The 288,358-nt window shown below is 45.5% G+C and overlaps 6 protein-coding genes and 2 non-coding genes across 11 annotated transcripts in view; 6 read left to right on the forward strand and 2 right to left on the reverse strand.

Moving 5' to 3' along the window:
- LOC115481017 (ras-related protein Rab-39B-like) overlaps positions 1–3,994 on the forward strand; it is an 8,184-nt gene extending 4,190 nt beyond the window's left edge. The window contains exon 2 of the mRNA XM_030220002.1: positions 3,574–3,994. Coding sequence (XP_030075862.1) covers positions 3,574–3,994 — 421 coding nt within the window. The remainder of the gene's footprint in view (positions 1–3,573) is intronic.
- A 10,973-nt stretch (positions 3,995–14,967) lies between these two features.
- On the forward strand, positions 14,968–29,630 carry LOC115480158 (ras-related protein Rab-39B-like). Its single transcript, XM_030218642.1, has 3 exons — positions 14,968–15,024; positions 15,317–15,563; positions 28,500–29,630. Exons 2-3 carry the CDS (start codon positions 15,349–15,351, stop codon positions 28,930–28,932), a joined length of 648 nt encoding a protein of 215 aa, XP_030074502.1. The 5' UTR covers positions 14,968–15,024; positions 15,317–15,348; the 3' UTR covers positions 28,933–29,630.
- A 3,768-nt stretch (positions 29,631–33,398) lies between these two features.
- Positions 33,399–50,377, reverse strand: TAF12 (TATA-box binding protein associated factor 12). 4 transcript variants are annotated; one of them, XR_003943792.1, is made up of 8 exons: positions 50,033–50,377; positions 47,390–47,471; positions 42,285–42,536; positions 39,568–39,645; positions 37,841–37,955; positions 36,877–36,965; positions 33,777–33,871; positions 33,399–33,694 (listed from the first exon to the last, which is right to left on the reverse strand). XR_003943792.1 is itself a non-coding variant. In XM_030218655.1 (7 exons), the coding sequence occupies exons 2-7, from the start codon at positions 47,462–47,464 to the stop codon at positions 33,836–33,838; spliced, it is 645 nt and encodes a 214-aa protein (XP_030074515.1). In that variant the 5' UTR covers positions 47,465–47,471; positions 50,033–50,376; the 3' UTR covers positions 33,399–33,835. The 4 variants fall into 4 exon arrangements, 3 of the variants coding, with proteins under 3 accessions (XP_030074515.1, XP_030074516.1, XP_030074517.1); XM_030218655.1 differs by having other exon boundaries at positions 33,399–33,871; positions 50,033–50,376; XM_030218656.1 differs by lacking the exon at positions 47,390–47,471 and having other exon boundaries at positions 33,399–33,871; positions 50,033–50,373.
- Positions 50,378–53,233: 2,856 nt separating this feature from the next.
- Positions 53,234–53,305, forward strand: TRNAC-GCA. The gene has a single exon. It is a non-coding gene; the product is annotated as a tRNA-Cys (tRNA).
- Positions 53,306–53,913: 608 nt separating this feature from the next.
- Positions 53,914–54,050, forward strand: LOC115481288. Its single transcript, XR_003943943.1, has one exon. It is a non-coding gene; the product is annotated as a U11 spliceosomal RNA (small nuclear RNA).
- A 6,241-nt stretch (positions 54,051–60,291) lies between these two features.
- LOC115480562 (discoidin, CUB and LCCL domain-containing protein 1-like) lies at positions 60,292–151,155 on the reverse strand. Its single transcript, XM_030219328.1, has 15 exons — positions 151,040–151,155; positions 128,979–129,200; positions 107,702–107,839; positions 97,072–97,123; positions 94,626–94,698; positions 90,253–90,386; positions 89,058–89,095; positions 86,740–86,940; positions 80,665–80,789; positions 76,842–77,001; positions 73,658–73,750; positions 71,708–71,798; positions 68,914–68,951; positions 66,615–66,737; positions 60,292–62,277 (listed from the first exon to the last, which is right to left on the reverse strand). Exons 1-15 carry the CDS (start codon positions 151,125–151,127, stop codon positions 61,751–61,753), a joined length of 2,103 nt encoding a protein of 700 aa, XP_030075188.1. The 5' UTR covers positions 151,128–151,155; the 3' UTR covers positions 60,292–61,750.
- Positions 151,156–167,011: 15,856 nt separating this feature from the next.
- Positions 167,012–210,568, forward strand: GMEB1 (glucocorticoid modulatory element binding protein 1). The gene is made up of 10 exons (XM_030219207.1): positions 167,012–167,088; positions 175,111–175,286; positions 179,246–179,325; positions 183,694–183,818; positions 190,734–190,837; positions 194,654–194,811; positions 200,466–200,585; positions 201,647–201,784; positions 206,109–206,231; positions 209,309–210,568. The coding sequence occupies exons 2-10, from the start codon at positions 175,159–175,161 to the stop codon at positions 210,001–210,003; spliced, it is 1,671 nt and encodes a 556-aa protein (XP_030075067.1). The 5' UTR covers positions 167,012–167,088; positions 175,111–175,158; the 3' UTR covers positions 210,004–210,568.
- A 28,118-nt stretch (positions 210,569–238,686) lies between these two features.
- YTHDF2 (YTH N6-methyladenosine RNA binding protein 2) lies at positions 238,687–276,064 on the forward strand. Its single transcript, XM_030218647.1, has 6 exons — positions 238,687–239,052; positions 239,254–239,278; positions 241,942–242,021; positions 245,440–247,017; positions 275,051–275,092; positions 275,833–276,064. The coding sequence occupies exons 1-5, from the start codon at positions 239,026–239,028 to the stop codon at positions 275,063–275,065; spliced, it is 1,725 nt and encodes a 574-aa protein (XP_030074507.1). The 5' UTR covers positions 238,687–239,025; the 3' UTR covers positions 275,066–275,092; positions 275,833–276,064.
- The last annotated feature ends 12,294 nt before the right edge of the window (positions 276,065–288,358 follow it).

Genomic DNA, 288,358 nt, shown 5'->3' on the forward strand with positions numbered 1-288,358 from the left:
CGGGGGTTCCCCGTGAAATATCGAATCTTGAAAGTACTCCCAAGGAAAGCAGGATTACAGACAATTCCTTGGAGCAAATATCAGCGGTTCAGCATAGTAATGCTGATCAACCCAACCCACCCGTGACTCTGCAAACTTTGGAGAAACCATCGTGTGTTACACTAGAATCTCTATGGTGTGCCATAGAATCCTTGCATAAGGTATGCTTGAATTTTGTAACTAATACGAACATTAACTCTTTGAAAATTGAAAATCTTCAATCTGAATTGTCTACTCAAAAGAAGAAGATACAGGAATGTGATCTTTCGATAACTCAGATAAAAGATCAAGAGATTAAAATATTTCAAAATGTGGACTTAATGCAAAGAAAGATTGAAAACCTAGAAAATCGAAGTAGGTGTTTAAATCTGAGATTGTTAAACTTCCCTTCTCTCAAATATACCTCACCAAGAGATCTGTTTCATAAATTTCTGATAGAAGTATTTAAATATTCAGAAAACAACCTTCCTCCTGTGCAAAAGATCTATTTCCTTCCAGTGAAAATTATATCGCAGAGGGGTCAACCCTCTGTGAATCTTGATATATCAGCTTTATTAGAGCAATCACAGGAAGAGGTTGAATTTAGATCTACGCTTTTGGTATCATTTGTATTTCTTGCTGACAAAGAATCCTTCTTGAGGTTATATTTGAGACAAACATCTATGATCACCTTTATCGGTGAAAGGATACAAATCTTTCCGGATGTGTCGAGGGCCACACAAGAAAGACGAAAGAAATTTCTGACAATGAGACAAGAGACTGTTCAATTGGGAGCAAAATTCCAGTTACGTTTTCCTTGTAAATGTGTAATTTTTTTTGATACAGAGACATTTCATTTCTTTGACCCGGTGCAGCTTCGATCCTTTTTAAATGCAAGGAATATCAAGCCACCATGAGAGCTTCTAATACGGGCTTAAATTGTTTGATGTTTAATACCTAGACGCCTGCTTTTTCTTCTTTATTTTGTTGTTTATATATACCTAACCTCTTATTAGGTTTATATGTACAGTCTCCTCCTATATTGAGGACTATGTAATCATGGAATTTTATTTCCTGGGAATATTCCCATTATTTGATTTTCCTGTTAATAATTTGAGCTTTTTGACAAAGCCTTGCTTTGGAAATATAAAATAAAATCTGCATAAATAAAAAAATTAAAAAAAGAAAAATACAGTATTCAAAACAAAACCATTAAAATATAAAAATCAAACAATACAATGAAGAGGGGAAGAGATTCTTTTATAAATACCTATCAGAAGTGTATATAAATATGTCATACACACTTGTAGTGAGATAAAAACAATTGTTCCAGAAATCTAGTTCTATACAGATAAAAACAAACAAACAAAAAAAATAATAAAAGATGTCATCAGGTGAAATACATATCTCTGTGTGCATAACGCAAACTCATCAAACTGCTGGATAGGCTTGATCAATACAAAATCCGTTTAACCCTAATGAATTTAAGAAGGATTACAACTGTCTGTCAACCCATTGCCACAATATACATATAATCCATCACAGTATCTTCATACCTCTAAACAAGTCCCATCAATAGAACAAGCCCACCCAAGAAAATCCTAGATCAATATTCCGCCCCCCCCCCCCCCCACCTCAACCTTCACAGCTAAAATTTGGACCTATAATTGTCTATATTTGTTTTGACTCATACATGCCAGCACGCAAGCAAACTGCCCGGTTTATTCCTTTTATTATTTTGTTATGCTGCCCTGCACCTGCACTTGGCCTTTCTCTCACTCTGAACCATCTCACCTCCCCCCCCCCCCCCCCTTCTGATGCTGTGAAGGGCAGGATGGTTCAGAGTGAGAAAAGGTCTTCCTGGTGCAGACGCAGCTGCTGCAAGTGCCCCGGCAAGACTGGAGGTGATTTGAAGGTATGGAAGGGGGAGGAGCAGGGCACCAGGGTGGGGTGGGGGCATGGGGGTGGGAGACACCCCCCCTGTGAAAAATTCCTGGATACCTTGCTGCATGAAGGCAAGATACTAACACCCAGATTAGAGAATGACATGGGGACAAAGTTTGTCCCCATCACTACCACATTCCCACCCCATCTCCACTAGGTATGACTCTATCCCCATCCCATCACCGCAAACTGCTGCCCAGTTAAACCCCTTTGAATATTGACCCCCATGTTTTTAAACCTTGACGAAAATCCACATAAGTAAAAAAAAAGACCTCAGATCTGGAGGCAATTCCTTCTAGGCTTTTGAGCCTCTCCCCGAGAGGTCAAGTCGCTTCTAGACTCAGTGGATGGTAACTGAAGCTTAACATCCTGACTCAAACACAGCTGTATTGAAGGCACATAAATCATCACAAAATGAACAAGGTAATCCAGGGCCAGACTGTGCAAAATCTTTCATACGATACAAGTATCAATAATTTAAATACAATTCTTGTTGCCAGCAGAAGTCAATGTAATTGGATTAAAAATAGGGTTGCATGATCCGTCCTCCTCCCTCCCAATATCATTTTGACAGCAACGTTTTGTACAAGTTGAGTCTATGCAGTTGCCGGTATTCGGCGGCATTTAACCGGGTAGTACTGCTAGGCTGGGGCAGTCCAGGGGCGTTTGGGCAGAGTCACAGCTAAATATGCAGATAATGTTAGGACAGCAAAAAAGCTGAATATTGGCCGGTACCTGGTTAACTTCTGAGTGATTGCAGATATTTTATTTTTGTTACATTTGTACCCCACACTTTTTCCCACTCACGGCAGGCTCAATCCAGCAGGCAATGGAGGGTTAAGTGACTTGCCCATAGGCACAAGGAGCTGCCTGTGCCAGGAATCGAACTCCGTTCCTCAGGACCAAAGTCCACCACCCTAACCACTAGACCACTCCTGCTACTATTTGAGATTCTACATTCCATGTAGAAGTCGGCCCTTGCCGATCACCAATGTGGCCGCGCAGGCTTCTACATGGAATGTTGCTAGTGGAATAGCAACATTCCATGTAGAATCTCCAATAGTAGCAACATTCCATGTAGAATCTCCAATAGTATCTATTTTATTTTTGTTACATTTGTATCCTGTGCTTTCCCACTCATGGCAGGCTCAATGCGGCTTACATGGGGCAATGGAGGGTTAAGTGACTTGCCCAGAGTCACAAGGAGCTGCCTGTGCCTGAAGTGGGAATCGAACTCAGTTCCTCAGCTCCCCGGGACCAAAGTCCACCACTCTAACCACTAGCTACATACCTAGATATGAAGTGCCAAAAGCTGGACATGTCCCTGGCATTGTATATTCGGGGTTATTTCAGCCTGTGGCTGTAAGCAGCTTATAAGTTGCCTACCAATGCGAGCTAAATATTGGTCTCATGGTTATTTTATAGGTATTTATTGGAACCTATAAAATGGGAAGACACTTATATCATGACTGGTATTATTTCATTTGAGACTCATGATAACCCGCCTTGAGCTAGCTTGGTAAAGCAGGCTATTAATATCCAATTACATTGAAGAAACAGATGAGATCTTAAATAATCCTAAATTTGCTTTTCAAATGTCTGTTTTCACAGGAGCATGACGAGGTCCTTTTATCGGAATATCATTGGCATCATGCTGGTATTTGACAAGAGCAATCGAAAGTCATTCGAACACGTGGAGAACTGGTATCGTGAGGCCAATGAGTACAATTTCTCTTGCAAAGTGGTCTTCATGCTGATTGGCCACAAAAGTGACCTGGAAACAGAAAGTGTTGTCCCCAGGGGTGAGGCAGAGGCATTCGCATCTTCTCTGGGGATGGCCTACTTCGAGACATCAGCCCAGAACAACAGCAATGTAGACGCTGCCTTCGAATTCCTGATGCACCAAATCTACTCAGGTCTCTGTGCAGAAGCCCATCCTAACAGAGATGGCTGGGAGGGGGTCAAACTAGTCTATCGAATCACAAAGTTCACCCCTAGGAGGAAGAAAGCAGAGCCGAAGTGTCAATGTTAGTCAAGAGACGGGGTGAACAGGAAGTGACAGAATCACTGATCCAATGACAGCTTTGATGTCAAAGGGGGTTTATTCATTTTTGTTTTAAACCCTCCATAACGATGTGGTGGTTCTGGGTCTGGAAAAGTTTCTACTGTGAAATAATCAGATCTGTTGTGGAACTCAGACTATTTTACCATTGGAATCATCAGCCCAGGCTAGGAAAACTTTCCTGTATTGACCTTAGAACAGCAAAATCTTCTGGGTGAGGCAGAAAGAGGAAACACTGAAGAATTTTAACACTGTAAAGGAAACAAACTTACTGGGTTATGCTTGATTTTATTTATATGCTGTGTCGTTGGTTTTATTGCTTAATGTTATTGCTTTGTTTTTAAATTTTCTTTTTATCATTAATCGAATTTGGAGGGAGGGATTTGTTCCTACTTTTAGGAAAAGCAGACTATAAATACAGTTAGATTTGAGTTGGATTTTAGAATGCATCCATTCCTCCTACATTTTACATTGTTTAAGACAAGATCTATAATCTATAGTCCGTCAGTAGTTGTTGTGCAGTGACCCAAGCTGTGCCAGAGCAAAGAAGGCATTCACTCATTTTCTAAGGGGTTGGATGGTAGCCAGGAAGGTCCTTATTTGCTACTGTACTGGGATGTTTTCCCCCTTCACCAGGGAAGAGCTTGGCCATCGATTTAATCGCCCATCTCATCGATAGGACCTGCTGGAGCTCTTCCACAGAGAAATTAGAATACCAGTTGAGCAGTGGCGTAGCAAGGGCGGGGCGGTGGGGGCAGTCCGCCCCGGGTGTCAACGGGTGGGGGGGTGCTCCGTCCACCCCCCCCCGGCGCAGCGCCTCTCCCCCCCGACAGTCCCCACCTGCCTACCAGCTGAGCTCCGGCCGGCACCTCCAATCTGCAGCGCTGCTGACTTTAAATGAAGAAAACCGTCTCGTCGTTGGCCCTTCACTACTGAGTCCCGCCCTCTGATATAACTTCCTATTTCCTCGCGGGCGGGATTCAGTGAGTGAAGGGCCAACGACGAGACAGTTTTCTTCATTTAAAGTCAGCAGCGCTGCAGATTGGAGGTGCTGGCTGGAGCTCAGCTGGTAGGCAGGTGGGGACTGTCAGGGGGAGTGAGAGGCGCTGCGCCGGGGGGGGGGGTTAGGGTCCACACTGGGGTGTGCCGTTCCACGCAGGGGGGGCATGCGCGCAGCAGCGATCCACCCCGGGTGTCAGCCAAGCACGGAACGCCACTGCAGTTGAGTGAAGCATGAATGCACTGCCTTGGTCTAGCCATGGTGACTTGGATCACTTGGCATCTTGGATTGGAACTGTAGAGATGGGGTGAGACTTTCCCTTTTGTTCCATGATATTTTGCCTACAGAGGAGCGGGGGGGGGGGGGGGGGGACGGCAAAGACCGTCCTTGTGCTATCCCATACCTTCCAAATAGAGTTGATGTGGCTTTTGTATTTATGGAAAGGATTTGAAGTCATAAGGTTTATGAATATCGAGAGATGTGACAGTTGAATAGTGTTCCTTTCAAAGGAGAAAGAAAGGCAACTTCAGTAAGGGGTCTGAAGTTGTGGATGTGATTTTAAAAAGGAAAATAATTATGTAGCTCCGATTAGCAGCAAGATGTGATGGTATTACTTTATCATGGAAATGGTTATCCATCGGACATCAAAGTATAATTCAAAGGATCTGAAACAGTAGCAAGTGCAAGAGCCAAGTGCCTTCTGAATGGATGGACTCCCTTCCTTTCACGGACTTTGTAAACCCTTTGAAAACTGCTGTAAGGCAGTGCTATGCTAATATGCTGACTCTGTACCTCTGATGTGACTCTTCTGGGGACCTGTATTGGGAGGCTTTTTGTTAACTGTTGCTGGTAGTTCATAGAGATGCAAACTTCAAATAATAAAGAAAAGGTTTGACTTGTAAAGGACAAAGAAGGGATTTCTGAAGTCCCTCTTTGTTTCTTTACATTTTGGGTTCATGACTGATTCTTTCTCCCTTGCACCATCAAGCTTTATAACTACACCTAACTTCCTCACTATTCCAGTACTGAAAGACCCCCTGCCCTGCACCAATTTCTGCTATTCCAGTACTGAAACAGACAGACCCACAGATACAAACAAACACATATATCTGCCAATGTACCTCAATCCTTCCCTGCACTGCAGCACTTTTTGCTAATCCAGTACTGCAACACACAGATACACGCACACATATCATCCGGCCCTGCACTGTAGCACTCTCTGCTAGTCCAATACTGCAATACACAGATACAGATACACACACACACACACACACATATCTACCAGTGTACCTCAATCCTGCCCTGCACTGCAGCACTTTCTGCTAATCCAGTACTGCAACACACAGATACACGCACACACATATACCTGCCAGTGTACCTCAACCCTGCCCTGTACTGCAACACACAACACGGATACACACATACATACGCACACCTCTCAAATTCTGCCCTGCAGCACTCTCTGCTAATCCAGAAGTGCAACAGCGCCCTCTGCTAATTTTCCTCGTGTGGATATACTAACTGATTTCAGTGGGATTTTATTTTGTTTTTCACACACGTTCTAAAGTGAAGCTAGGACGTATTTAGACAATGAGATGACAACTTGAGAACTTGAAGTTCGATAACCCATTAGCCAATGTGTTATATTTCCTAAACACCAATATACAACTGGATGTTACTTGAAATGTAGAACAATCCAGCCATCTACTGCTTTCAATTTGCCTACATTTGATTTTCCAGCACTTGGGGGCTGATGCAGAAAGCCACGCAGTAGAGACGCATGGATTTTATGAAATTAGCAAGAAAATATTCGACAGCGATGCAGTAAGCAAATGAGATGCAAATTTAAAGCATGTAGAACTTGGGCATTAATCAGGGTAAGCCTACTGGAGACATGCAAAAATATTCTATGGTAAGGGCAGTGTCGCATGTGCACATGTCCAAAGAAAACAAAGGCATCAACACACATCAACGCATGTTATTCTGTGCATATTTCTTGCACGTAGAATTTTCACAAGATTTATTTATTCATGCTTGGATCCCACTATTATCCAAAAAGCAAGTTTTGGTTCAAAGTGGCTTACAATTTATGATTGTTGAAATTACAGTGAGGTATGTGACTTGCAATTTTCGATTATACGGTGTAACATTGGTGCATTCTAATTGCAAGGTGGTGTAGAACATAGGTCTTTAGTTCTTTTCTAAACTGGAGGTAGTTTGTAATGCTTGCTGTGATCTTGGGTATTGAGTTCCACCATTTGGATCCCAGATAGCTAAATCCAGCCGTGTAGATGGATTTGTATGTTATGGTTCTGCAGTTTGGTAGATGAAATAATAAGTAGTTTCTGGTTTTGCATTTCTTGGGGATAGTTCAATCAGGTCTAGCATATAGTCAGGAGACATGCTGAATACTAGTATTTTGAAAATAAAGGTGCTGGATTTTAAAAATAGTCTTGCCTTGATTGGGAGTCAGTGCAGTGCTTTGAGATTAATATTTATGCACAGAACACATGTGTAGATGTGTGTTGATACTTTCAATTTCTTTGGACATGTGCAGAGTGAAGCCACCTCTGCTCACAGCTGTTTCTTCCGTTCTGCCTTTTAAAGTTGCAGGTGCATATCGCAGAAATGGGTTCAAGCTGATCCCCCATCATTTTGGCAACGGCGAGTTGTTTCATAATCTTCTGCTGTTGGAACTAAGGAGAGCAAATTGTACCTTTAAGCTTCGGAAATTGTTTCTGTCAATTTGGGAAGCATATATACAAACTTTATGGTTCCTAGAGCAAGGAGTTTTGTTTTACATTTCTTATATTTATAATTGGAATTGAGTTGGATCTTATCAGGAGGTATGAGGGTACAGCGTCCTGGTATTCTTAGCGCTGTAATCTGGTGGGGAGGGGGAGGGTTAGTGTGAAGGTGTTTGGGGGTGGGAGCAGATTTTCTTATGTCATAGTGTTCATCTTGTTTGTGACTGGAAAGGTCTTCTTGGGGTCTTTTTTTTGTTATTACTTTTCTACTGGTGTTGGAAACGCTTGTTTTTCCAGCTGTTCTCAGTTGTCAGGGGTTTTATTTATTTTGTATGTATGTTTTGAATAAAAAATATTCAACACTAAAGTTGCAAGTGTTTGCTATGGTTGCAGAACAAAAAAAGCCAGTAAATCTCAAAATAGTGCCATAAAATCCTCTCAATAACTAACTCTCCTACACTGCCTCGAACCTGGCAGTGAATTTCTTATGTTGTGTGTGGATTAAAATCCCCAGTTTACTTCTGTGATTTGTGAAGGAATACCCGATGGCTTCATTTTTTTAATTAGGATTTATTGACCACCTTTTTGAAGGAATTCACTCGAGGCGGTGTACAGCAAGACTAAATCAAACATAAGCAATAGATAATTACGGCAGTAAAAACATTCAAATAACAATACAAAGTATGGCACAGTAACCTACTTACAATGTCATCACAATGCATAATAAAACATTTTATGTTTAAACGGTTTTTATTGATATTGCAGCAACATAAACGTTGACATACAAGGCTCTGCATATAACATTCATCAAACCTCAGTCTATACAACCATTTGTCAATGAACATGTATCATTTTTGAATTTTTTATTATTACAGTATTTTTATTTATTTACTCCCATCAGGATGTACTTATCCTCCCCCCACCCTCCCCCAAACCCCTCCTCTACCCCCTCCCCCCCCCCCAGACCTGGAGATCTATTCAGTAACAGTCCGTGGAGTTCACCCTGCATTTAAGAGTAAACTCCGACCTCTATGGCTTAGATTTCGCAGATAAGGACCCCAGACAGCCAAAAACGTGACTCTCTTGTTCTTTGAGAGCCGGGATTCTCCAGCCTCCCAAGAGGTTTCTCCAGTGCCAATATGCTGGAGGATCTTTAATTGTCCAGTACTGTAAGATGCATTTCCTGGACAGTAAGCTCATCTTACGGAGCAATATTGTTTCAAATCGATTCTGCCCTCTAAATGACCCCGGGATGTCTAAAAGCAATTGTTCAGCTGTCCCTAAGATCCGAAGCCCCAGCCGTTCCTCCCAAAAACCTCGGACCTGTGTCCAAAACCTTTTAAAGGTGGGGCAGCCCCAAAACATATGTAGCATTGTGCCAGGGTCCTTTCCACATTTGAGACACTCTGGGCTCCGATTCCCTCCCCTGTGAATACAACGATAGGCACATTCTCTTAAGCGAGCATCAGATACTAACAAGGGTATTCTTGCTATCGATTTAGTGATATCCCATGATACTACTCCAACCCCCAATTCCTTTTCCCAAGCACTCTTCAACTGTCTATAATCCCTGGGGGGGGTCGCCATCCTGATATTGCTTTGTGGAGCAAAGATATCGTAACTTCGTCCTCACCCAAAGAGTGAAAGAAATCTTGTACCTTAGCCCCCAACCGAGTTTAATAAAGCATTTTAATAAATTGCATATGCAGGGGCGTAGCCAGACAACAGATTTTGGGTGGGCCTAGGCAAGAATTGGGTGGGCACCAAGTGTCCCCCCCCCCAAAAAAAAAAAATTATTTCAGTTGGTGGGAAAACGCTTTTTTCCACCTTGGCAGCAGGAATGCACTGAAAACTGAGCATGGGCAGGTGCCGGTGTCGTGGAGAGTAGCGTTTTTGTTACCATCAGGGGGAAATCTTCAGCTGGCGGAGCTTGGGATTCCCACCAGTTACCACTAAACATGTGCTACTGTTGGGTGGGCCTGAGCCATAAATGGGTGGGCCCTGGCCCACCCAAGCCCACCTGTGGCTACGCCACTGGCATATAGGATATAAACAAAGATGGAACATATAGATATGTAAGAGAGTAAGAGGAGTTAGAAAATAAGGGGACTAATTTAAAGAAAGTTGCACATAGGTGCTTAAATATTATCCCAGCTAGGGTAGGAGTGGATAAACATGTCCAATGTTGCCAGGTGGAAAAATTTTTTCCCACCCAAACCAGCCTAAATCCAGCCCAAAACCCGCCCAAACTCAAACCCTGCCCCCGACACCCCCACCCCCGTGTCATCACCCCGCCCCCGCCGTCATCAACCCCGCCCCCACGTCATCGGCCCCGCCCAGAACGTCATCGGCCCCGCCCAAAACGTCACTAACCCCGCCCCCGCGGCCGAAAAAAACCGACAAAAAAACCGCCCAAAAACCCACAACCCGCCGCGGGCAAAAATTTCCCGCAGCGGGTCGCGGAAAACCGCCCAATTGGGCGGTAAAACCGCCCACCTGGCAACACTGAACATGTCCTGCTACAGTATGTGCAGCTAGTATGTGAGACTAGCAGGTTAGTTACTTCTTCCATTAAAAGCCTGGTTGAAAAGCCAAACTTTCATCTGCTTCTGGAAGTAGAGATGTCTCTCTGGAGTTAAGTGAAGCCTTTCAGGTAATGCATTCCAGAGTGTGGGGCTACTCCTGAGAAGGCTCCCTTGCTGATATCACATGGTGTAATGTCCTTTGGAGAGGGTGTGGTTAGAGATACTCCTTGGGAGGACCTTAGTGACCTTGGAGGTGTGTAGAGGGTGATTACGTTCTTCAAATAGTGGGGGGCATTTCCTTTAAGGTCCTTGAAGATTACCATGAATAACTGCTGTGTGCTAAAATCCTTTCTGCATTCTGTGCCCATTAACATCCACACAACCTTGTGGTAACCCTACCCTTCTGCTCCCACTAGCTTCCTGCATGAGAAAGATTTGCATACAATGGAGGTAGTAATTGAGGAGATGAGTAACTGCATGAAAAGGAAGTGATAAGGGCCCATAATTCAGCTGTCAGAATAGTTAAAGCCATTGTCTCTATTCAGGACTAGGTTAATGGTGTTAAGCTTTTTGATGAGTCCCTAATTCAGCGCTTCTTCATCATGGTGGAGTGTCCTTTTATCCTATGTAGACAGCAGAGGGACTTTGCTGGCAGATGAGGAAGTGGGGCTATGTGGGTACCCACTGCAATGCCCTTTACTTGCAGAGACAAGGTCCTCTTCAAAATCTGAAATAGTTGTGTATGTTTATACAATGTATCCAATACAAAAGAGGATAGAAAGAGACCAAATACGTTACGTGTTCAACATAAACTCTTCTAGTTCAGACTGAATAGTACTTAATCAAATAACACCACAAGATGGAACAATTGGAAGAGGAAAAGCCTCAGTGCCCTCCCTCCCTCCACCCTATATATTTCCTTTAAAGGTGGCAGGATTTAAACAGGGCTCAAACTCTTCACAGGCATTAAAAGAAAACTCTTCTAAAACATAAAACAAGCTATATTAAAGAATGCTATAAAATAACGGGCAAGCCTCATCCAAACGGAAACTGCACTCATTCACATTCAATCGACCTAAAATATGAAAACAAAATAGGCATACATAACATCCATCAAAACATAGGAAGTTTTGTGTATAAGAGAGGGTGGTCTGCTGCCCGACACCCCCTGCTGCCGCAACTGACGCCCCCGCTGCCCCGGTCCTACCTGAGGGGTCCTAGTAGTCTGATGGCCTCTGTGGGGGGGGGGGGGGGGGGGCATTTTCTTTCCTGCCTGCTGCTCTGCTGCTATTCCCCCCATCTTCTAGCACCGCTGTGTTTTCAAAATGGCGGCACAGAGTTCCCGCAATAGTCTCACGGGTCTCGACAATCTCCAGCCTGCGTGGCCACATTGGTGATCTGCAAGGGCCAACTTCTACATGGAATGTTGCTAGTGGAATAGCAACATTCCATGTAGAATCTCAAATAGTAGCAACAGTGGAGGAGTGGCCTAGTGGTTAGGGTGGTGGACTTTGGTCCTGAGGAACTGAGTTTGATTCCCACTTCAGGCACAGGCAGCTCCTTGTGACTCTGGGCAAGTCACTTAACCCTCCATTGCCTCGTGTAAGCTGCACTGAGCCTGCCATGAGTGGGAAAGCGTGGGGTACAAATGTAACAAAACAAACAAACAAAAAAAAATCTGTCTCCGTAGTTTATGTGATATGTGAACTATAGAAACTGAGTCCTTAGGAAGAAAAGAGGTTGTAGAAACGGAATGTGGAGGCCGAATAAGATGTATTTAGGTGACGCTTTTTTCTAAGGCGCGTTACATTCCGGTACAGTAGGTAATTTCCCTGTCCCTAGTGGGATCACAATATAAGCTTATTCCTGTAAAAATATTAATTTTTTTTATTTGGGTGGGAGGGTTTGGGGAGGGGGGGGGGGTTTAGCTGTTTTGGGGAAATGCCAGCAATTTCCTTCTGTTTCTTTGGGCTTCCAACTGGATTGTAACAGGTTTGCTACTGAATTGTGGAACCAGGAGCCTTTTGTTCACAACACAGGGCTCTTTCCACCCCTGTCTAACTCAGCCAGGGGCCACAGTGCACGTGGACCCTGTATCTGACCAGTAAATGTTACTGCTCTATAATGACTGGGACAATCCCCCCACCCCCACCCCCTCACCCAGGCTTGTGAACGCTGCCTCAGCAGGCATCATAAGCTGGATCAGGAAACAGAAGTCACTGGTCTGAGAATCAAATCCACATCCCTGTCTACCACTGAGTCATGTAGTCACATGTTAAGTTTCCAGAAACAGCAGAACTCTACATAGATTGATCCTTTTCTGGCCGTATCCACAGCTTTTCTTTCTTTCTTGTCTTGTAGAAGCATAAAAAGAAAGTTTAATCTCTGGTTTTTTTTTTTGGTTTGAAACAGAAACTGGAGATTTGCAGGGCTCACTGGAAGAAGGGGCAAAGAATGAATAACCCAAAACAGGGTCTCTCAGTACTAATCTGCATGGCTCCACCTACAGAGGAAATGATAATGGGGGGGGGGGGGGCGGACAGAAACTGTGGCATGCAGCCCCCCCCCCCCCAACAGCAGGACCTGGACAGCAGCGGTGTATCTACTTCATTTGGCACCTGGGGCAGAGCACCTCCCCCCCCCCCCCGGGCGCAGCACACCCTGGGCAGCACACGCACACATACCCCCGGGCAGTGCACACATCCCCTCCTCCAAGCAAGGGGGTGTACAGAGCATCTGCATGTTGTCCGCTCTGCCGGTCCCCTGCCCCAGAACAGGAAGTTGACATCTGAGGGGGCAGGGGACCAGTGGAGTCAATAGTGCATGCCTGCTCCGCACACCCCCTCACTGTCAGCACCCAGGGTGGACCACCCCCATTGCCCCACCCTAGGTACGCTAAAGCTGGAGAGTCACCCCTATTTGCACCTGACCCTTTGTCCGTTTGTGTTATGGTCTCACCACTGTTTTTAGAACTTTCCTCTTGAGTTAACTCATCAACTCTGTGGTCCATTCATGCTGTTCTATGCGATTCCTCATAATGGGTTCTGATGATGATTAGCAGAACAGCAGCACCGCAGCTGTCTTGGTGAAGTAGAAGGGGAATTCAAAAACTTAAAAAACTCAACTCTTCCCAGAAATGAAGTAAAAACGGAATTATTTTGGTCTAGCTACCAAAGGAAAGATATTCAGCTGGTGATGGTCAGCATTTTCTTGGCTGCCAATGTTTTTTTTCACGGATATTCAATGCTGGGCCATGTCCAGCCACCGGCATTGACTCTACATAGATTGTCATACACAGCCGGTTAAAACTTATGCGGTTAAGTGCAATATTCTTAAGGTGACCTGCATAAAGATAGGACTGTGTTTCATATGGTCCTATACATTTTTGGTTACTTTACATGGTTAAGCACTGAATATTGGCACTTAACTGTATGTTTTGACTCTGTCCCCAGACTGCCCATAAAATGGCCAGTTTTGTCAGGCACTAACCGAGCATATTCAGTGACACTATCCTCCAGATTCTATATAGCATGATTTAAATTGCACACACAAAAGTTTTCTGGATTTGCACTTGCAACTGAATTAGTTAACAAACCAATCAGCACTGATAATTGCCAATTAACAAACAATTATTGACACTAATTGGCATTAATTAGAATTTACACGCACAACTAAGCGTATTCTGTAATGTGATGTGCATAAATTGTAAGTTGCATAGTTGAAAATGGGGCGTGGCCATAGGCATATCATGGGCATTTGTAAAATCTATGCGCGTTATAGAATACGCCAGTGGCGTAGCTACGTGGGGCCAGGGCCCCCGTAGATTTGGCCCTGGTCCCCCCTGCCAACGACCCTCTCGACCCCCCCTCCCGCCGTCACCTGCCTTTGCTAGCGGGGGACCCCAAGCCCCGCCAGCCGAGGTCCTCTTCTTCTCGCAAAAGGCTTCCTTCTGTTTCCGATGTCCTGTATGTACAACTTGCAGGATATCAGACTCACAGAACGAAGCCAAGGAAGCCTTACGCGGCTGGTTGGCAGTGGGAGGGGGGGGGGTCGAGAGGGTCGTCGGCAGGGGGGGCAAAGTTATTGGTGGTGGTGGCGGCGGTGGGATTGGCAATGGTGGGGGGGTTGGTGGTGCCGGGGGGGGGGGGGGGGGCTAAAATGTGCCCCCTCACCTTGGGCTCTGGACCCCCCTCCCGCCAAAGTCTGGCTACGCCCCTGGAATATGCCCGGTCTACTACGCCTAATTTAGATGTCAGCGTTTACACCAAGTTTTACTTGACGTAACTGCCTGCAACTAAATGTACTTATGCGGACGGGTGCTCTGTATATTTTTTTCAGCACCAATTTTTTTAGGCATGATATATAGAATCTAGCCCTGTATGGTTAAGCGACCCTAAATAGCCCACACAAATGGCTTCAACGGCCAGCAGCCATTTCTTGCTGTTTTTAAATCACTTTCAATATTCGAACCTCAACTCAAGTGAAGTTCTTTTTCTGTTTCCTGTAATATCTGCAAGTGTTTGCAATAAGCACTGTGCAGGGGATTAGAAAAAGGGGTTAGGAAGCAGAGGGAAGAAGATTCGTTTTAGATTGATATGACGTCCACGTGTTATGCCTTTAAGAAGCCAGTTCGTTTCGGATCCGCCTAACGAAGCATTTTGAAGGAGGAAGTGTCAGAAAAACGTCCAGACAAAGGAAAACTTCGTCATCTGATCTGCTGCCTGCCAGGTCTGTGCTGAGGTGGTCTGGAGGAGGTTCTGTTTTTTGCAATGTGCCTAAATCATTATTGCGCAATAAAGAAGGGGCTTTCCTTCTTGCCACTTCTCTAAACAGTCCTTGAGGCTGCACTTCGGAGCAGTTTGCCTTCTGGCATTGAACCGAAATGACTCCCCTGTGATTGCAGCAACAACAACACGTCCTAACTCGCAGTTGGGTTCCTCCTTCTCTCCGGGCTCTTGTTGCTGCCAAACGCTTAGGTCGCTTTATTTTCTTTCCCGTTTTCCCCCTCTTTGCTTTGTAGGTTGCTCTGAAGGGAGAGGAGCCTGCTGCCACATGGATTCGCTCTGGCATTACCAGTTCCGGATCGTCCTACTGGGAGACTCCACGGTGGGAAAGTCCTCGCTGCTGAAGCGCTACACCGAAGGCACCTTCCTGGACCTCATCAACCAGACGGTGGGGGTGGATTTTTACGTCCAGTTCTTGGAGGTGGAGCCCGGGATCTACGTGAAGCTGCAGTTCTGGGACACGGCCGGACAGGAGCGATTCCGGTATGTGTGTGAATCGATCGGACTTCGTAACCCGTGCACTGTGTAGGTTACTGGATAGCTCGGTGACCAGTCGGACAAAACTATAGACTGTATGAACTTTTTTTTTTTTTTCTGTTGACTTAGGGCCATCGAGTAGACTTATAGCAAAAAATAAAATTAGAGGATGAAACTTCCTGTAGTCAGAAGCCCTGGGCCAAAGATTATAGGAAAATATGATATGACTCCATCACCTATTGTCTTTACCAGAGGGGAAAAAATGTCTACCTGTTTTCAGGTATGACATGACATGTGTGTGTGTGTATTTTGCAATACTGTAAATTTGTTCAGAATTAATACACATTGAAGCTGGAGTCAGTCTGGATACAGTCCTGCCAAAGAGATTTATTTACTTACAGTACTTCCTTACAGGGATGCCAGTTTGAGTAACATAGTAAATGATGGCAGATAAAGACCTGTACGGTCCATCCAGTCTGCCCAACAAGTTAAACTCATTTTACATGGTATGCGATACTTTATACCCGAGTTTGATTTGTCCTTGCCATTCTCAGGGCACAGAGCGTGCCCAGCACTGGTTTTGCTTCCCAATTACCGGCGTCGCCATCCAATCTCCGCTAAGATTCTGTGGATCCAGTGGTGTAGCAAGGGGGGCTGCCACCCGGGGTGGGGTGTTCGCCGTTGCACCCCTCCCCCGGGTGCAGCACGATGACACCCCCCCTCGGCGCATCAACACCCCCCCTCCTGACCCAGTGCCTACCCTCCTCCGTGCAACCAGCTCCCTACCTTAAAAAAAAAAATCGGAATCCGAGGCTAGGCGCAGTGCCTCGCGCCTGCACATAAAAGAAATGTGGACCGTCTCATCGGACCTTCTCTCGCTCTGTCTGTCCCGCCCTTGCGAAAATAGGAAGTTGCGTCAGCGGAGGGCGGGACAGATAGAGCAAGGGAAGGCCCGATGAGACAATCCACATTTCTTTTATGTGCAGTCGCGAGGCACTGCGCCTCGCCTCGGATTCCGATATTTTTTTAAAGGTAGGGAGCTGGTTGGATGGAGGAGGGTAGGCACTGGGTCGGGGGGGGGGGGGTGCCATCGTGCTGCACCCGTGGGGGGGGGAGCTGGCAGGGAGCACCCCCCCTAAGCTGACACCTGGGGCGGACCACCCCTCCTGCCCCCCCTTGCTATGCCACAGTGTGGATCCATTCCTTCTAAACAGGATTCCTTTGTGTTTATCCCACGCATGTTTGAATTCCATTACCCCTGTGGGAGGGCATTTTCTTTCTGTGAAAAACATACTTCCTGACATTACTCCTGAGTCTGCCCGCCTTCAAAATCAATTCATGTCCTTTAGTTGAGGGTGACAGGTCTGTGAAACTTATAAATTGCATGGGATCTTTGGCATGTGAAGTGAAGTTGTCAGAAGGCAGGATGAGGGAGTGATGCCCGCTAGTTTAATTCACCTTCCATTGATTTTATTTTTTTTTAGCAGGGGGGGGGAGATCTCTTTATATTCCATATTAATGTTTCTTCACCTAAAAAAATCTATTGCACAGTTTGGTACAACTAAATATTCCTAGGGCAGGACTGAGGTGCATTGGCAGAGGTAAGTAGGGGGTCTCAGCACTGGAAAAACAGAAGATCTGTTGGGTAGTGCAGATTTAGGTACGTTCGTGAAATCCATTCCATCTGAACAGAAGGTTGCTAGGCTGTATAGAGAGAGACCAGCAGAAGAAAGGGGATGTTGATGCCCCTGTATAAGTCGTTGGTGAGGCCCCACCTGGAGTATTGTGTTCAGTTTTGGAGGCCGTACCTTGCGAAGGATGTAAAAAGAATTGAAGCGGTGCAAAGAAAAGCTACGAGAATGGTATGGGATTTGCGTTACAAGACATATGAGGAGAGACTTGCTGACCTGAACATGTATACCCTGGAGGAAAGGAGAAACAGGGGTCATATGATACAGACGTTCAAATATTTGAAAGGTATTAATCCGCAAACGAACCTTTTCCGTAGATGGGAAGGCGGTAGAACGAGAGGACATGAAATGAGATTGAAGGGGGGCAGACTCAAGAAAAATGTCGGAAAGTATTTTTTCACGAAGAGAGTAGTGGATACTTGGAATGCCCTCCTGCGGGAAGTGGTGGAGATGAAAACGGTAACGGAATTCAAACATGCGTGGGATAAACATAAAGGAATCTTGTTCAGAAGAAATGGATCCTCAGGAGCTTAGCCAAGATTGGATGGCGGAACCGGTGGTGGGAGGCGGGGCTGGTGGTTGGGAGGCGGGGCTAGTGCTGGGCAGACTTCTACGGTCTGTGCCCTGAAAATGACAGATACAAATCAAGGTAAGGTATACACAAAAAGTAGCACATATGAGTTTATCTTGTTGGGCAGACTGGAAAACTCTTTTTATTGGAAAAAACTAAAAACAAATAACATACAAATCAAAAACAAGCCCCTAGCTATACACAGTCCTCCTATCTATGTACACACCCTCCCCTCCTCAATACTACAGTGGAAACTGTGTATTAGAAAAACCCAAGAAAAAAAAACCGGACATGCAAATCAAACCCCAGGCTCCTAGCTAGACATGGTCTGCCTATCTATGTACACCCCCTCCTCAATAATACAATGGATCAACCCCCCCCCCCCCGACCCCCCACAACCCCTTCAGACAACTGGCACACAATCCCCTGGGAAGCATGTCCCCTCATGGTGGCTTAAGCCTCACGTGTCTCCACCACCTCAAAGCCACCCCCACCCCTTTTTCCACCCTTTCCCACTTTGCCGCTTCCTGCACCGCCCTTACCACATCCCAGCTGACTACCTCCGCCGGCCGGACCTCCTGGTACAGGGACACCCTGCAGCGCGCCATCCAGAGGCAGTACCGCAATATCACCGAAATCAGAAAGCGTGTTACCGGATCCCCGCGTCCCCCTCCACCCTCTGGGCCGTACACCCAGTCCGCATAGCTGTAGTTGCGGAAACTGGGGATCTGCAGCAACGAGGAAACCCGGTCAGAGACCTGGACTGTAAATGGGCACCTCACCAGGAAATGCTCCATTGTCTCTTCAGTTCCAGCACATTCCTCCCGTGGGCACCCTCTATCCCGCACATTGCGATATTTCAAATTTCCTCGGACGTACAGTCTACCGTGAAAGGACAGCCACGCCAGGTCTTTATACTTCACCGGGATGCGGTTCGAAGCAATCAACCGTAACCCCTGCTGCATCCGTGGGGCCGGCGCGTCCCTCAGCGCCAGAGGAGCTGAGAACACCTGCGCCCGTACTCTGTCCATCCAGACCCCCCGTTGTCCTGCCTTCACCTCCCCCACCGTCAGCCCCCACACCCTCACCAATTTCACTAGGGTCTTGCAATAACTCACCCCCCCCGGGGCCCCCCTTCGCAGTGCCACTACCCTCCCCCCCTCCCGCCATAGGTCCCAATATCTCGGCCACCACTGCAGGACACTCCTAGCCCACCCCGGTGGCTCCCGCCCTACCGCCCTCCCCAGATTGAACTGCAGGAACAAAGCGCTGAAAAACAGGACTGGGTTTATCATGCCCACCCCCCCCTCCCTCCTAGGCAGATAGGTAACATTCCGTTTTACCGGATTCGTCCTGTTGCCCCAGAGCAGCCGGAAGAACACCCCATACAAGGCCGCGTACTGGCTCTCCGGCAGCAAGCAGATGTAACTGACGAACAGAAACAAAGGAACTAAGTGTGCCTTGATGAGCTGTACCCGCTCCCCCATGGTCATTTTCCACCCCTTCCATCTATCCACCCTCCCCTTCACTTCTTGGAGACACCTATCCCAGTTGTAGAGCCTATAATCCCCCTTCTCGAAATATATTCCCAAGACCCGTATACGTTCCACAGCTGTAGGAAACCTACCTCCCAACTCAAATTGCAGCCCCTGATCCCCAACCCACAGGCTATTGGACTTTTGAAAATTGACCTGCGACGCTGTTGCCTGCGAGTATTCCTGGATCAGGTTCTGCAATCTACCTCCCTCCCTCTGGTCCGCTACCCACACTGTAACGTCATCTGCATACGCCACGACCCTTAACTGGTTATTGTCCCCCACCTCCACCCCTTCCAGCCCCTCCGCCCCCCCCTTCTCCAGCCGTCTTATAAAAGGGTCGATGGCGTATGCATACAACAGCGGGCTGAGTGGGCACCCCTGTCGGACCCCTGCCCCTACCTCAAACCCCTGCCCTCTCCACCCGTTAACCAGGGGGAAACACCCCGCATGCCGATAAAGTAGCTGTAATTGCTCTATCCAGCCCTTCGGAAACCCATAGCGCTCCAAAATGCTCCATAGGACACCCCACTGCACTCTATCAAACGCTTTTTCCTGGTCGAGTGTTACCAACAGCCTACCATGCCCTCCCACTCTACTGCGTTCTACCCCCTCCCGCACCCACGCTGCCGCTTCCAAGACCCCTCTCCCTTTAACCCCACATGCTTGTGAGGCTGCCAGCAAATCCCCAGACACCTGCCTCATTCTCTGGAATAGCATTCGCGCAAAAATTTTCCGATCTGTATTAAGCAGTGCTATAGGCCGCCAGTTGGCCAGCATCGCCGGGTCCTTCCCCTTACTTAGTAGGATAAGAGCCGCCTCCGTCAGGGACCTAGGCAAGGAACCCTCCAACTGGGCTGCCCCCCATACCCTCACCAGGATCGGCACCAGCTGCTCCTTAAAGGCCTGGTAGAACTCAGTTGTTAGCCCATCCGGCCCCGGCGAAGTCTTCCTGTGGAGCGCCCCGATGGCTTCCTCCACCTCCTGTTCTGTCCACGGGTTCAAGAGGGCCTGAAGCTGGGGTCCCCCGTGACCTATCCCCGGGGTTTCTTCCACATAACACTCCATCTGCTCTATATCAATCTGCTGGGCTGAAAGGAACGCCGCAAAGTGGTCCCTCACTGCCCCCAGAATCCCCTCCCTGGTGTCCTGCAGGACCCCCTGTGCGTCCCGTACCCCCTCCATCACCCTGCGCGCCCTCCGCTCCCGGCAGCATGCGAAGGGGTCCGGGCTACACATTTTCCCGAAGTCCCGCTCGTACACCAAGGAGGTGTAGCGGTTGTACTGTACCTGTTCCAGGAGTGCTTGGAGATCATGTATTTCTTCCTCCCTCCCCCCTTGTGAAATCAGTGTGTCCCTCTTTTTCTTTATCGCCATGCCCAACTTTGTCCTTTCCCTCCCCTCCCTTCTCGCCTGTCTGAGAAAGAATCCCCGCGTTCGTCTTTTCACTGTATCCCACCACTCCCCCAATGACTGAAATGCCCCCTGCACTGACACCTGATCTTCCAAAAACCGGCGGTACTCCTCCCGCACCTGCTCGCTACCTAACCACTTTAAATTTAGTCGCCATAGCCCCCTCCCTGGCCTCTGCGCTGCCGCCCCCCCCCACCTGAAGGAGGACCATGTGGTGGTCTGAAAAGTCCACGTCCACGGTTCGTGGACCCCCCAGACAAACCCCCTTCTTTACCAGGAATCTATCGATTCTACTTTTACACTGCCCTCGAAAGAACGTGAACCCCTCCTGTTCCTCACAGAAGGCCACATGCGCGTCTACCAGCTCCGCCTCCCGCATGATCCCTGCCAGCCTCACCCCGTCATAGCCCACCTGTACCGATCGTCCCCCACTATCCTTTTTCCGCAATATGGTGTTAAAATCTCCCCCCCAGACTACTTGGCGCGAAGTGTATAGGTAGGGCTTGATCTTCCCAAAGAGGAGCACCCTTTCCTTCTTGCTTTGGGGCCCGTACACATTCACCACCCTCAGTGCTCTATCCTCCCAAATCGCATCCACAACAAGACATCTCCCCACCCCCAGCTCCACCACTCGCTGAATATTCACCCGGTGGGACTTAAATAAGATCCCCACCCCACCATACCTCTCCCCCGCCAACCCCCACACCGAGGGACCCCACTTCCAGGCCCGCCTTGCCCGCCTGATCACCTCAATGGACCGCAGCCGAGTCTCCTGGAGCAGGAAGCAATCTGCTTGGACCCTCGCGAACCAGTCATACGCTAAACCCTGCTTCTTCGGAGAGGCGATGCTGGCCACATTCAGCGTGGCAAATGTCAACACTAAGCCTGCCATCCTCATTGCGAGTCACGGGTCTGCTCACTCCCAACTTCTTTCCTTATCTCCTGGGATACCCCCTTCTTACCCTGAAGCAGGTCCTCTGCTATGCGGTCTACATCATCCCCTGCCACATCCCCCTCCCCCCCCTGCAGCCGTCCTGTCTGCACCTTACCCCCACCTCCCCCTTTCTTCCTTCCTTTCTTCTTTGCTCTATCCGGACCCACCCCCTGATCCCTCCCTCTCCCCTCTTCACCCCCACCCCCTACCTCCTCCACCGAGTCCTCCACCTCCCCCAAGTCCTCCAAGTCCTCCAGATCCTCCTCTAGCTCCACTCTGTCCCCCCAAGCCTGCACTTGGGCCTTCACCACCTGCCCAGCCCCCTCAGCTTTCCTCTTACTCCCCTTTCCCCTCCCTCCCTCCCTTCCCTCTTCCTCCTCCCTCACCCCTCCCCCTTCCCCCAGAGCCTTCCCGCCCTTCTTCCTACCACCAGTACCCTCCTCCAGTGCTTCCTCATATTTCCGTTTGCCCTCTCCAATCCCCCCTGCCGCCCCCTCTTCCTCCATTAACTCCACCTCTTCTCCTTCCCCCTGTTCTTCCTCCTCCCTCCCAACCTCCCTATCCTCCTCCTCCTCCTCCAACACCTGAAATCTGTTCCCCCCCCTCTTCCCCTGCAGCGACCCCTCCCTGCCCACCCCTAGTTTCCCCCCCCTCCGAAACTTCCCTTTCCTCTGTGGCACTTGTACCCACTCCCCCTCTCCCCCCTGCTCCACTCCTGACCCAGCCCCCTGCCGCCCCCCCTCCTGCATCCCCTCCTTCTCCCCCCCTTGCCCCTCCCTGCCTATCACCCCCTGCCCTATCCCCTCCTCCATTACCCCCCCTCCCCGTCCCTTCCCCCACATATCCCACTCGTTATGGGCCGCCCTAGGGCAGTTCCGATATGCATGGCCTAACCCGCCGCAGAGGTTGCACCTGATCGCGGTGCAGTCCTCTGTGGCATGCTGATCCCCGCATCTTCCACACTTTACCACTGGGCATGACATGCTGAAGTGCCTAAACGAACCACATCTGAAGCACTGCCGCGGCTGCCCCTTGTAAAAGCACAGTATCCTGTCACGACCGATAAAGGCAGCCGAAGGAATGTGCTGGACCACATGGCTCTCCTGTCTCAATTTGACCAGGGCTCCCCAACCTCCTGCCCAAACCCTGCTTGGATCCGGTAACTTTGTAAGTGGGGATCTCAGCTCCGCGTACCTCTGTAGCCAGTAGGCTAAATCTGCCCCAGAGATAGACTCATTTCTCACGAGCAGGGTGATCTGCACCAGGTCCGGCTTGCTGACTGGAATGGCCCTGAGGTCCCGCCACTCCCCCTTTCCCCTCACCCCCTCGTACCTTTCCCAGAATATTTCCATCCCCCTCTGGGTCATGAAGCTCAAGTCATATTCTGGGATGTTGATGGGGTGTATACACGCGTAAAAGTCCTCGGGTATAAACCCCATCCCCATCACCAGCCTCAAGACCCGATCCCTGGAGGGCATTGCCCCCTCCCCTATCCATTTGAGCTGTACCACATTTCGCCGCTTAGGCAGCTGTCCACCCCCTGTCCCCGCTCCCCCCCAACCCCTCCCTGGGCCCTCAAAACCACCCGATCTCCCCCCCTCCCTCCTTCCCCCTCCCTGGACTACTGCCGCAAAGGACTTGGACCCCAGCCCCCACCGCCCCCCCTCCACACTTGTTCCAGCCCTTCCCTCTGCCTCCCCCCCCTTCTGTCCCTCTGCCCCTCCCCTCATCCCTCTCCCTTCCTCAATATCCACCGCCCCCTCCCCCTCCCGTTGTCCCCCGTCCCCTTCCCTCTCAGACAAACATCCAGCAACGTCCATAGTCAGTTCTGCGGCTTGGGCTGCCTCCAACTGATTGTCCTGCCCATCTCCACTTCCTGGAACGTCCCTGCTCGTCCCTGCCACTGCAGGCTCCAGCCTCTGGGCTAATCGCCTCCTCTCCTCTGTCTCCTGGCGATACTCTGGCACCTGCCCAGTCAGGTCTGCAGCTGGCGATACCAGACTCCCTGCTCGCTCTGCCCCCGAACTCCCTCCAACCTCCGGCACCAGGGGCGAAGCCTCCGGAACTCCGCCGCTCCCCTTGGCTCCTCGCTCCCAGCCGTCCTGCTGGCAGGTCTGCTCCACCACCCGCTGCACATCTGTTAGACTTGCCATGTCCACTTCTGTAGTCAACGAAAGTCTCTCAACAATCGGGTTACTTCCCCCTTGCTTCTGGTGCAGTCCCTCCTGCGTTCTCCCAATGGCTGGCGCTTCCCGGGGGCATGGCTTGTCTGTTCCTGATTCCGCCACAGGCTGGCTGTTAGCACCCCCCGATTTCACCTCTTGTAATGGACAGCTGGTCAAATGAGCTCCCAGCTGCTGCCCGCTCCTATTCCTCTCTCTCCGACCCCTCTCCTGTAAACCGCCAGCTACTCCATGCTCAGGGAAGACCTCCCCTGCTCCCGGACTTCGTGGGCGGGGCTTCTCCAGATGCCATGCTGCTTCGGTTTCCACTTCAGTCATTGCAGACCCGGCCAAAAATACCGGAGTCTGCCTCTGCTGACCCTTTTCCAACAGGGCCTCCTTCACGGCAACTGTCTCTGCTGTTTGCACAACTGCAGGTAAGCCCTCTGAGACTTCGACCACCACCTCTGTAGAAAACAGGCTGCTACCTGCGTCTCCCTCTGCTGCCTCCATTATCTGGAGTTTTGAAAAGTTACTGAGTTCTGTCCTCCCCTCCACAGGTAGGATCTCTACTCCAGCCCCCACCTCAGAGCCATGTCCTGCCGCTGCCTCCTTATCCTCTGGCTGCTGGGTAAGTGCTCTGGACTGTGTTGCCAACTGTCTCATGTATTTTAAAGTGGGGTCACCTCTGAACCCAGACAACTCTTTTGAGTCTAATGCTGCTGAAGACACTGAAGCTTGCTGCAACTGTAGTGTTCCTGAACCCCCAGACTGTGGTATTGAAGCCATCCTTTCTCGGTTAACATAGAGCTCCCTCAAAGGATTCACAGAGCCCTTTTTTAAACAGTTCAACAAGTGTTCTTTTTTCCCCAACAACTTTGATATCCGGGCTTCCTCTTTAACATACATTTGTCTGTGCTCCGCTGGGGCAAATTTACACATAGTTCTTGCCATTTTCAGACGTTTTCCTAGCTCCACTACTTCTTTTTCCACCAGCTTAATTCGTCTTACAATATTTACCACACTACTTGCTGGATCATCAGGGTCATAGCTCACTTCAAGGAACTCCTCATCTGACGATCCACTCTCCTCACTCTCACTCTCAGCTGCCTCCAGCAAAGGCTTCTGGCAAACTTCCATCGCCTCTTCCTTCTCCCTTCCTTGGAAGCGCCCTTCTGGGGCCTGTACTATCTTCCTCCCCCCTCCACTGTCTTCTCGCTTACCTTCCGCAAGCTGGGCCATGGAGGGGGAAATGCTCTGATGGCCTCCACTGGGCTGCTTCTCCCTTCGGTCCACTGGACTCCTTTCCCTTCTCCCGGTAGTCAAACCAGGGAGAGAGCCACTCCTTTCGGCCTTCTGGTCCCGGGCCCCAGGAGGCCCCATAGCCTGGGACTTTCCTGAGGCCTTCTCCCCAGGGACCCTCCTCATCTTTGGGGAGGGAGCTAGGTCTCACTCCCTTTCCACTGGAAGTCAGCAGAGCTCTCTAAAACACCTCCTTCCTCCTCAGCAGACTGGATGGACCGTGCAGGTCTTTTTCTGCCGTCATCTACTATGTTACTATGTAGAAAATGATGCAGGGCATCACTGAGATGCATTAGTAGGGCTTTGCATGGTGGGGGGTTGGCTTAGCACTGGGATAGCAGAGGGTGCTGCAAGGTGGCACTGAAATGCATTGGTACAGCTCTGTGTGGGAGTTCTGGTACTGAAATATCAAGGGGTTCTGCAGGGCAAGAGTGAGGTCTATTAGCAGAGCTTTATGTGGTGTCCTCACTATTAGGATGAAAATTGTGTTTCCAACAACTGAAAGAGTAAGGGGCAAGGGTAATGCATTTAATGTACCACCTTTTTGTGGTACAACCAAAGCGGTTTACATATTATTACCAAGTAGAAACACATCCGAATCAATACAAACGTACCTAACTCTGCACTACCCAAGCTGCAAAGGACTCAAATGCAAATCAACTTATTCCAGTTTCTCCTACATAAGCACACAACTGTGGAACGCACTACCAAAAGCCTTGAAAACTACGTACGACCACCTAAACTTCCGGGGAAAAAAAAAAAAAACTAACATGCGGGCATACCCTACCGATCCAACGTAAATGCCTGATCTCTGCAACACAACAAAACTAAAGTACGTAATGGACATAACACAACTCTTCCGTTGTACGATTCCCTAGTGTGGCTGTGCCACATGAACTTTATCTTACCACAATATCACTTTGTATTTATTTACACCGTAGTCTGCAAACACCTCTCCGGTACTATGTAAGCCACATTGGGAAAATGTGGGATACAAATGTAACAAATAAATAAATAAATAAATTATATACAGGTATTTTCTCTGTCCCTAGTGGGCTTACAATCTAAGTTTTGTACTTGGGGCAATGGAGGGTTGAGGGCTCCTTTAACTAAGCAGCGGTAAGCCCAACGTGGGCTTACCGCTCGCTATACAGGCAGTTCCACCGAGCTACTGCAGCAGCCCAGCGGTACTTTCCACCCCTAGCGTGCCGTCATTTCCGGCGCTACAAAATTGTATTTATTTTTGTAGCACCAGAGTGTACCCGGTGGTAATGGGGCACTGCTGTTTACTGCCAGGATAACGCGGGAGCCATTACCACCACCTCAATGGGTAGCGGTAAGGGCTCCCTCCCCCAAAATGGCCGTGTGGCAAGTGCTTTACTTGCTGCCCCGCCATTTCCTGTAGGAAAGTGAGACTTCCCTCTTACCATCTGCAGTAAAAGGGGGCCTCGGCGCGCTTGTAAAACCCGGGGTGTAGCCAGACCTCAGTGGGAGGGGGGCCAGAGCCCGAGGTGGGGGGCACTGTTTAGCTCCCGACCCCCCCCCTGCCCCGCCGCCGCCTCAGGTACCTTGTTTGCTGGCAGGGGTCCCCAATCCCCACCAGCCGAAGAGTCTTCTTCAGCGCCAGTCGTCTCCGGCACCTTCGTTGTGTGATCATCTGTTTCTGACACCTTACGTCCTGCACGGGGCTACATGCACAGTACAGGATGTAAGGCGTCAGAAACAGATGATCACACAACGAAGGCGCTGGAGTCGACCGGCGCTGAAGACTCTTCGGCTGGCAGGGATTGGGGACCCCCGCCAGCAAACAAGGTACCTGATGATGTGGCGGCAGGGCGGGGGGGGGGGGGGGTCAAATGTCGAGGGGCCTGGGCGTAATCTGTGGGGGCCCTGTGTAAAACACACGCCGATGCCAGCGCCGGCCCCCTTTTGCCGCAGCTTAGCAAAAGGGTCCCTAAGTGACTTACCCAGGGTCTGCAGTATTCCCTGCTGTCTTAGTACTGAGCCCTCCAATCCAGGTGTCCAGTTGTACCTCAGTACTGCCATCATGAAGCACTCCCTGCTATTCCAGCGTATAGAGCCGCACAGCTCTGCCAGCATAGCTCAGTCCTGTCCTGCAGAATCCCCTGTTATTCCAGTTCTGAGCTCAAGTAATGCACCAACCATCCATTTCCTATCAAGCCTTCTGGGCTCCATTGTTCCATGCATGGGTTTAGGTGAACTACAGCTCCCAGAATTTTCCAGAATGGATTCCCAAACCCTAGCTCTGTTCAAACAATTATGAAATAACAAGTTATGACTCTGAGGTGGGGAAAGGTGTCTGTTCATTCCATTTTTGAACATATAGTAAATAAAAAGGAAGTAAAAATAAAGAGTTATATAGAAACTTATTTTGTACCTGGAGCAATGCAGGGTTAAGTGACTTGCCCAGAGTCACAAGGAGCTGTAGTGGGACTTGAACCTGGTTCCTCAGGATCAGAGTCCACTGCACTAACCATTAGGCTACTCCTCCCATTAAGAGGACTTTTTATGACAGCAGTAGCATGTGATTCATCTCTGTGAAAGAGAAAGATCTGGAAAGCTGAGCAGGGGAAATACAATGGGCTCTGGGCTTTGTGCTGAGCCAGTTCTCAAAACCTCTTTTTACCAGAAAACGTTTCATTACAGCCTGTCTTAAACCTCCTACCCACTTCCCAGGCTGTTTTCCAGTGCACCTCTTTCCACAAGACTTTATGGACTGAGAGCCAGGATTTCATTTGGAAAGTAATCATGGGGGGGGGGGGGGGGGGCACAGCAATATTTAAGTACATAAGTATTGCCACACTGGGACAGACCAAAGGTCCATCAAGCCCAGCATCCTGTTTTCAGCAGTGGCCAATCCAGGTCACAAATACCTGTAAAGATCCCGAAAAAGTTCAATACATTTTATGCTACTTATCCCAGAAATAGTGGATTTTGCCCCAAGTCAATTTAATAATGGTCTATGGACTTTTCCTTTAGGAAGCCGGCCAGACCTTTTTTTAAACCCCGCCAAGCTAACCGCCTTTACCACATTCTCTGGCAACGAATTCCAGAGTTTAATTACACATTGAGTGAAGAAAAATTTTCTCTGATTCATATTAAATTCACTACTGTGTAGCTTCATTGCATGCTTCCTAGCCCTAGTATTTTTGGAAAGAGTAAACAAACGATTCACGTCTACCTGTTCCACTCCACTCATTATTGAATATTTGTATATAATAGCATTTAAACCTTCACATCTATGTCACGATCGAATGTTGATGATAAATTGTTATTGTTGGCTTAACTGCCTTTCTTTCTGTGTCTGGGCAAGGTCAGTGACAAGGTCATATTACCGGAACTCTGCCGGCGGATTACTGGTGTTTGATTTGACCAACCGCAAGTCTTTTGAGAGTGTCCTGCTGTGGTATCGTGAGGTGACTGAGTGGGTGCAGCCAGTCAAGATGGTGTTCCTGCTGGTGGGCCATAAGAACGACCTGGAGGCACAGCGCCAGGTGCAGCGTGAGGAAGCAGAAACATTTGCTGCCACCTTGGGGATCTCATATATAGAGACCTCAGCCAAAACCAACAGTAATGTGGAGGCTGCTTTTCAGCTGCTGACTCAGGAGATCTACCAGGCTGTAAGCAAGGGGCACTTGGGATCCCAAGAGGACTGGGATGGTGTGAAATGCAGGTTACCCTCCAAGGTCACCGCCAAGGAGGTTGTGATGGTGGAACAGGAGAAGAGAAAGACGTGCCAATGTTAGTAAAACACAGTCGTCAGGAACCAGCCTGTGATCCTGAGACCTAGCCTTCAGTTGCTCCTGAAGAGAGCAGTGGGAATACTCACTGGAATAAAAAGTGAATTTATGACATTTTTATTTTTTTTACTTGCTGACCAGGAAAACTATAGTAAAACAAATGCCTGGCACACAAAGAGAAATTAAGTGACTCCTTCAAAGCGCTGGACTGTCCTGGCCCAGGAATTTTGTTGTTGTTGTTGAGTCAAAGGCCACTGCTCGTCTTCCTTAAATTTAAGACATTCCAAAACCTCATTTAGGGCTTCTTTTACAAAGCTGCGCTAGCGATTCCCACGCGGCAAATGAGAGGAACCTGATAGGAATCGAATGGGCTTCCTCTCATTTAACCAACCAAGAATTGGTAGCACGGCGTTGTAAACAGGCCCTTTGAATATTGTGTACAATTCTGGAGACCACACTTTCAAAAAGATAGAAACAGGAAGGTCAGTGGTCTTTGTCATGAAGTGTTTGGGGATGGACAAAGATCTCACTATGTATACTTTGGAAGAAAAACGGGAACTGGGAGATAGGAGAGAGACATTTAAATACTTAGGTGGCATAAATGCACAGCAGAGAAGGCTTTTTCAATTGAAAGTAAGCTCTGGAACGAGGGGGCATAGGATGAAGGTGAAAGGGGATAGAGTGAGAAGTAACTTGAGGAAATACTTCTTTACAGAAAGGGTGGCGAATTCATGGAACAGCCTCCCGGTGGAAGTGGTGGAGATAAAAACAGTATCTGAATTCAAGAGAGCTTGAGACAAGTAAATGAATGGACAGACTGGATAGGCCATATGGTCTTTATCTGCCTTCTTGTTTCTCTGTTTTTAAAGGGAAAGACAGTCTTCCAGATGATCTAATTCTGTAGACTGTATAGACGTTTGAGCAGAAATGGAGGGGCATTTTCGATATGATATCTAAATCCGACTTAGGACATTTTCTTGAAAATGTCCAAAAACCAAGCATTGAAACTGACCACTTTCAAACTAGAAAAATGTCTATTTTTTTTTTTTTAAATGACCATTTCCTAGATCTTGTTGTGCTTAGTACATCTATCTTTTTGAATCATTAGAAATAAAAAAAAAAACCCATCCAAGTGCAAGATGCACAAAATCAACCAGCTTTCTTACTAGACCGGCCACACAGGCATCCCAGCAGAGCAGTGGGGCACCCCAGGGGGCACTGCAGTGAACTTCACATCAAAGGTCCCAGGTACACATCTCACCATTACCCCCTTATATTTTACTGTACCCAACTATACACCATTACAATATCCCTTAAGGCTGGAGGTGTCACCTATGTGTGGGTACAATAGGTTTTTTTCTTTTTTTTGGGGGGGGGGGGGGGGTGACACTTTTCACCACAAGTGTAATAGTTACAGTGGATTATGGGCCTAGATCGTCAACTCTACGGAGAAACTGCACCCACCACTAGGCTATTGCAGGGACCTGCTTGCTGTCATAGAGGCTGGTATGTACTGTTTCATTTACATCTTTGCAGGGTGGGAGGGGGTCACTGACCACTGAAGGAGTAAGGGGGTGTCATTCCTTTATTCCTCCAATGGTCATTTAGGGCATTTTTTTTTTGGCTTATTCATTAATAAAACAGGTCTAGACCAAAACATCCAACTTATGGTCCTAGATGTTTTTGTTTTGTTCCATTATGGCAGAAAAACTTCCAAGTGTTAAGAACACCCAGATCCCGGCCTTAATGCCATGTGATTTGAACGCATTTCTGATACTTTATAGAAAAATGTCTAAAAATTGGTTTTGAACATGCCAAGTTGGAGAGACAGCTGGGAGGAACTGTGAGAAGTCCTAGTGCAGGCAGTGAAGTGAGCACCTTGGGGTTGCTGGCTGAGGCCCTTCTTTTCCATCATAAAAGGCTGCCCTGCCATGGGACACAGCTGCAGGTGCATGGCCATGTGCCCGAAGGGGCGTGGCGTAAGGGGCATGCTTCACCCCTTTGGAGTCCCTTCGGAGCACATTTGGAGCAAGTTCCACTGCTCTGCCACAATGGGGAAGTGCAAAAGGGTGAAAAAGATCTCTTCAGAGGCAACGAGAGAAGGGACCTATGGATTTACATCTACAGGCACCATTGCCTCTGGTTGCGAACTCACTTTCATCACTGAATGCCTCCCTTTCTCCTGGGGGGGGGGGGGGGGGGTCTTACCCCTCCCCAGTTCATTTTTTCTAGCGAAAAAGGTGCCGGTACTCAAATGCTAGGCCACCCTTCAGGGGTGGGGTGATCACTGAGAGACCCACCCTACAATAGCCAGGCCCCCTGCAAGCAGTCACAGAATCTATGACAAGGTAGAATTGCTGTATGGAACCTGAGCTCTTTCGTTAAAACTTGGGTACCATGGGTCAATTTTAGCAGACAATGGAAAAGTTGCCGGTACTCAGTACCCCCCAAGTACCCCCTCAAAAAAAGCCCTGCCCCTCCCACTCAAACCGCTTCCATGCAGGAAAAATGTTATCCCTCCAAAAGGTGTGGTGACTTGGTATTCAGTTGCTACCCCTGGGCGTGCTTCTCTTTCTAGTGCTGAAGTTAATTCAGGTCCCTCAGCAGGAAAGATACTTTTGTAGTGTTTCTTTTTCCTATGGAGTAAGCACTCTGATGAAAGCTGGTAAAATATTTTTGAAAGATGTTCATGAACTAATTTTCAATATGGAGAAAGCTTTGAAGGACGATGTTGTTGAGGAATTCAAGGATCATGACTAGAAATTTACTATTGTTACTCAAGGATGGGGAGAAAGTGGAATCTCAAGTCGAGCTCTGTCAATCTGCCGCAGATAGCCTGACTATTCATCAAAGATTGGAAGCTTTGGAAAATACTTCCAGGGCTTTTAATCTGCGTTTATTGAACTTTCCACTTACCCATTTTTTTATCACCTAAGGAGCTCCTTAAAATGTACATAAAGGATGTTTACAATTATCTTTTGAAACTTTAGAAGTTAAATCTACTACTACTATAAATAACATGTATAGAATGTTTGTACGTTTGGGAAGCTTGCCAGGTGCCCTTGGCCTGGATTGGCTGCTGTCATGGACAGGATGCTGGGCTCGATGGACCCTTGGTCTTTTCCCAGTGTGGCATTACTTATGTACTTATGTCCTCTACTTGGCTCACTTTTATTACATAGAGCAGTGATTTAACCTATTGTGATGTCATAGTGGCTCATTCCACCAATAAGAGCCAACCTCATTAGTGATGTCACAATGGCTTGATTGTATAGAATGTTTGTACGTTTGGGAAGCTTGCCAGGTGCCCTTGGCCTGGATTGGCCGCTGTCATGGACAGGATGCTGGGCTCGATGGACCCTTGGTCTTTTCCCAGTATGGCATTACTTATGTACTTATAGCGCTACCAGTCGTTGTATTATTCACCTAGGGCTACTAAACAACCCTCTTTGGAGGGTGCATTTGATAATTTATATTCTCCTGATAGTAAATTTTTGGAATCTTCTGAAGAAGGAATATCTAGGGGGTCCTTTTACCAAGGTGTACTGAAAAATGGCCTTTGGTAGTGTAGCTGCGTATTTTGGGCTTGCGCAGATCCATTTTTCAGCGCGCCTGCAAAAAATGCCTTTTTTTTAAATTTTTGCCAGAGACCTCTTCTCATTATCGAGTACTACCTGGTTAAATTATATCTGCTTCAGCCTAAGACCTAACTGGTAGCCTGCTTTTCTACAGGAAGGGTACCATAAACAAATAGCATATATTTACATATATCATATCAAATACCGCAGTCAGTTTGCATGTGTTGTTAACACTGAAAACCTTTGCTGCTCTCAAGGACTGGCATTTTCTACTTTGGATATTAGCTCTATTAATTCTAGTCTTTTAAAAAAGCCTTTACAGAGTCACAAGAAATCCCTTTTCCTTTGATAAGGAAGGAGCCCAGAAAATTCAGAGGCAAAAATACCCATTTCAACATTTTCCTAATCCCTGGGCTTCTGCTAGTGAATACTAAGGCATAAGATTTTACAACTCAGCATTAAGGGATCATTTTCTACAACATCAGTTAGATTTGAGAGACTCATGTTTTGGAGAAAGACAATATACCATGAAAATACCCCCCTTTTTAGCCTCCAGCTGACAAAAAAAAAACAACAAATCAATACAAACTACAGAACTTATTCAGGACTTCCCAAACCAGACCTGGTCACTCGTTTGCCAGACAACTCAGAGGTATATTATTCAATTACAAAAAATGCTGCACTCTTGCTTAGAGGTCCAAAGTTACTTTGCCTAAATCGACTGAGAAGTATCCAAGCATTCCTATCCTAGATACACTATTGTTTTATGTATCTGAGCTTGTATATAGGTTTTATTGTAACTCACTTAGGAATTCGGATTCACGCCGCAAAATTTAGAAGAACCATAACTGACGGGCTTCCGCACGGATGTGTGTATGCCAACAGGTAGCAGCGCCAATTTAGATTAATAACTTTATTGGTGAGAAATCAAATGCAAGTATTTATATAAACACTGACATTACAAGTACAAGGCAGGAGACTTAGGGCAGAATCAAGGATCCTCAGATATTTCCAATACTGTCCCCACAGACCACGACTTGCATAATCACTTAGATATGAAAGCATAAAGTCACACACAATGTCCTTCTACAGCTTCGCCTTCCTCTGGGGAACGAGGGAAGAATTTAAGCTGTCCTTTGGGCAGAGGTCCTCACAGGCACTAGACATATTGCTGCTCTTGAAGCCATTGATTAAAAAAAATAGAGAGATATATAGGCTTCTGAGAAATGTTAACCCTCTACTTCCCAAACAAAAGCATGTTCCCTGGAGGCTCCAGCTTGGGGCACATATGCCGAAATGCACCGTCAACAGCTCACTGCTGATCCTCTGGCTTATTTCTTTGTTGTTTTGCGGATCAAAGCCATTCTCTGCAACAGAAATAAAACCCACACGGCGAATCATCAACTGTATCTGCCGACAGATGTTATATTTCTAAGATTTTAATCTACAGAAATTAAAGCTAAGATTATAGTTTACCTTTGATAAATGCAGGATGCCATTAAATACAATATAAACTGCAAAAGGGGGAGGGGAAAATGGGACTTGATAAATTTTACTGACTGTATTTATGCATGTAACAAACTAAGGTGTATGTTTACTAAGGTGCGTTAGCGTTTCTAACGCACCTTTAAGTTTAAGGCGCGTTAAACGCTAACTTGCCTATGCATTTCTATGGGCGCGTTAGCGTTTAAAGCTCGTAACCATTTACGCGTGTTAAAAACACTAAACGTGCCCATAACGCACCTTAGTAAACATAGGCGTAAATGCACACCTGAGGTGAGAAGACCCTTGCCAGTCTGATCCTCAGCACCACTCCCCAGAATAGTTGCAGCAGTTTTCCTTTCCCCTCTGCACCTCCAGTGTACCCTACCTGCTTACCCTTGACGGATGGAGGATCTAACACAAATTCCCAAGGTATTTTCTTTTTTTTTTAACTGGTTTTTAGTTATTGGTTACCCTGGATGTTGGGTAATCTATTCTCGGACTCCGCTTCCTAAAAAAAAAAAAACCAACCCCCCCCCCCCCCCCCCACCAAGGTCCTTGGCTCAGTAGTGCCCAGTGAGTCCGAGGCTTTCATTTATGTAGAGATAAAATGGTAAATTATCGAATGTGATGCCTCTTTTGGTCCATTTTATCCAACTAGCCTTTGAAAATGTGACCTTATTTACCAGGTCAATGCAACCTAATTTGGGAATGACTTATGCACGTACACTCTATGCCACCTTACAACATCCGGGTTTGTTCTCAAAGTCGAAAGATACATAATTTAACAGGCCTTGAGGTGGGAACGTCAGGTGCTGGTTACTCCCAGACAGCCTTCTTATAACTGCTTTGTATCTTTTACACCTCCTATATCCTTCAAGTCTCAATAAATAGCTTTTAGCCTATTTTTACACCACCTTCTGCCATCACCCTACAAAAATGGTGTTATTTCAGAACTCCTTACTAGTTTGAAACCCAACATGGATGTTTGTAATTCACCCTGCAACATCGCTGCATTTTGCACGAGGTTGAAGTTTAGAATAACCCGATGGTTAGTGACAAAAATAAATCAGTCACAATAAGGGCGACGAATAAAGGGGGAGGGGGGGGACAGCAGACGATGTACAAACTTGCACCTTTATTAAACATCAAGGTCTTGACATGAGCCGTGTCGACCCACAAGGGCCTTCCTTCCTCAGGACTTTATTTCCAGGTATTTAAGTGAGTAGCACTGCAACCACACTACTGTTTTCTAGGCAATGTGTGTGATACTATAAGCTTCACCAACCTCCGGCATACACCAAAACCAGCAAGCAAAACACTTTAGGCGGTCAAGTTTGTTTTTAATAGAAAATGAAATATATATTTTTGGGCCCCCGGTGTCTGTGGTAGAATGGAGGACCACTGCCATGTTTTAATCTCTTCTTGTAGGTCAACGTTTCCCAAGTCAGTCCTGGAGTACCCTCTTTCCAGTCAAGTTTTCAGGATATCCACAATTAATATGTATGAGATCGATTTGCTTACACTGCCTCCATTGCATGCAAATCTCTTTAATGCATATTCATTGTGGATATCCTGAAAACCTGACTGGAAAGAGGGTACTCCAGGACTGACTTGGGAACCACTGCTGTAGATAATTTAACTTGGTTAAGACCAGAAACAAGTGGCAAAACCAGGAACACAACCTAGGTGTTTTAACTAAGTTCCATTCTTTATACACAATTTTCTTAGCAGCTGGTCTTGTTTGCAATGCCTAAGTTCTATTTTGATCATCATTTCCCATGTTTGTCATCCCGTATTTTTGCTATTTACATATGAGGTTCTTTTCTACTGTCTCTCTAGGTTTTTTTGATCACCAACTGTACTATTCTGTACCTATATTTTATGATTTTCAACAGTAAGGTTAGTCCTTATGTTTTTTTGATAGTCTCTTATTTTTAATTATTGTTTACATATGAAATATAGTTTTAGATATTTATGTTCACTGTGTTGCTGTCTTTAGTTTCAAACGCTTTTCTGGTTTTAGCCTTATTTTTGTTTGTTAAAATTAGTTGGTTTTATTGGTTTTTTTTGTTGTAATGTTTGATGCATATATGTATTCTTTATACAGTGTCAGACCCCCGAGGCAGACGGTTGATTCCGTCAAAACATGGCCCCATGTCAGGTCATACACTGGTGTGGTACTGAATAAAGTTGCTTTTATCAACCTTAGGCTGTGAAGATTTTTTTGGTCCACTTCCTACTTCTGTATTTTAACAGCTAGACAGGTCTCTTCCTTAGGTACCCTTATATTTCAACGGTTTTTATTGGTGATGTACCACGTCAAACAAAACCAATAAAGTCAAACATTTTGTAAACATTCAGTCATGTCATAATTGTACATGTGCATCTAGTCTAACATCATCATCATTATTTTACATCCTTTCCTCCCCCTTCCCCCCCCCAACCTCCCCTTTATTTTACTCCTTTACCTTTATCTACTTATTTCATGGTAATTATACTAGCAATATCTATTATAGGTCTTAACCGGTCCATCTGCTGGATGTCTCACTATCTAGGACGTATCCAATTTGTTAAGCACTGCACTTCTAGCCTTGTGGGAGATATTTTGTAAATATTTAGACCATATATTAACAAAGATCTTTCTTTTCTTTGGGTTACCGTAAGCCTCCCTGGCCTCCCAGAGCATTAGCTCATGGAACCTATTTCTCCAGTACCAAAAGGAGGATGGCTCAGCCTGCAGCCAATGTCTGAGTATGCATTTTTTCCCCACTGCATGGGCCTTACACAAGAATAACTCCTGATTTTTGTCTGAGATCCCATAAGCACTGCTTTTATTCAAAAGCACTCCTTAGGTACCCTTAAAACTACACCCTAGCAAGTCCCTCACCTGTTTGTGAGCTTCTGTCGTACAGGCTTTTTTGTAGGGTCGAATTTCTTCAGAACCAAAGCCTGGGATCCACATGTTCCACTGACGCTCTGAAATTAAAAAAAAATGTATGAAAAGTGATTTATACAAGACACCGCAACACTCAGTCCATACAGGCACATATACAAAGCTATCTATCCCGAGTTTATGCAATAAGGGACACAGTCAGTCCTGTCTATTAAGTTCCTATACATAGCAACTTTGGGGAGGGGGGGGGGGCATCTGTAGCCTAAAATGATACGACTATAGGACAAATCCAGGAGAGAAATAAAACCCAGGTTCAAAAATAAATATATTTCCTGATATATCAAGGGAATCGCAGACTAGGAGGTGTAAACTCTTGGCTTTTAAGCCAAGAATCATTGCCCTAGGCGGGACCTTCCTAGAGCGATTCCCTTGTAAGTGTCTTATTTCCTGATTACTTATTTGTTGAACCCAAGAAATTACAAGAGTTTGTGGAGTTAAACGAACAGACGAAGAACCCTCTGCAGCAACTTCCTTTAGTTACCATTGTACCAGCTGCAATTACCGATTAACCTTCCTCCCTCAGAAAACATGAATTTGTAAGATTAACCACGTGCTGTTTTTCTTATTTTCTTTGAGATTGTTTTCCTGATCTTGGATTCCCCAATTGTGGACAATTATATATATTGTTGAGAGAAAATGTTTTTTCTTTTTCCTTATATTAATTTCTGTTTTTCCTTACATTTACGTGATAAATGTGAATGTAATTAAGTAAAATGATAAATAAATAAATAAAAAAGAGAAATAAAACCCAGGACAAACTCCGTGACTGATCTCCTCACACTAGCCTGGTAGCCTCCCCCAAAACTGAGTGATTTGCTAACAGCAGCTTTCTCTAGCCAAGTGGGAAGGACAGAGGGTGGGGAAGAGAGAGCAAGAGACTGAACCTGTAGAATCATACCCAGATGCAGCTGTACATCTTTCACTTCCAGAGTGTTGGATTTGCGATGCCGAGCGAGTTGACAGGCTGCTGTCACCACACTCTCAATGAAGTCATCAGCAATCTGCAGTAACATCTATGAGACGGCCAAAATAAGAAGAAAATCCAATACACAGTTCCTCCAGTCACAGCTGCCAAGTTTATGCCAGAAATTAAGCTTAAAGTAGAAACATAGAAACATGACGGCAGATAAAGGCCATATGACCCATCCAGTCTGCCCATCCTCTGTAACCCCTACCTGTTCCTAAGTGAGCCCACATGCTTATCCCATGCCTTTTTCAAAATTCTGGAACAATCTTTGGGGGGGGGGGGGGGTGGAGTCTGGACAAGGAATACAATAGACAGAGAGGATAATGGTATATAGAGCTTTAAGAAGCACCAGTAAGGCAGTGAACCTTTACCAACACATTAAATATAGGAAAATGAAGAGGATGGCTATGACTAGACCATGAACGGATTATGAATGAGCATGGAGTATTTAAAAAGATTGGGGGGGGGGGAGGAGGGGGGAATAATAGTAACAAGGGGTTCAATCACGGAATAATGTAAGGTGTTACTATTGGAATTACGGTTTGAGTTTAATGTAACAAGCTGACTATTGTTTCTTTCAGTGTACATGGCAAAAGTGAAGGTAGTAAGGGGAGAGGGGGATAAGACAGGGTACTGTTATAAAAACAAAAACTGATGATAGCAACTTAAGATTAATGTACATAAGAACGATAGCTTTAAAATTTGTTATGTATGTACTCTAATGGATGTGTTACCAGGTGGAATCATCAATAAAAATGTTGGTACATAAAAATTCTGGAACAGTCCTCGACTCCACCACCTCCACCGGGAGGCCATTCCACACCTCCACCACCCTTTCTGTGAAATAATACTTCCTAGTGAAGAACTATGGGCTTCAAACTTTTTATCACCCTGCACGGCTCACTGGCTTGGATTCCTTGTAAGGAATTAAATCAGAGCAGGGGTGAAGCAAAGAGTAGAAGCAAACGCTGCACTTCTGTCTCTCACCCACTTCGTCTGTCTATATATTACTGCTGGGGAAATATGAAAAGTGAGTTACATGTGCGCCAGTGGATGGCAACTGCATAATTTGCTTATTCCTCAATTTTTGGCATGGAGCCATTTAAAATCAGACTGTTTTATCTTGCTAAACAGACAGGAGAGCCAGCAATTATACATATGTTTAAATCATTTTTATTGATGACAATAAGAACATATACAATTCTGTATTGATTTCCATCATCAGTTCCATTTTTATTCCCTTCCCACCCTCCCCTCTTCCCTCCTCTTCGCACTCCAAACTATCTTATACATACAGAGTTAACCATTAATTATGCAATTATACATATAACAGCAATATTTGGCTGATATATGGGTACGTTATACATTACGTTTGACTTATTTAGGGGACTTGACTTTAAATGCATAAGCACTGGCATGGTAGCCGGTCATACATATATAATTTAACAATTCTACTTAAACTTAACTTTAGATGACGGCCAGCTCCTTTGAATACTGGACTCTTATAATGAGGCAGCCGAATGGTCTATTAACATGGACCTGCAGGACTGTGTATTTCACCCAGCTTAAGAGGAAATGAAAATCAGCACTGGCGGAAAGCATGACCAGATGCATTTGGTGGAGCATCCAGTGCAGATGATGCACTAATCACCACTTACCTCCTCCACATCCTCATCCAGCTGTTCATTTGGATCTATTTCTCTCACTAGATCTTGTAACTTTTTCTTAGTTAAAACCTAATGTTAAAATAAACAAATTAGAATTCCTTCAGCACGTGAAGCACTTACAATGAAACACTGGCAACTACAAAAGTCCACTGACTTCTCTATACTGACCTACTGAAGACATAAGACAGAGCGTAAAGGGAGAATTCTTTAACATCTGAATGAACATTATAACCATATTGTGGAATTATAACAGTGCTGTGTATAATTTGCATGACCTCGCTCATAACGCCTCAGTCTATGGACACATATAAGGAATCAATTAGGCAAGTTAAGATTAAGAAATTCAAGCGGGACAAAAGAGATGATGATTAAAATAAAGCTTGTGTGTGGATTTATAAGAAATAACATGGTACAACAAGATAAATCCCCTTTTGAGGATGAATCTTTGTCATCTTGACTCGAGTTCAAGTGTCATATCATTTGCACACATAAGGCGTGTCTTAGCGAACCAGGATCCCAAAGTATTCGCCAATATAGTATTACTAAGTCATACACAAGTCAGCTTCTAAAGAGCAGTGTGGAAAAGAAACCATCCTGTTTTTATCCAATTACAAATACAAATCCTGAGGCACAGGGAGATGAGATGTACACAAGTGTCAAACTATACCCGAGATTTCTTGGCAAAGTTCTACTCACTAAACCACTCCTTTTTGTTACAATGCACCGACCCTTTAAAGAAAAGCAACTGCAACATCATTCAGTTTGAATGTTAGTAGTTTTTCAGCTAAATAGAGAGGGTATGGAAAACTTTCCTAAATGAAAGAAAAATGTCCCATACTTGCTTTATACATTTTAGAAAATTGTTTCATAAAATTAATCAGTAATGAATGCATACAAATATAAAATCAGTCCGACTATAATATTTCAAACAGTCAAAAACATCTGTAGATGGTTTTGGCTATAGTCATCTGACTGGTGGAAGCTGATATCGTGTTACCGATCACTACTGTCTGTAGTTAAATGGAGAGGTGCGGTAGCCGTGTTAGTCCACTCTTAAAGGTAATCAATAGAAAACAAAATAAAACATGGAAAAGAAAATAAGATGATACCTTTTTTATTGGACATAACTTAATACATTTCTTGATTAGCTTTCGAAGGTTGCCCTTCTTCGACAGAACATTTGCTTATTTCCGATCTGACGAAGAAGGGCAACCTTCGAAAGCTAATCAAGAAATGTATTAAGTTATGTCCAATAAAAAAGGTATCATCTTATTTTCTTTTCCATGTTTTATTTTGTTTGATTTCTATAGATTCTACATGGAATGTTGCTATTCCACTAGCAACATTCCATGTAGAAGTCGGCCCTTGCAGATCACCAATGTGGCCACGCAGGCTTCTGTGAGTCTAACGTGCAGGACGTCAGACTCACAGAAACAGAAGCCTGCGCAGCCTTCTACATGGAATGTTGCTAGTGGAATAGCAACATTCCATGTAGAATCTCCAATAGTAGCAACATTCCATGTAGAATCTCCAATAGTACCTATTTTACTGTCATAGTAATGCTTGAATGTTTTCACTTATATACACTGTCAGATAGCACATTTGCTTATTTCCGATCTGACGAAGAAGGGCAACCTTCGAAAGCTAATCAAGAAATGTATTAAGTTATGTCCAATAAAAAAAGGTATTATCTTATTTTCTTTTCCATGTTTTATTTTGATTTCTATTGATAACCTGTAGTTAAATGCAAAGCTTGGCAACTATGAGCTTTGAATTTGGTCCAGTATAGCATTTAAACCACAGCAAGGGGCCCCTTTACTAAAATGCATTGAACAGTTAATGTATGAATTAGCATGCACTGTTAGCTCACTAGTGAGGTAACTTTACCATGGTGCATGACAGTGCACACTAATTTGCGCATTTCATTACACGCTGTGTTAGGGGACAGAACTAGGCATGGACTGCATACTGCTGCAGTTAGCATACAGTACTTATTGTATGAAACCTTCTCTCAAGGGATAGCAATACTGTTTGCGATTCGCATGCATGCACTTAACATGCAGTAAACAATATTTCAGGGAGGTAAATGCAAGGGACATGCTGGACACACCCAATAGTCAACACAAGCCTTGGCATTTACTGCGCATTAAACCTAACCTACCACACTTTACTAAAGGAACCCCTAGGAATCTTGATTGATCCCCTTCCCCCTCCAAATATTTCACTTTAACTACTTGGCTACCTGAGAAAATTATACATGACAAAGATGTTTAAAAATATGTACAATATTAACTAAATATATGGTTCAGCTAACATGCTGAATCAGATCAGAAAGTCGACTTAGGTCACAGGAAAACTTTTATGCAAACAAGAAAGCGTATGAACAGGTAATTTTTCTAGAAAACCTACGTCTTTGTAGCTAAGTACTTGCTGGGCCCTGCCATGAAGAAAGGAAACTCAGGCATTTTCACAGATGCAACAGAAGTAACAAAGAGGCTCATTTTCAAAGCACTTAGACTTACATAGTTCTATGTAACTTTGTAAGTGTAAGTGCTTTGAAAATATGCCCCCCAATTTACTGTGTTCTTCAAAAAGCAAATATAATCCCGTATGCACTTCATGGCTATGTGAACAGAGTCAAGTCCCTGGTCACCTATACTGAAATGCTACTACAGATCAAGCCAAGATTAATGTGAAGATTGCTCTACCTGGTTGCTTTCAGGGCTAATACGGCCTCCTCCGCTTGGGGTTCCAGGCATCTTTGCCACAGCGGAGCTGTTGGCCATAGGGCTTTGCTGTGGCGTGCTGACAGGTTCAGATTTGATAGAGGAGAAATTAGACAAGTTGATCAGGGTAGAGGGTCCGAACTGGTTCATTATCTGATGGGCTTTTGCCTGGAGATCATACAGCTTTTCTAGATCCTGCTTCTGTTTGGGATTGTGGGGACCCAAACCTATCAGCTGAAAGACGGAAACAGGCAAAAGGCATAAAGGGGAGAAACATCCTCTCCTCCCCTGTCTCCTGTCAAGAAAATCACATCAGGGTCTCCTGAAATACAGGAAGTGTTTTCATTCGCAGTGTAAAATAAACCAAACAAGTAGCTATTGGGCTTACAAACTTAGTTCTACAAAGACATGCATGTCTGTCTCTCATTTTCAGCTATGTGTTCAGATTTCCAGTTAAAATTACAGTTTTTTATTCTCCTGAAATGTTTCCCCCCGATAAGTAAGATATACTATATTCAATCAAAAAAAGTGTCTGAAATTCAATCAGGCTTACAAACCATTGAATTTTTAAATCAAAATAAGGACAGTTTGAATTTGTCTGAGCTTCTAGAGACTTCTATGACCGAGGATTCTGAAAGATGTACTTTAATAGTGACTTTTGTATTTGAGCAAGACTTAGAATCGGTTAAACGTTTATACTTTAGAAACGCAAAAGCCCTTTTTTGGGCAAAAAGGTATGGATGTTCCCAGATGTGACTAAACCTACTCAAGAGCGACGGAAAGTTTTCTTAGCTCTTAGAGCTGAAACATTAGCTCTGGGGACATCATTTTATCTTAATTACCCCTGTAAGTGTGTGGTAAAGTACATATTCTTTCAACCTGAACATCTTAGTGAATTTGTTAAAGTTAAGAAATTGGCTACTGGTTAATACCAGCTTCTAGTCGAGAATAATGTTTAGACGGATAGGTGCATGTTAAGCTATACATCTGCTATAATGTTTTGTTTTTCCTCTTAAGACTTCTCCTGTTATTTTCCTTTCATGTGATCCCCCATTCTTGTGGTCTAAGGAAGATGAGTGAAAACATTTTCTTTATTACTTGCATGTCATGATTTCAAAATATGTATCTGTATTGCCTACTCAAGTTTATAAATGGCTTGTAAAAAATTCTAAAATGGAAAAAAAAAAATTACAGTTTTACTTCACCATTATTGTGAAGGAGAAATGGAATAAGAAACTAACAGTACAATACCTACTTCAAATCCCACAGCAGCTCCTTTTGGCCTTGGACAACTCAACCCTCCATTGTCTTGAGTCTAATACCATGCAGGTTCCGGCAGCAATGCCAGTCTACATCATGCCACACCCATATTAGGTAGCAGCAAAATAGTGGTGCCTCACAATGCAAAGAGAAGGCAATAGCAAACCACCCTTGTATCATGCAAGGGGGGGAGGGGGGAGTACCCTTATTGTGTGGTTGGCAGGAGTCAAGTTCGACGTGAAGGCGCATCTGCATCTGGATGACCAACATCACTAAGAAACTGATGAAAATGTGTAGAAGCATACTCTAACTTCTTTACAAATTCAGAGCTACACTCACTATAATACTATATACCCTCAAAAAAAAAAAAAATCAGAGAATACACTCTCAGTAATGGCACAAATTTCTATACAGCTGCTCTCTCAGCCTTCTCAGGACCTGTGAGGGTAGAGGAAAAGAGTATGCCTGCTACTCCCTAACAGGTTCCACATAAACAATAAGGCAAGAATGCTTTTTTATTCCATCCAAACCCTAAACTTTAAAGAAAATGGCTGTAAAAGATGTTCTCTCTCTAACTGAAAGTGTACAGCAATAAGTGTTACAACTAAGTTGGATAGACTGAAAAATGTAAAAATGTGTGCCATTTCCTGCATCAAAGAGACAGCTCTTGCATTACATATCAATTCAGTACGACTGCAACAAGGCACTGGAGAACTCCATTCCTCAACATATATTGAAAATGTGGGATACAAATGCAACAAAAAAAACTCGACTGGGTTGCAGCCCTCAAGGACCAAGGTTGCCCACACCACAAAACTCACCATATGACCTCCTAGCTGGTAATTAGACTTAAGCACTCTCCCATAAAGAATAAGGTCTGTAATTGTTATCTTTACTCTTCTGGATACAAATGGCTGGGCCATGAGACGAGGATAAATACTTCTCCCTTCTTGCACCTCAAATCTAGAATCTCCCCTTCAAGGAGAAGCAACATCACACTCCTCATACCCTGGCTTAGGAGTGAGGTTCATTACTGTTCTGGTATACATAAAATCCACCCAGTTAAAGACACTGCTACTGAGGGAACAAGTGTATGAAGAAACATGGAAAGTCCAGCTCAATGCATTGCACCCTGTCCTAGCATATTGCACAAGCTGGGCAGGGAAATTGTCTAACGCAGGGGTGGGCAACCTTGGTCCTTGAGGGCTGAAACCCAGTCGAGTTTTTTTTGTTGCATTTGTATCCCACATTTTCCCACCAATTTGCAGGCTCAATGTGGCTTACATTATGCCGTGATGGCGATCGCCATTTCCGGGTAGAGAGTTATAGGTGGTATTACATTAAAGCAGAAGAATAGTGCAATAAAATACAAAGAGGTATTGCATTGACATTAGTTACTAAGTTATAGAATAGCATTAAATAATCAGATATAGAGAGTTCATTTCCGGGATGATCGATAAGTTCGTTCCAGCATGAAAGCTAAAAGTGGTAGTGTGAATTGTGTTGCTTTATGAGTGGTAGCGGAGGTTAGATCTGGTGCTGAGAATTCATTTTTTTTATCTAGTTCCGGGTCAGCTAATTATGTTTATTTAGGATTGGTCGTTGTGGTATGCCTTTTTGAATAGGTTGGTTTTCAGTAGTTTTCGGAAGATTGTTAGGTCGTGAATTGATTTTATGGCCTTTGGTACTGCATTCCAGGATTTCCCCAATGAACATGCACGAGATTTATTTGCATACAATGAAGACAGTGCACGTTATGTTATACAAGGCTTACTGTCTGCAAATTAGTTCACTGCAGATTACAAATGAAAGAAAAGAATACCGAGACATAAGTTCAGGAATTATATTATATCGTATATCACTCATCATAGTAATCATGAAAAACATGTAATAACCAAGCCTAGTTATATCAAATATTCATGAAACAAGATTGTCTTAAGAACTTTACAAAATAATGGATAATTCTTGAGCAAGCATATTCATTGGGGAAATCCTGAAAAGCCGTCTGGGTTGCAGTCCTCAAGGACCAAGGTTGCCCAGCCCTGGTCTAAAGTGATGATACCAAAGTAGAACATAATTCACCTTTACTTTTCAGCTCTGAAAGGTAAAATTTTAAAAGGAGAGATTAAAACTCTCTAAAACTACTGCAGAGTGATTTTTTTTTAAAGAATTTCTCTCTTCTCTCTCTCTCTAGGGGGCCCTTTTGCTAAAGCTTAGTGCACGCTAAATGCTAAGAAGCTCATAGGTATAAAATGGGCTTCTTCGCACTTAACGCACGCTAACGTGTATTAACATGCGCTACGATTTAGTAAAAGGGCCCCTTGAGCAATCTATACAAAATTAGTATTAAAACACACCAAGATAAGTAAACATTTTAGTAGTTAACTATCCCACAGCAAGCTCATGCACACTACAAAAAATGTTGACGTGATTCAAGGTGAAAATGTTATTTTAGCTTCTAAACTAGCAAAGCAATTTAGGGATTTCTGTAAATTATGCTGGAAAAATTCAAACTTTACCCATTTTGCATTATTAGTAGGGATCATTAAAATTGTTCTGGATTTATTTCATATTATCATGAGAAAGTTTTATTTGCATATTGGGGAACCACTGAATTTTAGGAAAAGTACTGCTTTACCAGTTTCTGCTTATCTTCCTAGATGTTTTTACCATGACAGCTGAATCTTTGAAACACTGGTGTTTAAAATCAACAAGTAGTCAAAACATTTTACAGCAATTCACCAGTATCTGCAAACCACTAAACCAGGGAAAGACAATAGTCTTAAGTAATGACAGTATGTCATAAGAACATACGTGTTGCCATTCTGGGACAGACTGAAGGTCCATCAACAAGCCCAGCATCCTGTTTCCAACAGTGGCCAATCCAGGTTACAAGTACCTGGCAAAATCTCAAAACAGTACAATACATTTTATCCTGCTTATCCTAGAAATAAGCAGTGGATTTTCCCCAACTCCATTAATAATAACTTATGGACTTCTTTTTTAGGAAGCTATTCAAACCTTTTTTAAACCCCACTAAGCTAACTGCTTTTACTACATTCTCTGGCAACGAATTCCAAAGTTTAATTACACGCTGAGTGAAGAAATATTTTCTCAGATTTGTTTTAAATGTATTACTTTGTAGCTTCATTGCGTATCCCCTAGTCCTAGAATTTTTGGAAAGAGTAAACAAGTGATTCACGTCTACCCATTCCACTCCACTCATTATTTTATAAATCTCTATCATATTTCCCCTCAGCTGTCTTTGCTCCAAGCTGAAGAGCGCTAGCTGCTTTAGCCTTTTCTCATAGGGAAGACGTCCCATCCCTTTATCATTTTTGTCGCCCTTCTCTGTACCTTTTCTAATTCCACTATATCTTTTTTGAGATGCGGTGGTGACCAGAATTGCACACAGTATTAGAGGTGCGGTCGCATTATGGAGCAATACAAACACATTATAACATCCTCATTTTTGTTTTCCATTCCTTTCCTAATAAAACCTAACATTCTATTTGCTTTCTTAGCCACTGTCGCACACTAAACAGTTATTAACATCAAAAAATGTATACTGTAAAGCCACAAATAAACAAAAGGAAAAAGATTTTCCCAATATTAAGTACACAATTTTCAAATGGTAGCTACAATACAAAGAAAGAAAGAAAATTCTATTCTGGTTTCCCAAGTACTGATAGATTTAAAGAATAAAATTATTTCTAATTTTGATGATCCCTATGTTATAGCTGATCAGACTGCACTTGGAAAAAAAAACTGGATGGGGGAAGGTGCACCTTTTCTATACTGCACATCTCCATGCTCATTTTACTTACAGCTATCTGAGTACCTAGATCTTTAATTACATCAGCTACTGCTGTAGGCCCAGTGAAAACAGAGGCCATTTTCATAGACTACCTGTAAATAAACAGGAATTGTTGAATAAAGGGGTGGGTCTGTTATTTCTCTAGATAATATTTCACCAAATAACACCTGGAAAGAGAACACAAAATTAAGTAACAAAGAAAAAAAAAAAGCATTTCTGACTAGATGATTGTATATGGTAATAAGGGCCATACCTGAAGCAATTTAACAAAGATAACCAATGCACAGCATTTAAAGCAGCAGATGCTTCAAAGCAGTATTATCCCTATGTTGCCGTTCTTTTTCGTTAAAGATTTTATGTCCTAAACTTGTACATGTTTTATTGCATTGACATTGCGTTATTAAAACAATTCTCTCTGAATTTACTTTGATTGCCTTTAAGGGTGTGAATTGGGTCTTAGGCATCAATGCATTCTCTCCATCCCAAATGTGGACCTGCTGAAAAAGTAAGGACTCAAAAAGTCCCAAAGTCTTCTGCTCCCCCAGATAGCTAGGGGTGCTGCTAAGACAGCATTTCACAATCCTTGGGGAAGTGGACCCTGGTCACTGTGACACCTTAACTAAATAAAGAGTTCGTGATTGCAGGGCTCTGGAGGGTGAGGTGATGCATGGTCCCCGGCCCAGAATCATCACTGTAAGAACCAGAGTAGAGGTCTGACCCCTTTCTATGTCTCCAGGAAAAATGCAGTTCCTAGATACATAGTGAGAGGAATGTAAAATAAGGGAAAGAATCCTAACCCTAGTTCCTACAAAGCTGGAAAGCGAAACAGGAGAAAATCCCAAGGTTAAAAAGTAATTAAGAAAAGAATGAAAGAAAAGAACCCATAAGAATACTCTGCATTACTGCTCAAGCAGTCCCACCATCTATACTACATTTCGGTGCCTGCTAGTGCCAAACAGGTCCTATTTACAGAGCTGCCAAGTTACCCATTCCAGGAGGGAGCCTTTTTGGCCAGTCCTGATTTTAAACTTACATCCCAAAGCAGTGTAGTATTTGTAGTCCATGATTCTAGCCATTGAAATCAGTGCTGCAGGTCCCATAATGCACCAGGATGAAGTTGGCAGAAATGCAGGACCGGCCAAAAAGTCTCCCTCCTGGAATGCGTAACTTGGCAGCTCTGTATTTACCACAGCAACCACCATAAGCGTAAAAGGGATGAGGTATAAAATGCAACCTAAAAAGCCAACTCATGTGATTGCCTCTCACCTACCCAAATCCATCCTGTTAGAATGTCAATGAAATGCTTTGATGTCCCCATGCATACCTCCGACCCACCCCCATCCTCCCACCCTGTCAGACTGTCATAGTAATGCTTGAATGTTTTCACTTATATACACTGTCAGCTAGCACATTTGCTTATTTCCGATCTGACGAAGAAGGGCAACCTTCGAAAGCTAATCAAGAAATGTATTAAGTTATGTCCAATAAAAAAGGTATCATCTTATTTTCTTTTCCATGTTTTATTTTGTTTGATTTCTATAGATTCTACATGGAATGTTGCTATTCCACTAGCAACATTCCATGTAGAAGTCAGCCCTTGCAGATCACCAATGTGGCCGCACAGGCTTCTGCTTCTGTGAGTCTGACGTTCTGCACATACGTGCAGGACGTCAGACTCACAGAAACAGAAGCCTGCGCAGCCTTCTACTTGGAATGTTGCTAGTGGAATAGAAACATTCCATGTAGAATCTCCAATAGTAGCAACATTCCATGTAGAATCTCCAATGGTATCTATTTTACTGTCATAGTAATGCTTGAATGTTTTCACTTATATACACTGCCAGCTAGCACATTTGCTTATTTCCGATCTGAGGAAGAAGGGCAACCTTCGTAAGCTAATCAAGAAATGTATTAAGTTATGTCCAATAAAAAAGGTATCATCTTATTTTCTTTTCCATGTTTTCTTTTGTTTGATTTCTATAGATTCTACATGGAATGTTGCTATTCCACTAGCAACATTCCATGTAGAAGTCGGCCCTTGTAGATCACCAATGTGGCCGCGCAGGCTTCTGCTTCTGTGAGTCACAGAAACAGAAGCCTGCGCAGCCTTCTACATGGAATGTTGCTAGTGGAATAGCAACGTTCCATGTAGAATCTCCAATAGTAGCAACATTCCATGTAGAAGTCGGCCCTTGCAGATCACCAATGTGGCCGCGCAGGCTTCTGCTTCTGTGAGTCTGACGTCCTGCACGTACGTGCAGGACGTCAGACTCACAGAAACAGAAGCCTGCGCAGCCTTCTACACGGAATGTTGCTAGTGGAATAGCAACATTCCATGTAGAATCTCCAATAGTAGCAACATTCTATGTAGAATCTCCAATAGTATCTATTTTACTGTCATAGTAATGCTTGAATGTTTTCACTTATATACACTGTCAGCTAGCACATTTGCTTATTTCCCATCTGAGGAAGAAGGGCAACCTTCGAAAGCTAATCAAGAAATGTATTAAGTTATGTCCAATAAAAAAAAAAGGTATCATCTTATTTGCTTTTCCATGTTTTATTTTGTTTGATTTCTATTGATAACCTTGAGAGATTGAAATGACTTAAGTATTAGGAGGCAAGCCGGTAGTTTCCACCCGCTGACACTCACCTCAGGCTTCTTCCCTGTCAGCTCTCTTACGCGGGACCAGGACTCTCTTCACCCGGTTACGGAGAAATCACTCCGCCAGCCGGTCAGGCCCCCGCGGCGAACACCAGACGCTTCTCCCGGGGACACTAACCAGCTCCGCTCACTCTACCCGTCCATGGCGCGCTCAGACTTCAGGGAAGGAGACGAGTAACCGCCGCGGCACAGGCGCTGCCAGACCTCCAGACCCCGCCACCACTACACTTCCCCCCACCTCCAGACCCCTCCGGCTAACGGAAATGGCTTGAGAGAGAGCGAGCGGCTCCTCCACCGTTAGGCCCTGCCTAGGTCTCCCTACTTCCGCTCCAGGCCGGAAGCACTTCCCCCTACCCGTCCAATCAGGTTTAACGACAGAGGGGAGACGTCACGAGCCTATCGGGCCTATTGTGTGTGGGCTGAAGTCAGTGGGCGGAGCTGAGGGGAGACGTCACGAGCCTATCGGGCCCATTGTGTGTGGGGCTGAAGTCAGTGGGCGGAGCTGAGGGGAGACGTCACGAGCCTATCGGGCCTATTGTGTGTGGGCTGAAGTCAGTGGGCGGAGCTGAGGGGAGACGTCACGAGCCTATCGGGCCCATTGTGTGTGGGGCTGAAGTCAGTGGGCGGAGCTGGCCGCCATATTGAGGGACGTCACGCAAAGCATTGATGACAGACTCGGTTAAAAACAATTGCAAAGTCAAACTTGCGCGCGGGTTTTATGGGTTTATTAAATCTCCTTGGCTTTGCGTCCTTTATGTTAGGAGGGGATCTAAGGGGAGTTGGGGGCGGGGTCTATGAAGGGGGGGAGGGGGTATATTCAAAATGTATTTGGCAGCGCTCCACATCTTGCTTTGTTATTTTGTTGTCTTCAGTGCTGCGCTATATATGCCTTTATTTTTGTTTTTGCTGACAATAAAGTTATTTCTATGTGAAAACAATAGCAAACGCGTAATTTTTTTAATTTCATTTATATTTTTATTTATTTGAAAGCTTCCCATATGTACATATATATATATCATAAAATAAAAATTGGAAACCATGAAAACAGCATAAAAATTATTGTAGCTGGTAGAAACTGCAGTAATAAACTCTGTGTATTTTGTGTTCATTTTTCTACACGGTTTTATACAATACTGTAATATATGGCCAGATCTCAGTGAGGATATCCTGTTTCCTGATGGGTTCATCTTAAGTATTGTAATCTGCCTGGGGAAGGCCGGTCTTATTAACATGGAATATATTGAAATTAAATGGAAGCAAAATTAAACTCTCCTTTCATTGGGGCGCATGGAATCACATCTTCACCTCTTCTCTTTTGTACAAGTTTACATTTTAAATACATAAATGGATTTATTCTGTTTTGAGCATGTTTCAGGAGCAAGTGGAGGCGGGGCTAGTGGGTGGGAAGCAGGGCTAGTGCTGGGCAGACCTCTATGGTCTGTGCCCTGAAAATGGCAGATACAAATCAAAGTCAGGTATACACATAAAGTTAACTTATAAGTTCTATTGTCTATCATCGGCATTAAAAAAAAAAAAACCTCTATGTGCTATTTTTAATGCAAAAAATATATAATATGCTCTATTGCAAATAATTTTTCAAAGTAGCTGTAGTTAACTTATAAGTTATTCAACCACTGCTCAAGTCTGATGGTAGCCAGCTGATATATGTGACTTTGAGGAGAATTAAACCTTTTTTGGAATCTCTGTTCATCCTGTGGAACATTCCTCCACCCTGTTAGCTGTCTGTTTGACTTCTGTGGAAGGACTCTCCTGCCTTTCGTTCTTTACATTTGAAAATACAGTGAGGCAGAATAATAGAATTCAGTAACATCATGGGAGCAACTAGATGGATGTGTCTGAAACATTTAATAACATTGAGATTAGCATATATATTCAACTGGGCATTTAAAAGTCTGTCCTGTAACGATGCCGCATGTTCAGAAATCGTAGCCATAAGTATAGACAGTTATTAAAACATTATCACATGCATACATCAGAACAGGCATCCATGCGCACATTGCAAAAGTAAACAACAACTTCTACAGCGTAATTTTTATTCCCTCATTTCCATCTTTCAAAATTCTAGACAACAGATGTACAGATCAGTAGGACCCAAAACAGTCCAAAATTAGAAAAGTCAGAAATAACACCTTACCTTTTGCCTTTGGGTTTAAAAAGCAATACCATGTGCATGTAAGGTCTGGATAAATTAATTAAGACCATAGTAACCTAGTTGATGACAGCAGATAAAGACCTGTATGGTCTATCCAGTCAAAGGTTATAGCAAATACCCCAAATATGTAATACTTGGTAGCAATAATGAAACAGTGATGGAATATTCACATAGCAGGCAGCCAACAAATTTATTTTCCACTGAAAATAATTAACTTTGTATGAACTTGGTGGATAATAGTGTGCTGCTTGCATTTACATTCAAACAGACTTTAAGTAAAAATAAATATATACAACAGAACTGGCACATTTACTCCCTTGTTTACAAAATCACACTAGCAGTTGCTGTGTGGCAATGCTAACAGCCCATTCAAGGTGTTAGGCTAGTGGTAGTCCCAGAAGAGTGAGGGGTAAACCCATGTTGGGCTTACCACTGCTCTGTAAAAGGGCCCCTAGTGGTTGCTACTACTACTACTACTTATAATTTCTATAGCATGCATTCTGCTCAGTTGATTGATTTTTATTTATTTATTTTCGTTCTTATTTATTTAGCAACACGTTTCACTTTTCTTCAGTGATGCTGAAACAGATACAAATTAATGATGAACATACATTAATTTAGCTGAAATGCTGGATTTAAAAAAATGTTCTCCTGTTTTGAATTTGAATTAAAATATTTTTCGTTTATTTCTTTTCTTTATATAAACCTGTTTTCTTACAAAAAGATGTTAAAAGAGGAAAGTGATCTTAATTATGTTTAACTACCAACTGGAATGAACCTAATATTTCTGTTTTTATTGCTCCTGCTTTAAGCTTGATCTGCAAATCATTTAAATGCCTTTTGTCTGCATTTCACTTTTTATTGTGGTATATGTAGTCCACCTTCGTTCCATTTAAAGGTTATAAATCCTGGAAAACATAATAACTGTTCAAAATACTGCTGAATAAAGGCATTAAAACACAGTGATGGATCTCTCTTAATATTGTGTAACTTCCTGGCGGCCTAGGAACACGACCGGGGGTATAGCTCAGTGGTAGAGCATTTGACTGCAGATCAAGTGGTCCCCGGTTCAAATCCGGGTGCCCCCTCAAAATTTTTTACCTTGCATTTTTAACATTATTATCCTTGTTCAATTTATTACAATTTAAACATGGCATTTGGCACTGTTTTTCATTTTCTGAACATACGTTTCTTGAAAGCAGCTCACTCTCCCACTTTCAAAATAATATTGAAGAGGGGAGGAGCCACGCAGCCGGAGACGTTCCTAAACAAAAAGCCTGTGTGATTCGGACCAGGAGATGTTGCTGCCACAAACTGTGGACTCTTCTTCTTGGCTGCCCTTAGCAGCTCATGTTATTACGAAACGGGTTAAAATTCACCGACTTTTAAAAGCAAAACAACCAAGGGCAAAACACTAGGCTTTTCCGGACTACCCTTCCCAGCACGCCTATAATTTGCATATGTTTCCCAGCATGCCTACTGCTTTACATAATTAATACTGGACACTTTTTTCGAGAGAATTGGTGCAAAAATGATGAGGGGATTCCACAAGGATCTAAACTCATTTTGCAGTTGCACTGATTATAGGTAGTACTTTGATCATTCTCGCAAGGCATTCTTTGTTTTCATATTGTTCACCTCCTCTGCAAAAGGACTCTGGCAGGATCCCCTGGACTCCTTGCGAAGGGAAACGTTTAAAAAGGGCTTCTGCTATGTATGGCACATAGGTTGATCCAGTTGCTGGGTCTTTCTGTGCGGAATCGACATCAAGAGATTTCGGAAGCACAATTTTTGCACTTGGGGCTGTTAGTGATCTTTGGTCCGGGCGCCCCTATTTTATGCTTTGTGAAAAAGAAGAATTAAAGTTTTGTATTGTTTTTGTATCAAGTTTGGTTATGTGGTGATATGTGAGTAGTGTATGCAATAAAAATAGAGTTAGATTGGAAGAGAAAGGTGTGATGCTGGTAAATAAACAGATGCAAGCGACAGCTTTTTTTGCGTAGCGATGGCTAAATCTCAGTGTGAAGCTATGCCTGGAGGAGTGTTGATATCACTACAAATTTCTTCATACAGTAATGGATGCATAGAATAATGTCTTCAGAAACACTTATATGACTGGAGAAACTTTGCTTCAATTTATGGTTTTTGGTTCTTGAATAAACTAGATGGGCTGAAGATAGGACCCGAAGTGGTGAACTGGATTAGGAACTGGTTGACGGGCAGACGCCAGAGGGCGGTGGTAAATAGAGTTAGCTCGGAGGAGGGAAAGGTCAGTAGTGGAGTCTTCAAATATATATAAATGTATTCCTCTCACCAAATAGTAGGCAGTTCAAACAAAGGTTCTGCACTCTTTAAACACAAAGAGGAAAAAGCCTCAATAGACCTCTGCTATTTCACATAATCATAGCCACTTGGGGTTCTATTGTCTATCATCGGCATTAAAAAAACGTCTATGTGTTATTTTTAATGCAAATAATATATAATATGCTCTACTGCAAATAATTTTTCAAAGTAGCTGTAGTTAACTTATAAGTTATTCAACCACTGCTCAAGTCTGATGGTAGCCAGCTGATATATGTGATTTTGAGAATTAAACTTTTTTTAATATCTCTGTTCATCCTGTGGAACATTCCTCCACCCTGTTAGCTGTCTGTTATTCAAGAGCCTCCTGTGGGGAACCTTGTCAAAAGCTTTGCTGAAATCTAAGTAGATTACGTCCATAGCACGTCCTTGATTTAATTCTCCGGTCACCCAGTCAAAGACTTCAATGAGATTCGTTTGGCACGATTTCCTCTCACGCCAGCACACCTCTGCCTCCCTGCAGCCCCCTCCTCTCACACCAGCACACTGTTACCTTCCTTCCTTCCTGCAGGTCCAGGGTGGCTGCTGCTTCCTTCTCCTTCTCCCACCGCCGCTGCACTGCTTGCAGCTTACATTTTTGGGCCGTCCGCGATTCACACAGGCACTCCAGGGCCTTCCCAGTCTGTTGCGTCCGGCCCTATCTGGTGCAACGGCCAGACGCGGCAGAGGGAAGTCCCCGCAGTGCCTGTGTGAATCGCGGACGGCCCAAAAATGTAAACTGCAGCGGTGGTGGGGGAAGAATCAGGAAGTGGCAGATAACGGACCTGCAGGAGGAGAATATAGGGAGCGATGCACCGCGACACCCCTGAGAGTTCGCTGCAGCGCACCAGGGTGCCGTGGCACACAGTTTGGGAACCACTGGATTAAACTATTACTATTCATTATTAGACCTTAATATGTAGGTACTTTTTTCTCTGTCCCTAGAAGGCTCACAATGTAAGCTTTTGTACCTGGGGAAAGGACTTGCCCAAGGTCACTAGCAGAACCATAAGCCCTATATGAAGTATGAGATAAATCAAAATATGTATACTCAAGGTGAGAGGCCATTTGAGAAGTATGATTGAGATGTGCAAATGCCCCAAAGGTAGTCATAGTGTACAAGAAACAAAACACTTTTCAGTGGAAAGGCAGTTCTACAGCACAGGGTAAGGAGACAGACATAGGCAGGACTTAAGTTATGGGAAAACAGCGTCTTCTCGAACAGGCTGCAGGGAAGACAAGGGGAGCAGCAGTGTCTCCGAGCTGCTCCCACCACTACCATTCCCCTTCCCTGTGCTGTCAGTAGCTTGGGGACACTGCCGAGCTGCAGAGCTTGGAGAATTCTTGCTGCCGGACTAGAGAAGGAGAAGGCGGTCTGCAGCTGGTGGCAGTGGCGTAGCCAAGGGTGGGCCCAGTCCCACCAAGTAGCAGCACACCTGGTCTCCAAGCCCCACCAGCCAAAAACTCCCAACAACTGTTTGCTGCCGGTGAAAATTATTATTTTATTATTTTTGTTACATTTGTACCCCGCACCTTTTCCCACTCATGGCAGGCAATGGAGGGTTAAGTGACTTGTCCAGAGTCACAAGGAGCTGCCTGTGGTGGGAATCAAACTCAGTTCCTCAGGACCAGAGTCCACCACCCTAACCACTCCTCCACTGTTGCTACTATTTGAGATTCTACATGGAATGTTGCTATCAACATTCCATGTAGAAGTCGGCCCTTGCAGATAACCAATGTGGCCGCGCAGGCTTCTGCGAGTCTGACGTCCTGCACGATGTCAGACTCACAGAAACAGAAGTCTGCGCAGCCTTGTACATGGAATGTTGCTATTCCACTAGCAACATTCCACGTAGAATCTCCAATAGTAGCAACATTCCATGTAGAATCTCCAATAGTATCTATTTTATTTTTGTTACATTTGTACCCCGCGCTTTCCCACTCATGGCAGGCTCAATGCAGCAAGCAATGGAGGGTTAAGTGACTTGCCCAGAGTCACAAGGAGCTGCCTGTGGTGGGAATCAAACTCAGTTCCTCAGGACCAAAGTCCACCACCCTAACCACTAGGCCACTCCTCCACTACTAAAGCCACTTTTAAATCTGCTATTTAAAAGGTATATGGGGGAGAGGGGATGTTTGAAAGACCATGTGGCATGCAGGCGAGAAAGGGAGAAACCAAATCACTTGTAGGACAAGGCAGAGTTCTGCCCACCCGCCTTGGGTCCAGGCCCACCCAAACTTGGGTGTCTGGCTACGCCCCTGGTTGGTGGGGCATGGGAATCTCTGCCAGCTCAGGTATTTGTATTTTGCATTCTGACAGAGCAGAGGCGTAGCCAGACGCCCAATTTTGGGTGGGCCTGGGCCCAAGATGGGTGGGCAAAAGAACCCCACCCCATCCCATAGGTGATTTGGTCTCTCCTCTCGCCTGTACGCCATATGGTTTCTCAAATATCCCTCCTCCCGTGCACACCTTTTAAATTTCAGATTTTCAGTGAGCAGCAACTACACACTACTACTACTACTACTTATCATTTCTATAGCGCTACTAGACGTACGCAGCACTGTACGCTTGCCTGCTCGACAGAGCTTACAATCTAATTACTCATGTAGGCCCCACATCCTTCCCACTGATATAGCTTCCTGTTTCTGCATAGGCAGGAATACATCAGAGGGAAGGCGGTGGGGCTGGTGTAAGCAGTATGTATCAGTCGCTGCTTCCTGCAGGCGAAGATCTGCTATTTATAAGGTATGCAGGAGGGACAGTTGTTGGGAGTTTTCAGCTTGGGAATCTCTGCTGGCCACATCATAGGTGTGCTGCTACTGGTGGGCCTGAGCTCAAAGTGGGTGGGCCTGGGCCCACCCAAGCCCTACACCACTGTGACAGAGGGTGCTGGGGGGGGGGGGGGTGAAGGGCAGGGAAAATGTTGTTGCCCACCCACTTTGGGCTCAGGCCCCTCCAAAATCAGCCATCTGGCTATGCAACTCAGAAGCGGTAATTAGTAGCTAGGTCTGCCTGGCAGACTGCAAGTCCCAATATTCAGTGGCGGATATTTGAGTATGAACCAGTGGCGTACCGAGGGTGGGCAGTCCACCCCAGGTGCACGCTGCAGGGAGCAGCCACGTGGCTGTTGGCTCCGCCGGTTTCCTGCTCTCTCTGTTTCTTCCTGTCCCAGGGCAGAGGGAGCAGGGAACTGGCAGAACAGCCGCACGGCTGCTCCCAGCACCCTAGGAGGTAAGAGCAATGCACTCGGGGGGGGGGGGGGGGGGGGGGGGGAATGGATAACGACGCTGCACCCAGGGTGAGGGGTGCACAGCGGAGATCCACCCTGGGTGGCAGCTGACCAAGGAACACCACTGGTATGAGCAGCTCCTCCCCAGATAAGTGCCACACTCCAGAGCCATGCCTGGATTTTCAGTGGCTCTGTCTGGATGATGCCGCTCATAGGTACCAATGTTTCAAAATGACTGGGGTGCCAACCACAATACAGATTACGTCTCCCTGGACATATGAAGAAGCTTGCTCAATATTGGGAGTGCTCAGGGCCCACTGGTAACCAGAGAGCTGGCTTCTAGGATACTGCTTAAAATCATCTCCGATATCCTCGGCACCATGCGAGTAGCTCAGATGATCCGGGGGCTCAGCTGGAAGTTATCCAGATATTGTGCATATTCAGCACTGGTGCTCAGCAGGGGCATAGCCAGATTTCGGTAGGAGGAGTGTCCAGAGCCCAAGGTGAGGGGGCACATTTTAGCCCTCCCCCCACTATTTTTGACATCCCCACCACCACCTTTGGTTCCCCCCCCCAAGCCCCAACCCTTTCGACCCCCTCTTCCCCCCGCCGCCGTCACGTACCTTCGCTGGCAGGGGTCCCCAACCCCCGCCAGCCGAAATCCTATTCACCGGCGTGGCCGCGTTGCTGATCTGCAAGGGCAGGCTTCTGTTTCTGAGTCTGACATCCTGCACGTACGTCAGACTCACAGGAACAGAAGCCTGCCCTTGCAGATCAGCAACGCGGCCGCGCCAAAGAGGACTTTGGCTGGTGGGGGTTGTGGACCCCCGCCAGCAGGGGGGGGGGGTCGAAGGGGTTGGCGGCAGGGGAGGGCAGGGCCAAATTTACGTGGCCCCACATAGCTACGCCCCTGGTACTTGGATAACTACCCTGGTAAGCTAAGAAAAAACCCCAGCTGTCTTACCTTATTCAGATACCGGCACTGCGTATCAATGGAACTCAGAAAACTTCCGGTAGCCACTCTATTAATCCGCAAACAAACCTTTTCCGGAGATGCAAAGGAGGTAGAACGAGAGGACATGAAATGAGATTGAAGGGGGGCAGACTCAAGAAAAATGTCAAAAGTATTTTTTCACAGAGAGAATAGTGGATGCTTGGAATGCCCTCCCGCGGGAGGTGGTGGAAATGAAAACGGTAACGGAATTCAAACACATGTGGGACAAACATAAAGGAATCCTGTTCAGAAGGAATGGATCCTAAGGAGCTTAGCCAAGATTGGGTGGCAGAGCCGGTGGCAGGAGGAGGGGCTAGTGCTGGGCAGACTTATACGGTCTGTGCCAGAGCCGGTGGTGGGAGGAGGGGCTGGTGGTTGGGAGGCAGGGATAGTGCTGGGCAGACTTATATGGTCTGTGCCCTGAAGACGACAGGTACAAATCAAGGTAAGGTATACACAAAAGTAGCACATATGAGTTTATCTTGTTGGGCAGACTGGATGGACCATGCAGGTCTTTTTCTGCCGTCATCTACTATGTTACTATAGCCAGATAGCAACCATATTTGGGTTAACGTTGCAGCTGGTGTTTGAATCCAATGCTGTGATGGTTAAATATTAGGGGGTAGATATCTTAGTGGAAAAACAGGTGCTCACGGGCTGTTTGCTGCTAGCTTGCTGGAGTCGGAGACAGAGTCTGCCTTGCTGAATATGGCTGTGAAGATAGTCACTAATTGGCATCAGAGACTGGGTGGGCCTGAGCCAAGAGATGTGGCAGGAGGGAGAAAGGAGGGACTGACAGGGGGGTGCATAAGCAAAACACGCAACTGAGCTCAGGTATTTATTTTTATTATTACAGCCAGGAAATACATCGAGCACATCCCGTTCTTTCCTTAATCTCCATTATCCTATCTGCAACGGCCTCAAATATAAATCCACCTACGCTTCCTCCTTTTCCTTTATCAGCACCCAATTATGGAATGCACTGCCTAAAGCTGTCAAAACTACTCAAAGCCATCTCAACTTCAGGAAATTACTCAAGACCAGCCTATTCGGGAAGGCCTACCACCGGGATCCAACATAAATCCTAAAGTCCTTCAAAACAGCATATAAATGGACCATTTTGGACTCTCTTACCTTTCCCCTTATCTATCCTCTCTGATTTCCACAATATATTGTAATTGTATAACTAGTGGACTGGTGATATCCTTTTCGGTTTATTGTAAGACACATTGAGCCTGCAAACATGTGGGAAAATGTGGGGTATAAATGTGATAAATAAATAAATAAATTTTATTCTTTGGGGTCAGGCCTACACAAAATACTATGTCTTTCTATGCCGCTGCTTGCCGTATAGATGGGTAATGAATACAGGAGGAGGGGAGTGATCAGTAGGGGAGGGGGGGGGGGAAGGGGGAGTTTTCCTCAGATAAAATATTTTTTTCTTGAAGGCATTAAAAAAAATGGAAACCAGAACAGGAAATCAAATGCATTAGATCCATTGATAACACGGTTATTTGAAGGTGCAGGTTTAATGGCTACAATAGTTTCGTTTGCAATAAAAATTAAACACAATAAATAAATATACCGCAACCTAAAGTCAATAATATTTTATGAGGCACAGACGTAACAAAACATTAAGAGATGTAACAAAAGGAATTTCATTGTCAGTTCCACAGTTTCGCTAAGGCATATGGTTTGCGGTTTATTACAATTTCATACTCCGCCCTTACTGCGGACATCACAGGGTGGATTACAAGTAAAATATAAACCTTATAGAGCAGCGAGTGACCTTATAGAAGGGTGATCCATAATATTCTGTTTCTACATCTTCACAGTTCCAAACCGAGTAGGTTATCAGGAATTTTTATATAAATGTGAGGTGTAACCAAGCTAAACTCAAGTCTGGTACGATTATAAAAATACAATATATTATATTATATAATATAGACCTTTCTTTCTTTCATAAAACACATGAACCTTAAAAAAAAAAAGAAATTCACATAGCTAGCGAGATATACAGGCAGAGAACAAGAGGTATTATTACATTACATGGAAGAGTGCAACCTCGGAGAGACCAGGACACGGCACAGCCTCACGGAATGGATGCCAACTTCATCAGTAACTGGAGGGGGCATCTCTGCCACTTCAAGGGCATGCAGTCATTTTGGACTGAGGACGTTATTTAATACTAAGGCTTGGGCAGTGTAACACAGAAAATGCGAGGGAGAGAGGCTACAAAGGAATGGCACAGAACAAGGGAGCGATGCCCGGTGGATTTAAAAAGAGAAGAACAGGACATGCAAGCAAAGACACAAAAGGGACAAACACAAAGCACAGCTGTAACATTCACAATTCAATTTAAAAAACAAAACAAAACTCAAGTTACTTCACAAGTGCAGCTCAAATGCTAGAACAGGAGTAGGTAGGTTTCAGCTCACAAAGTTCCGGCAAGAGATTGGGGCTGCTGGGAAATGGGTTGGGGTGGGGGGGGGGGGGGGGGGGGGAGAGGGTCAAAAGGGGACAATAGCGGTTAGAGAATACTGCATCATCATAAACGGTGAGGCTATGTCCATTGCCCTCTCCACGACCCTGAGCAAGTCACTTAACCTTCTTGACCTTCAGTAGAAGGCAGAAGCTCTTTGGGGTAGGGATAATGTGACCTTGGGAATTACAGTACACTGTCTCTTCGGTACTGTGAACAGTGGTGGTGGTCGGTAAATGTCTTTTCCTTCCTCTGTTCAGAATACGGAAGTACTGTTCTTCTTCTTGCATTTATAGGGCATCCTGAGACTTAACATGCTTGTAAATAAGAGGAAAGACCTGTATCTTCTCCCCCCCACCCCCCACTCTGGAACACTTCATGGAAGGATCACACTCAATGCCTGATGCCATTTTCAGAGACCCATGGGGGTGGGAAACGTTGGCCGTTCAAGGTCTGTTTTGTTCTCTCCCCACCTTCTCCTGTAGCTTCACAATGGCTCATGATAGATGTGGTGCTCTGGGTCCCCTCCCTGGAAGTTTGTTGAGGGCAGGGAGACGGGTTCTCTGCATTCACCATTTCTCCCTGTGCTGGCTGTCCTTTCTGACTGCGGTTCTGCATACACCGTAGTTACTGTGCTATAGCCCCTGGGGTACTCTGCCTCTGTGCCATTAGTTCTTTCTTCCGCGGCATTCCCATGCGGGACAGGGAAGTCATACGGGGACTGAGCAGAGAGGGCTGCAGAAGACACTGAGGCATTCCTCGGAGACAGCGGGATCACTTTAACGACGCAGATGTTTTTTCTGGAAGTGGCGGACTCAAGGCCTTGGTCAGCAAACGGTGTGGCATACTCTGGTTCCGGCGGCAGGGGCTCCGCATACTCATGGTACTTTCCTGGCACATCATAGTGGCTCACCACTAGAGGGAGCATGTAGCCCTCATCGGGGTCAGGTTTGAAGGTAGAGGAGCATTTCTGGGTAGTCCGTAAAACCTGAACCAGATCAGGCTCTGCATAATCTGTAACAGAGACAAATGACAGCAGCACTTAAGTCCTGGCATGATGGTCTTGGGATGCATTTTCAAAGCTGCCAAGTTACCCAGTTCCAGGAGGGAGACTGTGGACCAGTCCTGGATTTCTGACAACCCAAAGAATACTGATTTCATTGGGTAGAATCAAGGACTACAAATCCCACACTGCTTCGGGATGCGAGTTCAAAACCAGCTGGCCAAAGAATCTCCTTCCTGGAACTGGGTAACTTGGCAGCTCAGCCAAGAAGAGCAGTGTAATCAAGATTGTCACTATGTGGAAGTCATGTCTTTTTAAAGATTGTGATTGTTATTTTGGACATTTTTCTTGTATGTTACATTGCACTTTTTTTAAAATTTTTATTACATTTGTACCCCGCGCTTTCCCGCTCATGGCAGGCTCAATGCGGCTTACATATTATATACAGGTACTTATTTGTACCTGGGGCAATGGAGGGTTAAGTGACTTGCCCAGAGTCACAAGGAGCTGCCTGTGCCGGGAATCGAATTCAGTTCCTCAGGACCAAAGTCCACCACTCTAACCACTAGGCCACTCCTGAGGCAGGTACTATAGCTGAAACACGGTGCCGTGTCGGGTCTTTTATAGAATAAAGTGGTTTGAAACATCCACATCGTTCTCCCGTCCTTTTTGGAAGTGTCGTGTTGATTACACTATTCTTCTTGGCTGAGTTTGTAATCCCGTAGTGTCTGATGCTCCTCTACTGCTGTGGACTACTTTCTTTGTGTAACCTGGCAGCTCTTCATCTTTCTGAAAGTAAAGCCTACAGCCTAATATTTTAAACCTAAACTTGCTATGCAGGATAAGATTCCTAATTTTAAAAGGCATTTCTGCAGGCAAACAGTGTTCTGGGCAGAAACAGCCATTTATTAAAGGGTCCAGAATATACCGTATTTTTCGGACTATAAGACGCACCAGACCATAAGATGCACCTAGGTTTTAGAGGAGGGAAATAGGAAAACATTTTTTTTTCCTTTTTCCCTCCTCTAAAACCTAGGTGCTCCGGTGCGTCTTGTCCGAGTTCGGGATCGCCCTCCCCTACTCAGGTCACACGATGTTCTCTGGTGGTCTAGTGACGTCGGGGCAGGAAAGAGCCCCCTCTTTCCTGCCCAGCGCGCTGCTCTCCATCCTCCTGTATGCTGCCTGACGGTCTCGGCGAGATTCAAAATGGCCGCCGAGACTTCAATTCTCGGCGGCCATTTTGAATCTCGCCAAGACGTCACTAGACCACCAGGGAACATCGCGTGACGTGAGTAGGGGAGGGCGATCCCGAACTCGGCGGGAGGGCGATCCCGAAATCGGACCTCGCTACCTTCGGACTATAAGACGCACCCCCCATTTTCCTCCCAAATTTTGGGGGAAAAAAGTGCGTCTTACAGTCCGAAAAATACGGTATGTGCCAAACTGGTGCATGTGCAACCTGTATCGGGCCGATATTCAAAGTCATTTAAGTGGGCAGGAGAAACTGCCCTGGGACAGGAAGTGCTCCATGCACCCCCTTGCTGCCTGCAACCGGGGCAGACTGCCCATCCTTGGTATGCTACTGGCACAAAAGGTAATTACATTTAGGTACTAACCCCCCCCCCCCCTCCGATTCTATATATGGCACCCAAGGTTGCATACTCAACCATGGGGCACTTCAAAGATGTGCGTTCAATTATTGATGTTACTTGGCACTCATTAAAATTTGAGCTTATCTGGATGCGCGCTATTCTATAAGACATGGTGCATATCTCAAAAGGGGGTGTGGCCATAAGTGTGTTGGGGCGGTGCAAAATGTTGCGCGCAGAATTACAGAATATTGCCTAACTTCAATGCCGGCTTTTACACCAGGTCTGGCGCCCAAAAGGGAACCGTGTTCAACTCTATCCTATATAGGGCACGCGACCTTTATAGAATTGCGCTTTGTGCTGAATTTTATTTCGGCGTCAAAGGTTTAGTGCCATTTATTGAATTCCTCCTAAGGTTTTAGAATTAGGGGACTGAGTATACGCACCTATTTACACTTTGTACTTTGGAGCAGACGTAAGTTTGTGTAAGAGAATTTGTGCATGGCTGGATGGTATTCTAGGAGCATATTTCATAGAAGATGCTTTACATTCAGCCATGATTTATTAAATTCAGTGTATGGTACTGAATGATCACAGCTGCCTCAATGCTACCAGTTGTTAACCCATCCAGATGATCAGTATTAATTTCTCTCTTACTCTCTCCCTCTTCCCTCCCCCTTCCTGATGACTGAGGCTTCTTTCTCATGGAGCAGGAATCAACACTTGGAGTGTTGTCAGCCACACACTGACATCTCAGTCTTTTGGGGCACAGCTGCAGGAGATGCTAATTAAGCAGTATTAAACTACTTTAATGCCCATTGTTTCACACTCCAGTAACAAGCAGCCATTGCCCTGGAAACACTTCATGCATGCAAACTGCAGGGAAGGTGTTAACCCACTGCTTACCAATGCCACCCCAGCATCCTGGTACAAGAGCAAGCAGGGGAAAAGCAGGAAGACAGCATATCAAGGACATTTGAGTCAGAGTTAGGGAAAAGCCATGTCAGGGTAGATATTCAAAAGGAGTTTATGTGGACAGGAGAGACTCTTAAATCCCAATCAATGGGCTGGGAGGGGATAATCAGCGGCACTTAATTGGCATGCCATTGACTATCCCCTCTGACAGCTGTGGTACTATCTTGTTAGTGACGGGAATGGGGGGGGGGGGGGGGGGGAGGTCCATGGATGGAGTCGGAGCAGACTTGGAACCTGGAAGATATGCGGGCTCTGCATTCAGTGCCAGCACCCATATACCTAACCTGGCACAAAAAGCAAACCTATCTTTCCCCGGTTAGGTATGTGGGCTCCGGCACGGAATATCAGCCAGCACTTGCGTAACTTCAAGGTCCACCATAGACGCTGATATTCAATGCTGGTGCCTGAACATGACCCAGTACTGAACATCTGTACTTCTTCATTCCAGTCAACCGTTTTATCTGTCTCGATTTCTGACGCCTTACCGTCCTCCAAGACTGCTATGCTCCTCCGAGATCATCTTCTATATGTCCCCTCTCCCTGTTACCTTCACCTCTCCACTGTCCGTTCCCATGTTTTGAATGTGATGGGTCCTCTTTTATGGAACACTGTACCCTTAGCACTAAGACTGGAAACTACACTGTCCACTTTCAAATCTCAACTCAAGAACCATTGGTTCACCTTAGCTTTTGCCTCCTGCCCTGCTTCGCCAACAGTGGGCTCAGCCTTGTCCGCACAGCAGCGTCCCTCTCGGCTCTAGGCCATCACTAATACCTTATACTCTAGGTCCTCATCGCTCTTCCTTGTATTTATTTTCCCTTCTCATTAGCGTTAATTGATTATATTGTCAACTACCTTGATAGCGTTTCTCTCAGGCGGTATATAAAATCTATGAATAAACTTGGAAACTTGGTCAAGTTAAGCCTGAATATCACCCCTAAGGTTACCTGCAGAATAGAGTAAGGAAGAGGCCACTGCCGGTCCACAAAAAAAAAGGCTGGTTAGAATAAACCTTTATTGGGTTAATGGATTCAACAGTATCATCCAACAAGGCCTGGCATCTTCTAAGCTATTGTAAGCCTGCAGTCTGAGTCGTGCCGTCTTCAAGGGGCCACCATCAAGATGTGTGTGTTTAAGTTGTCCTCAGTGATTATTCATTTTCATACCACAACAGCTAAACGTACAGCATGTGGTTATTCTGAAACCTTGACCTCAGCCTATCCAGATACTTCCCACCCCATGGTTTGATCTGCAGGTAATGTGGAGAGGGGAAGAGGTCCTCTGAGACCCTTTGAGAAGTGGGGACAAAGCCATCCATTCAGGGTTTTTTTTTTTCACTGTTTAGGTTATGCATTTTATTTTGTTACTGTAACATGTCACTAGTGTCTCTGAGCACCAGGTCAAACCTCTCACTCTCTAAATGAAGGGAATAGTGTGGACAAAACCATAGCTTTCGTCTTTATTTGAAAATGTTACAATGATATCAAATGCAGCCAATACTTCTGATAGTATTTCTCTACACCTAAGATGAAGATTTAGCAAACCTCTGCTCCGGCCTTTTATTTCTCATTGGATAAAAAAAAAAAAAAAAAAAAGAAATACCAGGATATTTTTGCTGTTAAAAATGATGAGTGAAAGAATTCCCTTTGCCATCCTCCCATCCCATGAGAATGGAACAGTTTGCCAAATCTTTGGTCAGAGGGACAGGGCAGCTGCACATCTCTGGTACCCCTAAAAGTGGGACCCTTGCGCTCTGAAGCAATACTGCCCAGGGCCAATCTCACCTGTTACGGGAGCTCCTTTGGGGTCCAGGACACAGTTTTCCACTGTGTAAGGTACACGTTCTGAGCTGCAAGGCTGGCCTGACCCCCTACAGCAGGCCTGTCCAGATTTTGTCTTTCGACAACCTGAGGGGTGAAGAATAGAGGTGAAGGTAAGAACTCAAAATTTAAGATTGTGGAGTCTATTCATCAAGTAACCAGCTGCATCATAGGATGCATTTCTGTGCTTGGCATCAAGAGATAAAAGTGGTGCCTTAGATTAGCTAAAAAAGCAAACCCTAAAATGTACCATAGATGCACGATATAAATCTGTTTCCCTTCTGCCAAGCAACTAAAGTTATCTTCCAACTACACCTATTTGAATCAAAATCACAACTCCCCCCCCACAAAAAAATGTGAATGAAAATACTCCCCCCCCCCCCCGAAATTCAAAACTATTTAATAGTGTTTAACCACCTAATCGCAGGATATAACCAGTGAATATCCCAGTTAGCGGATAGCCACTACCAGGCTATATCGCGCGACATAGCCAGTTAGGCGCAGTTATTCAGCGCCAAACCGGCTATGTTGAGCGGTCAAAATAGGCCGCTTAACTAGCAGGCCTACCTTTGACCGCTAAAGAGTTAACCAGTTAGTGCTGAATATGGACATAGCTGGTTAACGTTTTAGCAGCCAAAATAAATCTGGATATTCAATGTCAATCGCCCAGAAAGCCCGGTGACGCGCTGCCCGTCGCCGGCTGAATATCAGCCCTCTGTGCAACAGCTGTCATGTTGCAACATGTGCACTGGAAGAGGGAGGGAATGCACACATGAGAGCAGGAAATCGCACCCTATAGAAATATGCCAAACCCCCCCCCCCCCCCTGCACAGGTGCACTTTAAACGCATCTGCACAGTTATGCAAATTACTCTATAAGAGCAATAATTAGAAAGATAAACCAACTTAAATGAACAAAAGCCATAAATAACAACAACTTCACATGTTATGACAACAGATTTAGGTGTAATTTGAGAGGTGTGGTAGCTGTGTTAGTCCACTCTTAAGGTTATCAATAGAAATCAAACAAAATAAAACATGGAAAAGAAAATAAGATGATAACTTTTTTATTGGACATAACAATACATTTCTTGATTAGCTTTTGAAGGTTGCCCTTCTTCGTCAGATCGGAAATAAGCAAATGTGGTAGCTGATAGTATATATAAGTGAAACATCCAAGCATTACAATGACAGTCTAGCAGGGTGGGGGTGGGTAGGAGGTATGCATGGGGAAATGCCTTGATGTCCCCATGCATACCTCCTACCCACCCAGTCAAAGTAATGCTTGGATGTTTCTCTCATATATACTATCTGCTACCACATTTGCTTATTTCTGATCTGACAAAGAAGGGCAACCTTCGAAAGCTAATCAAGAAATGTATTAAGTTATGTCCAATAAAAAAGGTGTAATTTGACAAATCTCAGGCACCAGTAGTATAGCCACGGTGGGCCCGGGTGGGCAGAGGGCAACTCAGTTTCAGTTCAGGCCCACCCATCATCAGTGTAGTGACAAGGATCCTCAAACCCTGCCAGCTAAGGAGTCCTCTATAGAGCCTCCTCTGAGCTGTCTTAACCCCCGGACAGTGGGTGGAATGGAACCCTTCCAGCTCCTGATGCTGAGACCCACCCACGCAAGCTCAGCTCAAGCCAGCAATGGTATTAATATTTCCTGCCTTGAAGGGGAGAGAGTAGTGTGTGGAAAGGAAAGGCCATGCCCCCCGATCCACCTCCAGGCCCACCCAGAAACTGAGGTCTGGCTACAGTACTGAGTTAAAAGGACAAAATATGCACAACCAGCAACATTATAAAGGAAGCAACTTATATGTTACTCTGCAAAATGCAAAGATTTGTGCATATGGTAAGGGGAGGCATGTCTGCATATACATGTATTTTGTATTAATAACAGCAATATTTATTATTAATTAGGATTTATTTACCACCTTTTTGAAGGATTCACTCAATATACATACACCTACCAGCATTTACACCAGCCTCAAATCACATATAATTTATATTTTGATGATAGAGGTTTGCTCACCTCTCTGACTCATAAATTCACCCCCCCCCTTTTTTTCACAAAGTTTGGCTTTCTATGCCAGGTTTCCATCTGACACAAGAATGTCATACACACTCAATTAGACAATACCAATTAACCGACATAAAGTCAGTACAACCCAAGACACCTGAAAATACGAACAAGGAGTGAAATCACGTATCCAGTTATACCCAGCAACATTTCACTCATTGTCCTGGCATGGACGTACCTGTCAAGAAACTGCAGGACACTTCGGCTTTGCTCTTCCTGCCAGAAAGGAAAGAGAAAAAAAGTCATAACAGAAAGAATGGAAGCGAAATTTGATTCCTTGCTATCAGAGCTGAATTTTGGGCAACTATGAGGGAATAAGGGAGAGAGGGAGCTAGTGTTGATTTAAGTAGGGGATTCACACGCGCATCTACAAGAACTGGGCAGACTGAATCGACCATCTGATCTTTATCTTTGTCGTTTATCATGTTACTAGGACTTTAATTCACTAAGATGAAAAGCAAAACAAATCAAGTTACCATCCCTCCAGCTGCAGTTCAATACCTGACATAATGCTTTTCATTTGCTCAATTATATCGAGGACTAATGCGATCAAAGTAGATAATGCCTCCAACTCTTCCAACTCGTAATCTGTATCCATCTTACAATGTGCAAGGTTAGAAAAGTGCATGCAGTGGCGTTCCGAGGGGTGCTGACACCCGGGGCGGATCGCTGATGTGCCCCGCCCCCCGGGTGCATCGCCCCCCCCCCCCGTGCAGTGCGACCCCCTCCCTGGCGAAGGGACACCCACCCACCCCGGCGAAAGAACCCCCCCCGATGCATGCCGCTGGGGGGGGGTGCTGCGCAGCGGTCAGCGTCATTGGTTTCCATGCTCCCTCTGCCAGGAACAGGTTACTTCTTGTTCCGGGGCAGAGGGAGCATGGAAACCAACGACGCTGACCGGAGCGCGGCACCCCCCCAGCGGCGTGCACCCGGGGCGGACCGCCCCCACCTTGGTACGCCACTGAGTGCATGTGAGAAGCAGTGAAACCCAAACTATAATTTAGAGGTTCCAATGTTACTTTCTCCTCTATATTTTTAGGCAGTACCCTTTGCAGCTCCCCAAGAGTTCCCTAGGGGGCAGCCAAGTGCCTCAGGTGACCTCACTCTGAGTTATGTCAAGCAGATCTATTCCTAAGGTGCCTGGGAATTGTAAGCAAGCTGACTGGATATAACTTGTCATGTGGACTTCCGAAACTTTATCTACAGTTCAAGACCCTAGGGCACCCTTCCCAAGACTAGGGATATTAACCCTGTTGTTACAGTTGAATTCCAATCTAGGCTGTACAACCTGTCCTACAGAAATTCCAACAGAGATGCAATGCAATTGAACTGAAATACAATTACTCCTTTGTTCTTTGTAATTGAGCCCTACGTTGGAATAAAAGATAATGTACTGAGCCCTATTCTGGGAATGAGAGATTATTGGGATGTGTTTGTATCTGATATTAAGATGATTATTGGGTTCTATACTCAACTAATGATGCTTTCCTGGCACCCAGCACGATTTACTCAGAATTGCTCTGCACGGAGGAGGCTTGAACAACTGCAGCTAAGCAGGCAACTGCATGCAATACAGTGCCAGTCTGAGCTTTTCCCAGGAGCTCAAAAGCAGAAAGTCTGATGCACCAGGGAAAAGACTCACCACCACATCTCTTCAATGATTCTCATCTCCACACAGCAACCTTTCCTGCTATATAGTGAATTTCCTGATACAGCACTCACTTCTTGAAAGCTCTGGGTCCCGACACTGCATTTCAGTGCAGTGGCGTAACTACGGGTGGGCCTGGGTGGGCACAGGCCCACCCAGTCTAGTGGCCCCCACCCCCAAAGCACCTCATTGGCGGTACCTCACGCCTCTCTCTCTCGCCCTCATGGCAGCTGCCTCTCTCTAAATTCTCCATCCCCGCCCCCATCTACCACTGAGCTATCGCTAGCAGCGATCCTTTTAATCAACTTGCACCAGCCTTGCAGGCTTCCCTCTACTGTGTCCCGCCCTCGATGACATCATTTCCTGTTTCTTCACTGGCTGGAGGACGCTTTAGAGGGAAGCCGGCAGGGCTGGCGCAGGCTGCTTACTGGAATCGCTGCCGGCCACGGCTTGGAGGTAGACTAGGGAGGGAGAGAGGAGCAGATGCCGGTGGGAGGAGGGGGGAAGGAAAGAGAGGAATAGATGCCGGTGGTGGGGGGGAGAAAGAGGAGAGGATGCTGAACGGGAGGAGAGGAGAAGCATGACGACAGCAGGGGCAGAGGGAAAGTTTAACCAAAAACTGTATGTATGGACAGGAGTGGAGATGGGAAGGGCCCACCCAAAATAACAGGTCTGGCCAGTGGCGTATCAAGGGGGGGGGGGGCGGTGGTCCACCCCGGGTGCACACCGCTGGGGGGGGGGGGGGGGGTGCCGCGCACCTGTTGGCTGAGTCCACTCGTTCCCTCCCTGCTGCTCCTTCTGCGCGGAACAGGTTACTTCCTGTTCAGGGACAGAGGGAGCAGCAGGGAGGGAACGAGCGGACTCGGCCAACAGGCGCACGGCACCCCCCCCCCCCCCCCGCAAGGAAAAATGCCCCCGGGGGGGGGGGGGGCGCATCAGCAATCCGCCCCGGGTGTCAGGCAGCCTAGGAATGCCACTGGGTCTGGCTACACTCCTGTTTCAGTCACCCCATACTTATGTTATAGTGAGTAATCAGCCAGCACATGTTATTCAATGAAATTATGACTGGTAGAAAAAGCCTCCATCATGGTGTAATTATCACAGTAATAATAAGAAACATAATTTACAGTTACACAAGGAATCAGACCAGAAGGAAGGAAGGTGACTGTTTGTGTACACTCTCTATTCCTTGAGCTCTAAAGATGACACAGATGTTTTGGACACAGTTTGAGGGGGGATCAAGTTGCCTTGTTAAGTTTTGTTTCTTGTCTCTGTAAGTGAAGCACAAACTGTGGAGTGAGCCCGGGTTTCTGCAGCAATCCACCTTTTCTTCCGGCAGAGGAACACCAGCAGGATGAGGCCGAACGTGGCCAGCAGGACGCTCGCTATGATCAGCACTACCAGTAGAACAGGGTCTGCAAAGGGGAAGAACTAGAATAAGCAGGCGCTCCTCAGGATGGGGTCCCTCAAATTCACCCAGGGTAATGCAGAAATGAGGAAATAATATTCCAGATAGAGTCTATCAGATTCTCTGTGTGGAACAGGGTTGCCAACATTTCTAAACAAAAAGGCCTCCGGCCCCAACTCCACTGTCAAGTCCCAACCCTCCATCTATTCCCTGCCCCAGTGGCGTAGCTACGTGGGGCCACGGGGGCCTGGGCCCCCCTAAATTTCCTTTGGGCCCCTGGTTTTGCTGGCAGGGGTCTCCAACCCCTGCCAGCCAAACGTATTTGCTGCAGCAGTGGGAGGGGGGGGCAGCGGCAAGGCAGCAGACCAAAATGTGCTCTCCTACCACAAGGTTTGGCTACGCCCCTGCCCTGCAGATCCGCACTGATTACAGCAGGGACCAATCTAAGGTCTAATAGCAGTGGGTGTGGCAGCAGCTCACGGTCTTCTCCCAAGCTAGGAGGGTGCGGCAATAGCCTCATTCATCTTTCCAACCGAATGCTGCTACCATTACTGCAATAACCAAGCATTAGGATCAGACTATACTCAGGGCCGGAATTAGCAATTGTTGGGCCCTGTGCAGACCAGTTCAGTGGGCTGCACCTGCCCGCTCCCCTTCCACCCACACCCACCCACACCCGCCACCATAAGCCATAAGTTATCAGTTTTAAAAGGAGGTTTAGAGCTCTCGGAACCCCACCTCACCCCATTCCTTGATGTGTATCCACCATGTTTCAGTAGAGAGCGGCACACAGCGACATTAATTTTCATATCCTGTCAGCTGCCAAGCTCAGAAGCTCCTTGCTGCTGCATCCTGCCCTTGAGGAAGCAGGAAGTGACATCAAAAGAGGGCGGGATGCAGCAGCAAGGAGCTTCTGAGCTCGGCAGCTGATGGGATATGAAAATATCTGTCGCTCTCTACTGAAATGTGGCTGCACATTAAGGTATGGAGAAGGGAGGTGTTCTGAGACAGGAGGTCACAAGTATTTCCCCATTATTTTTATTGGAATAGTGAAATGGACAGCTCATTTAAGATCTGCCCTGGTACTTCCAACTGATCAAGACTGTCCACTATAACAGACAGGGTTCTGGGCTCAACAGACCTAAGGCCATAGTGAGATATTCAGCCGCACAGGGCACAAAGGCAGGCAGGGGCTCCAAAATTGTGCTACGTCCATTGCCTCCCCCTGCTTGACCATGACGCAGTGGATAGGGGCAGGAGTGCTGGCGGGGGGTGTTGCATAGGACACATTTTTGGCTCGGGATGCTCCTGATTTGACCATTGGTCTGACTTAGCAGGGCACTTATGTTCAACTGTTTACTCTACATGGATCACTGTGATGCCTGCATGAGATTCCAATCATACAACCAACCTAACTTACTCAGCTATAGGACGGTAGGACTGGCCAAGCAGGAGAACGTTCTACAAAAATTTTAAATCTACAGCTATGAAATAGAAAATCGGACTGGAAAGGGCAGGGGGAGGGAGAACACAAAACTTCTAACTGCCAGTTATCATGGGATCAAGTGTTTCCTAGAGTTAATGCATTCACACATCCTTTCTGCTGTCAACTTCCTTCAATCCTCTCCAGCTCTTTCAACGTTCTTAAAAGCCTGTCTTTTCTGCCCTGAAATTTCCAATAAGAGAAAATTCAAGATCTGACCAGGAGATGTTTATGGGTAAAAATGAATAGTTTATGTTAACTAATTTCTAAACGTAAGTCATAAAATTAAAAGAAAACGTCCTCAATAAATACAAATAATTTTCATCTTAGCAATGCACTATGGTTGTGCTACATTTATCAAAGCAATGTTATAATGTACTCACCTTTCCTTTCAGGGCTCATGGCTACAGCTGGAATAGTAGGATGTCCTGTAGGGCTCCTGGTGGTGCCAGAAATGTCTATCGGAACACTGAACACTGCAAACCAGAAATTTAAGAAGGAAAGAGCTCATGAGTTTCAGATCAAAGGGCCACACATACAATGTTTTGGTGGAAACCTTTTCTCGATGCTGTTCTGTTTCTCTTAAAACTGCCAAGCATCAACAGCTCTGATTCTATTTCCAGCTGCTGTTTGACATTTCTTCCTCTTGCTTAAGTTAGTACTCCAGACGTATCCGAGTAATTTTTTTTTACAAATGATATAAATTGTAGCGATAAAAGATTGGGAGTTTTCTGTTCTACTCAGGGTTCGGTACACTGGCATATATTTGGGTCATAATGGCCAATGATATCACAAATAGGGCCCTGTTTACTAAGGTGCGCTAGCGTTGTTAGCGCGTGCTAAATTTTTTCACGCACTAACCGTGTAGATGCCCATAGGAATATTATGAGCATCTACACGGTTAGTGCTAAAAATGCTAACACGCCTCTAGCGTGGACTAGTAAACAGGGCTGGTAGAGAAGAGAAAAATCGGCCAGGCAAAAATCCTGACGCTGGAATTCAAGATTTGACTGTCATTAAACTCTGTGCGTGACCATGGAGCAAGATTTGAAAGGTATTAATCCGCAAACGAACCTTTTCCGGAGATGGGAAGGTGGTAGAACGAGAGGACATGAAATGAGATTGAAGGGGGGCAGACTCAAGAAAAATGTCAGGAAGTATTTTTTCACGGAGAGAGTAGTGGATGCTTGGAATGCCCTCCCACGGGAGGTGGTGGAAATGAAAACAGTAACGGAATTCAAACATGCATGGGATAAGCATAAAGGAATCCTGTGCCAAAGGAATGGATCCTCAGGAGCTTAGTCAAGATCAGGAGGCGGGGCTGGTGGTTGGGAGGCGGGGATAGTGCTGGGAAGACTTATACGGTCTGTGCCAGAGCCGGTGGTGGGCAGCGGGACTGGTGGTTGGGAGGCAGGGATAGTGCTGGACAGACTTGTACAGTCTGTGCCAGAGCTGGTGGTTGGGAGGCAGGGCTGGTGGTTGGGAGGTGAGGATAGTGCTGGGCAGACTTATACGGTCTGTGCCAGAGCCGGTGGTTGGGAGGCGGGGATAGTGCTGGGCAGACTTATACGGTCTGTGCCAGAGCCGGTGGTTGGGAGGCGGGGATAGTGCTGGGCAGACTTATACGGTTTGTGCCAGAGCCGGTGGTGGGAAGCGGGACTGGTGGTTGGGAGGTGGGGATAGTGCTGGGCAGACTTATACGGTCTGTGCCCTGAAGAGCACATGTACAAATCAAAGTAGGGTATACACAAAAAGCAGCAAATATGAGTTATCTTGTTGGGCAGACTGGATGGACCGTGCAGGTCTTTTTCTGCTGTCATCTACTATGTTACTATGTAAGTCATTTTGGGGTAGATTTGTTGTTGTGTGGTTTTTTTTTTTTTAAACTTAGTCCTGACCTTTAAAAAGTGGATCCCTGCAGAGTAGGGAAGAAGTGCATATATATTTCACAAAACCCGTATTTGTACCCATATAAGAAAGACGTTCCCCATGGGCATAGTGCAGTGGCGTAGCTACGTGGGGCCTGGGCCCCCGTAGATTTGGCCCTGGACCCCCCTGCCAACGACCCTCTCGAATCCCACTCCCGCCGTCGCCTGCCTTTGCTGGCGGGGAACCCCAACCCCTGCCAGCTGAGATGATCTTCTTTCCGCAAAAGGCTTCCTTCTGTTTCTGACGTTGTAGGTGCAGGACGTCAGACTCACAGAACGAAGCCTTGCAGATCAGCTGATCTGAAAGGCTTCGTTCTGCGAGTCTGACGTCCTGCATGTTGACGTCAGAAACAGAAGGAAGCCTTCTGCGGAAAGAAGAGGACCTCGGCTGGCGGGGGTTGGGGTCGTCCGCCAGCAAAGGTAGGCGACGGTGGGTTGGCGGCAGGAGGAGGGTCCAGAGGGTCGTCAGCGGGGGGGAGGGGGGGGGGAGTTGTTCGTAGTGGTGGCGGCGGCAATGGCGGGGGGGGGGGGGGGATCGGCAGCAATGGCGGGGGGGGGGGGGGGTCTAAAATGTGCTCCCTCACCTCGGGCTGTGGAGCCCCCCTCCTGCCGAAGTCTGGCCATGACCCTGGCGTAGTGAGATTAGGGGAAACTATTGATGCATAATGAATTTTTGTCCATTTTTCCCCATGTAACTCCACCTGCAGCTATATTACATAGCTTTACATTCTGTGATGTTACATTTGAGGGTTAAGCAAGTTATATTTTTATATCCCTGTACCTTTTGGCAAACTTTTACCTGGCAGTCTCTCTTTGGAAATTCACAGTGAGCTCTACAGGTGGAAAACTGCTTCTGTATTTTGCCACTCAATGACATCCTAAAAGTCGCCCCATTTGTCTCCTGTACCTTAGTTACCAACTCTTTGGTACCATTTACTAAGTAGCCTAATGCATCTTTTTAGCACTAGCCTGCTTCCTGTGAACTCACTAAACCACTGTACTTGAGGTCTATATTTCCTGTGTTAATACGGGTTACGTTCCAATAACAAGCTGGCAAGTTTTAGGCAGCAAGAAAACATGAAAAATGGTAGTGTTCTAGCAATTTACGTGTATAAATGACCTCTTGGTGAATACCGCCTAGCAGAAAAGTATGCACTATGCTCACGCAAACTGCGCCCATGCACGCACCCACCGGCACACGTGTGTTTATGTTGAACTTGCTATACCGCTTTATCTGATTCACAGGACAAGACAGTACACGGACTAAGAAGAAAGAAAGAAACTACAATGGTTCAAGAAAGAAGAAGATAACATACACACAAGAACATCCTCATCGGGGGAAGATGGGAGGAAAAAAAAAAAAAAACAAGGATAGGATCATTGAGGAAAAAAAAAAAAAGAATAAACGAAAATAGGGAAGTGGGGAGAAACATCAGGGACGTAGGGAAGAATGCCTGTAACCGGAGCGAGAACCCTCAGTGAGCGTGAAAAGCCTGGCGAAAGAGCCAGGTCTTTATCACATGCACTTACACCAGCTATAGGGTAGTGTAAGCGGTTGCATTTAGATGCACAGAACTCAACATTGGAAATATGAGAAGAAACCCATCCAGTATGACCGGTCTATAGAGGAGTTTCTCACCGATGCCTCTATTGGGTGATGCCTGGCAGCCTACTAGAGCTACATTCAACGCTATCCTCTGATTCCAGGTCTGGGGAGCCACACGAAGGTACTGAGCCAGAATAGGAGGAATGAAAACATTGTAGACTTGCAGGTGAGGGTCTTGATTCCCCTCAAACACCTAAGTATAGAAGGAAAAAAAATAACATATAGTAATACATTTCTCAGTGCAATAAAAGTGCCCCTTCCAGACACTTAAACACAAGGGGATATGTGGTGCAGATAGTAATTTTTATTTTTGTTACATTTGTACCCTGCGCTTTCCCACTCATGGCAGGCTCAATGCGGCTTACATGGGGCAATGGAGGGTTAAGTGACTTGCCCAGAGTCACAAGGAGCTGCCTGTGCCTGAAGTGGGAATCGAACTCAGCTCCTCAGTTCCCCAGGACCAAAGTCCACCACCCTAACCACTAGGCCACTCCTCCACTGTTGTTACTATTTGAGGATGTCAGGACGTCAGACTCACAGAAGCAGAAGCCTGCGCGGCCACATTGGTGATCTGCAAGGGCCGACTTCTACATGGAATGTTGCTAGTGGAATAGCAACATTCCATGTAGAATCTCCAATAGTAGCAACATTCCATATAGAATCTCCAATAGTATCTATTTTATTTTTGTTACATTTGTACCCTGCGCTTTCCCACTCATGGCAGGCTCAATGCGGCTTACATATTATATACAGGTACTTATTTGTACCTGGGGCAATGGAGGGTTAAGTGACTTGCCCAGAGTCACAAGGAGCTGCCTGTGCCTGAAGTGGGAATCGAACTGTAACAGGGTAGAGAGTAGCTAGATACAGATGCTCTGAATGGGTGTAATCCAGGCAGGGTTTGGGTTTTTCCTATTCCTCAGCACAGAGGTTTGGCGTGATACAGCTGGTTGCTAGAAAACAGGCATAACTGGTGTAGACCCACCCAAAAATCAAGGATGCCAGAAAGCCCTAGGACAGTGTTTCCCAAGTCCAGTCCTGGAGTACCCTTTTCCAGTCAGGTTTTCAGGATATCGATAATGAATATGCATGGCAGAGATTTGCATATAATAGAGGCAGTGTATGCAAATCACGTTTATGCATTATTCATTGTCGATATCCTGAAAACCTGACTGGCAAGGGGGTACTCCAGGTCTGGACTTGGGGAAACACTTTCCTAGAAGCAGGAGGGGTACAAAGGGATACAAGAGGGATACAGAGCAGGGGCATAGCCAGAGTTCGGCGAGAGGGGGGTCCAGAGCCCAGGTGAGGGGGCACATTTTAGCCCCCCCCCCGCCATTACCGCCCCCCCCCTGCCACCAACTTTGCCCCCCCCCCGGCGCCTACCCTCTCGACCCCCCCTCCCGCGGCCAACCCTCCCCCGCCTACCTTTGCTGGCGAGGGACCCCAATCCCCGCCAGCCGAGGTCCTCTTGCTTCCCGCGCAAGGCTTCGTTCTGTTTTTGACATCCTGCACGTTGTATGTGCAGGACGTCAGACTCACTGAAACAGAACGAAGCCTTGTACAGGACGTCAGAAACAGAACGAAGACTTCCACGGGAAGCAAGAGGACCTCGGCTGGCGGGGGCTTGGGTCCCCCACCAGCAAAGGTATCCCACGGCGATGGCGGGGGAGGGTTGGCGGCGGGAGGGGGGGGGGGGGTCCAGGACCAAATCTACAGGGGCCCAGGCCCCCGTGGCCCGACGTAGCTACGCTCCTCAATTACAGAGAATTCTGTCTAAAGGCAAGATTCTGTACCTGAGAGCATAAAACTGCTTTCTGGTAACACCCAGACCACCTAGGTCAGTTTACTGGTTCATATCATTTTCTGCTGCTAAGAAACTGCCAGAGATGCCTAGTTACCCAGTTCCAGACTGGAGATTTTGGGGCAATTAAGGATATCTGACCACCCAATCCTGGTTCATTATGGGTATGCAGCACTGATTTGAATGGGCAGGATCAGGTACTACAACTCCCACACTCCTTTGGGATGTAAGTTCAAAACCAGAACTGGCCAAAAAGTTCCAGCCTAGAACTAGGCAACCTGGAAGCTGGTTTTTGGTTTGACGCTAGGCTGTGCTGTATGTGACTATATGGTTGCTTAGCTTTAACAAACATTTGCAAACTGGTATCTTATGTGGCCGAATCTGTCTCTCCTACACCTCCTCCTAGTGCCACTGCATGCAAATCTCTCTCATGAATATTCATAGTGGATATCCCAAAAACTAGAGTGGCCAGGGTGCCTCCAGGACCAGTTTGGGAAGCACCTAGTCTAATTCTCTTACAGATATCCTTTCAGCAAACATTAAAACCAGTTAGATATGCGCCATCTTTTAATCCATGGTTTAATTTATTTGATATATCAACTTTTGTCAAACCATAATAAAAAAGCCCCCCCCCCCCCCCCAGGAAAATAAACTGAGTGGCCCACTTATACAGTTAGGGCGAATACAATGGGCCCCTGCATGGGAGGTTGCAGCCTGTCAGGGAAGGCTACATGGGAGGTGGCGGGTGGGGGGACTAACCCCTCTGGATTCTAATGTTACAATTCCCTGAGCACAAAGAGTGAGGTAAGAACACTCAGCAACTGAACTGAAGATACATTAGCATCTCATTTGCATAGAAAGGCAGACAGTGGAAATTGCTGGCTGTTAAAAACCCAAGAAGGGAGAAAACGACCCTGTTAGGCCCTGGAGGGGATAGCTGTTTACCCCAGTACTACAAAGAACCAAAAGGCGATTGATTGCTGGGGATCCTAGACTCACCATAACTGCAAAAGGGGACACAAATAATGACCCTACAGCAGGTAAGCTTAGCCTATTTTTGTAAAGGTGTGTGATAACTAACTATATATATATATTATTTTTTTTACACAGAATAAGGCAAAGGAAGAGGGTGGTAGTATTTAAAGGACTACATGTAACAGATAATAAGAGTAAGGAGGAGGAGATTAAAGGATCTAGTGAACCCTCAGTTTTATCACTTTGCTGTAGGGCAAATATTTTTTTCAAACGAGTTTTCAAGGAAGATCTCAATTTGTGGTAAGACAGTTCAAGTCTTAATGGTCCAAGGATACAATTACAGAGCGAGGATGTCCTACAGAGAAAAAGCTCTGTTCCTTGTACATTCATAGTGAACCTGTCAGACAGTAGTTATGAATGGAGCAGAGTTCTAGGAGGGAGATAAAGATGAATAAGGGAGGAGAGGTAGGAAGGGGTAAGACTTTGTGAGTAAAGTACGAATTTTGAACTGGAGACAATGGGTAACCAGTGGTGAAAAATACATAATGGGGTAATTTGGTCAAACCCACTGGCATTCATTCTTTCAATGAAAAAAGCTTTCAGAACCTCACTGTTAAATGATGATTGAAGAAGTTCACACACAGTGATTGTTTCCCAAAACATACTGCTGTTCGTCCCCACCATCCTTTTGTGGGCAGGAGGCTCTCTTGAATAAGATCTCTGGTACCACCAGACTTCCAGAACTTACCACAGTCCTAGGAGATGTGATGTAACCCATTTCCTGGAGGACAGTCCTGGAATTCGGATGTCCTGTCCTCCCCATCCTTGTGCAGTCTGGTATCTGCTTTTAAATGTGTTCATTTCAGGTAGAAACAGCAGGCCTTGAAATCCCAAAATGCATTACAGTGGAAGTTCCCAAACCAGGACTGGCCTCAGGTCTCCTTTTGGAAGCTGGATCCTGTCACATCCCTACAGTGCACTTTTGTGTTATTAAGCAGGCTGAGTAGTCTTAAAACCAATTAGTGCAGGCCTATTTTTCACAATGCAACCCCCACCCAAGGTTCTCCTGTATCTTACCTTCTCATCCTTCCCAAGCCCAGATTTATACACCCTCCATTTTCTTCCATTTTGACTGGATAAAATCTTGTAGGAGGTCACATAGAAATTATATTTCACATCAGCAGATCCCTTGGTTATAATTCCTGTAAAGCAATTCAAGACAGCTCATTAGTGTAACACTCTCGCTCTCTCTCTCTCTCCCAACAGCACTGTTAACTCAAGTCCTGTCCGCCTAGTATATATTTCAGTAGGGTTACCATATGTCCGGATTTACCCGGACATGTCCTCTTTTTGAGGACATGTCCGGGCAACCGGGCGGGTTTTGCCAATCTGCCCGTTTGTCCGGATTTCTGGACAAACGGGCAGATTGCTAGACTCCCTTCCCCTTAGTTACTACTGCCCTGGTGGTCTAGTGACCTCTTCCGCCTTCAGGGCAGAAAAGAGCCCCCTCTTTCCTGCCCGGAGCGCTGCCCTGCATGCATCCTTCGTGTTCCTGATCTCGGCGCCGATTCAAAATGGTCGCCGAGAGTTGACGTGACCTCGCGAGACTTCATCTCTCAGCGGCCATTTTGAATCGGCGCCGAGCTCAGCAACACAAAGGATGCATGCAGGCCAGCACTCTGGGCAGGAAAGAGGGGGCTCTTTCCTGCCTCGGTCACTAGACCACCAGGGCAGTAGTAAGGTAAGGAGAGGGGGGTGACGGGGAGAGGGAGGGGTGATGGGGTGTGTGACAGGGGGGAGGGGAAAATGTGACATGGGCAGAGCGAAGGCGTGACAGGGGGCGGGGTGGGGTGTGTGGTGGGGGCAGGGCATGTGTCCTTTTTAGGGGACAAAATATGGTAACCCTATATTTCAGTATACAAGACAATGGGAATACTGAAGCCCCTTCTAGGCTGCAGTCTTTCCCCACAAAGTGATAAAGAATTTTAACAAATTTATTGCAAATGTCTCAGCTGTTCAAAGTCAGTAGTATAAAGTGCACAGTGACAGTTCTGGTTTCACACAATTATCTAGTCAGGGAATCAGATGTCTCTCTTTTGCTTTTTAGAACAAAGGTCTTCTCAGCTTGCAAAGCCATCCTCCAAGGCCATGTGCTGTTATATTTCCCTTCTAAACTGCATTCAATGACCTTTCACCAAGATTCAGTAATTCCAGCTGCGCCAAAATCAAGGTAAAGTCTTGGGAGTTCTCGAAAGGCCAGTAATAAACAAGGAAAACCTACCGAAATACACTAATCGCAATGCTCACTTTATTTTTCAGGTTCATATGTTAAATGTTTGTGTCTTTATTTTTGCCATACGTTTTTGCAGTGGCGGCCCCACCATTAGGTCAACTGAGGTGAGGGCCTCAAGCGACATTCTCCAGTTCCCTCCTCAACCCTTTTCCCCACGTTTACCTTATTTTTTTTTTATTTTCCAAAAGGCAGCAGTGGCAACTGCAGCGATTCCCATAGGCCACCCTGCCACCAGCACTGGTCTCTTCTCCCCGCTGTGGCCCACTTCTTGACATTTCCTCAGAGGCGGGACGCAGTAGAGCGAAGAGGCCGGTGCTGGCGGCGCAGCAGCAGGGCAGCCTGCTGCCGCCTTGTGGAAAAGAAAAAGATAAGGTAAACGTGGGGAAGAGGGTTAAGAAGGGAAGGTGGGAGATGCTAGACCAGGCATGGGCAGCATCTCATCTCTGTCCCAGAGAGTAGGGTTAAATGGTCAGTAGGGTTAAATTCTCAATGGAGGAGGGTAGATAGTGGGGCTCTCCAGGGGTCCGTGCTGGGACCACTGCTTTTTAACATATTTATAAATGATCTAGACATGGGATTAACTAACATAGTAACATAGTAGACGACGGCAGAAAAAGACCTGCACGGTCCATCAAGTCTGCCCAACAAGATAAACTTTTTGTGTATACCTTACCTTGATTTGTATGTGTCATTTTCAGGGCACAGACCGTATAAGTCTGCCCAGCAGTGAGGTAACTAAATTTGCTGATGACACAAAGTTATTTAAAGTTGTTAACTCGCAAGAGGATTGTGAAAAATTACAAGAGGACCTTACGAAACTGGGCATACAAATGGCAGATGACATTTAATGTGAGCAAGTGCAAAGTGATGCACGTGGGAAAGAGGAACCCGAACTATAGCTACATAATGCAAGGCTCCACGTTAGGAGTCACCGACCAGGAAAGGGATCTAGGCGTCGTCGTTGATGATACGTTAAAACCCTCTGCTCAGCGTGCACTGCCAATGAAATTCTTTCTATCCTGGAGAAAGAAAACAAGCACAGAGCCTAGCATCTTCAAGACTGGTAAAGGGAAATAAGGTTAGGGAAATCAAGCATCCAGACTGCACATCAAGCTCCTACAATTCAGAAAAAGCCCGATATGAGGCATGGAACAGTAGCAGTAGAGCTTTGACAGTGGCCGATGACTTCACGATGCTCATTTATCCTCGCTGAGAATGGAACCAAGCAGTTGAACAGAACAATAAGGAAAATGCACAAAAGTTCTTTGACATTTTTAGAAGCAAAACAATTATATTTTCCCCTTTGTCCCAGGATGCTGAATTAGGGCAAGTAATCCTCCAGTTGTGCATTAAAAGTGGTGTGTCAAGATGTTTTCCATCGCAGTCATGCTGCATTTTATGGACAGAGAATATAATCATTTTGAACAATTTCCAAACCACCTACTAAGCATTTCACAAATATTCAGTAGGTCTGACTGCTCTGATGTTCCTAACTCCTAAGTGCCCCCATGAGATGTTATGAAATAGCAAAGCAAAGCCACCCTTATTAACGTTTGACAGTTAAAGATTTATGTGGATAGAAATTGGCTGTGTGTTTAAGGATTGTGGCTTAGTCTCCAGCTACCCAACCAAAGTCAGCTGTGCGAAACAATAGAGGACTCTGAAAGCAAACCTGTTCTACAAGGGAGGAGCTGGTTTCAGAGGATTTTAGGGCAATACAGCCTCCCTGCAGCCCTAGGGTCCTGGAGCAGTGATAGCAGGAAGGTATGACAGCCTGGGCAGCCCTTCTACAGATGACAGAAGGAGGTATTCCCGTAGAGCCTCCCCCCCAACCCTTCATCAACTTTCACTGCGGGAACCCCGTGTGGGGGGAGCCCAGGCACTGGATGAACAGGAAATTAAAAGGGAATGTGGCGCCAGCCTGCAGGTGCATTTTATTAGGGAAATTCCAACAGGCAATATCAGGCTTTGGCATCAGGTATCTCAGGGTTTGCTGCAGGAATGCTGGTACCAGAGCCCTTTGCCAGCACACTGGACAACAAAGCCTGCATGAAGCAAGTTTTAAAAGTATTCCTGGAGTGTCCCCTAGTCTTTGTACTTTTGGAACGAGTAAAAAAACGATTTACTTCTACTCGTTCTACACCACTCAGGATTTTGTAGACCTCATTTAAGTGTGCCATGAAATACGCACAGCTGAAAGTATTCTATACGTTCTGCACTTCACTTGGTGACATGCCCATGGCCTAGGGGTTCCCAAACCTGGCCTAGGGGAACCCCAGCCTGTCAGGTTGTCAGGACATCCACAATGAATATGCATGAGGTCGATTTGCATACACTGCTTCCCTGGTATGCGGATCTGTCTCATGAATATTCATCGCGGATATCCTGGAAACCCGAGTGGCTGGGGATCCCCCAAGAAAGGTTTAGGAATCACTGCCATGGTCCATCCATGCTCAACCCAGGTGTGCACCCCCCTCCCCCGCAGTTACCTGTTAGGCAACTTTGATGTGTACATTATAAAAGAGCGCCAAGAAGTTATGTGCATAACTTTCAATTACTGATGCCAATCATATGCGTAAGTGACATATGTGCGCTATTGGTGCCTATAATTAGGTAGTCAACCAACCAAATAAAGCGCTAAGGGTCTCCGAGAATGGTAAACAACAAACTTCATTAAGGGACTCAACACGGACTGTGTTTCGACAAGATTGTTTGTATCAGGGGTCCGTTAAAAACAGCACAACATTTATATCCTAAAACGTCAATAAAAAATATAGGACCCCTTTTACCAAAGCGCATTAGCGTTTTTAGCACGTACTAAAAATAAGCATGTGCTAAACACTAGAGAGATGCCCTTATAGTCCTATGGGTGTCTCTAGCGTTTAGCATGTGCTAATCATTAGCGCGAGCTAAAAACATTAGTGCGCCTTTGTTTCCTGTTTCTGACAGCCTGAAAATTCTCGGAGTTACAATCGACCAAAACCTCACACTAGAAACCCAAGCGAAATCTACAACAAAGAAAATGTTCCACTCAATGTGGAAACTCAAACGAGTAAAACCTTTCTTCCCGAGAGAAATATTCCGCAATTTGGTTCAATCAATGGTACTAAGTCAACTAGACTCCTGCAATGGAATCTATGCAGGATGCAAAGAATACATCATAAAGAAACTCCAAACTGCCCAAAACACCGGAGCTAGGCTTATATTTGGAAAAACGAGATTCGAAAGCGCCAAACCCCTATGAGAAAAGCTGCACTGGCTCCCAATCAAAGAACGTATTGCGTTCAAAATCTGCACTCTGGTCCATAAAATCATCTACAGCGAGGCCCCGGGATATATGACAAACCTCATAGACTTACCAACCAGAAACACAAAACGATCAACACGCACATACCTAAATCTCCATTACCCAAGCTGCAAAGGACTCAAATACAAATCAACCTATGCATCCAGCTTCTCCTATATAAGCACGAAACTATGGAACGCATTACCAAATGTCATGAAAACAATGCACGACCCATCAAACTTCCAGAAATCATTAAAAACCAACTTGTTCAAAAAGGCATACCCTAATGATCCAACTTAAACGCCAGAACCCTGTAACACAACGAAATTAATACTTGAACTGGACATAACTTAACTCCTCCTCCTGGATTCCCTAATATGTTTGTCACTTTTGATCTTTTACCACAATATCACTCTGTATTTGTCATACCGGAATTGGCGATCGCCTTCACGGTACTATGTAAGCCACATTGAGCCTGCAAATAGGTGGGAAAAACGTGGGATACAAATGCAACAAATAAATAAATAAAATAAAAAATAAATAAAATAAAAGACCCCCACAGGAACCTAGTAATATTTACTTATTAATTTTATTTCTATCCCATGTTATCCTAATAGATCAGGTTCAATTTGGCTACAGCATTCTTACTAAGCTGTGGAAAGCACTAACTCGTGCTTACCACAGGTTAAAATGAAGTACAGCGGGGTGTGCTCAGGCATCCTGCGGTAGTTTTTTCGTGTGTGTGTGCTACTCACATGCTAAAAAATAAAATAGTACTGGGGGTGTGTTTGGGGGGAGAGTAGCACGGCTATGCTAATCGGTTAGCATGTGGGCATTGCTGCGCACAACCTGATTAGCGCATAAGCCCTTAACACCTACAAATTAAGTGTCGGTAAGTGCTCATGTGGTAATGGCCACAAGCTAATGGGAAAATTAGCGCATATTTCAGAAACAGGAAAATCGGCCATTTGCCAGCAGTCTACAAGTGGCCTTAACGTGCGGGAAAGACCTGAGCTGGGGACGGCGCAGGGCAATTTTTACTGCTGCTTAGTAAAAGGAGCCCTATATTTTTTAATGAAGTTTTAGGATGTAGGATATATATGGCTTTTGAGCTGTTTTTCACAGACCCATGATGCAGGCAATCTGTTGAAACACGGCTGTGTCGGGTCCCTTAAAAAAGTTTGTTCATCCATTCTTGTAGACCTTCGCTGCTTTTTTTGGTTGGTTCGCTGGCTTTGTGCTGTTGATTCTCTCTCCTTTTTTTTTTTTGCCTATATTTACATGCCAGCTTTTAGAATTGCTCTTTAACTGACCAGGCTGTGGCTGAAACTTCATCTGTTAAACTAGCCAACTCAAAATTTGGCAGGTTAGACAGAAGCTAGCTAAAAACATGGACCGCCTGAGCCTCAATCTCTCTTCCACCACCCCAAACTCTTGATCGAAAAACTAGCATTCTAGAGCCTGGATGGAAATCTGGAAAAGAATATACGAGTAAGCTGCCAAATCCTCTTCCCTCACCTAAATTCTTCTCCCTCTACCCTCAGGAAAGATGAAAAATCCAATACTTACTGACCTGTGATGTTCCTCCGGCCTCCCAGGTCAATCTCCAACCACTCGGACACATGGCCATATTCAGCCACCCAAGAGCTGGGTACTGATTCTGCTCTGAAGTTTGCCCTCTCTGGTGACCAGGTCATGTGTTGCCCTATAGGGTCAACACCCTTCCAAGATGAAGAAGCATTGAAGTGGGCAACATTGAGTATATCATTGCACACTGGGGAAATAACGGAAAGGAAAAAATTTAGCATGGTTTGAAGAGGCAGAGGGGTTCTTGCTTCCTGAGAAATCATGGAAGGGGAGAGCAGTTACTAAACAGTTGCTGTGTCTTGAACAACTGAAAAAGAATGAGTTATTAGGTAAGAGTTGAGTCTGTCTTAATGAAAAATTCTTAAGTTGATGGCAAATGAATTCCCTTATCAAGTACAATGCTGTCAACCTGCATAACACTTTATATGCATACTACTGGAACCCAGCCCGTTTCCTCAACAATGAAACGGGTCCTAGGAAGGCTCTCTTGTAAGCGATTTTTTGTCTCTCCCCTGCCCTCCCCTCCATGTCCAGCGATTCTTCCCTTCCCTCCCATCCCCTCCATGTTCAGCGATTCTCCTCTTCCCTGCCCTCCCATCCGTGTCCCGCGATTTTCTTCTCTCCTGTCCTCTCCTCCCATCCAATCCCATCCATGTCCATCGATTCTGCTCTGCCCTCCCCTCGATGTGCCGTGATTCTCTCTTCCTTTGTACCTCATCGTTTCCCTTCCGTTGGTAACATCCTGACGTCAGCTCGCCTCCAGCGTTCCCTTCCCTCTCACTGTTCCGCCCTCTGACGTCATTACGTTTTGACGCGAGGGCGGGGCAGTGATGGGGAATGGAACGCTGCAGGTTGGCTGACGTCATGAGATGTTACAAACCCAGGCAGCCAGACAGCAATGGAACGTTGGAGGTGCAAATTATTATATAGGATAAACATCCAATCAGGGATGTTTTAATCCCTTTGGAAGCCTTGTATACTAGTACTTGATCTCCCTCTGACCTTTAGTCCCACTGTCTCAGTTTTTGCATTCCGTTGTCCATAGATGCCAACTTTTTGAAATTATTGGGGGTGCTAAGCCCAATGGAAATAACCCCTCTATGGACACATACAAGGAATTTTCTCAATACTGGGGGTGCTCAAGCACCCACAGAGTCAGCTCCTACGCCTCTGTCCTTTCTTTCCTAGTTGGCCTTCTTACTTCTCTTAGCTTTCTTCTCTGTTGGCGCATTCCATTGGTATTTTGGCTCTCTTTGTCCCTTTCCAACTGACCTTAATTTCAGTGGTGGATTAAGACTCTTTGCGGCAGCCAAGCACCAAGACTTTGTTGACCATGGACCCTTGTTTCCCATGGGCGTTAGTCACCTGCTATGCAGGGATAAAGCTCCTTAGTATTGTAGCTGCTCTTTAAGAGGCCCTTTTACTAAGCCGTGTAAGCGTCTACGAATGCCCAATGCGCGCCAAAATGGAATTACTGCCAGACTACCACGTGGCTCTTGTGGTAATTTCATTTTTGGCGTGCATCCAATATGCGCGTATGAAAAATATTTTTTTGTTTTTGGGCGGGCAAGTAGCATTAGGCGCACGTAGGTCATTACTGCCCGGTTACCGCATGAGTCTTTACCATCAGGTCAACGGCTGGTGGTAAGGTCTCAGACCCAACATGGAAGCGCAGCCATTTTCATTTTGCTGCACGTCCATCGTCCATTTTCAGCAAAAAAAAAAAAATAAAGGCCTTTTTTACAGGAGCGCTAAAAAATGGAATCGTCGCGCGCCCAAAACCTACGCCTCCACTACCGCAAGCCATTTTTCAGCGCGCCTTTGTAAAAGGACCTCTAAGTATATAAGTACAAGCGAATTTGCCAGGAAACCTGTGGAGGACAGGCGCGGGTGGGAGTTTACTCTTCAGGACAGGTGTAATCCACTGGACTGTATTCTACACTGTACCAAATATCAGGGGGACACTGAACTGGAATGGAGCATGTGAATATCGATAGCTTGATCTGTACCCTACAGATGGGACTCGTAACACTGTAGTCACTTCATATTCCCCGGACAGGATGAACAGAGAAGGTTCACCTCGAAGTTAGGAAGTCCCCTAGAACCTTGTTCTTCCTCCTTCCAATCCTATCCCATCTCCCTGGTTTTTTAAAAATTTACTTCAACAAAGGATGTTTATGATCGTGTGATCTCGCTTCCTCTGTTTACACCGCTTAGCTGTACAGTGTCTGGGGCTGCGTTTTGTTTGAGGTGTTCTAGCATCCACTTCTAGCATACGACATATCAAAAAGCCAAACAGCTCACCTCTGTGGAACATCAGGCGCTTTTCAGATAAAGACCCCCTGTGTTTTGAAAAAAAAAAAAGAAAGAGTAAAAAAACACTGCAGTTAATCAAGCAGGCTCTGCATCTGTATGGCGCTTTTTTCAATCAAAGAACAGAATAGGTCTCAGCCCAGTGGCGTAGCTAGGTGTGGCCATGGGGGCCTGGGCCCCCTAAATTTCTTCTGGGCCCCTGTTCAATGGACTTTTCCTTCAGGAATCTGTCCAAACCCCCCCTTAAACTCCATAAGGCCAGCTGCTGTCACTGCATTCTCCAGCAACGAGTTCCCGAGTCCAACCACACGCTGAGTAAAGAAAAAATTCCTCCTATTTCTTTTAAATCTACCATATTCTAGCTTCATCTTGTGTCCCCTGGTTCTATTGTTGTTTGAAAGTGTAAACAAACGCTTCACTTCTGTCCGCTCTACTCCGCTCATTATCTTGTAGACTTCTATCATATCACCCCTCAGCCGCCTTTTCTCCAAGCTGAAGAGCCCTAACCGTCTTAGCCTTTCCTCATAGGGAAGTCGTTCCATCCCTTTTATCATTTTCGTCGCCCTTCTCTGCACCTTCTCCAATTCCTTTATATCTTTTTTTGATGTGCGGCGACCAGAATTGGACACAATATTCGAGGTGCGGTCACACTATGGAGTGATACAACAGCATTATAACATCCTCGTGTTTGTTTTCCATCCCTTTACTACCTGGTTACTACATGAGACCTTACCGCTAGGTCAATGGCTGGTGATAAGATCTTAGACCCAAAATGGACGTGCGGCAATTTTCATTTTGTTATAGAATACACTCGCTCCGTGCCTAATTTAGGGCATTGGGATTTAACACCAATTGACCGTGACTACATTTAGTCACGTGGACCCGGCGCTCAGTGTACTCTATATACCGCATGGAAACTTAAGCCTATTCCGTAAAATTTAGGCCTAGTTTAGAGAATATGCCTAGGCGTATTTTTTTCTACGTATAAATTTCAGGCGCTATGTATAGAATCTAGCCCTTAGTGCTGATTTCCTCTGGCGCCTAATTTTGGGAGCGGCTTATAGAATCCTGCTCTTACTGAGCACTGGAGGTTGAAATGCCACCCCTTTGCCTACACCCCTCCCTTCCCCAGCTTGGAAGTCTCCTACCTTTGCCACAGTCATGACAAGCAAGGAAAATAACTCACGTTTTGGACTGGAGCCCATTCGCCCAGGCAGGTTCATAGAGAGTGATCCCTTTTTCTCGGGACAGTGTGACTTGCCCTCCGATATCATCGGATATCACACCAGCATGGACGGCTGCTTTGCAAATTACAGAGGTCTGTAGAGTGGAAAGATATGCCCCCCCCCCCCAAACAAAAAGGTTAAATACAGAGTGTAGCATTAGAACCAATCAACAGGTAACCGAGAAAGCACTGATCTGTGCTACATACACATCACTCAGCTGCAGTCAACTTCCTAAGTGAAGCAGCCCTGAATGAGGGAGGAGTGGCCTAATGGTTACCAGGGCCACCGAGAGACTGGGCCGGGCCCGGGACAAGGCCGCTGCCCCCGCCCCGAGGTCATTGTCGCCCCCCCTCCACCCGCGCCCCTCCGTCCACCACCGGGCCGGGCCCCCCTGAATTCAAATCATAGCGCCTCACCTCAACCTTGCTCCATGTGAAAGAAGCGCAGCAGCGGCAGTCTGCAGATCGCCTTCCCTCCCTGTGTCCTGCCCTCACGCAAGTTACATCAGATGAGGGCAGGACAGGGGACTGCGGCGCCGGACCCCCCTTGGAGGCCCGGGGAATTTTGTCCACCCTGCCCCCCCCTTTCGGCGGCCCTGATGGTTACTGCAGTAGGCTTTGATCCTGGCAACCTGGGTTCAATAAATTCCCACTGTAGCTCCCTGTGACTCTGGGCAAAAAACGGCGGCGTTTATAGCTTGCTTGGCTTTTTCCACAGTTGGATGTTGCGGGGCTCTCTCCCTGATGAAGCCCCAGTTGGTGAAACGGGACCGTTGGGGAGGCCCTTAAGTTAGCAACAATAAAGCTAAGTAGCTGTGGTTATGTTTTGATTTGGATACACAGCATTTATACATATGTTGAAGCGCACAAATTAAATATTTAGGGAGGAGATTGGCAGAAGACCAGTGATTATATGGAAGTGACTATATTGTTGTGATCTTACTGATCAATAATTGTCACTGGTCTGAGGTCTTCTTTCCCTCCATTATTGAAAAATTTATCTCACAATCTATTATTATTATCCGCTATTTTTGCAGGTTGTTATTTTACATAATTTAGCGGAATTGCTCCCAGAGTTTCTTGTTAGCTTAGTAAAAGGGCACCATAACGTGTACAGCACACGTCTAGTAGCACTATAGAAATGATTAGTAGGAGTTGATAGGTGTAAACAGTCTCATTCTGGTTATTTATTTATTTGTTTGTTTTATTAATTTATATTCTGCCTAAATACTAGATGGATCACAATAAAAGCATCCATAAAAATGTAGACACACTTCTTAACTGAGGTAGCTTAAAACTCCTGTTCATACTTCACTCCAGCCAGACAGAATTTCCCACCATAGAGAGTGTTCTGGGGGAAAAAAACTGTCCCTTGGGCAGGGCCGCTGAGAGGGAGGGGCAAGGGGGGCAAAATTCCCTGGGCTTCCAAGGGGGGCCCGGCGCCGAGGTCTCTCTCTCTCTCTCTCCTGACGGGACCCAGGTGATCATGTCCCAACAGGAGAATGAGGGAGAAAACTCCGGCGCCGGGCCCCCCCCCTTCGAGGCTGGGGAGGACCTGGAGGAACGGACACAGCAGGCTGCTCTTCTTCACAGTCTGCCGCACTGCCGTCCCCTGCGGCTGCTTTTCCCCTCAGGCCACTCATGCTTGACCAGAGAGAAAAAGCAGCCGCAGGGGAAGGCCCCCCCGACAGAAGGAAGAAGAACTGCGCTGGAGGACGAACTCTTCTGCTGGCGGGGCCTTGGAATCCCCGCCAGCCAAGGTACTAACAGTTACGGCGGACGGGTGGCAGCAGCAGCGATTACGCAGGATGGGGCAGCGGCAGCAGCGATGGGGGGGGGGGGTGCCGGGGCAACGACAGCAGTAGCGATTGGGGGCAGTGGTGGTGGCGACAACGATCCTTGGGGGGGGCCTGGCAGTGACAATGATCCTGGGGGGGGCCTGGCGGCGGCCCTGCCCTTGGGGCTTCTATGCGCAAGGAGATCCACGTGGTTTGCATGTCCTGCTTGAAGCAGTAAAGGATTTGTCCTCTGTGGAGGCCCATAGTCACAATATGCACTACAGATTTCCAAAAAACAAGACTATTTTAGGCCCAGGAAGGCTGAACGTAAATAATGCTGCATGTCTAGGCTGTAATGTGGGGAGTAGCCAGTTCAGTCCTCCGACAGCAAGGAGAAGATCTGGCTTGTCAGGCATCTAAAGTATTCAAGTCTCTGCTTAAAACCCACCTCTTCATTGCAGCGTTCGGCACCTAACTCTTACCGTTCAGGAAATCTAGACTGCCCCAATTTGATTGTCTGCACTTTTTGTCCTTTAGATTGTAAGCTCTTTGAGCAGGGACTGTCCTTCTTTGTTAAATTGTACAGCGCTGCGTAACCCTAGTAGCGCTTTAGAAATGTTAAGTAGTAGTAGTAGTAGTATTACATATAGCAGTGATTTAACCAGAGCTGAGATTGTGATGTCATAATGCCTCATTCCACCAATGCCTAAGAGCCAACCTCATCAGTGATGTCACAATGGCTTGATTGTCCTATATTTGTCTCACTCTTATCTATTAGATTGTAAGCTCTTTGAGCAGGGACTGTCCCCTTTATGTAAATTGTACAGCGCTGCGTAACCCTAGTAGCGCTTTAGAAATGTTAAGTAGTAGTAGTAGTGGTAGTAAGTTAAGCTGGTACTTGGGCGAAATATACGAAAATATAACTGGTGAATATTCCTTGTGGTTCTCCTAAAAAAAAAACCCCAACAACTTGTTTGAAGACCTGAGATACCAGGGGCATAGCCAGACTTCGGCAGGAGGTGAGGGGGTACATTTTAGCCCCCCCCCCCACCGGTGCCACTGACCCCCCCGTCACTTTTGACCCCCCCCCCCCCAGTGCGGCCGGCCCCCTACCCCATCGCTGCTAATCTTCCCCCACCACTGCCAGGTACCTTTGCTGGCGGGGGTCCCCAACCCCCGCCAGCCGAAGTCCCCTTCAGCGCCGGTCTCAGAGTCCAGCGCGTTCGCTGATCTGGATTCTATTTCTGCGAGTCCTGACGTCACGTGCAGGACATCAGGACTCACATCAGAAAAAGAATCCAGATCAGCAACGCGCCGGATTCTGAGACCGGCGCTGAAGAGGACTTCGGCTTGCGGGTCCAGCAAAGGTACCTGACGGTGGCGGCGGGGGAGGGTTGGTGGCGGTGGGAGTGAAAGCAGGGGGGCCAGGGCTAAATCTGCGGGCGCCCATGCTCCGTGGCCCCACCTAGCTACGCCTCTGTGAGATACTTGCCCCTGTTGTAAGGGAATCCTGCAATTAGCTCTTTCATCTGATGGAGGGGAATTGGGCATTGAATTAAGTCTGGTTATTGTAAGAACCAAATAAGAAAAACATCTGACATGGCCTATCAGTGGAAACCAGTACTGTAACCGAATTTATGCTCAGGACAGGATTGAAAGACTGAGTAAAATTCCTGGAGGTAAACTGAGGTTGAATTACGTATGGGCAGATAACCAGAAAGGAAGACAACTTGGAAGACTGGATGAATCAATCGGTCTTTATCTGTTGTGATCCAAATATGTTCCTAAGTCATCTCAGGTGGAGAAAGCAGAAGCTCTCTTGTTGAGTCTTGTCCTCAAAAGCTGACACCCCAATAAATCAGTCTACAAAGATGCCACCAACCTCCTTGCCTCTTTTTGAGGAACAGTCTGTTTTTCTTTAAGAGTAGACAACCAAACAGCAGCAGCGATCCGAGGAATGACACTTGGCGGTTATTGACTTTGGGAACGGGACCAGAGCTTTTTCTGTGCATGTATTGCAGTACACGCATTGAATCTGAGAATATATTGTGGAAACCTATGTGACCCCGACAAAGGTTTTTCCAAAACTTGGCCAGGCTGGGTTGGATAAACTCTTGCTGTGTTTGTCCTTCCTTGGATTGCTGCTGCTCAGTGGCGTTCCTAGGGGGGCTGACACCCGGGGCGGATGGCCGATGCGCCCCGCCCCCGGGTGCAGCGAGACCCCCCCCCCCCCCCCCTAGGAACGCCACTGCTGCTGCTGCTGTTTGGTTGTTTGCAGTAGACTGTCTTCTGTTTGTTTAAGCTGTAAATCATCATTCAACATTGGTCCTGAGAAGGAAGTGTGTTAGGGGAACTATCATGAAAGGATAGTTGCTCAAAAAATCTCTTTCGGCCTGTGGGGGGTGGTCAGTTAAGGTTCATTCACTCATTTTCTAGTCCTGAGGGACTGCCTTCTTCTCACTTCATCTTCCATGCAGATCCTGATGAGCTGCAAGGTGTCAGGCCTGTAATGCTATCTGGCAACCAAGCAAAGTGACAAAAAAAACCTGCACTCACATCTCTGTATCCTTGGGCAACTTCTCCCCAGATGTCGCCAGCAATGTTCTTGCAGCCTGCAGGGCAGTACACACTGAAACACATTCCAGAAAGAGACCAGTTATTTCAACCTTGTCCTGCTCCGATTTATAACCCAACAGGGATTCTCAACAGTGGGAGCTGAAGGGCTGCAAACAGATCTGGTTTTCAGAGTAACCAAAGTAAGCAGATAAACCCAGTTCTGGGGCCAAGTGCTTCCAAAGAGATCCAATAAATATTCATCAGGGATAACCTGAAAACCAGGCCTGCTTGAGGCCCTCAAGGACAGACTTGATGCATGGAATAGCACATACATTGCAACTTATCTACTATAATAAAACGCACCCTCAACGTTCTGAGGACACTGACGTCACTGCAAGCACTCGCACACCGGTTCGTAAGTTCATGGTGGTGAAGCCACAACACTCACCATGTCTTCATTCCACGCCCTCGCGTCACACGTGATGACGTCGAGGGCAGAACAAGAAAACAAGGCAAATGAACGCACGGGGAGCAGTAGGGAATACTCCTCCCCTTCCAAGAAATCCCAGCCGACGACGATGTGCCCATCACCCCGGCCCCTTTCTCCCCATCGCCCCTTTCAAGGTACCGCCCCCGGTAGCACACTCTTCCCCTCATCACCTTCCCTCCCCCCTGTCACCTCCCCTCCCCTTATGCCACTATCCCTGGTGGTCTAGCGGTGCCTGTTCGCTCGGGTAGGAACGAAGGAACCCCCGCTTTCCTGCCCGGAGCGCTGCTGCTAGCTGCCCGGCTGCATCGTGTCTGAGTCCGGCTCTCGGCGATTCAAAATGGCCGCCGGAGAGCTGAAGCTGCCTTGCGAGACTTCAACTCTCGGCGGCCATTTTGAAACGCCGAGAGCCGGACTCCCACATGATGCAGCAGGGCAGCTAGCAGCACCGCTATGGGCAGGAAAGAGGGGGCTCTTTCTTTCCTGCCCCTACCGAACAGGTACCTCTAGACCACCAGGGAGACTAGCGTAAGGGGAGGGGAAGGGACTCCCGTGCCCGCTAGCGCCCGTTTCATCAGAGGCAGAAACGGGCCTTTTTTACTAGTTATTTTAATAAAATTGTTTTCTCTTTAACTCCTTTGATACAATAGCCCCCCTTACCCTCCCTCCTTCCTCTATAATTTATCCATCACAATGACAGACCTGGTCAGGGATCTAGTCCATACATTCCTTGAATAGGGCCACTGGACTAGGCAGACAAGATGGGCAACTGCTTGGTGTGCCTTGCCTGGGAAGGGCAGGGTGCCAACAGCCCATGCCACAGCTGTAGCAGCAGGAGTTCACGTGATCTTTTAATGCAGCCATCACGTTGCTACTGTATCATCAGAGGGGACCTCAGCAGGCCACCATGGTCATCTGAGGAGGCCCTACCCCCTGCAGCTAGCCCTGCCTCTCAGATTGCGCCAGGCACTGGTAGGGTGGCCATGCGCCTGATCCTGAGCCTTAACTGTTGTATAGCGGTTGCAGCATCCCTGGCCCCTGTCAGTGCGATGAGGAGGAGCCAGGCCCAGTAATCAAACCCGAGTCCTCCCATCTGGCACTGATCGGGTCACCCTGGGATCCACCTCTATGTTCTCCAGCCTTATCGGTCCACACCAAACCTCAGCAGGCTAGAACAGAAAGATCTGACTTGGGGCACAGAACAGGTGTCAGACAGAAAGCAATGCCAAGAGATTAGGGGCAGTGAAGGAAATGTTTCCAACAATGCAATTCAGCCATACAGATTTGACGTGAAAAGAGCTGAATGAGAAGTACAGCGGGCAACATTGAAAACAGTAGGAGACTGGATCATTTAGCAATGAAGTTGAGGGATGGTGAGGAAGATAAGGATCTTATATTCAACATATGCCCAGATGACGAAAGTCCAGAATAGGTTTGCAAGGAGGGGACTATGGAATTAGGAGCAGCTGGACTGTAGACCAAAGACTTAGAGGAAGAGAAGTGGAGTTAAGTGTAATTGGAGCAGTATTCTTGCAGCTTACAAAGGAGGTTTAGCATGGGAAGGTTGTGAACGTTAGGCTAGGGTTCTCTGAAGCATGAAGAACAATTACCAGATTCAAATACTGCCGCACGATTGTAAGTGAGAGAGGCAGCAGTGATGGTGAGATTGAAAAGATGGAGGAAGAGTATAAAAAAATTCGAAGTTTTCTATAATTACATATCTCTTGCAGATTGACCGTTCTGTCTTCAGTCATGCATTGCAAGAGTAACATTCGAGCAGCAGTACCCCCCCGTCTGTTAGCTCTCTCAGTTTGGACCCTACCAAAGTACTTTGGCACTACACAAATACACATAAAATGGTGGTAAATAAAGTTTCTTTCAGAACATTTTCTTCACCCTCTCCCTCCCTCTTGAGAAGCTGTGATTTGCCGATCTGAAAGTCCCAGACCCTCTGCTCACCTTATTTGATCTTTGTGGTAATGGATGCCTTTATCCAGACAGGAAATCAAATCTACAGGAGAAGCGAAAAAAAGATTGAGTTGGTGACAAAGAGTCCATCACCTTGACTTTTTCCAACTGTATCCAAAGTAAATACAACCAAACCACAAAGCGGTATCAACCTACCTCCTCAGAAGACTATTGCTCAGTCCTACACCTTTCTTGTATCCTTACTGGCTTTTTTTTTTTTTTTTGTTACATTTGTACCCCGCGCTTTCCCACTCATGGCAGGCTCAATGCGGCAGGCAATGGAGGGTTAAGTGACTTGCCCAGAGTCACAAGGAGCTGCCTGTGCCTGAAGTGGGAATCTAACTCAGTTCCTCAGGACCAAAGTCCACCACCCTAACCACTAGGCCACTCCTCCACTGTTGCTACTATTGGAGATTCTACATGGAATGTTGCTATTCCACTAGCAACATTCCATGTAGAAGTCGGCCCTTGCAGATCACCAATGTGGCCGCGCAGGCTTCTGCTTCTGTGAGTCTGACGTCCTGCACGTACGTGCAGGACGTCAGACTCACAGAAACAGAAGCCTGCGCAGCCTTCTACATGGAATGTTGCTAGTGGAATAGCAACATTCCATGTAGAATCTCCAATAGTAGCAACATTCCATTTAGAATCTCCAATAGTATCTATTTTATTTTTGTTACATTTGTACCCTGCGCTTTCCCACTCATGGCAGGCTCAATGCAGCAGGCAATGGAGGGTTAAGTGACTTGCCCAGAGTCACAAGGAGCTGCCTGTGCCGGGAATCAAACTCAGTTCCTCAGTTCCCCAGGACCAAAGTCCACCACCCTAACCACTAGGCCACTCCTCCACTCCTGGGTTGGAAGGGGAGCCTCTTCTGAAGCAAAATTGTCAGTGTTACTCCCCTGTCATACAGGGACACCTACCTGCAGACATAACTGTCTTTTCTGCTCCAATACATGACACCACAGAAGGGAGTCATGAACTCAAGTAATACTGATGAGGTGCAACACACCATCTTCCATCAATCCATTACCAAGCACTGTATGCTTGTTCACTCATCTTAACTCTCCACTGGTTATGGATGAGGTTTACCAGATGGTTTCATGTCATCAGGGACAAACTGAACCAATCCTGAATTGATGCCAGAAAATCTATGAACTTGGCATATCAGTGTCTAAGAAAAACAGGACACGTCAGAGACAACTAGACAAACCCAGAAGTGACTCAACCTTCCAACGAACTGGAGCCATCTGGTAACCCTTGGGTCCTGCCGGCTGTGGTTGCTCTCAGGAGATGATCAAACCAGAATCATTTGCCAGTTTGATGTCCCAATAGAACCTCTGAGCATCTGAGTGTCTCTGACTGTACTTCAGTCTGGTTTGCATTTTAAGTTGCTAGAGGAAATGACATATGGAAATCTCAGCGGCCCAGCTTCCCGGCAGCCCACCCACTCACAGGATTCCTCAAAAGGCCACAAAGGGGTTCGAAGGAGAGGTGACTCAGAGGTCCGTGCTTCCAGCAGCATAGCAGTAATTATTGGTGACCTGCCACTAGCTAGCCCCCTTCTTCCCAAGAAGACAACCCTCCCCTCCGGTCTGAACACAGCACGAGAAGGGAAACTCTAAAAAGCTTGGTCTCTTAGGTCCTTGAAAAGGAAACTAACTGAAATTAGAAACCACAACAGTTCTGACCCAGTCCTGAGGATGCGGCTGGGTGAGAAATGAACGTGAAATGTCCATCTTACAGCTGCAGCACAGCTGGAGGGATGGATGGATGCGACTGTGGCAGGAAATGCCAATACTGAAATCTGTTGACATTGTAAGTAGTCTACTAGGCCACACTTTGTATTGTTATTTGAATATTTTTACTGCCGTAATTGCCTATTGCTCATGTTTGATCTATTCCTACTGTACACCTCCATGAGTGAATTCCTTCAAAAAGGCAGTAAATAGATCCTAATAAATAAATAAATACTGGATTGGATTTATTATACCGACTAATATTGGATTGGATTTGATATACCGACTAATACCAAAGTTTTAAAGCGGTGTACAGAGAAAAAAATTGAAATAACATACAATCCTAATGCAAGCAGAACCCCCCTAAATATATATAGTAACATAGTAGATGACGGCAGAAAAAGACCTGCATGGTCCATCTAGTCTGCCCAAGATAAACTCATATCTTGAATTTGTACCTGTCTTTTTCAGGGCACAGACCGTATAAGTCTGCCCAGCAGTATTTCCCACCTCCCAACCACCAGTCCCGTCTCCCATCACCGGCTATGGTACAGACCGTATAAGTCTGCCCTCCCCTATCCTAGCCTCCCAACCACCAACCCCTCTTCCCCCCACCTGCTCCGCCACCCAATTTCAGCTAAGCTTCTGAGGATCCATTCCAGCTGCACAGGATTCCTTTATGCATATCCCACGCATGCTTGAATTCCGTTACCGTTTTCATCTCAACCACCTCCCGCGGGAGGGCATTCCAAACGTCCACCACCCTCTCCGTGAAAAAATACTTCCTGACATCTTTTTTGAGTCTGCCCCCCTTCAATCTCATTTCATGTCCTCTCGTTCTACCGCCTTCCCATCTCCGGAAAAGATTTTTTTGCGGATTAATACCTTTCAAGTATTTGAACGTCTGTATCATATCACCCCTGTTCCTCCTTTCCTCCAGGGTATACATGTTCAGGTCAGCAAGTCTTTGGTCATACGTCTTGGAACGCAAATCCCATACCATTCTCGTAGCTTTTCTTTGCACCGCTTCCATTTTTTTAACATCCTTCGCAAGGTACGGCCTCCAAAACTGAACACAATACTCCAGGTGGGGCCTGACCAACGACTTGTACAGGGGCATCAACACTTCCTTTCTTCTGCTGATCACACCTCTCTCTATACAGCCTAGCAACCTTCTAGCTACGGCCACCGCCTTGTCACACTGTTTCGTCGCCTTCAGATCCTCGGATACTATCACCCCAAGATCCCTCTCCCCCTCAGTACCTATCAGACTCTCCCCGCCTAACACATAAGTCTCTCGTGGGTTTCTACTCCCTAAATGCATCACTTTGCATTTCTTCGCATTGAATTTTAATTGCCAAACCTCAGACCATAGATTATTACAATAGAACTATCAAAAAGAATAACAGAAATCAGAATTAGAGATCCAGGTTGAGCCATAACTAGCTGCCGCCATTTACACCAGTACATCAAATTACTCAGTCCTAGATAAATATTTTCCTCCACCACCTTCACTATACTTTTTCAGTTATTTTTCAACTTGCCTCAGTGGTGCTTACTGCCCAGTCATTATTTCTGTGGCAATATCTTGTGCACCCCATTTCTTCATTGGCTTTATATTATTTTTTAATATATTATTTAGACACTTATTTTATTTTTGTTACATTTGTACCCTGCGCTTTCCCACTCATGGCAGGCTCAATGCGGCTTACCTGGGGCAATGGAGGGTTAAGTGACTTGCCCAGAGTCACACCAATGTGGCCGCGCAGGCTTCTGCTTCTGTGAGTCTGACGTCCTGCACGTACATGCAGGACGTCAGACTCACAGAAACAGAAGCCTGCGCAGCCTTCTACATGGAATGTTGCTAGTGGAATAGCAACATTCCATGTAGAATCTCCAATAGTAGCAACATTCCATGTAGAATCTCCAATAGTATCTATTTCATTTTTGTTACATTTGTACCCTGCGCTTTCCCACTCATGGCAGGCTCAATGCGGCTTACCTGGGGCAATGGAGGGTTAACTGACTTGCCCAGAGTCACAAGGAGCTGCCTGTGCCTGAAGTGGGAATCGAACTCAGTTCCTCAGTACCAAAGTCCACCACCCTAACCACTAGGCCACTCCTCCACTGTTGCTACTATTTGAGATTCTACATGGAATGTTGCTATTCCACTAGCAACATTCCATGTAGAAGTCGGCCCTTGCAGATCACCAATGTGGCCGCGCAGGCTTCTGCTTCTGTGAGTCTGACGTGCAGGACGTCAGACTCACAGAAACAGAAGCCTGCGCAGCCTTCTACATGGAATGTTGCTAGTGGAATAGCAACATTCCATGTAGAATCTCCAATAGTATCTATTTTATTTTTGTTACATTTGTACCCTGCGTTTTCCCACTCATGGCAGGCTCAATGCGGCTTACATGGGGCAATGGAGGGTTAAGTGACTTGCCCAGAGTCACAAGGAGCTGCCTGTGCCTGAAGTGGGAACCGAACTCAGTTCCTCAGGACCAGAGTCCACCACCCTAACCACTAGGCCACTTCTCCACTCCACTTATCTGTGTAGATATTTGGACTGAGGGTTCAAAGACGTCCCGGGCCATAAACACGGCATAAATGGTCACGCCTAGAGCTTGACGCATAGCTGCAGGATTGGGCTAGTCTAATATAATAATTTGCCATGTGAACGTTCTAAAGTGTCTCACTGGGATCGTAACCACCTGCTGATGTCACTGGCCAGCAGTAGAACCCTGCTTGCCTGACGTCAGCAGGGGGTTACGATCCCAGTGAGAGACGAGCGTTGAAGAACAGCGGGAGCAGGCAGAGACACCCCTATGTGCACGTCACCCCCCCCTCCAAAATCGCCAACCCCCCTCTGCTACCCTCCCCTCCCTCCCTCTTACCGGGGTCCCGGCGGCAGCAGTGAAGAGCCTCGCAAGTCTGCTGCCTTCCCTTCTCTTCACTCTCAGCTCTGACTCTGGTCCCGCCCTTGCGGAAACAGGAAATGAGGGCGGGACCAGAGTCAGAGCGAAGGGGGAGGGGAGGCTGCGGGTGCAGGCATCGCAAGGACGTGTCTGTGAGACAGAGAGGAGGGGGGGACAGAGGGAAGGAGAGAGAGAGGGAGGGAGGGCCTGGAAATCAGAAGGGATGAAAGGGGGCCGTGGGACTTGGAGGGGACAGAGGGAGAGAGCGAGGGAGGGAGGGAGAGAGGGATAATCTTGCTAGAGCCTAATTTCATTTCATACCAAAACAGGCCTTTTTTTTACTAGTAATACTATAACAGATTTGAGGGCCCTTTTATCAAGTCGTGATAGGGCTATCGCAGGCTTGGCGTGAAGTGATTCAGCCCTATCGTCAGGTTGCTACAGGAGCCCGGCACTAGCGCCGACTCCCGTCACAAGGCATTCCTGGTGCCAAAAATTATTTTTGAATTTTTTTTAGCACTGAGGCGGTAAGGGCTCCCCCCAGAAATGGCCAAGCGGCAAGTGTTACACTTACCACACAGGCATTTCCATTTTTTAAAAAAGTCCATTTATCGGCGAAGGTAAAAGGACGTCTCGACACACAGCAAACCCACGTGCCGACGCCACCACAGGGGTTCTTTTACCACCGCTTGGTAAAAGGAACCCCCTTTGTGCGTAATTCTGCCATCATCGAATACTAACTGCATCCAGTTTTCTGGCACCTTTTAGCAAATTATACAGAATTTACCCTTATATGAGCGAGTCACTTAGCACAGGGTTTCCCAAATTGGGAAAAGGTGCCGGTATTCAGTACCCCCAAGTACCCCCTCAAAAAAAGACCTGGTCCTGGAGTACCCCTTTGCCTGCCAGGTTTTCAGGATATCCACAATGAACATGCATGAAAGAGATTTGCATACAATGGAGGTAGTGTATACAAATCACTCTTTCATGCATATCGATTTGGGATATCCTGAAAACCTGGCTGGCAAAGGAGAACACAAACAAATAGGGTGTAAAAGAACCAAGTCCAAGAGATCAGTCCAAACACCCAGGATAAGATGCTCCAAGTACAACTTTATTTGGACCCTACAAGGTCCGTGTTTCGGCTACGAGAGCCTTCCTCAGGGGTCAATCAATGAGTGCTCAGCTTTATATCGATTGACGGTGGAGCGTATGGATATCGGGTGAAAAAAATACGTGTAGTGTCCGACTCGAATAAAATCAAGCGGTTCTTTTCCACCCTTTTTGTGTTTCATTTTTGTGGAGAGTGTGAACCCCATTTGTCTTTTGCGATTGGCAAGGGAGAACACCAGGGCCGGGGCTTTTTTTGAGGGGGTACTTGGGGGTACTGAGTACCGGCATCTTTTTCATTGTCTGCTAAAATTGATCCATGGTCCCCAAGTTTTAATGAAAGAGCTCAGGCCCTACACACCAATTCTGCCTTGTCATAGATTCTGTGAGTGGTTGCAGGGGGCCTGGCCATTGTGGGGTGGGTCTCTCAGTGATCACCCCATCCCTGAACAGTGGCCTGGCATTTGAGAACAGGCACCTTTTAAACTAGAAAAAAAAAGCACTGACCAGGACTGACTTGGAAAACAGTGATGTAGCTTAGTGATGGCAAGAACCTCCAGCGTACAGTTTATCTGGAGAGGCTGACCAATAAAGAGGAAAGAAACAATATACAAGGCCCTTTACTAAGCAGCTGACATTTCAAATAAACTTCCTAGCGATTAACTAACGAAGCCCATTCTATCTACTTTCCAGTTTTATGCTTATACAATGGATTTGGCGTACCAATTCACTTCTATCATGAGAAATGTGCGAGTTTACTGAAGCTTAATTGATTGGCGAAAGAGGCTCCAAATCTGATGCCCACTTCACATCGTCTCTCTCCTCAGCCATCACAACATATGCAACAAACCAGCTGACGCCTGCAATTCTGATGGACTCCCACCATGATGAGCGTGGAAGGAGAACTGTTTTGACCTGACCTGCTACCTACTCCCTTTCCTTCCCTACCACGATTGGAATGTGAAATTGTTATAAATAAACGAAGAAAAACGTAATGATCTTCAGCAACAAGCAAACTCTGTGGGGGAGACGCGGAGCCACAGACAGGGAGGGGGCAGAGAGCATCCCTTCTACAGGGAGACAACAAGAACCCTCACTGGTCTCTCAAAAAGAAATGAATGAGAAACCATTCCAGAAGAAAATGAATTCCAGTCATATCTATGGTCATTTTCTATTTTTGCAATATTATTATTATTAGCATTTGTATAGCGCTACCAGACGCACGCAGCGCTGAACACCTGATACAAAGAGACAGTCCCTGCTCAAAAGAGCTTACAATCTAAATAATACAGACAGATAAGACAGTTACGGGTGAGGGAAGTAATGGGTGAGAAGGGAGGAAGGGACAAGGGGAGGGCAATTGTGTTCTATAAAGCATGTGTCGTTTATGTGCATCAGTGACCAAAATAATGGCATATATGTGTTCAATTCTGGTCGCCGCATCTCAAAAAAAGATATAGTGGAATTAGAAAAGGTGCAGAGAAGGGCGACAAAAATGATAAAGGAGATGGGACGACTTCCCTTTGAGGAAAGGCTAAAGTGGGTAGGGCTCTTCAGCTTGGAGAAAAGGCGGCTGAGGGGAGATATGATAGAGGTCTATAAAATAATGAGTGGAGTTGAACGGGTAGATGTGAAGCGTCCGTTTACGCTTTCCAAAAATACTAGGACTAGGGGGCATGCGATGAAGCTACAATGTAGTAAATTTAAAACGAATCGGAGAAAATGTTTCTTCACTCAACGTGTAATTAAACTCTGGAATTCGCTGCCAGAGAATGTGGTAAAGGCGGTTAGCTTAGCGGAGTTTAAAAAAAGGTTTGGATGGCTTCCTAAAGGAAAAGTCCATAGACCGTTATTAAATGGACGGACTTGGGGAAAAGCCACTATTTCTGGGATAAGCAGTATAAAATGTTTTGTACATATTTGGGATCTTGCCGGGTATTTGTGACCTGGATTGGCCACTGTTGGAAACAGGATGCTGGGCTCGATGGACCTTTGGTCTTTCCCAGTATGGCAATACTTATGCACATACCCAGCTAAATGCCAAAAGTCCGTCTAACCTTACATAGCATGAATTTTACAAGTAGGTGCACATATAGGTCAGTGGCATAGCTAGACCTCTCATTTTGGGTAGGCCTACAGTTAAGACGTATAGGCCTTCCAAAACTCCCCCCCCCCCCCAACCTTTGTCCTGCATCTCTCTCCCTCTCCTCTGCCCCTGATCTGGCATTTTCCTCCCTGCCCATGGCCCGGCAACCCTTCCCCTCCCCTCCCCTCCCCCATCTTCCTCAGCATCTTTGCCAGCATAGCAGCGATACATTTCCCCCCCTGCCTACACCAGCCTTGCAGGCTTCACTCTGCCATATCCTGCCAGAGAGGAAACAGGAAGTGATGTCAGCAAGGGCGGAACGCAGCAGAGGGGAGCCTGTGGCGTCAACGCAGGCAGCGAATGCGTGTTACTGCTCCGCAGGCGAAGATGCTGAGGTAGATCGGCGGGAGGGAGAATGCCAGATCCGGGGGCAGAAGAGAGGAGAGCAAGCTGTCACTGAAATGTTTTTGGTGGGCTAGACATGGTGGGCCTGTGCCCACATAGGCCCCCACCCAGGCCCACCCATAGCTACGCCACTGACATAGGTAGAGTCTGGGCAGGATCAGGCCCGTGCCAAGGGTCTATGCCGCCCCCCCACAGACGAACTGTTGGCGCCCCCCCCCCCCCCCGCAGAAGAACAGTTGGCGCACGCGCGCCCCTCTCCCCCCCCCCGTGAAGATGATCGCTGCGCGCCCTGGGGGCCTTTAAATCTTTTACTTGCAGTCGCAGCAGCGTCTGTGAAAGCGGAGCGCTGCCGACGTCTCCCTTCCCTTCGCGCTCTTGGTTCCCTCAGTGTCCGCCTTCTTCTGACGTCAGAAGAAGGCGGGACACTGAGGGAACCAACGAGTGCAAGGGAAGGGAGACGTTGGCAGCGCTCCGCTTTCACAGACGCTGCTGCGACTGCAAGTAAAAGATTTAAAGGCCTCGGCGGCGCGGGGCGAGGGTAAGCACTGTAGCGGCGCCCTCCAGAGGTGGGCGCCCTCCTGCGGTGCTTACCCCGCTTACCGCATCGGCATGGCCCTGGGCAGGATTCACACTTATGCACATTACTTGCAGAATAGTATAAGTTACAGGCATAGTTCTAGCATTTAGGAATGTAACCTAGTATTAAACTCACTTTCATTTATCGAATGTGCGCCACATAAGCAAAGTTATAAATTAGACCAAACTGTGAATCTCTACATCAATTCCCCTCTCATCCCCCCTCTCCCAAATCTCAGCATTTGCCTCTCAGGTTTCAAACTGTGAGCCTGAACTGTAAATGGAATGTTCCAGAGTCAGTAGCCAGGATTTGATGCTACCTCATGACAGATGGAACCTTGCTGGCCTCAATTGTTGGATGAATTATCTATGGCTTTCCACTGAGTATTTACTATAAAATGAAAGGGGGGGGGGGGAAGAGGAAGAATCCCCTAAATCCTACCAATGAACCACACAATTGGACTGTAACCCCTACGGGATCAACGTTCAGTGACGGAACTGCTGTTTAACAATGAATGTTTGAGAGGCAAATTTTAGAACTGTCCACATAAGTGGATACAGCTGCCACAGAGTGCGTAAACATAACTACATAAGTACATGAGTACATAAGTATTGCCATACTGGGACAGACCAAAGGTCCATCGAGCCCAGCATCCTGTTTCCAACAGTGGCCAATCCAGGTCACAAATACCCGGCAAGATCCCAAAAATGTACAAAACATTTTATACTGCTTATCCCAGAAATAGTGGATTTTCCCCAAGTCCATTTAATAACGGTCTATGGACTTTTCCTTTAGGAAGCCGTCCAAACCTTTTTTAAACTCCGCTAAGCTAACTGCATGAGATAGATTTGCATGTGGTATGTGGCATATTCACTAAGGATATCCTGAGAACCTGACTGGCTGGGTGCACCCTGAGGACTGGGTTGAGAAGCCCTGTTCTAACATATTCCCCTTCAACTGTCTTAGAAAGGGACATGCTATTGTTTTTAAAAGAAACTTGTGTTTTCTTTCATTTTATTGTACATTGTGCTAAAAGGAACTCTGAATGAGTGGCTAGAATTCTGAATAAATAAATCAGGATTGTCCAACCTCGGTCCTTAAGGGGCTGCAATCCAGTCGTGGTTTTCAGGATTTCCCCAATGAATATGCATGAGATCTATTTCCACGCACTGCCTCCATTGTATGCAAGTAGATCAAATGCATATTCATTGGGGAAATCCTGAAAACCCGATCTGACGAGGGCCAAGGTTGGACACCCTTGAAATAAATGTTTCTCTTTTCAGCACATTTGCATAAAACCATATAACAACAACAAAAAAAGAAATGAAACAAAACCAAATGATTAGAAGATGAAATGAAAACTAAAACAAAATGCCTGTAGCTATGCTTTGAATGAATAGGGCAGTGCTTCTTAAACAGGTCCTCGGGATACACCCAGCCAGGCAGGTTTTCAGGATATTCACAATGAAAATGGGTGAGATAGATTAGCATGAACTGCCTCCCTGGTAAGCAAATCTATCTCATGCATATTCATTATGGATATCCTGAAACCCTGACTGACTGACGTGCCCCGAGGACTGGGTTGAGAAGCAACTGCTCTGAAATATGTCCGCCCAGTTGTCTTACTTTAGGGGATAATTGAAAATCTGCACCAAGACACCATTTATGGAAAATTTTGGTAATAACCAAGAACTCCCCCCCCCACCTCCCAAAAAAGCCAGTCTGTTCCACACCACAAACATCTCCCTCTGCAGATAAGTGGCTGCAACTGTATTTCTGCCCTTACCTTGATGATCAGCGTTGGCATAGGAGAGGAGAAAGCCTCGGCCTGAGCGATGGATGGTGCTATTGAACAAGATGGTCACAGCACTGGAGTTGATCCTTAAAACCTTGGGCACCGAGTTTCGAGTGCCACAGTAAGGACCTGAGAAATGATAAGTTTAAGACAGGGCTGAAGACGTATAATTTCACTACAGTGTTTGAATCATCATGGCTATCCATAGTAACATAGTAGATGACGGCAGAAAAAGACCTGCATGGTCCATCCAGTCTGCCCAACAAGATAAACTCATTATGTGCCACTTTTTGTGTATACCTTACCTTGATTTGTACCTGTCCTTTTCAGGGCACAGACCGTGTAAGTCTGCCCAGCACTATCCCTGCCTCCCAACCACCAGCCCCGCCTCCCACCACCGGCTCTGGTACAGATCGTATAAGTCTGCCCAGCACTATCCCCGCCTCCCAACCACCAGCCCCGCCTCCCACCATCGGCTCTGGTACAGATCGTATAAGTCTGCCCAGCACTATCCCTGCCTCCCAATCACCAGCCCCGCCTCCCACCACCGGCTCTGGTACAGATCGTATAAGTCTGCCCAGCACTATCCTCACCTCCCCACCACCAGCCCTGCCTCCCACCACCGGCTCTGGTACAGATCGTATAAGTCTGCCCAGCACTATCCCCGCCTCCCAACCACCAGCCCCGCCTCCCACCACCGGCTCTGGTACAGATCGTATAAGTCTGCCTAGTGACAGTCTACTATAGGGCATTTATAGTTGGGATGTGCAGGGTCTGGAACTGGGAACATGATCGCTTTTAGCTCTCTTTTCATTTCTCTCTCTGGATGGTGTAACTTTCTCTCTCTGTTTCTTCTGGATTAGTATCATTTGCTAATTGTCATAAACTGCTCAGATAGGCAGTGGATTGCCGCTGTGCACCCCCACTCCCAGATGCGGTGTTCCCCCCCCCCCCCCCCCCCCCCCCCGAGTGCAGTGTCATTGTCCCCGACGCATCACCTCCAACCCCCCCCCCCCCACTCCCCGTGCATTGCTCTTATCTCCACACGGCTGTCGGCTCTGCCGGTTCCCTGCTCCCTCTGTCCTGGAACAGGAAGTAACATCTGAGGGGGCAGGGAACCGGCGGAGCAGACTTGTGCTGCTGCTCCCTTCACCCCCCCCCCCTTCCTGCAGCGTGCACCCAGGGCGGACCTCCCCCACTGCCCTGCCCTCGGTACGCCACTGCACATAAGCACTGCCGCGCTGGGAAAAGACCAAAGGTCCATCAAGCCCAGAACTCTGTCTCCAACAGCGGCCAATCCAGGCCCCAAGAACCTGGCAAAACCCCCAAATTTAATAACGATCAATGGACTTTTCCTTCAGGAATCTGTCCAGACCCCCTTTAAACTCAGCGAGGCCAGCTGCCGTCACTACCTTCTCCGGCAATGAGTTCCAGAGTCTAACCACGCGCTGAGGAAAGAAAAACTTCAGCCACTAAAACCTGAAGGAGGAAAAACAAGAGGGAGGGGGTGACGCATTATCAGCAAAAATGAAGGCAGGTGAGTAACTACATTATTTCCAATCAGCACCAATTAACAGCAATTATAGTCAATTACTGATCTTCAAAAAGTCAAAATATGGGCGAGCTACTCCACTACTCATTTCACTACACTGGCTACCGATCAAAGCAAGACTAATCTTCAAATCTAGCACCAACATTTTCAAGATACTATTCGGAATGGCACCTGTTTACATGCAAGACATGACAGAACTGAAACCAAGAATCGCAAGCCCAGAAACCAGAAGTTACCTACTTCTTCACCTACCCAACTGCAGAAACATAACGCACAGAACCGTCTTCACAGCAGGATTCAGTTACATGGGATCAAAATGGTGGAACTCTAGATTGTAAGCTCCTTGAGCAGGGACTGTCCTTCTATGTTAAACTGTACAGCACTGCGTAACCCTAGTGGCGCTTTAGAAATGTTAAGTAGTAGTAGTAGTATTACATATAGCAGTGATTTAACCAGAGCTGAGATTGTGATGTCATAATGCCTCATTCCACCAATGCCTAAGAGCCAACCTCATCAGTGACGTCACAATGGCTCGACTGTCCTATACTTGGCCCACTTCCCCCCTTAGTGTGAAGAGTTTCAGTCTCTGGTATCCAGAGCTGAGATTGTGATGTCATAATGCCTCATTCCACCAATGCCTAAGAGCCAACCTCATCAGTGATGTCACAATGGCTTGATTGTCCTATATTTGTCTCACTCTTATCTATTAGATTGTAAGCTCTTTGAGCAGGGACTGTCTCTGTTAAACTGTACAGCACTGCGTAACCCTAGTGGCGCTTTAGAAATGTTAAGTAGTAGTAGTAAAGTCATAAGAAGCATCTATAACAATCTTCAGTTCAGAAAAGAACTGAAAACATAGCTCTTCAAAAACTTCTATAGCTAACCACGTAAACCACAAATGTCCTCCTTAAGTCCCAACTGCAAAACATAACTGTAATCTCACTGTACTTTCAATGCAAATTGTAAGCCACTTTGAACCGAAATTTGTTTTGGATAATAGTGGGATACAAGAATAAATAAATAAGCAGCTAATTTAACAACTCTGCACACTGTCAAATTGTACGCAAATGTATAGAATCAGAGGGGAAATGTCTGTGGTTTTATTTTGCATAAATAGCAAGACATTATTTGGAAGAACCGGCTGTAGATAGGAAGGAAAACTAAAATGGATCATTGGTTTCTTTTACTGCATTCCACTATTTCAGCTCACTCGGGGCCAGATTCTATAAATGATATTCAGAACTAGGCACTGGAAAAAAAAATCAGCGCAAAGCGCCAGGGCTGCAGAGAGTGGGGGGGCAAAATTCCCCGGGCCCGGACCTCCAAGGGGGGCCCGGCACCGGGGTCAGGCCGCCTGCGCTGCAGTTCCCGGTCTCACCTGCCTGCCTCCTCGGCTCCGGGCCCCTTGCATTCGAAGCGGCAGTCTCAGATCGCCTCCCTTCGGGCCTTCGCTCCCGGTGTCCCGCCCTCGCGGAAACCGGAAGTTACATCAGACGAGGGCGGGACACAGGGAGCGAAGGCCTGAAGAGAAGCGATCTGCGACTGCCGCATTGAATGCAGGGGGCCCGGAGCCGTGGAGGCAGGCAGGTGAGACCACGGACTGCAGCGGCGGGAGGTGGCAGCAGTGGGGGGGACGGGGGCGGGGCGGCCTTGCCCCGGGCCCGGCCTAGTCTCTCGACGGCCCTGCAAAGCGCTATTCTGTAAAGGGTGTGCGGCTTTTATAGAACAGCGCTTAAATGTCGATCTCACCAGACTTACATCCGCTGAAACCTGATGTAAATGCTGGTGCAACGACCCAGTATTCTATAATTATGTGTACAAATTTTCAGACCCCCCCCCCCCACTGACACGCCCCTGTAGCTCCAATGGCCATGCTCCCTTTTGAGATATGGGAGTTAGGTACACTGTCTTACAGAACGGCACGCAGCCAGATGCACACGCAATTAATAATGAGTACCAGTGGTGTAGACTCGGGAGCCTGGGCCCCCTCACTTTCAGCTCAGGACCCCTCTGCTTTCCCGGCTGGCGGGGATGATCTCTCCTGCCTACGTCGCGCCTGCAGCAGCACTTATTCATCAAGCACGCTTCGCCGCTAATGCCGGCCTCTCACGATGCTCAGTTCAGGTTTAACTGGCATGCGCGGGAGAGCCGACATTAGCGGAAGAACACCTGCTGAAAAAGCGTGGCTGCCAAGCCCCGCCAGCTCAGCTATTTATATATTTTATATAGACCTCACCCCTCTTCCGCAAAGCCAACCCAGCAGACCCCGAACTAATTCATGAACAATGCATCACATCTATCGAACTAAGAAATGAACAATACCCCTTCCACATAATCCTATTGCTTCATACTGTACGAATTTTACCACTCCAGTTATAATTAAGTGTACTTCTACCCTTATCCTACTCTATATTGCTCACTAGAAGCTGTAGTCCCATCCCCAGAGACTTATCAGCTTCATTGGGATTACTTCTCTCTATATGCTGCTATATATTCGTCCCAGAGTTGTATTCTCTTTTCCGGAACCGTATCAGCTTCCTTGCACCTACTGTTTACTCTATTTTCCACTCTATATATATTCCCGGAGTTGGTACTCTCCTCTCCGGAACCGGTAAGCCACATTGAGCCTACTGCTATGCGGGAAAATGTGGGATACAAATGTACTAAATAATTTTTTTTTTTTTTTTAGTTTAGTTACATTTGTACCCCGCGCTTTCCCACTCATGGCAGGCTCAATGCGGCTTACATATACAGATACTTATTTGTACCTGGGGCAATGGAGGGTTAAGTGACTTGCCCAGAGTCACAAGGAGCTGCCTGTGCCTGAAGTGGGAATGGAACTCAGTTCCCCAGGACCAGAGTCCACCACCCTAACCACTAGGCCACTCCTTCACTGTTGCTACTAGTTGAGATTCTACATGGAATGTTGCTAGTCCACTAGCAACATTCCATGTAGAATCTCCAATAGTAGCAACATTCCATGTAGAATCTCCAATAGTATCTATTTTATTTTTGTTACATTTGAACCCTGCGCTTTCCCACTCATGGCAGGCTCAATGCGGCTTACATGGGGCAATGGAGGGTTAAGTGACTTGCCCAGAGTCACAAGGAGCTGCCTGTGCCTGAGGTGGGAATCGAACTCAGTTCCTCAGGACCAGAGTCCACCACCCTAACCACTAGGCCACTCCTCCACTCCATATGCCTGTCTTACACTTTTTTTTTAAATTCAGATACAGTCCTCGTCTCCACCACCTCCACTCAAAAAATAAAATATTTTGAAGAGATGAGGGCAGAAACCAAGGGAGGGAGGGAAGAATTCCATTCCCACCCACTTTGGGCTAAGGCCCACCCAGAATTGGCCATCTGGCTATACCACTGGGGTGGAGCCAGGGGTGGATTCAGATAGTGTCAATATTCAGTCTGCTGTTTGGATAACTAAAGGCAGCCTTGTATCTGCCCTAAGTTATCTGGATAATGATGTGAACGTTGCCACTATCCTGATAAGTTCCAGCACTGACCACACTATGCAGATATTCAATACCAGTCAGTATTTGGATAGCGGTGCTGAATATCTGGATATTTTTTTTTTTATCACTACAGCCCCCCTCCCCCCCCAAAAAACAAAAAGACCACAGTGGCTGAATATTGACCTGGTTATTTCTAGTGCAACAGGAATAAAGAGTACAGTTGTACTGGTAACAAAAAGTCTTTAACACACTGGCCACTACCGAATCTAAACAAAGGCAGCTGTCATGAATGTCTAGAGATTTTAAGAGCGTTCTTACACTGGCACCTCTCCAGGAACTGCAAAACAACTCTGTTCTGGAGGCTTCTGGTATGCAAAGTGACCGTGTGACAACTCAACTCCCATGGGCTTCCCAGAACTTCTGTAAGAGTCTCTTAATTACATCATTTATTTTTGTTACATTTGTACCCCGCGCTTTCCCACTCATGGCAGGCTCAATGCGGCTTACATGGGGCAATGGAGGGTTAAGTGACTTGCCTAGAGTCACAAGGAGCTGCCTGTGCCTGAAGTGGGAATCAAACTCAGTTCCTCAGTGCCCCAGGACCAAAGTCCACCACCCTAACCACTAGGCCACTCCTCCACTGTTGCTACTATTTGAGATTCTACATTCTATGTAGAAGTCAGCCCTTGCAGATCACCAATGTGGCCGCACAGGTTTCTGCTTCTGTGAGTCTGACGTCCTGCACGTACGTACGTACGTGCAGGACGTCAGACTCACAGAAACAGAAGGATGCGCAGCCTTCTACATGGAATGTTGCTAGTGGAATAGCAACATTCCATGTAGAATCTCCAATAGTATCTATTTTATTTTTGTTACATTTGTACCCCTAGCTTTCCCACTCATGGCAGGCTCAATGCGGCTTACCTGGGGCAATGGAGGGTTAAGTGACTTGCCCAGAGTCACAAGGAGCTGCCTGTGCCTGAAGTGGGAATCAAACTCAGTTCCAGGGTTGCCAGGTGGAAATTTTTTTTCCAGCCCACTGGAGCCCAAAAAACAGCCCAAAAACCGCCCAAACACAAACCCCGCCCCTGACACCCCCACCCCTGCGTCATCACCCCCGCCCCCGCCGTCATAAACCCCGCCCCCGCCGTCACCGGCCCCGCCTCCCACGTCACCGGCCCCGCCTCCCCGTCATCGGCCCCGCCTCTTACATCATCGGCCCCGCCTCCCACGTCATCGGCCCCGCCTCCCACGTCACTAACCCCGCCCAAAACGTCATTAACCCCACCCAAAAACGTCACTAACCCCGCCCCCCCGCGGCCGAAAAAACCGCCCGAAGCACAAAAACCAGCCCAAAAAACCGCAACCCGCCGCGGGCAAAAATTTCCCGCGGCGGGTCGCGGAAAACCGCCCAATTGGGCGGTAAAACCGCCCACCTGGCAACACTGCTCAGTTCCTCAGGACCAAAGTCCACCACCCTAACCACTAGGCCACTCCCACTAGGCCATTCCTCCACTGTTGCTACTATTTGAGATTCTACATGGAATGTTGCTATTTCACTAGCAACATTCCATGTAGAAGTCGGCCCTTGCAGATCACCAATGTGGTTGCGCAGGCTTCTGCTTCTGTGACAGACTCACAGAAACAGAAGCCTGCGCAACCTTCTACATGTGGAATAGCAACATTCCATGTAGAATCTCCAATAGTAGCAACCTTCCATGTAGAATCTCCAATAGTATCTATTTAATTTTTGTTACATTTGTACCCCGCGCTTTCCCACTCATGGCAGGCTCAATGCGGCTTACATGGGGCAATGGACCAGGAGCTCTCATCAGGCTATTAACATTGAGATCAGTATACGCAATTTCGCTGCTTTCCTATCCAGGGCATTGCTCGGAATCAATCCAGGGAAGGTCACCGGGGTGCTTTTGGATTTCACATTTCAGTTCTGGACCTTCAAGATTACCTCTAGCTTAGCTGACAGTCGCCAAGTCAAACCAGGTTTATTAATTCACAGTTTTTACCTTGTGAAACAGGATGTGTAAACAGAGCATCTCTAGAGGCTGAGCCAATATGCAAGTGCCACTCACAGAGAAACCTGTCAGATGTCTGGTCTTTCAAAACAGGCAGTCCTCCTATATTATACTAATCATCAGACTTTGCAGATAAACAGTTTAGTGCTACCAAGAAACATCGATTCGGAGGTCTTAAATACCGGCTTCAGTACACACAAACCAGATGCAGATGCCCTCAGAGAATCAAACCGGATATAAAGTAATTCTCCAACTAGGATGAGCACGTAGTACTGTGTAAACAAGGCAGGAAGAAACAGCTACAACACTCAGAATTCTGGATGAGTTCAAGATGATTTTGTAGCAGCCCACCTGCTTTGTGCAGAGGGCACATAAGTTACGCCAAGTTTCAAAAGGAAGCTCAAACATTCCCTTGCGAAGAAGAAGTGCATAGTGATGCGCTTGGGGTGCAGAAATCCAAAAGAGATATTCCAGATAGGAGGGGAGAGATTGGTAAGCTTGGCTCAGGAGAAGGACCTGGGGGTGGTGATGGTGATGAAACAATGTGACAAGGCGGTGTCTGCGGCCAAATGGATGCATAGAGAAGGGTATAACCAGCTGAAGAAAGGAGGTGTTGGTGCCCCTGTACAAGTCGTTGGTGAGGCCCCACTTGGAGTATTGTGTTCAGTTTTGGAGGGTGTACCTTGCTAAGGATGTATAAAGACCAGAAGATCAACAAAAATGGTATGGGGTTTGCACAGCAAGAAATACGAGGAGAGACTTACTGACCTGATCATGTATACCCTGGTGGAAAGAAGAAACCAGGGTTGATACGATACAGATGTTCAAATATTTGAAATGTATAAGTCCGCAGACAAACATTTTCCAGAGATGGGAAAGCGGTAGAACTAGAGGACATAAACTGAGGTTGAAAGGAGGCCGACTCAGGAACAATGTCGGGAAGTATTTTTTCACTGAGAGGGTGGTGGGTACCTGGAATGTCCTTCCGCAGGAGGTGGCGGAGATGCAAATAGGAATGGAATTCAAGAGCGCATGGGATAAACAGAAAGGAATCCTGTTTAGAAGTAATGTATCCAAAGAAGCTTAGCGGAGATTAGGTAGCAACACCGCTATTTGGAAAGCAAAGCCAGTGGAGGGCAAAACGTCTACGGACTGTGCCCTGATCCTGGCTGAATAGATTTGGATGGGCTGCAGTGGAGCTTTTCAAGGGCTTTTACAACTTCAGAAATTTAGAACAAGGACCATGCTGGGCAGACTTCTGATCCCCATGTTAATCCTAGCGGCCTGACCTCTACGCTGTACCTGACACATTTCAACAACAGTCACAGATTAATTTGTTCGCTGAGTAAAAATACACTCTCTCAATACCAGGGGTGTAGCCAGGATTCAATTTTGGTGGGTGTCCAGGATTCAATTTGGGGGGGGGGGGGGGGGGGGAGGACAATGCTTTTCATCTCTACTCCCCCTCCCCCTCAGCTGCATTAATAATTTTACCTTTGCTGGTAGGGATGCCCAATCCCCGCAAACCGATGAGATCAACTGCCCGGAACTGCCCCGGTGTTGCCTCAGCAGTAAAAAAAATTGGCGGCCTCCTTTCCAGCCACTGATGCCAGAACTCCTCGCATACGCTCAGCTCATGCATAAACTGAGTACCAGTGTTGGCAACTGAAAAGGAGGCCCACTGATTTCTTCGCTGCTTGAGGCAGCACTGGGGCAGTTCAGGGGAGTAGATCCAGGGCCGTGCCTAGGGTCTCTGGCGCCCCCCTTGGGCTGTCAGTTGGCGCCCCCCCCCCCACACGGACTATCAGTTGGCAGCGCCCCCTCCCCGGACTATCAGTTGGTGGCAGCGGTGGCACCCCCCCCTCCCCTGCCCGTCCTCTTCTCCCCCCAAAGATCCCTGACCCTCCTCTCGGAAATAACTTGAGTCGTTACTCAGTCTCGATGACGGTCGACGGCTGTCGGACTGCGCCTGCCTCTGCCTGACTGCCTGGCAAGCAACAAGCAATGTGCTCCTCCAGCTCCCGCCAGTCCGCATGCATCCACGACGCGACGAGCGAGAAGCCAATCCAAGGCGCATGCGTGGAAGAGCTGGGAGCAGTGACATCACAAAACAGCTGAGCGCTGCGCACGCATGGGACGGGAAGGGCGGCAGCAGTAGAGCAGCGCATGTGGACGTGGCAAGGCGCCAACGCGACTAACTTATTTTTAAAATTTTTATACTACACTCGGCCGGCGGTGGGGGGGGGGCGCCCTTGATTGGCAGGCGCCCCCCTGCCATGCTTACCCCGCTGACCGGGTCTGCATGGCCCTGAGTGGATCTCAGCAGTTGGTGGGGATTGGGCACCCCTACCTGCCATTTGAAGGATACTTTGTGTTGTGGAGGGGGCGATTTGTGTCGGAAGATGGGCCTCCTTCTCTTTCGAAAATAAGCCTGAAAGGCTCACAATGAACTACAATTCTACATTGAGCCTGCAAATAGGTGGGAAAATGTGGGATACAAGTGCAATAAATAATAAAAAATAATTATTATTACCAAGGGAGAAAAAAAGATCATGGAAATGAAAATGTGAACTTTTCTAGAATTATAAACACTGCAACTTCAGCTTAGCTCAGCCTGATTTCCTCTACACCTGCACATATGGAGCCTTTCAGTTTACTAAAACATCCCAGCAGGACTGGCGGTGCCAGCTGGCTCCAGATTTTGCCAACAGGTTGATCCAGTCTTGGGTTTACCCCATTGCACAAAGGTATTTACAGCAGGGCTGTCAGGTTACCCTTTTCTAGGAGGGAGATTTTAGGTTCTTTTTTTGCCTTGACAGTCACATCTTGATGCATTATGGTTCCAGCAACACTGATTTCAATGGGATAAACACAAAGGAATCCTGTTGAGAAGGAATGGATCTACGGAGTAGCGGAGATTGGGTGGCAACACCAGTAATTGGGAAGTAAAACCAGTGCTGGGCAGACTTCTACAGTCTATGTCCTGATCGTAACTGAATAGATATGGAAAGTTCAAGAACAGTGCTGGGCAGACTTTTATGGTCTGTGCCCTGAGAAAGGCAAGGACAAATCCAACTCATGTATACATATAAAGTATCACGTACCATGTAAAATGAGTTTATCTTGGGCAGACTGCAGGACGTCAGGACTCATAGCACAGATCAGTGAATGCGCCAGAGACCGGCGCTGAAGAAGACTAAGGCTGGCGGGGGATGGGGACCCCCGCCAGCAAAGGTACCTTGCGGCGGGGGTCGAAAGTGGCAGGGGATGGTCGGCGGTGGCAGTCGAAAGTAGCAAGGGAGGGTTGACGGCTGGGGGACACGGGCTAAAATGTGCCCCCCCCACCGAGGTCTAGCTATGCCCCTGGTTCACGAATTATTTTTCCTGGTTTTGTACTTTTTGTGACTGCAGAATCCATTGTGGCTGAAATCTGATTTTTGGCTCAGAAGGGCAGGAAATCACAATGTGTGTGTCAGACAGTATGAGCCCTGGAGGCTGTATTGAAACTAATTTGAAATGGTTAGATGCTGGGATTGGAACAGGGACAGGAATGCCAGAGTTTGGTCAAAGCTAAAATATTCAAGCAGCCCACAAAGAAACCTTAACTGCAATGAAGGAGACAAGACTGGGGGCTTAGGACCTCCACAAAGATTTTAATAAACCACACATCTCTGCAGGGTTGCCCAGTTTCAGGAGGGAGGAGTTTCCCAACTCTGCTTTTGAACTTGAAACCTAAAAGCAGTGTGGTATATTGTAGCCTTGATTCCACACTTTGAAATCAATGTTGAATGTCCCATAATGCACCAGGATAAAGATCGCCAAGAAAGTAGAGCAAGGCAAAATCTCTCCCCGCCCACCCCCCCCCCCCCCAAAATAGAAAAATAAAATTTTTCATGCCCCTATGGTGTACTGCCGGACACCTGCTCCAGACCCAGCCCTGGCTGACTGCAGTTGATTTGTGTCCCTAACAGGCTCCACTTTTTTCAGCACTGATTGATCAGGTTCTGGCTTTACATCAGTTTATTCATGGATTTGAGGTTCTGAATTTCCTTAAGAAAAGCAGGTAGGATTGAACCACCTTGTCTTTCAGAAAATGGAGCCAGCTGGCAACCCTGTGACTAATGGTGGCCGGATCTTCACCCCTTTGATGGCCCTATGTGAAATCAACAGAGAAATCACTATAGTACAGCGTCACCCTTAGTATTCTGGCTGTTCAGACATCTGGAAATTCTAATTTCATATCTGGAACTATCATATCTCCCAAGATGTGTTAGGATTTTGTTTTAAAAATTGGGAGACTTAGCAGGGCAGGGAAATTTGGAATGGAGGAATAGCCTAGTGGTGTACAGTAGGTATATGGTGGGTTTTGGATAGGGTTACCATATTGTCCCCCCAAAAGGAGGACACATGCCCCACCCCAACCACACACCCTGCCCTGCCCCCTTTCATGCCCTCAATCCGCCTGTCACATTTTCCCCTCCCGCCTGTCACACACCCCGTCACCCCCCCTCCCCGTCACCCCCCTCCCCTTACTACTGCCCTGGTGGTTTAGTGACCTCTTCGGGGCAGGAAAGAGCCCCCTCTTTCCTGCCCGGAGCGCTGCCCTGCATGCATCCTTCCTGTTGCTGACCTCGGCGCCGATTCAAAATGGCCACCAAGAGTTGACAGCCCGCCCACTAGCCTGCCCGTTTGTCCAGAAATCCGGACAAACGGGCAGATTGGCAAAACCCGGCCGGTTGCCCAGACATGTCCTCAAAGAGAGGACATGTCCGGGTAAATCCGGACATATGGTTACCCTAGTTTTGGAGGGCTCACTACATAATATAAGGGAGCAATGGCGAGATGTGTACCTGGGAGCTTTTATGTCAAGTCCACTGCAGTGCCCCCTAGGGATGCTGGGATGTTTTGTGCCCCATCTATTAAGAATGCTGGTTCCTCCTACATCCCAATGACTTGATTTTGTGCGTTTTTCACTTGGATTTTTTTTTTCAAAATAGACCATAAAGATAAATGTACAGAGCACAAACACATCTAGCAAATAGCTATTTTCAAAACAAAAAAAAAAATAATAATCATTTTCACTACTTGATTTTTGGACGTTTTCAGGAAAACGTCCAAAGTCAGACTTAGACATTATTTTGAAAATGCCCCTCCACGTCTATTGGATAAATACATTTTATGAACAGTAGCAAGGCAAAAAGCTGATTTTTTGAAATGCCTTTGGACCATCCAGTCCCCTTGCCCGTTTCCAACAAATTCCATCATGCACTTCATGCTGCAAAAAAGGGCTGGTTATTTGAATAGCCACAATAATAGTAATAAAAGCTAACCAAACCTAACCATAAGTACATACCGTGTTTCCCTGAAAATAAGACACTGTCTTATATTAATTTTTGCCCCCCAAAATGCACTAGGTCTTATTTTTCGGGGAAACATCGGGGTTGGATCGGGGTTGGCCCGCCTGCCCTCTGTCACTCCCGGAACTAACCTTAAACGCATCCTTTCACCTTCGCAGCAAGCAGCAGCAGGGCAGGCCACTCCTTCCTTCCGTGTCCCGCCCTCGCCTGACGTAACGTCCGCGAGGACGGGGCACGAAAGGAAGGAGAGGTCTGCCCTGCTGCTGCTTGCTGCGAAGGTGAAAGAAGGCGTTCAAGGTTAGTTCCGGGAGTGACGGAGGGTGGGTGGCCCGGGGGTGGCCTTGTCCGGCTCTCGGTGGCCCTGCTTTCAAACAAAAATTTGCTAGGTCTTACTTTCGGGGGAGGCCTTATATCTACCAATTCAGGAAAACCTGTACTAGGTCTTATTTTCGGGAGATGTCTTACTTTCGGGGAAACAGGGTAGGAAAAGCCATAATGGGTCAGACCAATGGTCCATGTAGCCCAGTATCCTGCTTCCAACAGTGGCCAATCCAGATCACAAGTACCTGACAGAAACCCAAATAGTAGCAACATTCCATGCTACCAATACCGGGCCAAGCAGTGGCTTCTGTCTATCTCAATAACAGACTATGGACTTTTCCTCCAGGAACTTGTCCAAACCCAGATACGCTAACCATTCTTCCTTAAAACATTAATCCACAGTTTAACTGCAACAAATGCTTGTAGAGAGTTTTCATCTAATTCAGCTGGAATGCAAACTATTATTTAAATCAACAATGAGATCCCTACACAGCAGTGAAAAGCATGCATTATTCGGAAAAAAAAAAAAAGAACGACATTGTTCTTTTCTCTGAGTCCATGCCAGTGTGTGGTATACAGCACGGAGACATGGAATCCCTTCTTCTGTTCAGTGGCACCCAATGACTGGCTGCATGTGTTTTTTTGCAACCTATATTTTGTTTACTGTGTAGACCGCATTGAACCCTGATTATGCGAAATTAGAAGTCTATAAGTATTAAATTGAAATTAATACTGATATATTTATCCAGACATGTGATGAGCGCCTTCCTCTTTGCTCCCAAATTCCTGCTTTCCTTCTCAAGAGTCACAAAATTTCAGAAGACATCAGTGCTGATTTCCTTCTGGTTCACTGACCTGAAACCTTTCTGACCTGCATAGGGTCTGCGCTGGGGGAGAACAAAGAGGTCAACTGACCGAGTTTCCCTAAGCCTGCCCATAAATGAACAAGGCACAGCCTACTTTGGGTCCTCCTTACGAATTTCTGCCCTGGGACCCTGAATGTCTAGCACTGGTGCTAGAACTGCAGCAAAATGCTTCCTTTCCCCCTCCAATGTGGTCCCTGCTGGTTCCAATCCAGTACCTAAACTTTCCAAAAAATCACCACGGAAAAATGGTTGTTTCTTATTGTACTATTTTATCATTTTATTATTTCATGATATTATTATATATAATTTCATTATCATTTAAGATGTCATGAATGTGTTTATATTTATTTATATTATATATATCAAACATATAAACAGCGAGTGACCGACTCACTCGCAAATGCGCAGTAGAGACTTCCCTCTCTGTCCCGCCCCCGCGTCAATAAGTGATGACGAGGGCGGGACAGAGAGAGAAACTGCGCCACAGAGGTTGATACTGCTCCCCCCCCACCCGCCCACCCGAGGTCGCCGCTACCGTTACCCCCCCCCCACACACACACCTGGCCCCTCTCTCCGCTACTAAACTTACACATCCATTCGCCGGAACGCAGCACGCACATCAGCTGAGCTGCCGTCGGCCTTCCTTCCCTGCCTGTGTCCCGCCCTCGCTGACGTTACGTCACAGGAGGGCGGGACACAGGCAGAGAAGGAAGGGCCGACGGCAGCTCAGCTGATGTGCGTGCTGCGTTCCGGCGAATGGATGTGTAAGTTTAGTAGCGGAGAGAGAGAGAGGGCCCGGGCTGGGTGGAGGGATGGCGGCGACTCCGGGGGAGGGAACGGTAGCGGTGGCGACCTCACGGGGAGGGAGGGAGGGGGAAGGAAGGAAAACCCCAATACCAGCCCGTTTTTACGGGCTCAACGGCTAGTATATATATATATATATATATATATTCACATATATACACACACGTCTAAATGTATTATTTTTAATCATTTTGTATATAATATAGTTTTTGTCCATTGTTATTTATTCACTCTTGAAGTAGGCTCACTGCCGAAACACTGCGCTTTTGTCGAGGCTTCACCAATAAACGTTTTATCAGCATTTAAAGTCTCCTCATTTGTTCCTGGTCAGCCTGGTCCATTTCCCACTTTCCTTTTGTTTTTGTCGCTTCATTGTGAGATCTCAGTGTTCCTTCGTCTTGGCGGACCTTCACGCCCTTGTCTAACCATCGGTGTCAAAATTCACCACACCATGATCCTATATAATAATTTGCACCTCCGTCTGGATGCCTGGGTTCGTAACACACTTCCCATTGGTCCGCCCCAGCGGGAAGGGAAGCCAGCACCAGCCAGCCACAGAACGTTGGAGGTGAGTAGAGAATCGCCCCCTCCCTCCGAGTTCCAGTCCCCTCCCCTTCGAATTCCATGCCCCCCTACCTCCCTCCGAGTTACAGGCCCCCCCTCCCCTTCGAGTTGCAGGACGCCCTCCCTCCCTCCATGCCCCCACGCCTCTCTCCCTCCGAGTACAAGCATGACCTGTCCTCCGGAAGCCCCTCACCTTCCTGCGTGCCGGCTGTAATTTAAAAATTCTTACCTCGGACTCCGGTGTCAGCAGTGAAGGCGAGCGGCGCTTCAGACTGCCTTCCCATCTGTTTCAGCTCTGCCTCTGGTCCCGCCCTTCCGGAGACAGGAAATGAGGGCGGGACCAGAGGCAGAGCTGAGACAGATGAGAAGGCAGTCTGAAGCGCCGCTCGCCTTCACTGCTGACGCCGGAGCCCGAGGTAAGAATTTTTAAATTACAGCCGGCACGCAGGAAGGCGAGGGGCTACTGGAGGACAGGTCGTGCTTGCACTCGGAGGGGAGAGAGAGGGAGGGAGGGAGGGAGTGGAACCTTACTAGAACCTGTTTCATTTCTGTTGGAAACGGGCCTCTTTTACCAGTATGCTAATAAAATGATGTACAGTAAGACGTCGATTATCCAAACGTTGATCAACCGAATGTCCAATTATCCGGACCAGCCGGTCTGTGTGTGTCTGTCGGCATCAGAGTTCTTGCTGGTGAGTCAGCTGGTGCGGTGAGGGCTTCAGTGCTGCCGCACTAAGTGGGTCCTTGCACGTCGGGAGGTGAACGGGTCAGTCTGGTAGTGTAGAGCGTGGGGATCTGTGGAAGACAGGACAGTCTTTGCACTTGCATTTTTTTGCAAGCTTAATTTATTAATTTTCAAATTTTTGCTGCATCAGGTATAGGTTTGTGCAATCAGGACCACCCCCTGCCGAGGATGGTCAGGATAATCGGAATCGTACTGTATTTGCTGCAACTTTCCCATGATTTTACTCCTTACATTTGGTAGGTTCTTCAGCCTACGTCGTGTCCAAGCCTTGAACAAAAGATCCTGAAAGTATTGGCACGACTCTCAAAGTCCAGGATTCACATAAGTTCTGGTGGCCAAAACAACTACATTTCGACCTGGATATTCAATGCTAGTGCCCAGACATGGCCTGAAACTGATTATCTGATGCTAATTCTGCCCACTGTGGTCAGAAAACGCTGACCACCATGGGCTGAATACTGACCAGTAGGTATCCAAAATTAGAAAGAAGAAACAGCTGGCAAGCCGAAGAAGAAAGCATGCAGCTACGATAGTGAGAGGGAAACAGCTGGGTTGTCTGGACTGAAAGGATGCAGTTACGGTACCGAGATAGTGCTTTAAAATCGCATAGCTGGTTCTATCTCTGCATGGCAAATCCAGCACTTGCCAACTTACGAAACAATGTATGTTTTATCTTATCCTTATGTGTCCTTCTGTCTGTCCTTCCCTTATCCTTTTTGGTCCTATCTGTCTGTCCTGATTTAGATTGTAAGCTCTTTTGAGCAGGGACTGTCTTTCTTCTTCATGTTCAATTGTAAAGCGCTGCTTACGACTGGTAGCGCTATAAAAGTGATTTATAGTAGTAGTAAATGCAACCATGTCAGGCAATCTTCCTCCAGCTATGGAAAGTCAGCTGAAATACCAAATCTGAGTCAAAGCAGAAGTCATTCAACTTCTCTCCCATGCATCATGCATTCAGCCAGACCCATTCAGCCTCCATCACAGGAAAAGTCAGACAGAGTGCATCCCCCTTCCAGGAAAAGGATAATACATAAACAAAAATTACTTTGCTACCCCTAGTAAGCCACAGACAAAACATTTGGTGGAACAACATGTTAATCTGAGCATTTCCTTCTGCAGCTACATCAGGCAAAATATGCAACGTAATCAAAGGAGCACGGGGCATCTTGAAATCTCTACACCAAAGAAAGGCATGGGGAGGAAAAGTGACTCATACCAAGTGGACAACTGAGGAACAGGGAGATATGAAAGGGAACACAGTTTTAGAAGTCATGTACTCCCCTATCTGGTTAAGAGTATGCATGGGTCTAGCTGGGTTAGAAACAGGCAGGCTGGGGTGCAGCTAGGAAATGTTTTGGTCAAGGGAGTGTGGGGCATGGAACTTCTAAAAGTCCATGCAGAATTTTACCCCTCCTCAGCTGCAAAGTACATAAATTTTTATTTATTTTTTTTTTGTTACATTTGTATCCCGCGCTTTCCCACTCATGGCAGGCTCTATGCGGCGGGCAATGGAGGGTTAAGTGACTTGTCCAGAGTCACAAGGAGCTGCCTGTGCCGGGAATCGAACTCAGTTCCTCAGGACCAAAGTCCACCACCCTAACCACTAGGCCACTCCTCCACTGTTGCTACTATTGGAGATTCTACATGGAATGTTGCTATTCCACTAGCAACATTCCATGTAGAAGTCGGCCCTTGCAGATCACCAATGTGGCCGCGCAGGCTTCTGCTTCTGTGAGTCTGACGTCCTGCACGTACGTGCAGGACGTCAGACTCACAGAAACAGAAGCCTGCGCAGCCTTCTACATGGAATGTTGCTAGTGGAATAGCAACATTCCATGTAGAATCTCCAATGGTAGCAACATTCCATGTAGAATCTCCAATAGTATCTATTTTATTTTTGTTACATTTGTACCCTGTGCTTTCCCACTCATGGCAGGCTCAATGCAGCAGGCAATGGAGGGTTAAGTGACTTGCCCAGAGTCACAAGGAGCTGCCTGTGCCGGAATCGAACTCAGTTCCTCAGGACCAAAGTCCACCACCCTAACCACTAGGCCACTCCTCCACACTGGTTTAGCTCATCCACTTTACTAATTTTGGAAAAGTTGGTTGCAGAATGTATGTCTTTCTTTGTGGGCTTCTTGAAAACTCCCTGGGTCACAAAAGTCATTGGCAGAGTGGAGCACTGAATTTTGGGCTTTTCCTTTTTCCCAGTGCTGAAAGGGAGCAGTAAGGTGGGGGACAAGCTTGTGCACTTTTACCCTGCCTAAAGCAAGTGGGCATCGGTTTTAAGTTGCACTGCCTCTGCTCACTGAAAAATGTATAAAGAATGTAATCAGCTTGTAGGGTAAACACAGTAATGCAAAATACAAATATCATACTGGATCTGGGGGTTTGTTCTTTTTTTTTAGTTCTTTATTTAATGAAGCCATATAACTACAAATAAGAATTACAACGATAGGAAGGAAGTGCTGTTTCTTTAACCCCCCCCCCACCCCTTAACAAATCATTGTACAGGGCAGGACAAACCGCATTAGTGCCCTAAGGGCAAATAACGTGACTTACAGCCCTAACACAGCTTCATAACTTCTCCCCTAAGGGTCTTTGTAAAAAGACCCACTAGCGTTTTTAGCGTGCACTAAAAATAAGCTTATGCTAAATACTAGAGACACCCCTATATTCCTATGGGCGTCTCTAGTGTTTAGCACATGCCAGGGGCGTAGCTATCATGGGGCACGGGGGCATGGGCCCCCGTAGATTTGGCCCTGGACCCCCCTGCCGCGACCCTCTCGACCCCCCCTTCCCGCCGTCGACCCTCCCCCGCCGCCGTCGCGTACCTTTGCTGGGGGGCCCAACCCCCGCCAGCCGAAGTCCTCTTCTCAGCCGCGCAGCGTTGCTTGCTGAATGATCTGATCAAGTTTCTGTGCGTGCGTCTGACGTGCAGGACGTCAGACGCACGCGCAGAAGCAGATTCAAACTTGATCAGATCATGCGGCCATGCCGCGCGGCCAAGAAGACGACTTCGGCTGGCAGGGGTTGGGGTCCCCCGCCAGCAAAGGTACGCAGAGGGAGAGGGTTGGCGGCGGGAAGGGGGGGGTTGAGAGGGTTGCGGTGGGGGGGGGGGGGGTCAGCAACGCCATGCAGCCAAGAAAAGGACTTCGGCTGGCGGGGGTTGGGGTCCCCCGCCAACAAAGGTACGCGGCAGGAGAGGGTTGGCGGCAGAAAGGGGGGGGGTCAGCAACGCCGCGCGGCCAAGAGGAGGACTTCGGCTGGCGGGGGTTGGAGTCCCCCGCCAGCAAAGGTACGCGGTGGGAGAGGGTTGGTGGTGGGAAGGGGGAGGGGGGTCAAGAGTGTTGCGGCAAGGGAGGGGGTCAGCAACGCCGCGCAGACGAGAAGAGGACTTCGGCTGGTGGGGGTTGGGGTCCCCCGCCAGCAAAGGTATGCGGCGGGAGAGGGTTGGGGTCAAGAGGGCCAGTAGGGTAGGCCTTGCAAAACAGATAGGTCTTTAATGATCACCTGAAGTTTTGATGATCCTGACTGGTATCTACCCATCTAATATAATCATTTGTACCGTCAACATTCCATGGCTGTCTGGCTGTCAGGGTTCGTAACAACCTGACGTCAGCAAGCCTCCAGTGTTCCAATCCCTCTCACTGTCCCGCCCTCGTGTAAAGATAAAATGACATCAGAGGGCGGAACCGTGAGAGGGAAGGGAAAGCTGGAGGCGAGCTGACGTCAGGTTGTTACGAACCCTGACAGCCAGACAGCTATGGAACGTTGACAGTAAAAATGATTATATTAGATGGGTAGATACCAGTCACAAAATACCAGATCTAAAAATACTGTATCTGGTGCTGTGATATCAAATATTAACATTTACTGACATTTTTAGTTCAACTATAATCTGCCAGTTATAACATTTTGGAATTGATCTCTTAAAATGAAAGCAATTCACGACCATCAAAACTTCAGGCGATCATTAAAGTCCTATCTGTTTTGCAAGGCCTACCCTACTGGCCCTACTTAAATGCCTCAACTCTGCAATGCATCAATACCTTACATCACATTGGACATTATATATTCCTTTATTTCCTTGTCCCTTTTCGTACCTGTTTACTCTAACCTTATCTAACCTTTATTTTAAATTGTATTTGTTTAACATCTACTGGACTTGGCGATCGTCTTTATGGTATTATGTAAGCCACATTGAGCCTGCTAATGGGTGGGAAAATGTGGGATACAAATGTTACAAATAAATACATAAATTAAATGTGAGGTATCTCTAAAGATATGAAGACATGAATGGTGGAGCCATGTCTGCATTATAAGGAATTATGAACTAGTACTGTGAAGTCTGTAATGACCACCTGGGTACCTATAGATTTGTTTTGCTCTAAATGTCCACAACTTGATAACTTGTTATGTCTTGATCTCATGTCCTTATTACACTGTTCATTATAACGATGCATTAGTACATAAGTACATAAGTAGTGCCATACTGGGAAAGACCAAAGGTCCATCTAGCCCAGCATCCTGTCACAGACAGTGGCCAATCCAGGTCAAGGGCACCTGGCACGCTCCCCAAACGTAAAAACATTCCAGACAAGTTATACCTAAAAATGCGGAATTTTTCCAAGTCCATTTAATAGCGGTCTATGGACTTGTCCTTTAGGAATCTATCTAACCCCTTTTTAAACTCCGTCAAGCTAACCGCCCGTACCACGTTCTCCGGCAATGAATTCCAGAGTCTAATTACACGTTGGGTGAAGAAAAATTTTCTCCGATTCGTTTTAAATTTACCACACTGTAGCTTCAACTCATGCCCTCTAGTCCTAGTATTTTTGGATAGCGTGAACAGTCGCTTCACATCCACCCGATCCATTCCACTCATTATTTTATACACTTCTATCATATCTCCCCTCAGCCGTCTCTTCTCCAAGCTGAAAAGCCCTAGCCTTCTCAGCCTCTCTTCATAGGAAAGTCGTCCCATCCCCACTATCATTTTCGTCGCCCTTCGCTGTACCTTTTCCAATTCTACTATATCTTTTTTGAGATACGGAGACCAGTACTGAACACAATACTCCAGGTGCGGTCGCATTATTGATCTTTTATGTGTGCTACGAAGCTGACCTACTGCTATGATTGTTTGTTTATCTTGTTAATTTAGATAAATCTATGAAAAACTTCAATAAAAATATTGGGGGGAAATGCGAGGAACCTGATTGCACATTAATGATCACTACTGCAATATTGTATTGTGTACCTACAGGAAACACATTTGGTCCATGGTTTGAGAGTATCATTTCAGCAGCACTTGCAGTCCCAACCACCCTGAGGAGCAGAAACCTCAGCCTGGAGCCCAACAATGGTCCCCCACTTAGCCAACACTAAACAGCAGCCACTGTACTACAAACCACACGCATGAATTTAGGGGGGCTTTCTTGGATATTACGCCAGGCTACAAGCACCTCAGTCCAGTCTGTATTACCCCATTCACTCTCCAGCCCAAACATACATTAATATGGCCTAGGTTCCGGAGGCTGGCTGGCTTGATGTGCTTACCGTAGCTGATGCCAGAGGAAGGCGAAGAGATCCATATGAAGCTAGAGACACAGCCTTCAGAATACTCAACATCAAAATCACCAAAGTTCAGGAGCAGATCGTTGTCCTCAGCCACCTGGATGCTCCATTCACACAGCGTCTGGTTTGGGTAGGTTCCTGGGTAGTTCTTGGAGGCCAAGGTCCCACTTTTTAGGCTCAGTACTGTGTGGCCACATCCATCGCCTGCAAAACAACCCACAATTATGGCAATGGTCAGGATTCATTTTCACAACAGAGAGCAACACCTAGAAATAATCGGACAACAGTGGCTCTAGCACAAAAGCCAATCTAGCACTTGAAAGGCCACAGATAAGGGTCAGAAACAGTACAGAAAACACAGAATACTCCAATAGGTTCTATGGGGCAAATGGTCTTTTATGAAGAAACCGTGGATGAATGCTTAGACCCGAAGGGTAAGAAGCAGGAAATCATGAGCTCCAAACCTGCCTCCGCCAGTGAAGCTTTGCGTGACCATGGGCAAGTTGCTTTATTCTTATTCCTGGGTTTCGAAACATAGAAAATGACAGCAAATAAAGACCATACGGCCTATCCAGTCTGCCCATCCATAGCAACTACAGATCTCTACTATCCTTTCCTCCGCCTTGGAGATCCCTTGTGCCAGTCCCATGCTTTCTTGAATTAGATATTAATAGAAATCAAACAAAATAAAACATGGAAAAGAAAAAAAGACGATACCTTTTTTTATTAAGTTATATCCAATAAAAAAGGTATCGTCTTTTTTTCTTTTCCATGTTTTATTTTGTTTGATTTCTACTGATAACCTTTAAGAGTGGACTAACACGGCTACCACACCTCTCTACTTGAATTAGATATAGTCTTCGTTTCCACAACCTGCACTGGGAAGCCGTTCCATGCATTCACCACCCATTCTGTTAAAAAAAAGTATTTCCATCCTATGCCCTCTCATTCCAGAGCTTCTTTTCAATTGAAACAGGCATATGCCCTGTGCATTTATGCCAAATGTCTCTATTACATAAGTACATAAGTAATGCCATACTGGGAAAAGACCAAGGGTCCATATCGAGCCCAGCATCTTGTCCACGACAGCAGCCAATCCAGGCCAAGGGCACCTGGCAAGCTTCCCAAACGTACAAACATTCTATACAATCAAGCCATTGTGACATCACTAATGAGGTTGGCTCTTATTGGTGGAATGAGCCACTATAACATCACAATAGGTTAAAATCACTGCTCTATGTAATAAAAGTGAGCCAAGTAGAGGACATAAGTAATGCCACACTGGGAAAAGACCAAGGGTCCATCGAGCCCAGCATCCTGTCCACGACAGCGGCCAATCCAGGCCAAGGGCACCTGGCAAGCTTCCCAAACGTACAAACATTCTATACAATCAAGCCATTGTGACATCACTAATGAGGTTGGCTCTTATTGGTGGAATGAGCCACTATAACATCACAATAGGTTAAAATCACTGCTCTATGTAATAAAAGTGAGCCAAGTAGAGGACATAAGTAATGCCACACTGGGAAAAGACCAAGGGTCCATCGAGCCCAGCATCCTGTCCACGACAGCGGCCAATCCAGGCCAAGGGCACCTGGCAAGCTTCCCAAACGTACAAACATTCTATACAATCAAGCCATTGTGACATCACTAATGAGGTTGGCTCTTATTGGTGGAATGAGCCACTATAACATCACAATAGGTTAAAATCACTGCTCTATGTAATAAAAGTGAGCCAAGTAGAGTACATAAGTAATGCCACACTGGGAAAAGACCAAGGGTCCATCGAGCCCAGCAACCTGTCCACGACAGCGGCCAATCCAGGCCAAGGGCACCTGGCAAGCTTCCCAAACGTACAAACATTCTATACATGTTATTCCTGGGATTTTGGATTTTTCCAAGTCCGTTATATCAACCCTTTCCTGTCTTTCTTCCAAAAGTATATATCGAGATTTTAAGTCTATCTCCACAGTAACCAGAAGTAGGTATATCCTTTATTCTCCACAGGGAGAACCAATTCCAGGAGCTGGTAACAGATTCCATGTGAGATGGGGCCATACTGGACCTGCTGCTTATGAATGGGTAGAATGTTTTTTTTGTGGTGGGGGGGGGGATTATTTAAAATTATTTTTATTTCTCTCACATGCAAAGGTGGGTCCGAATTTTGTACTTTTATTGATGATGGACAATCACATTTCAAAACTAAGCCAACAGTATTTAACAGAATTAACAAACCAGCACATTAAGTGTTTAGCCTTTACATGACCAGAGCAGAGAACTCAACCCACTACGGCTTTTAATTCTTTCTTATCCTATTCATTCATCTCTTTGCATCCAGTTCACACACTCCACACATTCATACCATCCCACACAGAAGACCATACAGTATAGCTGACAATAGTGAAAGGAAATGTTAGGCTATTCTTGATTCATTGAAAAGTCTAGAACGTGGGTGATCATCTGGCATTGAGTCATCGCTGCATGGTGTGGTTCAAGACATGTGTGGAGAGAATTTGTTCACAAGAGAAGGTTCTAGAATAAAAAAAAAGCCTAAGGGGTCCTTTTACCAAGCTGCGGTAAATAGTAACGCGTGCTTACTGCAGGAAAAATTGCATACCGAGGAGCATGCTGAGGCATCCCATAGTAATCTTGGGATGTGGGAGTGTTACCCTCGTGGTAAAAAAAAAAAAAAACATTTATTTTTTGGCACAGGGGGTGGGTCGGGGGGGCAGAGAGTGGGTGCGTGCAGTGGCGTAGGAAGGGGGCAGGGGGGGCGGTCTGCCCCGGGTGCACGCCGCTGGGGGGTGTCGTCTCTGCTTGTTCACTGCTCTCTCTGCCCCGGAACAGGTTACTTCCTGTTCTGGGGCAGAGAGAGCAGGGGAACCAACGGAGAGGACGCAGCTCCTAGCGACTGCACTCGGGGCGGAGCGGTCCTCCCGCCTGCCCCCCTTGGTAAGACTGCGCTCCAGGGGGGGAGGTGCGTTCACGCTCCAGGGGTGGTGCGTTCACACTATGGGGGGGCGCGCCGTGCTGCACCTGGGGGGGGGGGGCGCAGCGGCGAACCACCTCGGATGTCAGCTGCCCTCGCTATGCTTCTGGGTGTGTGTCACAGATTCTGCTGTGACTAGCTCACCACCTACTTCCGACGCCATGGCTGGGGCTATGTTGGCTCTGTGCAGGGTGATGGCATTTTTCCTTGCCTCCCACCTCTTGCTTGCAGTGCCATCTGGAAGCGTCTTTCTTAGGCATGGCGCGCGTGCAGACTTCTTTTTCAGGGGCATGCACAGATGTTCCAGGACATCAGTGGGGTTTATCTCCGCCTCTCAGTAGTTAGGGGTGTCTCTGGCCTTCCACTGATGCCTCAGCAACAGGTCCTGTAGCCTGCTCTCTGCGTGTTATGTGCCTTCTGCGTGTTGCTATTGACCGCCCACCGCCTGACCCTGTATGGAACTCCAAGCACCTGCCTCCTGTTTGTCCTGACCTTGCTAGTTCCTTGGACTGCCTGGCTATCATCTGACCTCGCCTTGGTACCTGGATTGCCCCGGCCTCCTGGCCGTCCTGTCCCTGTGTAGAAGTCGGACACCGCCTCTCGACTGCCTGACTTGACCTTACCAGCAGTGCAAATCCTCCACGGCAGCCTGCCCTGACCATGCTTGAGATTCGGAGTGCGCCTGTCTGCTACCAGGTCGGACCTCACCCTGGGAGCTTTCTTCCTCTTCACCTGCTGACTTATCACCCCTTCTTGAGGACCCTCCAAGGCCTGCTGGCTGCAGAACCCAGTCGCTCAACTCTTGGGCAACGGCAGTTGTTTCAGGTGAAGACCCTGAGGGGCTTCGTCGGCCACCAGTCATCCATTTTTGGTGCCAACACTCTAAAGACTCATCTCCCCTGGGGATTGAAAGAGCGACAGTGCATCTATGCAAATTTGATTAGCACGTCCGCATTGCTGTGCTAATGGCCGCATGCTAATGGGAAAATTAATGCGTGGCTATTATTGGAAAAAAAATGAAAAATCGGCCATTTTCCTGCTACGGTAAAAATGGCCTTAGCACGTGGGAAAGACCCGCATAACAGAGGAGTTTGCGGCGGCTTTAGTAAAAGGGCCTCTGATATTGTGAAGATGGGGGAATACAAGAAGGAGTTGTTAGCTGAGTGGAAGTGGCCACAAATTAAAGGAGCCCCCCCCCCCCCACACACATTTCACATTTACTTACTTTAATTGCTGTTATGACTTAAACTGGCTTATATTTATATTTATTAAAAAATTCATATACTGCCAACCCAAGGATCTAGGTGGTTCATTATATCAAAATACATTTAAAAAGTCAAAATAAGAACTCCATAAAATAATAGGAAAGACCTAACACATTCAAGTCGAGATCATATCATACAATACGAAAAAAAAAAAAAAACGTTTTTAAGACAAACTTGCTGGATCAATGTTTACAAAGATGCTAATAAACCTTTTGACATAAGTAAAAAAGTGGAGGTGAAAATGGTAACGGAATTCAAACATGCGTGGGATAAACAAAGGAATCCTGTTTAGAAGGAATGGTTCTGTGGAATCTTAGCGGAGATTGGGTGGCGATGCCGGTAATTGGAAACAAAACGGGAGCTGGGCAGACTTCTACGGTCTGTGCCCTGAGAAAGGCAAGGACAAATCAAACTCGGGTATACATATAAAGTATCACATACCATGTAAAATGAGTTTATCTTGTTGAGCAGACTGGATGGACTGTACAGGTCTATCTGCCGTCATTTACTATGTTACTACTAGCTGTTGAGCCCGTTAAAACGGGCTAGTGGGTCGCCGCTGCCCCCTCCCCCCCCAGTTTGCCGCTGCCGGTACCTCCCCGCCCCCGAGTCGCCGCCGCCACCCCTCCACCCGTCCAGTCTCTTCGCTATTCAACTTACATCTTTGCAGCAGGCAGATCAGCTGAGCTCCTGTCGGCCTTCCTTCTCTGCCTGTGTCCCGCCCTCGTGTGATGTAATGTCAGCGAGGGCGGGACACAGGCAGGGAAGGAAGGCCAACAACAGCTCAGCTGATCTGCCTGCTGCGGAGATGTAAGTTGAATAGCGAAGAGACGGGCCGGGTGGAGGGGTGGCGGCAGCGGCGACTCCGGGGGGGGGGGGGGGTACCAGTGGCAGCGACCTCGGCGGTGGGAGGGGGAGCGGTGGCGACCTCGGCGGTTCCCTCCCCTTCGTGCAGTTTCCCTCTCTGTCCCGCCCCCGTCATCACGTATTGACGTGGGGGCGGGACAGAGAGGGAAGTCTCTACTGCGCATTTGCGAGTGAGTACGGTCACTCGCCGTTTATATGTTTGATGTTATTTTGTATTGTAACTTATCATTTAATAAAGAAGTCAATGAGGGCAAATCATTTTGGGTTCTTTTTTTAATTTTTATTTGTTACTAACAAACAATAGTGCCTGTGACTGAAGGCTTTTGACATACTACTGATAACATAACAATTTTCAATTTACATCCAAAGTTTCAATTCACTCCCCCCTAACTTTTCTTATACAACCCTGGGCAGTCCATCTCCCCCCCCCCCCCCCCCAACCACACACCCTTTGGAATTACCATACCCAAGATAGAATTAAAGATTGATTCTTCTCTGGAGCAGAAAGAAGCTATTTTGCGGGTATCAAACTTTTGTTAGGAAAGTAAATAAAAGTAAGAGGAAAAGGATGTCACTGTGGTTCTCAAAAAAAGTTGCTGATTAATTGCCCATCGTAAATAACAAAGCAGCGTACAAAAAAACATTTAATATCAGGGTAAAATTAAATAAACATGGTAATAAAAATAAACCCAGCAACAAATGCAAAAGCATATCTAATAGAATATAAAATTCTTAACATATTCAAAGGGGCCATCAGGAGTGGAGGAGCGGCCTAATGGTGAGTGCAGCAGGTTGCGGACCTGGGGAACTGGGCTCGATTCCCGTCTGCTGCCCGATAGTCGGCAGTGGGTTGAGATCCTGGGGAACCAGGTTCAGTTCCCTCTGCAGCTCTGTGTGACCCTGGGGAAGTCACTTAACCCTCCGTTGCCCCAGGTACAACAGCAGTGCAGTGTATTACTTAGATTGTGAGCCCACTAGGGACAGACCCAGTACCTGTAAAATGAAACTGTAAACTGCTTAGGTCTAAACAGTATGGGCTCCTTTTACTAAGTGGCAGTAAACCCACTCGGGTTTACTGTTCACTATAATGGAACTACCGCCAGACTACCAAAGCAGCCCAGCGGTACGTCCCACCCCTACTGCGCCTTCATTTCCGACGCTACAAAAATGTATTTATTTTTGTAGCACCAGACTGTACCCGGTTTAGCGCAGGTGCCCTTACCGCCACCTCAATGGGTGGCGGTAAGGGCTTCCCCCCCCCCCGCAAAAAAAAAAAATGGCCATGCAGCAAGTGCTTTACTTGCCACTCGGTCATTTCCTGCAGAAAAGCGAGACCTTCCCTTTTACCAGCTGCGGTAAAAGGGGGCCTCGGCGCTAGGGTTACCATATGTCCGGATTTACCTGGACATGTCCTCTTTTTGAGGACATGTCCGGGCAACCGGGCGGGTTTTGCCAATCTGCAGAAATCCAGACAAATGGGCAGTTTGCTAGCCTCCCCTTACTTACTACTGCCCTGGTGGTGGTCTAGTGACCTCTTCCGCCTTCGGGGCAGGAAACAACCCCCTCTTTCCTGCCCGGAGCGCTGCCCTGCATGCATCCTTCCTGTTCATGATCTTGGCGCCGATTAAAAATGGCCGCCGAGAGTTGAAGTGACCTCGCGAGACTTCAACTCTTGGCAGCCATTTTGAATCGGCGCCGAAATCACGAACAGGAAGGATGCATGCAGGGCAGCGCTCCGGGCAGGAAAGAGGGGGCTCTTTCCTGCCCCAAAGAGGTCACTAGACCACCAGGGCAGTAGTAAGGTAAGGAGAGGGGGGTGACGGGGAGAGGGGAAAATGTGACAGGGGGCGGAGCGAGGGCATGAAAGGGGGCGGGGCGGGGTATGTGTCCTCCTTTTTGGAGGACAAAATATGGTAACCCTACTCGGCGCACTTATAAAACACACGCCGATGCAAGCGCTGGCCCCCTTGTGCCGCAACTTGGTAAAAAGGGCCCTATATAAATACCGAAATGAAACATATAAGGGAAAATGGGCAGAGTAAAACAGCAGAGTGCCAGCTATGAAAACACTCACCTAAACAGCTAAGTTTTAACAACAACTTTAAACTTCAAGAGGGTAACATTCAGCATGCACAGTCAGCACTTTTTATGCCACATACCGCCAGCGGGCTAAACCCCCGATATTCAATGCCTTTAGAATGGTGGCAGCTTCCTTCCTTGGCACTCGGACATAGAAACCGAACACAAGTGGTGGGCATCTAGTTACTGGCCCAAAATGAAAAGCAGTTTTGCTCTTTTGTACTAAGGTTTTAGCCTACCCAGTTGCAATTCTGCCAACACCTCCCCCTAACGCAGGCTTTGAATGCAAAGGCAAGAACATACGATGACTGTAAGGCCAGACGTGCTGTGTGTGAGCCAGGGCATGCTCACACCTGATGAATATAAGATCTGGCTTTTGGCAAGCAGTGGTTGTGTTAATTGAAGGGTTAGCTAAGCAGTGAATAGTGAAGGAGAGTGACAGTGATCGTGCTCAGTTCTATGGTCACAATGGACCCTCTGTAAGGCGGGTTTTGTGCTTAGGAGAACTGAGAGTTGTGCGAGTGATCAGAGCAAAGCATAGGCTGTTTGGTGGGGAGAACGCAGATGCAGGTGGAGGCGAAGGGCTGCTGCAGGTACAGCCTGAAACATGTTCAGAACAATTCAGGATAGGCTCTTTTTCTTTCTGGCGTACAGCTGACAGCAAAAAGGCTGTTCTAATTTTATCCACCAAGCTAACCGTGCACTGGTCTGGATATCAACCAGTATGCAGTTAGCTTCCAGGTGGCTCCCCACCAGCCATCCCAGAGTAGATCAGTGCTGTGGCGGAAGCAGGAAGGAAAAGAGCAACTAGGAGATACTTCGTCTAAGGTAGGAGGAAAGAAGAGATCGAAATGAACAAGAGGGGAAAGGAAGAAAAGAAGGCAACAAAGAAAACAAAAATGGAGAGAAGTATGAGATAAAGAGAGGAAGAACACAGCAAGCGTGCGAGAAAGTGTTTGCGTGCAAAAGGGCGGAGAGGACAGACAGATCTAAGAAATAAGCCCTTCTGGGTATATATGCAAATAAGCTCTTATACCAGACCGTGTTCCAGCCCTTCTCCCTATACGCACACACACATTGAGGGGCCAAATTTCCAACTGTCTACATCTGGACAAAGTACGTGGCTCTTTTTCACTCATAAACTCTTCACCAGCGTTCAAAAGAAAAACAATGCATGCTTTCACTTTGAAACTCACTGCGAGTAGAAAGTACCTACAGACTTTTGCACTCTTTTTCTTTAGGTACTTTTTCCATGGAAAACGTGAATAGAGTCAAAAATGCAAGCCGGGGCATTATTTTCATCCCCTGATGTAAACTTAATCCCGTAACAGCGCCTCTAAATGGGGATAAAAAAAGTGCGGGTAAACCGTTCACGCTTACAGTAGCTGTACTGAGAGAAGACAATTTTCAGCTGACTGGCTTGCCTGCATAAACCCCACATCAAAGGCTTTGAAAATCGTGCTCCCCTTGCTCTAATGATTTTTTTTTTTTTTTACTTATCCATCAGCTCAGCTGTACAACGTGCTGTTTTATGCTCAGATGTTATGACTTGACTTCCATTCCTCTTCAGTAAATGTTGCGGACATCAGATGAAGATAATAAGAAAAAACAAAGAAACAAGGGAGCAAGGAGAACAAAAAAAAAGGGTGGCGTGACAAACAGAAGCCCCGCTGCAGAAAAGCTTGTGCTAGAGCCACATGCAGACGTCTGGACTGCACGGCTTCTACTGTGAACGTAATACCGCAGCATTCAAGAAGCTAACTGCAAGTAAATGTTATGCATGGAAACCTGCGTGACACATGTGGTCAGTGTTCCGGACGCGTGAGCATAAGAATTTGTAATAAGTACAGCTTCTTGTGCACATGTCCAAAAGAAACCCCGAAAACGGCAGCACACATCTAAATACAAGCCTCGCAAAAGTTTCTTACACATAAAGGACTAGATTCTATGTATCATGCCGAAAAAAAGTCAGCGCTGAAATGAAATAGTAACATAGTAGATGACGGCAGAAAAAGACCTGCATGGTCCATCCAGTCTGCCCAAGACAAACTCGTATGTGTATACCTTACCTTGAATTGAATTTGTACCTGTCCTTTTCAGGGCACAGACCATATAAGTCTGCCCAGCAGTATTTCCCGCCTCCCAACCACCAGTCCCGCCTCCCATCACCGGCTCTGGTACAGACCGTGTAAGTCTGCCCTCCCCTATCCTCGCCTCCCAACCACCACCCCCTCTTCCCCCCACCTGCTCCGCCACCCAATTTCAGCTAAGCTTCTGAGGATCCATTCCTTCTGCACAGGATTCCTCTATGCATATCCCATGCATGTTTGAACTCTGTTACCGTTTTCATCTCCACCACCTCCCGCGGGAGGGCATTCCAAGCGTTCACCACCCTCTCCGTGAAAAAATACTTCCTGACATCTTTCCTGAGTCTGCCCCCCTTCAATCTCATTTCATGTCCTCTCGTTCTACCGCCTTCCCATCTCCGGAAAAGATTCGTTTGCGGATTAATACCATTCAAATATTTGAACGTCTGTATCATATCACCCCTGTTCCTCCTTTCCTCCAGGGTGTACATGTTCAGGTCAGCAAGCCTCTCTTCATACGTCTTGGAACGTAAATCCCATACCATCCTCGTAGCTTTTCTTTGCACCGCTTCCCCTAGCAAAAATCCATAAAGGTGGAGTCCAAAGATGAGAGAAAAAAAAAAACCTTGATACTTGAAAACAAAATGTATTCAAAGACTCGACACAGCAGTGTGTTTCGGCCTATGGCCTTCTCCAGGAGTCTGTGAGTAATCAAACGTCCAAAAACGTATCTTTTCAATACAGATAATACGAAGAGTGGGTCTTTAAAATTACCTTTGCAAAAGTAGATGGTCTCGGCTTCTTTTGTATGGCATAAAAAAACGTTTTTGGATGTTTGACTACTCACAGACTCCTGAAGAAGGCCATAAGCCGAAACACAGTGCTGTGTCGAGTTTTTGAATAAATTTTCTCAAGTTTCAAGGTTTTTTTTTTCCCCTCTCATCTTTGGATGTTGTTTTCCCACCGCTGTCACAAAATACTCCTAAGCATATTCTATAAAGTGCACCTAAATTTAGGATACAAATCAAGGTCAGGTATACACATAAAGTAGCACATATGAGTTTATCTTGTGGGCAGACTGGATGGACCGTACAGGTCTTTCTCTGCCGTCATCTACTATATTTATAGAATAAGCCTAAATTTGCACACGGTTTATAGCATATGCCAAGCACCCATCCGCGCGACTAAATTTAGTCACGGGAAGTTATGCCAAATAAAACTTAGCGTAAATGCTGACGCCTAAATTAGGTGCATTCTATAACAACACGCAGAGATTTTAGAAATGCCCACGACCCGCCATTCTATGCCCGTGGCCTCGCCCCCTTTTCAACTATGCGACTTAAAACTTACGTGCATCACATTACAGAATTACACTTAGGGCCCCTTTTACCAAGCTGCGGCAAAAGGGGGCCAGTGCTGGCATCGATGCGTGTTTTACACGTGCGCTGAGACCCCCTTTTACTGCAGCTGGTAAAAGGGAAGTCTTGCTTTCCTACAGAAAATGGCCTGGTGACAAGTAAAGCACTTGCCGTGCAGCCATTTTGGGGCGGGGGGGAGCCCTTACCACCACCCATTGAGGTGGCGGTGAAGGCTCCCGTGTTAACCCGGCAGCATGCGGCACTGTCCGATTATCGCCAGGTAATATGTTTTTGTAGTGTCAGAAATTACAGCGTGCTAGGGTTGGGAAGTACTGCTTGGCTGCTGCGGTAGCCCAGCAGTACTTCCTGTATAGCGAGCGGTAAGCCCGCGCTGGGCTTACTGCCACTTAGTAAAAGGAGCCCTTAGAGACAGTTGTGCGTGTAAATTGTAATTACACAAATCCGGAATATGACTGGATTTCCGCACGCAACTTAAGTTGTGTAACCACTTGCCTCCACCTACCCTCCTCTCTTCCTTCCCGTTCACATTAATTGATTTGATTTGCTTACTTTATTTATTTTTTGTCTATTAGATTGTAAGCTCTTTGAGCAGGGACTGTCTTTCTTCTATGTTTGTGCAGCGCTGCGTATGCCTTGTAGCGCTATAGAAATGCTAAATAGTAGTAGTAGTAGTCTCTTGTAACCAGAGCTAATATTGTGATGTCATAATGCCTCAGGCCACCAATAAGAGCCAACCTCATCAGTGATGTCACAATGGCTTGATTGTCCTATACTTGGCTCACTTTTATTACATAGCTCCTTGAGCAGGGACTGTCTTTCTTCTATGTTTGTGCAGCGCTGCGTATGCCTTGTAGCGCTATAGAAATGTTAAATAGTAGTAGTAGTAGTATATAGAACCCGGGAGAAATTTTCTGCAAGGCTCATATTTAGGCGCAGAAGGACAAGCGCCAAAGTGTGCTGCCCCAAAACCTTCTATGCCACCCCAGAACCTAGCGGAAAAATTCTCACATTCAAAAGTGAGCAACATATTCTTGGCATAGCACCTGAACACCTAACTTGCCTCATGAGCTTACGTTTTAATACGACTTGCGGCTGTCTCTTCTGTGTGAGTTAACACCTCTGCACAAGCCCCCCCTACCACCGCAACTGCTGCCCCCTCTCGCACACTACAGTCCCTTTCCGATTATACCGTGAAGGACCCTGGTGGTCTAGTGGCTTCTTCAGGGGCAGGAAAGAACAATACTCTTTCCTGCCTGCTGCCGTGATTCTGCCGGCACCACCGTGTTTTAAAAATGGCTGCCGAGACTGTTGAGACCACCGCAGGAAGTCTCGGCACCCATTTTGAAAACACACGACAGCGCCAGACAGAACAGTGGTAGTGGGCAGGAAAGAGTGAAGTTCTTTCCTGCCCCTGAAGCCAATAAACCACCAGGGTCCTTCAAGGTAGAACAGGAAGAGCCCACCGAAGCTTGAGGGGCTGTAGTGTGCAGGAGGGGGGGTGGCAGCTGCAGTGGTAGGAGGGCTGTAGTGTGCAAGAGAGGGGTGGCAGCAGTGTGGTGGGCAGCGGGCGGGGGGTCCAATGACCTTTACTGCCCGGGGGCCCAGATCACTGTCAGTCCGCCCCTGCTATGTTCCATGTAAAATGAGGCTCCACCAGATCTTAGCAAGATGTTAAAGCTTTTGTTTATTCTGTAAGAGCACGTTTCCACTCCCTGTCATCTTAAGCCAAGGCCTTGTTAGAAGCAGGAGAGGTGTCACACCCTGTTCTGGAAGCAGCTGGAATACTGGGTCTGTACGCAGAAATGCGACCAGTGTTCTAGTCTCCTGTTAATCTGCTAAACTACCTAAACAGACGGCAAAGAGACTGGCAGATCTCTGAAAAGGGACTATTTTCTTTATCATAGCATTAGGACACAACATTTTCATGAACTCGCTGCCAGAGGATGTGGTAATGGCAGCTGGTGTATCTGGGTTTAAAAAAAGTTTTGGACAAGTTCCAGGAGGAAAAGTCCATAGTCTGTTTTTGAGTGGGCATGGGGGAAGTCACTGCTTGCCCTGGGATTGGTAGCATGGAATGTTGCTACTACCCTGTTTCCCCAAAAGTAAGACATCTCCCGAAAATAAGACCTAGTAGAGGTTTTCCTGAATTGGTAGATATAAGGCCTCCCCCGAAAGTAAGACCTAGCAAATTTTTGTTTGAAAGCAGGGCCACCGAGAGCCGGACAAGACCCCCCCCCGGGCCCCCCCCACCCGAGGTCGCTGGGCCCCCCCTCCACCCACCCTCCGTCACTCCCGGAACTAACCTTGAACGCCTTCTTTCACCTTCGCAGCAAGCAGCAGCAGGGCAGACCTCTCCTTCCTTCCGTGCCCCGCCCTCGCGGACGTTGCGTCAGGCGAGGGCGGGACACGGAAGGAAGGAGTGGCCTGCCCTGCTGCTGCGAAGGTGAAAGGATGCGTTTAAGGTTAGTTCCGGGAGCGACAGAGGGCAGGCGGGCCAACCCCGATGTTTCCCCGAAAAATAAGACCTAGCGCATTTTTTGGGACAAAAATTAATATAAGACAGTGTCTTATTTTCAGGAAAACACGGTAAATAGGTTTCTGCCAGGTACTTGTGACTTGGATTGGCCACTGTTGGAAGCAGGATACTGGGCTCGATGGACCACTGGTCTGACCCAGTATGGCTATTCTTATGATCTTATGAAGTTACAGGACAGGATGAGGTAATGACCTGGGAACACTGGGCAGTACCTAATAACTCTACCCACAGATAAAATTGTTATACCCTAATGTTCTCTTGCTATTGTTTATCGCCCTATCATTTCCCTATTGTTACATTCCATTGTTCTATTCCCCAAATGATATTTTGACTTTGACTTCCCATAACTCTTCACAATGTAACCCATAATCGTACTGTAACAATTTGTATTTCCATCATTCACAATGTATTGTAAGCCACACTGAGCCCGCAAATAGGTGGGAAAATGTGGGATACAAATGCAATAAATAAATAATGTAAGGGGCAGGCTGAGCCAGTTCTGATTTTACCCCATTGTATCCTGCATTTTTGAAGACAAACTGGAAATATAATTGCAGAAATGCAGTGGGGTAAAGCCAGGATCACCTCAGCCTTTCCTTTATGACACAGAGCTATCTGATCTCTAGGGCTTTACAGTATATTCACCTGCATGTGAAAGGAATGTGGAGGCAGAAGGGAATGTTTATTTCTTGCACAAAGATTTCCCAGTGGAAGAAGCATATGGAGCTAACCTGCTGTGCTCTGGAAAAAAACAGCTTAGCTAAGCAGTTTTACGTAAAAAGACATTCATATGTGCCAAAATGCACAGGTGTAATGTTCATGATAAGACAGCCGCCTACACATACAAGGCCAACAAGCCAGACACACAACCAGACGGGCGATGTATAAAAATTCCATACAGGGGTTCTCATCTTTCACTGTCTTGCTGCAACACAGCTTAATGCCGCCCACTTGTTCAGTTAGTCAGATTTATTTATTTACATGTATTTGATATACAATATACAGTATACAGCAGATAGAAGTGGGTAGAGCATGAAGAGCCATCAGGAGGAGGGGGTAAGAGAGATTGCGAGAAGAGGATAGGAGACGGGGAGGGCAAAAAGAGGAATCAGAAGGAGAAAGGCAAAGAGAAAGGTATCCCAAAAAAAACATTAACTAAAGGTTAATTGAAAGAGCCACGTATTTACTACTCTTCTGAATTTAGAGAAAGAGAGCTACAGGTGGAAGAAAATTTCAGAGGGAAGGTCTGAGATACGAAAAGATGGAGTCCCTAGAAATGTCAGAATAGAGGCAAGAGGGAGAAGGGAGTGACAGTAGAAGCCAGTAGGGAGGTGAGATAGACTGGAACCCAAGGGGACAGTGTTTGTACCAAAATGAAAATTTTTAATTTTAAAAAGGACAGGAAGCTAGTATTCCTGCTTGAGGAATGGAATAATGTAGTCATAATGTTAAGCATTAAAGAGCTTGACTGTAGGTTGAAGATGCGTAACAGTGGAAAGAGGAAAACTGTTAAAGAGCAATACAATCGTCTAGTTGGGCAATAACCAACGAAAGGACCTGACTTAGGGGAAGAAAGAGTTTGACAGTATGTATCTGTCAAACAGCAAAGAATGAGGAGTGCATGTATGAATCAATTTGAGATTTGAAGGATAATTTGGAATTGAAGAGAACCTCTAAAACACGGATAGAGTCTTGACAAGTCAAAGGGACCCTTTTATACAGATAAGCGGGAGGGGCCATTGGGAAATGAGGAGTAGGAAAGTAGATGGTTTCGCATGTGGCTGAATTGAGGTACAAGCAATGTTCTTGTATCTAACCACCGGCAGACAATTCTGGAGTGGGGCTATATGGAGAATCTGAATATTGTCAGCGTACAGATAGGGGCTGTGGCTGAGGGATTGGATGAGCAAGAATAGTGGGGGTAGAAAAATATCAAAGAGGCCTTGAGGGATCCCTCAAGAGATGGAATATACAGATGAAAAAGAGGTACCAACTTGCATTTGATAGGAACGGTCAGAGAGACAAGAGGAGATCCAATTCAAGGGATGTCACAAATAACCAATATCATAACAGCAGTGAAGAAGAAGAAGAAGAAGAAGAAGAAGGTGGTAGTTAAGAAGATCAAAGGCACAGGAAAGATCAAGTAACTCATGAATGACTGAATGGCATTGACTGATGGAAGTTCGTATTTCATTGGTCATAGCTACCAAGACATATTTTGTACTATGACCCAACTGAAAGCCTGCTTGCCTAGGGTGTAAGATCAGAGCCGTGTCCAGAAAATGTGAGAACTGATCGTAGATCGGCTTCTCAAGTATGTTTAAGAACAGCAGTTTGGAAATGAGACAAAAGCTGGAGGCACTTCCAGGATCTAAGTCCACTGTTTTCAGTATAGGGATACCCATGGTATGTTTCCATAAAGAGGGAACTAAACAATGAGCCAGGCTTGTCTTGAGCAGGGGAAGAAGTCTGGGCAGGAGTGAGGTAGAAGTCAGGGGCCCAAGGATCCAGAGCAGAGGAAGTAGGGTACAGAGGAATAACGAAAAAAAAAAAAAATCACCTAGAACAATGTAAAATCTGAGCAACCTACTGCTGAAAGTCACCTGCCTCATGGTGTGACAAAACATCACATTCAGAAAGTTGACAAATACAGAGACATTGCAGGAATTGCCATACAAATGGCAAGCCCATCAGGGCATTCATTATGTGCGAGAGGCCTCAGCAAGATCAGGCAGGGCCCAAGAGATTGTACAGTATATGAGAGCCCTTCATCTGTTCTGACAGTGCCCCTCTGCACAGGGCTTACCAAAGGGTAGAGTCAACAAATTCAAAGCTCTATGGGCTGTTTCCGAAGACACACGTATTTGGAACCATTCAAAATACCTCCATGGAGTGGAGGAGTGGCCTAGTGGTTAAAGCACCGGTCTTGCAATCCAGAGGTGGCCGGTTCAAATCCCACCGCTGTTCCTTGTGATCTTGGGCAAGTCACTTAACCCTCCATTGCCTCAGGTACAAACTTAGATTGTGAGCCCTCCTGGGACAGAGAAATATCCAGAGTACCTGAATGTAACTCACCTTGAGCTACTACTGAAAAAGGTGTGAGCAAAATCTAAATAAATAAATAAAATAAATACTTGGAGCTCCATTGCACAAGCCACTTCTTATTCCAGGAGGAGTTTTGTATCTCAAAATGCTCTACATGTCTGAGCAACAAAAAATATGTATATGGACTGAGGGCTAGATGTGCAAAACTTTCCAGGCTAGCAACATGCAATTTTGACAGGTTCAAACTGGTTTAGCGAGCATGGTATTCCACGAGAAATGCACAAAGGGGCTCTTTGTGCTTTTTACCGTTCGCGGTAGCAGACTACGAGAATCATATGCAAATTTACTATTTAAATGTGCATTCCAAGCGATGCACAGCCGTTTATGAGTGATACACAGAATGCAGCCCCTACCTTTTACGAGGAAAATTTTACAGAAGGTCAGGAGCTGTCGTAGCATAACATTGACTTCTCGGCAGAGCAGTGCTTTTAATGAAATTCAGCGTTCCCCTTTTTTCAACACCTAGACTTCCAAAATGAACTTGCGTTCCACTTTAAACTGCACAGCGTCTCAAGAAAAAAGCTACACACGGCTTTCATACACGCAAATAAAAGCCGCAGTGAAATACTGTGGAGGTGACTCCATAGCACACGCTGTTCTGGGCACGCAGCTGAAGTTGTTTTTCGTGCTTCTATTTCCTGCTGCTGTTTCTCCTGGCCAGATTTTTCGAGGCATGGTATACAAGAATGTTTGCCAGCCAGTTGGTGGACCCAGTGACCCTCAAGAATCTTGCAGCCGTGTGTGTGAAATGCTGTGGAGGCGTATCCGTAGCACATGTTGTTCTGGGCATGAGCACAGCAGCCATGCTTAGCAAGTGGCAGCCCTATGCATGTAGAATCTGAAATCTTGTGAGGCCACCGCCTGAAGTCTCTGCAGCCATTTTAAAGAAACGGCAGTGAGAGGATTAGCGGCAGCGGGCAAGAAAGAGTGGGGAATCTTTCCTGCCCGTAAGAGGCCACTAGACCGCCAGGATGTACTGAGGTACGTTCGAGGAGGGCACACAGGGCTGGAGAAGAGGGGAGGTAGGTGGATGGATGGAGTCATGCATGGGTGGGAAGGAGCGAGGGGGCTGTAAAAAGGGCGGAAGGGAGGGGGCTGGTAAAAAATTTGGTACATGGAGAAGGGGGAAGGAAAAAGGAGAAATAGAGCACATGGGATAGAAGAAGAGAGAGGGGGACATACTGCTCATGGATGGGAGGGAAAGGAAATGAAAGGGTGACATGCTGCTCATGGATGTTTGCTTTTTGGACATGTGCATCTTTTTACATTTTTTATTTAGCAGCATATGGAAGAAAATTAATTTATGTTACTTTTACTTTTTCCTGGGGAGGGGGGACAAGATGACTGTGCGGTGAGATGCGGAGCAGAGGGGGACGGGGCAGTGCTGAGTTGGCCAGGAGTGGGAATGGAGGAGATTATTTGTGGCGAGGACAGGTGGAGACAGGTTAGATTCCCACAAGGATAGGTTACATTTCTGTCCCCGTGCAACTCTCTACTTTGTAAGCTCTCTGGGGCCAGAAAAATAGCTTCTGTACTTGAATGTCATATACCTTGAGCCTCCACTTAAATGGCATGAGCTAAATTTAACAAAATAATTATGCAGTCTACATATTTCTGTAGGGGAAGTGACTTGTTCAAGGTCACACAGTAACCCAGAAGTGGACAATAAGTTCAAGCTTTATTGGTGTAACATAAAGTGTCAAAAGACACTGTTTCCTCTCCACCAACCTGATCCAAAGTGCACAGATTTCATTCTCCGTTACCATTTAAAGCATGGTCTGTCCTTAATACGTTTTGAACATAACAAGAGAAAGAGGGGGTGGGTGGTTCCTTCCTGAAAGAAGTGCAACAAGAATACTCTGGAAGGCTAACTGACATCTTTTACAGCTCTCTCTCTCTTATTCTGATCATAGTATTGTTGTAGTTCTGATTTCCTAGTGGCATCAATCTCTTGTGTTCGTACTTCTTGTATTTCTGGATTGCCTTTCTCATTTTAGCTCCAGGTGAATTATAGATTCCAAACATGAAAACTCTTCCTTGATCATTAAAGCTGTACTCCAAGCAATATTTCTTAAATTATTCTACTCACAGTTATATAGAAGTAAATAATTTGAAAACCAAGAATGTTCATAAAGTCAAATTTAGTCTACAAATGCCACAGATCACAAGCTGCCAACTTTTTTGGGCCAAGTAAAGAAAGAAAAAAAAGTCACATTACTAAATCCAAGGGAAGGGGGGGCAATGAGAGTCCCTGTCAAATAAAATCAGCCACCTGAGGGGGAATCCTCACAACCAGTGGCGTAGCTATGGGGGGGGGGCCGTGGGGGCCTGGGCCTCTGCAAATTTCATCTGGGCCCCTGGTTTGGCTGGCAGGGGTCCCCAACCCCCACCAGCCAAAGCCTTTTTCAGTGCGGTCTCCGGCGGAGCTGCCCCCTGCTCTTCTTTCTTCTCGCTCTGCGTCAGCGTGCGCTGGAGGAGCAAGAAGAAAGAAGAGCAGGGGTCAGGCAGCCAACATGGCTGCTCTGGAGACTGCGCTGAAGAAGGCTTCAGCTGGCGGAGGTTGGGGACCCCCGCCAGCAAAGGTATTTGTGAGGGGGCATGGCGGTGGTGGGGCGAGGAAGTGGCACTCAAAATGTGCCCCCAACCTCGGGCTCTGGCCCCCTCCCTGCTCACAACCAGCCATGCTTTATCACCCTCATAACTGCTATCTCCCGGCTTGCCGCTTCCTTCCAAATTGCCAGCATTGTATGCAGCTTCAAAACCTGTGGGCTGGCTACATATCTATATATATCTCTACTATAATAAAAGGCACCTTCAACGTTCTGAAGCTGACTCCGTGGCTTCAAGTGAAGGATTCGTAAGGATCGTTAGGTTCGTTGCTCTGTCACCATCTCGCTCGGCCCCGCCCTTGCGCCTCTGATAGGTCTGCCGCCCTCGACGTCATCACGTTTCAACGTTGATGGCGGCGGACCTATCAGAGGTGCGAGGGCGGGGCCAACAGAGATGGTTAAAGAGCGACGAACCTGACGAAAATTATGAACCCTTCACTTGAAGCCACAGAGTCAGCTTCAGAACGCTGCAGGTGGGTGGCTGGAGGGGAGGGGAGAGGAGGGAAAGAGAGGGGGCAACTACCTGGAACTGGGAGGGTGGCCCCTGCAACTTGGAGGGTGGGCGGCCGGACCCTGGAACTTGGAAGGGGGCCAGGCGCACCCAGAAACTGGGATGGATGAAGCGAGGGGGGGTGACCCTGAAACTGGGAGGGAGGGGGAGAGACCCAGAAACTGGGAGGGAGGGGGAGAAAGACCCTGGAACTGGGTGGGTGGGTGGGAGGGAGGGAGAGCGGACCCTGGAACTTGGAGGGGGTCCGGACCCTGAAACTGGGAGGGAGGGGGGCGCAGGCGGACCCTGAAACTGGGTGGGAGGGGGCCCCTGGCACACACTCATTCTCACACACACACACTCTTGCACACAGTGTCACTGTCTCTGTTACACACACTCACACATTCACTCTCCCTCTGTCACACACACTCACTCTTTCTGTAACACACACACTCTGTAAAACACACACACTCTGAGGAAAACCTTGCTAGCGCCCGTTTCATTTGTGTCAGAAACGGGCCTTTTTTCCTAGTATATATATATATATATATATATATATAAAAGGCACCTCCAACGTTCCAATGAAGCCTCAAACCGGATGATGAGGCGCCCGAGATATCCGGTTTGGCCTGCAGTCACTGTAGCTCCGCCCTCGCACCAAAACGCGATGACGTCGAGGGCGGGGCGCCAAAGGCACAACGCACAAGTTCCACAGAGTGACAGCAGCGGGGACCGGGGAGAGCAATGCGAACTTCCAACACAAACTCGCAACCAAGTGAGTGAGTGAGTGAGTGAGGGAGGGGGGGGGGGGGGGGCTGGAACTCGGAAGGGAAGATGGTGGTGGGGGTGGGGGGGGGAATTACCCTGCTAGCGCCCGTTTCTTACTAGTATGATTAATATAGTTCAACTGCAAGTTTTGGAAGTGGGGTCCCTAACCTCTGCTATGTACTGTAGTTGATCTCTGGCGTTCTTTCACTTCTTTCTTAATGATGTCTTTTGCCAGGTTGTTGACCTGAAATTTTTTTTTTTACTTCCTGTGCCCCCCCCCCCCCAGTTGCTGCTGTAAATTAACACTGATTCTGTTACTGGTTAAAACATCATTGAGAGACTTTTCAGTGCATCCGCCAAGCTTACAATTACCCAGATTTATGTTTTCTGTTCCAATTTCATTTCCAACAATATTAGCATTTCATGGTTTTGAGCTCCCCCACCCTCCACCCTCATAGCCACACATTTCTTATGCAAATTAAAAAAAAATCCTGTAAAAGTGGTGAACTGCACAAAAGTTGCATTCAGGATGTACAATCTTTTCTCTTATGCCATCACCTTTCACACAAGTATCTTAACAGTCCAGGCTTCTTTGCAAAATAGATAATCTCTACCCGCCAGGTTTACTGTGGTTACAAAATGGTGAGAGCAGTGGCTGCGAACCAGGAAAGCCTGATTGAAACCCCACTGAAGCTCTTTGTGACCTTGGGCAAGTCACTTCACCCTTCATTGTCTCAGGTATAAAGTTAGAATGTCAGCCTTCTAAGGCCAGAAAAATATCTACTGTACCTGAATGTATTATAACTTGCCTTAAGCTATATAACTAAAACAAAGAATGAGACAAATTTAAAATAGACATAAAAATGATCAGAGACCAGTTGCACAATATATATATATATATATATATAAAAAAGAGGATATAATTTTAAAAGCCCCCTTTGTGTCAGAATGACCTGGACTGATTGCTGGTTTCAGGGGGCCCCCGGTCGCTAATACACACTTAAAAGCCTAATCTCTGCAACACCACCAAACTAAAGTGTGCAATGGACATAACACAACTCTTCCGTCCTCTGATTCCCTAATGTGGCTGTGCCACATGAACTTGATCTTACCACATCACCACCCTGTATTTGTTCACACTGGAGCCTGAAAAGGCCTCTCCGGTACTATGTAAGCCACATTGAGCCTACAAATAGGTGGGAAAATGTGGGATACAAAATGTAATAAATAAATCAAAAGTTTTTCAGTAATGGAGGTCAATCTAGCTTCAGACTTCTTGTTCTAATTGGATTAATGTATTTGGTTTAATGTATTGTCTGGGTATTTAAAACCGCTTAAAATAACTAAAGTGACTTGAATTTAAACAACACACGTACACATACTGCATTTCTGCCACAGAAAGGTTCCACTGGGATATTTTTGGATATGTCATGTTTGTTTATATATTTGACAGGACTCGAGCAGAAGAAGAGCCCTGAATTCAACAATTCTGTTTGTGCAAAGAGAAAAGGAAAACAGAGGGAGGGGGATTTCTCAGAAATGTTAGTGCACAGAAGTCTCATATTGGAAAGGTATATATATAGCTTTCTAAAAAGTTCTCGCAAACTTTTCCTCTCCTGTCTCCATTGAAATCAGACACTAGTCCCTAAATGCGGGTGTACAGTGATGACTTTTTACCCTACCTGTACAAAGCTGACATCTCCCCTAATCACTTAGAGGAAGTGCCAGCGGATCCTGGTGCTGGAGCTCCTACAGATGCGTTTGAGCCGCAGCAGCAGCTCCAGCTTGTTACTAATTAACAGCGGCCGCCGCGATCCCCCTTCCTTTGCAGCGTCCCTGCCCGGGACAGACCCACGAAGCCGCACTTACCCTTCTGCGCGCTCGCAGCACACAGCAGCAAAGCCTGGAGCAGAGCCCGGCACGTGCAGGCAGCCGCTCGCCTCTTCGCCCGGCTCATCCTTTCCCTGCCCCGCGCGTCCCCTGGTCCGAGGGTCACTCGCAAAGCCAAGCGCTCTGCGGGGAGCAGTGACTCTGTTGCTATATTCCGCCCCCCCTGCCCGCCTCCGAGCGCGCCGATTGGGTGTCGGCGGGATTCTTCCTTGTCCATTGGTCGACCCGCACTGCCCATCATAACAGCAGGACTGGAGAGTCCTATTATGGAATAGCAACGATAAACTACATTCCTGGGGACTGATTTACTAAGGTTTTTCCACTCTGTGCCTATAGGGGGTGGGTGGGGATGAAGCATTGGTAAATCTATCCCACTTTGTCTAGAATTGTTTTTCAGGGTTGCCAGCTGGCTCCAGATCTGCCTGACAGATCTAACCAGTCCTGAGTTTGCCCTTTTACAAGCAAGGGCTTATAATTTTCATTTCTCTCTTTTTTTTTTTTTTAAGCAAGAAAACTAGAAGTCCCTGCATGCAATGGGATAAAACCAGGACTGGATCAACCAATCAACAATCCTCGATCTGTATCGTGAATTCTTTTTCTCTTATGATCATTTGGGTTCATCAATGATAGCAGAAACAATTCATGCCTTTTGCCATCTTCTCTGCCAGTATTTGGTTAGGTTTTATTTTAATCACTAAGGGGTCCTTTAACTAAGCTGTGGCAAAAGGCGTTCGTGCCCTTATGTGGGGTTTTCCTGTGTCCTAAGGCCATTTTCACCGCAGCTGTAAAAAATAGCCTGTTTGTTTTTTTTTTTTTTTAATTAATGGCTATGCGATAATGTTGCCATTAAAAAATGTTACCATGAGCACTTACTGCCACCCATTTTGAGGTCTCATGTAGTATTCCTGTGTTTAACCAGTTAGCGTGCTATAATGTAGGTGCGCTAACTCAGTGTTTCCCAAGTCGGTCCTGGAGTACTCCCTTGACAGGTTTCCAGGATATCTACAATGCATGAAAGAGATTCGCATATAATGGAGGCAGTGTATGAAAATCAACCTCATGCATATTCATGGTGGATATCCTGAAAACCTGACTGGCAAGGGAGTACTCGAAGAGAGACTTGGAAACATTGTGCCAGGGGCATAGCTAGGTGGGGCCACGAGGACATGGGCCCCCTGCAGATTTAGCCCTGGCCCCCCTGCTTTCACCCCTCCCCCCACTGCCGAACCTCCCCCGCCACATTCGACCTCCCCCCCTCCCGCCACCGCTGTCAGGTACCTTTACTGGCAGGGGTCCCCAACCCCCGCCAGCCGAAGTCCCCTTCAGCGCCGGTCTCTGAGTCTGGCGCGTTCGCTGATCTGGATTCTGTTTCTGTGAGTCCTGACGTTATCAGTAGACATATAACAAACAAACAAATATAAACTAACCTATACCATGGCAAATAAAGACAACAAAATAGAAGAACAGGTCTCCGCAGGTCTCGAAAGTCACAACACACAGAGTGAAGGTGACAAACAAAGGCAAAATAATGCTCTCAAATGCTAAAAAGCATTTTTATTATCAATAAAATAAGACTCAACATGTGCCATGTTTCAAGGTCTGCATCAGGAGAGTAAAAGACATTACAGATAATGGAAAACATACAATGTGTCATTTTATTCTCATTTTGGGGATCAAATCTAGCAGTTGCCTTCTAATATTGCCTGGTCTTTGACAAGTGTGATAGCCGTGTGTAAATGTTCCTGTATGAGTTATTGATCATTTTTATGCTAAAAACTTGCCTGAAAGGGATATAAGAAAGTAAAAAAAAAAAAAGACAGACAGAAATGTATCCTGACACTGTGGTTCTATCTGCATATCCGAGACCTACTTCTGGAACATGTGATCCTGATATAAACTCTGCAGGAACTGAAAAACGGTCTGGGAGAGAACTAACAGTTCCTGTTATGTGATCAGAGAATGTTATTGAAGATGAGGCCTGTAACAAAGGGTGGGTTAGAGGCAGTGGTGTGCTGGAGCGGGCTCTCATGGGCTTGCAAGAGCCGTTTGTTACGTTTTAAAGATTTTTGGGAGCCGGTTGTTAAAGTAGGCCCCCCCATGGCTACTTTAACAACTGGCTCCAAAAATGTGGGCTCAGGCCCCCTCCTGAATTCTCTTTTACTTTAATGGTGGAGATGCTGAGCCCTGCCAGCCAAGTCAATAGACTGCTGCTGCTCCCCGATCCTTGTTTCCAGCTTTGAGCAGTCTGGCTGGGACTTCTCATGCATGTGCAAGAAGTCCCAGCATGTCACTAACCAGAAACAAGCAGCGGGGAGTGGTGGCGGTCATTTATTGGCTGCCAGCAAAGGTATGCCTAGCATGCTTGCACAAGGGGGGGGAGGAGAAAGGCATGCGTTGCCCTCCCCACTCCACCCCTGGACCCCTAAATTGCAGAGCTGGCTACGCCCAGAGAGAGATCCCGTTGTTATAAAATTTACCAGTACACCCCTGGTTAGAGGGGCAACCCACCCCATGGCACAAAGCCTCTTGGGGTTTAATAAAAATGCCTGAAATGCAGTACATGAAAAGCTAGGAAGAGTGATGCTCGATTCCTATCATCTGCGCTGAAAGAGAAGAGAGGCAAAAAGGCCAAGGGATCAGCATGGAGTGGAAAAAAGGAGCAGATATTAGGGTGGGAGTACCATGGGGAGAGCAAATAGCTTATCTGCCGGGGGGGGGGGGGGGGGGGGGGGGGGTTAACATGTTTAGTTTTAGCTATGCTGAAGATGTCATCTCCTTCCAATGGTGTAGTGCAATGTTTTGGTTCTACACACCAACAGTGAGCATTCATCTATACAAAATTTGGATATTCTAATTTTGCTTGCAATTACTGTAGGACGGCATGTGAAGTGCCATGCTGAGTCTACTAAGTCCAGCATCTTGTCTCATACCAGTGGCGTAGCGGGGGCGGCTGCCACCCGAGGCGGATTGCCGCTGCACCCCTCCCCCGGGTGCAGACCAACACGGCACCCCCCCCGGCGCAGCGCCACCCCATTGACACAGTCCCCACCTGCCTGTGAGCTCCGTCCATCTGCAGACGAAGATGGCACCCCCCCCCCACCTGCATGGACCCCCACCGGCATAGCGCCACCCCCCCCCAACATGGTCCCAACCTGCCTACGAGCTCCATCCATCTGCAGCGCTGCTGTAAAGAAGAAATCGCTTCGTAGGCCCTTCCCTCACTCACTGTGTCCCGCCCTCTGACGTAACTTCCTATTTCCTCAAGGGCGGGCCACAGTGAGTGAGGAAGGGCCTACGAAGCGATTTCTTCTTTACAGCAGCGCTGCAGATGGATGGAGCTCGTAGACAGGTGGGGACCATGTCAGGGGGGGGGGGGGGTGCCATCTTCATCTGCAGATGGACGGAACTTGTAGGCAGGTGGGGACTGTGTCATGGGGGAGGCGCTGCGTCAGGGGGGTGGACGGATGCACCCCCCCACCCGTTGACACCCGGGGCGGACCGCCCCCACCTTGCTATGCCACTGTCTCATACAATGACCAATGAGAATTTGGAACCTGGAAGTACCCGGAAGATCATCCCTAATGTTCAAAGCTATGAGCGCGCCTATATTTTTATCTCATTAGCTTTGAGCATTAGGGCATGGTTCTTCTGCGTTGTTCCAGCACTATTTTTATGGCACTATTCAGAATAGTGCTGGAGTTTTGATCATCTGCCCCTTAGTCAGGTTTCAAGGTTGTCATTTACTTCCTAATTCTATAAATTTGGGTGCCCAACTTTACGCTTAGAATGCAAAGTTGCATGCGCAATTTATAGAATAAGGTCAGTTGTGTACACAATGTAATTCAATAACTGGCTGAGTTAACAGCCACTTCTTGGCTATAACTGACCTTAATTGTTGCTAATTAGACGTGATTAGCAATTACATGTATAACTGCCTTTAGTCACTATTCTATAAGCTAAATGTGCTCAATTCTATGTGCTCAAATTACAGAGAGACCCTTGTACAAAGCGGCAGTAAGCCCAACGCAGCCTTACCGTATGCTGATCTAGAGCTATTGACAGCCCAAAGTGGGTGCTGGTGGTAGTCCCAGCCCCAGCACACACCGTTTCCCATGCTGGGGAAAATAGGGTTGTAATTTTTAGCACAGCGCTAACCCGGCGGTAATTGGGCAGCACTGCGTACTACCCGGTTTCAGCCGGGTTAGCGTGGGAGCCCTTACCGCCACCTCATTGGGTGGCAGTAAGTGCTCCCCCTCACAGGGCCACGTGGTACAAGCAATCTTACCACATGGCCATTTTCAGCCTTTTGTACCTGCTATGGTAAAAAGGGACACAGCGCACGGCAAAAATGGCCCCCACCGTTAGCACAGGGCCCTTTATACCATAGCGCATGGCAAAAAGATCCCAGAATGTGCAACTTCAAGGGAGATGTGGATATGGAATAGAGAGTTGCACGGGAACAGAAATCTTACCCATCCCCGCCTGTCCATGCTGGAATCTTACCCATCCCCACTGGAATCTTACCCGTCCCCACCCATCCCCGCAAGAATTTAACCCATCCCCGTAAGAATTTAATGGTACATAAAAGAAAATTCTGGTCAGCTCCCTCAGTCTCTCTCTGGATTTGAGCCACAATACTGTAGGCAAGGAAGGAATGGAAGTTGAAACTTGGAACACTCTGGTGTGCACACCTAAGATTTGTCTCTGATTTACTGGCACTATGTGCTGAGAGGTCACCACATGCATGCGCCAGTAGGTCAGGTGATGTCCAATGTTCATGTCTGTGTCAGAGCTGAGGTCTGCGCATCAGCCCGGGAGTAAAGAGGATTAATTGTAACATAGTAAGTAACAGCAAATAAAGACCTGAACGGTCCATCCAGTCTGCCCAATAGTCACACTCATTATCAGTGCGATTTTATATACTTGATTACAGTCTTTTGTGTTTCTAGAACATAGACCACAGAAATCTATCTGGCCTTATCTGTATGTTCCAACTGCTGGAGTTGCCGTTGAAGCCCACTCCAGTCTATTTGGCTTCTCATTTGTGGGACATAGACCGTAAAACTCTGTCCAGCACTGTCCTTATGTTCCAGCCACTGAAGTTGCTAAGCCCTTTCCAGCCCCTTGTAAACCAGATTGCCATGTATGAGACACAGACCCTACAAGTCTGCCCGGTATCAGCCCTAGTTCATCACAGCCAGAGTCGCCATCTAAGCGTCACTTGACACATCCACACACATGGAACCATTTAAGGTTAGGTTTTTTATAACTTCCATTTTCTAATTAGAGATCCTCTGTGTTCATCCCATGCCTTTTTGAATTCCGTCATCATTTGTGTCTCTACCACCTCCTTAATGGAAGACTTTCAACATTTGTGCTGTCAAAGCAATGAAGAAGAGGAAGAGGATGAGACAGCACTCAAAGAACTTGGTACTCGGTAGATGAGAGGCTGGTGCAGGTACAGCTTACACTTCCATGGAAACCCTGCAGAACTGCTTCCGTCCCCACGGGAACCCTGCAGAACTGCTTCCGTCCCTGCGGGAATCCCGCAGGTTCGCCGCAAACCCCATTCCTGTGCAGCTCTCTAATATGGAAGAGGCATAGGCAGGTCTGCAGCATGTCAGGTAGTTTCATATGCAGGTTATAGAATACTATTATTTACACGTCTAACTGCCTACGGTTAGGCACATCCACGCACACTTTGCTCATGCCTAACTTTAGAGCATAGATGTAGACTTATGCTGGTATTCTATAACGCCAGTTCCACCTAGAGTGGAACGGAGTAGCCTAGTGCTTCGTGCAGTGGAACGTGGAATGTTGCTACTATTTAAGATTCTACATGGAATGTTGCTACTATTTGAGATTCTACATGGAATGTTGCTAGCGCAGGAGTAGTCTAGTGGTTATTGCAGTGGAACATGGAATGTTGCTACTATTTGAGACTCTAGATGGAATGCTGCTAGTGGAGGAGTAGCCTAATGGTTACTGCATCGGTCTTTGAGCCTGGCAACCTGGCTTCAGTTCCCACAGCAGCTCCTTGTGACCTTTGGCAAGTCACTTAACCCTCCATTGCCCAGGTACAAAAACATATATTGTGAGCCCTCTAGGGACAGAGAAAGTACCTGCATATAAAGTATACAGCACTGCATACATCTAGTGCTATAGAAATGATTAGTAGTAGTAGTAGTTATAGAATTTGCAGGCACCTACATTTTAGTGCTACTTCTTGAATTTATCTCCAGAATTCTTTATTGCATATAAAATATTTTATTTAACCATCCAGTAGCCATCGTCCATTTTTAAACATTCAGGCTTCAGATAGAAGCTAGTCTGTGATTACAAGGGGGCCTGCGCTAGAATCAGCACATGTTTGAGGTCCCCTTTTACCGCAGCAGGTAAAAGGCTGTCTCTTTTCTAAAGGAAATGGCTGTGCAGTAAGTGAACCACTTACAGCACGGCCATTTCAGGGGGCAGCACTTACCGCCATCCATTGAGGAGGCGGTAAGGGCTCCCGCGGTAACCGATTACTGCCGGGTAAGCACCAGCACTGCAAAAATAGAAAACATTTTTATACTGCTGGAACTGGTGCACGCTGGAGGTGGAAACTACTGCTGGGCTCCTATGAGAGCCCGGCGGTAGTTCCGGATTGGAACTATGAATAGTTTTGTTCACAGTTTTGAACATATATTCCCTTGAAGACGCCATCATGGAGAAACGTGGCCCCACGTCGGGAATAACGAAGAGAGATTTTATCTATAGCATCACAACACACAAGGGTGAAGGAGTCCAGCAAGAACAATATAAGACTCATCCCCGACAATTTGAGATAAGTGCCTCTACCTATTTGTATAAAGTCCCAAGTAAATTACATCAGCTCATTACAAGCTTTGAGGTACTTTGTATGACGGGATAGTAGGTAGGGTCAGTGCTGTGATGGTTAAATGCTGCTGGGTAACTCCATAACACATGGGCATAAGGCACAATAGCATAGTCTGAGCACTGCATATTAAAAAACAATAAAAAAAAATGTATATGAGAACGGTATTGAACTTAGTATTATTGGTGCAATTTTTAACATTAAATTTTAACTGGCAGACCCTCAACCATTCTTCTAACTTTTGGAGATCCCTTCTCATCGTTTCTACTCCCTCCAGGGTATCCACTCTATTGGCTATCTTCGTGTCATCCACAAAAAGGCAAACCTTTCCTTCCAACTCTTTAGCAATATCTCTCACAAATTTATTAAACAAAATGGGCCCCAGCACCGCCCCCTGAGGAACCCCACTGCTCACCATCCTCTCCTCCGAGCGGATTCCATTTACCACCACCCTCTGCCACCTGTCGGTCAACCAGTTTTCTATCCAGTTCACCACTTTCGGTCCTAAGTTCAGCCCTTTCAGCTTATTCACGTGTCTTCTGTGGGGGACTGTATCAAAGGCTTTGCTAAAATCCAAGTAGATTATATCTAGCTGGCCCATCCATTCTGCCCATCCTCAGTAACCACTAACTCTTCCTTTCCTAAGGGATCTCACACGCCTGTCCCAAGCTTTCTTAAATTCTGACACAGTCCTCGTCTCCACGACCTCCACCAGGAGGCCATTCCACGCATCCACCACCCTTTCCATGAAAGAGTATTTTCTTAGATTCCTCCTAAACCTATTTCCTCTTAACTTCATCAGATGCCCCCTTATTCCAGAGTTGTCCTTCATTTGAAAGAGGCTTGTCTCCTGTATATTAACACCACTGAGGTATTTAAATGTCTCTGTCATATCTCCTCTCTCCCGCCTTTCTTCCAGCATATACATGTTGAGGTAACTAAGCTTGTCCCTACATGTTTTACGACAGAGACCGCCTACTAATTTTGTAGCCGCCCTCTGGACTGACTCCATCCTATTTATGTCTTTCCATAGGTATTGTTCTCCAGAATTGCACGCAGTACTCTAAATGGGTCCTCACAAGACTTATACAAGGGCACTATCACCACTTTTTTTCCTGCTGGTCATCCCTCTCCTTATGCACCCAAGCACCTTTCCATCTTTGACTGTCTCTTTTTCTGTTTGGCCACCTTAAGGTCATCACAACACTTCCGGCACAACATAACCAAAGACTGCAATGGACATTATCTGCCTCTTCTTCCCCCTTTCCCTCTCTAAGTTCCCCCCAACTGTTTCCTACCATACATATACCTCATTATACCACAATATCACTTTGTATTAATTCATACTATGTATTTGTTCAAACCGTAATCGGCTAACACCGTTAACGGTTATATGTAAGCCACACTGAGCCTGCAAAAGGTGGGAAAATGTGGGATACAAATGTAACAAATAATAATAATAATCAGACACAAACACCCCCAAGTCCCACTCTTCTTCTGTACACAGAAGCACTTCACCTCCTATACTGTACCATTCCCTTGGATTCTTGTTCCCAGTTTATGACCCTGCATTCAATGTTAGCTGCCAATTATCAGATCATTCTTCAGACTTCGCAAGATCCTTCTTCATACCATTCACACCCTCCGGGGTGTCCACCCTATTACAGAATTTGGTATCATCCACAAAGAGACAAACCTTACCAGACAGTCCTTCCGAAATATCACTCACGAACATGTTAAAAAGAGCCGGCCTGAGGATCGAACCCTGCGGTACACCACTGATAAAAAAGCCCTCTCTTCAGAGCAAGCTCCATTTTACCACTACCCTCTGTCTCCTTCCATGTAACCAGTTTTTAACCCAGTCAGTCACTTTAGGTCCCATACCGAGGGCACTCAATTTATTTATCAGTCGCCTGTGCGGGACCATGTCAAAGGCTTTGCTAAAATCCAAGTACACCACATTTAGCGCCCCTCCCAAGTCCAACTGTTTGGTCACCCAGTCAAAGAAATTATTCAGATTTGTCTGTCATGACCTGCCTCTAGTGAAGCCATGCTGCCTCGGGTCCTGCAGTCCATTTGATTTGAGAAACCTCTCAATCCTCTGCTTTAGAAGCATTTTCATTAGGTTACTCACTTCTATGTGTGTGCCATCTGTGATTATCAAAGGATGCCTTGTTGTTTTATCTTCTAATGTAGTTCTTTGTGATTTAATTTTTTTTTTAAATATGTGAGTGTTGCAATGTTTATTGTGTACTGTATGCGCTGCTGAACTAATCTTATGCTAGCAAGAAAAACACGCTGCTACTGTTGAAGGAACGCATTTTAAAGGGGTTAACCATATTTTCTCATATCTTTACAGAAATGAATCCATCAGAATCTACTGATACAAACTGTTTGTGGAGGCAGCTATGATGTTTGGCCATAATAAAGCATTAATTAATGACAATTATTGGCACTTAAACTAATTACCTTCTCACTGTGATGCACCAATATTGCCACTGAACTAGGCTAGGCCTAGCATTGCTTCCAAACCTTTGAAGTTGCAAGTAATGTATTTGAATTCCCAGCAAGATAACATATCTCATGTCTTTTGGTGCAAACCTCTCACCATTTTGGTTGCTTTTCTCTGTCCTTATAGTGACATGGCCTCAAAGGCTGAACCCAAATGAGACCTCACCAATGACCTGTACAGGGACATTATCACCACCTGCTAGCTATGCTTCTTTCTCCCTCCCCCTCCATATATATATATATAGCTTAGCATCTCTATGGCTGTTACCACTGCCTTTCTTTCTTTCTTTTTTTTTTTTTTAATATTTATTACATTTTCTAACCAATTTCCACAGAAAATCACAAAAATGGGGGTGGGATAATCAATATTCACAATAACTATGAGTACCTGAAAAGTTCAACTTCTAGTCAACCATTTCAGAGATTTCAAACCCTTACTTAAAAACTTAGGGGGTCTTTTACTAAAGATTAGCTCGAGTTATCTGCAGCAGGGCCCATAGGAATAAAATGGGACCTGCTGCAGATAACTCAAGCTAACCTTTAGCAAAAAGACCCCCCTGAGTAAAACATAGTATAAAATGTATGAGATTTCCAAGTAAAACTAATTGCCAGCTCTTTAGTGGCACTGCTACTAAATTAGCCTTTTTAATCATAGTGAAGAATGTTACTCAGGTTACAGGAACAGAACCAGCTAGCAGAGACCCATCTGGTGCTTACTGCTTACAGGAGGAGCTGTTCCATGTTGCTATGATTACTCCAACACAGAAGTTCACAAGTCCATGCTGAAGAATGAAAGAGGAACTTAGGCAAGATTAGAGGGAAATAACATGCACAATGCAGTCAGGGTTTCAGTTCATTTATTTGAAGTTCCACTTATGAACATTCTTGTGCTAGACCACTTGAACGCAGGGAAATATACCAACAAAATATAAGGTGATAAGTTTTTATTGGACTAACTTAATATATTTCTGGGATAATTTCATAACAGGAAATCTATGTGAAATGTAAAAAAATTGACTGTTTAATAAAGGCCAAAACCAGAAAAAAAAAAAAAAAAAACAAAGCAAGTAGCGAAACATAGTCTGTGTTGGGACTGTACAAGAGTTATGAAAGAATTTGCTAACAGGATTTATTAAAGACTTTTAATATATAGATGTCTGGTAATGTTTTTTGAACTTTGCAATTAGCCCGGGGATGGGATGTGAGCTTACTCCATACGGATTTTCTTTTTTTTTTTTCACTTTAAATATTTTTATTAATGAAGCAACTTGCAACATTCAAGACAGTACAGATAATGCCAAGTTGACCTAAAATATTGGACATCCATATAATATAACAGAAAAGAACAAAACAACCACCCAGTCACCCTTATGGTGAAAATTGAACTATCAACTCCCAATCACTATAAACAAGGGTCTACACCCTCAGCTCTGTCCTACCCCCTTAAATTTATTCAAGCATATAATTGCCTCACTTCCCCCTCTAGCCCTCCACTTCCGTTCCTCCCTTCCCTACCACCCCCCTCCCCAACTATCACCCGTTCCTATCAAAGTTTGATTGTCCCCACCCATTCTTGCAGTTGAGACCATCCTCTCTTGCGCCGTAGCTCCCCTTCTCTACGGTATGCCGTTAAGCGTTCCATAGCTATGAGTTGTTCTAATTTTGCTTTCCAATCCCCCAAGGAAGGAGGGCCAGTAACTCGCCACTTCCGAGCTATCAGGCATTTTGCTGCCGCCAGACCCCCAACGTAACATTTTGCTCCGTTCCCATGAGTCACTGTCATTATACATCCCCAGCAAGCACACCTGTGGACTGCACACCATAGAATCTCCAAACATTCTTACCAATGCTTTCATCACTGCCTCCCAAAACGGTATCAACCGGGGGCAGGACCACCAAATGTGCAGAAATGAGCCCTTGTCTTTACCACATCTCCAGCACCGGTCAGAAGCATTAGGGTACATACCCCTAATTCTCTCAGGAGCGTAATACCACCTCGATAGCACCTTGTATGCATTCTCTTGCACTAGAGCGCACGTGGAGGCCCCATACGGATTTTCTTATTGTTTTTGAATTGTTATTTTTCCTGGTTTGTGCAAGTTTATTAAGTTTTTCAGAGTTTTAATTTTCCTGTATTTTTTTTTCTGTTTTGGTTCATGAACATTCCCTGTACATGCAACAGAAGCACATGTGAGCATTTATAAAATAGGCTCACAGAACTATCCCTCAGAGTGCACAAAGTTTAGAATCCAAATTTCCTCCTGCTCCCTATAAATGTGTGCATTTATTCTATACATGTATATATGTTCTGTTTTTTTTTAAATAAATTATGACGTACATGCCCCAGCTTCAACAAAACTGGGAACATCTAAGCGCATATTGTGCAAGCGTTATCATGAGGTCCCACACAATCTCCACGTGTAAAACAGTTTTTACATGACAAAAAATGCTTTACAAAATTAAGCCTTTCTTGACTAACACTATAAGGTGATACTTTCTTTACTGGCCCAATAATAGATTTCCTCACTAGCTTTAAGGAGCTAACACCCCCCCCCCCCCCACCCTTCTTCAGGTTATGACAGAATAAAAGATGCCATTGAAAAAAAATGCAACTGAATCACAGATTACATTTTGTTTGGATCTAAGAAAGGGAAAGTAACTCCTGAAGGTTAGTCGAGAAATATATTGTTAAACCAATAAAACTTTTTGTTGTTTGCTAACCTTGGAGTATGGTTACTAAAGCGTTGTAAATTTTTACACTTACCGCACTCTTGACTGCAAAAAGTGAGTGTGGTAAGTGAAAGCCTGTGCGGTAAAATGCAAGGCGCAGTGCCCCGTAGGGTTCACGGAGCCAAAAATAACGTGGCGCCGTGCCCCGACGGGCATGCGCATCAAGCCCATCGGGGGGCAAGCGAGGCAAGGCGAGGGGAGGGAAGGGACAAGCCCCCATCGCCAGAGGCTCCCCCGCTGGGCAACAGGAGGAGCCGCGGAGGGGCTTAAAAGCCCATGCTGAGAGCCAGGTCGACCTCTTCCGGTCGCCACGGCCAGCTGTGAGTGTGGTGTGGTAAGTGAAAGCCTGTGCGGTAAATGCAGGGGGCATGTCCTGCATTAGACAGCTGCACAGGCACAGAAATTTCACCCATCCCCAATGGAATCCAACCCATACCCACTAATATCCATTCCATACCAAACCATCCCTGCAACTAATCTCCTCCATCCCAGGATATCACTTGCTCAAAGCCCTCCATTTCTCCATGAACCAAACACCCTCCCATGTTTTTTTTGGATGGTATTCACTATTCAACCAATGAATTTTCCAAGCCTCAATCTAATGTTCCAGCTGCCTGTGAATTCCAAGCCTCATTCTGGCCCTCCAATTGTCTCTCTCAGTACATTCCAAGCCTCATTCTGATGCACAAACTGCCTCACAGTGCATTCCAAGCCTCATTCTGGCATCACCAGAGATTTTAAGTACACTCCCACGAGAATCCTGTGGCAACCTTCTTCCATCCCTGCAGGTCAGATTCCAGCGATTCCCATTCCCGTGCAGCTCTCTACCCTGCATTTTCCGCACAGGGTAATCACTGACTACACAGGCGGTGTTACATGCAGTGTCTGACAGCGTGCACCTGTGCTCTTGGGCACTGCATGTAACCCAGTGCCAGCACGTCATAAGGCCCTAGGGGTCATCCTTCCATGTAAGGGGAACGTTCATTTAACACTCATTAAAACCCATGCTAGATACTTAACGCAGCTTGGTAAACATACTCCATTTCCACAAATTTGTCTCCAACAAACAGTGTAACAAGCAAAACAAAAAGCGCAAGTCCCCCCCAAAATATTCTGTAACTAGCTTTTTGGAATGCCTATGACCATGCCACCTTTTGATTTATGCGCTAGTTAGAGGTCATCCCAACCAGCCAGATGTGTCCAAATTGAGTGCCAATTAACCTGAATTGTTAGCACCCAATTATTGATAGTTAAGGGCTTGCTACTCAAATTACACATTCATCTTTGGCACACACCCAGATCTGGGCACCATATATAGAATCCAGGGGTTAGTGTGACTGGGAGAATTTGTAACCACTGCAGGACTTAAGACGGCCATCAAACCAGTCACAGGGCACACGTCCCATTTTTATAGAACTTAGTTTTATCCTACCTGGTGCTATCAACTTTACAGTAGGCAACCATAGGAATGCCGGACATTCAATCTGTTACAAAGACAAAACACATGAGAATGACCACATCTGTTCTTAATTGTGACAATACCTCATTTTAAACTGAAAACCTGCTAGTTGGAGGCAAACACAGCAGACTGTTGGGTTCTTGAGATTCTTTTTCCAGAGCTACAAGCTCCATTTCACAAGCCATCAACCTTCCCTTCCTGCTCAGTATACATGGTCGACCTGATCGATTTCTCAACCAGAAACAGACCACAGCATCACGCACCTACTTGAATCTCCACTACCCAAGCTGCAAAGGACTCAGATACAAATTAACCTATGCATCCAACTTCTCCTACATAGGCACACAATTGTGGAATGCACTGCCGAAGACTGTGAAAACAATCTACGACCATCTAAACTTCAGGAGATCATTAAAGACCTACTTATTCGGAAAAGCATTCCCCACCGACCTAACTTAGATGCCTCAACCCTGCAACACCATAGATTGTAATGGACACAATATATTCCTTCCTATCTTCGATCCCTATGTAACTGAATATACTAACCTTACCAGACCCTAATATCAAACTGTATTTGTTTCCATACTGGACTTGGCAATCGCCTTTACGGTATTATGTAAGCCACATTGAGCCTGCAAATAGGTGGGAAAATGTGGGATACAAATGTAACAAAGAAAATATGTTTCTGAAAATATTTTATATATACTGCTTGGTATTGGTAGAAGGGCCTGGCAGACAGAGGTCTTGCACAGATTTATGGTACTATTTCGTAAGATTTTTTTTCCATGCAGAAATAGTATATTACCTAAATATACATGTGTATAAGCAGACAGCCTAGCTGCACATATTTTTACTCTTAATTAGTAGAGGCATGCCCAGAGGTCACTGGGCCAAGATGTGACTTGCACAATTATTTTACAAAATTTCAGAGTCGCAGACAGCAGCTTGCCTGCAACCTGCTCAGTTTCTGTTGGGGGGGGGGGGTCCCTCACAGTTCAGCTGATCCTTCAAGGAGAACACTTACCCCCCCCCCCCACCCCCCCGCATACACAGAGACCTTTTTTTTAATGATAACCAATAAAAGTGTTGTGTTGTTAAAAAAAATGTATTGTTAGTCCCCCCCAAAAAAGGTATCACTTTATTATAATTTTCATTTCTGTTTCATTTCAATGTATTACCCAAAACAAAAGACTTGCAGTAAAAATGTTTCTTGGGAGTTGGCAACCCTGGGATGCTTGATTTAGGGGCCCTTTTACAAAGGTGTGGTAAAAAAAAACATAGCCTTAGTAGCCTTACTACAGACATAAAATGGCCTATTTTCTATTTGTTGTATTAATAGCCATGCGCTAATGTTGCTATTAGCGTGCAGCCGTTTTTAAAAAATAACCACACGAGCACTTATTGCCACCCATTTTGTTGGGAGTAAGAACTCATGTGGTATTCCTGCGCTAACCAGTGTGTGGTAGTATAGATGACTGGATAGTACAAGAACTCCCACTCTCCGCCCATGACACGTCCCCTCAAAAAACATGTTTTTCGCGGTTAGCGTGTGCACATTTTTAAGTTTCCACAGAACACCTGTGCACTTCATGCAGTGCTCTATTTTTATCTGTGTTAGGCCTGCGTTTGCGCCCAACACAGCTTAGTTTAGTAAAAGGACCCCTTTCAGACAGGCTCAAAATCACAAAACAAATGCTATTGCACCTCTCTTCCTTTATTTAGTTTATAAAGGGCCTAATTCTGATATTTATTTTATTTTAGTTACATTTGTACCCTGCACTTTCCCACTCATGGCAGGCTCAACGCAGCTTACATATACAGGTACTTATTTGTACCTGGGGCAACGGAGGGTTAGGTGACTTGCCCAGAGTCACAAGGAGGCAATGGAGGGTTAGGTGACTTGCCCAGAGTCACAAGGAGCTGTGCCTTAAGTGGGAATCGAAAGTTCCCCAGGACCAGAGTCCACCACCCTAACCACTAGGCCACTCCTCCATTTCCTTTTAGATACATTTTTTTTTTAACTATTACTATTAACAATCTTCAACATAACAATGATTAACAGGATGAAAATGTAGGAAAGATGGGGGAATGGGCAATATTAAGAGTCACAAGTCAACTCCTTCACACAATCATAGAAACTGCTCCCTCCCCAATGCTGGCAACTGTACAATGTCTTTAACACCTCCAGTGAAACACAATGGGACCAAGCACTGGAACTGATCTCTGAACGGACCCTTTCCTTCTCAGATGCCATTCGCAAATATTTAGGAAAGTAAAAGCAAGCATCGCGCGGGGGGGGGGAGGGGAGGGGGGTGGTGTTGCAGCTTTAAGGCGTGTGCAAGGCGGCCGGAAACGCAGGAATCTGGAGGACGTCACTGCGCCTGCTCCGTGTGAAACCCCAACCTCCCCTCCCCCCACCTTGGAAAGTCTCTGGACTCGCCGCTGCTTACGGTAAGGAGCGTGAGGGAGGATCTACGGTATCAGCACCGCAAGTGCGGGCGGGTTTGGACCCCTCGGGAGTTGACCCCGCTGACCCAATCCGGGCTTCGGTCGGTCAGTCAGGCGGCCTTGAACAAGGCCTCAGCCTCACCCTCTTCCCTCCCTGTCCGGCCGCGACCAGCGCTCCGTGCCGTACGTGCCGCCGTACCCGGGGGAGCGGACGTAGCGGCGTCTGTGTGTATGTTAGAAGGGAGGGGGGGGTGCCTAGACCGCCCCGCCCGCAGGCTGCACGTGCGTTGAGGAGAGCGCGCGCACGCCGTAGGAAGGAACGCTTTGGCAATGGGGGAGGGAGGGGGAGGGAGGGAATGCAACGAGACGAGGAGGATTGCGTGGTGGGGGAGGGGGAGGAGAGGGGGAAGGGAACTAAGCCGAGCGCGCGCGCGTGCGTGTGTGTATGGTGGCGGCGCCAGCTGCTTATGTACGTGCACGGCCACTTCTACTCTCCCCCTGGGCCCTTACTGGGGAAGTGGGTGATCTCTGGTGCCCCTCCTCCCTGCACGAGCTACTACGCTGAACGTTCCTGGGGGAAAAAGGCGGGAGGGGGACAGCTAGACCTTGGCGCCTTCCTCGTTGCTGCCTGTCAGCATCAGCAGTGAGGCTCGTGCTCGCATCCTGCCCACCTCGCTCTGTTAACGCCACGGGTGCCAAAAGGTCGAATTTGAAGCACAGATGGACAATATAAAACCCCCCTCTGCTTTCTGTGGCAAAAAATCAATTTTAATGACACTGCTGCCCAGGTTTATAGGGAGGTGCCTAGTAAAGTAATGGAAGAAGTAACTAACTTGTTAGTCTCACTCACACACTGGGGCTGCACATACTGCACATAGGGACCCTTCCCTAGCTGAGATAATATTTAACCATCTCTCTGACCTCACGTGCAACTTCCTTCAAATCAATCACCTTATTTTCTAATTCATCCTACTTTGCCGCTGGGGGGCGGGGGACCAGGGGTGTCGGCTCCGCTGGTTCACTGCTCTCTCTGCCCTGGAACAGGTTACTTCCTGTTCCGGGGCAGAGAGAGCAGGGAACCAGCGGAACCGACACCCCCCCCCCCCCCCAGCGACGTGCACTCGGGGCGGAGCGGCCCCTCCGCCTGTCCCCTTTGGTAAGAATGTGCTCCGGGGGAGGGGGGTGCGTAGCAGCGAACCGCCCCGCCCCCGGGTGTTAGCCGCCCTCATTACGGCACTGATTTTGCCCTACCCCTCACTACCAATTATAATGTTCTAGTATATATTGTGTTGTTATTGCAAGTAGTATTCCATGCCATGCTTTGTATTTGAAAACGGTAACGGAATTCAAACATGCGTGGGATAAGCATAAAGGAATCCTGTGCCGAAGGAATGGATCCTCAGGAGCTTAGTCAGGATCGGGAGGCGGGGATAGTGCTGGACAGACTTGTACGGTCTGTGCCAGGGCCGGTGGTGGGCAGCGGGACTGGTGGTTGGGAGGCGGGGATAGTGCTGGACAGACTTGTACGGTCTGTGCCAGAGCTGGGGTTGGGAGGCGGGGCTGGTGGTTGGGAGGTGGGGATGGTGCTGGGCAGACTTGTGCGGTCTGTGCCGGAGCCGGTGGTTGGGAGGAGGGGCGGGTGGTTGGGAGGCGGGGATAGTGCTGGGCAGACTTATACGGTCTGTGCCCTGAAGAGCACAGGTACAAATCAAAGTAGGGTATACACAAAAAGCAGTAAATATGAGTTATCTTGTTGGGCAGACTGGATGGACCGTGCAGGTCTTTTTCTGCTGTCATCTACTATGTTACTATGTATTATTTGAATATTTTTACTGCTCTAATTGCCTATTGCTCATGTTTGCTCTATTCTTACTGTACACTGCCTTGAGTGAATTCCTTCAAAAAGGTAAATAAATAATTCTCATAGGATCAACTTTTCAGAAAGTTGAAGGTGCTAAACTCAGCTCAACTTAACTTGGCGAGAATATAGTGAAGGAGCTGGCTAATAGTAACATAGTAGATGACAGCAGAAAAAGACCTGTACAGTCCATCCAGTCTGCCCAACAAGATAAACTCATATGTGCTACTTTTTGTGTATACCTTACCTTGATTTGTATCTGACATTTTCAGGGCACAGACCTTAGAAGTCTTGCCCAGCACTAGCCCCGCCTCCCCATCTCGGCTAAGCTTCTGAGGATCCATTCCTTCTGAACAGTATTCCTTTATGTTTATCCCACGCATGCTTGAATTCTGCTACCGTTTTCATCACCACCTCCCGCGGGAGGGCATTCCAAGTATCTACCACTCTCCGTGAAAAAATACTTCCTGACATTTTTCATGAGTCTGCCCCCCTTCAATCTCGTATCATGTCCTCTAGTTCTACCGCCTTCCCATCTATGGAAAAGGTTCGTTTGCGAATTGATTACCTTTCAAATATTTGAACGTCTGTATCATATCACCCCTGTTTCTCCTTTCCTCCAGGGTACACATGTTCAGGTCAGCAAGTCTCTCCTCATATGTCTTATAACGCAAATCCCATACCATTCTCGTAGCTTCTCTTTGCACTGCTTCAATTCTTTTTACATCCTTAGCAAGGTATGGCCTCCAAAACTGAACACAATACTCCAGGTGGGGTCTCACCAATGACTTATACAGGGGCATTAAAACCTCTTTTCTTCTGCTGGTCACACCTACTACTACTAATAGCATTTATATAGCGCTGCCAGACGCACGCAGCGCTGTACACCTCTCTCTATACAGCCTAGCAACCTTCTCGCTACGGCCACCGCCTTGTCACACTGTTTCGTCGCCTTCAGATCCTCAGATACTATCACCCCAAGAGCCCTCTCCCCGTCCGTACCTATCAGACTCTCCCGCCTAACACATACATCTCCCGTGGATTTCTACTCCCTAAGTGTATCACTTTGCATCTCTTCGCATTGAATTTTAATTGCCAAACCTTAGACCATTCTTCTAGCATCTGCAGATCCTTTTTCATGTTTTCCACTCCCTCCCTGGCGTCCATTGTGTTGCAAATCTTAGTATCGTCCGCAAAAAGTCAAACTTTACCTTCTAACCCTTCGGCAATGTCACTCACAAATTTATTGAACAGAATCGGCCCCAGCACCGATCCCTGAGGAACTCCACTACTTACCTTTCCCTCCTCCCAGCGAATTCCATTAACCACTACCCTTTGGCTTCTGTCCCTCAACCAGTTCCTAATCCAGTTAACCACTTCAGATCCTATCTTCAGTCCGTCCAGTTTATTCAAGAGCCTCCGGTGGGGAACCGTGTCAAAAGCTTTGCTGAAATCTAAGTAGATTACGTCTATAGCACGTCCTTGATTCAATTTTCCAGTCACCCAGTCAAAGAATTCAATGAGATTCGTTTGACACGATTTCCCTTTGGTAAAACCATGTTGTTTTGGATCTTGCAACTTATTGACTTCCAGGAAATTCACTATTCTTTCCTTCAGCATCACTTCCATTACTTTTCCAATAACCGAAGTGAGGCTTACCGGCCTGTAGTTTCCAGCTTCTTCCCTATCACCACTTTTGTGAAGAGGGACCAACTCTGCCGTTCTCCAATCGCACGGAACCTCTCCCGTCTCCAAGGATTTATTAAACAAATCTTTAAGAGGACCCACCAGAACCTCTCTGAGCTCCCTCAATATCCTGGGGTGGATCCCATCCGGTCCCATGGCTTTGTCCACCTTTAGGTTTCCTAGTTGTTGATACACACTCTCTTCTGTGAACGGTGCTATATCCACTCCATGGTGAGGTACCAATGTTGGTGAAGCTGGAAAGAGACCTTAGGGTGATACATTATGATTTCAGGGTAGGGAAATTATGTAACATGGTAGTGGCCAAAGCCAGAGGGATGTTAGATTCAATAAAGGGAGGTATAATTAGTATGAGACTGCCACAGTCCAGGTCATTTTGAGACCTATCCTATTGTTTCCAGTTCTGGAGACCATACTGTTAGAAGGATATAGATAATTGAAGCCATCCAGAGATGGCTGGACTTGTGCAGTGGGACATTCTTATAACTGACAAGTATTAATGCACAAGGACATTTGAGGCAAATCAAATCTAGCCCAATCCAGATCACAAGTACCTGGCAGAAAACCAATTAGTAGCAACACCATGCTACCAATCCCAGGGCAAGCCGTTGCTTCCCTCAAGTCCATCTCAATATGGACTTTTCCTCCAAGAACTTGTCCAAATCTTTTTTTTAAACCCAGATATGCTAACTGCTGTTCCACATCCTCTGGCATCAAGTTCCACTGCGTAACTATTTTTGAGTGAAAAAATATTTCCTCCTATTTGTTTTAAAAGTGTTTCTATACAATATGAGTGTCCACTAGTCTTTATACTTTTTGAAAGAGTGAAAAATTGATTCACTTATACCCGTTCTACATCACTCATTTTGTAGACCTCAATCATATCTCCCCTCTGCCATCTCTTTTCCAAGCTGAAGAGCTTTCCTCATATGGAAGTTCCATCTCCTTTTTCATTTTGGTCACTCTTTGAACCTTTTCTAATTCTGCTAGATCTTTTTGAGATAAGGTGACCAGAATTGAATGCAATACGCAAGGTGAGGTCACACCATGGAGCTATACAGCTATATTTTCCATCCCTTTCCTAATTATTCGTAGCACCCTGTTTGCTTTTTTGGCCACTGCCACACAATGGGCAGAAGATTTCAGTGTATTGTCTACAATCCAGCTTATTTTCGAAGGAGATCGCCGGCCATCTTCCAACACATCGGGAGATGGCCGGCAATCTCCTGAACCCGGTGAAATCGGTATAATTGAAAGCCAATTTTGGCCGGCGCCAACTGTTTTCCATCGCGGAGCCGGCCAAACTTCAAGGGGACGTGTCGGTAGGGTAGCGAAGGCAGGATGGCGTGCTCACGAGATAGCCGGCTTCGCCCGATAATGGGAAAAAGAAAGCCAACCCTGATGAGCATTTTGCCGGCTTCACTTGGTCCCTTTTTTTTCAGGACCAAGCTTTAAAAAGGTGCCCCAACTGACCAAATGACCACCAGAGGGAATTGGGGATGACCTCCCCTTACTCCCCCAGTGGTCACCAACCCCCTCCCACCCAAAAAAAAAAAAAATTTTGCCACCCTCTATGCCAGCCTCAAATGTCATACCCAGCTCCCTGACAGCAGTGCACTTCAGGCAGGTGGACCTAGGCCCATCCCCCCTACCTGTTACACTTGTGGTGGTAAAAAAAAAAACCCCAAAACCCACTGTACCCACATGTAGGTGCCCCCCTTCATCCCTAAGGGCTATGGTAGTGGTGTACAGTTGTGGGGGGGGGGGGGGGGGATTTGGGGGGCTCAGCACCCAAGGTAAGGGAGCTATGCTTGAAGTCCACTGCAGTGCTCCCTAGGGTGCCCGGTTGGTGTCCTGACATGTCAGGGGGACCAATGCACTACAAATGCTGGCTCCTCCCATGACCAAATGCCTTGGATTTGACCGGGTTTGAGATTGCCAGCATTAGTTTCCATTATCGGCGAAAACCGATGCTGGCCATCTCTGACATTTGGCCGGCCCCAACCGTATTATCGAAACGAAAGATGGCTGGCCATCTTTTTTGATGATACGGTTCGGGACTGCTCTTTATGCCCCACCACGCAACCCAACATATGACCAACATGGACAAATCTCAGTTGGGCAGACTGAATGGGCCGTTTTATTCTTTATTTTCTGAAATGTATTTGCTGTGACTCCACAGAGAATATGATGATATGAACATCGCAAAAGCAGGAGGATGAAACTTTGTTAAAGAAAAAACAAAAACCACTTAAAACAGTGATTTGATATTATTGGGGTTTTTTTTAATGATACAATGATAATGTTTCGGTCTTTTATTTATTTTATTTTTGTTACATTTGTACCCCGCGCTTTCCCACTCATGGCAGGCTCAATGCGGCAGGCAATGGAGGGTTAAGTGACTTGCCCAGAGTCACAAGGAGCTGCCTGTGCCGGGAATTGAAATCAGTTCCTCAGTTCCCCAGGACCAAAGTCCACCACCCTAACCACTAGGCCACTCCTAGTTGAAGAATTGGCCTTTGAGCTGAGATTGAGAACTTATACAATATGGGGGGGGGGGGTTACATTTTTCTGTCCAATCCCATGAGAGATATAAAACTATTTGGACCTTTACCAAAATGATGCATTAAACCTCCCTGTAAAAAAAAAAAAGAAAAAGGAAACATCCTGCTCTTTGAATAATAATTTTTGTAATTCCAACACAAATGAGCCCCAAATCACTTTTTGGCTACACCAGTACAGAAGTGGGCATTCCTTTGGGACAAATGTTTTTTCTGCCTCTTCACTTGTGCAATTGGAGACCTGATTTGGAGACCAAAAGGAACATTGTTATATCTAGTATTTCACATTTGCTGTGGAATGAGTCAGTGGGAAATAAATCAATTTGCTCAGTAGCAGAAAAAAGTGATTGGAAAAGCGGGGATTAAAATCTTAGGACCCTTGTTTACTAAGCCGCGCTAGAGGCACGTTAGTTCTTTTAGCGTGTGCTAACTGTGTAGGAGCCCAAATATATTTTGTGGGCGCCTACACAGCGCGCGCGCTAATTTTGTGCATGCGCTAAAAATGCTAGCGCACTTTAGTAAATAGGGCCCTTGGTGATCCGTGGCCTTTGGATTTGAATTTTAATTTTGAGGCAATGGATGTCTCCTTGAATCCTTTATCTGTCTAAGTCCTGCATTCTGCTAGATAACTAACCTATCTGCCCAAGTTCACACAGATTCAGTGGGAGGGTATGAACTCCCCTCTCTGTTCTCCCCCAGCACACTGTACCTAGTCAGGTCATTGCAGCAATCATTGGCTGGTGGCCATACACCAAGGGTCCTTAAATCTGGCCACCATGCTTGCCAGCCCTTTGCATGAGTGGCTGTGTTTTCATACATAGCCCTGTTTTTTTCTGTGCTACTGAATGAAAACATTTATGCATCAAGTCTCTGCACGTGGCCCTGCATCCTCCACAGGCAGTTCCCGCCACCAGGTGTTGACATTTTCACTGACCATGACAAGTGAATGTGAACACTACCTCTGTAGTATCCCCAGCCAACTTGGGTTCCAGGAATCAAACCAGGGATACTACACATTTGCAATGCAGACAATTGCCACTGAGCTTCCAGGCCAGCAGCAGTATTGAACAGGACAACCTTGGTTCCTGAATTTCTTTTTAATTTGGTTCAGTCAATGCAATTATCTATGACAGGCATAAATTTCCTTTCTGGGATTGTAAGTAACTCATACACACACATCCTGACGTGAAGATGGGGGAGAGGCTTTTGCCCATTACACCCTAACAGAGGGTGAAAAAAATATGGAGAATGTTAGATGTGTAAAATGCTGGAGGGGCTGTAACCTTATTATTGATTTAATCTGAATAAAGGGTTGGTATTGAATGGTTCCCGAAAGGAGCTCCTTGAATTAGAGGCTGGGTCACCTCATGCTGACTGGTTAATTTCTACAGTGCCTTTCACCCAAGAATTCCATTTGTGTAGTTGAATACTTTGAAAAAAAAATATATAGCCACTTCTGGGGTGAAAAGTCTGGTCACTAATTTTGATGCCTGATCTATTTGACAGCTTCCAAAGGAGAAAGGGAAGGAGGCAGCAATGTTATTACTATCCAGTTAAAGGTGGATAAACTGAGGCACAGAGAACTAACATGATCTCCCCAGGTTCTCACAGAGTCAGTGGGAGGGTAAGGTTGACTCCACTTGTCTTGATTCATTGCACACTTCTCTAATGGCTAGACCACACCTGGTTCGGGGCTGTGGGTGGTGGGAACAACCCCTCTGTAATACTAATGCTAGTAAGAACAGGTATTCCAGTTTGGCAGTTCCCCAATGATGATTCTTTGATTTTTCCTACAGATAATTATAATGTGGCTAATTCTGTAGGGGAAGATGTGGGCTAACCTGAAAGCAAGGGTGATGCAAAAGATCTAGGCATAATGGTGCTTTCCTTGTCTTACTGCAGCTGGCCTGACATTGGCCTTTGACACCCCCCCCCCTTCCATGTGAGAAAATGGCTAATGCTGAGGTTAGCATCCCTGTGGGGGATATGGTGGTTGTCCCCAGCGAAGGAAATGAAGGCGAGAACCCAGAAGACACCAAAACCCAAGTGATCTTACAGCTGCAGCCAGTTCAAGCTGGGTGAGTTAGCATTCTTAATATCCTTTGATATGAGGTGGCAGGGTTCCAAGAATCTGAACGAGCTTAGCTTGAGTTCGTCTTACCATGCCTATGGTGAGCAGCAGGGTTCTTATCACAAAGTGGTACCAATGCTTGGAAGTTTGTAGGGTGTTTGGATTCGTAGCATAGAGGTAATTTTGTGCATGGAAGTGTTTTACCTCAAGTGACATAGGAGAAGTGAGATACCAAATATTTCTGGCATCCTGCCTTCTGTTGTGATTGTGTACCAGTGAGTACTGCTTTTTGGAAACCTCAATAGACCAGGAGCTGCAGAAAGTCTTGGGTCATGTGACATGTTTGAAGACACCCCTTCCCCTTTGACAGTCCTTCTCTAGTTTTTTCATAGTTTAGGATGAGAAGGAACCCATGGAAGAAGTTGCCAGAGATGCTTAATAAAGTAGCATTTTTATTTTTTAAACATATTTTGCTTATGTGGTAGTTCCTGTTGGGGAGGGGCCATTTGTCCATTTGTATGCATAGGTTTCTTTGCACAAATGAAGCGAGTAGCTGGGAGAAGTCAGCAGGGTGACAAAGAAGAGCCTCAGCCCTTGCAGCAGGAAAAAAGTGATTAAAAACCTGTGACAATACCATTTTTAGTGTGCCACTGGGTACTCAACCCCCAGCAGCAGTATGTGGGTTGGGTCACTAGTGGCAACAGAAGAGGAGATAACTATAATTACTGACTGTAAAATATTTTTTTGTTACCTGCTTAGGAATATTGATAGGAACCAGGGTTTCCAGAGACAGGACCGCAAATGATCTTGAGTAAAACAGTGTTTATTGGAAATCAAAGTGACTCAACACAACGCTGTGTTTCGGCCAGAAGGCCTGCATCAGGAGTCCGTGTGCTTGTGTCGGATAGTAAAAGTTTAGGAGACACAACGGTTAGCTGTGATGGTCTTTAAAAAGACTGTGACATATAGTTGCTACTAAGACGAGAAGCCTGTCTCTGGAAACCCTGGTTTCTATGCCCACTCTCCTTTTCTTGAGTTACTTCATGAGATCTTTTGAATTCTCCACGCATGTGGATTCTCTTAGGAATATTGATCAGCAGGATAGAAATTAATTTAAATATTTTAATAAATAAAAATACAACTCCTTACCCAACTTTGAATAGTTTTGCCATCTGCAAATTTAAATATTTTTATTGATGGTATTCATGGAAAAGACAGATACCACAAACAGATTCGAAGTAATACCCAAAAATATGCAACACTTATGCAAAGCCGTCAACTTTAACTTTAGGTACTCCAATGATTCCCCCACCCTATAGTCCCCCCCACCAACAAGTGAGGTATACACACAACAATGTAATGATCTCCCCTACTAACTACCCCCCCTTCTTATCTATGGAAAATAGATAACCTCTCCCCCCCCCCCCCCCCCAAAGAGCCCACGGGTTGGCCTAAGGGCTGAAACTCTTATAGTCCTTAGACCCAGTTACCACTTAAAAGAAATTCCCCCTCCCTACCCAAAAAGCTCAACCAAATAAACAGGTGTTGAGATGTCCTAACAACATTTATAAAATATTAACAATAAGGCTGCGACCCCTAGAATTATTTGAAGGGTCCTAAATCAACAAGAAACTCTTCCTATGTCTGGGGGACCCCCTCGTCTCCCTGGCCTCCCAGGAAGCCAAAAGATGCACCTTATTTCTCCAGTGCCAAAATACTGGAGGGTCTGGAGACGTAAATTTAAATATTTTAATAAATAAAAATACAACTCCATGCTGTCCAACGTTGAATAAATTTGCAGATGACAGAACTAATCACCTCACTCATCGTTCCATTTTCAAGATTATGTATAAATATGTTAAATAGCACCAGTCCCAGTACAGATCCCCGCAGCACTCCACTATTCACCCTCCTCCATTAAGAAAAATGGCCATTTAACCCTACCCTCTGTTTTCTGTCCAGTAACCAATCCCTAATCCACAGAAGGACATTGCCTCCTATCCCATGACTCTTTCATTTTCTCAGGAGTCATCACAGGAACGTTGTCAAAATGGTTTCTGAAAATCTAGATATACTACATCAACCGGCTCACCTTTATCCACATGTTTATTCACGCCTTCAAAGAAATGAAGCAAATTGGTGAGGCAAGACTTCCTTGGCTGAACCCATGCTGACGCTGACCCATTAAACCATGTTTGTCTACATGTTCCATAATTTTATTCTTTATAATAGTTTCCACTATTTTCCGCAGCGCTGAAGTATTAACGTGCATATCATAGTCTTCTACATTTACCTCTGCTCTCAAGCAGACATAAAGTCCATGCCTTCAGTTTAGGTGTGATTTCTGCAGGATTTGTTAGGCACCCATGTGTCTTTGTAAAATACTATGGGGGTCGATGTTCAGGAGGGTTTAACCAGGCAGGAGAGGCTTCTGCTCGGTTAAACCTTGCTGAGCTTGCCAACCGCTGATACTCAGCAGCACTTAGTTGGGTAGTGCTACCAAATATCACTGCTAACTGGCCGTCCCCTAACTGGCTAGGTTAGAGGCGGGCCATGGGCAGAGCAGCAACTTAGCCAGTTGGCGGTGATAATTCGTTCTGCTAACTGGCTAAGTCTGAATATTGGCCGGTGCCCAGTTAACTTGTGGGTCAGTTGAAGAATGGATATACTCATATCACCCCTCTCCTCAAGTCACTTCACTGGCTTCCGATCAGGTACCGCATACAGTTCAAGCTTCTCCTACTAACCTTCCTCATCTCCTCCTATGTTCCCGCCTGTAACCTCCGTTCACAGGACAAATCCCTCCTCTCTGTACCCTTCTCCAACACCGCCAACTCCAGGCTCCGCTCATTCTGCCTCGCCTCACCCTATGCTTGGAACAACCTTCCTGAGCCCTTACGCCAAGCCCCCTCCCTGCCCATCTTCAAGTCTTTGCTTAAAACCCACCTCTTCAATGCTGCATTCTGCACCTAACTCTTACCATTCACTAAATCCAGACTGCCCCAATTTGACCGCCCCTATCGGACTGTCCGTTCACTTGTCTCTTAGATTGTAAGCTCCTTGAGCAGGGATCGTCCCTCTATGTTAAATTTTACAGCGCTGTGTAACCCTAGTAGCGCTTTAGAAATGTTAAGTAGTAGTAGTACAAATGTACTAGATCTGCAGCCCCTCCTTACCTCTCTATCCTCATCTCCCCTTACGTTCCTACCCGTAACCTCTGCTCTCAAGACAAATCCCTCCTCTCAGTACCCTTCTCCACCACCGCCAGGCTCCGCCCTTTCTGCCTCACCTCACCCCATGCTTGGAATAAACTCCCTGAGCCCATACGTCAGGCCCCCTCCCTGCCCATCTTCAAATCCTTGCTCAAAGCCCACCTCTTCAGTGTCGCCTTCGGCACCTAACCACTTTACCTCTATTCAGGAAATCTAGACTGCCCCAACTTGACATTTTGTCCTTTAGATTGTAAGCTCCTTCGAGCAGGGACTGTCCTTCTTTGTTAAACTGTACAGCGCTGCGTAACCCTAGTAGCGCTCTAGAAATGTTAAGTAGTAGTAGTTGTGACACTTAGCTAGAGAGTCTGAAATGTTGCAAAGTTTGTGACTGGTAAAAAGTAAGCACCTGTATATAATACGTAAGCTGCTTTGCTATCAAATCCCCTTTCCTTTCCCCCTTTCTCATGCATGGGCTGGGCTGTCAGCTGGAAGAAGAACTCGTAGGGGTCTGTTGTCCGATCTCTCATTTAATAGTGAGATAGTATGTAAGTCAAGGGATGGTGGCCAAACTAGTGGACAATATTTAGGTTTTTTCTTTTTTCGAAGATAAGGGGAAGGCTGTTCTAAAGAAGTGACGTGATTGAATGAACTCTGTCTTGCTCTCTCATCTGTTCATTTGTACTGATTTATTGCAAGAAAATTCCAATTTTGGGATGTATAATCATGTGTTGATCGGTGGAAACTTTTACAACAGGGTCTATGAAGAGGCTTTGGAGGCCAGCACAACCATGGTGTCTGTAGGTACACACACACTGAAGATAGAGGAAAGCATCGGTAGGTGCTCTTTTTTGCTTCCTTTTTGAGATCCAGGCTTCCAGCCAGTCAGATTCCTTAACAGCAGCATGTGCTGATGGCACTCTTTGTGAAAAGAAAAGAAAGATCGTCTTCCAATGAGATTATGGTTTACCTTAATACTGTACAATACACCCAAAGTTGTGCATCCAGTGTATTATTATTATTATTTATTGCATTTGTATCCCACATTTTCCCACCTTTTTGCGGGTTCAGTGTGGCTTACAATATGAGTTACATGTTGGAAATACAATTTGTTACAGATTGGTTATGGATTACATTGTGCAGGATTATGCAAAACAATTGAGGTGTCGTTAAGGAATGTAACAATGGAACACAAACATTGAAACTTTGGAAGGAAACAATGGGAGCTTAGAGGGCGCTAAAAAGGCAAGAAGACATATGATATATATCTTTCTGTGAGTAAAGGTATGAATGATGTGATAGTACGGGAATGAGAGTTCAGAGGTGAATGTATGATGCATTAGTGAACAGTAAGTGTGGACTTTATGTATTTTGGTTCTTTACGTAAATTTGTTCAAAGAGATGGATCTTCAATAATGATTCATAATGATTCATATCATACATTGGATGCACATGTGTGGCACTGCCTTTATGTAAGGCAACTTTTGTAGAAGGAGAATCTATCAATAGCATTGTTATACCATAAAAGATAGGGCATATTAAGGACAATTTTCAAAAAACTATGTACTTGGATCTAAATGTTAATGAGTTTGTTCAAGTCTAGCCTACCAAAGAACAAGATTCAACAGGAATCTTTTGCATATGGGGCTTTGCATCTAGTTACTGTTTGAAACAAGGAATGAGTGTTTCAGTTTTCATTTTACCCTTAGCCCAAAGTGGTTACAAAAACATTCAATATGAAAGGGCATATTCTCTGTTTAAAGGATCAGTTAAAATAGTAATTTGAGTAGAAGGCTACGACTAATGCACCTCAGCCCTTAAAACAATGCCACCTGGTGGTCTTACAGTAGATTGCAGCCTCCAATATATTAGGCTTTGATGAAGAACTATTGTATATCTCAGCATTACACGTGTAAACTGTCAGTCTGAAAGTTGCTGCCTCTGAAAACAAGTATAAACACGTACTTTTAGTTCAGTGCTTCTAAACTAATATACCATGGAAAAGTCCTCCCTGTGTTTTAGTTGTTTATTAAAAAATGTTCTGTCCCACTTATACTTTTAAAGATCTAACTGGTTTATGTACAGTGGTGTACCAACGGGGGGGGGGGCGGTCCGCCCTGGGTGCACGCTGATGGGGGGGTGCCGCGCGCCTGTTGGCAGAGTCCGCTCGTTCCCTCTCTGCTGCTCCCTCTGCGCGGAACAGGTTACTTCCTGTTCCAGGGCAGAGGGAGCAGCAGGGAAGGAACGAGCGGACTCAGCCAACAGGCACGAGGCACCCCCCCCCCCAGCAGGTAAAAATGTGCTGGGGGGGGGCGCATCGGCGATCCGCCCCAGGTGTCAGGCAGCCTAGGAACGCCACTGTTTACGTATATAATACTATAATAGGAAATGGGTACTCCAAATAGTCTGAGCAGGTATTTTGTTTATTTATTTTATTTGTTACATTTGTATCCCACATTTTCCCACCTATTTGCAGGCTCAATGTGGCTTACATAGTATCGTAAAGGCGTTCGCCAATTCCGGTATGAACAAATACAGTAATGTTGTGGTAGAATAAGGTTCATGTGTACAGACACACATTAGGGAATCCTAGAGAGGAAGAGTTATTATATGTCCATTACGAGCTTTGGTTTCGTTGTGTTGCAGGGTTCAGGCATTTAAGTTGGGTCGGTAGGGTATGGCTTTTTGAACAGGTTAGTTTTTAATGATTTCCGGAAGTTTAGGTGATCATAAGTTGTTTTCATGGCTTTTGGTAATGCGTTCCATAGTTGTGTGCTTATGTATGAAAAGCTGGATGCATAGGTTGATTTGTATTTGAGTCCTTTGCAGCTTGGGTAGTGGAGATTTAGGTATGCTCATGTTGATCCTGTTGTGTTTCTGGTTGGTAGGTCTGTGAGGTCTGTCATTTATCCCGGGGCTTCGCCATAGATAATTTTATGAACCAGGGTGCAGATTTTGAAAGCAATACGTTCTTTGATTGGGAGCCAGTGCAGTTTTTCTCGTAGGGGTTTGGGTTCTTTCGAATCGTGTTTTTCCAAATATAAGCCTGGCTGCCGTGTTTTGAGTGGTCTGAAGTATGCTTTCAATTGGCAACAAACACCTCTAAATTGCCCATCACAAGCGTATCTTCTCACCGCTCGATACGAGCATATACTTGCAGTGGAACTCTGTTCTTCTCCAGGCCCATAAAGTTGAGCCCATTCCACCAGAACAGGAAGGTAAGGGATTCTATTCCAGGTACTTCCTCATCACCAAGAAAACGGGAGGATTTCGCCCCATCTTTGAGCTAAGGGCCTGAACAAGTATTTGGACAATGATAAATTCAGGATGGTTTCCCTGGGCACCCTTCTCCCCATGATTCAGAAAAATGATTGGTTATGCTCTCTGGACATAAGGCTGCATATACTTGCTTTCACATACTTCCTAGTCACTGGAAGGACTTCAGATTGTAATAAGGAAGCACCACTTGCAGCGCCATGTTCTACCATTTAGCCTCTTGTCCATGCCCAGGGACTTCACCACAAGGTCTTGCAGTAGTTGCAGCATCGACTGGGAGTGCATGTGTTTCCCTACCTGGAGGATTGGCTGGTCAAGAGCACATCGCAGGAGGGTGCTCAAGAATCAAGGCAGAGGACTATCTGGTTGCTGGAGCTGCTAGGGTTTGTAATCAACTACCCAAAGTCCCAACTCCAACCCGTTCAACAATTTGAGTATATAGGGCCCCTGCTAAACACAGTGCAAGCTCAGGCTTTCCTTCCTTAGGATTGAGCAACTGCTCTAATATCAATCGCTGACCAGGTTCACAGCAGCCATCAGGTTTCATCTTGGCATCTGTTGAGATTGCTAGACCACATGGCCTCAACAATTCATTTAACCCCCTTGGCCCAGTGGACCCAGGCCCTGAGAATCTAGATGATGTCATCCAGGTCATTACACAACTCAAGCAATCGCTACGCTGGTGGTTAATTCGGGCCAGTTTGGTCTGGGGACTACCATTCCAAATTCTGCTGCTCAAAAACTCTTGACCATGGATGCATCCAATCTGGGCTGGGGGGTGGGGAGGCTCGTGTAGATTGGCTTCACACTCAGGGGACTTGGTCATCCAGGAGCAGTCTCTTCACATCAGTCTCTTGGAATTCCAGGCGATATGGAACGCTCTAAAATGATAATCTGATAAATCAAATTATTCTAATTCAAATGGACAGTCAGGTTGCAATGTATTACATAAACAAGCGGGGAGGAGAGGTACGGGCTGATACATCTTGTGTCAGGAAGCAGTTTGGATGTGGCAGTGGACTTACAACATGGTGTTCAGAGCCACATATCGAGAAGGAAAAGATAATTGTCTGGCGGAGAGGCTGAGCTGGAGACAGCCATCAGTACGTGCACTTTATCCGATGAGCTAGCAGATTGCATCTCCTTCACTTATACCCAGGTTATAGAGGATCATGTCTCGGCTCATAATATCAGAGCCATGGCTGCGTTGGTAGCTCGCTTGAGGTCGGCTTCCGTCAAAGAGATTTGCAAGGCTGCAACTTGGTCTTCAGTTCACACATTCACATCTTATTACTGCCTCTAGCAAGATACCTAACGCAACATTCCTGCAGAATTTGGCGTCTAGAATCCAACTCCACCCTTCTAGGGCCCAAGTTCTAGGCTGCACCTCCACAACCAGTTTTCAATTTGTTTTGAGGTAAATTGGTTCAGAATATTCTCACCATTGCAAGACTCTCTTCTCACTGTTTTTGTTTTCGGTGATCCTGGTAGCTAGGGATTCCCAGATGTAAGGATACCACTGTTCTGTTTGTCCTTGGAGAAAGCGAAGTTGCTTATCCGTAGCAGGTATTCTCCAGGGTATCCTTTACAACCTCCCCTAGGAGTTGAATTCTTTTCCAGCTATCAGGCTGGGGCATTTGTGCATTGACCTTGGGGCCGCTGCGAAAAACCTCATAAATTTACAGAGCACTGGGTAGCATCCTGCACCGGGCTCCATTGGGATGTTATTGGCCACATGTAAGGATACCTGTCCTGCTGTCCTTGAAGAACACCTGCTACAGGTAAGTAACTTTTTCCTTACTGACTGACATTTCTAAATAGCTTAACTGTTGGACTGTTTTTCTATAAACGGGGTAGCAAAATAACTCTTCAATCAAATGGTTTGAAATTCTGGAGCTTGCCTATCTCATTTTTGTTTTCTGCTTACAGATCCCAGTATGGTTGAAACAAATGAGGAAATAGAAATTGCTTATCCAATCACATGTGGGGAGAGCAAAGCTATCCTCCTCTGGAAGAAATTTGTCTGCCCAGGAATTAATGTGAAATGTGTCAAGGTAACCATTACAGCGTGGAACGTTTATGAAGCGCAAAGCATGCAAGGCACAGGAAACTGCCCTTGTGATGTATCTTACTACCCTGGCACTGAATGGTGCCAATCATGTAGATATTGTGATAACTTTCTGGAAGTTACAGTCTTAGGTACTTTTACCAAACTGCGGTAAAAAGTGGTCTTAATGCATCTTTACATGGGTCATTCCTCCACGCCAAGGCCAGGGAAAAATGGCTGATTTTTCTATTTTCCCCATTAATGGCCATATGCTAAATTTCCCATTAGTACATGGCCATTAGTGCGTGAGCCCCTGCCGCCACCCATTATGTAGGTGGCAAGGGCTCATATGCCAATCAGTTAGCGTGTGGCAGAATAGCTGCGCTGATTGAAGCAGAACATGCCCACTATCTGACCCCAGACCCACTCCTAGAACTAAAAACATAAATGTTTTATTTTTTTAGCACGTAGGTAGCACATGGAAAAATGACTATGGTAAGGCACTTTTTTGCAGTGGTAGGTAAACCCGTGTTAGCTTAGTAAAAGGACCCTTTAATGAGTTGTTGTTTTTTTTTTCCCGAGGTCATCAAAAAGTATTTTCTCTAGAATTTTAATGTACTTTATGCTCTAGGATTTCTGGATTTCCCCAACGAATATGCATGAGATCTATTTGAATGCACTTCCTCCATTGTATGGAAATAGATCTCATGCATGTTCATTGTTGACATTCTGAAAACCTGACTTGGCAAGAGCCAAGGTTGGACACCCCTTCCCTAGTTTTAACTTTTCCCCCGTATATGAATGGAAGCAAAATGCCATTTATTTCAAAAAGGTCTCCATCTTTCTTCCAATTGCTGCCTTACAAATCACTAAATAGTGTTACTGTCAAAACCAATGTTGGCAAGAGCTGTATTCTATTCATAAACTGAGAGATGATTTTATCTTCATTCATTGATAATCTTTTGCTAAAAATTTATAGTTTGAAATCCTTTTATTGGACCAAACAAAAGAAATTCACAAATCTGATATTGTGCATTAAATTCTGGAGCCTCTTCAGTCCCTTCTTTAAAGAGGTATCTGAAGAGGGGACCTTTTGAGACTCCAGAGCTCATGTATAACATCTATGTAGAATTTCTTTTGGTCAGTCCATGGAATAGATCTTCCTGGTAGAAGGATGTCTGGCTTTCTTGGTACCAAATATTACTATCGTGGCAATTTTATCGACTGAAACTCTGGGGAAGTCCACTCTTATATACAGTCACACATATTTAGAAAGCAACCCACCAAAAGTTAAAAATAACTTAAAGAAAACAAAGTATTTGAGTGCAGATGATATCCTTATGTTCATTGCAGACTTTTTGAAAGTTCTGAAATCTTCTTCTAAGGGCCAGTAGAAAAAGAGGATGTAGTGTATGGGCTTTGGAGATAAATAACTTGGCTGTTCAGATGACGGCTAAAGAAAAAGAGGGTTGATGTGAGATCTCAACAGCTCATATACTAATACTTCTATTTTTATTTATTTATTTATTTGCAGCATTTGTATCCCACATTTTCCCCACACACAATCAGACTCAATGTGGCTTACAAGTCAATAAGAAATAGGGTCAGGTAAGGGAGGGGTACATGTGTAAAATAAGGCACAAAATAATAAGGAATAAAATGGTCCTTTGAGGCAATATAATGTAGAGTCTATTGAGTAGCATCAGTAGGGTAGGCCTTACAAAACAGTTTTTTTTTCTTTTTCAACTGTTTCCCATCTCAACAGTCTGAAACTGTGTAATTCTCTAAATGACGTATACAAGGTAGGGAAAGTTTATCACAAAAAATATATCAAAATCTACACTTTCCTTGCATTAGAATGATACAAAAAATCAGTGTATTGTGCTGGATTTCTAATAAGGAGGAAAAAGAGCCTCACAGAGCTCCTGGACAATATGTCTGTCTACTGGAGCTAAAACGGATCTTAAATTGATCCTCTGTTCATCATTGGCTCTGAAAAAACCCCCCCAAAAAAAAAAAAGTTTTCTAATGTTTTAATCAACAGTGACAAAGATAATAGTTCCTTTCTATTGTTGCTTCACAAAATATTAGGACTAATTGTTGCTTCACAGAATATTAGAACAAAGTGTAAAATAAACACTTATCTATAGCGTGAGAAGACTTCAATCTTTCTTCCTATGGCGCTCCAAGCCAACGTGGCCAGCGTTTCGTAAAAAACTGCTTCAGGGCTTAGATAGCGCTCGTCTTCTAGAAAAGAAAAAAAAAAAATGAAAAAAACATTCTCATAATTCATCACTGTGGTAGCAAAACAATATCCAACTGATTTAATCAAACTTGCCCACTCACATGAAAGCCGCTGTAGCGGTAGTCTCCTGCATTCAGCATTGCGATTGCTTCAAAATGGCTCTGATCTATATTTAGTGACGTCAGACGCTATGCCATGAAGCAACCTATCACTAGATAGCAGTACTAAAAGATATTTAAAGGTGTACTGCCATTTATAACAGTTTTAAAAGAAATGGCACCATTCAACTTTTGAGTTGAGCCCTACAGGTTCTAAAGATTGCAGACGATAAATCCACCTTTGCTCAAATTGCAGCAACAGGCGGCGGATATCTCCTCCTCTCGGAGATCTATGGATACATTGCAAAATAACACATTTAAAATCTTTAAATTCATGCGCTTTTTGTTTACAATGTGTAACCAATGGTGAACCAATTTTTTCAATATGTATTGCACTTCTATGTTCAATTAATCATGTAATTAGCCTCCGGGATGTCTGTCCTACGTAGATTTTATTACAGGGACATTTTAAGGTATATATTACATTCTCGGATGTACAAGTTGACAATGATGTTAATTTATATGTCTTGTGGTCAACTGGATTAACAAAAATAGTGGTTTCATCCATAATATCACAGAAACTACAGTTCCCACATTTGAAATGCCCATAGGCATTGGATGTCTGAAAAACATCTTCGGTAGAGAGCACTGCAGGGCATAAAGATTCTTTCAAATTTCTGCCTCTGTTGTATGCAATTCGTACACGAGACTTGCTGAAGATAGAATATGATTGCATCAAGGGCCAATGTCTCTTAATACTTTTGACTACTTGAGGTGTGCTTGAGGTGTAGTTTCTGTGATATTATGGATGAAACCACTATTTTTGTTAATCCAGTTGACCACAAGACATATAAATTAACATCATTGTCAACTTGTACATCCGAGAATGTAATATATACCTTAAAATGTCCCTGTAATAAAATCTACGTAGGACAGACATCCCGGAGGCTAATTACACGATTAATTGAACATAGAAGTGCAATACATATTGAAAAAATTGGTTCACCATTGGTTACACATTGTAAACAAAAAGCGCATGAATTTAAAGATTTTAAATGTGTTATTTTGCAATGTATCCATAGATCTCCGAGAGGAGGAGATATCCGCCGCCTGTTGCTGCAATTTGAGCAAAGGTGGATTTATCGTCTGCAATCTTTAGAACCTGTAGGGCTCAACTCAAAAGTTGAATGGTGCCATTTCTTTTAAAACTGTTATAAATGGCAGTACACCTTTAAATATCTTTTAGTACTGCTATCTAGTGATAGGTTGCTTCATGGCATAGCGTCTGACGTCACTAAATATAGATCAGAGCCATTTTGAAGCAATCGCAATGCTGAATGCAGGAGACTACCGCTACAGCGGCTTTCATGTGAGTGGGCAAGTTTGATTAAATCAGTTGGATATTGTTTTGCTACCACAGTGATGAATTATGAGAATGTTTTTTTCATTTTTTTTTTTTCTTTTCTAGAAGACGAGCGCTATCTAAGCCCTGAAGCAGTTTTTTACGAAACGCTGGCCACGTTGGCTTGGAGCGCCATAGGAAGAAAGATTGAAGTCTTCTCACGCTATAGATAAGTGTTTATTTTACACTTTGTTCTAATATTCTGTGAAGCAACAATTAGTCCTAATATTTTGTGAAGCAACAATAGAAAGGAACTATTATCTTTGTCACTGTTGATTAAAACATTAGAAAACTTTTTTTTTTTTGGGGGGGGGGGGGTTTTCAGAGCCAATGATGAACAGAGGATCAATTTAAGATCCGTTTTAGCTCCAGTAGACAGACATATTGTCCAGGAGCTCTGTGAGGCTCTTTTTCCTCCTTATTAGAAATCCAGCACAATACACTGATTTTTTGTATCATTCTAATGCAAGGAAAGTGTAGATTTTGATATAATTCTCTAAATGGCCACAATCAGCAGAAGTGTGCTAGTTGAACTACCTGACTTTGCTACCATAGCCTCTGAAAGTCTTGTCATTAAAGAACACCTGTGTTTTCCTGCAGCACTGGTGCTTTTCCATGCAATTTCTGTGGGACTAAGTTTTTGGTTTTTTTTTTCACTTTAAATATTTTTATTAATGAAGCAACTTGCAACATTCAAGACAGTACAGATAATGCCAAGTTGACCTAAAATATTGGACATCCATATAATATAACAGAAAAGAACAAAATAACCACCCAGTCACCCTTATGGTGAAAATTGAACTATCAACTCCCAATCACTATAAACAAGGGTCTACACCCTCAGCTCTGTCCTACCCCCTTAAATTTATTCAAGCATATAATTGCCTCACTTCCCCCTCTAGCCCTCCTCTTCCGTTCCTCCCTTCCCTACCACCCCCCTCCCTCCCTCCCTTCCTTCCTCCCCCCTCCCCAACTATCACCCGTTCCTATCAAAGTTTGATTGTCCCCACCCATTCTTGCAGTTGAGACCATCCTCTCTTGTGCCATAGCTCCCCTTCTCTACGGTATGCCGTTAAGCGTTCCATAGCTATGAGTTGTTCTAATTTTGCTTTCCAATCCCTCAAGGAAGGAGGGCCAGTAACTTGCTTTTCCAGCTTGTTTTGTTGGCCCTGTTTTCGGGGTCTCGCAATTAAGAAAGTTTCTAGTTTTCTCCAGGACCAAAACGGCGACTAGAACTTCACATTGTTGTAGGGAAATAAGAAAATGGTTCAAACTGATTTTGGAACAACATATCCTTTAAATAGTGTATTATATAAATGTATGAATTTGTTAGACACTAGGGGCCTGATGCTTAAAACTCCAGCGCTAGAGGCAAGAGTGCACATCCCATTGCACAAGAACAGTGTTGAAAACTAGACCCCCCCCCCATGCCCAAAGCAAATGGGATACATATTTTATCTGCGCTAGTAAAGAGAAAGCAAGGGGGAGGTGCGTGCCTGACACATGCGCACAAGAGCTACACCTACAGTGAAACTCCTGTGCGCATGTGGCAGGCAAAACAGGAAGCGCAAGAGCACATCGGCACCCTTCCCCCATGCCATGAAATATAAGCCCCCAAATTTTTGCAGTTTAAATCCCCTAAGAGGGTCCCAGCAAAGCACAGGAGTCTACATCCACCCTCACCTCCAGCTTTGCTTGGACTCAGACATGGTTATTTTATTTTATTTTTTTTTTTCTCACTATCAACAGTAGGCTGCATGGGCTTCTTTCTCCTTTCAAAAGAAGCCAAAAGCCAGCAATTTAATGTAAAAAAAGAAAATACAGAAGAAATCCTCTCCTTAAAACTCAAATGCCTGGCAGTGTGTGTTTGGTGTTAAGGCCAGCGTTAGTTTCTCTGCTTTGTCTTGAGCATTGGAGTGAACACATAATCACCCTGATTTTGAATCCATTTCAGTGCATTTAAAAATAATTTCTACTGTATCGGTTTTGCCCGAAAATGTCCTGCTGGGGGCTGGTACTGTCCATAAAACTTATTAGTTTATAAAGCATTCCTAATAGGTAAAAAATGCATCTTTAGTAAATTGGATAAAGTCGGATGCCCCTTCTTAATGGCAATGGCGCAATAGACTACATGCATTACTCTTATTGGAACTTCGAGATTCACATTTAAAATTTAAATCACAACGAAAGTTCTAATTAACTTGGGAGAGGTATATCCAAACTCTAGCTCCTCGGGCCCGCAGCTCTATTCTTAATCAGCTTGGGGAGTTATCGGGTTCTGGGTGAGGGTGGATAGCTGTGGGAGAAGTAGAGTTACTCATAGTAATTAATAGATTGAGAAGGAATAATATGGAGTGGAGTGGGGGTTGGGGGGAGGGAGGGGGGTCGGGGGAAAAAGGGGGATTAGGGGTTGGAGGGGGGAGTTAAATAAAAACATAAAAAGTTTGATGCTCCATTGATCTTTAACGTTGTAATTTGAAGAATGGATCACAAATTGTTGTTGATTATATTATCTGTATTGTTTGATGGGTCATCAATAAAAAATTGTTGAAACATAAAAATAATTTGTACTGATCTTCAGTGCGCAGATTAGCATGCGCGCTGGAGGGTTTTGTGCATGCTGCACACAGTTGCTCCTAGCACCAGCATTAAGTCTTGTGCATCTGGGCTTAGGGATGTGAACTTTGTCTCATTATTGCATATATATTTTTGTACATGCATAAATGTGCACATAAAACAAGAAATTTACATACCTAATGAAATAATAGAAAAACTTAGCAAAGAAAATGCCAAGTGAAAAAAATCGGTGGGAAGGGGCTGCACAAACCCGCTAGACTTCAGCACTGAGGCACTTTAGCACGGTATAATAAATGATGTTAACATATTTTATTAAAGCAAGCAACCCTTATTTCATCTACAGAATAATAAGCTTTTGAAAACAGTACCATGATGCAAGATTTTTGGTCTGCTAAGGTGCCATTGCCTAAGGATCAGATCTTACTGCATTTTTGACCATTTGAAAAAAAGATATCATCTCCTTTCCTGATGCTTTTCTGATTTCCCCCCCCCCCCTCCCCAGGGTTCAGTGATGATAATATTGTGGTGCTCCACAGCTCTGAACCCTGTTCCTTATCCATTCTTACGCGTTCTGAGATGTTTCATTTTTGTTTTCTTTAGTTTAATGACCAGTTGATCAGTCCCAAACATTTTGTGCACTTGGCTGGTAAATCCACACTGAAGGACTGGAAGAGAGCTATCCGCTTAGGGGGCATCATGCTAAGGTAGGAGGCATGTTTGCCTGTCAGTAGTTTCTTGCTTTCTGTGCTTGTCCTGATCTCCACCCTAGGAATCCTTGAGTTCAGATATCCACAGTGAATACAGACAAGTTACATTTTAGCATAGTTTGCATATTCTGCTTGCACATAGTTAATGTTTATCACTGCTATACAGTGGAGGAGCAACCTAATGGTTAGAGTAACACCTGAGAACCAGGGAAGTCAGGGTCCAGATCCCATGATGCTTTTCGTGACTTTGGGCAAGTCACTTCACCCTGCATAACCTCAGGTTCAAAATTTAGATTGTAAGTTCTTTGGAGCAGCAAAGTACGTACCATATTTGAATGTAACTTGCCCTGAGCTCAGATTTGGCAAAGGCAAGTAATTAAATTTAAAAGATCATAAATAGAAATAAAACAAAACATAGAAAAGAAAATAAGATGATACCTTTTTTTTATTGGACTAACAATACATTTGTGGTAGCTTTTGAAGTTAACCCTTCTTCAGATCAGAAATAAGCAAATGTTGACAAACATCAGAATATTCTGCTATTTGTCAGCATTTGTTTGTTTCTTTTCTGAAGAAGAAGGGTTACCTTCGAAAGCTAATGAAAAAAACGTATTGTTAGTCCAATAAAAAAAGGTATCATCGTACTTTTCTTTTCCTACGTTTTGTTTTATTTGTACTTATTGCCTTTAAAAGTGGACTAACACTGCTACCACATCACTCCAAATCCAGATTCCCAGACCCGTAGCTTGAGCAGTTTTCTGTTAATTACTACTACTACTATTTAGCATTTCTATAGCGCTACAAGGCGTACGCAGCGCTGCACAAACCTAGAAGAAAGACAGTCCCTGCTCAAAGAGCTTACAATCTAATAGACAATAAATAAATAAAGTAAGCAAATCAAATCAATTAATGTGAACGGGAAGGAAGAGAGGAGGGTAGGTGGAGGCGAGTGGTTACAAGTCAAAAGCAATGTTAAAAAGGTGGGCTTTCAGTCTAGATTTAAAGGTGGCCAAGGATGGGGCAAGACGTAGGGGCTCAGGAAGTTTATTCCAGGCGAAGGGTGCAGCGAGACAGAAGGCGCGAAGTCTGGAGTTGGCAGTAGTGGAGAAGGGAACAGATAAGAAGGATTTATCCATGGAGCGGAGTGCACGGGAAGGGGTGTAGGGAAGGACGAGTGTGGAGAGATACTGGGGAGCAGCAGAGTGAGTACATTTATAGGTTAGTAGAAGAAGTTTGAACAGGATGCGAAAATGGATAGGGAGCCAGTGAAGGGTCTTGAGGAGAGGGGTAGTATGAGTAAAGCGACCCTGGCGGAAGACAATGAGGCAGTAGCAGTGAATGGTTGCTGCTCGTTCAACACCTGACTTCTCTGCTGAGATCACCAATTAATTTCAGTTGTGAACGTATGTTTTAGTCATGCAAAGCTGAGGTGCTGCTTATTTTTATGGGGGGCAAAGGCTGATGTCTGCGTGCAGTATGGAAAACATCTATTGAGACGGTGACCTTTGGAGGCAAGAATAGGAAGAACTGGACAGACTCACCCTGGGTGGCGGTCAGCATTTTTAAAAAAAATTTTAAATACTGACTGTGGCCAAATAAATTAGCCCCATGTCTTCAGTGCCTGACCCAAGCCCACTTCTCCTCTCCCTTCACTCTCTATCTCAGTTGATAACACCCTCATCGTCCCCGTGTCATCTTCGACTCCTCCCTCTCCTCTGCGCATATCCAGCAGATAGCCAAGATCTGTCGCTTCTTCCTCTATAACGTTAGCAAAATTCGCCCCTTCCTCTCTGAGCACACCACCCGAACTCTCATCCACTCTCTCATTACCTCTCGCCTGGACTACTGCAACCTACTCCTCACTGGCCTCCCACTTAATCATCTATCCCCCCTTCAATCCATCCAGAACTCTGCTGCGCGTCTCATCTTCCGCCTTGACCGATATGCTCATATCACCCCTCTCCTCAAGTCACTTCACTGGCTCCCGATCAGGTACCGCTTACAGTTCAAGCTTCTCCTACAAATGCACTCGATCTGCAGCCCCTCCTTACCTCTCTACCATCATCTCCCCTTACGTCCCTACCCGTAACCTCCGCTCTCAAGACAAATCCCTCCTTTCAGTACCCTTCTCCACCACCGCCAACTCCAGGCTGCGCCCTTTCTGCCTCGCCTCACCCCATGCTTGGAACAAACTCCCTGAGCCCATACGCCAGGCCCCCTCCCTACCCATCTTCAAATCATTGCTCAAAGCCCACCTCTTCAATGTTGCCTTCGGCACCTAACCACTACACCTCTACTCAGGAAATCTAGACTACCCCAACTTGACATTTCGTCCTTTAGATTGTAAGCTCCTTTGAGCAGGGACCGTCCTTTTTTGTTAATTTGTACAGCGCTGCGTAACCCTAGTAGCGCTCTAGAAATGTTAAGTAGTAGTAGTGTGAGCCATGACACTGAATATCTGAGGCTAATTTAAAGTATCCTGGCCACCGGAGCTTATGCAGGGCCTATATAAGACAGTTATGTGGGCCCCAGCTGAATGTGGGGCTTGCATAACTGTGAAAACATTTTGTGAAGGTCTCTGAGCCCCCTATGGCCTGTAGAAAGAGACCCTTATGGTCCCCCAAACCCTGAGGTCTCAATAGTCCCCCCCCCCCCCCCCTCCAGCAGTCTACCTCTGAGCATTGGTGGCCCAGTGGGGGCGACGAGGGTAAGAGTGAACCCCCCTCACTCCTGCCCCTAGCAGCAGCATCCTGAAAATGGCTGCCATGACCTCTTACAGCAGCCTCGCAGTACTGCAGTAAAAATGGAAGCAGTGCAAAGAAAAGCTAGGAGAATGGTATGGGATTTGCATTACAAGACGTATGAGGAGAGACTTGTGGACCTGAACATGTATACCCTGGAGGAAAGGAGAAACAGGGGTGATATGATACAGACGTTCAAATATTTGAAAGGTATTAATCCGCAAACGAACCTTTTCCAGAGATGGGAGGGCGGTAGAACGAGAGGACATGATATGACAGTGAAGGGGGGCAGACTCAAGAAAAATGTCAGGAAGTATTTTTTCACGGAGAGAGTGGTAGATACTTGGAATGCCCTCCCGCGGGAGGTGGTGGAGATGAAAACGGTAGCGGAATTCAAGCATGCGTGGGATAAACATAAAGGAATCCTGTGCAGAAGGAATGGATCCTCAGAAGCTTAGCCGAGATTGGGAGGTGGGGCTGGTGTTTGGGTGGTGGGGCTAGTTCTGGGCAAGACTTCTACGGTCTGTGTCCTGAAGATGGCAGATACAAATCAAGGTAAGGTATACACAAGAAGTAGCACATATGAATTTATCTTGTTGGGCAGACTAGATGGACCGTGCAGGTCTTTTTCTACCGTCATTTACTATGTTACTATTTGTCCATATATTATTCTAATAGACAATACTGCCACTCTGTGGACATACTGCAGCGTGTCTTCTTTTTTGGAAAGACACAGGAGTATATCAAGCATAAGTCCCAGCAGTTTGAGTGCAGTGAATGCTGAGCATCCACAGTATTGAATCATCGCCTTCCATTTTGCTCAGGCAGGGGTAATTTGTGATGTATTTAGTACCCCCAAATTATTTGAAAAGTTGGTATCGAGCCATAGGTATTGAATTAAATGAAATGTGAAATTGAGATAGTATGGATATTTGGTGGCGAGAAAATCTTGGAACAACGAGTATTAGCACATGCCTGCTTTTTTTTTTTTTTTTTTTTTTGCTGTTATTGTTGACCCACCTTTTCACTAGTTACTAGTGCTGGACTCATGGTGTCTTTCTCTCTTGCTTAGAAAGTTGATGGACTCTGGCCAGATCGACTTTTATCAGCACGATAAAGTTTGCACCAATACCTGCCGAAGCACCAAGTTTGACCTCCTGATCAGCAGTGCCCGAGCACCTGTCCCAGGGCAGCAGACCAGCATCCTACAGACTCCCACCTCAATAGACGGTAAGAGTCTATAAGTGTCAAACTGAATTGGATAGGGAAAACACAGATTATACCTCTTTTTTTTTTTTTAAGATTATATATGTGGTCTAATTACTATGTATGTGTATGGAAAGTGAGAAGAAGGGTTAGTGATTAAAACTCATGACACCACCAGTCAGTGCAAGGTCATCGTCGGAAACTGTGCTGATAAGTGAGATGATTCCTGTGTTCTTAGGATGGTAGTGGTTGTCCAGAGAGAGTCAGAGTTTCCAAAGGGTTCACACAGTGGAGAGCAAGGGAAGGCAGAAAATACAACCTCTCCTATTTCTAAATGGCTAGTGTGCCAAATTGGCATTCTAACTATTTACTACTGCCCTGGACAGGAGCTACATTTGGCATGCTAAAAGTGATTGTTAAATTTGTCTTTGGTTACCAAGGCCTTAGTATATATTATGTTAGTGATCAGCGGAGGCCTGCATATGTTAACCATTTAAACAGCATGCAATTAGCTCTGGATATTACTTTTCTGCTTTTGGTGTTTTATATAACATAGCTTATACTAAACCAGTAGACAGTTATCAGAACAGAACCCAGACTCTCCACAATCAGTGGTTTCTGTACCTTGTTGCTATATATGTAGTCATGATTTGCTATGTTTGCTTTTAATTTCTGCTATTTTTACCATCTTGATGCTACTTGTGTAAGAGAGGGGGGTGGGGGGAAATTTGGGGGCAGGTTGGAACTTGCTAAATAATGATACCAGTCTTGTTTTGTCATTGGCTGTTCTTTATTGTTCAATAAAATTGTTTCACACTAAACAGCATGCAATGACATGTTAAAATTTAAAGTGTGCACATGTTTGCTAAAACACATTCCTGCCTTCAGAGCTTAGAAAATAGTGTGTTGTTTGTAATTTATTTATTTGTTGCATTTGTATCCCACAGGCTCAATGTTGCTTACACTGTGCCGTAATGGCGATCACTTTTAGTACCTAGGCTTAGCAGGAGGAATTTCCTCGGTCTCAGAAGGTGATTTATTAGGTTGTCACCGTAGTATTATGCAGATGTGCATGAGCAAAGAAATGTGTGGACTTTGGAACAGCTCTGATTTCCTTGAATTTTTTTTTTCAAACACTTCTACTTTTTATGTTGGATCAGTAGTAATTGCCTTAAAACTAATAACGGGAATGTTTTGTTTTTGATTTCACCAGACCAGTCCAGAACCTGCAGGTTATGCCTGTAAACCAGCAGATGGAGACAGAACACGGAGCTGTGCGTTTTGTCCTGTAAGGGCACTGTACAGCTCAAGCTGCTTCATATTTCTCTGTCTCCAGTGATTGGTGATGGGCAGATAGTGCAGTTCCTGTACTGTTCTGTGAGACCAACTCCTGGGCTAGTTGGAGAACTTGAGTTCCAGATGAGCAGGAGGGAAAGCTTTTTTTTTTTTTTTTTTTTCCCCCCACAGGGGAACCAAATAAAAAAATATGTCTGAGTCCCTTTCCTTTCCCTCTCCCATTTCTTTCTACTCCTGGGGATTTTTTCCCTTAAAAAAAAAATAAAAGTTTCTTTGTGAGGTGAGCAGGGAAACGGCTTCGGCAGGAGGCGCTGCCTCATTACTGTGCTGTTGTGGGGGAGGTCAGGCAGGCAGCTACCGGCTGAATGATTTAATGTTGGGAGGGGTGCTTTTAAATATCTTCTTGTTATTTTTAGTGTGGAAAGGTCTAAACATATTGTGGCTCCTATATAAAACTGTTAGGCTACTTTGGTATGGTCAGTGGTTTACCCTGTAGCAGTGCTTACAGCTGCTAGAATGGAGGCCCCTGCAGAGTGCCACAGGGCTTTGGAGAATGCAGCTCTTGTCAGGTTGCTCCTCTGCTTTGAACCAACCCTTAGTACAGCTGTGAAACAGGGCATTCCTTGTTGTCATCAGCAGCAGATTAATCCAGAGAATTATGGGTTTTTATCATCTACCAGCAGGTGGAGAGAGAGAGAGAGCACATAAGCATAAGCACTGCCACGCTGGGAAAAGACCAAAGGTCCATCAAGCCCAGCACTCTGTCTCCGACAGCGGCCAATCCAGGCCCCAAGAACCTGGCAAAAAAAAACAAAATTTAATAACGATCAATGGACTTTTCCTTCAGAAATCTGTCCAGACCCCCTTTAAACTCAGCAAGGCCAGCTGCCGTCACTACCTTCTCCGGCAATGAGTTCCAGAGTCTAACCCACGCGCTGAGTAAAGAAAAACTTTCTCCGATTTGTTTTAAACCTACAACATTCTAATTTCATCTTGTGTCCCCTGGTTCTATTATTGTTAGAAAGCGTAAACAAACGCTTCACATCTGTCCGCTCTATCCTGCTCATTATTTTGTAAACCTCCTATCATATCACCTCTCAGCCGCCTTCTCTCCAGGCTAAACTGAACTCTGTCATATAGGACGGTGTACTCCTTGAACATTTTCCTTCCTCAAAGGATTACAGAATAAAAAAGGAGGTGCAGGTATCTGTGGCAGTGTAATTGTAGAGAGGGTTGTGGCAGCTCCGTTCAGAGAAGTGACTTATCCTCCATTTTCAGCTTTGGGTGAGCGTTCCTTTAAACTTTTCCTTCAGGTGAGCTCGCGGTTTTGCTTTCGTTTTTGTCCCGATGGCGGCAGAGGTTGTAACAATCCAAAAATATGGTATCACTATTTCAATAGAGGGGGTATCATTGTATATCACACAAATATTACCCAGCTCACAAAAATGTCCTTAATTTCATTTATAATCAAAGGTATTTAAAGATATTTATTACATTGTATAGGATCCTTCAGATTCTCCTATCACCACCACACAGGCTAATATTGTGAGCCAGGCACTTTTATGGTGGGTAGGTATTCCTCATTTGATCCACAAATTTTAATACCGATTAATACCAGTTAAATCAATATTTTTTCTTCTATTTTTTCTTTTTGTTTCTTTTACTTAAACATAAGCACTTAGCTTCTATCTGTAGCGTCACCCAGGACTCCTTCATCAAGGTACTTAAAAAAAAAATGCTGTTCATTCATCTCGGAGATCTCATACCGACATGAATTCACGTTTCGCAACTAGTGCTGTATCAAGGTATATCTCCTGCAATTAGAAATATCCATTATTAACAAACATATCTTATCCCTTTATAAGCTTTCTATACAATACAAATCTCCAAATACCTCCAAACAACGCGGAGAAAGTTCCCCACTTCCTTATCCATATCTTTTAAAATGGCCGCGGCGTTCTTACTACTTAAATAGGGAATTTCCCAATTTCTTATGTCAATGCTTTTTTAGCAACCAATCCCAGAGTACATCCTCTAAACTCCTCCTCCTCCATTTAGATTACTGACATCCATTCGATCTCACGGTTTAAGCCTTTTGGCTGCACAGAATTTAAAGAGAAAATCCAAGATTGCTCTTTATAATTTAAAAGACTTTCCATGTGCTTGCTCTGTGCTTCCTACACTGCTCTCACTGTAGGAAGCACAGAGCAGCATCAGGTCACTGTTTGGGCTCTGATTCGGTGGAAAGTGCTTCCCTCATCAGAGAGCCATCGTCTCCCCGCACGGGAGACTTTCGGCCGCGTTCTCCTCAGCCACAGTTTGTGTGCAAGCTGCCGTGGCCATTTTGCAGCGATGCGAGTCATCTCCCCCGAGTGCTAGCATTTCCTTGCCAGCTCAATCTGTTGATATATCTTTGAATTCTGCCTCTGCCAGTGTGAATTCTGCCATAACAGGACTTGCCTGTCCCTGTGGCTACTCTGGAGCCTTTCTCTCCAGAATTTGTTCTATTATTACACCAAGCCTATCTATTGAAATGTTCTCGTTCTGAGTCTGGGCCGGCCCAATCAGTGGAGCTGCCTGAGCGTCTACAACCTTCTCAGCCTCTGCAGATTGACCTTTCCTCTGAGCGGCAGCAGTTAAAGGTTTCTGAAGCGGAAAATAATTCCCCACTGTCTCCTATTTTGGATTGCATAAAACTCAGTCCTATCTTTATCTGGTTTCATCGAAGTGCTGAATATTGTGTGGCACTTAGCCAGTTAAGTAAGGGAAAGGAAATGGGACTTGATAATACCCCCTTTTCTGTGATTACAGTCAAAGCAGTTTACATACTAAAGACAGGTATTTATTTTGTACAAACCCAGATATTCAGTGCTAGTTCTTGGAAATGGCCTGCCGATGGTAGCCAAAATAACACTGACCACTGCTGGCTTTATATTTACCCCTTAATTTCTCCATCTATAACTTATTCACTGACCTTCCCCACCACAGCATCCTGCTGTGAACAACCTGTGTTTGGAGTTTATAGACTACCAATAAATAAGCTCCATGGGCTGATGGATGGACTAAAATAGTCCCGGTTGTACCCATTGCATCTATGCACTTACTAGCCATTGAGCCCGTGAAAACGGGCTACTTCTGGAATGGGGGGGGGGGTTCCGAGGCCCCCCCCCCCGGAGTCGCTGCCGCCGCCCCTCCACCCGGCCCGAGCAGCACTGTAAACTTACATCAGCACGCAGCAGCAGGCACACCAGCAAAGCTGCCGTCGGGGCGGGCTTCCTTCTCTGCCTGTGTCCCGCCCTTGTGTGACGTAACGTCGGCGAGGGCGGGACAAAGGCAGAGAAGGAAGCCCGACGGCAGCTTTGCTGATGTGCCTGCTGCTGCGTGCTGATGTAAGTTCACAGTGCTTGGGCCAGATGGAGGGGCGGTGGCGACTCCGGGGGGGGGAGGGGGAGCGGTTCCGACATCTGCAGCATGCCAGTAGAGACTTCCCTCTCTGTCCCGCCCCCATCATCACATATTGAAGCGGGGGCGGGGCAGAGAGGGAAGTCTCTACTGCGCATTTGCGAGTGAGTATGGTCACTCGCCGTTTTATATGTTTGATTGGTTACAATTTTTGAATAAGGCTATAGATGTTCAGCCTATCTCCTGGAACATGGAGCTTCTTGAAAACCCCAGATCCTTAGTCTTCCCTCCCAGTTCTTGAGGGCCAGCAACAGGTCAGGTTTTCAAGATATCCTTAATGCATACATTTGCATACAATGAGAACAGTGGGCATTCGATCCCTCTCTTGCATATTCAATTGGGTATATCCTGAAAACCTGGCCTGTTAATGGCCCTGGAGGACTGGGAGTGAAGACCAAGGTCCTAGATGGTTGTTTCAACTGAGTTACTGTTTTTCTTATTTGTAGATTAACAATAAGGTGATATTTTTGTCTTTTCTCCATATTTTTTTAACAATCTGGGGTCATGTTTTAAAAATAACCGACTTTCATCTAGGGGGATCAAACATAATCTGAAAACCCAAACATACACGTTTAAAGTCAGTATTATCAGGTTTATTAAGATATCATACTTATGAGGTTGTATGGATGGGGAAGTTAGAAGCAGAGAATTGAGAATAAGTTATATTTAATAGGTAATGTGGGATACAAATGCAACAAATAAAAAATATTTGGTTTTAATCGGGGGTTTTCCACTTGCTTAGGCATAGCTATAAGTGTTTATTGCCTGTTCAGATAGTGCTAATTAAACTCTGTGTAAAAACTACAAGAGCTCTGCAGGAGCTTTGAAATGTTTTTACTGATTGCAGATTCCCAGCAGAGGTATTGGGAGTGTGTTGACCATGTCCTGCTTATTATTATTATTTTTTTATTTTTTTGCAGGGAGCATCACGCAGATTGAAGAGAGCATGGAGGAAGGAATAGAGTGGAACTCTGCTCTTACTGCTGCGGTGCAAATGGCTAGCGAGGAGGGATTGAAGAAAGATGTGGAAGAGATATCAGGTATCGTTGCTTCCTCTATACATATGGACATAGACAAACATACAAACGCACACCCCTTAGGGATTCAGAGAAGACTTCCTTTCTGTTCATTAGGCAAATCGTGGCTCATCTGGTACCTATTAAAGAGAGAGTGCCACCTGAAAGTAACATTTTTAGCCTAATTTGATGCTTTATATACCTGCTTACAACTTCATGAAACTTAGAAACAGAGAAAATGAGACCATATGCCATGGGGGGGGGGGGGGGGGGGGGGGGGGGGTGAAAGCAGCCATCCATCACTTAGTTACTTATGTGTTTGTAGCGAGTAAATTGGTACTTGCTGCAGCCTGGAAACAACCTACTTTACCTGGACTTGCTGTTATTTTTGCGGAAATTGGCCCATATTAATTTGATGTCCAAACTAACAGCATTGCGTAGCGGACAACTGCTATCTTATTTTCGCATTTGGGACCCCTATATGAAGTGGACTGCTTGACCTTGTTTCTTCTCTGCCTACTATGTAAAGACTTTTATAGAGGGGGGGGGGGGATGTTATAGTGGAAGGGGGGTGGATTGGGGTTTAGTTGGGACACGTGTTGCTCTATTGCCTTATGGATGTTGTTTTGCTTTTTCTGTAATGTTTTTGATGGTTGCGGCTATGGAGCCGTTAATTTGTATCTCTGAGCTTTAATAAAACTTTTTTCAAAATTGGGAAAAAAAAAATTAAATAATAAAATGAGACCATATGACCTATCCACTTCGATCATCAACTTCTTACTGATGCTGTCGGATGCCACTGTCTGTGTACGGTGTCGTCATAATATGGTGTGTGGTTTGAGCAACCACAGTAAAGCAGATGGGGTTCTGCTGATAAACAGGCTTTTAGCTGAATAGTAAAGATCCTAAGATAACCTTGAACTTCTTGATTGAAAGCTAGGATATGGTGCTGAGTGTGGAACCCTCATATTGTCTTTCTGTCTGAAGATTTAATGAAGTTATGAGTCAAAAGTCATAATATTCCATGTAATATCTCTTCCTCCTCTTCCTTTTCTCCCTACCACACTCACTGTCTGAAATCTCAGAGGACACCCTGACCTTCTGGAAAGGGATTGCAGACATAGGCCTGATGGATGAGGTTGTCTCCAACATCCAAAAGGAAATACAAGAACTGCTGAAAGGAGTCCAGGAGCGACTAGGGCAGTCTCCATTTCAGGTGACAGGTAAGAGGCTGAGCTAAGGATAAATCTCTCTATATAATAATTGGTCAATCTGCGTCCCTGGATGGCTGGCTGGCTGGGTTCGTAACTGTATGCAAATGAGCTACTACGTCATTGACTATGTAATCGGCTCGCCTTCAGCCTTCCCTTCCCTCTCAGTGTCCCGGGACACTGAGGAAATTACATCAGAGGAGGGCGGGACACTGAGAGGAAAGGGAAGGCTGGACGTGAGCCAAGCATGCCGCCACTGCGACTTAAGGTAAAATAAACGTTTTTAAGGCAGGGCGGCAGGAAGGAAAGGAGGGCTGTTGTGGGAGATGAGGGCGGGCAGGTGAGGGCTGGGGTTGAACTGGAACTCGGGTGCTTACAAGGGGGGCAAGTGAGGGCTGGGCGAGTCACTGGACATGGATGGGATGGGAAGGAAGGGCAGAGGAGAATCTCTGGACATGGATGGGAGGAGAAGGCAGGGGATTATTGCTGGACATGGATGGGAGGGGAGAGAGGAGAAATCACTGGACATGGAGGGGAGGGCAGGGGAGAGAGGAGAATTGCTGGATATGGATGAAGGAGAAGGCAGGGAACAGAGATGAGTTGCTGGACATGGATGGATGGAGGGGAGAAACAGAATCAGACCAGTGAGGTAGGTCCAAAGAGGAAACTTTATTGAAATAAAAAAAAAACAACCTGACACGGCTGTGTTTTGGCCCAAAAGCCTGCCTCAGGGGTCTTGTAAAATCTCTGATATCGTAGAAGGTGGTGGATATCAAAATATATTGTAGAAGTAATCAAGTAATGAGATCTTTCAGCAATCTTCTGTCTTGCAAAAGCACTGCAGGAAAAGACAATGGCCGTGTAATCGGCCAGCGTAAATATTACAATTACATATATATATTGTTTTGTTTTTATATAGTTGTAATATTTACACTGGCCGATTTACACGGCCATTGTCTTTTTCTGCAGTGCTTTTGCAAGACAGAAGATTGCTGAAAGATCTCATTACTTGATTACTTCTACAATATATTTTGATATCCACCACCTTCTACGATATCAGAGATTTTACAAGACCCCTGAGGCAGGCCTTTGGGCCGAAACACGGCCGTGTCGGGTCGTTTTTTTTAATTCCAATAAAGTTTCATCTATGGACCTACCTCACTGGTTTGATTCTGTTTCTCACAGTTTCGTGAGGGTTTTTTCCTCCTTGTTGTTTTCCTGGATGGAGGGGAGGGCAGGGGAGCAAAGAGGAAACAATAGAAAAAGAAACGCTGATTTGGAAAGGGAGAGAATTAAAAACATAATGACAATTAGACGATAGCCTTGCTAGGGCCAGTTTCATTTTTTGCGAAACGTGCTTTTTTGCTTGTTCAAGTTTATAATGGGCTTCTCAATTTCTCCATCCTGTAAATGGTACCTCTTTCCTGTGGCCCTTCTTCTAGTTTAGATTAATTTACTTTTTTAAATGTGATGTTTTACCTGTGATCTGCAGGCAAATTACATAAGTCAATCACATCTTACCAAGAAAAAATTTAAAATCATCCTATATAATAATTCTCACCTCCAACAGGATGTGCCTGGGACTGTGCCTGCTGGAAGTGGTCTGCTAGGCAGGCACGCACTGACCTCAGTGACAGACAATTTGGCAAAGCAAAACAATCTGAGTGCTGGCCATTAGGACACAGGGTTCATAGGAGAGTTTTAAAAAACTGAAGGAACCGAAAGTGTTAAATGGGGGGAGGGGGAGAGTTCTGAACGACTGAAAGACATGAACATTTGGGAAAGGAAAACAATCTGAATGCTGGCCATTAGGACACAGGGTGGATAGGAGAGTTTTAAAAGACTGAAGGAAATGAAAGTGTTAAACTGGAGAAGGGGGGGGGGGGGAGTTGTGAATGACTGAAAGACATGCAAATTTGGGACAGGAAAACAATCTCAATGCTGGCCATTAGCACACAGGGTACATAGGAGAGTTTTAAAAGACTGAAGAAACCAAAAGTGTTCAGGGGGGGGGGGGGGGGGGGCAAGTTCTGAATGAATGAAAGAAATGAAAATTTATGAGAGGAACACAATCTGAATGCCGGGCATTTGTACACAGGGTAGATAGGACACCTTTTTTTTTTTTTTTAAATGAAGGACGTGAAAGTATTACATCTTGGGGGAGGGGTGAGGAGGAAAGCGGTGGGGTATCCAGATACTGGGAGTTAGGGCCACTGGGGTACATAGACTTTTGAAAGCCTTAAGGAACCCAAAGTGTGGGAAGGAGGAGGAAAAGGAGGGGAGGGAACGGGGTGAGGGGCATTAGGAACAGGGGAGGGGGCCCTGCCACACACTCTCATTCTCACACACACACTGTCACACAGTCTCACTCTGTCACACACCCGCACATTCACTCTGGCTCTCTCTCTCTCAAACATACACACTCCCAGGAAAACCTTGCTAGCGCCCGTTTCATTCGTTCCAGAAACGGGCCTTTTTTACCAGTTTAAAAATAATTTAAAAAAATCTTTGCAGAGTCAGTTTTGTTGGTTTAATAACTAGCCAGCAGCGGTCAGCAGGCTTGCTTTTTTTTTTTTTTTTAAGTGTTTGGGTACTGGCGCTGAATATCTGGGGGGCTAATTCACAGGGCCCTAGTCACCAAGAGCTTATGTGGAGCCTGATTTCCCCCCCCCCCCAAAAAAAAAAAAAAAAAAAAAGATACAGGAAGGTAGGCCTGGGCCCCCACCTTCCCCGGCTGTTTAAAATTGTTTTAAACATCCAGCCCCATGTTTTCAACTTTCTATCTACGAAAGTGTTGATAATGGGTCTCTTCGTGAATGTCCATGGGTATTTCATTCCACAATTTTGAACAAATGTACGAAAATGTCTTCCACCAATAGCAGCAGTTGAAGGAGGTGCTGCTTCTGAAAAGGATTAAGACCTTTCCTCTGTTTTCCTTCACTGAATATTGTTGATAGGGTAAAGTGACCAGATGGCTCCAAGTCACTAAAGGACTGTCTCGGTCAGGCATGATTTTGTCCTGTTGCTTAAAGGACTTGTAATACATTGTATTCAGATATCCTGTGTATATTCATTATGGACTCTGACTTGGTGGTTCCCCAAGGACCAAGTGGAAAGCTGATGATCTAGTGCTTGTGTGTATTGGGTCAAAAGTTGGACTGGTGAATCTTTCTCCAGTAAACTGATGCTTTCAAATGTTAAGATGAGTTTCATCCCTCACCCCTGTAGTGAAATTATGAGTATGGAATGTTTTTTGTCACCAGCTTTCAGAGAAGCTAAAAAAATTCTTATTTTTATTTTTCTTAACATTTGTACCCCGCGCTTTCCCACTCATAGCAGCTTCAATGCGGCTTACATATTATATACAGGTACTTATTTGTACCTGGGGCAATGGAGGGTTAAGTGACTTGCCCAGAGTCACAAGGAGCTGCCTGTGCCTGAAGTGGGAATCAAACCCAGTTCCCCAGGACCAAAGTCCACCACTCTAACCACTAGGCCACTCCAGTGTCTTCCAGTGGCAATTTTTTTTCCAGTACACTCACTGTGTATATCACTTGATGTGAATCTATGAGGCAATGATTGGTCAATTTAATTTTAAAATTAATATGCTAAGCCCTGGTGGAACAGGATGGGGCTTGACAAAATTTTTTATCCTGATGATCAACATTTACACAATACGGGTATTCCACGGTGAGCCAGATAGCAAGTCTTCTGCAATTCTACAGCAGCTGCCCTGCATAATAACCAAAATATTTTTAATTAAACAGTGGCTGTGTACATTTTAAGAGATCTAAACTATATGCAAATGTATACAGATAAGTTGCAGAATTTTCTAGCCTTTTTCTATGGAATTTAGACAACTAGGGGGCCTAATTGTCAACTTTTCTTCTAATGTTGGAAGTCCTCTCTGTCTAACCACGTTTGTTTTCAGTGGATTTGGTACAATGCCATTGTTCTCTGAGGTCACTGAATCCTATCTGAGCTGCTTGGCCTATGTTTGTAAGGATAAGGCATCTTATGAATCTGCTCCATGGTTGTGCCATCACATGAAAATCTGAATCTTTCAGCATTGTCCTCTTTCCCTCCCCCCCCCCCCCCCAACACACACACACGCTAAATGTGTAAAACATGTTAGAGAAAAGTCTGACATTGTGGGGAGAAGGGGTTCTGGGTCTGTAAGAGAGGGAAATGTTTGCACAAAATTCTAAGCAACAGGTCTCTTTTTTTTTTTTTTTTTTTTTTTTTGCCCCCTATGTTGCCTGTTTTTTGTTTTGGTTTTTTTTTTAGTTCTGAGCTTTGACCAGCAGTAACTTACCACTCTCGGGTTTCCTTCCAGATGCTGCTGTTCTGAATAATGTTGCTCACACCTTTGGCCTGATGGACACAGTCAAGAAAGTTCTGGACATGAGGAAAAGTCAGACGGACCAGAGCGAGGAGCAGTTTCATTACACTCTCGCAGGCATGTGTGCTGTTCGCCAATCATGCGCCTTTCTCTTCTTGGAGTGGGTGCACCTTTTTACCCCCCCCCCACGATGAGTCTATATTATATTAGCCCATTGTGTACGTACTTAAGTGTGTCCTGAAATATTTTGAACAATTTATTTCATTTTTACTGTGCAATGTATCTTGAGAAGAATTGGAAACTAAAATTGGCATATGAGCAATGAAGTAGGTACAGTATATACCCCTGCACTGACATTAAACATAACAGAGTTGTGCCATCTTTTGTCCAATATTCAGTACTATTTTGAGGTGATTTTGTACATATGGCCAGCACTTACAATTCCATAGCATCCCTCCACACCCTCACAGCTAGGTTATGCACTCTGACCAGTAGATGGAGACTGAGAACCACAGACTTCTTAGAATTATCTATAACTATGCTGTGCAGTCCCCTGAGAGTCGGTAGTTCTCAGTCTCTAGCAGATGGTGGACGTGGTAAGTCTTTGCAGTCCCTTTCTGAGGTTAGTGTTGAGGTTCTGGTCTGAACTTAGTGTGGCTGCACCTTGAATGCAAGTTCCTTCTCAGCACTGCCTGTGCCCATCTGTCAGCTGGACAGGGGCTGAGGTCCGTGGGAGCCTCTTCTGCCCTGGTGGTGTCCTACCCGGGTGTCTGTGACCCCCGCCCCCCCCCCCCCCCCAATCCCTGTTGGAGATCCTTTCTGAGTTTGCCTCAGCTGTACTTCTCTGCTTTGGTGCAGCTTTAGAGAGCCATGGGGTCCGCCATTAGAGGTTTACACACACACAAAGAAAAGATCTCACCAGTCAAGTTGCTTGAAGTCCACCTCACAGTGCTTCTCTGGCAGGGTGGTAGCAACCCTTCTGCTTTCTTGGAAGAGATCTACCTCCCTGGCTTATGCTTGTGTGTGGTGTATTTTCAAGGGGTGGTGTGTGGAGCATCAGATATTTCCACTTCAGTCTTCAGTGCCACAATTGCTGGAATTCTTACAGGATGTTCTGTAGAAGGGCCTTGGCTTCTCTGAAGGTGCAGGTTGTTGCTTTGGCTTGTTTCTGGGACTTAATCAAGGGGAAGCCATTGGCATCCCATCTGGACATGATTTGTTTGCTCCAGGGCATGCGTCCTCTTCCTCTTCATCCTCCAGTTTGACCTTTTGTCCCTCCTTGGAATCTCAATCTAATTTTGGAGGCGTTAGTGTCTGTGCCTTAAAGATGGTGTTTTTGGTGGCTATTTCGTCCGCGAGATGGATTTTGGAGTTGCAGGTGCTTTCATGTAGGGAACCTTTTCTGATGTTTTTAAAGGAGAAAGTGGTCTTGTGGCCTGGGCCGCCTTTCCCCAGGGTGGTCTCGGTTTTCCAAGTTAAGTAGTGGTATTGTCTCTTTTAGGAGAAGCTAAGAGAACACCAGATCAAAGCAATTGCATCGCCTGGACGTTCAAAGGGTGCTTCGAGTCTATTTGACGAGAACGCAGGATTTTCGGAGGTCGGACAGGTTGTTTATTCTGATTGGGGTCATTACCATGGAGAGGTAGCTTCCCTATATTCTCAAAGGACAGTCTGTTCCACATCAGCGTAAGGCTCATTCCACCCACTCTCCATCAGGGACAGAGATCTCTTGGGTGGAGATCTCTTTGCTTCCCCCCGCAGGACATTTGTAAAACAGGTGTGTAGTCTTCCTTGCATTCTTGTTTGGGCATGCAAGCTCTTCAGGATGGAGCATTTGGGGCCAGGGTGTTGGAGATGTGGCTACAGGGGGCCCTCCCTTAATGGTCAGTGCGTTGGTACTTCCCAGCTGTGGAGGGATGCCATGGAAGGGGAAATTAGGTCTTACCTGCTAATTTGCTTTCCTTTAGTCCCTCAAGATCCGCCACAAGGCCCTCCCTAATTCAGTGTCAGAAGTTTGTATCTAATGTCTGTGTGTTCGACTAGCTCGGTGTTTTTATTTTTTCATGGATTGTGTTGGTTAAAAAGAAAAAAAAAAGAGAAACAAAAAATGGCAGCAGCGCAGGGGCTACTTTCTCGTGGTCCTGCTATGCTATTCGACTACCAACTCTCAGGGGACTGCACAACATAGTTATAGAAGTCTGTGGTTCTCAGTCTCCATCTGCTGATCGGAGTGCATAACCCAGCTGTGCCGATCGAGAGGGACAAAAGGAAAGCAAATCAAGCAGGTAAGACCTAATTTCCTCATAATCTGGAAAGAACTAGGGGTACTGACTTTCTACCTCGTAGTAAGCTTAGCAGTTTTTCTTCTTTTGATCTCCCATCTATTTAGCCACTCTTCCAAACTTTGTGGTCTGAGGATGGGAATTGTTGTGTAAACTTATTATGTTTCTTTGTTTAGTAAGATTCCTGTATTTGTGTTTCTCTGCTTTTCATGAAACAACTGAATGCTTGTGAACTATGCTATAAATCAAACATATAAATTGCGAGTGACCGTACTCGCCCGCAAATGGTCAGTAGAGACTTCCCTCTCTGTCCCGCCCCCGCGTCAATACGTGATGATGGGGGCGGGACAGAGAGGGAAACTGCGCGAAGGGGAGGGAGGGAACCGCCGAGGTCGCTAACCCTCCCCCCCCCCCCCCCCCCCCCCCCGAGGTCGCCGCCACCCCTCCACCCGGCCCGGGCCCTCTCTTTGCTATTCAACTTACATCGCTGCAGCACGCAGATCATCTGAGCTCTCGTCGGCCTTCCTTCCCTGCCTGTATCCCGCCCTCGCTGACGTTATGTCACACGAGGGCGGGACACAGGCAGAGAAGGAAGGCCGACAGGAGCTCAGCTGATCTGCGTGCTGCGGCGATGTAAATTGAATAGCGAAGAGAGGGCCCAGGCCGGGTGAAGGGGTGGCGGCTGCGACTCGGGGGGTGGGGGTACCGGTAGCGGCGACCGCGGGGGGGGGGGGAGGGGGCAGCGGCGACCTCGGGGGGGGGGGGCCTTGGAAACCCCCCATTCCAATACTAGCCCATTTAAACGGGCTCAACGGCTAGTTTATAAATAAAAAAAAAAGAATTAGGGATACTGAAATATGGTATGTGAAAACAGGCCAGACTATATATTTAACGTGAGCTGTTCTCTTTCAGACCTGGATCGGCAACTGGAGGAGCAAAAGAGGCAAGGCAGAGAGCAAAAATTAAAGTCCCAGACAATCCAGAATGTGGTCCTCATGCCAGTCAGTGCCCCAAAGCCTCCCAAGAGGCCTCGTCTGCAGCGTCCAGCCTCAGCCACTGTCCTGAGCCCTTCCACTCCGGTGCAGCAGCCGCAGTTTACTGTCATTTCACCTATAACTATTGCACCGATGGGACAACCATTCTCCATGGGAAACATTCCCATAACAACCGTCAGCCAGAGCTCTAGCCCAGTGACTGTGCATACCTTGCCTTCAGGTCAGCAGTTGTTTCGATATGCCACTGTGGTGTCTTCGACAAAAAGTAGCTCGTCTGACACAATGACTATTCACCCAGCATCTAGTCTGACTCTGCTGAGCTCTGCCACAGTGCAGGACAATGCCCTTGCCAATGTGGCAACAGTGGTAAACCCTGTAGAACTGATGGCCATGGAGCCTGGCCTAGCTTCAGCTGTTCATGCTGTGGAGGAGGCTACAGAGGAGGGCCAAACCATCATTGAGATTGATCCAGCACCAGACCATGAGTTAGAATCAGAGGCCAAAATTGTGACTCTGGAGGAACTGAAGGAAGAAGAGAAAGTGGTTGCGGAGATGGGGGAACACGATGAGGCTGTCCACAATGTAGAGATTGTGGTGCTGGAGGAGGACTAGGATGAGAGAGGGTCAGCTTTCTTTTTTTTTTTTTTACTATTTTCGTGCCCCCCTCTCACTTTTTCTTCTCCCTGTTTTTGTCCTGTAATTGTTCCTGAACACTTATGATCCTAAAGCAGTTTTTTTTTTTTTTTTAATCGTGGTGCAAGGGACAAATGCAATGCAATTCTTCATATTACAATGAAGAGCAGTGGATAAAAATGTTGAGAAGACAAGATGTTATCGGAATTAGTGGGTGGGGAGAGGGGCAGGACATGGAGTATATATATATATATATATATATATATATATATATATATAAATGTATAATTTTTCTTTTTCATAAACTTAAAACAAAAACAGGACACTCCATAAGCGGGAGCATTCGTGGTTCATTATAACTGCCTGGAAGCTTTGTTTATAGACTTTTCTTGGCCAGGAATTAAAACAAAACAAAAATGATGTGACCAAAATTTCAGAGCATGGATTTGATTGCCAGTGAATACAGTAAATAGGCAAGAGGATGCTTTTAAGTGATGGTCATGTGTGGCTGAAAAAAAAAAAAAATAAAAGCATTTGCTCCTGGCTTGAGCTGATTTCTAGTTGGGGTTTGGCATAAGATGGTCATAAGAGAGATGAAAGCAACACAGAACTTCGAGAGACACTTGGGAGGATGGAGACTTGGGTGGTAACCAAAATATGCAGGTTAACTTGGTTATTGACTAATGATGAGAAAATATGTCCAGATGATGAGACTTGTTTTCGATCTTCGTACTGTCCTGCTTTTTTACCGCATTGCTTCTGTGTACTTGTATTTCTATTTTCTCTAACAAAAGCAAGAATGCATTGTCCATAGGTTGTAACGGAGCAAAGCTAGGCCTGTCTGCCAGCTAGTACCTCTGTTTTCTGTGCTGGGTTGGAGAAAATATATAAAATGCAGGGATACAGAGCTGCCCATCCGCTTGCACAAAAAAAAAAAAGGAACTGACCATTAATCTTGTAAACTGGCACACTACTCCTGCTACTAATTATTTCTATAGCACTACTAGGTGTACAGCAGGGCTGTACACATTATATGCGGATACTTTCTCTGTCCCTAGTGGGCTCCAATCTTATTTTTTTTTTTTTTTTGGGGGTGGGGGGTTGTACCTGGGGCAGTGGAAGGTTAAGTGATTGACTCTGCCCAGGGTCACAAGGAGCTGCAGTGGGATTTGAACCCAGTTCCCCAAGACCAAAGCACACTACACTAACAATTAGGCTACTCCTTCACTCTCAGAAGTGATGAGAGTTTGAGAGTGGGCAAAATTTAGCTGGATTTATTCTTCATTGAAGAAAATGGAAGTATTTTAACGTGTAAGCTTATGTGAATCTACACAGCAGACTTGGGATTTTTGCCATAGATTTATGGCTATCAGTTGTATTGAGAAAATAGATTTTCTGAGGTCCACCATTATAACAGCATGATGTGCATTCATATATATATATATAGTAGCCGTTGAGCCCGTAAAAACGGGCTAGTATAGGACGGGGGGGTTTGAAAGGGCCCCTTCTCGCCACTGCAAGGTCCCCCCCCCCCCCCCCCCCCCGCCGCCGAGCTCGCCGCTGCCCCTCCGAGGTCAACGCTACGCCCCCCCTCCCCCGGAGTCGCCGCCACCCCTCCACCTGGGCCGGGCCCTCGCTTCGCTATTGAAACAGCGCGGGAACGCAGCACACAGCTCAGATGAGCTGCTGTCCTTCTTCTCTGCCTGTGTCTGGGACACAGGCAGGGAAGGTAGGCCGAGGGCAGCTCAGCTGAGCTGTGTGCTGCGTTGACGCTGTTTCTATAGCGGAGCGAGGGCCCGGGTGGATGGCGGCGGCGGCGACTCCGGGTGGGGGGGAGTGGTGGCGGCGATCTTGGGGGGGGGGGAAGCGGTAGCGACGGCGGTTTCGTCCCTCCCCTTGCGCAGTAGAGACCCTCTCTGTCCCGCCCCCGTCATTACGTATTGACGCGGGGGCGGGACAGAGAGGGTCTTTACTGCGCATTTGCGAGTGAGTTCGGTTACTCGCCGTTTTTTTTGTTTTTTTTTTACCAAATTCCTAGCCATTGTAGCAAATTGAGAAATGCAGTGTGCAGCTAGCATAGCATCATTGGTAAGGGTAGAGGACCCTTCATATTCAGTCTGTCTTGTCCATATGTGGTGGTCAGACCACTGTGGGGAAGTGTGGTTCTACCAAGGATAATGTTTTTATAATGTTAAGATTTAAGCATGATGAGACAGTGTGCCATAGTAGCCTGCAGCTGAGGTTACCCTGTCCAAACAGAAGGTTCTTCTGTTGGTGCATTAGCTAGGAGAGAGAGCCTCCTAAAGTGTTTCTAACTTATCTTACACCTTGTCCCACAGATAAGAGGGAGTGAGATTTCTGCAGCCTGTGTATGAGGGGGAAGGTACTATTTCTTGATCATGGGAGGTCAGTCACAGCAGCACTAAAGCCGAGTTCATGGATACAGCGTGGAGAATGACACAGGGACAAAATTTGTCCCCGCTCCATCTCCGTGGGTTCTGTCCCCGTAGGCCCTGTGATTGTCCCCGCCCATCCCTGTAGGCTCTGTTCTCCTCTGCAGAAGCTTTGAACACTTATGATTTTATATTTAAATCTTTAATTTATTAAAGTATAAAAAGGAACAATATGCTGTGCAACTGTTGTATATAAATTACAAATAGAAAACAATAATAACAACAAGCAGCAATAATAACCCTCCTCACCACCACCCTCTACCCTTCCAACCCTAACAATAGCTGACTTCTATTACCTCAAGGAATCCTAATTCACCCTGTTAAATTGTTTGTGGGTACAAAATACAACCCATTCTGTATGCCCTAGAAGTGAGAAATATGCTCTATGAAGCACACTTATGATTTTTTTTAGATCTGTTGATGCATAAGAAGTCATCAATAATCTCAGGACTGAGTCTAGCTCTCCTGTCTTCCACAGTCCCTCCTGCAATAGAAGATGTCTTCTTAGAAGATGTGCTGGTGGCAGGATGTACAGGATCCCCCATGCAAACTTTGCAAGCTGTGGCCAGCATGTTTGCTTGTTTTCCCAAAAAAATAAAAACATTGTGTGCCTCAATCAAACATAACTAACAGTCCACTTCATTAACAGGCTTCAAAGTAGAAAGTGACAGGGGGACAAAGCTTGGCCCCGTCCCCATCCCTGCGGTTTCTACGGATCCCCGTCCTCTTCTCATTCTCTAATACAGTGTAAGGAGAGGGACCATTTATAGATGGTGTAAAAAGGAACTGACCCCAAAGCCTCTATCCTGTCTTTGAACAGGCTGTATATCCATCCCAGTGTGCACCAGTAAGTTGAAAAAGTCATAGGGCCTGAAGTGGAGTAGGTTCCCCTATTAAGGGTCACTTTTGAAAATGTGAATATTAAAAGTGATGCGGTTGAAGAAGCAGGGAGTGGCACATTGTGTAGTGCTCGAAATACTGCTTCATTCTCTTGAATGTGAGTTGTCATCAAACACAAGGGTCCCAGGGAACAAAGGGCCTGTAGTTTTGCTAACTGTCTTGCATATTCATCTATATGTTCCCAGTTTTTTTGTGGTTTTCTTTTCAAGGGGGGGGGGGAGGGCCGTGCCAACACAGTAAGCGCGGTAAGTGTCGCAGGGGGGCGCCTGCCTTCAAGGGCGCTGCGCTGTAGAGTTGTATTTAAAAAAAAAAAAACTTACTCCTCCGCTCCATCCCCGATTCCTCGGCGCTTTAAATTTACCTCGCTCCGCCTCCGACGTCTGCGCAGCGTCAGTGAAAGCGCTGCCTGTCTGACGTCTCTCCACCAGCCTTCCCTTCGTTCGTTTCCTCTGTGTCCCGCCCTCAAGGAAATGACGTCAGAAGAAGGCGGGACACAGAGGGAACCAGCGAAGGGAAGGCTGGTGGAGAGACGTCAGACAGGCAGCGCTTTCACTGACACTGCGCAGACGTCGGAGCCGGAGAGAGGTAAATTTAAAGCGCCGGGGAATCGGGGATGGAGCAGAGGAGGCTCAGGCTGAATGAGAAGTATGCTCAGAGCCTCCCCTGCAGGCCAAACCCAGCCATTTCCTCCATCGCGCCCCAGACGGCAGCTTGGGGGAGCAGCGCTCGGCTATTTGGCACCGCCCAGCTCTTCCACGTACCTTGGAGCCAGGCAGGTCCGGGGGGAGGTGCGCGCAATCACACGCGCACCCCAACTGATGGTCTGCAGGGGGGCGCCAGAGACCCTAGACACGGCCCTGGGGGGGGGGGGGGGTTCTTTGGAAGAGAGATTATCATATTTATACTTGAAACAAACTGAGATGAAGGTGGTTGACAATGGTATATATATCATATATATCAGCATAAATTTGCTCTTAGTCTGCTGGTGGAGTTTTATGTTCATGCTGCTTCAAAACTGGGTTCTGGCTCTTCAGAATACTGCAAAATTAAATCATTCATAACTATAATTTCATATTAGTCTTATCCCAATGCACCTATATCTGTTTCTTCCCAACAAATGCCCGTTTGCTAACATGGTTTCAGGAAGTGCAATTCACAGTTATTGATCAGTTACTTCAAATTAGAAAATAAGTGGACTTTTTGGTTTCAATCTTTGGAACCAGTTGGGTTGAATTTAAATATAGATTGGCAGGGTATTTTATTCATGGAATGCATTTAAGTTAAAAAATAACCTTTTTAGAGCTTTAATAAGAAGAACAAATAATTGGTTGGGTCTTTGATGAGGGTGAGCACCAATGGAATGTCAGAAATTGTTATGTAATAACGGTGGATAAATGTTTGATATGGATTGCATTATGAGCCTTGTGCCTTATGAAGTGGTTGCTTTGAGAATTTAATTTTCCTTAGTGTTCGCAAAGACCAGACCAGAGCTCGTGGGTTCAAGTGTACAGCGCTGCGTACATCTAGTAGCTCTATAGAAATGATAAATAGTAGTAGATAGACTAAGATATACTAAGGGAAAAAATAAAATAATAGAAGAAAGCATACTATGGAATTAAAAATTTCAGCAGAGATTGAAAATCCATCCACCTTGGGAAGGTGGAAAGAACACACTGAGGCAGGAAGTGGGCTGGGCAGTGATGTAGCCAAGGGTGGGCCTGAGTGGGCCCACATCTACCCACTTTGGGCTCAGGCCCACCCAGTAGCAGCACATCTATGATGTGGCTGGCAGGGACCCCCAAGCCCCACCAGCTGAAAACTCCCAACAACTGTCCCTCCTACATACCTTGTAAATAACATCTTTGCCTGCAGCGACTGATACATACTGCTCACACTGGCCCCAAAGCCTTGCCTCTGATGTATTCCCGCCTATGCAGAAACAGGAAGATGCATCAGAGGGAAGGCTGTGGGGTCAACAAGAGCAGTGTGTATTAGTTGCTGCTTGCTGCCAGTGAAAATCTGCTACTTAAAAGGTATGTGTGGGGAGATGGGATGTTTGAGAGACCATATAGCATGCAGGTGAGAGAGGAGAGACCAAATTACTTGTTGGACAAGGCAGAGGTCTTCTGCCCACCCATTTTGGACCCAGGCCCACCCAAAATTGGGTGTCTGGCTACGCCCCCGGGGCTCAGCTTGCCTGGCAGGTGCAGCTACTGCACGTGCTCAGAGGGATTAAAAAAAAAAAATCTCTCTGAGCTATTGGAGAGCATTTCCATCCAATGGAATTGGCATCAGAGGACGTCACCTATATGTGGCTGAAACGTCCTGCTTGTCCTAGGAGAAATAATACTACACTTGGACAAAAAAAGTCTTTTCCATTCACGGTTTTGAATCTGGCTTCTGCTGTTTATTGTGCTCCCCATAGCAAAAGGTCACTCTAGCTTACATCTCTTCCCCCCCCCCCCCCCCCCCCCCCAACAGAACCAGATTCATTAAGGCTTTTCTCCCTTTCTATGTCTATCGGATAAAAGGTTAGTGATTTAGGGGCCACACTCCTGAGCTAAGTACCAAAGGGACTGGAAAGCTTAAAATAACATTTTTTTTTTTGTGCATGAATGTGGTGACTTAACAAGCGTGTGTCAGACTATACGTGCATACGCTTGATGGTGAAAAATATGAATTTGCCCACAAAAAAAAAAAAAACAACAACAAACAAACTTGAAAAATATGAGTTTTCAACTAAACTGGACAAAGTCATGGCCTTTCATTGTTCCAGTAACAGGCAAATTATTTTAAACATACATAGTGTTTCCAGGAACCTATGGGCATCAAGGAGAAAAAGATATCATTTGTTCTCATAAAAGTGAAGTAGAACACAAAAAAAAAAACAGCTTGTTAACAGCCAGATTCCTTTCATTGCCATTGTGAAAGTAAGTGGATGGCATGGGTATCATTTTTATGTTTCAATCATTTTTATTGACCAACAACATTTCAAACTGAACATTTCACAAAACAGTATGTCACGTTTGTTCAAAGCAGTACAACTTGAAAATCATTGTAACTTTTATTTCTCCGAGGACAAGCAGGCTGCTTGTTCTCACGACTGGGTGACGTCCGCGGCAGCCCCCACCAACCGGAAAAAAGCTTCGCGGGACGGTCGGCACGCAGGGTACGCCCACCGCGCATGCGCGGCCGTCTTCCCGCCCATGCGCGACCGCTCCCGCCAGTTCCTTTTTTTCCGCGTCTGGAGAGAGTCGTGCCCCGCCGCTCTCTCTGATTCAGCCGCCGGATTTTCGATCGTGTTTACGCCGATCGTGCTTTTTCTTTATTTAGGTTTAGTTACCGTCCGGTTTCTTTTTGAAAAAAAAAAAAGAAACCCTGCGCGTGTGGAGCACGCGCTCCCTTTTTTCCCTCGCTTCCAGCGGGGACGCTGCATTGCGGCCTAGTGGTCGCACGGTCGTTTTCCTTTTCGTGGTGTGATTTCAGCCACCATTGACGACTTTGACTTCGCCGACGCGATTTTTCCGTCGATGTCCTCGAAGGTCCCGAGTGGATTTAAAAAGTGTGGTCGCTGCGGCCGGCCGATCTCGCAGACCGACACCCACGCTTGGTGCCTCCAGTGCCTCGGGCCGGAGCACAATATCAAGTCGTGTTCTCTGTGTCTCGGTCTCCGGAAACGGACTCAGGTTGCAAGGCAAGTTCTGCGGGACCGTCTTTTTGGAACTTGCGCCGGCCCCTCGACGTCGACCTCGAAGGCATCGGTATCGACGCCCGGCCCTTCGGTACCGGTATCGATGCCCGAGACATCGGCACCGATGGCAGCGACCCCAGGAGAACAGGTCCCGTCGGCCCGCCGGTCCTCCGGTGAGAGTGGGGGTGAGAGGCCGCGTGGGCAGTCGGCCCCGGTCACTCCCTCAGCTCGTGGGCCACGGGACCGAACCCTGTCTGACCCGGTACCTCGAGACTGAGGGGGATCGACCTCCTCCTCCTCCATGCCTTCCGGCGCCGGTGACGGGCATCGTAAGAAAGATAAGAAGCGTCATCACCGGTCGCCCTCGGTGCATCCGGATATCGGAGAGGAGGCGACGCCGAAGCGTCATCGTCGAGAGGAGAGGTCTCCGTCGGTTGTGGAGGTACCGACGCGTCGGGGTTCCGGCACCTCGGTGCCGTCTCCTGGCCCCCAGCAGCTTCTGGCGCCGACACCCCTACCGGCCCCACCGCCTTTCCCGGCAGCGGGCCTGGACGAGTGCCTCAGAGCCATCCTTCCGGGGATCCTGGAAGGGCTGATGCGCCAGGCTGTGCCGGCGCCGGGGGTGCTTGCGCCCTCGGCGCCGATGACTGTGGCGCCGGCGAGCTCTAGCCCGGCGCCGGGGCCGTCGACACCGCCGCCGCTTGCGGTGCCGGTCTCGACCGCCACGCAGGTGGAGTCCCCGTCGACGTCGATGGAGGGAGCTCCGTCCCCGCCGGCGCGGGAGTCCACCGCTCGACGACACCGAGACCTTGGTGCCTCGACGTCGAGCCGGGCCCGGTTCAGGACTCAGCTACATGAGCTTATGTCCGACACCGAGGATGAGGACTCGTGGGGGGAAGAGGAGGACCCTAGATATTTCTCCTCAGAGGAGTCTACGGGCCTTCCCTCGGACCCCACGCCTTCACCGGAGAGGAAACTCTCACCTCCCGAGAGTCTCTCCTTTGCCTCCTTTGTGCGGGATATGTCTATTAGCATTCCCTTCCCCGTGGTCTCTGTGGAAGAGCCGAGGGCCGAGATGCTCGAGGTCCTCGACTATCCATCACCACCTAGAGAGTCCTCCACGGTGCCGCTGCACAATGTCCTTAAGGAGACGCTGCTTCGGAACTGGGTGCGACCATTAACTAACCCCACCATTCCCAAGAAAGCAGAGTCCCAGTACAGGATCCACTCCGACCCAGAGCTAATGCGGCCACAATTGCCCCATGACTCAGCGGTCGTGGATTCTGCTCTCAAGAGGGCACGGAGTTCGAGGGATACCGCCTCGGCGCCCCCGGGGCGGGAGTCTCGCACTCTGGACTCGTTTGGGAGGAAGGCCTACCAATCCTCCATGCTCGTGACCCGCATCCAATCATACCTGCTCTATATGAGCATTCACATGCGGACCTATGTGCAGCAACTGGCGGACCTGGTCGAGAAGCTCCCGCCGGAGCAGTCCAGGCCTTATCAGGAGGTGGTCAGGCAGCTGAAGGCGTGCAGAAAGTTCCTGTCCAGGGGTATCTATGACACCTGTGACGTGGCATCTCGTGCTGCGGCCCAAGGTATAGTGATGCGCAGGCTCTCATGGCTGCGTGCCTCTGACCTGGACAACCGCACCCAGCAGAGACTGGCCGACGTCCCTTGCCGGGGGGATAACATTTTTGGTGAGAAGGTCGAGCAGATGGTGGACCAACTGCATCAGCGGGAAACCGCTCTCGACAAGCTCTCCCACCGGGCGCCTTCAGCATCCACCTCCACAGGTGGACGTTTTTTCCCGGGCCCGGCAGGCTGCACCCTATTCTTTTGCGAAGCGTAGGTACAACCAGCCGGCCCGAAGGCCTCGTCAGGCACAGGGACAGCCCCAGCGCGCTCGTTCTCGTCAACAGCGTGCGCCTAAGCAGCCCCCTGCGCCTCCACAGCAAAAGCCGGGGACGGGCTTTTGACTGGATCCACGGGAACATAGCCGCCCTACAAGTGTCCGTACCGGACGATCTGCCGGTCGGAGGGAGGTTAAAATTTTTTCACCAAAGGTGGCCTCTCATAACCTCCGACCAGTGGGTTCTCCAAATAGTGCGGTGCGGATACGCCCTGAATTTGGCCTCCCTGCCTCCAAATTGTCCTCCGGGAGCTCAGTCTTTCAGCTCCCATCACAAGCAGGTACTTGCAGAGGAACTCTCCGCCCTTCTCAGCGCCAATGCGGTCGAGCCCGTACCACCCGGGCAGGAAGGGCAGGGATTCTATTCCAGGTACTTCCTTGTGGAAAAGAAAACAGGGGGGATGCGTCCCATCCTAGACCTGAGAGGCCTGAACAAATTCCTGGTCAAAGAAAAGTTCAGGATGCTTTCCTTGGGCACCCTTCTGCCAATGATTCAGAAAAACGATTGGCTATGTTCCCTGGATTTAAAGGACGCATATACTCACATACCGATACTGCCAGCTCACAGACAGTATCTCAGATTCCGCCTGGGCGCACGGCACTTTCAGTATTGTGTGCTGCCCTTTGGGCTCGCCTCTGCCCCACGAGTGTTTACCAAGTGCCTCGTGGTGGTAGCGGCCTACCTACGCAAGCTGGGAGTACACGTGTTCCCATATCTCGACGATTGGCTGGTCAAGAACACCTCGGAGGCAGGAGCCCTCCGGTCCATGCAGTGCACTATTCAGCTTCTGGAGCTGCTGGGGTTTGTGATAAATTACCCAAAGTCCCATCTCCAGCCAACCCAGTCTCTGGAATTCATAGGAGCTCTGCTGAATACCCAGACGGCTCAGGCCTACCTTCCCGAAGCGAGGGCCACCAATCTCCTGGCCCTGGCTTCGCAGACCAGAGCGTCTCAGCAGATCACAGCTCGGCAGATGTTGAGACTTCTGGGTCATATGGCCTCCACAGTTCATGTGACTCCCACGGCTCGTCTTCACATGAGATCTGCTCAATGGACCCTAGCTTCCCAGTGGTTCCAAGCCACCGGGAATCTAGAAGATGTCATCTGCCTCTCCACCAGTTGCCGCACTTCACTGCTCTGGTGGACCATCCGGACCAATTTGACACTGGGACGTCCATTTCAAATTCCACAGCCCACGAAAGTGTTGACGACGGATGCATCTTGCCTGGGGTGGGGAGCTCATGTCGATGGGCTTCACACCCAGGGTCTGTGGTCCCTCCAGGAAAAGGATCTGCAGATCAACCTCCTGGAGCTCCGAGCGATCTGGAACGCACTGAAGGCTTTCAGAGATCGGCTGTCCTGCCAAATTATCCAAATTCGGACAGACAATCAGGTTGCAATGTATTACGTCAACAAGCAGGGGGGCACCGGATCTCGCCCCCTGTGTCAGGAGGCCGTCGGGATGTGGCGTTGGGCGTGTCGGTTCGGCATGCTCCTCCAAGCCACGTACCTGGCAGGCATAAACAGTCTGGCCGACAGACTGAGCAGAGTCATGCAACCGCACGAGTGGTCGCTCCACGCCAGAGTGGTACGCAAGATCTTCCGAGAGTGGGGCACCCCCTCGGTGGACCTTTTCGCCTCTCAGACCAACCACAAGCTGCCTCTGTTCTGTTCCAGACTTCAGGCACACAGCAGGCTAGCGTCGGACGCTTTTCTCCTCCATTGGGGGACCGGCCTCCTGTATGCTTATCCTCCCATACCTTTGGTGGGGAAGACCTTACTGAAGCTCAAGCAAGACCGCGGCACCATGATTCTGATAGCGCCCTTTTGGCCCCGTCAGATCTGGTTCCCTCTTCTTCTGGAGTTGTCCTCCGGGGAACCGTGGAGATTGGAGTGTTTTCCGACTCTCATCTCGCAGAACGACGGAGCGTTGCTGCACCCCAACCTTCAGTCCCTGGCTCTCACGGCCTGGATGTTGAGGGCGTAGACTTCACTGCGTTGGGTCTGTCTGAGGGTGTCTCCCGGGTCTTGCTTGCCTCTAGGAAGGATTCCACTAAAAAGAGTTACTTTTTCAAGTGGAGGAGGTTTGTCGTGTGGTGTGAGAGCAAGGCCCTAGAATCTCGTTCTTGCCCTGCACAGAACCTGCTTGAATACCTTCTGCACTTATCAGAGTCTGGCCTCAAGACCAACTCAGTAAGGAATCACCTTAGTGCGATTAGTGCTTACCATTATCGTGTGGAAGGTAAAGCCATCTCTGGAGAGCCTTTAGTCGTTCGATTCATGAGAGGCTTGCTTTTGTCAAAGCCCCCTATCAAGCCTCCTACTGTGTCATGGGATCTCAACGTCGTCCTCACCCAGCTGATGAAACCTCCTTTTGAGCCACTGAATACCTGCCATCTGAAGTACTTGACCTGGAAGGTCATTTTCTTGGTGGCAGTTACTTCAGCTCGTAGGGTCAGTGAGCTTCAAGCCCTAGTAGCTCATGCTCCATATACTAAATTTCATCACAACAGAGTAGTGCTCCGCACTCACCCAAAGTTTCTGCCGAAGGTGGTGTCGGAGTTCCATCTTAACCAGTCAATTGTCTTGCCAACATTCTTCCCCAGGCCGCATACCCGCCCTGCTGAACGTCAGTTGCACACATTGGACTGCAAGAGAGCATTGGCCTTCTACTTGGAGCGGACACAGCCCAACAGACAGTCCGCCCAATTGTTTATTTCTTTCGACCCTAACAGGCTAGGGGTCGCTGTCGGGAAACGCACCATCTCCAATTGGCTAGCAGATTGCATTTCCTTCACTTACGCCCAGGCTGGGCTGACTCTTGAGGGTCATGTCACGGCTCATAGTGTCAGAGCCATGGCAGCGTCGGTGGCCCACTTGAAGTCAGCCACTATTGAAGAGATCTGCAAGGCTGCGACGTGGTCATCTGTCCACACATTCACATCTCATTACTGCCTCCAGCAGGATACCCGACGCGACAGTCGGTTCGGGCAGTCGGTGCTGCAGAATCTGTTTGGGGTGTAAATCCAACTCCACCCTCCAGGACCCGAATTTATTCTGGTCAGGCTGCACTCTCAGTTAGTTGTTCTTCGTAGGTCAATTTCTGTTGTACCCTCGCCGTTGCGAGGTTCAATTGACCTGGGTTCTTGTTTTGAGTGAGCCTGAGAGCTAGGGATACCCCAGTCGTGAGAACAAGCAGCCTGCTTGTCCTCGGAGAAAGTGAATGATACATACCTGTAGCAGGTGTTCTCCGAGGACAGCAGGCTGATTGTTCTCACCTACCCTCCCTCCCTCCTCCCCTTTGGAGTTGTGTGTTTCATCTTTTGCTAGTCATTCAACTGGCGGGAGCGGTCGCGCACGGGCGGGAAGACGGCCGCGCATGCGCGGTGGGCGTACCCTGCGTGCCGACCGTCCCGTGAAGCTTTTTTCCGGTTGGTGGGGGCTGCCGCGGACGTCACCCAGTCGTGAGAACAATCAGCCTGCTGTCCTCGGAGAACACCTGCTACAGGTATGTATCATTCACTATCCCAACTCCCGGTCCACCAACTTGACCTTTTGCAGCTTATTCTTTTACGATAAAGTTACTACTCTTGTGTCAAATTCCTTTCCCTTTCCCAACCCTTCCCAACCTACCCCTCCCCTGGATCCCCTTTTCTTTAACTGATCAAAATACATTCACTCCACCAATATTTGGTTGAACAACTATCTATTCATAAGGCGGCTTTGTGAAGCTGATGTTAAGGTGTCCAAGAATAAGCTCCAGCAGTTTATCCAACTCTCTCCCCTTTCCGAGGAAAATTGTTTTATACTCATCCTCTTCATCCGAGTTAAGTGAATCATTCGCAGTCTCCACCCCTGCAAAGTAGGGTACCTATTTGTAATCCATTCAGCCAGGATGCATTGTTTTGCTGTTATAATAGATTTTTCCACAAAGGCCTTCTTGCCTTTGGATATAATTTTTAAAAATTAGTTGCACATATCTGAGTAGTTTTTAAAATAGCCTGATATTACACCTTTTTTTTTTTTTTTTATTCTCTCTTTTGGGTGACTGAAAGTTTCCTTCTTTGGGCTCCTAACTCACTTGAAGCTTGGGCTGGGAAGGGGCCAATAGGGTTTGTGGGAGAGATGTGTGGTTTTGAGATCTGCTGCTTTTGAGCTCACACTGTTTGACGGACACTTTATGGGGGAAAGGAAAGTTAAATGAAGACCATACCCTTCTGTGTCCAGGGGTCCTTCCCCCTCCCCCCCCCCCCCCCAAGCTGTTGCAGGTGATATCGAAGCTTGTGTGGTTTGGCTCTGGGTGGCTATGGAAGCATGGAAGAAACATCAATTAGCTTTGTAACAGGACCAACACCCCCACAACCCAGAAGTGAATGCACTGGTGAGGTTGATGGCTGAAGAGCCATAAGAATGTCGTCACTAAGGAAATTACACTGCATGCTTCTTTTTTCCCCATTGGGATTGTGAGATGGTAGAAGCAGTGAAGGATTTAGATGTTTTTCCTCTGGGAATTTTACACTTGGTCAGCCTTCTAAGCAAATGTGTTTTGGGACAGTAAAACCTGCTGTCGTGACATTTGATACTCTGAGATGCACTTAAAGCTCTGGATACCTCTCTAAAGGTAGCAGTTTAACAGTTTTATGATAACTGATGTAATTTCTTCAACAAAGTTGGCTGGCCAGCTTCAAGAACAGGGTCAACAAGAATGCCAGGCTGGATTAAGAGGATTCTCAGATAACTGAATTCAAGAACTTTAATTTGGCTCAATTTAAGGAAAGAGCCATGGTGTGATGTAGGCTGAAATATCTAGAAGGTAGAAAGAGTCATCTGCAATTTATTTATTTATTTTATTTAAGTCGTCTTTGATATCTCTGATGGAAATGATGCAGAGATATTTTCAGGAGGCATTGAGTTTACCATTGGATACTCTCTCTCCTATATCGTGAGCCATATATTTAATCTTTACCCACAGCGGAGAACCTAGCATTAACAATGTATTAAGAAGGAGCCCAGATATACTTGATGAATCTGAGTTCCTAGAAAGTTAATTGGAGCCAATAACTGGAATTTGTACTTGTGGTTACATTTATGTTTAAAGCTGAGAGTGATAATGTTTTGTAGAAAATATAAACGAGACTTTTCTTGGCTCATGAATACGTATGTTTCCTGATTTGTCTCAAATAACCCAGGCCAGACCATGGGAGTTCTTGGTTTAAAGTCAATGGTCCTGGTACTGGGGTTTATATTTGTATTAGAATTCCCTTGTCATTATTTTATAAGTTGTGTGAATAATCATCTTATCTTTGGCTCAAGATGGCTTCTGAATTTTCTGTAGGTAAGGGAGGAACCAGAAGTGCTTTGACTGGCTTGAAAGAAGGCCTTAACCCCATATCGCATCCCTGTGATTTTTGTTATGATTACGTGAACGATATTTCCTTTCTCTTGGCCCTAAATATTGTGATCTGAAGCTTTGTTGAATTATTACCTCCCATTGTCTATTTCTGAGTCATTCAAATTTTTTTCTTGAGTGTCATTGAATAGAAAATTGAAAACATTAAACAAAAAAAAAAAACATGCTAGAATCCAATGCCATGAGCTTAAATTCACAACACCTTGAGACTAGTTTTCTCCTGTTTTAGATCCTTTCCCAAGTTATGATCTATTCTTCTACATTTGAATGTTGTAAAATTAAGACAAGCCTAACACCTCTTGACAGCAATGAAAACTTAAGAAGACTAGGCCTTTTTAGATTGCTAAGAAATGCCCATATAGTATTCATCCTGTGTTGTGCAGTAGTGTCTGTAATGTTTCATTCCATATGAACTGTAGCATATCTGATCTCTACATCAGCAAACCCCTCCTACTGCAGCTCCTTCAGGTATAGAAGGACTGAACATATGCTCTGTGCAAAAGTGCTGTATTCCCTTTAATATTTCATAACTTGAAATGTAACCTCTCACATGCACACCTAATTATGTGTGATTATATGGAGTGTTCTGACTACACAAAAGAACTCCTGATTATCAAGAGGCGGACTGATAAGGCCTTACTTCTTTAACTTCTGTACAACCTGTTATGTGACTGCAGCCATAACAAGAATCTGGAAGCTGATTCTCTAAGGGGTCCTTTTACAAAAGATGCCGTTTAATATGAGCAGATGACGCAAATGGCACATGACGTTTAATTGTGAGCAAGTGCAAGGTGATGCATGTGGGAAAAAAGAACCCGCATTATAGCTACGTCATGCAAGGTTCCACGTTAGGAGTTGCGGACCAAGAAAAGGGATCTGGGTGTCGTCGTCGATAATACACTGAAACCTTCCGCTCAGTGTGCTGCTGCGGCTAGGAAAGCGAATAGAATGTTGGGTATTATTAGGAAAGGTATGGAAAACAGGTGTGAGGATGTTATAATGCCGTTGTATCGCTCCATGGTGCGACCGCACCTTGAGTATTGTGTTCAGTTCTGGTCGCCGCGTCTCAAGAAAGATATAGTAGAATTGGAAAAGGTGTAGCGAAGGGTGACTAAAATGATAGCGGGGATGGGACGACTTCCCTATGAAGAAAGACTAAGGAGGCTAGGGCTTTTCAGCTTGGAGAAGAGACGGCTGAGGGGAGACATGAAAGAGGTATATAAAATAATGAGTGGAGTGGAACAGGTGGATGTGAAGCGTTTGTTCACGCTTTCCAAAAATACTAGGACTAGGGGCCATGCGATGAAACTACAGTGTAGTAAATTTAAAACAAATCGGAGAAACTTTTTCTTCACCCAACGCATAAACTCTGGAATGCGTTGCCGGAGAACGTGGTGAAGGCGGTTAGCTTGGCAGAGTTTAAAAAGGGGTTAGACGGTTTCCTAAAGAACAAGTCCATAAACCACTACTAAATGGACTTGGGAAAAATCCACACTTCCAGGAATAACATGTATAGAATGTTTGTATGTTTGGGAAGCTTGCCAGGTGCCCTTGGCCTGGATTGGCTGCTGTCGTGGACAGGATGCTGGGCTCGATGGACCCTTGGTCTTTTCCCAGTGTGGCATTACTTATGTACAAAGGCGTGCTGAAAAATGGCTTACGGTAGTGTAGGCGTGCCTGTGAAAAAGGCCTCTCTTTTTTTTTTTTTTTTACCCAAAATGGACATGCGGCAAAATCAAAATTGCCACACGTCCATTTAGGGTCTGAGATCTTACCACCAGCCATTGACCTAGCAGTAAAGAATTTGGGCGGTAATGACACACGTGCATCAAAGGTCACTTGGCGCACGTTCAAAAATAAAAATGTTTTTCGGATGCGCACCAAAAATAAAATCACCACATGAACCACACGGTAGTCAGCCAGTAACTCCATTTTGGCGCACATTGGGTGTGCATAGACGCTTAAGCAGCTTAGGAAAAGGACCCCTAAATCTGGTACATATCTCCAAGGCAGCATTTTTGATCACTTGCAATAAGTAAACATTCATAGTAGTTTTCTTACAAAACAATGTGGTATCAGTGTAAAAAATGCAACGAAGGCTGCTACATTGGAGAAACAAGTCAGATGCTAAAGAAGAGATTTAATTTACATAGACACCATATAAAAAATGCTAGTACCAATAAAGATGTCACGCCTGTGGAGCAGCACTTTACAAAACCAGAATACCGTACCAGTGATTTCATGGTAAGAATCCTATAAAGGGAACTTTAAAACAATACAGGAATGTAAGACCTTTGAAGTCAGAATGATTAAATATTTTTACACAGTAGGTGATGGCAGAAAAAGACCTATACGGTCCATCCAGTCTGCCCAACAAGATAAACTCATAGGCGCTACTTTATATGTATACCTGACCTTGATTTGTATCTACCATTTTCAGGGCACAGATCGTAGAAGTCTGCCCAGTACTAGCCCTGCACCCCAAACACCGGTGCTGCCACCCAATCTCTGCTAAGCTTCTGAGGATCCATTCCTTTTGAACAGGATTCCTTTATGTTTATCCCACGCATTTTTAAATTCCATTACTGTTTTCATCTCCACCACCTCCCGCAGGAGGGCATTCCAAGTATCCACCACTCTCTCCGTGAAAAAATACTTCTTGACATATTTCTTGAGTCTGCCCCCCTTCAACCTCATTTCATGTCCTCTAGTTCTACTGCCTTCCCGTCTCCGGAACAGGTTCATTTGCGGATTAATACCTTTCAAATATTTGAACATCTGTATCATATCACCCCTGTTTCTCCCTTCCTCCAGGGTATACATGTTCAGGTCAGCAAGTCTCTCATACGTTTTGTAACGCAAATCCCATACCGTTTTTGTAGCTTTGCACCACTTCAATTTATTTTTACATCCTTAGCAAGATACGGCCTCCAAAACTGAACACAATACTCCACGTGGGGCCTCACCAACGACTTGTACAGGGGCAGCAACACCTCCTTTCTTCTGTAGGTCACACCTCTCTCTATACAGCCTAGAAACCTTCTGGCTGCGGCCACCGCCTTGTCACACTGTTTCATCGCCTTCAACTCTTCAGATACTATCACCCCAAGATCCCTCTCCCCGTCTGTACATATCAGACTCTCACCGCCTAACACATACGTCTCCTGTGGATTTCTACTCCCTAAGTGCATCACTTTGCATTTCTTCGCATTGAATTTTAATTGCCAAACGTTAGACCATTCTTCTAGCTTCTGCAGATCTTTTTTCATGTTTCCCACTCCCTCTGGGGTGTCCACTCTGTTACAAATTTTGGTGTCATCTGCAAAAAGGCAAACTTTACCTTCTAACCCTTCGGCAATGCCCTTCACAAATATATTGAACAGAATCGGCCCCAGCACCGATCCCTAAGGCACTCCACTACTCACCTTTCCCTCCTTCTCCCACCCTCTGGCGTCTGTCTGGCAACCAGTTCCTGTCAAGTTTATTCAAGAGCCTCCTGTGGGGAACCATGTCATCTACCAACATTTGCTTATTTCCGATCTGACAAAGAAGGGCAACCTTCAAAAGCTAATCAAGAAATGTAATAAGTTATGTCCAATAAAAAAAAGGTATCATATTTTCTTTTCCATGTTTTATTTTGTTTTTATTGATTACCTTACAAAAGCAGAAAGCACATCTTTTTCCATGTATATATAAGAATCTTCCCTGTGTAGAAAGTAATTAATGATGTTGAATGCTGAGGGGCTGATGCTAGCATTAGAGCCATGATCCGATGCTTAGCACATAGCTTCCTAATCCAAGAGTGACACCAAAGTTTTGTTACTGAATGTAGTAACCAAACAGTATGCAAATAGGCTCAGCACAGAAAGGAAATGGGAGAATGAACCAAATGGATGCACATACAGTCTGCGTTAGCAGCAGCCATATTTTGTGCACAAATCAGCACCCAGAGTTGTACGCACCCACATCTGTGTCTCTGCAGATGCGGGATTGCTATTCTGTGCATACAATTTTCCAATGCTGATACTTATGCACAGAATAGCAGTTCAGCACATGTGCAGATGTATGTGCCTGTAACTGCAGGTGCTGATTCGTTTTTTCTCAGACCTGTTTACGCATGTACCTCTTAATCTAGCTCTTTGTTTTAGTATACCTCTTCCTCAGTTTTCTTTCTTCTCTTTTTTTTTTTTACTCGTGTTCTTTATGGAATCCAGAAAAAAAAGTTAGTGGTCTTCTATGCATGCAATAAAGAGAAGAAACAGGCATGAAATCATTAATGCTGACTGCAGAACAAGTTAACTTATGTTTCCTCGGATCTTGCATTAGAGTCCTGGTGCTGCTGGGCTCAGCCCTTTGGTCTTCTGTGCATTTCTCTGCATCGGTACTGAATAGCTAATAACTTCATTGGCATGGATTTAAAAGGTGCTGCCTGCTAATGTCTACTCAAGGCTTTGCACACAGGTAGCTTATGTACAAAACTTATTCTTGCATAGTGTGCCCACAAAATTATGCACTAAAACTGAGTTAACTAGTGCCCAACACATAGCACGGTTTATTGCATCAGCCGCAGAGCGGATAGTAGTCTGCAGGATCCTTGAAAGCAGGATGTAGTCTCTTGAGCCATACATCATTTTCATCAGCAAACAGAATGTCGCTTTTGAGGCCTGCATATTGTAGCAGAGATGTGCTGATAGCTTTTTCTGACCTAATGCACATGCTTCATAAGCCGTTTGCAACATCACAGCAACTACAAAACTCCAATAAAAAACGTTATCTTTGTCAAAGCAATAGTAGGAATCAATGCACAAATCTATATGAAATGCTGGTACTTTTGAGAACTGTACCCACCAGCAGCATCAGCCAAAATTCAGAACCTTGAAATTCCTAATGAACTTCAGTAGATCAAAGCATATTTGGAAGTATCGTAGATATCAGCTGGTACACAAGCCTCTGCATCAAAGTGAACTTTGTCCTTCACTGACAGAAAAGCAGAAGTAGTCCATTACCAACAATTTTGGTTGGATGTGTTACTTAAAATTGAATTTTAGGCCGTGTTTGTTTGCCACTTGTTCTGTCTCCCCCCCCCCCCCTCATCCTGCAGGATGAGCAGGGCCAATTTGTCCCCCCGTCCCCCCCCCCACCATCCTGCAGGATGAGCAGGACCAATAAAGAAAAATGGGTGGTAATAGAAGTTGGTGGGAAGGGAAAGGAAGCAGCAGTGGTAGAGGTAAACCCCAGATTCTACAAAGGGTGCCCAAACTTTGGCATACAATTGAGTGAGTTATGTGACATTAAATTGCAAATTTGCAGTTATCCCATTCTATAAATAGCATCCCTAACTTCTCTTGCATGCAAACGCAAAAGGAGCATTCATGTGGGAAAGTCAGGGGCATTCTGATTATTCTTGCATGCACTTTATAGAATACTAGGAAAAAATGCCCGTTTCTGAGCGGAATGAAACGGGCGCTAGCCAGGGGCCCCCTCCCTCCGTCCCTCGAAGCTACTTGCCTTGTTCGCTGTGGGCCGTTTCGGCCGTCGAGTGTCATAGCTCCGCCCTCGACGTCATGACGTTTTGATGCGAGGGCGGTGCAGACACTCCAGGGCACACCGGATATCTCGGGCGCCTCAACTTCTGTGGAGGCTTCAGAACGTTGGGGTTGCCTTTTATATATATATAGATAATTGCATTCACTGTTCTCTCTAAACTGAGTGGAAGTCCTCCAAACTGCATTGCTGCCAGTAGGGGGTGGTGCTTCAATACTGTGTTTTCAATCACTAGGAGACAGGCAGGTTCCCTGGAGTCCTGCAGAGCCTGTCTGTCCCTCACTAGTGAAAATGTGTATTCTCTTGTTACTATGTAAGCCGCATTGAGCCTGCGATGAGCGGGAAAGCGCGGGGTACAAATAAATAAATATACACAGGAAAATTAACATAGCTTAAATAACCTTTTAAAAAGCAAGGCCTTTACATTTTTTTTTCTGAAACCAGAATAATTAAACAAATCATTAAAACAAGAAGGTACTAATGTCCAGATCTTCATAGCTTGTACGGCAAGAAGTTTATCATGATAACAAACAAAACGGGAGCTGGGGCAGACCTCTACGGTCTACGCCCTGATCGTGACTGAATAGATCTCCCTCAGAATTCTTTAGGAACCCATAGTCAAAGCTCTTAAAACCTATGCAAAGGCCTCAGTGCTTGATGGCTTGTATAAGTGACACTAGCTGTAAAACAAGTCCCAAAATATATATTTTTGTCTTGTCCCCATTGACACCCACACAGTTTAAAAAGTAAGAAAACAGAAATGGATCAGGGAAAACCCTACACAAGTGAATTGCAAAAGCTAAAAAAGAGACACATTGACATTACAAAAAAAAAATACTTAGTAGCACCCTACATTTAAATAAAGCTTTGATGGGAACAAGAGCAGTTAACAGCAGTTAATTTAAACAGTTTCTGAATAATACACCAGAGGGGCCAAATATATGCCAAAAAGACTAATTATTGGTAGGTGGAGGAATCATTGTACTACAGGATGAATTTAATGGTTTGTGACAGAACTAAGGTTTAGATTTAAATAACCAAGAGAAGCTGCTTCCGGCAGACAACAGCTGCCTATGAAAACAACCCAGAGCTCCCTGGGTGTTGAATTACATAGTGGCACAGTAAATGACGGCAGATAAAGACCTGTACGGTCCATCCAGTCTGCCCATCAAGATAAATTAAGCAATTAACTCATGCTGGGACTGGAGCAATACAAGACTTTTTATTCTAATAATTATCTTTGTACTCTTGCCTCCTTGCCAGAGATGCAAGTTTCAGTGTAGGAATAGCTGTCATTTCCACACCTAGGGAAAAAAGAAATTCATAATCATTTATCTGATTTACCATCCCCCCCCCCCCCCCCCCCAAAAAAAAAAAAAAACAACAACCCAGCCTTCTGTTTGGATTTGGTATAATGCCTTTCCTCATGTTTATGCCCATGATTGAAGAAAGGGATTGCAAAACAGAGGTGGGCCTGAGGGGGATGCAGAGGGATGTGGGCCTCATTTGCATAAGTCAGTAGGAACTGAATATGTGAAAAAAAAGCACTCGTGGGCAGGGTTGTCCTGCTGCAAAATGGTCAGGTTTTACAGTCGGAGAATAAACTTGCTGTTAAAATGAGTGACTTTAGATAATGTTAAATGATGCACATACATATTGATGATTGTTGTTTTAACTTTAGCTGTAAGTTTTCTGTTGCACTGTTTTATGTTGTATATGGGCTTTGTAATGGGCCCCAAGCTGTCACTGATGGGGTATGATATCAAATTGAATTAAATTGAATAACTTAAAACAGAAAACAGATAAGGTGAAATGTTCTGTGGGTGTAGCTAAGCGCTGGAGCTCATACACCTTAAGAAAATACCATGTGTAGAACAGTTGAGATAAGATTATTATGCAGCTGAACAATATAATGGTAGGTTTTCTGCTTCCTGAGGGGAGACAGCATTATAGCTGAGCAGCTGAGTAAGGCAACACCACATTTTTTAAAATCTATGCTCAACAAAAAGTTTACATGACCTGTATATGAAGTGGGGATCTCTCCATCTGTATCCATCTATGTAGAAGATATATTTTTTCTAGCAGCTGGTAAGGATATTGTGGGATTTGGGGGGGGGGGGGGGGTTAATAATGGAGCTTGCATGAATATTGAGCACAGATAAAAAGCTATGCAATTTTTCTTTAGGGTATCTGTTCTGAATGCACCTCAGTACTAAACTGTAGCAGCTTTCTGTACATGTTTCAATCCTAACCGGACTAGGGTCTGCCTCTATTGCTCCATAGCACCTCCTGCTATTCCAAAGATTTATGCCTCTTGCAGCCCTATCACTGAATGCCTTTGATTTGCAAACATAGCTATTCCAGTACTGTGCCCTCCCATAGCTCTGCCAGTGCATCCCAGTTCTGATCTGCGGAACTTCTGCATATTTCAATAGTTGCTCTTCTGCCCCCCTCAGTGATGCAGCAGTAACCTCAGTCCTGATTCGTGGTCCTATCCTACCCACGTAATCTGAATATCTGACTAAAAAGCATCAGACTTAGGCATCATAACATACATAGAGGGGCATTTTCGAAAGAAACGTCTAAGTTGGAATTTAGACATCTTTTGTAGAACGCCCAAATTCGGAGGCGGGGAAAAGGCCATTTTCGAAAGAAGATGGACGTCCCATCTTTGTGTTTGAAAATACCTTGGACGTCCTTGGATTTGGATGTCCTTTGATTTTCAGCCATTTTCGAAACCAAAGACGTCCAAGTCTAAAACGCCCTTTGGATGTGGGAGGAGCCAGTATTTTGAGTACACTGATCCCCCTCACATGCCAGGACAGCAATCAAACACCCTAAGGGGCACTGCAGTGGACTTCATAAACTGCTCCCAGGAACACTGCTCCGTTGTCTGTTGAGCCCACCCCCCCAAAACCTAGTACCCCCAACTGTACACCATTACCATAGCCCTTACGGGTGAAGGGGTGCACCTATATGTGGGTACAGAGGGTTGTTGGTGGGTTTTGAAGGGCTCGCTGTTTCCTCCACAAATGTAACAGGTAGGGAGGGAGTAATGGGAGGTCATCTCTGATTCCCTCCAGTGGTCATCTGGCCATTTCAGGCACCTTTTTGTGCCTTATTCGTAATAAAAACAGGTCTGCGTGAAAACGACCAAGTTTTAGTCCTGGACGTCTTTGCTTTTTTCCATTATGGCTCAAAGACGTCCAAGTCTTAGGAACGCCCAAGTCCTGCCTCGACCATGCCTCCGATACGTCCCCTTGAGATTTGGACGTCCTTGCGACAGACTGCAGAGAAAGATGTCCAAAATCGGGTTTCGATTATACCGATTTGGACATCTCTGAGATGGATGTCTAAGTGCCGATTTATGTCGCTTTTTGGACGTCCATCTCTTTCGAAAATGAGCCTGACAGTAACATAGTAGATGACAGCAGATAAAGACCTGCACGGTCCATCCAGTCTGCCCAACAACACAAAACTCATAGCATAAGGTATGATGTGATACTACATATGTATACCTGATCTTCATTTGTCCTTGCGGCATAGACCGTAGAAGTATGCCTGGCACTGTCCTTGTTCTAAAACGTCTGAAGTTGTCATCAAAGCCCCACTCCGAGTCCAGCCCATCCAAATCTGTGCCCAGCCACAATCAGGGAACAGATCACAGACGTCTGCCCAGCACTAGCTTTGCTTCCCAATTAATCACTGCTACGCTTCTTTGGATCCATTCCTTTTAAACAGGATCCTTTTACTAAGGTGCGTTAACAAATTTAGCATGAGCTATTAGTGTGCTAAATGGTAAGATGCCCATAGGAATATAATGGGCATCTTATCATTTAGCGTGTGCTAATTCCATTAGCGCACCTTAGTAAAAGGACCCCTTAATATGCAACTTTCTTAAATTAGCCCCCTAATTTTCTGTTACTCTATCTTTTGTATCTATATATTCCATCTTTGCTTACACCCTATGCTGTCTATTAAAATGTTTTACTATATACTAGTAAAAGAGGCCCGTTTCGAACAGAAAGGAAACGGGCGCTAGCAAGGTTCCAGGGCCCCCTCCCCCTCCTGTTCTCCCCTCCTCCTCCCCTCCCCCCACTCCCCATCACTCCCTCCCCACCCCCTCTTCTCCCCTCCTCCTCCCCTCCCCCCACTCCCCATCACTCCCTCCCCACCCCCTCTTCTCCCTCCCCCCTCCCATCTCAGGACCCCCTCCCCCTCTTGTCTCAGGACCCCACCCCTCCCCCCTCTCGTCTCAGGACCCCGCCCTCTATCCACGCCCCCCTCTCCTCCAATTTCTGCCGCCCAGCACCTCCCTCCCTCTGTGTCTGTGGCCTGCAAGTGCAAGACGTGTGCTGTTTAAAAAGTTTTACGTCCTGCTCGGCCGCCAACACTGAAGTGCAGCAAGTACAAACGCCGCTTCAGACAGGCTGTGGTTTCAGCTGTTCCTCTGGTCCCGCCCTCATTTCCTGTGGTTGGTCCCTTCTCCTTCTGACATCGCGTTTCTTTCCCTGGCAACTGTACAGAGTTCCCTCGAGGGTGGGGCAGTGATCGGGAGTGCGATTACGAACCCTACATGGCTTCACTGCCACACTGCCATGGAGTCAGCTTCAGAACGTTGGAGGTGCGAATTATTATATTAGATTGTTTACATACTTTGTTATATGAATATTTTTACTGCTGTGATTGTCTATTGTTTATGACTGACTTATTCTTGCTGTACACCGCCTTGAGGAGTCCTTTTACTAAGCCACCTGGATTATTGTAACTCCATTTTCGTAGGATGCAAGGAAAAAACTATTAAGAAACTTCAGACTGCACAGAATACCGCAGCTAGACTCATATTCGGTAAGGCGAAATATGAGAGCTTCAAACCCCTTAGAGAAAATTTGCATTGGCTTCCACTAAAGGATCGTATTGCCTTCAAAATTTGCACCTTGACCCATAAAATCATCCACGGAGAAGCTCCTTCATACATGTCAGACCTAATTGACTTACCGGCACGAAACATCAACAGTTCGTCGCATACCTTCCTGAACCTCCACTACCCTAATTGTAGAGGACTCAAATACAAATCAATACATGCATCTATCCCCCCTTCAATCTGTCCAAAATTCCGCTGCACGTCTTATCTACCGCGTGAACCGTTACTCTCATATCACCCCTCTCCTCAAGTCGCTTCACTGGCTCCCGATCCGCTACCGTATACAGTTCAAGCTTCTCCTATTGACCTTCAAGTGCACTCAATCTGCAGCCCCCCATTACCTCTCTACCCTCCTCTCCCCGTATGTTCCCACCCATAACCTCCGCTCTCAGGACAAATCACTCCTATCTGTACCCTTCTCCACCACCGCTAACTCCAGACTACGCCCCTTCTGCCTCGCATCACCTTATGCCTGGAACAGACTTCCCGAGCCCATACGCCATGCGCCCTCCCTGCCCATTTTCAAGTCCTTACTCAAAGCCCATCTCTTTTCCCTTGCTTTTGGCGCCTAACCACCCTCCCCATTCATGATACCTACACTGACTACATAGTTTGTTACCTTTAGATTGTAAGCTCTCTCGAGCAGGGACTGTCCTTCCCCATGTTTAAACTTGTACAGCGCTGCGTAACCCTAGCAGCGCTATAGAAATGCTAAGTAGTAGTAGTAGTAGTAGCAGCATCTACCTTCACATAACTTTGCACAAAAGCATGGAACAAACTACCAAACACTATAAAAATAACTCGTAACTTAACAAACTTCAGGAAATTACTAAAAACACACTTGTTTGAAAAAACTTACACTAAGAATCCTCCTTAGAACTTGATTATTCTATATCTAAACCAACCACCTACGAATCCCTCTAAACTGATTATATTAGCCATAACTCCTCACAATGTAATCCATAACCGAGTAATAACAAATTGTATTTCTATCACTCACAACTTGTTGTAAGCCACACTGAGCCCGCAAAAAGGTGGGAAAATGTGGGATACAAATGCAATAAAATAAAGAAATAAATATTATCATATTTTTTTCTTTTTCATTATGTGTTATGTAAATTATTCCACAGACATATCTTCCTTAATTCTTACATAGTAATATGTTAATTTAGAACAAACCTCTTACTCTGTTCATAACTATATCTTTTGCAATATAATGTAAGCCACATTGAGCCTGCAAATAGGTGGGAAAATGTGGGGTACAAATGTAGCACATAAATAAATAAATAAATAAAGTGGCCTGTGGTAGTGTGGGTGTGTGTTTTTGGTGCACAATGGGCCATTTTTTTACCACAGCTGGGAAAAAAAGGCATTTTTTTAATGGGGCAGTAAAGGCCGTGCACTAGAATTAAAAGCAGCACACGGCCATTTACTGCCTGACCTCTTACTGCTCTTACCTATTGACCTAGCGATGATGGTCAGGCAGTGCACGCCAATGTAAGCGCACTGCCGATCACCGCCAGGAACGCCCCCGTGATAGAAAGTAGAAACGTATTTTCTACTGTGGGAACCAGCACGCACCAACTTCGAAACTACTGCAGGGTGCCCGCGCTCCCCCTGCGGTAGAAGCAATTTGGTATGCGCTACCTGTGTGTTAGCCCTGCTTAGTAAAAGGGCCCAAGTGAATTCCTTCAAAAAGGTGATAAATAAAATATAAATAAATAAAATACTCGTATTCTTTATGACCAATGCTGTTCTAAACAGGAAAAATATACAATGGAATATTGCATACTTGTAAAATTAATCTATTCTTTCCTTACTGCAAGACTCTCTAATTCCACCCTAGCAGTGTAATTTTTCTCACAAAAAAGGTGCCGGTACTCAAATGCCAGGCCACCCTTCAAGTGTGGGGTGATCACTGAGGGACCCACCCTACAATAGCAGGGCCCCCTGCAACCAGTCTTAGAATCTATGACAAGGCAGAATTGGTGTGTAGAGCCTGAGCTCTTTCATTAAAACTTGAGGTCCATGGGTCAATTGTAGTAGACAATGGAAAAGGTGCTGGTACTCAGTACCCCCTCAAATAAAAAGCCCTGCACCCTAGCAAATTCAACAGGCAAGATTTGAATGCACAAAATAGAAGGGATGAATGTACTCAACGGTTAAAAAGGACCTACACAGCAGGTACAATCCTAAAAGAGTATGAGAGGAGTAACCTGCACCGAATGCCAGCCACAGGTACAACCTAAAAACAAAGGCATGGAAAAAATTATTTGTACTGTGCTGTAGGCACATCCCTAACCACTTTACTGGGTTGACTGGATGGGCCACGTTGGTCTTTATCTGCTGTCATCCATTGTATTACTGTTGTTATAACTTGCTGGTTTGGGACAAAATATAAACATCAAACACTAATCAAAATTGAGGCGTGCACTGTGACCAGAATGTTTTTGAATTTACTTAGCACAGTAAAATAATTGTGTGCTATTTCTGGTACCTGTGGCAAGGACTCCTGCTGCTGCTGTTCACATTCTTCCAGGCTCTTGCCTGCCTGATATCTAGCACGTATGACTTCTTAACTGTGGTCTCATTGGTCAGGCTGTGCATGCATATCTACAAGTATAGATATGCATCCATAAGCATCCATGGATGGATAAATCCAACACAACAAATAGGATCACTCGTTTTTGAGCATTTTTTTTAGATATAAAAAAAGGATGAGCATGATAGTGCAATGTTAACATAAAAGATATGCTACATAGGACCCTAAGCACTGTTTGAGGTATATGTTGTTTTTTTAAACATTTTTGAGTTATTAAGCAGGCTGTTTGCAATCTGTGTCATTATTATACCTTAAATATTTGGCAATAAAAAAAAAAAAAATCAAAGGCAGTTGCCACTTGTGGCCCTCTTACACTAGGTAACTTTTTTTTTTTTTACTTATCATCACAGCACCAAGTTTGCTTCCCAATTAGACTGTAAATGTCATGGAACTTGGACTGTTATGTATCGCTGCCTATATCTAACAGGCTTTGCAAATGATTCAAATGTATCTATCTTCCTTCCATGTGAAAATCAAAGGAAATCCACTTCAATTATAATCTTTCTATTTACATCTGGTGGAACTGGATTATATTGTGTGAAAAGTATGAACATAGTTATTTGACTAATAATTTACCCAAATCTAGAAAAGTGCGAATCTGGAAAGCCCTAGGTCCTTATTTAGAGCTCTGGTTGGCGCGCTAACTGTGCAGATGCCTATGGGCATCTACAAAGCGTGTGCTAATTTTTAGCGCGCCTTTGTAAACAGGGCCCTTAGATTAATTTTATGCTTATTATTATTTTTTGGTTTGTGTTTTTTTAAAGATATATATTGTATTGTCAGCTCAGTTTTATTGATGAAGAATTGTATTGTTAATTCAAAACAATAAAAATATGATATATATATATATATATATATAAAAGAAAATCCGCTACCCTTCTTTAGCCTACTAAGGCGCCTCAGAAGAAGACAAAACTTTCCCAGCCTTTGTTTAACAGGTACCCGCAGTTTCCCCTCCTCTCCTGCAGGGGGGGGTCGCTGCCGCCCTACCCCCCCGCCTCGGACTTGAAGACGAAGCATCGACTCCAACGAAAGAGGGGGGGGGGGGGGAAAAATCCGAGTCGTCTCTATGGTAACATCTGCCTACCTCCGCTTCCCAGCGAACGCGGCAGTGGCACGTGCGTCACCCTCTTCAGTCAGCCGACGCACCGACGAGGCTTTCCCACCCTCCCCGCCCTCTGGAGTGCGCGAACGCGCGCCTGCCTTCCATCTTGACGAGCCTGTGCGTGCACGCGCCGCAGACAGCGAGCGAGCGAGAGAGAGAGAAAGAGGAGCTAGAGCGCCGCCTGTTCTTCCTCGCCGAGCGCGACCACCGACCGCCCGCCTCCTCCCGACCAGCACCACCAACCGCAAAAGCCGGAGCCGCCCGCGTCAACAGCCACCACCGAAGCGGCCTCGCGCTCCCCGTCCCACTTCCCTCCCCCTTCGCCCCTCACAGCGGCCTCCACCGTTCCCGACCGGGCCCTGTACGGAGCAGCCAATCCGGATCCCTCCTCCTCTTCCGCACCGCCGCCAAAACACCATCTCCCTCCCCCAACCCCGGAGAGCCGGAGACAGAAGCGCCATGTCAGCCAGCAGCCTCCTGGAACAGGTAGGTCGGACCCCCGGCCTCTGGCTTTGTGTGAGGGGAGGGAGGAGGAGGAGGAAGGAGCCGCGCTAGGCCTCAACGCATTGATCCGGCCTGGCCGCCTCCTCTTTCCCCGCAGTCGCTAACTTTCTCTCTGGTTTTGTTTTTCTCTCTCGTTTCTTCTTTCCCGTCATGGTGGATCTGGCTTTGACCGACTCGCCGCAGAGACCGAAAGGCCAAGGAAACAAAGGTAAGAGTTGAGTGTTGAATGCGCCTCTTTTGCTGGCTTTCTCCTTCCCTTCCCATGTGTCTGGCGCCGCCAGGAGGAGTCAGGCCTCGGCCGCCTGCTTTTCTGCTTCCAATTGTCCGGGCGCCCGGCCACGAGGAGGTGGAGGCTGGGGAGAAGTGAATGGGGCCTTGTCCGGTGACAGGGGGAAATCCAGGCCAGCGACGTGGGCTTTTCTGCTTCTTTTCGTCAGCCTTGACCAGAAAAGGACTTTTTGGAAGGCGAGATTAGGGTCGTTATATTAAAGCAGAAGAGGAGGAACAGCTAAAGTAGCTTCTTGAAGTATATAATTCTCCAGGTTTATTTTTTTATGGGAGGAGCAACCAGCCTCTTTTTTTTTTTGTAATAGATCGTGGGAAATCTTGTATCTTTTTTTTTTTTTTTACCACCACCTTTCAGCCTCCTCTTGTGTAAGTTGATCATAAGCGGCAGTGAAGATCAGCTTTACGTTTTATAATTAATAGAGGGAATCTGTTTTCTTGAAACTTACGTTTTTAACCTAGAGATGTTGGGAAACAGCTCAAATATTTTAAAATTGAAGATAAAATAAGACAGTGTTTAAGGTCTTTTAAAAGAGACAGAAGCTATGCTGTAACGCTTAACATTAATTTATATTAATATAAGTGGGAATCTAGAGGAAGTAAAAACAGGTTACTCCCAAATTATTTTTTTTATTTTGATGCAGAGAGAAAGTAGCTGGGAAAATATTTACTTGTTGAGAGAGCTGGTAAGGTTTTTTTTTTTTTTTAATTTGTTTTCTTCCATATTAATAAAGGAAAACGGGTGTATAAGTAAGAAACTCCTTAACTTTTGAAACCACACTTTTCTGCCCAGTCTTGTAGGTTTGTGCAGCGCTGCGTAAGCTTTGTAGCGCTATAAAAATGCTAAGTAGTAGTAGTATAATTTTAAAATAATCCTAGGCATAGAAGTGCCAATTTTCCTGGTTAGGTTGGGGTTAGGGCCACACATGACACATTTGAATATTTTTTTGATGTGTGTTCTTTTTGCTGTAAATCTATGTATATATTTTTCAGAGTTCACAGTAAACTTGCTTTTGCCAAAGTCAAAATTGGCTGCATAGCGCTAAGGTACAAACCTTCTGAATGACTCCAGCTTTTTAATGCTGTAACTTTCTTTAAAAAAAAAAAATTAAACCTGAGTCAACTTTTCCAGAATGAAACAAATCATACTTAAAAGAACTATTTATTTTTTTTTGTTGGAGGGGTACATAAGAGGATTTTTCCCCCATTCCTTCTACTTGGAAACAGTCCGTGATGCCATGAACCTTCACAGCAGTCCAGGGATTACCACCCCCCCCCCCCCCCGTGTATTTATAGGCCCCCTTCCAAAGCTGTTGTGGCATATGGCTAATAACTTTCATAGCAGTAAGTCACAATCTCCTCCAGAACCCAGCTAACATGGAGCCTAACCTCCAAAACCCAGCTAACATGGGGCCCTTTTACTACAGGGTTGCTGCGCACCAATCTGGAACTACCACTGGCCTACTGCAGGAGCCTGGCGGTGTTTCCGCCCTCTCCCCTCCTGAAATGGCTACTTCACTGCCATTTTTATTTTGTGAGAAAGACAGCCTTTTACCCTCTGCGGTTAAAGGGGGCCTCGGCGTGTGTCAAAAACACACGCTGATGCTAGCGCAGGCCCCCTTTTACCGCAGCTTAGTAAAAGGACCCCAGAGTTAGGCCACTAAGTGTCACTGTGGTGTAATGAATGGGACATTCTCCCCAGTACTCCAGCACTGGCTTAGGAATTACTCAGGTCTTCTGTATGGCAGTGTGTAGCACTTGTCACTTCACCCACCAGTTGAATACTGAAAAAGTGATATTTTCCTTTGCTTTGGAGTGGATTGAGGCATTTCAACTACACAATAAACAGTGAATGGAGGTTTTTATCTAGTCCATCATGTGCTTAATTTTTCTCCAATGTTTTGGAAGCACAAGATTGAATGGGAAAATCCAGATGTTTAACTCTGTCTAAAGTTATCTATACAACAAAATGTCTTATCCCTGTCCACACACCAGGGCTACTTTTAGACATATTGGGGACCAGGGCAAAAATTTGAAAGGGTGCCCCAAAGCCTGCCAGTAGGCTGTATCACCTTCAAATTTAAGCAGACATTGGGGCCCCAGGTAATTGTCTTGTTTGCTCCCCCTAAAGCTGGTCCTGAAAGAATCTGTAAGAGATTCCATTATATTTTTCTTATTACTATTTCTGTGTTCTTAGGAGCAAGTGAATTTGAGGGGGTCTTTTACTAAAGCTTAGCTGGAGCTATGGGCCCTGCTGCAGATAACTCGAGCTAAGCTTTAGTAAAAGACCCCCTAAGATTGTAACAAGCTACATACAGCCTTGTAAAATGGTTTAGGTGTTTGATTTTGTGTAATGAGAGGTAAATCCAAATTGCATTTTCATCATGAGTATTTTCTTGCTTTCATTAGTCATTTCACAGACATGGGGGTTGTGTTTAGTTTTTATTTTATATGATTGACAGATTTGAAATGCTCTGTTTCACTTTGCTACTGTTGTATTTACTAAGATCACACATCCTTTCCGAATTCTGTGTGTTTGAGGAAAATAGCTATATGTTTGTCTAATCTTGTCAATTTTCTTCTCAGTACAAAATGGGGCTGTGCATCAGAAGGATTCCTTGAATGATGATGATTTTGAGCCATACCTGAGCACTCAGGCCCGACAGGTGAGTGAGTTCAATTATATTTTAATGATATTCTATCATGGCAAAAGTTAGGCCTTTAGTGTTTGCAGGAAGGAAATGAGGCAGATAATAGAATGAAACTTTGGAAATACCAGGTTAGATGTATTTTTTCCAAGCATAATTTATTCTGTACACGGTGTTACTGGGTAATAGAGTTCTTCTTTTTACTGACAGTGATCCTATCATGACTCATCTTCTTTTCTCACCTAATTATTGTAACAAAAGTGTTGACATCCTGGTATAAAAATGGGAGAGAGAGGCGCAGTTTCCTGTTCTGGAGGTGACCATTTCTATTCGGCTTTTTTTTTTCCAGTAGCAAAGTCTCTGTCCTCAGATTCCGTTAAGTAAGGAATAAAAATGTTGTTCTGTGGTGTACCCCACTGTAAGCAGAGATACTTTACAGTAGTAGTTTATAAACATCTTGAATATGCTTAGAAAACTTTGTCATTAGTGAGAGTCATTTTTTAGGAGCCAGGAGAGAGAGAGGTTCTGTTTACTTGCTCTTTTTGCTGCTGTTGTATTTTCTTGTTTTGTTTATTTTGCTCTTACCATTTTTTTTGTTTATGCAATTTTAACAATTATGCAAGACCAGCTTGACAGGAAAATAGTTGTTGCTTAATAAAGAAAATATATTCAGCCTCCGAAAGGAAATAACCCATTAAGAGACGGGCAAAAAAGAAACATTGAATCCAGACACCACTGGATTACACCACAAACTCAGTGCTTTAGCTATAACTGATCAACCTCTGCTGTAGTGGCTTGTTGACTCATTTTGTATTCAACAAGTTAAGGGGCCCTTTTACCAAAGGGGGCAGTAGGGGTTGTGCCTGCTTGGCATGTGGTGATTCAGCCCTACTACCGGGCTCACCCAGGAGCCCGGCAGTAGTTCTGGGTCTCCCATGTGAAATTTCCAGCGCTAGCGCCGGTGTTGTCTGCTGATAATCAGGGAGCATCATGCACTGCCGGGAGCTGTCACCGCCTCCTAAATAGGAGTTTGCAGCAGAAGTTACATCCTTTTATATTCCTATGAATGTCTTGTGCTAATTGTTAGTGCACGCGGAGGGGGCCTTTTACAAAGGGGTGCTATTGTTTTGAGCACATGCTAAAACTAAGTGCACGCTGAGCCTTTTACAAAGGTGCGCTTGCGTGTTTAGTACCCTCTCAGACACCCATATATTCCTGTGGGTGTGTCTAGCGTTTAGCACATTCTAAAAACACTACCGTGCCTTTGTAAAAGACCCCCCCCCCCCCCCTTAAATCTGTTAGCATACTTTATTTAAAAGGACCTCGTTCTTAACTTTTCTACCACTGGAAGGGTGTGAGCTAACGTTCAGATACAGTAGGTATTTCCTGTCTCCAGAGGGTCTACAATCTAAAGTTGTACCTGAGGCAGTGGAGGGTTAACTGGTTTTCCCAAGGCCACAAGGAGCGTCAGTGGGATTCGAATCCTAGTCTCACTGGTTCATAGTCTGCTGCTCTAACCACTAGTCTACTTCACTGTGGTACACGGAGAGTTATTGATTAGTGTTAAGTTAAACACATGAAGCAGGTTTTCTTGTGCTTTCCTTATGCCTACCGCAGTTTTCAGTGTGGCAAAACCCCTTTGTTGTGCTGGTTTATTGACTTGATCCCTTTTTGGATTTTGCCAGAATTTGCTGAGTCATAGAAAAATTCAAGGTGGCATATCAGATCTTTATTTTTCCCTGTTTTTCACTTGGCTATTAACCCCGTTCCTCAAATCTGCCTTGTCTAAATCTTTAGTGACAAGAGTTATCATTTACAGCTAACTAGGATCTTCCTGTGTGCCTGTATTTTAGGCGTCTTTTTCTTTCTGTTTTACTTTGGTGATTTCAACAACAGTTTTTTCACCAGGGCTATAGATCATGACTGCTTCCATAAACTGGTATGCATACACCCTAGGTCTGACCAGTAGGTGTCACTATTGTATGATGATTGAGACCACCCATGGGCTTTAACATAAATAACAGAAACAATGTGAAATCAGAGATCAAGTGTTTTATTTCAGTAGGATTTAGCACAGTAAAGCCCTACATTATTTGTATTCAAATTTAAATTACTATTCAGGGCCAAATCAAATACCAATATTCCCATTTGGGATATTTTCTAGAGGCCAGTTGTAGCAGATCTTATTGCTAGAAGTTCCTGGCAGCTTCAGTTCATGAATCTAGGAGACCACTAATAAAGCACATTGTTTCTGCATTATAGCAAAAAAAAACCAAACATCTTCCGAGAAGACCAGAACATCTGGATGTGGTACACCTGAGTCCAAATGCTTTTCAGCAAAGGATATTAGAGTGCATTTCCAGAATATAAAAGAAAGTTGGATGCTGTAGGTATGGTGGATATGATCTATTGTGTAGTATCCAGAAGCACAGATCAATAGGTGAATAAAGGGGTAGTATTTCCCAAGTCCAGTCCTTGAGTACCCTTTGCCAGTCAGGTTTTCAGGATGTCCACAGTGAATATTCATGAACTTGATTTGTATACCCTGCCTCCGTTATATGCAGATCTTTCATGCATATTCATTGTGGATATCCTGAAAACTCGACTGGCAAGGGGTAATCCAGGACCGGACTTGGAAAACACTGATCTTGAGTTGCTTCATTCTAGATCAGGGATTCTCAGCCCAGTCCTCGTGACACACCTAGCCTGTTAGGTTTTCAGGATACCCACAATGAATCTGTATGACAGAAATTTGCATGCAGTACCTCCATTGTATGCAAATTTCTCATGCATATTCATTGACTATCCTGAAAACCTGACTGGCTAGGTGTGACCCGAGGACTGGGTTGAGAAACCCCTATTATACAATGTTACCACAGTGTGCCATGGGGTTAGTAGGTTTAAATATGTGCTTGGCAAATGTCATTTGAGGATTGACTGTAGCTTGCTTGAAAGACTTAATTCTGAGTGTGCACACAGTAAAACCAGGAAGCATTCTATACACAGTTTTCTCCATTTTGGGGCACAAAAATAAGTTTGTCATTTAGACAAATTTAAGTACGGTAGTAAGCAGGGATGATAACCCACAAGAGATTAACATTTTCACTGTTTCAGCTACAGTTCCACCTTTTGCTGTGAGGAGAAGATCAAAATCATCAGTAATTCAGGGATCATTCATAAATAGTGAACATCAATTGTTTGGTAGTGTCTCTTTGAAATGTCTGCTTGTTTTCTGCTTTTTCCCCCGGAAGGTTTTGCCTTTGAAAGATGTTTGATTTTTCATGGGATAATTTGCATTTCAATTCATGAAGTTGTTCACAATCCACTGTTTGAATATATTTGAATTTTTGGATGAGAGAACAGTATATAATTTGGCCCTAGACCAGTAGTTATTTTATTATTGATTGTTTTTGTTTTGTTTTTTTCCTCTTTGCAGAGTAGTGCATATACTGCTATGTCTGATTCCTACTTGCCAAGTTACTACAGTCCATCCATTGGATTCTCCTACTTAAGTGAGGCTGCCTGGTCTACGGGTGGTGACCCACCTATGCCCTACTTGACAACCTCTTATGGACAGCTAAGCAATGGTGAACCTCATTTCCTCCCAGATGCAATGTTTGGTCAGCCTGGAACCTTAGGCAGCACTCCTTTTCTTAGCCAGCATGGCTTCAACTTCTTTCCGAGTGGGATTGACTTTTCAGCCTGGGGACCTAACAGTTCTCAGGGACAGTCCACCCAAAACTCTGGATATAGCAGCAATTATGCATATGCTCCTAGCTCACTGGGTGGAGCCATGCTTGATGGACAGTCTGCCTTTGCCAGTGAAAGTCTCAACAAGGCTCCTGGGATGAATACCATTGATCAGGGAATGGCAGCACTTAAACTGGGGAGCACTGATGTATCCAACAATGTCCCAAAAGGTGTTGGTTCTGCAGTTGGTAGTGGATCCATCACCAGTAACATTGTGGCATCCAGCAGTTTGCCCCCAGCTACCATTGCTCCTCCAAAGCAAGCATCTTGGGCAGATATTGCAAGCAAACCAGCAAAGCAGCAGCCTAAGCTGAAGACCAAGAATGGTATTGCAGGCTCAAGTCTGCCCCCGCCAATAAAACATAACATGGATATTGGAACTTGGGATAATAAGGGGCCTGTGGCTAAAGCCCCACCACATACTTTAGTTCAAAATGTGGGCCAGCAACCGACTCAACTTTCCCCGCAGGCAGTTGGCCCGCAGATAAATAATCAACCTGTTTCACAGGTCTCTGCAGGGCAGCAGCAACAGCTTCCCCCTGCACCACCACAGCCAACCCAGCTGCCAGTGCAGCAGCAGCAGGCCCAGCCCACACGTTGGGTGGCACCTCGTAACCGTAGCAATGGGTTTGGGCAGAATGGTGTGGATGGTAACGGGGTGGGACAGTCTCAACCCAGTTCCAATTCTGTTCCGTCTGAACCACACCCTGTATTGGAGAAGTTGAGGTCCATTAACAACTACAACCCGAAAGATTTTGATTGGAACCCAAAACACGGACGTGTTTTCATAATCAAGAGCTATTCAGAGGACGATATCCACCGCTCTATTAAGTACAACATCTGGTGCAGCACAGAGCATGGCAACAAGAGACTGGATGCGGCATACCGCTCCATGAACGGAAAGGGTCCTGTGTATTTACTGTTCAGTGTCAATGGCAGTGGTCACTTCTGCGGGGTGGCGGAAATGAAATCTGCCGTGGACTACAACACGTGTGCCGGTGTGTGGTCCCAGGACAAATGGAAGGGACGTTTCGATGTCAGGTGGATTTTTGTGAAAGACGTTCCCAACAGTCAGCTGCGACACATCCGCCTAGAGAACAACGAGAACAAACCGGTGACCAACTCCAGGGACACTCAGGAGGTGCCTCTGGAAAAAGCCAAGCAGGTGTTGAAAATAATCGCCAGCTACAAGCACACCACCTCTATCTTTGATGACTTCTCACACTATGAGAAACGCCAGGAAGAGGAGGACAATGTCAGAAAGGTAACTAATATCCTTAACTTTAACCTCTTCTGCAGCCATTCTGTGAGAAGTCCTTTTCGTGTCTTCAGTCTGTTCTGCTGTATGCACAGGTTGCTTGGTAAATTTACCTATGCACAACACTAATTTGTAAAACTGATGAATTATTATTATTTTTGTCTATATTACATCATGAGATGAAGACTTAGACCTGTATTTTTCACACTTTCAGTGTGACTGATAATTAGCTATAAGGCAAGTAACCAGTGACCCTCCAAATCTGCTATAGTGACCCTGACCCATAAAGTACCTGACACTATTCTGGTGCAGCTTTTATGGTAGAAATATAAGGTTGGAAAAATATGTTTAGAAAACTTAAGGCACCAGTCTAAATGTTCTTTTTTTTTGGTCTGTGTAGTTTTCCTTTTGCTTTTCTGAATTCTAGGCACCCAGGTGCCAAAACAAGAAGGGACCTGGCTTCTGGGATTTTCCAGCTCTGTAGAGGGAGACATGGAACTGGCCTCCTTTTGAACTAAAGCACATTGATCCTGCTTTCAAAACTACCCAGATTTGTCCCCCTTATTTTATGTTTTGAAAAATGTAATATATTGCTCATCCAGGCATACCTTCTTTCAATGTATTCTCTCACAACTTAATTAGACCAGCTACTACAGCAACTGGCAGGGGGCATACATGACTGCTTCCTCCAGAATGCTCTTACAGGGACCTAGAGCCTGGTTATTCTCTTCTAATCTGTGATTTCTATTCTGCTTTTAACTTGTGGATCACAGAGCAAAGAGATATCCTAACCGGGTGGAATTACATTATAGTCAATAATCTTAATTTTAAGAAATATCCAAAGTCATTCTTATAAAACATAAGATTAAGAAACGTGGGTAATAGCTGAAATGCCCAAAACCTCTCACCCCAGAACTGAACACTGCCTGTGCTGGAGTCCCAAAGAGCCAAGTCCTGCCTCAGGAATTCAACCCAGGGCCTTCATCTGGAAGTGCACAACACTTGCCAGTAAATCCATGGGCAGACTTAGCTATATATTTGGTTTGTATTTGTTAGATGTTTAAAACAGCTTTAACTACATTTTTAAAATATCTACTTGTTTGCATTTTTCTTTATTTTGTTGTTGGATCTTATTCTAAGAGTCTCTTCCTTTTTTGGTTCTAATATTTTATTAAGGCTTTTTTTTTTTTAAATCCCTTTCCTGAGGGCATGCTGAATTCCCAAGTATCGTATATCCGGGGGTTTCTGTTTATGGAGATTATAACAGTATCCAATTTACTGAGATTTTCTAAACAGGAGGTGTTTTCAAAAGCTGCAAATGCTGATATTTCTATAGGGATGAAATAATTTTGAGAATCCCTTTTACGTTAGCTTAACTGAAGTCTTCTGGACTTTATCTTTGTTACTGTTTTTCAAACTGAAAGTTTTACGGCTAAACAAACTTCATTTAGGGCCCCTTATACTGAGCTGTGTTAAGCAGCTAGATTAGAGATTGTGCTTATAGAGAAGGATGACCCTGGCTGTACTACTACTTTGACGCCTTATGAAATTGTGAGTCAGATGGGGCAGGAGGGAAAGGGTTTGCGCCAAGCCTGTGGTTCCCAGACTACCTGGGAACCCCCGGATGAGTGAGGTGTGTAATATGGATCTGTGTGGTAGGTGTCTGCCCTGTGTATTAAATACAGAGCAGATGGTGGGCATACACTTAAGGTGTGGTAGGTGCAAAAATGTAGCATAATAATTTTTTAATTGAAATTTCCAAATAAAGAAATGAAAGATCAAGATATGGCATAGTCCACAAAAAAAGAAAGGGGGGGAGGGGAGATGCTAACCTCCAATATCATAAAACAAATTACATTTGTAATACAGAAAATCAAGCTACATGGTGCCCAGCCTTAAATATTATCATAGCTCATACTCACTAACCTAGTTACCCAAAAGGAAATCTTTTTAAGAGGAAACTTGATGCAAGAAAAGTAGTAGTTCCACAAAGGAATACCTGTTCCTCTGATAGCTTACAAGACGCAGGGGAAATGAAGGGAAAACGTGGCACCTAATGTCAATGCTTAAGTTGTAAAAAAGAAAAAACAAGCTTTCCTCTGCACCTGTGCCTCTAGACCATCAGGAAAATGGAAACACAAGAGGAAACATCTTTAAACTTAAGTAATTCTTAAAGATGTATCACCTTTAGCACAAAGCAACCCTTTTGAAATATTCAAGCTAGCCACAGATACTGTTGAATCCAGTCCCATCTTCTTCCACATTCTCCATTCTTTCCCCCAATGACAAGTAATACAGCTTAGAAATTCCAATTTCTTCTGCTTTCCTGGTCTTTAAAGTCTTTCAGAGGTCATGCAGAGGTAGAAGACTTTGTCTTGGGGGGGAAAACACACTCAAGTTTTTACTTCTGCCCTGATTTCCCGGAGCTTCCATCTTCAAGCAAAGCATCGATAGATAAATGTTTTAACAAAAGATCCACTAGCTGGTTGAAAACTGAGTGGACCAGTTCCCTATCTGGTGCTGTAACTTAGACATTCTAGTTCTGACAGTTTGGTCACAGTCTGTTCTGAAAATATTGAAGCTCGTGAAATAGTAGAAGCAAGAGAAGCCTCCATTCTACACATACCCTGACAAATATCCTCCAAAGTAGCCTTACCTGATCTAGGCAGTTTCAGGTCAGTTTGAGGCACCATGGAGATAGCCTTTGGTAGGCGACTGAGGCAATAGGAGAAACCGAAGCAGGTTTAGAGGACCAAAATTCCATTCCCTTTCCAGAGACATTTGGTGAAATCTCCCCTATCCTGGTTCATTGATCTCTAGTAATACCTCTCCAGAAGCATTGCTTGGTTCATTGACTTCACCCTGCACTTTTTCCTCCAACCGCGTACGTCTGGGTACTACATCTGGGTCTCGCAAGGGTTGCGGCAGGGTAGAGCAGCCACTGGAACTCGGCGTAACCTCTGTCCACAGAGCGCTCCCCAGCTGCTTCATGGGCCTCTGCTTTTTCAGGTGTGCTGAAGGCCAAATGAAAATCCATTGACCCCGGACTGTGGGTTTAACAGATGGAGAAATTTGCTGCCCAGTCTTTCTCTTCTTCCCCATCTCTGAGGAACTGAGTGAGGAAGGAGAAGAAATCTAGTAAAAAAAAAAAAAAAAAAAACCTTGAGGAGCAGCCACTCGTTTTATTTATTTATTTATTTATTTATTTTTTCAGGTGAGAGCGCCCTTTAATCCCTTTCAGACATCCCTTGTTACTTGGTCTTTCTGTCTTTAACTGGTTAGTAAAGGCTTTGCTGTAACAGAATCCTTCAACATTCAATTAATTTCCTTCTCTAAATTTCTTGCCTTGGTTTAAAAATCTTAAAATGTGTGAGTTGCACTCCCTGACCTGGGTTTGTCTGTCAGAGTTTGCATGTTAATAGCTAGAAAATAAACTTTGCAGGTACAGCAGATCTTTACTAGTTTTCAGTGGAATTGACTAAAAATCAAATACTGTTACATATCTTGCCATGAATTGGAATATATGACTATATTGGAATGTTTAATACATAGTGGGGCTCATTTACAAAGTTACATAGTAATCTATGGAACTTTGTGCTTTGAAAATGAGCCCCAGTGTAACTTAAAAACTAAAATGTGAATTTCATCTAAAAGTTTAGTTGAAAATCTACAGAAGTATATTTTGTTTAGAATTTTGTTGCTAGTTTGAACAAATTCTCCTTGACCTGGGCTTTTTGTTTTCTAACTAGCAGTAAATGGTGGTTTATTGACTTGGTATACCACTCTTCGTGGAAACACAACAGATCTGTTTTTAATGAGCTATCATAACAACTTAAGGTTGTAGTTATAAAATTTGGTTGGTGGAAAACTTTGATGAAATGATTAAAAAGAAGCTAAAAATGATTGGCTGCAAAGATTACAACTTTAAATCGATCATGGGCGTTGTTTAAAAATACCATCATGGAAGCCCAGACTAGATGTATGCCATGTATTATTAAAGGTAGAAAGATTAGCAAACAGCCAGCATGGTTAAAAGATGAAGTGAAAGAGGCTATTAGAGGCAAAAGAACATGCTTCAAAGAATGGGAAAAGGATCCAAATGAAGAAAATAAGCTCTGGCAAGCTAGATGCCGAGCATTAATAAGAATAAAGTGAATATAAAGAGAAACTTGCAGCAGAAACAAAAACTCATAGTAGAAACTTTTTCAGGTACATCAGAAGCAGAAAGCCTGTGAGAGAATCGGTGGAGCAGTTAGATAATGGAGCAAAAGGGGCACTCAGGGAGGACAAGGCCATAGTGGAGAGAGTGATTTCTTTGCTTCGGTCTTTACAGAAGAAGATTACTACTACTATTTAGCATTTCTATAGCGCTACAAGGCGTACACAGCGCTGCACAAACAGAAGAAAGACAGTCCCTGCTCAAAGAGCTTACAATCTAATAGACAAAAAATAAAGTAATCAAATCAATGTGTAAGATGTAAGAGATCTACCGTGACCAGAAAAGGTTTTCAAGGGTGATGATGCAGAGGAACTGAACAAAATCTCTGTGAGCCTAGAAAAAATACTGAGCCAAATTGACAAATTAGAGTGATAAGTCTCTTGGACCGGATGGCATATATCCAAGGGTACTCAAAGAACTTGAGCATGAAATGCTGATCTGCTGTTAGTGATCAGTAACCTGTTTAAAATTATCCGTAGTACCTGAAGATTGTAGGGTGGCCAATGTAATGCTGATTTTTAAAAGAGTTCCAGGGGTGATCTGGGAAGTTATAGATCTGTAAGCCTGACTTCAGTGTCTGGCAAAATAGTGGAAACTGTTATATAGAATAAAGTTGCGGAACATGTAGGCTAACATGGTTTAGTGGGATACAGTTGGCATGGGTTCAGCCAAGGGAACTCTTGCCTCACCAATTTGCTTCATTTCTTTGAAGGCATAAACAAACGTGGATGAAGTTGAGCCATTTGATGTAGTGTATCTAGATTTTCAGAAAGCTTTTGACAAAGTTCCTGATGACTCCTGAGAAAATTTAGAGTCATGGGATAGGAGGCTATGTCCTTTTCTGGATTAGGAATTGGTTATTGGACAGAAAACAGAGGGTAGGGTTAAATGGCCATTTTTCCCAATGGAAGAGCGTGAATAGTGGAGTGCTGCAGGAATCTGTAATTGGGACCGGTGCTGTTTAACATATTTATAAATGATTTGGAAATCAGAACAAGTGAGGTGATTAAAATTTGCAGTTGACACACAACTATTCAAAGTTGTCAAAACACACGCGGACTGTGGAAAAAATTGCAGGAAGACCTTAGGAAATTGGAAGATTGGGCATCCAAATGGCAGGTGAAATTTATTGCAGGCAAATGAAAAGTGATGCACATTGGAAAGAATAATCTTGAATCCTAGTTACCTGATGCTAGGGTCTACCTTAGGAGTCAGATCCCAAGAAAAAGATCCAAGTGTCATTGTAGACAATACGCTGAAATCTTCTGCCCAGTCTGCAGCGGTGGCCAAAAAAGCAAACAGGATGCTAGGAATTACTATGAAAGGAAACAAGGTAAATAAAACCAGTAATATAATGCCTCTGTATCACTCCATGGTGCAAACTCATCTTGAGTATTGCACTTAATTCTGGTCGCTGAATAGAGCAGAATTAGAAAAGGTTCAAAGAAGAGTGACCAAAGAGGGTGGAACACCTTTCATATGAGGTAAAATAACCACCTCCAGAGACCCAGGCCCATGTTAAGAATGGATGGAGAGCAGGAACAATCGCATTGTTCAAGCCCTTTCTGCTACCACCATCCATCTCTGGAACATCCAAAGTCTAGACCTGGTGGTCCAGTGGCAAAGGATAGGAGCAGTTCTTCTCCGCTCCCATTCAATCTGGTTTCAAAATGGGGTTGCTAACCCCAATTGGATCGTGTTCTAAGATGTGTGTGTGTGTGTTTTGTTTGTTTTTGTTTTTTTTTAATCCCTTCCCGAATCGCATGTTAAATTTCAAGTATTATATATGCAGAGCTGCATGTCTTTTCTGCTCATAGGAATCATAGTAGTGTCCAATGCTTTATATGGAAGGCTGTTTCCTAACAGTAGTACCATGAGATTACCCCTAGGAGTCAGCGACACCATTTTGAACCTGAAACAGGAATGGAGGGAGACCGTGCCCCTGTCTTGAGACTGGACTACTGGAGATGGATAGAAGGTCAAGAATGGGTTGGGTAGGGGAGGAAGTGACGTCATCAGAGAAGATGGCTGCTTGAGAGCCGTGCTCCGGAATACCCACAACATATTTAGCAAATACCCCTGATTTGCGGTGGTCAAACCTGGCTAAATTGGAGTGTTGGAGTTATATTAAGGGGAGAGAGTGCGAGCGGGAATGCAGAAACGAGAGCCGGTAAATCTCTCTCAATTCCCGTTTGTGAGTGACATGACCTAAAAGAACATGGCGGCTCAGGAAAAGGAAGCCCCCGGCACGCATGAGCTCTTTGGAGAGCAATCCAGTGAGGATATGTTTCAGACACCAGAGCAAGCGGAACAAGGTGAGGGTGGCTTCCTGGAGCTGCCAATCTGGCTGCAAGAAATTCGGTCAGACCTAAAGGCAGTAGGAACTGATCTGGCCGCCCTGGGAGTGGACCTGCGGGGCTAGATAACGGAACTAGGCCGCAGGATGGAGGAAACGGAGGGCAGACTAGATGACCACTCAGAGGCGATGGGGGCCTTAGACAGGCAGATCACGGACATCTGAATTGGGCAACAACAAGTATCCGATAAGTTAGAGGAATTAGAAAATAGGAGCAGACGATGTAATTTAAGATTCCGTGGACTGCCTGAGACACTGAATCAGTGGTCCAACGCGTGGTCAGCTCATTACTTTCTACAACGGAGTCACCAGTTGCACTGAAAAAGTAATTCTGGAGAGAGCCTACCGAGCGTTGGGAGCGACCAGAAACAATCTGCCAAAAGATATCATTGCTTGTTTCCAGGATTTTAAACTGAAGGAACGGGTGCTGAGAGCAGCACGTCAAGCTGATGATTTTAAGTGGGACTCATGTGGAGGTATACCAGGACTTGGCGACAGCTACCTTGAAACAAAGGGCTGATCTGAAACCAGTAACAGCTAGATTGCGTGAATTGGGAATTCGGTATTGCTGGAGACATCCATTCACGTTGGTTTTTTTACAAAGATGGGAAACTGCATCAAATCAATTGCTGAAGCACATGAGGTCGTCCAAACTCGGGGGGACATCGGTTGGCCAATGGCCTGAGCTCCCACCCGAAGTGGCAAAGAGTGTGGGGCGCAAGAGATTGCAGTGCCAACAGTTGGCAGGCCGCCTACCATGAAGCAGCTCCAAGACTCTATGAAAAGGCCAGTGGATGGGTCAAATTTGCAGGAGCCCCTAAGGTTTTACAGAAGGCGTGCTATGGATAAATGGGGCGGGGAGGGTGGAGAAGTGTATTAGTGGTTAGGAGGGATATATTGGAGGGGGGGAGGGGACGGGGGGTTGGGTTGGGGCAGAGGGTCTTCCTGGCACATGGTGATGGTCTGACAGGCGGGGTAAACATAAGATGTTATTATGATATGAGAGCATTTTCCATCTCATAGGCTGCAGAGAATACCTTCTCCTGCTTTAGACTTAGCCTGGCCTCAGAATGACATCCTATAGTATATCTCCTATCAAACTGAGCTCTCTTTTTCATCAAGCACTGCCATTTCCTCCCCTCACCCTCCCCAAAGGCAGTTTGAACTTCATGGGTGTGGCTTGGATCTCTTTCAGGGAGAGAAAACTAACAACTTATAGCAGCAGCTTCAGAGAGCATTTTCCATCTCACAGGCTGCAGAGAATACCTTCTCCTGCTTTAGACTTAATCCCACCCACCCCTAGAGTGACATGTCTTATATAACCTCCCTATCAACCCACTCATTACTTTACCTCACCCATTTCTATTCTTCTATCACCTTCTCCCACTACTCCAACCAGAGTTACACCTAATCACACTGACCACCCTTCAACATGTTCAGTCCTCCTGTGACTGCTTAAATATTTTAAATTTAAATGCTTTACTTTTTGTCTAGTAGATTGTAAGCTTTTTGAGCAGGGACTGTCTTCTGTGTTTGTACAGCGCTGCGTACACTTTATAGCACTCTAGAAATGTTAAATAGTAGTAGTAGTAGTATGATGTATAAATGTGTATCTTTAAATGTGCGGGGCCTTAACTCCCCGCAAAAACGAAAGCAGTTGTTCAGTGAAGTGATACGCTTAAAAGCGGATGTTGTGTTTCTCCAAGAGACACATCTAAAAAGGAGTCATGAATATTTGGTTAGGCATGGGCATTTTCCTATAGTGCAATGTGCCTCAAGTAAAGGTGATAAAAAAAGAGGGGGGTATTCATAGCTCTATCAGGTGCATTGCCTTGGAATATACATGCAACGGTAAAGGATGCAGCAGGGAGATGTGTTGATGGTGGCCTCTTTATACAATGTATATTATACTATGATATGTATCTATGCACCCAGTGAGGGTCAGAGGATGTTTTGGGGGGAGATGGAAAAGACCATGCAAAAATATGCAAGGGACCAACTGTTGGTGGGGGGTGACCTAAATCTGACAATAGATCCCCGAGTGGACAATTCGGGTGTCGGGGTTACGATAAGAGTGACAGGGCAGCTTTAAAGGCCTGGATGGCATGATGGGGATTAATGGATCTGTGGAGGGAGCTGCACTATGCTCCTAAATATAATTTCTATTCCAGGATCGATTATTGGTTGGGCGATGGAGCTGTAAGGGGTAGGGTGAGGGAGGTGACCATTGAGCCGTGTAATTGATCAGACCATTCCCTGGTGAGCATGTCTCTGAAGTTGGGAAGCGGGAGTAAAGGGCAGAGACATTGGCGTCTGAACGAAGCGCTGCTGTTGGATCCGCAGAATATAGCTGTGATTGAACAATATATAAGGGAATATATCAAATTTAATGATACAGAGGACGTGCAACCTGCTAGTCTATGGGAAGGGCTAAAAGTGGTACTGAGACGGCAACTTATTGCATTGCAGGCTCATCTCAATAGAACGAGGGTACGGAGGGAGACTACTTTTAGAACAACTATGGCAGACATTGAGAGAGCGCATAAAGCAGACCCGACAGCAAAAAGGAGCAAGAATTACATCAGATTAGGACACAAATTAATGAAGTCCAGATGACAGACATTTCCATGCAGCTACAACAAGTGCAGCAAGAACATTTTGAGTTTGGAAATAGAGCCAGCCGGCTTTTGGCTCACAAGCTCAAAAAACGAACACAGCGTAATGATATATCCAGTATTAATAATACCGCTGGAGAACAAGTTACCCAAACAGATGAAATACAAGAAGTGTTTTGGGAATTTTATAGTCAGCTGTATCAATCTGAACAGGCCGCATCCCCGGGGGGAAATGGAGCATTATCTGCAGGAGGTGGATCTTCCCAGAATAGCGGGGGTAGAGTTGGAGAACTTATCGGAACATATGACTGTTGAAGAAGTGGAAGGGGCAATTGCAGATCTTCCTAACAATAGAGCTCTGGGTCCAGATGGATTTCCCGCTCGATTTTATAAACTATATGCCAAATGGTTAGTGCCAATACTGCTGAGGGTGATTGTCTCCTTTGATGACCTGCAGGAGCTGCCGTACTCTTGGAGAATGGCGGAGATAGTTCTGATTTTGAAGCCGGGTAAAGACCCAGCACAATGTGGCTCTTGTAGGCCGATATCGCTGTTAAATATAGATTATAAGATATTCACTAAAATACTGACACGCAGGCTCCAGGGGTTGTTGCCAAGGTTAGTACATGAGGATCAGGCAGGGTTTATCGTAGGCAGGCAAACATTTGATAACATTAGATGCCTGTTGCATGTTGTTCAATACGTTAAAGATGAGGCAACCCCAGTAATCCTATTCTCAGTAGACGCAGAAAAAGCATTTGATTGGGTTCAAGGGTCATTCTTATTTGCGGTACTGAAACAGATAGGTATGGTAGGTAGGGTCCTGGCTATGGCTGCTATATACCAACCCGCTGGCAACCGTGAAAGATAAATGGCACATATACCAAACCGTTAGAGCTATGCAGGGGAACGAGACAGGGATGTGCGGTCTCGCCATTGTTATTCGCACTGTCGATCGAACCACTAGCTAAGAAGATTAGGGAACATGTGAACATACGAGGGGTGGTTAGAGGCAAATGAGAACATAAGATCATGCTCTTTGCTGATATGTTAATGACCTTGGCCCAACCAAAATACTACTACTACTACTTGACATTTCTAAAGCGCTACTAGGGTTACGCAGCGCTGTACAGTTTAATGAGCATTGAAGCAGGCAATGGAGCTGATATCCCAGTATGGGGCTATATCGGGCTTTAAAATCAATCTTACAGTGCCCCATCAAGAGGCCCAGATGTTGCAGGAGATGTATCCATTTGAATGGGCAGATAAGTCTATTAGATATTTAGGAGTAATGATCACGCGATCAAGAGTCTGTTTCAGGCTATCTACTCTAGGAAAGTGAGAGCTTTTTACAGACCTGGATAGATGAGAGAGCCTCACGATATCGTGGATGGGAAGAATTCATGCAATAAAAATGATGCTACTGCCAAAGCTATTGTATCTATTTCTGGCCCTGCCAGTCCCAATTCCCTGGGCTTTCTTTCAACAGCTAAATCGGAAAATGTTTGTGTATATTTGGAGGAAGAGGCTACCTAGGGTACGCAGGACGATGATGTTTCAAATGCCCACTGGGGGAGGTATGGGAGTTCCTAATTTCTATCTCTGTCAGGTGGCACAGTTAAGGGTACTGGTGGAGTGGGATCCGGGGGTCAGTAAGAAATGGCTGCACTGGGAGAGAGCGTGGATGGATACACTCTTCTTGGGAGACATACTATGGATGCCGGGGAGGGATATATTGGAAGCTGCGCGGAGGGTTCCAGTGGGGATTAGCCATCTGCTACATACCTGGCTACAAATACGAAAAAAGGGTATTCCCAGAAAGAAAGTACTTTTTGCAGATGGCTATAAGTGGAGCACTGAGTTTTCCACTGGGGAAAGCGCAGAAAATATATCAGAAGTGGGTTTATAAAGGGCTATACAGGTTGGGCCAATTTTGGGTTAATGGAGAAATAAAGGACTTTGGGGAATTACAGGAGGAGTATAGTTTGGAGGACATATATTTAGTATACTATCAATGTCGTAGAAATTATATTCTCAGGCGTGCAAGGGAGGAATTGGTAGAAACTGGGTTGGAAAGAGCTATGGGGGAGGGGGAGTATAACACGGCTGTATAGGGCACTATTACTTCTCTCAACTCCACAAGGCTTCTATATTAGAAGGTGGGAGGAAGTACTTCAGAGAAACTACACCGCGGAATGGTGGGCAAGTAGCTATAGGCATTTGTTAAAGCCTTCCATCACCCAGCCGTTGGTTGAAAATGGATACAAAGTGTTGTATTGGTGGTGGTATACGCCAGAGAGATTACAAAAGATATACCTGCAGATCTCAGCGGCCTGTTGGAGAGAATGTGGGGATCGGGGAACATTCATACACATCTGGTGGGAATGTCCAAAGGTACAGACCTACTGGCGGCAGGTCCTTGAGATGGTTAAGAAGGTAGTAAAGGTGGAATATCCCTGACAGGCAGAATATTGTCTACTACATTCGCGGCCAGCAAAAAGTAAGATACATTGCCACAAGCTGGCTATTCAAATCTTTGTGGCAGCTAGATTGTCTTTGGCAAGGGCCTAGAAGCAACTGGAGGTCCCATCTATGCAGGTGGTAGTACGCAAAGTGGACTATCTATATCAGATGTCGAAATTGACAGCTCTGAGAAAAGGGCAACTTCAAGTGTTTCAGAAAGTATGGCAAACATATGAACATTTGAGAGATGTACTGGTACCACTGCCATAGTGCTGGGAGGAGGGGGGGGAGAGATAGGCATGAGGGGATGTTGATGATAACTGTCAATGAAGGAGTGTTAATGTTTAATCACTACGGTTATTTGTAATGCTGAATTTATTGAATAAAATTTTTTTTTTAAATTAAAAAAAATAAAGAATGGGTTGGATATATGTGGGAAAGACTGTATATAGCGGAAGGGCCAGGCAAGGGGTGGGGGGATTTGGATAGTGTAGTCCAGGGTGTGGAGAAATTCAGTGGAACTGGTTGGGGGGAGGGGGAAGGGTGCAGGAATAATGGTAATGCCAAAGGTATATGTACCGTTGATCATTAATGCACAGGTACTGTGTTGCATGCCAAGGTCGATGCTATTGGGCCAGGTATGTAATGTGATGCCCTTGTGTTAACTGGCATGCCTCCTGCATTTAACACACTAGTGTTGCACTAACTGCATGTTAATTTTTGCTGTTATCTATATTAATTGCAAAATCCTAATGCACTTTACTAAAAGAGCCCCTCGTTTGCTACTTACTTTGCTGATTTTATTCACTTTGTGAATGCTTACTTTTTTGGGGAATATGTTTGTTAAAAAAAAAAAAAAAAAAATTGTTTAAGCTGCATGTTTTAAAGCATCTAGTATTTTTGCAGAAATATAACCATATACGTTAATACCCATCCCTGGGGAAACCCTCCCTCCCAATCCACCTTCAAACCAAGGTTTTTTGTTAACCATCTTGTATCTCGCCTCCCTCCCTCATCCCCATCCCCTCCTCTGCACAGCCGTGAGCCGCTGCAACCACACGGTGCCATTCATACAAAGCAAAAATACAGTCTATACAGTCTGTCTAGTCCTAAATGAAGCCCTCAAACCGAGGCCTTAAGGCTTCACATATCAGCTGACGTAGTGGCTAACCAACCAAAGTGCTTTATTCCAGTCCACCTCTGTCCACTGGTGTGTAACTTAGCATTCCCTCTGCCGTTGTCATCTCCAGGGACTCTCTCTCGTCTATCTGCTGTGGAGTAACTCAGATCTGCGTCTGCATCTTCGCTCTAACTATGCAATCCATCAACAGTAGAATTAGATGGTTGTTACGAGTGGACGTACCAGATTTCTGCAGTGCGACTTTTTTTCTTGAGTACCACCACTCTGGCCCTCTGGAGAATCTGAGACAAGTTACATTTTTTCCGTGGAAACTACCTGGATCTCTTCTTTCTTGTTGGGAGAGGTCCCCAGGCCAGCCACTTCCCCCCCCCCCCCCTCCTCCCCTGAACCTTTTTCCCAAATGGGAGTGCCACATGCTATTTATTATAGTCCAAAGATTTAAGCAAATCTGAATTAAATGGTATAGGCTGTGCACCCTCTGTAGATGAGGTTGGATCTTCGATGCCTATTTTCTACTACTACTACTACTACTTAGCATTTCTATAGCGCTGCCAGGGTTACGCAGCGCTGTACAAGTTTAAACATGGGGAAGGACAGTCCCTCTAAGTCCTTCACCTCACTCCACGGTTGAACTTGTGTAACAGAGCCACTAGCTCAGCTTTTCCTGTGCCCCTTCCACCCCATTGACTCTCCCCGCTAGACACTCCTCTCTCCCCGCAAGCTGTGCCAGTCTCACCTCCAATTCATCACCATATCAGCGATTCCAAATTGGCTGCAAGTAATTCTTGCAACACAAACCATGGAATTGTCTGAATCAGTTCTCTTAGGTGTCCATCTGATTAATTGCAGGCTCAATGTGGCTTACACAGTACCGTGGAGGTGAGCTCCGGTTCGGTTGAATACAAATACACAATAGAGAAGTCATAAAAGTATCGTGTTTAAAGCACAAAGGTTTAAGGAAGGGATGGTTATAAGTGTCCAGTACGGTCCATGGTTTTGTTGTGTCGCAGGATGTAGGCATTTAAGTTGGATCCGAGGGGGGTATGCCTTCTTGAACGAGAGAGTTTTCAGTGATTTCCTGAAGTTAAGATGGTTGTGGATTGTTTTCACAGCTTTAGGCAGTGCGTTCCATAGTTATGCACTTATATAAGAGAGAAGCTGGATGCATAAGTTGATTTATATTATGCTCCATTGCAGGTGAACTTCTGGTAGGGATTTTGCTCTCCTCCCCCTCCCCCCCCGGCTTATGTGCCTTGCTGGCATGCAGCTTCTTTATCGAAGGAGTGCTTTTTCCTTTCATGATGTGCAGCATAGCCATGTAGTGGACAAGCACTGACAGTACTTCCTCGCAGTTGGGTCCCACACCACTTCGGACTCCCACAGTGGCTCAAATTGAGAAGGTAGAGTGAAGGAGCTGCTTGCATAGAGGCTCCACCGGAAGTCCAAGATCTTAGGTTTTTTGGCTGTTTTTCCCCTCCCCCCCCCTTAACGTCATTGAAAGCTAATAAGTTAAAACTGTCAAGATTCAACACTAACCTGAAATTTAAAATTTTGAAGCATGTAACTGCTTCAAAATTTAGGCAGTTGCTACATCAGTAATTCTGTAATTCATCTCATTAACATGTATGTCCACCTTCATTTTGCGGAGCTTAGTGTTTTGTGTGTGTTAAATCCTTGCTTCATCAGAAGTTATTTTCACACAAACGTTTGTACTAAAGCAGAATGAAACCACTGCGCTAAGCTTAGCTTAGTTTTCCATTGGTCCCCTAGATTTTTGTCACTGGAGTCCTGTCACACTGGACATCCAGTTCATTGAGTTAACATTAAAGGAATTAGTGCAATTTTAGTTGTATTTCAGATTGATAAGGTCTTTCTAAGACATTTGCACCTAACTTAACCAGTTTTGGTCGTTGTAAGCTGTAGTGCCTTATTAAAAGACCAACAAGATGCCTTCACAGTCTCAAAACCTCGGGTACTACAACTTAAGGTCTCAACTTTAGATGCTCCATTTTTTTCCAAAACCACTATGGCGATTACACCTACAGTGCTGAAGAAGTATAGTATTAAAATGTCATACAGATTCAAAAAAACGTCTAAAGATAATTTCTTTACAAGCTCAGAGCCACTCCCCCATCATGCTTTCAAATGCTCTTCAGCACCTCCAATGCTCATCAAGGAGCCATCTTGATATACTACCTAACAAATTTCTAAAGTAAATGCACGTAGCCAAGCATACAATGAAATAACAACCAATATAATGGTAAAATAAAATAAAGAAACAGTAAAAACGTTTGTAGACATTTTTAATTGACATTTTCCTGTTAGCTATAATTTAATGAGGGAAATAATTAGACCACCATCTTTTATGGAAGTGTCTTTAAACTTCACTACAATGACTTTGGGATAGTATGCATATTTGAGCAGAATCCCTTCTGGGTACCTTCACACTTACATGAAGCGGTAAAAGTCGGTAACCTTAGAAGCGTTTTTCTTGAGAATGAGGAAAGCTGTGATTCTGAAATGGTCTCCATGGGGGGGGGGGGGGGGGGGGGCTTCCATTTGGCTGCTCTCTCAAATGTATTTGTAGTCGGGCAGGTAAAGATGGCTTAATCTTTCTCCCTTTGCCATACAGCACAAGCACAACTTTACCTTGGTCATCTTCCCTTGCTCTCATCTCCTCCATCTGTGTCTGTCCCAAAGTTACTTAATAGTGGCAGTAAGAAAGTATTTTCTCTGACTTCTTGAACGGAAAAAGTCACCACCTTGTGCCTAGAAACTGTACGTATATTGATCTTCTAGTTCGGTGATCCTCCCATGCAGATATGTGCTAGGCTATTTTTACTTTTCACTGAAACCTCAAAGGCTTATTGTTGTGAGTATAATGCATTGAAATTAGATATAATGCATTAGATACTTAGCTACGGATGGTCTGGTTTACTTTTCAAATTTTTTATTGAGGAGGGAACTTGATTGGTTTTTGAGAGCTTTCTTTTTTTTTTTTTTTTAATTTATAACAAAGTTTGAAATATAAAGAAAATAATCACCAGCTCTCTTCCTTAGACCTCAAAAAGATGAAGGGAGTGGTATAAAGATGAGGAGATCAAACTAAAGTAGAAAAAAATATATAAGAAATAGCTTAACCTGATTAATCCCACCCTTTTTTTTTTTTTTGCTTTAATCAGTTGTTTCCCTCGGTCCACCAGAAAGTTTCTTCATATCCAAAAAAGTTTACAATTGTTCCGGTACAAAAGAAACACACTTAATACCCAAATAACGGATTAGACATTTACATGGATATGCAAGTCAAAATGATGCACCCAAAGCCTTTGTCTCCTCTCTAAGAGCCAAAAACAACTTCCTTCTGTCCTGCGCGGCCTTTGTCACTTCCGGATATATCCATACTCTGTGGCCACAGAATGGTATATGAGAATTCTTGAAATATAGTTTAATTACGACATTAAGATCTTGTTCAAATACAAATGAGACAATGTCCCTCGATTAGAAACATCAGACAGAGAATCCTCCAGTAATGCGGAAAGATCTTGAATTCCAAGTTCAATTTCATGTATCTTGACAGCTTTCTTATGGCACGATAGTAGGCCTTGGCCAAATCCAGTATTTCAGTATGGTTTGTGATATATTAGTTTTAATATACCACTTTTCCTAGCACAATAACAAAGCGGTTTACACCAACCAATAATGAATTGGTTGAGTGAAGCCCATCTTCTTTCAAAAGTGGAGCTACAGCTAATCTCCGAGTGATTATCATGGTGATGTGAAACCACTAACTAGTTATATATATTTTAAAGCAAAGGTAAAACACTAAAGTGTAAACTTGCATTTGGTGGAAACCTATTCATGCATGGGGTATTTACTGAGCAGATCAAATTGTGCTTGGATTCCATGCACTGTATGCATTTTACCTCGGTGCAAGAGCTCCTTTTCACAGTCTTTGAGTTCTGGACTGTGATAGGTTTTGATCGGCACCCCGACGTAATAGACCATACAAAAAAAAAAAAAAACGACAAAAAAAACCCCAACAAAACAGACCATGACAAAAAAAATACCCTCCCAAAAAAACCTATACAAAACCCCCCACAACAAATCAGATTTATGATTCTCACTAGATACCAAGTGTGGATAGTGAAGTCAAGCCATAGACAGGTGCCAGGATTTTCAAGTGACAAGCTGTGGACTTTCTCAGTAATTTATGGCTCCTCCACTTCTTTGTACCCTTCAAATTTGTACCATTCAAAAATAAATCTATTTCATCAGGCCCTTTTGTCGGGAGTCTATTTTGTCAGAGACTTTTATGTCGGGAACTTTTTTTGTTTGGAACTTTTTTGTCTGGTTTCTTTTGACCAGGTGCCGTTTTGATCTTAACCAGCAAGATCACCTTAAAGTGAAAATCCACTGTGGACAAGGAGCTGTCAAACACAAGACACAGTGCATATAGGGAGTAATTCTGTACAGATCACCTGAGGTTAGACACCTAAAGAGTATGCGTTAAGCACAAATTCTATAATGACAAATACACAGTTGTCATTTATAGAACGCTAGCTAAAATCCACAGTTAGATGCATAACTTTTAGATGCACACTTACCGCTAGCTCTGTGGCATGCATAGATGCTTCGAAATGTGGCAGATAATGCGTATAACTGACAGTATTCTCAAAGCTTAGTTCACCCCTGCTCCACTCGTGCTTCTCCCATGTCACACCCATCTTGCAGTTATCATGCTATAGAATTTAGTAGGGCAGCACATCAACTAAAATTTTTAATTGTGATTAAAGTTTTTGTTTACCTAATTATTTTCCACTGCAGCTTCTTATGACTGGGCAAAAATCACTTAAATCTCCATTGCCTCAGGTACAAAATAAGTACCTGTATATGATATGTAAATCGCTTTGGTTGTAACTACAGAAAGGCAGTTTATCAAATCCCATCCCCTTTCCCTAAAGGACTGATAATCTCCCACCCCCATCCCCAGATCCCACATTTCCTTAGCAGCAGCAGATGAATCCATTACGAAGGGGTTGTGTCCACCTACCAGCAGGGGGAGATAGAGAACACTGAAAACCATAGTGCCTTAAGGACGGCTAGCTCTATCTGCCTCTCAGTATTTCTCTATCTCCCAGCAGGGTTGGACCCAGCTTGTCAGCTCCTTCAAGATTCTGCCTGGGGTGGTTCCTGTGCGTTTGCCAGTTGTAGCAGGGGTGTTGTGGCTATTTCTGAGGCTTTTCCTTACTGTGCAGTGTGACCGGAGCTCGTAGACTCGGTCCCTTGAGGTAAGAGCGGTACTCAGCTCCTCCGGGGAGGGCCCGCGGACGACGTTCCGATCGGGGTGATTTTGGCACGGTCACCATTTTGAATTTTATTCCGCCGTTTTTCGGCGATGGCTGCTGAGGGAGTTAAGCGCTGTTCCCGTTGTGGATGGCAAGTACCTGCTCGTGCCTTTCCTTTGCATGATTCCATCCAAGAGCTTATTTCTGCTCAGTGGGCTGACCCCGAGGGGCCCTTGAAAATGGCCAGGGCGATGGGGCATCTTTACCCTCTGAGTGAGGAGCACTTGGCCCATTTTGGGATGCCTAAAGTGGATGTCTTAGTCACGGCGGTGACAAAAAAGACCACCCTCCCAGTAGAGGGAGGGGTCACCCTGAAGGACATTCAGGACCAGCGCCTGGAATCAGTGCTAAAACGGTCCTTTGAGATTTTGGGCCTAGCCTTAAGGGCGTCTGTTTGCAGTTCTTATGCTGCTCGAGCCTGCCTCTCTTGGTTACAACAGGCAGTGGAACAGCCCGTGGATGGTGCGGAGTCCCTCGCTGAGGTTGCACTGCGAATGGAGTCTGCCTTGTCATTTTTAGCTGACGCCCTCTATGATCTGGTCAGAGCTTCGGCTAAACAGATGTCTGTGGCAGTGTCCACTCGCCACCTTCTATGGCTGCAGCATTGGGTGGCTGTCATGGCCTCTAAGCAAAGGCTGGTGAAGTAGCCCTTTCGGGGCCTTCTGTTATTTGGAGTGGAGTTGGAGAAGATCGTTAAAGACCTGGGGGATGCTAAACCCCAGCGGTTACCTGAGGATAGGCCGCGGCTTCTTCCAAGGGTCAAGTAGTTCCCTCCTCTTCCAGACCTTGCTTCCATGAAGCTAGAAGGTATCGCCTGGGGCGGTCTGCTGGGTTTACTCAACGTGCCCGCTTTCAGCAGAGGAACTTCTTTCGCTCGGACAAAAGCTCCGCAGCGACAGGTTCAAGGCCAGGAGTTCGAGGCCGTCCTCCACAATGATGGGACGCTGGTCCACTCCTCCATTACAGCTGTAGGAGGATGCCTTTCCCTCTTTCTCGAGGAGTGGACCAAGATTACCTCAGATCAGTGGGTCCTGGACCTGATCAGAGAAGGTTATCGATTGGAATTCGGTGCCCCGGTGAGAGACATGTTTGTGGAGTCCCGATGCGCCACTGCTTGCAAACGGGCGGCGGTAGAGGAGACCTTACAAGTCTTGTTGCACTTTGGAGCGGTGATCCCCGTTTCTCCCGCCGAACACGGCTGCGGTCGCTACTCCATTTATTTTGTGGTGCTGCGAAAAGGCGGGTCTTTTCGGCCCATTCTCGACTTAAAGTCAACGAGTCACTAAGAGTGCGGCATTTTCACATGGAAACCCTGCACTCCATCATTGTGGCGGTACAGCCAGGAGAATTCCTCACGTCTCTGGACCTCAAAGAAGCTTACTTCACATTCCTATATGGCCCCCGCACCAACGGTTTCTCCGGTTTGCGGTGTTGGGAAAACATTTCCAGTTTCGGGCCTTGCCTTTCGGCCTTGCCACAGCTCCCCGAACCTTTTCCCAGGTAATGGTGGTAGTAGCTGCTTTTCTCAAGCGAGAGGGTATTCAGGTTCACCCGTACCTCAATGACTGGCTCATCAGAGCGGACTCTGCAGAAGAGAGTCATCATGTAACAGCCAGAGTGGTCTCAGTACTGCAATCTCTGGGCTGGGTCGTCAATATACCCAAAAGTCACCTGACCCCCTCTCAATCTCTAGAATATTTGGGGGTCCGGTTCGACACGGCCTCGGGGTTTGTCTTTCTACCCGACCAAAGGCGGTGCAAGCTTCAGAATCAGGTCCGTCTGCTCCTGAGGATGCCTCGCCCGCGAGCTTGGGACGTCCAGCTGTTGGGATCGATGATGGCCACCTTGGAAGTGGTGCCATGGGCGAGAGTGCACATGAGACCTCTGCAGATTGCCCTGCTTCAACGATGGTTTCCTATGTCCCAGGATTATCAATGCAGACTCACGTGGCTCCCTGCGGCCCGACTCAGTATGGAATGGGGGCTCTCAGACAGCATGCTGCTGCAAGGAATGCTGTTAGTGCTTACCGATTGGTGCTTGGTGGTAACGGATGCCAGCCTGAAGGGCTGGGGGAGCACATTGCCAGGGAAGCTATGCCCAGGGTCTGTGGACACTCGAGGAAACGGGGTGGTCCATCAATTGCTTGGAACTGAGAGCGATATTCCAGGCTCTTCTGGCCTTTCACAAGACTGGCGGGACTGGCTGTCGGAGTTCTGTCGGACAACACGACAGCAGTGGCCTACATAAATCAACAAGGCGGCACTCAGTGTCACGCACTGGCCGCAGAGGCCGCTCAGATATGCCACTGGCCTGAGCTACATCTGCAGTTTCTGTCAGCAGCTCACATAGCAGGTCAGAGCAACGTGCAAGCCGATTTTCTAAGCAGGTATCAAATCGACCCTGCGGAGTGGGAACTGACAGACGAAGTGTTCCTTCAGATCTGTGCCAAATGGGGAACGCCCGTAGCGGATCTTATGGCCTCAAGCTCAAATGCCAAAGTCCCGTCCTTTTTCAGCAGACGGAGAGATCCTCGCTCGGCGGGGTTGGTTGGATGCCTTGGCTCAACCCTGGCCCCTGGGCCTCTGTTATGTGTTCCCTCCTTGGCCCTTAATAGGGCGTCTCCTCCTGCGAATTCGGCTGCATCAAGGAGTGGTGATCCTCATTGGCCCAGGTGGCCGTGGTATGCGGACCTCCGGCGGATGCTGGTGGAGGCTCCCCTTCCTTTGCCTCTGGTACCGCACCTGTTGACGCAGGGCCCAGTGACCATGGAGGATCCCTGCCGCTTTGGTCTTACGGCATGGCTACTGAGAGGGCGCAGTTGAGAGACAAGGGCTATTCTAATAAGGTCATCTCCACTCTTTTGCAGGCCTGCAAGCGTTCTACTTCCGTTGCCTGTGCTCGGATCTGGCGCCAGTTTGAGGCTTGGTGTGTTTCTAAAGCTATCACACCCATGCGGGCTTCTGTCTCGCCGATTCTTGACTTTCTGCAGGATGGTGTACAAAAAGGCTTGGCCTATAATTCCCTGCGTGTTCAAGTGGCAGCCTTGGCATGTTTTCGGGGGAAGGTCGCTGGCCTCTCCCTGGCTGTGCACCCGGACATTGCACAGTTTTTTAGAGGGGCGCTTCGGCTCCGACCTCCCGTGTGAGCCCCTTGTCCGGCTTGGAACCTAGGGCTAGTACTCGTGTGAGCCCCTTGTCCGGCTTGGAACCTAGGGCTAGTATTAAAGGCTCTTCAGTGTTCGCCATTACATCAGCGAGACGGGTGTCTGAGCTCCAGGCGCTGTCCTGTCAAGACCCATTACTACAATTCTCAGAGTCCGGAGTAACGGTACATACAGTGCCTTCCTTCCTGCCTAAGGTGGTTTCAGCGTTTCACCTAAACCAGCCTATTTATCTGCCCTCCTTTTCTAGGGAGGAGTTTCCGGAATCTTTTGGGCAGTTGCACCTTTTGGATGTGTGCAGGGCTCTGTTGCAGTATCTGCAGATGTCTAATGCTTTCAGGACTTATGATCACCTTTTTGTATTGTTGTTAGATCCTCGCAGAGAGTCTCCAGCGTCTAAAGCCACTATAGCCCGTTGGCTTAAGGAAGCCATTTTTTCTGCATATCTGCTATCTGGCCGGCCTCTGCCTGACGCCTTTAAGGCACATTCCACAAGAGCGATTTCCTCTTCTTGGGCTGAAACTGGAGCGCTCTCTCTCTCTTCAAGAGATATGCAGTGACATGGGCTTCTAAGCTCTCATTTGCCCGACATTACAGGCTGGATGTGGCTGCCAGGAGAGACATGCATTTTGGAGCACAAGTGCTGGCGCGTGGTGTGGCTTGTTCCCACCCTATCTAGGGATTGCTTTGATATATCCCATTCGTAATGGATTCATCTGCTTGATGACAAGGAAGGGAAAATTAGGTTCTTTCCTTGGTAATTTTCTTTCCTTTAGTCATAGCAGATGAATCCATGAGCCCTCCCTCAGTGATTCATTTTGTGATTGATGATGTTGTGTGTTCAGTTTTTCCTGTAGATATGTTCTCTCATTGGGAGAAGTTGGAAAACAGTCTTCAGGATTTCTGTTCTGTTAAAAGGAGGTTGAGTTCGTCCCTCCTTTGTGTTACTGCTCCTGTTCTGGGGCGTTCATCCGCTGAGGAAAGTTCATGTTATTCTACTTTGCGGTGTAACACTGCTTTGGATGCTTCACATACTGAAGAGGCAGATGGAGCTAGCTGGCCATGAGGCACTATGGTTTTTCAGTGCTCTCTATCTCCCCCTGCTGGTTGATGGACACAACCCATCCGTAATGGATTCATCTGCTATGACTAAAGGAAAGAAAATTACCAAGTTAAGATGACTTTATTCAAAGTTGATTTAATTAAATGCTCAGTACGCTTTCTTGTTAACATCTACAAGAGCTCAGACTGGTAGCTTTTCCTGGTTATGAAAGTTGGCACAGGAATTTTATCATCATATAACATGACATTTCATTTCTGGTTTTAACCTGAAAACCCTGGCTCATGCAGTTTAATCAAGAACCCAACAGAATCATGTGGCCTGGAGCCACTTTTATTTTTGGTAGAATTCTAATCTTCGTGTGTTTTTGATAAGTGCGGTAAATACAAATGTAACTTATATTCTGCAAATGATCTTGAACAATTTAATTCGGATTGCAAAAGATTCTAGTAGCCCATGGCTGGGAGTAATTAATTCAGCATAATTCAATTCTGCCTAACAAAGAGATGCTGTGTATATAAATCTTTAAACAGTTGGCTTTCTAGTCTACACTATATTGTTGAGGTTCCTGGTTGATTGTACTCGTAATTTTCATGTGAAGATGGACCTGAAAGTAGAGGCTGACCAAATTTCAGTTTCCATTTTGGCGCCATCCAAAAATATTGGTGCATTTACAGCTGCAACCCTCCCTCACTCCCTCCCCGCCCACCCTCAAATCCACTTGTAGGCCCCTTCCATCCCTTGAGCCTGCTGTATCATTGGTAGTCTAACACAGTGCTTTCCAAACCTGGTCCACAATGAATATTCATGAGGTAGTGCATGCAAATCTCTCATGAATATTCATTGTGGGTATTCTGAAAACCTAACTGTTTGGGGTGCCTGCAGGACCAGGTTTAGTGGCTTTGAGCAGGAGTGATCCCCAGTCGTTCCTACACATGTCGTCGCTAATCTAAATCTATCATATCGGGGGCTTTTTCACCAAAATTGTACCATTTAGTCCTGATTGCTTCCACTGCAAATAACATTTTTAAAAAGGGGCACTTTTATGCTGAGTAAAATACGAGTTATAAATATTGGAGTTTATTGTTAATAGTTATGCAACTGCACAGTAATTATACATGTACACATTATAAATATAGGAGAAGACAAGAAGGAAGGGATAGGGGAGAAAAGTTTGGAAAACATTGATGGACGTTTCAGGTTTAGTAATGTGTACTAGACTTCGCTGTTATACGATTTATATTGACTGAGGTGGAATTGTATACCATGTGACCTCATCAATAAAAAATTGTTGAAACATAAAAAGGGGCACTTTAACTAAGCTGCAGTGAAAGTGGCTTTAGTGTGCCTTACATGTGTTTTTCCTGCAAGCTAAGGCTATTTATTTATTTTTTTATTTGTTACATTTGTATCCCACATTTTCCCACCTATTTGTAGGCTCAATGTGGCTTACATAGTACCGGAGAGGCGTTGGCCGACTCCGGTGTGAACAAATACAGTGTGATGTTGTGGTAAGATAAAGTTCATATGGTACAGTCACGTTAGGAATCGTAAAGCGGAAGAGTTTTGTTGTGTGGCCAAGGTCAGGCATTTACGTTGAATTGGTAGGGTATGCCTTTTTAAACAGGTTGTTTTTAATTTTTTTCCGGAAATTTAAGTGGTCGTACGTCGTTTTCAAGGCGTTTGGTAATGCGTTCCATAATTGTGTGCTTATGTAGGAAAAGCTGGATGCATAGGTAGATTTGTATTTAAGTTCTTTACAGCTTGGGTAGTGTAGATTTAAATGTGTTTGTGTTGATTCGGATGTTTCTGGTTGGTAGGTCGATTAGGTCTGTCATGTATCCAGGGGCTTCAGCATAGATAATTTTGTGAACCATGGTGCAGATTTTGAAGGCAATGCGTTCTTTGGGAACCAGTGTAATTTTTCGCAGAGGGGTTTTGCGCTATCAAATCATGTTTTTCCAAATATAAGCCTAGCTGCCGTGTTTTGTGCTGTCTGAAGTTTCCTTAAGGTTTGTTTTTTTTTGCATCCTGCATAGATTTCATTGCAGTAGTCTACGTGGCTTATTACCATTGTATCAGGTTGCGAAATGTTTCCCTCGGGAAGAATTGTTTCACGCATTTGAGTTTCCACATTGAGTGGAACATTTTCTTTGTTGTGGATTTCACTTGGCTCTCCAGTGTTAAGTTGCGGTCTAATATGACACAGAGGATTTTCAGGCTGTCTGAGATAGGGAGGGTGTAATCTGGGGTGTCGATGCTTGTGGGGTTGTCCGCGTTGTGTTGGGATGAAAGGATGAGACAATGTGTTTTTTCTTGAGTTTTAGATGAAATGCATTTACCCACGAGTCCATGATGTTCAAGCTGAGCTTGATTTCGTTGGTGATTTCCGTCAGTTTAGTTTTGTAAGACATCGTTTGCATAGATAAAAGGGTTAAGGTCTTGGTTGAATAAGGACTTGGCTAGTGGGGTCATCATTAGGTTGAAGAGGGTCGATGATAGTGGTGATCCTTGTGGTACACTACAGTCTGCTTTCCACTGTGATGATATATGTTTGATTTTACTTGATATGTTCTTGTGGTTAGGAAGCCCTCGATCCAGCTGAGTATGTTTCCACCAATCCCGAACTTATCTAGTAGTCTTAATAATATATTGTGGTTTACCTTGTCGAATGCACTCGACATATCAAATTGGACAAGGAGGATGTTTTTTCCTATTGCTATTTCTTGCTTGAATTTGGCTAGGAGAGTGAGTAGTACTGTTTTGGTACTATGGAGGGGGCGAAATCCTGCATATGATTCGTGTAATATTGAGAATTTGCTTATATAATCTGTAAGTTGTTTGGTTACCATGCTTTCCATCAGTTTGACTACCAGCGGGATGGATGCTACTGGACGGTAGTTAGTGATTTCATTTATTTTTTTCGTGGTATCTTTTGGTATCTGGGTGAGTAGGATATTGCCGTGTTCCTTAGGCAAGAGACCTCAGTGGAGCATGTAATTTAGGTGGGATGTGAGGTCTGCTATGAAGCGGTCAGGAGCGGATTTTCTTAGGTAGCTGGGACAGGTATCTAGTTTACAGTGAGAGTTGGAGAACCTGCTATCTTTATCACAGCTGTAAAAATGGTATTTTTGTAGTAAAAGCCAGGTGATACTATTGCCATTATAGTGTGGTTTTCAGGATATCCACAATGAATACGCATCTCAGCTGGTCAGGTGGACTGGGTTGAAAACCACTGGAGAGCTTTAATTTTCTGAGAAGGATATGGTATATCTGCTAAGCCAGGGGTATCCAACCTCGGTCCTCGCCCAGTCAAGTTTTCAGGATTTCCCCAGTGACTATGCACAAGATCTATTTGCATACAGTGAAGGCAGTGCATGCAAATAGGTCTCATGCATATTCATTGGGGAAATCCTGAAAACCCGACTGGGTTGCAGAACTGAGGTTGGACCCACTCCTGTGTGACACTGAAATCCCATGGTCTGTCACCAAGGTCTTTCTTGCCGATAACTTTCCCATTGTTTGCGTATCTCCAGGTTGTTGTAAAACAGACTTGTCCAGGTTCAGTCCTCAAGAGCTACAGACAGGCCTTGCGTGCGTGCATACGCTTGCTATCTCCATTCTGTGCAGATCTCCCTCAATGCATATTCATTACAATTATAAAAAAAAACTGTTACAATATATCAATCTTTATTATATCCTTCATATAAATATTAATTGTGATAGTATCTAATTGTACAACTAGTATATTGTAACTAACCCAAGGTTTGGTAGTGTAAATGCATACTCATTAGGGATATCCTGTAAGCCTGGCTCTCAAGTACAGAACGTGGACAGGCCTGTTCTAGACCATTGGGGTCAACCGTCATCTGTTCCTTTTAGTACCTTGGTGGTTCCCAAACCTGTCCTGATGGAACCCTCAGCCAGTTAGGTTTTCAGGAAATCCACAATGAATATTCATGAGAGAGATCTTCATGTACCATCTCCATGTTCAGATATCTCATGAATATTCATTGTGGATACTGTGAAAACCTGACTGGCTGGGGGTTCTTCCAGGGCAGGTTTGGTAATCACTGTAGTAGGTTCTTCAAAAAGATGTGTGTGTGCTGCCTCCTGCTTGAGTTCACCTACCTTGATACCTATTTATCCAAACTTGTGCCCCCCCCTCCCCAATCATGTTTGTAAATAAGTGAAAAACACATCTGCTTCCTTTTAATTTTTTTTTTTTTTGTTACATTTGTACCCCGCGCTTTCCCACTCATGGCAGGCTCAATGCGGCTTACATGGGGCAATGGAGGGTTAAGTGACTTGCCCAGAGTCACAAGGAGCTGCCTGTGCCGGGAATCGAACTCAGTTCCCCAGGACCAAAGTCCACCACCCTAACCACTAGGCCACTCCTCCACTGTTGCTACTATTTGAGATTCTACATGGAATGTTGCTATTCCACTAGCAACATTCCATGTAGAGGTCGGCCCTTGCAGATCACCAATGTGGCCGCGCAGGCTTCTGCTTCTGTGAGTCTGACATCCTGCACGTACGTGCAGAACGTCAGACTCACAGAAACAGAAGCCTGCGCAGCCTTCTACATGGAATGTTGCTAGTGGAATAGCAACATTCCATGTAGAATCTCCAATAGTAGCAACATTCCATGTAGAATCTCCAATAGTATCTATTTTATTTTTGTTACATTTGTACCCTGCGCTTTCCCACTCATGGCAGGCTCAATGCGGCTTACATGGGGCAATGGAGGGTTAAGTGACTTGCCCAGAGTCACGCATTATTTTGTTCACAATCTTTGACTTTGCAAAGGTGTAACCATCAGCATCGAGGGGGAGGGGGCAGTAGTAACATTTTTGAAAGCATCTGCTTTCTCAGGTCATTTTGGGAAAGCATGTCAATGTAGGGCATGTAATGGTGAGCTCAAAGACAAGCACCGATTCTGACATTTCATGACTGTCTTGGCTTTATTTTGAGTAGTGAAAAGTCCACAAGCTAACACTTGCCTTAGGTCGTATCCGAGTATTCAGTTGCAAACTTTTCCCGAGTTGACAAGACAATACAGTAGTGCTGGATTCATTAAATTTAAATCTCAGCAAAATTTTCCGTTCATAATCGTGCTGTTTTCAGTAACCTTATTAAAACCAACATTTTCCCTACCATATAACTGTAGGGAACTCTCATACTATATCAGGAGACAGATCTGAAGAGCAACTAAACACATTGCAGGATGCCTCACAGGTTAATTGCTTGTCTCAAGCCTCTTGTCTGATACTTAGAAATGAGAAGACTAGGCATGTTTGAAGTAGGAGACATCACAAAAGACCCCCCCTCCCCTGCCAAGGCTCGCCACCTCTGGACCATCATGAAGTAGCTGTTCATTGTGCCCCACAAAGGTCTTTCTAGCCAAGACTTTCACAATCGTAAAATCTGCTTTAGCTCTGAAATGAAGACATAATTGAGAAGCCTATAGTAAAACGCTATAATATGTAGACCTTGAGTGTCTCAGCATTGCCTGAGTTGTATGCAGGATTCCCAGAATTTAATGCACATTCTGCTATTTTGTTTTTCTTTTAACCTTATCCATTGGATATAACTCTGCAATTAATACTTTCCACCCCAGTTTTCTGGCCTGTTACTAGTATTTTTCACTCTAACCTGTCTTATCTCTTTTCGTTTTCAGGTGTTGAAGAATTAGATATCCTTGACAAAGGAAAATTTAAAGGTGAGTGGATCCATTTGTGCGTAGGAGAAGGGAGTTTACTGTCTAAATTTAGATCAGTTACTATATGAGATTTAGTTCCCTGTAGTTGTAGTGGAATAACGCTGTTATGACAGTGGTGGTTTTGTATTCATCATGCACGCAAACTCTCATTAAAATGAGCCTGCTCTTATTTTCCTTACTAGCTTTACAATAAAATGCAGTCATACTTTCCTGAAAAATAGAAGACATTTTAGTTTTCATCCTTGCATTTCTAAGCATCCTTTTTGTTGCACAACCCAGTACAATCTTTGGGAGTGTGTGTTTTAACAGGCCTTTGTTTTTTATTGCCTGTACAGGTCAGGTTAGCTACCCTTGACCACGTATCTTTTGCTGTTTATAACAGAAGTGCTCCATATTTAGTCTGTATTTCTTCTTTCTCCACACACGCTCTCCAATTATAAAAAAAAACAGAAACCAAAAATAGAGTCCAAGTTGGTTCTGTCACTTGGACAATATGAGGTATGGGGGTTTTTGGAGTCGGAGCCTGTTTTTTGGATATGGGCACACTACAGATGGTGATGTACTCTGTTTGGGGGGGGGGGTGACGGAGGAGGAGCGATTAATCTGCTACTGTGAGGGCTTTTGCCATCCAGTGAACAGCATGGTATTAAAGGGCAAATAAAATCTTAGTTTAGGTAAGGATTATAAACCTGCATTCTAAGGATTTGTTGTGTTTTTTTTTTTTTCTTTCTTTTCTAAAGGAGCGTTAATGTGTCAAGTGAAAAGGATATCTCTCCTGAAGACTGCAGCAACAGTTGCATCCTGATCTCTTTCTGGAAAAGAAATGAAACTTTCACAGAGAAGAAATGGAACTTCCCTTCCTCCTCAGCCCTTAATTTCATTGACTTTCAAAGACTTATTACAGACTTTCAGTTTAAAACAAAATAAAATATATATTGGAACTTTACAAGAGACCTAGAACTTTAAAGACAAAAAAAGACAAGAAAAAAAAAAAAGAACTCTTAGTTAATTATAGGTGAAAGATGTTCCCTCTCTTTGACTTTGGTTGTGATTTCAGAGCTTTGGTTTTGTCTCATTGCTATGTTTTCTGGATTTTAAGATCCACAAGTGGCATATTATGCCCTGTTTCCTTAGTTTTTAACCTCTTCTTCCCCAATATTTGACGTTTGCACTTGGAACAGAGTTGTAACACTTGGACAGCAGCCACAGAAGACGTGAAGTCGCTTTCTTCTTTCTTTGAGGTGGTTTTGGTTTTTTTTTTGTTTTGTTTTTATCAGGGGGGGAGGATTTTGTTGGCGTATGTAGTTTTCCCAGGACTGAGAACAGAAGTTTAAGTAAACTTTATTCAGCTGGGTGTAAGGTTCGGTGAAGCTGCTCTAAGACTTTTTTTTTTTGTTTGTTTTAATTTTAATTTTTTTTCCTGATCTCTGGGATTTTTTTTTTCTGTGACACCTTTTTTTTTCTGTTACTCGAAAAAGTCAAGTATAATAGGAATTCTTTAACACTTTCTGTTCTTGTGCATTGTACTATATATATATATATATATATATATATATATATATAGTCTCACAAACACACCCCTTGTTTTGTTTACGAGAATTAATTTTGGAAGGAAACAAAATTGTAAAATGTGTATGGAACATTTTTGTTCAGTTTCTTGTTTAGCCAATGAGGAAACGGGCATTGCCTTTTCACCATTAATCACTTCTCAGTAATAAACGTGATATCCTGTTGAGCATCAACTCTGTCTGTCGTATAGTCTGTAATGGTTAGGCCTTCCCAGTTCTGAGGTCAGGTTTTGGAAAGTCTTAGGCCTTTCTAACCACATGTTGAAGAGAGGGCTTAGCAGGAACAGCTGGATACTGACAATTGGGTACCTGGTGTTGGTTTTCAAAGGTTGTAAGCAGTTCTGTTCTCAGGATGTCCACAATAAATAATTCAGTGGGTATATTTTCATGCATTTGGGCTAAGCTCAAGGCTAACTTAAAATAACATGGTTACTTTGGAAACCAGACCTGTTTACAGTCCAGAGGATTAGGAACCCTCTGGGCTACAAGGCCTGAAATTTGTAAATTCAAGCCATTCTCATTTGCTAATGAGCAACTCATAAATCATTTTAACCACTTTAGGTTCAAATGTAAGATTTGGTTGATTTGAAAACATCCTACTTCACCAATGAGAAAAGTGTGCTATAAATGATAATTTATACAGTCCCTGTGGCTTGTTCTAATGCCCCATGCTCGTATAAGCATTGCGCCTCCTGTTTATTCCTACCTACACTTTGCATTTGTGGAAGTCTTTATTTTGTTTATATTCCTAAAAGTCAGTTTTTAAGGAAGTCCATAATGTGAATATTTGCATGCATTGATCTGGGAACTGAGCTAATTTGCATGCTTTGGTTAGCCCTTGGTGGAAGGATGAGGAGCAATGACAGAAGTGGAGGGCTCCAGACTTGGGTTGCTGCAGCTGAATGGGATGGCTCTTGTTGCTAATCTGCCAGTACGTTTATTGAGGTTCCATTAGGGTGGTGAAAGCGGACAAACTGCACGTATGGACCTTCTCGGAACTGCAATACGTACCAGAAAGCCACAGAACTCATGTTCTTTCAGTTCTCTGCAGCTGTTAAGCTCTGTAGTTTAAAGTGAAATGAGGTAAGGCTCTTGGGAAAGAGACATCAAACCATGGTGGTGTAGACTAAAAAGAGGAGGATAGGTACCCCTTTTTGAAAATATACCACCCTCTTTAGCAGTGGTTCTTAACCCAACTCTTAGGGTACACCCAGCCATTTAGGTTTTAAGGATAACCTTTGATAAATATGCATGAGTGAGATTTGCATACAGTGGAGGGTAGCACTTGCACATTTATATCGTGTATGTTCATTGTGGATATCCTGAAAACCTGTCTGGCTAGGTAGGTATAGCCTGAGGAGTGGGTTAAGAACCCCCATGCTCTGTAGTGTTTAAAATCAGTTCTGTCTTTGGTCTTTTTTTTTTTTATTTTTTTTATTTCTTTATAAATTTCACATTTTACAAGCATAAAACTTGTTAAAAGAAAAATGATTTTAGAGGTTACAAATTTTCAAGAAAAATTATTTTCACCATAATTATTCCTCTAATCAATACAAGTCCACATTAAAGGAGTTCAAAATGGATATAAATGAATTAAAGTATATAGGCAATTATCATAAGAAAAAGAGTGAAAAGACGACTCTAACCGCTATTTATAATGCTACTGAACATTAATACTAGTAGGAAAATTAATTCCGACTGTCCTTCTAGATGTTATGAAATTCTCAAGTTGAACAGGATCAAAAAACGTAAATTTCTCGGTTTGGTAGGTGACTAAACATTTGCAAGGGAATTTGAGGAAAAAAGATGCCCCCAAAGTAAGCACTTCTCCTTTCTTCTGTAGAAATTTCTTCCGGCGTAGCTGTGTTTCCCTTGATACATCCGGAAAGATGCTGATCTTTAAGCCTTTGAAAAGTTTTGCTGAATTTTTATAGAATAGTCTTAGTATCCAAGTTTTATCCGGAGATAAAACTACTGTTATTATCAAGGTAGCAGGTATTACTTGTTCAGTGTCCGAAAGTTCTAATATAGCTGATACATCCAAAGGTTGATTTTCTAATTGTTGTAAATTTTTTGATGGAATATAAAATACTTGTGCCAAAGGGGGGATATCCTCTTCTTTTATTTGAAGAATTTCTTTAAAGTATAATTTTAACATCTCTTTAGGAGCCATAGTATTTAAATAAGGAAAATTTAAAAAGCGAAGATTATTGCTTCTAGAAAAATTTTCCATTATTTCTGCTTTTCGTCTTAAATTACTCAAATCCTTAATGACTACATTTTGCACTTCCTGTAGTAATTGAATGTCTTTAGCTTGTTGTCCCACCTGTGAATTTAAAGATTGTACTTTTTCTTCCAACTTTTCAACATCTTGCTTAACCATCTGCATTTGGGGTACTAGAGCTTTGCCCAAATCCATAATAAGTTTCCAAAGGGATTCAAGAGTCACTTCAGGGGGTTTAGTTTGTGTTAAATCAAATGAAAAGGCTCCTACCGCCGTCTGTACGTTTTCTGGTCGGTTTGAGATATAACTCTCTTCCGTTGGTGCTCCGTTCAGCCCAGCTTTCTCCTGATCTTTAATCGTCCCCAGCGCTCCTACTACTACATCTCCTTCCGGAGTTCGATTCGGTAGCGCCGCCATCAAAGGAGATTGCTCGCGGAACATAGGAGGAGGAGGAGGTGTTCGGGCGTCCGGGCTCAATGAAACTTCCAGCTCATGTGTCTCTCGCAGATCTTCAACTGCTGCGGGAGACAACAGCAAGCCGCCCGTCGGCGTACTAGCGGTTTGGGCCCGCAGAAGGAACGGTTCGATCGTATTGCTTCGAGTCGGGGTTCCAAGTCGTTGGGGGGCGATAGCCGCGGCTTTCCCCCTTCTTTTCGGCATTATGAGGTAATTTTAGGGAGAAACTAAAGTTTTTCCCAAGTTCAAAAAGTAAGTTCCTCAGGAGCTAGAAAAGTACGTCTTTCCCTCTCGGCAGCCATTTTGAACTCCCTGTCTTTGGTCTTTTATCTTGGGTTTGTCATTTCTGATCCAGTGATACCTTTTTGGAATAAGGTGTGCCTTATATATGATAAAATCTGGTCCCCTGAAATCACTTTGTCATTTCATGTTTGTGTCCTTTATAGTGTTTCGGGCCCTTTCTGACATTTTGTGCGCAATGATGAATATTGGGGAAAGTTCCTTTGCATTCTGCATTAAACTGGTTGTTGTCTGCTCTTCCTTCGTAAAGTTAAACTTAAAATGTCCTACTATCTATTAAAGTGTGAATAGTGTGAAATAAGAGGAAAAGCTGGTATTGTTCCAGAATTGATTTTCTCAGCTTTTTGGCACAGATCAAGTGTAGGATCTGAGCTTAGAGCTGAAACTGGCCCCTTTGTCTTTTGCCTGAGATTGCAAGCCTGCACCATATGGGCGTTAACACTTTGCCACCTGCCATTCTTTGCAAGAGAGAACAGAATCTTATGACCTAGCCTAGACAGGAGAATGAAACCTGCTTGAAGAATGTAATTCTAGACCTTGAGCAGCAGGGGGAGTCCTTGTATTACAAAACACAGCTTAGTTTTTTTTTTTTCTCCTTTTCACTGTTATATCAGATGTTGAGCTGTTGGTTTGCACGTGTAAAAGAAATTCAGTAAGGGATATGCTAAAGTGGGTTTATCACTTCATGAATATATCAACTTTTTTCTCTTTTTGATTGCGTTGTATCAGACTCTATAAGTGTGTGCTATCCTTGGTGCCTTGAAAAGTTGCTGGTGCGTTTATATATAATATAGCACCATATTTTGACATCTGAACAAAAAGACTTAGACATTTCTTGCATATAGCTTGGGTCTGGCAATTGGCACTATAGTATCCACTATATCGATATATAGCGGGAAAGGAATAAATAAAATATCAAACCAAATTATTGCATTCTCAGTTCCCTCAGAATTCACAAGAAGTAATCATTCACTGAACAATGCTGATAGAAATAATGGAAAAATTGAAAAAAATGGAAAGAAAAAGGCCTCGGAGCTCCAAGTCATCTAGTTCCTTCGGAGCTGAAACTGTCATCATCCTCAGGAAAAAAAAAAAACCCTTCCTTAACATTTTTTTAATATCGATCAGTTCCATCTGGGATTCTTAATAGCGCACTCGCTGCTTATCAGTGTGCTATTAAGAATCCCCAGATGGCGATACCCTGAAGCAGCATGGCGAAACGCTGGCCTTTGTTGGTTGTCATTATAGGACCCAATATGTCTTAAGTGAAATTTGAAGACTGCTCTATTCAGGATTAGTAGAGGAGAACCTGATAAGATAAACATGATTCAAAATGGGGTCTTTAATAATTTATTAAATTGGAACTGATTGATTGAACATTAAAAATTAAGAGAAGATTTTTTTTGCCAATGATGAAAGTTTCAGCTCCGAAGGGGCTAGATGACTTGGAGCTCATTTGAGGCTTTTTTACTTCCATTTTTTTTCAATGTATTTTTCTGTCTTTTACTAAAAGATTAGCTCGAGTTATCTGCAGCAGGGCCCATAGGAATAAAATGGGACCTGCTGCAGGTAACTCAAGCAAACCTTTAGTAAAAGACCCCCTAAGATTACTTCTTACGAATTTTGAGGGAACTGAGAATGCGATAATTTAATCAGCACTATAGTGCCAGATGTGCTGGGTCTCCTAAAAGTTTGGGTGATGCTGTACCTCCTTCAGCTTCAGGCAGATGTGGGGTCCCCTGGGCTTAGGGGCCAAGACATTTGCCCTAATTGTATCCCCCCACCCCCATGCCAGACCTCTTAGAAGGCTTCTACTTGAGCAGAAATCAAAGTACTTAACTGAATTTGAAACTTTAGACCTAAACCCTTCCCTGTATAGTGAACAGCAGCATATTCACAGCATCTCCATATTAGTGTTATGGCTTAGTGTGGATGCTTGTAAGTTAATACAGGGTTGCCAGATACCTGCTTGTTTTACTTTAAAACAGTTTTTATTAGGAAACATATTCCACAATGTACAGACATTAGCCATCAGTAAACGACATATAACTAGTGCATTATGACTCTTGAAAACAATACATATTATTGCTATTCCCATTTTTCTCCACTTTACATTCTTGCCCTCTCCCCTCCCACCTATTCCCCCCCCCCCCCCCCCCCCACACACACCCTTTAACTGTGTGCATGCATCTCCTATTAGCTACAAACATTCCCTTAATAAACATTTTTCTGGCACCAGGCACTCAGTAGCTTACTGGATCTAACAACATTCTGGACCCACCTCCCATCTCGCTACTTCATTCAGCCTCCCAAAGGTGAACGCTGTCCCAAACCACTGACCCATCCTTACTGTAAGCTTCGCTGGTGCAAGCTATCACATACGTTACTTTATATTTAACCAAACTTATTAACTTAAATGAACAGCCTTTTCCGCAACTACCTGTTTGTTTTAAGTGCATAGGCTGACTAGTCTCTTTTTTTTTTTTCCCTACTGCTCTGTGGGCCTTAATGGTAATTTTGTGAGGTTTCACACCTAATTTTGTTTTTATATAGCACAACCACCATGGTAAGCATCTGAAAGGGGGATATAGACTGCAGCTCCCTATGGAACATGGTGCTAGTGTGGCTTTGTTCAGTAATGGCTTTCATCATCCTTCCTTGTGACTCTGGGCAAGTCACTTAACCCGCCATTGTCCCTGGTACAAAATAAGTACCTGAATATATGTAAACCGCTTTGAATGTAGTTGCAAAAAAAAAAAAAAAAAAAAAACCCTCTGAAAGGCAGTATATCAAGTCCCATTAACAAGATTCCATTCACAGTCTCAAAAGAGTAGAAACATTCCATGTGGAATCCCAAAGAATAAGGAGTGGAGGAGTAGCCTAGTGGTTAGTGCAGTGGACTTTGATCCTGGGGAACTGAGTTCAATTCCCACTGCAGCTTCCTGTGACTTTGGGCAAGTCACTTAACCCTCCATTGCCCCCAGTACAAAATAAGTACCTGAATATATGTAAACTGCTTTGAATGTAGTTGCAGAAAAACCTCAGAAAGGCGGTATATCAAGTCCCATTTCCCTTGTAAGAGCTGCAACTCCTGTGAGTCCCAAGGAGCAGGGGTGGATGAAAAAATTGCCAAATGCATGTAATTGTGGGGGGGGGGAGGGAGGGATGGATGGATGGATGGATGCTGCTCCAGAGCTCATATTCTCATAGAGGCACTCTTGCTTCCTGTGCCTTGGAGATAAACTGGTGAATACAAATATTAAAGGATATGTGACAGTTGCTTTTACAGATGTGGATGTGCTTTAAACTGTTATAAACAAGATCCCAGTATCTGTAAAACAAAACTGTAAACCGGTAATTAATACTTAAATGAATGAGTATATCCTAGTAGCTGTTTGGGTGGTGGGGCTAGTTCTGGGCAAGACTTCTATGGTCTGTGTCCTGAAAATGGCAGATACAAATCAAGGTAAGGTATACACAAGAAGTAGCACATATGAGTTTATCTTGTTGGGCAGACTACATGGACTGTGCAGGTCTTTTTCTGCCGTCATCTACTATGTATCCTAGTAGCTGTATACAGCTAGCCATCTTGAGTGATGGATAAAAATAAGCATTTGTTAAAACGTTTTTCTCTGCTATTCAGCACCATGGTCTGGACAGCTCCTGGGGGTGAGATGAAATCTGCTGCTCATCATTTGAACTGGCTCAGTGGTGGTGTCCCACTGTTATGGTGCAGAGGACCGGGAAGCAGACAAGTTTTGGGCCATAAGATGGGTTTTTAGCAAGGCATCTAAGGATTTGCATTCCTGCCTTTCTTAGGGAAATTGGAAGGTCCACAACTCCGTTAGGGCTTAAGTAAGAAGGGCTCACCCTTTCCTTCACATGTTGAAACTTTTTGGCAACCCACCAGCAGATGTTTCATGGTATCCTCTAGGTGCTGGCTATTTATCTCTGATCCAGTTCAAATGCAGATATTAAGATCGGTGATCCTGCATTTGAATTATCTGAATATGTTGAACTCTGCAACTATTTCTCTAGTTGGCCCTCTTATTTGCAAGTGAAAGGAAGAACTGAATGCAGCTGAGGGATGCTTGTTCCTGCCTAGCACAGATTTCCTTTTTTTTCCCCATTTGGATTTCTGCTTACAGCATCTAGAATTGAGTGGCTGGAGACTGCAGTGTGTCCCTTTCCCTAGCTCAGGCTGTGTCTGCAATGTCGCAGTGAGCTCTGTTCTGTGTCCTAAGCTGACCCCAATTCTTCCATCCTTCTCTTCACATCACGTCAACAACAGCCAATGAGAAAACTGTTAGATACTGAAACCCAGGTTGTAGAGGCATGCTTTGTCTAGTACTTTGCTCTGCAGTTTAGAGCAAAATCATCCTTATGCGGTTTTAAAAATGCCACTCTAGTCCCGCCCCCATTAGGGATGTTGGCTAGGTAAAGTAAATGGGGGTTCCCAAATCAGCCCTGAGTTAGGTGCACGAACAATTAAATGTAGGTAGTGCCGTGTGTAGATATGTGACCTCTGATTTGTAACCCTGCCTACCGTGACAGGTTAAGGTTAATACCACTTATTGTGTATCAGTAAGGGAGGAGGATGACTAATGCACCAGAACTGGAGGAAAGCTGGTGTGCACAAGAGCTTTTGCAAACCAGCATTTGATTGCCATTAAGAACAAAACAAAACAATCCTCCCCCTCACACACACTTTTCCCCAATACTTCACAGTTGGAGGGGGGGAGGGAGGGAGAAGCTTGATAGCTTTTGGCTTGCAGGCAGTATATAAGAAACTTTAAAAAATAATAAACAATCTGTAGATCTTTGCTCCATTTCCATCCCTCCTCACTGTCAGTCCTGTAAATGAGAGAAAGAGGAGGAGAGTCAAAGAAGAAGGCGATGGGGAGAGAATAAGAATTATAGAGGAGGGCACTGAGGGGCAAAGGCAGGTAGAACAGACAAAGGATATATAAACAGCTCAACAATCAGGGTCTGGGATGTTAAGAAGTAAGTGGGACATGTTGGATCAGGGTTTCCCAAACTTGCCCTGGTGCCTCCACATTGAATATTCATGATGTAAATTGCAAACCAAGGAGTAGGGTGGAGATATTTTTTCTTTGTGGTTTTTGTGGAAATGCCAACTCTTCACCCTTCTCCTTGGTTTGCTGTGCTACAATCGTAGGGATTGGAGTTCCTCCACCTAATGTGGTTATGCTACCTACCTGATGTAAATTGCAAACATTAGAGTATAGGTGCAAGCTTTTCAAAATGATTGGGTGCTAAACACAACAAAGATTATTCCTCTATGGATGCAATAAAGGAGCTTCTTTAATATTAGGGGTGCTCAGCTCCCACAGACCTGACACCTATATATTACAGATCCATATACATATACCTTGGGGACATCTTGAAAATCAAGTTGGCTGTGGGTTACCAGAATAGGTGTAGGAAGTCCTTGTTGAACAAATATCCTTACACAGTCAAAAGCTAGAAAAGTAGACCTCTGGTCAGCGGATCAAAGGGAAAGGTGTGAAAAACTATATCATGACTAACACTTGGAGCTGGAACTTGGACCCCTCAGTCCCTTTCCATATTCAGAAAAAACATAAGTACAGAAGTATTGCCACACTGGGACAGACCAAAGGTCCATCAAGCCCAGCATCCTGTTTCCAACAGTGCAGCGGACTCTGATCCTGGGGAACTGGGTTCAATTCCCACTGCAGCTCCTTGTGACTCTGGGCAAGTCACTTAACCCTCCATTGTCCCAGGTACAAATAAGAACCTGCATATAATATGTAAACCGCTTTGAATGTAGTTGGCAAAACCACAGAAAGGTGGTATATAAGTCCCATTCCAGGTCACAAATACCTGGCAAGTTCCCCCCAAAAAAGTTCAATACATTTTATGCTGCTTATCCCAGAAATAAGCAGTGTATTTTCCCCAAGTCATTTTAATAATGATCTGTGGACTTTTCCTTCATTAAGCTGTCCAAACCTTTTTTAAACCCCGCTAAGCTAACCACCTTTACCACATTCTCTGGCAACAAATTCCAGAGTTTAATTACACATTGAGTGAAGAAACATTTTCTCCGATTCGTTTTAAATTTACTACTTTGTAGCTTCATCGCATGCCTCCTAGTCCTAGCATTTTTGGAACGAGTAAACAAATGATTCACGTCTACCCATTTCACTCCACACATTATTTTATAAACCTCTATCATATCTCCCCTAAGCCGTCTTTTCTCCAATCTGAAGAGCCCTAGCCGCTTTACCACACTACAACATAAGTATGGTAAATAGAATTGGCTGCAGCTTTGCTTTATTAACTTACAAGTTCAATATTCAAAACAATTTGATCAAATTACTTAACAATTCACTAACCTTCCACCCTGCCTTGTCAGCTAGGGCAAGGGTACAGTATGAACCTCAGTGCTTTACATAGTCCAGGTCACCTGACTCATCTTCACTTATCTTACCATCTCCTGATAGGTCATCCCCCCACAGGGGAAGGAGGGGAGTCAATGACAATTTGAGCTGACTCTCCCCTCCCTTGTCCCCCCCAAAATACAAAGCTGTGGCCCTGCAATGTCACATAGACAAAACCCGCAATCACATCCCAAAAGTCATTGAGAAACAAATCCAGCCCTACATCAGAAAGCTAGATTCTATCCCTGCCAAATAAGCCAACACAGTCCGTATCCATCCAATCATGCTGTATCTGCGTCCCCCCCTCCCCACACTGTCAACCACAACCCAATCTGGTGGTTGATCTTAACTAGGCCCCATGACCATTTCTGGATGGGTAGGTACCAGGGCCTAGTGATGATGTCCGACCACACAATCTATGTGGCCGGGAACCATGCCTTAAAGTAGTGATCAATTGTTTGCCCATCCAACCATTAATCTCATTCCTTCCCAAGTGCACGAACAACATAGTTGGGTGCCTACTCCTAGTCCTCAAAAATTGGCAAGAGCTGTGTCCACTGCATGCCCCGTTCTCCGAACCAAGAGATCCTCACACCTAGACGTGCCATTCTGAGATGTAGACCCCCCCCCCCCCGAGTGCTGCGCTGCCCTGTGACTCACCCAGTGCACAAATGAATGTCCAATCATCTACACAGGGCCGGTGCCAGCTGCATCTGGAAAAGAGGAAGCAATCAAAGTCAAGGCCCCTAATCCCGTACCTCTAGGCAAGATAGGAGAAAGCTCCGCCACCGTAGAAAAGAAGAAGAACCAAGTAGAATATCAACATAGGAACAACTCCCAAAGCCTGTGCATCCAGTGCCCCCAAGCACCCATCCCGTCCACTCAAAGCCACTAATCTGGCAAACGGTCATAACTCCTGAAAACATTAGATGACCACCTGCCCAGCCGTTTAATAGCATCAACTCCCAAGCCTGTGGCCGCTGCACTGGTCGCCACCCTAAACCGGAAGGAATGAGTCCCAAATTGCCCCAGGTCCTCCCCTATCATGGCCAATGCCCTCCTAAGCACCACCGCACACTGGTAATAGGTCAATGCCGACCCATCCTTGTGCACCAGCAGCGCCGGCCTCTGTCTTGGATCTGGCAACAGATGGGCAAACGGTCTGCTAGGTCCCAGTAAAATGGAAATCTAAGAAGCAGACTCGATGAAGGTAGATATAATAAAAGCTTTTTTTTTTTAAATCTACCTTCATCATGTCTGACTTCCCACTTGCCCATCTATTCGTTTTATTTAGAAGGCCAGGGGCCTGGAAAGAGCTGTGCAGTCAGTAGGTGTCATATGATCACACCCCCCCCCCCCCCCCGGAGGGTTCTGCGTATTCATCAATTGTCAATCTCATGGTCTACCTTGCCTTCAATGTGTGTTTTTCTTATTTTCTCTCATCCTTTCTAGGTAATAGCAGTGCAGTGATACACAAATTACTGGTTTAGATGGCTGTTTAGATATTGTAAATGAGGTTGGCGAAACACAAGGATAGGATTAAGTATGGGAGCTCAAATGTTTGTATACCCATGATTGTAAACAACCAAAGAGGAAGATGATAAAACATGACTTGGATAAAGACCTGCCCCCTGCTCTTTCTTCTTGCTCCTCTTGTGCATGCTGACGCTCAGCGGTCTCCGGTGCAGCCGTGTTCGCTGCCTGTCCGCTGCTCTTCTTTCTTCTTGCTCCTGTGCACGCTGACGTTGATGCTCAGCATCAGCGTGCACAGGAGGAGCAAGAAGAAAGAAGAGCAGGGGGCAGGCAGCGAACACGGCTGCGCCACGGACCACACTGAAGAAGGCTTCGGCCGGCGGGGGTTGGGGACCCCCGCCAGCAAAGGTATTTGTGAGGGGGCAAGGTGAGGCATGGCAGGGGGGGGGCGGCGAGGCAGCACTCAAAATGTGCCCCCAACCTCGGGCTCCCTCCCACCGTGAGGTCTGGCTACGCCCCTGCTTCCAGTTCATTTGGAACTAGATTCTTATTAGGATTCAGAGTTGTGATCCTCCATGACTATGTAGGGATTTTTATGATCTTATATTTTATAACCTTTCACCTAAAGAAGACATGGGATGGCAGTGGGATTGCAGTGGAGGGGGTAAATAGAGGGATCGGAAGAGTTGCCGCTCAGAGTGTTCTAATGCCTTCTTTTGGCTCTGGGGTGAACGGAGCGCACACAGACTCTGGTTCCCTTGAATCTGCACCTGGTTCAGCCCCTTCATCTTGTTGTGGAAGGACTGGGACGCTTTCCCACCCC

The sequence above is a fragment of the Microcaecilia unicolor genome, chromosome 11 (genome assembly GCF_901765095.1).
Source record: "Microcaecilia unicolor chromosome 11, aMicUni1.1, whole genome shotgun sequence".
NCBI lineage: Eukaryota > Metazoa > Chordata > Amphibia > Gymnophiona > Siphonopidae > Microcaecilia > Microcaecilia unicolor.

Coding starts and splice junctions, on each gene's coding strand:
- LOC115480562 (XM_030219328.1), bottom strand. CDS start 151,127: ATGAGCCGGGCGAAGAGGCGAGCGGCTGCCTGCACGTGCCGGGCTCTG. Junction 86,941..89,057: donor GCGCCTGATGTTCCACAGAG/GTGAGCTGTTTG, acceptor TTATTTCCCCAG/TGTGCAATGATATACTCAAT. Junction 68,952..71,707: donor TTCCTCTGCCGGAAGAAAAG/GTGGATTGCTGC, acceptor CCTTTCTGGCAG/GAAGAGCAAAGCCGAAGTGT.
- GMEB1 (XM_030219207.1), top strand. CDS start 175,159: ATGGCTAATGCTGAGGTTAGCATCCCTGTGGGGGATATGGTGGTTGTC. Junction 175,287..179,245: donor CTGCAGCCAGTTCAAGCTGG/GTGAGTTAGCAT, acceptor CTTTTACAACAG/GGTCTATGAAGAGGCTTTGG. Junction 194,812..200,465: donor GACTCCCACCTCAATAGACG/GTAAGAGTCTAT, acceptor ATTTTTTTGCAG/GGAGCATCACGCAGATTGAA.
- LOC115480158 (XM_030218642.1), top strand. CDS start 15,349: ATGGATTCGCTCTGGCATTACCAGTTCCGGATCGTCCTACTGGGAGAC. Junction 15,564..28,499: donor GCCGGACAGGAGCGATTCCG/GTATGTGTGTGA, acceptor TGTCTGGGCAAG/GTCAGTGACAAGGTCATATT.
- YTHDF2 (XM_030218647.1), top strand. CDS start 239,026: ATGTCAGCCAGCAGCCTCCTGGAACAG. Junction 239,279..241,941: donor GAAAGGCCAAGGAAACAAAG/GTAAGAGTTGAG, acceptor TTTTCTTCTCAG/TACAAAATGGGGCTGTGCAT. Junction 242,022..245,439: donor TGAGCACTCAGGCCCGACAG/GTGAGTGAGTTC, acceptor TCCTCTTTGCAG/AGTAGTGCATATACTGCTAT.
- TAF12 (XM_030218655.1), bottom strand. CDS start 47,464: ATGAAAATGGCCTCTGTTTTCACTGGGCCTACAGCAGTAGCTGATGTA. Junction 37,956..39,567: donor TGGATGAGGATGTGGAGGAG/GTAAGTGGTGAT, acceptor GCCGTCTCATAG/ATGTTACTGCAGATTGCTGA. Junction 33,872..36,876: donor CGACAGAAGCTCACAAACAG/GTGAGGGACTTG, acceptor TTTCTGTTGCAG/AGAATGGCTTTGATCCGCAA.